This window comes from Gobius niger, assembly GCF_951799975.1.
Source record: "Gobius niger genome assembly, chromosome: 2".
NCBI classification, from domain to species: Eukaryota; Metazoa; Chordata; class Actinopteri; order Gobiiformes; family Gobiidae; genus Gobius; species Gobius niger.
In genome coordinates, this window is record NC_136853.1 from 3757536 (window position 1) to 4038963 (window position 281428).

The following is a 281428-nucleotide window of genomic DNA, read 5'->3' on the forward strand; positions in this document are numbered from 1 at the left end:
TCGAACGAAAGTTTTTCTGTTTCTGTTCCTTAGTGATGAATTACTTTTGGGATATTGAGACGTTTTCTCTTCGTCGTGTCGGGATCAGCCCCACACAACACAGGTGTGAGCTCTATTTCTTCACGATATTATCAATGATCCGTAACACAAACAATTAGACCCTTGACACACACGATGGCGCCATATGGAACTATGCGGGAGTGTGACGTCAATGGAAAACCATCTATAGTAAAAAGCACTGACAGCCTCTGATTACGTGAGAACATCAGCCATGTCAAAAAATAAGTCCGTAGCCGAGCTGCTAACCGCTCACCCGGAGCTAACTAGCTCCTTAGCAGCGCATAGCTCCGGTGAAAACAAGTATTATGCAATAATAACATCACTAATGCAGTAACTTTATAGTCTCCATCGCGTTCAGTCTGAATGCTGTATTACAGCAACAGGAAGTGGGGGCGGGGCCAGTTTTCCCTTTTAACTGCGTTACACTTTCACAAGTTGCATCTAAAAAGAAAATGTGTGAATTACAAATATGATCATTAATGTCAGCCACTCTCTGTACAAGACCAAACATTTCCTCAAAAACAAAATCATTTTCCCTCTGTATAATATATGGGCCTTTAGAACGCGGAGAACGCCCAGCGATTGGACTGTCTGACTGTGAGGCGTGGCCGGGACAGTGTGGTACCAGCGATTGGACTGTCTGCCTGTGAGGCGTGGCCGGGACAGTGTGGTACCAGCGGGACTGTCTGCCTGTGAGGCGTGGCCGGGACAGTGTGGTACCAGCGGGACTGTCTGCCTGTGAGGCGTGGCCGGGACAGTGTGGTACCAGTGATGGGACTGTCTGCCTGTGAGGCGTGGCCGGGACAGTGTGGTACCAGCGGGACTGTCTGACTGTGAGGCGTGGCCGGGACAGTGTGGTACCAGCGGGACTGTGAGGCGTGGCCGGGGCAGTGTGGTACCAGGGGGTAAAGTGCTGGGCCTGTAATAACATCATGACTTCCCTGTCACTGTATCCATCTGTACGAACATGTGCAGGAGACGACAGACCATAATGTCACAGCTCCTGTTTCATTCCAAGGTCAGATCGTGTTTCAGCTTCTTCATAATCCGGCCTGTTCTGTCCCAGGATCAACACTAATATGTAGGATCTGAGGAAGTGCTGATGTGGACGTCCCGGAGACTTTTCACCTCCAAATGAAAGAGAAACATTTGACCTTTCTTTCCTGCTTTTCCTTCTGTGGTGTTTTCTTATTTTGTGGCAAAGATGTAGCTCTCAGTCATATATTTATAAAAGAAAACCCTGAGTTCCACTTCCCTGCAGCCACAGTCCATGTTCTGACAGGGAGGAGGCAGAGAGAGGAAGGGTTTCCCCAAAGCATCTCCTCGTTCTAAATATAGCTCCAGCGCTAAAGACCGGGACAAAGGCTCCAAAACCGGATCACTCAGGCTGCGCCACAGAAACAGGGCTCCAAGAGAAACCCAGTCCCAAAGCGTTCAGAGTCTGCTCAGCTGGTCAGATGTTTGTTTGGCCACTTTTATCTTTTGTTTCTGTTCAAAAGCAGGACTGTCTGGAACTCTGCTAACGCCAATCACATCTCAAAACGCCTTTTATCAAACCAGTCACAGGCCACAGAGTCACGACAGGAAGCCCGAGGTAACCACGACTAAAACATGATCCTAAACGCAGCAGGACTGAAGGAGCTCCCTGTCCTCAGTGTTTTAAACTCTCTGAAGAAGCAAACGTTGATGCTTCGTCCTTTTTGTCTTGTTTCCATCTATGGCGTATCTTTTCCATTCACGGTGAGGGCAGGTGGAGGCAGCTCAGAGCTCCACGGCGTCACCATGACAACAGTCACGATGCACATTTCTAGTCTGTAATTCCTCGACCAATTCACATGAAACAAAAACAGTCTCAAAGTTCAAAGTCGTCCCATCCAGCACATGTGAACTATAGATACAGATACTATAGATCAGGGGTCACCAACGTGGTGCCCGCGGGCACCCAGGGGCCCTTTGAGGCATGTCCAGTAGCCCTTGGGACTTTTTCTAAAGTGTAAAACACTTCATTTTCTTGAATCTAATTGTTAAAATTACAGTTATTTTGGTTCTTGTGACTCAGTATGAGTTTAAAATAAAGCTATTTTAATATAATATGGGGTCAATATCCTATAAGTGAACAGTATACGTTTAAGTCTTTAGGATTTGTTTTTAACTGGTAGCCCTCGAACAGCTTAATGCTCTTAAAGTAGCCCTCAGTTGAAATAAGGTTGGTGACCCCTGCTATAGATACTATAGATACATATATGGAATCGCCCATATATGGTCATGTTTGAAAACCATTCCAAAGTAAAGTAAAGGCATTTATATGATATATTGTACCTCTACTTGTAGTACTCATTTTTGTGATGAATAGAACTATTTTCTGGAGGTATTTTTCCAGCCTGGAAGACAAAACACTTGGATTCAGTTAACTCCGCCCCCTCCTCTCTCATACAACTTTACCGTAGTAGAAACATAAAAACCACAGCAAAAAGCAAAATATGCTGAATTATGAATGTAGTTTTCTACTAAATGAAGATACAAAGACATGGAGAGGAACAGCCCATAAATACATAAATAAAGGAGAATGCTAACATGATGCTACATGTTAGCATCGTGCTAATGCAAACGGCTAGTTAGCACTAGCTATGATTGCCGTTTTTTCACTTCTACTGAACAATCTGTGAGAAAACATCCATATGGGCCTGATTTACACTTGACTCTATCTATGTGTGAAAAAGAGTGAAAATAAAGATTCTATTTTCCCCCTCGGCGAAACCCCGCCCCCTTCTATGACACGATGCCGACTGTATCTATGGTCTAATCATTTCGTCATAAAGGTGTCCAAAAGTGGCAAGACAAGGCAAATGTATTTACACACCCCTCCTGGAACCGCCACCTTAACGCGGTGGAGGGTTTGAGCCCGGATGGAGCTCTGCTGTCGGGGCTTCGTGCCCCTGTAGGGTCTCTCAGGGCAAACTGGTCCTCGGTGACGGGTCAGAAGCTCCTTATGAGAGACCAACAGGCCTGAGAACCATGAGGCCGTCCTGCTGTGGACCCACCACCTGCAGGGGGCGCCATAGGGGCTGGTGCAGCTCCAACACGACCCGGCAACGGAAATGTAGAAGAAAATGGATGGTTGGATTTCGTACACAACTCAATGCCTTGTGGTGACGATATTCAAAAGCATGAGCGTGATGTGGGTCAGTAGAAAGGACTTTCAGACGTAAGAAGAATGTGGTTTGTGAATCCAATCCCTGTCAAATAAAGACCATTTGGACATTTTCTTTGTGGAAATATCTTTCAGAACCTGCTTTTCTCCCACACAGTCGTGTTGGCCCCTGCACAGCCTTGAGTTGAAAGTGCTTCTGTCCCGTTGCACATCAGTGTTGACCTGTTGGAATTCTCTCAGACGTGACTTACTAAGAACACTTTGTAGGTTTTTGAGACAGTTCAGACGTGGCTCTGCTGCGTAAAACCACTCACTTCCTTGTTTACAGAACGTGCAGCCTGCGTCACATGGGGCTGTCTCTGAGTCTGCATGTGTGTGATGTCATAACACAGCGTGACATTAGCAGCATTTCAACACAGACGGCAGGTTTGGAATTGCCCGGCCATGTTCAAAGCAGCCAGAGGGGGAAAACAAAGAAGAGGAACTTTACCCCATTTCTCCACCATTACTTTAACTGCTGTGATGAGTGATGGGAGATGTTTTCTCAGTGACTGAGTGTTTTGAAGCCCAGGATGCAGAGATGGTTGGTCTGCAGGAGCTCCACTCTCCCCTCACTGCTGGACCTGTCTCCTGCCACCTTGGGGTGAGGGTTTATGCAGATCCAAATCTCAAAGCGAAATGACTGGAGAGCTTAGAGCCTTTATGCAACTGTGAGACCTCATTTGAAAGCCAAGACCGTCTAGTTTCGTAAAATATGTGTGAGTTCAGTGTGAGTGAAACACAACTGACACCACATTTGCCGTTCCGAACCTTATCATGACCCTAAGCCCTGACCCCGGATCAGGAGGGACGGCCAGTCACAGGTTAACATGCTCATTTTGGCTGATGAGGCTCATTAGAGCAGAACCAAAGGGAAGGACCACGGGAAAGCTTTGGATACACAAAATATAATACAAATAAACCAAACGTATGGAGAGAAAAGGGCCCTCGGGGGACCGGGGTGCCGCTAGTGCTCTTCAACAGATCAACAATTTTGTAAAACAGCGTCAGAGGCCCATGGATGGATCATTCACCAAAACATCTGCTGAAAATTGCGGAAGTAAACAACAACAGCCCACACTTTTGTTTACGGATTTTCACCGGAGATTTCTTCATAAACGTCAGACACAGTGGGAGGAAAATGTATGTAAAGCTTTGGAATTTCTCACATTCCTGCCGCTATTGTTCCTGAAACATGGTCTGTACAGCGTCTGATTAAACTAATACCAGCCAAACATTTACATGTGATGTTTTTTTTTAATGGCCATAACATGTAAACATTCCCAGAACAGGGAGGAATAAGTGAGTGAACCCAGGGATCTCACTGAACTGCAGCAGGTTTGTAAAGAGGAATAATTCATCCTGATCGTTGTGAGCGTCTGATCTGAGCAGTTATTGCTGCAGAAGATTTTTGATCTCAATGACATTTTTTCCTGGTTAAATAAAGGATCAGCACCTCCAAATCCGAGGCCATGGTTCTTCGTCGGAAAAAGGTGCTTCCCCCTTTCAGGTCGGTGGGGAGTCCTCAGGTGGAGGAGTTCAAGTATCCCGTGGTCTTGTTCACGAGTGAGGGACGGATGGAGCGTGAGATGGACAGACGGATCGGTGCGGCGTCAGCAGTGATGCGGTCGCTGTATCGGTCTGTCGTGGTGAAGAGGGAGCTGAGTCGGGGCAAAGCTCAAGATTTACCGATCGATCTACGTCCCCACCCTCACCTATGGTCATGAGATTTGGGTAAAGATCGCGAATACAAGCGGCCGAAATGGGTTTCCTTCGCAGGGTGTCTGGGCGCACCCTTCAAGAGGAGGAGCTCGGAGTAGAGTCGCTGCTCCTTCACGTCGAAAGGAGCAGCTGAGGTGGCTCGGGCATCTGTTCCGGATGCCTCCTGGTCGCCTCCCGCGGGAGGTGTTCCAGGCATGTCCTAGTGGGACAAGGCCTCGTGGAAGACCCAGGACACGCTGGTGGGACTATGTCTCCGAGCTGGCCTGGTGTCGCCTCGGGGTCAGAACAGCTGGAGGAGGTGTGTGTGGATCGGGAAGTTTGGGCATCTCTGGTGAGACGCTGCCCCCGCGACCCGGCCCCGGATAAAGAGGAAGAACATGGATGGATGGATATACTGTATAAAGGTTTGAATGAAAAAGAAGGTCAGCCAGATATTCAATCCAAGGGTTCACTTACTTATTCCTCACTGTTGTGAATGTCTCAGGTCTTTCTTGAATACATTTCGTTAATGATCACGTTGCCCAGCCCCACATGATGCTCCTGCTCCACCTCACAGGGAGGAGAGGGGTTTGATGTTGGTGCTGTTCCATTTTTCCTCCACACATGACGTTGTGTGTTCCTCCCAAACTATTCCACTTGGGTTCATCAGTCCACAGAATATTTTGCCAGTTTTTCGAAGGGGAGGAGCACACGTTAAAGGTGGTAATTGTAAGAAGCTCCTGTGCCCACCATGTGCTCACTTCCTGTTGGCCACTGTAGGGTAAAGACCACTTCCTGTCCACATGTTAACGTAATTTAAAAATAAAACACAGAGGAAAACCTAAGTCAAGCCAAGTGTGTCTCGTATAAAATATTTCTGATGCGGTGCTATTTTACCATGTGTTAGAATAAAGCAAAGACCACCTGTCCCATGTGCCTATACTGCCCAGTGCAGTCATGACCCGTGTCCATATGAGCGTGTCCACAGTCCCGTGGCCGTGGTTTACATAACGCTGCCCTGAGCGCCACCCCGGGCCGGCCTATAGTCTGTGTGAGCCTAATCCTGCGGCTGAATGGAGCGGCTGGGGCAGCGTTTTTCCTTTTATGTTAAAGTGCTGAGGTCGCTCCAGCCGCTAACCTCGCTAACCCCCGCGCACCGAGCGCCGGCCCCACCGCCTCGCCACGGGACAGGACAAAGCCAACGGTGAGGGGACGCACCACCTGCGGGACACAGGGCGGGGCTTATATTATACACGTATTTCAGAGGGAGGGGTCTGACCTGTTACAGATAATAAACTGTGAACCTCCAGGAGCTTTGACCACCGTTATAAACCTCCTGGTCGACAAAAGACACAGTTACACCTTCAAATCTCTAATAAAATGACACATTATGAACAAAGAGGTCGTTCCAAGTGTCTCGATCTGGACTTAAAAGAGTTTAACCTCTTAAATCCCGCCTGAACCGAGAGCATTTTCTCCAGTTCAGCTTTACCCAAATCCTGTAGGCCAGTGTAACACCTCATTTGAAAGCTAAGATCTACAAAACTAAATTGATCTTTTTCCTCACGTCATCAGATTTTTTTTCCATCATTTTTTTGTTGGGTATTCAACTCATTTTTGTAACTTTTTTGTCATTTTTTTGTCATTTTTTGTCACATTTTTGTCATTTTTTTGTCTTTCTTTTTGTCATTTTTTGGTCAAATTTGTGTAATTTATTTGTCACATTTTTGTCATTTTTTTCGTCATTTTTTAAATAATTTTTTTGTCAATTTTTGTGACATTTTTGCCACTTTTTCAACAATTTTTCGTCACTTTTTTTGTCAATATTTTCTCACTTTTTTATCACATTTCCGTCATTGTTTTCGGCTCAGTTTTGTTGCTATTTTCACAGCTTTTTTCCAGAAGCTTTTGGATTGGGGTAAAGCTGGAGAAAATGTGCTCGGTTCAGGTGGGAGTTAAGGGGTTAAAGGAATAAGTCCAGTTATTTGTCTCTTAGGAACATGTTCCACGTAGAAGGAGCCGAGTGAACTAACGTGTCTTTTCCAAATGGAACAGTGAGCAGCAAACAAGTCGACTCTCCTCCGGGTGATTAGGTTACAGATGTGGAGGCAGTTAGACCAGGGGTGGGGAACGTCAGGCCCGGGGGCCAAATCCGGCCCTCCAGCACAGAACCTCTGGCCCCCAAGATGATTTTGAGAAATATTATTATACAAATAAGAGATCCAATACCTGTTAAAGTGCTCTAAAGGTGTGAGAAATAGTGTCTGTATTTTAACCTCTTAACTCCCACCTGAACGGGTCACATTTTCTCCAGTTTGGCTTTACCCCAATCAAAAAGGTTCTTGGGAAAAAAGCACCAAAACAGCCACAAAAATGAGAAGAAAACAAGGATGTAAACGCAACAAAATGTGACAAAAACTCAACAAAAATGTGACAGAAACTAAAAAAACAAAAATGACAAAAACTCAACAAAAAAATGACAAAAATTCAACAAAAAAATGACAAAAACTCAACAAAAATGTGACAAAAATTCAACAAAAAAATGACGAAAATTCAACAAAAAAATGACAAAAACTCAACAAAAAAATGACAAAAACTCAACAAAAATGTGACAAAAACTCAACAAAAATGTGACAAAAACTCCACAAAAATGTGACAAAAATAATAACACACAAAAAAAGGTGACACAACACAGCAAGTGAGGAAAAATATCAGTTTTGTGGGTCTTAGCTTTCAAATGAGGTGTTACACAGACCTATATAATGGCCAAAGAGGACAGAATGCATTTGGTTTAGGCGGGTGGTAAGAGGTTAAAAATGTCCTGACAGAACATCCCAACTGGTCATATTATATCATGTAAAACAGGGATTCTGGACCCAAAAGTGGGTTGCGGGACAACTTTCAGTGGGTCGCGAGTCTAAAGGGAACTTTTACTAAATATATTATTCCTATGTGAATGTTTTCCTGAAACTGCATGGGAACACTTACAGAGTTTGTTAAAATGTTTGTTATTAAGTTGCCATGATCATAACTGAAAAAACTTGTGTGGAAAATACAATATTTTATACGATATATGATAAATGAGAGTTTTGTTTGGGGTGCGGATCGTCATCCTGGGGAAATGTTGGGTCCCACCAAGAACCACTGATGTAAAACATTGGTATTTGCAGAAAAAAGTTCTTTACTTTCGGCTACAATGTTGAGGTTCGGCCCCTGGTGTTTTGGCAAACTTTCCTCCCCCTGCAGTAAACCAAGCATGGCATTAGAAAGGTTTCCTAGAGACCCAAAAGACCGTCCCACTGGAGAACAGTTCACACTGACGGGTCAGGGCTCTACAGTTGTGATGAACCTGTGTCAGTCTGATGGAGACGTTCAGCAGAGGCGTCTCCATCGTCTCAAATAGATACACATGATGCAGTGAGAAGGCGCTTTTTTGCCTCACAAGAAAATTAATTTAATTTATATCGATAGAAAAAGTGGTAACACTTTACATTACGGGCCGGTAAGTCAGTGGTACTTACAGTGTAACTACAGTGGTAAGTGGTTAGTACTACTATTTACAGTGATAATTCTAGATATTTATTGAGGTAGTAAAAGTGATAATTACTAGTCATTAGGGTTAGGGGTTAGGATTAGGGTTAGGGAGACACAGAGTTACCACAGTATCTCTCATTACTAAGAGATACAGTGGTAATGCTCTTAGTAATGAAGGTTGTACTTCTATGTACTTTGATACTTTAAATGATTTCTAGTAGTTTCAGTGATACATCTGTGGTACTTATTGGTAATTCAAAGATACTACAGCAGCAATTCATAGGTAGTAAATGTGATACTTCTACAAACAGAAGTCATTTCTAGGATTGTGTGACAATAAAACAACATAAATCAGCAATAGAGAAAACAAGAAGTACAACCTTCATTACTAAGAGTTTCCACTGTATTTAGAAGTACATACCTTGTAATTCTCACTATAGTATCCTTTAAGTACCACAATAAGTATCTAGAATTACCACTGTAATTACCACCATAAGCACCGCTGTAAGCACCAGTGTAAGAACCACAATAAGTACCTAGAAGTACCACTGTAAGTACCAGTGTAAGTACCAAGGACTTACCGGCCCGTAATGTAAAGTGTTACCGAAAAAGTTTAATTTGAGTTTAAGTTTCTTCACACTTCATGGGGCTTGAAAGTCTTGGACTCGTCAAGCAGAACATCCTCATGAGTGACACTAAGGGGAACTTTGAGGAACCTTCTTTCCAGCGCTGAGTTTCAGACGTGTGAGCTGGACCATGAAAGCTTTAGAAAAGTTCAAACCAAAACAGTATAATCAGTGTGAAAATGCTAATTATTGTCCCAGTTCATTAATATACATGGTGAACAGGAGGGGTCCTGATATCGAACCCTGTGGCACCCCCTTGTGGACATTCAGAACACAGGTTACAGCTTGAAGAAGAAGCTCTAATGATACTATGAAAGTGGCACATGAGCTTTAGAAGAATCCTAAACATTTTTCTCTAAATTTAAAAAGCTTGATAGCGTGTTTTGTTATTGATAATGATAATAATTACTTGTACTTTTTGTGTGTTAGTTGTAACAAAAAAAGCAGCTGATCTTAAACATAAATAGTCAGTCCAGTCCGTGACCTCAGTCTGATGCAAATCCAAACATGAGAGAGTTTTTAACCTCTTAACCCCCGCCTGAACCGAGCACCTTTTTCTTCTTTCTTTACAGTATTTACAGAATTTACAGATGTTTTTTTGTATTTTATATTCAGTTATTTACAATATTTAAAATACAGAACCATCATATTCATGTTTGTTCAAATCCAATATCTCACATCTCAAGCAGAACTAAGTAACTCCTGCCCCTAGAGGCCGTAAGCGCCACTGCAGGTGTCGCACATGTTGTGTTTTTTACTCATTAATTGTCCGTGAGAGTAAATCCTACACTGACAGAACAGACAAAGGGACAGAGGGATATTGTTCATCCAGTTACACAATAAAGATCATTTGTTTCACTCAGACTTGGCTGTAAATACTGTTTAAAGTGGCGCTAGCCCACAGTTAGCTTTGCCCGTTAGCCTGTTAGCTTCTTCTACATGTTTCCATTAGTGTGTATTGGTGGTGAAGCTGCAGTTGTGGTTTTCTGGGCAGAGACACCAGGGGGCGACGAAAGACGAATCACCCTTTAACACTTGTATCTCCCCCAGAGGGACGACGGGAGGATTCATTAAGTGTGGAGTGAAATGAAACAAACATGAAGATGAAGAAAACTAGAAATGTTTTAACCTGGCTTTGTCCAGACGTGCTTTTCATTCATTCATTCAATCTTTATTAAGGACACAAGTGAGAACACATGATCAAGAAAAAGATTAAAGGTCCTATATCATGCAAAATCGACTTTTTAGAGCTTTTAGCCATGTTGTTATGCTATTTCCTTATCAAAAACACCCCCAGAGTGGTTTGTGGCTTCATTCACGCAGCTCTCAGTAATCCTCCTGAATCCTGCTCTCTGAGTTCAGTTGTGTCATAACAGCGGAACGGAAGTGCTCGACGTCTGTAATGTAATGTCTTAATTCTATGCTTACAGCCTGATTCTAATTTGTAAAACAGCTTTTACATTATTTCTGTCGTAAGAGAGAAACAAAGAGAGAAAAAAAAGACAAAAATAAAGACAAAAATAAAGACAAAAAGGATGTGCCCGAGGTGCTTCCAGGTCAGCTGAGGCCAAAACAAACCTGAGCATCTGAACAGATCAGTCATGTTTGCGCTGCAGCTGAAGATGGAGCTCTTTGCAACTTATTCTGGTTGTTTTTCCGTGACTGTCTCTGATGGATGTTTGTGAACCTTCACCTGAATCAAAGTGGATTCACTTTTATAACCAACGCGAGTCCCATAATGTAAACAGCGATGGACCAGAGTGGTGAGTCAGTCCAAACGTCCAAACGTGTGTTAGCATATTAGCTTGTGTGTTAGCCATTTATGAAGCTGTGTTGTAGATGTCAACTCCGTATAACTGCATTGTGAAGTGACTTCACTTATTGTTGTTAATTTATATTACGGTAAAGTATGTGCGGAGAGAGGGGGCGGAGTTAACTGAATCGAAGCGTTGTGTCTTCCGGGTTTGAAAAATACCTCCAGAAAACACTTATATTTATCACAAAAATGAGTGCTCCATAATGGTAGAGGTACAATCATTCATATAAATGCCTATACTTAACTTTGGAATGGCTAAAATAGCAGGATATAGATCCTTTAAAATACTGTAGATAATAGCAGCAACAAAACAAGTTATTAGCAATTCTCTCACTGCCACTCACATAAAGACACAAGCGCCAATGATTCCACATTTTTGAGGCAAATCTCCTTGAGCTGATCTCAGGACACACCAGAGTCCGTATAATGGCATTCTGAGAGTCGCTCAGTCTACACATACATTTAAAATAACAATGAGGAAGTGCAGCAGGACAAGAGTGAGCTCCACAGTCAGCAAACATCTGTCTGGGCATCTTTAACAGCCGCCTCATAGAGTCATTGATGCAACTGTGAGCTGTGCAGTTTACAGAGGAACAAAAAGCTTTAAACAGTCACTTTGACATCTACAGAACACATATAGAACTTCCTGACCAGCATGATCGACTGACCACACAGTTTACACACCTGCCTGTGCATGTCCCGGTCAGTCAGGTCACTACAGATATAATGAATACTTCATCTCATGTGTGATGTTAATGTAGCAGAGCGAGGTTTTTAACCTTAGCTTTAAGACACACAGATAAGTTCCATTGGTTAAGTAGGATTTATTTGTTACAAAATGTTTTTCTTTCATTTCATAAGTATGCTGGATTTAAAACCTTTAGCACAGATGTTTAGTCCATGAGATACAGGTTTCACATTTAGGGTAAGTCCTCCAACAAGTCCCCGCCAACCGCTGGACAGACCCAAATCACACACATGTAGAGGGGAGACAAGACAGCGATGGGCAGTGCTGGTGCTACTTAAACAGGAATGCATATTATTAACAGTTACATACAGTGGTGGCCTTTGCTACCCGCCGCTAGAGTTGAAAACATACCAGTTAGCGCCACCTTTCGTGCGCTGTACCAGGGAACACGCTCATCAACAGGACCATCGGGGAACCGCACACCCAATACTGCCATGCTACAGCGCTGCGCCATGACGCGCCCCCGTGAAGGCCCCACAGCAGCACTAACACGAGGAAACACTCATCAGGGCGAGCGTAAAGGATGAATTTAAAATAAATGTTGCAGAGATATCTACCTGTCGGACAGAGCACACCAGCGATTACCAGATTCCTGTTCGAGGATATCATCTGTCGTCATGGTTGTGTCAAAACACAGATAAATGATCAAGGTAGAGAGTTTGTCAACCGAGTGTCAACCGAACTTCACAAGATGACTGGAACTGAACAACACATCACCAGTGCGTACCACCCGCAGGCTAATGGTCTCGTTGAACGCCAGAATCGTACAATCAAAGACGGATTCATTAAGTCTCTAAACGACCGTAGCAACTGGGCAGAATGTTTGCCCGCGGTGTTGTTTGCGTATAGAACCTCCAAACACGCATCTGCCAAAATGACGCCTTTTCAAGTGCTATACAACAGACGAGCTGTACTTCCCATACAGATGACCAGCAAATTGACAGATCAGGAGTGTTTGGATATAGGCCTACCAGACAAAATAGAGCATATGGTGGCTATACGAGACAAGATGATGGCAAAGGTTGCCACCAACATCGCAACAGCGCAGTGCTCCCAGAAGAAACAATACGATAAGAGACACCAAAGGCAAACTTTCAGTATTGGTGACAGGGTGCTGCTTAAAAACCTTGTAAGGGAAGACAGAAAAGGAGGGGATTTTACAGAGCGACGTACAGGTCCGTACACTGTGGCAGAAGTGTGTGGCAAAAACACCTACCGAGTATCGGATTCACATAAAGTGTTAAAAAAGCAGGTAAATTCCTGTAACCTCACCAGATACAACGAGGCGCTCTCTTCACCGGATTAGAAACACCAAACGCGCTCTTCATCGCCACCATCTCCAAAACGCACAAGGTTGTCCGAAGGAGAGGTCACACAAGATCTTGTGACGGAATCCATCACAGTCACGCCTGTTGGTGAGGACTGGCAGAGATGTCACTCAACTCACCTGAACCTGGATTTTCACAGCTCAAACGGAAAAGCGCACGGCACGGGTGTGAGCGCCATCCCAGGGAACCAGGGCCAGAGAACCTGCCACATCACTCCCGACGGTCACTGTCTGTTTCGCACCTTCAGTCGGATTCTAACTGGGACTCAGGAAAAGCATGCTATACTTAGAGCAAGAATCGTATCATTCATGATGGAAAATACCAACTTGTTCAACAGCGTATGCCCCAGCGTCATTCAGCACATCAACTCCAGTAAAATGATCCGCTTTGCAACCTGGGGCACTGGAGTGGAGATTTTTGCCATGGCAACAATGCTGAATACCAGGATTTATGTGTTCAGTAAATGTGGAAATGACAATAAATGGTTGGAGTACAAACCACTCGGACCATCACATGCATATGACATTCACGCACACGAGGTCATCATGCTCAGTAATTTGTCCAACCACTTTGAGCCTGCAGAACTTTGAGTGTCGTTTGCCTAATAGATAGCGTTCAAAAATCTATCCTGGCTACATTCAAAAATAAGATTTCTGGTCTTAGTTTATTGCCAATGTCTGTTTGTAGCCACTGGGCCAATGTTTATGCAGTTGCAGGCTATTAGGACGGTAACAAGTTTTATGCTTCATGTTTGAGTTACATGTTGACAATTTGTAGTATGTAATTGTATTATTTAAAAAAAAAAAAAAAGTGTATTATTTTTTTTCGTTTACAACAGCACACATTAAGCTACCGCTGCTGTGGCTAGGGAGGTTTGATGCGTAATGGCGCACAGAGCGCGAGCTTGGAGACCCTTTGGCACAGCCCGTTCAGGTGTGACAGGGCTGAAGATCTGGGACTGGCCTCACATATTGCATGTGGGGCTAATTTTGCAAGTTTGTGATTCAGTTTTGTTTGACTTTAAGTTTGATATATCGTTAGGCTACTTAAACCAACATCTGATGCAACTACTTGGAGAATGTAATCTTAATTACGCCACTAAAAACACAGGAATACATAGGCTATTGAAGGAAATATACAGTGTCAGAAATATGAGTCCTATATTTTTCCACCATCTATATGTTACAAACGCACGCAACGTTAGCAGATACCAAACTTTTTTCGTGAACAATTATACAACAGAATGAGTGATTCTAGCGCTGAGACCTAGTTATCATATATAGCTTTCAATTATGAATTATAAATAAACAGTTCAGAATCATCATAGGCCGACTTAATATGATCGTCTGAGGGGGGGTAGTTTGAAATCGCGTTCATCCTACCCCGGGGGGTAACTTGAAATCGATTTCAAATTACCGGGGGGTAGCTTGAAATGGGGGGTAGTTTAAAATCTTTACACCGGGGCCTTTTATAGTGCGACTCTAGTGGCGCGCACAGGAACACCACCAATATTATGGACAAACTGATATCGAACAATAACTCCCAATAGAGACACTTACCACAAACAATAGTCACTAAACCCTGATGTAAATACAGTCACAAAACAAACATAGATATATAACTCTGTTTCATGTTTCACCTCTGCCGAGAACATCTGCCCCTTGGCTTTACCCTAATCTAAAAGCTTCTTGAAAAAAAGCATCAAAACAGCGACAAAAACATGACAACAAAACGATGAAAATGTGATGACAACGTGAGTAAAAAACAGTTTTATTTCCCCCAGTACGAAACACATTAAAATGCACTTCTCATTGTGTTTGTTCACAGGGTTAAGTTCCTGTTTAAAGTCAACTATATTTTTTTGCGAAAACAATATTGCAGCTTTTGGGCGGCGCAGGAGTGCAGTGGTCAGCGCTCGTGCTTCACAGATGGTCCCAGGTTCGATTCCCACAAGCTGCTGAGAAGGTGATTGTCTGTGAGCTCCATCTCTCCAGGACCCGGGGGCGTGTGGGCGGATCACAGCTGACCCTTCTCACCCTGGACACGGACTGTTCACCCTCTCCCTTCAGGCAGGTCTGAGCTCATTCTAGGAACATGTAGGGGAGGAAAATACTTAGTTTGAACATTTAAACTCTGTATAGTCCCTTTAGGGTTTTATAGCTTATTTTATCTAAATTCTGTGTTTTATGATTTATGTCGAGAAAAATTCAGAGTTTATGAACCTGTTCTCAAACAATGGCAATAAAAACGATTGTGATTCTGATTGAAAACAACAGAATGAAACTGAAAGTGAACTCTTCTGGATCTTAAAGCTCGTGGAATGATCTTAAACCACACGTACACTGGTTCCCCGTGTGGCCCTGAGCTCCAGCTTCATGTGGTAAGGCTTCGGCGTCACAGTGAGGCCAAACACCCGCTCGTAGTCGGGCTCTCCGGCGTCCTCAGGCCAAACGAACCTGAACTTCCTCAGCAGAGTCACCAGGATGAGGAAGAGCTCCAAACGGGCCAGGCCTTCTCCCAAACACACCCGAGGACCTGGACAAGTGAGGCAGAGGGACACGTGATGTGAAGAGGAGACGTGCCCATGTTCTGATTAACCTGATCCAGAGTGGAAATACACAGAAGAAAACTGCTACTGCACCAGCGGAGAACGGCAGGAAGGCATCCGGCTTGAAGAACTCCCCCTGGTGGTTGAGAAAGTTGTCAGGGTTGAATTCACGAGGAAACTTCCACTGTCCCTCCTCACTGAGCGCTGACGAAAGGTGAGGAATGACGATAGTGCCCTGGGAAATAAAGACAAGAACATGTTACCTTTGTCCAAAACTCTTCCATTTGTGAAGAACCAGATGTTCACATGCACTTTATAAAAAGACACATTTACATTTTTATTCTCACTGTCTGACAAATTGTTTCTATTTGCTAAAAGCCAGAGAATGAGAGATGGAATTTTTGAGAAATGTTTTTGTTACTTCCTTCCACAAGCTTCTCTCAATAGTTGGTGGAGTTTTGGTTCATTCCTCTAAACAGAACTGATGTGACTGAAACACATTAGGCCGCCTTGTGTGCCTATGCCTTTTCAGCTCTGCCCACACATTTTCAACTGGACTGAGATCAGGACTTTGTGATGAACTTAAAAAACATTTCCTTCAGCCACTTTGTACCAGTTTGGCTTTGGGTCCATTAGGACAGTATTTTTCAACCTTTTTTGAGCCAAGGCACATTATTTTCATTGAAAAAATCACGAGGCACAACACCAGCGGAAAAGGCAAAAACAAAAAAATATTCTGTAGCTTATACTCAGTCGTTCTCATCAAATGCCACTGTCACCGCCACCTGCCACATCCATGCATCACTAATTCTCTTATCTCAAAGAAATGAACTGATATAGAAGAGTATTACATGGTTACTCTGCCGGTCAGTAGACAGCACAGACACTCGAAAATGGTACGTTGCTTGCAGATAATAATTAATTTGACAACTAGGTGAAACTGGATAATTTCCCGAGGCACACCAGACAATAACTCACGGCACACTAGTGTGCCACGGCACAGTGGTTGAAAAACACTGCATTAGGAAAACCCATCAGCCCCGAGCTTTAACTTCATGGCTGATGTCTTAAGATGTTGCTCCAATATTTCCACATAGAGTTCTTTCTTCATGATGTCGTCTATTCAGTGAAGTGCACCAGTCCCTCCCACAGCAAAACAGCCCCACAGCATGATGCTGCCCCCCCAGTGCTTCACAGTTGGGATGGTGTTCTCAGGCTTTTTCCTCCAAACGTGACGATGGTCACTATGGCCAAAAAAATGCTTATTTTTTTCCCCGTCAGACCACAGGATATGTCTCCAAAATTAAAGTCTTTATCCTTTTTTTATTGGCAAACCCAAACTGGATTTTCTGATGTTTCTTTTGGAGTCAGAGCTTCTTCCTGCAGAGTTCCCTCTCAGCCCATGTCAGGACAAACTCTGACCAGGTTCAGCATCTTCACCAGGTCTTTTGTTCTTGGGTTGATCTTCACATTTCAGACACAGCACGTTCATCTCTGACACTGAACCCGCCTCCTCTCTGATCTGTGTGATGACTGGACATTTACTTCATTGTTTTAACCAATGAAAATGAACCTTCAGGTGTGTTTAAATTACACTCAAGGATGAACCAGATTTGAGCTTCCAAGGTCATGACATCATCATCTGGGCTTTAACTGTTTAAAGGTATAGTAATCTTAAGGCTCATTCATACTTTACAAGACGCAAGAACTTCTTGTTCTTGCACTCTGAGCTGCAGAACAAAATGAAGTCATTATTGCCTTGTTGCCATTGCCAGTTAGAAAAAGTTTCCATGGTTGCAAGGCAAAAACGACTTCATTTTGTTCTGCAGCTCAGAGTGCAAGAACAAGAAGTTCTTGCGTCTTGTGAAGTATGAATGAGCCTTTAGTGTATGTGAACTTCTGACTTTGTAAAAAGTAGCACACACTTTATTTTCTAAAAAAGATCAAATGGCATTTAGCAAATAGAATAATTGAGAAAAATTCTAATTGACCTAAAAAAGTAAAAGTTAATTCTGGTTTCAAAAAATGCAAATGTGTCTTTTTATAAAGTGTATGTAAACATCTTGTTCTCACTGAATGTGGACTTTGAAGAACTCAAGATCATTTTGATGAAAAAGCGAAGGTCAGTAAATAAACAGTGCTTGGCAGCTGTTGGTACAAACCACCCGGAGACGAGGGAAATATGCTCTTACTTACTTCAGGGATGGAGAATCCCATCAGCTCTGCGTCTCTCGTGGTTGTGTGGAAAACACTGAGCGGGACAGTGTCCGCGACTCTCTGACTTTCATGCACCACAGCCTGACGAAGCATCCGTGAGATGTGAAACAGGAAGAATTTAATGGTCAACATGAACCTGACCTGTGCAGACCTGGACGTACGGCATGTTGTGTCTGTCTTCAAAAGCAACGACCTCCTTTCCTTTCAGAACTCGATCGATCTCCTGCTGACAGCGCTCTGGAACGGAACAGGCAGATAACGTTTGACTCAGAAACATCTGACCATGATCGTACCCTGGATGTGAGGCTTCGTCATGAGGTAGAGGAAGGCCGTGAGCAGCGTGTTGGACGTGGTGTCCGTCCCGGCAGCGTGAAGGTTCAGACATGACATCAACAGTTCCTCAGGAGAAAATGAAGATCTGTCTCCAACTCTCTGCTCAAATGTCGGGAATATTTCATTATTCGTCATCCGTACCAGTCCTTACCAAAGTACTGACACACACCTCCAGTTCATCCAGGTAGCAGTCCACAAAATCCCGAGGCTGCCCTGGCACTCTGGTCTCCTTGTGCTCATTTATCAAAGAGGAAGTCATGATTTTTAATTTCTAAGACACAATGGATCAAAAATATTACACAAACTGGCTTTACGGAAACATTTTGGGTTTATTGGAGAAACTGACCTCAATTATACGAAAACCTTTGGCGAAAGGTAAAGGAAAAGAGCGAACCCAGTCAAAAGAATCGTACAGCTGCAAGAAAAACACAATACACCCATGTGTTTCTGATTATCTGGATGGGAACAAGTGAGAACACCGGAACTTCTTACATTTCTGCACAAATTGGTCATAAAATGTTGTCAGATCTTTATTAAAATCACAATGTCTGCTTAAAGGAACAGGCCACTGTTTTTCCATTCTCTCCCAGTGTTTTCCTATGGCTCCAAACGGGGTGAAGTTGGAAGTGACCGAGCTCTTCCACGGGCATAAAGACCAGACAGGTACAGATCAACTCGTCTAAGCTCAGGTAAGGACAGATCTCAGTCTCCCTGTTCCTTTAAACTCTTGTAGGTCTTCAGAGAGGTCTTTGAAGCTTTAAGCCACACCTCAGTGACTGGACTTCAGGTTGGCTCACGCCTGACTCTAAATGTCTAAATAATTGTGTCTCATCAGCTCTTGGAGGATCCTTAGCCAGGGGGTTCACTTACTTATTCGATCCTGTCCTGTGAAGGTTGTGTAAAGCTTGAAAAAGTTTCAGAACCATCACTAAAAGACTGAAAGAGAAATGTTTTCTATAAATGGTTTGGCTTCACTGCAGCTTCACTTCCAACGAGTGGCCGAGCTGTAAAGACTCCAAGGGCACAGCACAGAATATGCAAGGAGGCAAAAGAGAACCCTAGAGTGTCAGATAAACACGCCAACATCTCTGGTGACACGTCTACAATACGGGAAACATTGAACAAGAATGGGTTTCACGGGAGAACGTCACGGAGGAAGCCACAGCTGTCTAAAAAAAGCACATTTCTGCACGTTTGGAGTTTGCTCCACAGCACAGGCAAAATATTATGTGGACGGATGAACCCAAAGTTGAATAGTTTGGGAGGAACACACGACGTCATGTGTGGAAGACAAATGGAACAACAAGCGTCTCCTCACTGTGAAGGAGCAGGAGCATCAGGGTGTGGACAACGTGAAATCATCAATGGAAAAATGAATCGATGTTTATAAAGATATTTGTGCAGAAAAGCTTGAGGTCATGTGTCCAACAGCTGAAGCTCAACAGAGGAAGGAGCTGCAACAAGACAATGACCCAAAGCACAAAAGCAAATCCGCTTCAGAAAGGTTTCAGAAGAATAAATACGCATTCTGGAACAGCCCAGTCAAAGTCCTGACCTAAACCCCATTGAGAAGCTGTGGCAGGACCTCAAGAAAACCGTTCACACACGACATCCGAGGAACCTGACGAACAGTTTTGTAAAGACGAATGGTCCAAGATTCATCCAGATCGTTGTGAGCGTCTAATCTGCGACTGCAGGAAACGTCTGGTTGAAGTTCTCGCTGCCAAAGGGTCAACCAGCTCTTGAATCCAAGGGTGTACTCACTTATTCCTCCCTGTCCCGTGAATGTTTACATGTTATGGCCAATAAAGATATGATGTTTGGGTGGTATTAGTTTAGGCAGACACTGTTTACTCATTCTTGTGATTTTAGTAAAGTTCAGACCACATTTTATGAGGAATTTAGGCGGGATTGTAAGAACTTCCAAAGCTGTGCTCATGTTCTCGCTCATGTTCTCCTCTCACTGTAGGAACTTACAAAAGACCAGGGTCCATTCAGTATCTTGTTAATCTCCGTGAAACCGGCCACATACTTTTTCATGAACTCATCCTCATAGTCAAATCGTTTCCCAAACAAAACCAGGCAGATCACGTTGGAGGCAATGTTATGGAACATGACCTGAGCCTTCAGAGATTTGCCTAAACAACAAAGATAAAGTTGAAGAAATCAGTGCAGCAGCTGCACATTTGACCTTCTTGGCAGGAACTACATGAAGAAATGAGGTCACCTGTGTTCTTCTCCAGATTATTGATGGTGAGTTGTAGCTCTCCCAGAATCCTCTGGTCCATAGACTGTTTGTCCAAACCAAAGTTTCTCACGGTCATCAAGAACAGGCGACGGTGCTGCTTCCATTTATGGCCATAATCAGCCAGAATTACACCTGCATGTATATAAAAGTATCTATAAAAGTATCTATATATCAACATGGATTTCATTTGGGCAATGAGAACGTTTTTAAATGAACACTTACCTCTATCCTCTACAATTGCATTGCCGTACATGCCCTGAGGTCGTCCTGCGAAGTCCACAGCCTTGTTCACCAGAGCCTCCCTGAGAGCCTTGGTCCCACTCACCACCACCGCAGCCCTGTGTCCGATGTACAGGCTGTAGATGTTTCCATACGTCCTCCTCAACTGGAAACAAGGCAACCAAAGTCAATAAATGCATAAGATTTAAAGCAGTGCTAAGTAAGTCATGGCCCTAGAGGCCGTAAGCGCCACTGCAGGTCAGAATCAGAATCGTTTTTATTGCCATGGTTTGAGAACAGGTTCACACCAGGGGGAGATGAAAGACCCCCCCAATAAACACTTGTATTACCCCCAGAGGGACTACGGAAGGACTCAAGTTACTTAGTTGTTCTTTAACTCATTGACTGCCAGCCATTTCCAAATCAGAGAGCTCCCACTGCCAGAGCTTTTTCAGGATTTTGACTGTTTTTTCAAGACCCACAGAAAATTTAGGTCGAGGTCTATGTCAACACGAAACCCACCAAAAGAAAGATTAGACTCTTTTCTTTCATCTAAAAAAAAGTTTGTTTGTACCTCTTTCCATTCTTTAGTAATCTTCTGTAGAGAACAGGTGAAATCACCCAAAATGCTGTTTTCTGACCAAAAAGCTGAGAAAAGGAAAGACTCAGTAAAAGAACTTGTAGTTCTTTTATTGAGTCACTAGGTGGCAGCATTAGGCAGCACAACTAAGATTGTAACACCAGACATGCTCAAGGCTTTGCTGAAGCTGTTCCCAATAAAAAACCTAATTGACGTCTATATACGTCATTGGCAGTCAATCAAGAGAGGTGTTTGTGTTTACATAGATTTTTGATAAGTCGCCTAAACCGCATCATAAGTTCATGTTTAACCTCTTAACTCCCGCCTGAACCGAGAGGATCTTTTTTCTCACGTTAACAGTGTTTTTTTCCATCATTTTTTTGTTTGGTATTCAACTCATTTTTGTAACTTTGTCATTTTTTTGGTCATTTTTTCCCACATATTTGTCTTTTTTTTGTGTCACATTTTTGTATTTTTTTGTCCATTTTTTGTCAATGTTTTCTCACTTTTTTGTCACATTTCCATCATTGTTTTGTCTCAGTTTTGTTGCTTTTTTCCAGAAGCTTTTGGACTGGGGTGAAGCCAAACTGGAGAAAATGTGCTCGGTTCAGGCGGGCGTTAAGGGGTTAAAGTATAAAGCAAGTGTTCTTCTTTATGCCTTAGCTTAAAAAAAGAAAAGAAACTTGTCGCGTTACATTGGCAGAGTGAGGTCTGAAATCTAGCTCTAAATATTGAGCCTTTCTCCAGTGCAACCTGCCACTTACTATGAATTAAGTAAGGATTAAACAACTCAGAGCCGTGCATTAGACGGTTATAATGCACGACGTGCAGTGCAGTGTTGTTCCTCCTGCTTTATAACGTCTAACGCGGCTCCTCGTTGTTTAATCCGCTTATACCAGGGTCCCACAAACGTAACATTTATAATAAATGTTTTTTTCATTTACTAAACTCACTAAATATGCCAGACTACGGGACTATTTTGTGTGGGTTATTAGCCGGTCACTGAAGGCTGGTCTCAGAGCGAGTCATTCTCCGCAGCTATTACGAGGATCTCAGTCAGGCTCAACGACACAACATCAGCACAGAATCACAACACAACAGGACTAACCCGGAAACACTTTTCCCTGGAAGTAAACACCGATATGCGGCACTCGTGGGCAGGAGTTATTTCACTTTTACAAGGTTTAACCTGAAGCTAGCTAGCTAGCTCAACCAGCTCAACTGTTTATGGAAACAGCTGCAGTGGAGTCGCTCACACCTGGGCCCCCCCAACTCAAACTTTTATGTTTGACTTTACTAATCCAGACAAAGATGCTTCAATGCAGGATCATTTTATGTACGCCTGAAAATGATGAATAGCCTTAACCGTTTCCAATAGAAATGTAAAGCTCATATGTTATTAACAGTAGCTAACCTAGCTGCTCACTCTCCTCTACAAACATTTAGCAAACACTAAATCCATCTCATACGTTCCTGTCAGTCACTAATTACGCCTTTATCTGACTCAGCTGTGTCAGGCGTTGCTATGGCGACGCCACAGCGGAGTGATATCCCAGTGATTTAACGACCGGACTACGTGTGCGGTTACACCAAAATAATGCACCAGCCAATCAGAATCCAGTATCACCCAGACCATGGTATAAAGTCTACTAAAATATGAATGAAGGGTAAAAGAAAATGTGGCTTGAATCTAATTCCACTTTGCATATTATACTTTCCGGTCCTACAGTTGAGGAAACATTTGTTTTGTTTTCGGGGCATTTGTCTGAGCGTGTCACAGCAGGTCTGTTGTTTTTGTCACTCTTGTCCCGTCACGCCTTCGAGCCCAAGACAAACAAACGCAGGATATTGTGATTATTAGTTGATAATAAAGTCAAATCTTGTCTGGCTCAGGTGAAGTGAACACACAGACACAACATGAGCCAAACAGTAAAAACAAGAGGCTGATAATAATGAATCCCACCTGCTCCATGTCCCTCAGGGGGGTGTCCGGGCTGAGGCTGAGCATGTTCCCTATAAACGGCAGAGCGGCGGGTCCAGGGGGGAAGTTTCGGGGTCTTCGAGGCTTGAGTTGGAGAATGATGAAGATGCAAAAGCCGAGCAGCAGCACGGACACAAACATGCTGAGAGTGCGAAGAGCCCCGGGGGGGTTCAGGCCTGCAGGTCCATAAGCCCCGCCCCCAGTGACAGCCATGATAACGCTGCTGCTGCTGTTGAACGTCTTAAACATTTACAGCTGGAGGTTCAGAGAAGACGATCACATCTATGTCAGATTTGATTTATCCATTATATTTAGCTTTTTTTTAAATCAGAAAAATCAACTCCAGATTTGTTTTATGGGTCATGATTTGTGGCCTGGAGCTGCTCCCTGAGTTCAGGACGTTCCTTCGTAATCAGAAAAAATGTTCTTCTCAATGGAATGTGTTGTTATTATTTTAAGACAAAGTGAAAAGCTGTACAGCTTTACCCAAATCGAAAGACTTCTCGAAAACGAGGATGAAAATACTACAAAAAGTGACAAAAACATGACGAAAAAAACTACAAAAAAACTGAAAAAAAAATGAAATAAAGATGGAAAAAAGGAAAAAACGTGTAAAAAAAAAAAAAAGAAAAGAAACAGAAAAAAAAGGAAAGAACGTGTTAAAAAAACTACAAAAAAAGATGGGAAAAAAAGAAAAACCATGTTAAAAAAAAACTACAAAAAAAAAAAAAAAAAAAACATTGTATAATTGTAAATTCTATTCTTCAGCCAGACTGATTTTGGGTCCCATTTCTGATGGAGGATCAGTCATTCCCCCAATTTTTATATACTGGAGTCTAATGAGAGTGATGGTTTGGCCTGTTCCCCAAACGTGTTCCTGAAAATACTAACTGATTGACTGCGGAACCATTGGTTTTCATGTTCTTTATCTTTTAATATTAATCAATTTTTTTCCTGATTTTCAGCAGTTTTCACAGTTCAACAAGTTATACATCAAACCAGCGTGTTTCAGAGATTATTGCTATTACTTTTGGGAATTCAGAGTTTTCCGCTTTTTCCGCAATCGGCCTAAAATCGGCCGATTTTTCCCATTGACTTATAATGGGGCTTCCGCAGATTCACAGATTCTGCTGTTTTTTCCACAGTTTCAGCAATTCTGCAGTTTGTGCTTGTTCAGCTTCCGCAGTTTGTCAGTTTTCAGAAAAAATCCGCCTTCTGCAGTTTTCCAGTTTTTTTCAACGGGATCGGAAATCGGAAATTCTGCCATTGATTTGTATGGGGAATTCTGCCCATTCATTTTAATGGGACTTCAGGTACATTCAGGTGTTTCAGCCATTTCTGCAGTTTCAAGGACTTCAGCAGTTTCAGGATCAGCAGTTTCAAGATTTTTAGCAGTTTCAAGGATTGGGACAAAGACCCAGACCAAGACCCGAACCAAGACCCGGACCAAGATCAGGTCCAGACCAGGTTAACATAGGCACCGGAATGAAAACCCTAACCAGGTAAACCACAGAAGCCAGGCAAAGTCCAGACCAGGTTGCCATAGTTACTGGAACCAAATTCTTTCAGCGGTGTGGGGAGTTTCAACAGTTTGAAGGACACTGTCAAGGATTTCAACAGTTTGAAAGATATTTTCAAGGATTTAAGGAGTTCCAAGGTTTCAATAGTTTCAAGAATTTCTGGAGCTTCAAGGACTTCAAGAGTTTCAAAGACTTTTCATAATTTTAGCAGTTTCAAGGCATTTTCAAGGATTTCAAGGATTTTTCAGGTACCTTTTGCAGCAATACTATTCCGCAGTCAAAAATGTCTAGTTTATAAATGAAGCTCTGTGGAGGACTGTAGGTGCACAGTGGAAATGGATTGTCATAATGCTTTATATATATATTTTTTTCATGGGTATTTGTTGGGGGAAAAAAAATCAAAGACCTTTGTTTTGCTGTAACTTATTGTTCTGACTGTCAATAAACAAACAAACAAACAAAAATATGAGAAAAACAAGATAAAAAGGTTAAATACTGTTTTGTCACGTGGTTCATCAGTGTGACTGGGTCGTAAATGTACTGAAGTGATGACTTCCTTTATTGAGCTTCCTGCTGTCCACTCTCGACCTTTTGAGACACAGTAACACCTGGCCAGACGCCCCCCCCAAACCTTTGCAGACCATTGTACAGATATATCCTACATGTCATACGTTGCTATATCATATTAACGTTAAACCTGTTTCCTGCAGGTTCTTCTCAGACGGACCAGACGTGCCAACACGAAAACATGTTTTTGCTCATCAGTGTTTGATCACGATTGGATTCACAAACCTGTCATATTATTTTTATAGATACAGACGGCATCTCGTCATAGAAGGGGGCGTGGCTTCGCCGAGGGGGAAAATAGAATCTTTAGAGAAACACAATTTTCCCTCTTTTTAGCCATTTTCTGGTGGAATATGAACTTATTTATCATATAAATAAAGTCAAGTCTAAATCGGGCCCATATGGATATTTTCTCACAGCAGATTGTTCAGTAGAAGTGAAAAACAGCAGTTGTAGCAAGCGCTAGCTAACCGTTAGCATTAGCCCGATGCTAACATGTAGCATCAAGTTAGCATTCTCCGTTATTCATGTATTTATGGGCTGTTGAACCACTTTGCTCCTCCCCATGTCTTTGTATCTTTATTTAGTAGAAACTATATTCATAATTCAGCATTGGTTAAAGTAGTTTTTGAATAATTAGAGAAAATTTACATTTTTTCAAAATTGTTTTCCCCCTTAACTGTTTTCAAACATGACCATATATGGGCGATTCCAGAGATGCCGTCTGTATCTATGTGTCTGAAAGTCCTTTCTATTGGACATGTTTTTGCATATTGTCACCCCTTTCTTGACGTTTTTCTTATAAAATAATTGGACATTAGTTCATATGTGCTGACAGAGATCATGAACTGTGTGACAGTTTTTGTTTCATGTGGATTCCTCCAGTAATGACTGAGATATGAGCCAATAAACAAAGACATAAAATATTATATTATGCACTTTGTCAGTTACCACAGTTACCATAGTTACCGTCAGTTGCTCCACCTCCATTTTAAACTATTCACCATATTCCGCCCCGCCCACTTTTGTCTCTTTTTGCGTTGTCCAGACACTTCCGGTCGAGCGCGAAGCCCGTTCATTTTAACGGAGAACGAGGGAAAATATTCTCCGCTCAAATCTGATGTTTAGTCGATTGATTTGTGTAAAATGTCCGATGTTCATTTGCACCGACACGTCGACACTGCAGCGTTTCTCTGTGCGGCCTGAAAACGGCTTTGTTTTCCTGTAGTGACTGATTTTATGTGGACTTCTCCAGTCCCATGTTAACACATAGGAGAAAAGGGGCGGGCACAGTAATTAAATGTGAATAAGCTCTTTAGAATGTGGTGATGTCACGTGAACGCAGCCTATTAGAGAGAGAACCGCCCTCACGAAAACAGATTCAATATTTCACAACATCAATCCGCTGCTGGAAAAAGTCATTTTGTCCATAATAGCATTTAGCTGCTGTTAGCATCACTTTAGCTGGTAGCAAAACAGTAGCATGTTGCTAACCTTCAGAGTCGAGGGGGAAATCATGGTGGATTTACAGGCTCCGCCTCCCCAGCTCTGATGAAGCATGTTCCTAAAAAGGGCATAAGGGCGGGATCTTCACTGGAGACTCCGCCCTTGTGTGACGTGTAGCTCACGCTTTTCAATGGGGAACTAGCGGCGATATGGAGGTACTACAACAATGGCGGCCTCTAGTGTCGTGGGCATAAAGCAGAGCAGCCAGCGGCCATAGTTCATAGTTCGTCTTTTAGCCGCTTCTTTCCTCTAGTGTTTATCTTGGCACCTCTGAATAATGCCATAAACACCACCACACTTTTCTTTATCGCTGTTTCCTTCAGTTGTGTGTATCCCAGCGTTCACACAACATCTGAGAAGAGTAACCGAGTACTTCGACCGAGCCGCGCGCTATGTGGAACTGTGGTTATCGAGGCCAGTACGATAAACCAAACACTTCTGCCAAAACACTTCATATAAACCAAAAACATAAAGTGCAAAGAAACAAAGTCCGGCCAATGAATGACACTCAAACCTGTCAAACTTACACGTACGAGTTGAAGAGTCATTTTATTAAGTTACATGTGCCCAAAGTCTTCACTGAGGTTTTACATTTGGATCGAGTGCGAATGAATGAAACTGGTCTCGACATCGTGGACAACTCAAGTGAATAAAACACTTTAAAAAGAGACGAACAGTGACGCTAAAACCCAAAACGACACGAAGAACACGTACAAAAGTGGAATAACTTATTTTACACCGACATGGAGGAACAGTGACATGTCGAAAGGTTTTACCACGAAAGGGAAACGTTCGGAGGCGGCAGGTGATCGGAGGAAGAAAAACGTTCCTAAAAACAGTCCTGGCTCGTCCAGACTGGGTTGTTTTAGTCGCACCTCGACAGGTTTCATCGGCCACGAAGTCATATCTCAGCATCAGGTGACACTAACATATATGGAGTTGCCGACGAAGCCCCTCGAGAAGTGAAACATCCGAATGAATAAACCCGTTTTTTACTGGCAGCAGTGAGTCAAATGTAACGTGTTTTCATACCACAAACGTAATAAAATAATAGTAGAGAAAACATTCCATCAAAGAGAGGAACGAGAGAAGAGAGTTCAGCCAAAATGTGCTTTAGACTCACATTTTTGGACTTTTGACGAAATAAAAATAGCCGAAGAATGTCATTATTTTCAAAGAATTGTAGATTAACGCAGGTTGGAATCCATATCAGAGCTTTGACGTTCCTGCACCGTCTTTTGACACAGTTTTAAATTGAGTGATTTAGTGAAATAATTCTCTACAGTGTTTATGTCTAGTTTTAGTCGGCTAAAATTAAATGAGTAAACTTTGCATTTATTTTTTATTATAATCATATTTAATCCAACGACTTCATGGAGCTTCTCTCACATGAACAAAGCTCAGATATAAATAATGTGAGGCTCTTTGAAACTCACTGGAAGTTCGGATGATTTTAGTCTCTTCTTTTAATTTTTATTTAGTCATACTAAAAAATATGTGGACATTTTAGTCTCAGTTTTAGTCTCATAAACAACTTTTTATTAGGTCGTTAGGATCAAGTTTAGGGACATTAGATTTAAGTTTAATAATTTGGTTTAAGGTCGTTAGGGTTAGGTTAGAGTCGTTCAAGTTGAGGGTCGTTAAGATCTCGATTAGGGTCGTTAGGATCTGGTTTAAGGTCGTTAGGATCTGGTTTAGGGTCGTTAGGATCTGGTTTAGGGTCGTTAAGATCTGGATTAGGGTCGTTAGGATCTGGGTTAGGGTCGTTAGGATCTGGTTTAGGGTCGTTAGGAACTGGTTTAGGGTCGTTAGGATCTGGTTTAGGGTCGTTAGGAACTGGTTTAGGGTCGTTAGGATCTGGTTTAGGGTGGTTAGGAACTGGTTTAGGGTCGTTAGGATCTGGTTTAGGGTCGTTAGGATCTGTTTAGGGTCGTTAGGATCTGGTTTAGGGTCGTTAGGATCTGTTTAGGGTCGTTAGGATCTGGATTAGGGTCATTAGGATCTGGTTTAAGGTTGTTAGGATCTGGTTTAGGGTCATTAGGATCTGGTTTAGGGTCGTCAGGATTAGGTTAGGGTCGTTAGGATCTGGTTTAGGGTCATTAGGATCTGGTTTAGGGTCGTTAGGATCTGGTTTAGGGTCATTAGGATCTGGTTTAAGGTTGTTAGGATCTGGTTTAAGGTCGTTAGGATCTGGTTTAAGGTCGTTAGGATCTGGTTTAAGGTCGTTAGGATCTGGTTTAAGGTCGTTAGGATCTGGTTTAAGGTCGTTAGGATCTGGTTTAGGGTCGTTAGGATCTGGTTTAGGGTCGTTAGGATCTGGTTTAGGGTCGTTAGGATCTGGTTTAGGGTCATTAGGATCTGGTTTAGGGTCGTTAGGATCTGGTTTAAGATCGTTAGGATCTGGTTTAGGGTCGTTAGGAACTGGTTTAGGGTCGTTAGGATCTGGTTTAAGGTCGTTAGGATCTGGTTTACGGTCGTTAGGATCTGGTTTACGGTCGTTAGGATCTGGTTTAAGGTCGTTAGGATCTGGTTTAGGGTCGTTAGGATCTGGTTTACGGTCGTTAGGATCTGGTTTACGGTCGTTAGGATCTGGTTTAAGGTCGTCAGGATCTGGTTTACGGTCGTTAGGATCTGGTTTAAGGTCGTCAGGATCTGGTTTACGGTCGTTAGGATCTGGTTTAGGGTCGTTAGGATCTGGTTTGAGGTTGTTAGGATCTGGTTTAGGGTCATTAGCATTAGGTTAGGGTCGTTAGGATCTGGTTTAGGGTCGTCAGGATTAGGTTAGGGTCGTTAGGATCTGGTTTAGGGTCATTAGGATCTGGTTTAGGGTCGTTAGGATCTGGTTTGAGGTTGTTAGGATCTGGTTTAGGGTCATTAGCATTAGGTTAGGGTCGTTAGGATCTGGTTTAGGGTCGTCAGGATTAGGTTAGGGTCGTTAGGATCTGGTTTAAGGTCGTCAGGATCTGGTTTACGGTCGTTAGGATCTGGTTTAGGGTCGTTAGGATCTGGTTTGAGGTTGTTAGGATCTGGTTTAGGGTCATTAGCATTAGGTTAGGGTCGTTAGGATCTGGTTTAGGGTCGTCAGGATTAGGTTAGGGTCGTTAGGATCTGGTTTAAGGTCGTTAGGATCTGGTTTAAGGTTGTTAGGATCTGGTTTAGGGTCGTTAGGATCTGGTTTAGGGTCGTCAGGATTAGGTTAGGGTCGTTAGGATCTGGTTTCGGGTCATTAGGATCTGGTTTAAGGTCGTTAGGATCTGGTTTAGGGTCATTAGGATCTGGTTTAAGGTCGTTAGGATCTGGTTTAGGGTCATTAGGATCTGGTTTAAAGTCGTTAAGGATTGGGTTAGAGTTGTAAGAAAGGTTAATCTTCCTTTAATTCGCTTGTCGCAAAAGGAGTTCAGACAAAAGTCGAATGGTAAAAGTTGTTCCATCGTTCTCAGTCCAATCACCTTCGCCTCCGAATCAGATCCATCTTGAAACTGTAGAAGGCACTGAAATGTAATCGCACACATTCTCTCGCATTGTTTATTAAAAAAACAAAAAAAAACAAAAAAGAAATCCTTACAGAGACAAAAACATGGGTGGGAAGATGAGACGGTCCAGCCGCGATGACGACAGGATGCTACAACCGGGACGACGGGCGAGCGGGAACGTCCAACGCAAATATAAAGAACTGTGAGGGCTGAGGAAGGGGCCGCTCTTCACCCGCGTCTTCCTCACAGTGGTCACGTGACGTCGCGGTGGCGCGTTTCTGAGGATCTGTACTTTACTCGAGTAGGACAAACGACTTTCACTCCACTACATTTCTGCTCCAAAAGTTACACACATTTATCCCTTTGTTCACATTAACACACTGAGCGCCGACAATCCAGACTGTTTTTCATGATATTTGTAGCACCGCAGAGTATTCTATGTTAGAGCTATGGACACATGATGTGGCTCGATTGGAAGAGGAGACTCTAAGCTCTCCGTAGGTGAAAACAGTTTCATTCTACGTGCCTCGGTTCCTGAGAAATCTAAGCTAAACAGAGGCTGGTTTTGATCAAAATCACAAACCCTTTTTCAAGAAACGGAGATAACGGAGGTTTTATGAAACTCTCTCCTTTCTGATTAACTCCTCTCTCCTCTACGGACACTAACGTTATGTGAAGAGGCAAATGCTTAAATATTTCCGTTTCAAGTCAATTTTCAACGACAACATTGTTACACATTTTGAAACACGCGTGTTCTCGATCTCTTTTTATGGCGTGTGCGTTTAAACAGCCTGGTTCTGGATTGAAGACTTTAACAGGATGTTTCTCAGTCGTCCTTGGACCGATTTTAACCATTTAAAGGAACAGGCCACGGTTTTTCCACACTGAGGTATGTTCTTACCTGTGCGCTCAGTCACGCAAAAAGACCAAAGATGTTGTTAGCCTTTGGCAAAAAGCCGTCGGAAGATATTTTAGTTAGCGGGTGCTGAGGGACGAAATTTACCCCAAAAACGCTTTTTCTGCGCATATTTCCTATTTATTAATATTGCCTGCAGTTCCCAAACTATCCACCAGGGTTCCCACGGCCTTGGCATTTGAAAGCTGCCACGCTCTTCCACGGACACAGACCAGACAGGTGCGGATCAACTCGTCTAAGCTCAGGTAAGAACAGATCTCAGTCTGGAAAAACGATGGCCTGTTCCTTTCAACATCACAAGTGTATTAGAGGATCTAGTTTTGTAATAATAATTTAAAAAAAAACAGCAAAAACAAGCTTTCCCGTTTCTGGCACTCAATGTGTTAAAAAGCCTTGTAACGCACACTCCACAACAGTAGGTGGCGCTGTGTGGATGTGAGGTCAAATACCACAGACTCACAGCAAGGAAGACTTTTTGTCCCCGTGGTGTTGCCGTACAGGAGGAAAGTCTGGCATAAAAACGACTGAAGGGAATTATTACATCCAGGTCAAAACGAGCGTTACGTCGAGTCACGTGACCACAAACCCGAACACTTCGCCCGAGCGACCGCAGCCCTACGAGGAGGTGACGTCATGGCTTTGAATGTTGAAAGTGAGAGTTTCTTCTGCCGCTGTGACGGGGAAAGACTTTCTGTGGAGCGAGCGATAAAACGGATTCGAGTGCACAGTGTTGCAAGACAGTAGACGAACCCGTGACCTGCGAATCGAGCCGACGGCCTCTTGTTTCCCGTCACAGCGGCGTCTTCTGAACGCTGGCTCTACTCGACAGATTTGACTAGTTTTGCTACGAAGACACAGGCGGTTTTGTCAGACTGGCTTGTGCACAGAATCCGTGTCTGGATTTCGCCCCCCCTTGAATAAACCGTACACTTTATAATAATATTTTACACACAGTGAAGTACAGGACCTACTCTACCTGGGTTCGGCCGCCCTCAGGCTGGAATGGTTCACTATGGAGCAGTACTACAATAAAAGCTCTATTCCTCCTCCCTGATCTAAACATTAAAGTGGCTATAGGAGATATTCTTTCTGTTACGGCGGCACAAACGCACACGGGAGACGCGGGTTTACCGACAACGCAACTGAAAAACTACAGCTAGGTCCTAATACAGTACTTTGTTATATCGTTCTGAAATGGTTCAAATACTGCATTATTATTATTGTTGACATATCGTGCAGACCTCATTTGGAACAGCCATCAAGTAGAGAAGCACCGATCCAGCTTTTTCCTCCCGATAATTGGTTTGAGTATCTGCCGATATCCGATAATAACCGACGCCAAGAGACTTTCCTAAAAGTGGCTGCTGTCGGTGAAGAAAGTATTACATCTATTAATAAACATTACACGAGGATCACTGGACTTCTTTACTGAATATCCTTGGCCTAAATATCAGTTATTCTTTCATAAACTAAAATACAAACACTTGGCCGCTCTGGCAGTGGCTACTTCACTTTATCAGGTGATCCAATCAAAGTTTCGGTCCCAGCATCGATTAGTCGCCGCTAACATTAGCATAGCCGTGGTGTTTTGCGCGGTGATCAAAAATACATTCACAAAGGTTAAAAGTAACTCAGCGCTTGAATCCTCCAGGTCCTGAGCTTGGTCCATATTCACTGAGGTTTAGTCGGAGGAAGTTGAGTTTCTAAAAAGCGGTGAGAGCCAAAACTGGCATCGGTTCAGTATTGGATATTTGTAGCTGATACTCGATGTTTTTCCAGTAATATCGGTATCAGATCGGTGCGTCCCTGATTCAAAGACAACTGCAGGTCTGTTTGTGATGAGAGAATAAAAATCCATGGTAAAAAAGTCTCAAGTGTCGAATCTGCGTAGTTTCCCCTTTAAAGCAGAACTAAGTAACTCCTGCCCCTAGAGGCCATAAGCGCAACTGCAGGTGTCATAGCAAGTTGTGTTTTTAACTTAATAATTGTCCGTGAGAGTAAATCCTACACTGACAGAAAAGACAAAGGGACAGAGGGATATTGTTCATCTAATTACATTGCCCGTTAGCCTGTTAGCTTCTTCGTGATTCCATTAGTGTGTATTGGTGACTCCGGCCCAGTGGCAGTCAAGTTGCAATTGTGGTTTTCTGGCCAGAGACACCAGGGGGAGATGAAAGACCCCCCAATCCTCCCATTAACACTTGTTTTACCCCCAGAGGGACGACGGAAAGGACTATAAAGGTAAACAAGTTACACAGTTCTGCTTTAAAGTCCCTAAACCATCACTGGACCCACTATTAAACTATTACACTATTGATATTTTGGCATAACATCAGCTAAACAATGATTCCCAATGTGGGGGAACGGCTGAGGCGCCCCCGAAGCAACAAGTGTACCTGAACACATCAAATAAAGCACATTTGTATTATTTGTTTGGATTGATTTGGGGCCACAGTGTTTTTAATCCTCTGCGAATTCTCCCTGCTGCCAGAGGAGGGCGCTCCAAGCCACGAATGAGATCCCTAACAGAGCTGCGCTTACTGGTCCAGCTCCCCCTGATGGAAACATTCATGTAAGGACAGATATATGAGCCCCACTGCTCCCCGCGGGACGGTCCCGGCGCGTTTGTGCCACCGTACAGAACACCGTATATTACATCGCTAATATAACGCTAACGTGGTCTGTACATGCTACCTGTACAAGTGTCCCGCTGACGTGAGTATTCTACATCTTACAATTATAGCTTGTATTCCTTTTTGAAATCCTTCTCTTTGCGGTTTAAATATGGCCGTGACAGATAAAAGATTGGCCCCCGACCTCTGAAGACGAGATTTAATATTGAAATTCAAGCAGTTTCCCCGCAGTCTGTTGGGAGTGAAATGTAACTTCGACTTTAGTAAAAAGAAAAGAACAATTAAAACAGGAAATAAAAACGCCTTAAACGTCAAGGCAAGGATGAAGATTAGTCTGTTAGTTTTTGTGGCAGTTCGCTGCTCTCCGGACGATCCTCCAGGAGGTGGTTTTTTTTCTTCTTCTTCTTCGGAATGAACCGGCGCTTCGATAAATAAAGGAAAAGTCTCAGTAGAAGCCGTGATGCGCCGGAAAAATGGGAAGTTAAAATGACTTGGATTCAGAATTTTCACCTTTGATCTTGGTCATTTTGAGGATTTATTTATCTCGAAATGAGGAGTGTCCACGTATTAATGCTCACTACTGCCACCTCAGGTCGTACGTGTAACTGCAGTCTCTATATGAACCTGAAGTAACGCCTTTCTGAGTGACAGGGCAGGATTTTAGAGGCAGTTGTGGTGAACCGGCCTGAGCTCATTCTACACATGTCCAGCTTTACCCGAATCTAAAACCTTCTTGACGAGAGAGTGATGGTGTAATGCCTCATTTGAAAGCTAAGGCCTAAGCTCTTTCCTCGTCTTTGTTGCAATTTTGTCCCGGTTTTCTTGTGTTTCGGTCACATTTTTGTGGCTTCATTCATTTATTTCTGTTATTCAACTTAAAATGTGAAACTAATATATGATATAGATTTATATAGACATATATTTGGAGTTTATACAAGCTGAGCCACAATAATCAAAATGGTGACAAATAAAGGCATATCTCACTTTGCATGTAATGTGTCTATTTCATATATTAGTTTCACACTTTAAGTTGTATTACAGAAATGAATCCACTTTTTAACGACATTCTAATTTTCCGGGAATAAGAAAGTCAAATAAAAGAACCCTTGAAATAAAAGAACATTCATTTAGCTCAAAACAAGTGAAATATCTGGAAATGTATTTGAGATTGTGAGCTTCAGCCATGTCAGCGTATGCACAGAGCCACTCACACCACTAGAGGGCCTCAGGGTGAATTCAAACCCTCTGTGAGGAAAAACAAGAGACACGACGATGTATATATACATATATATATACATATATACATATATATAAACTGTATGTATATGTATGTGTGTGCCTAAAGGAGAGACTAGAATACTTGAGGGCAAAACTGCAGTAGTAACTTCTGTCCAGTCTGTCTAAAAATGGCTAAAATCAATATTGCTAAGGGCTGGGCACCGAAACATTATTTTCCGATACGATACCTGAACGATACTTTTGTCGATACTGATATTGAGACAGAACCACAATGTGTGGAAGATCTGCAAACATCCAACATCGGGTTCATCTCCAATGTCAAGAAATGTCGGAAAAATAGGGACGAGTTTTGGGGAAAATTTTGGAGAAAATTGGGAAATTAGTCTTGAAAAATTGGCAAAAATTGGGATAACGTTCAGGAAAAAAAAGTAAAAAATTTTTGGGAAAAATTAGGAAACATTAGTAATAAAAATGTGGGGAAAAAAGGAGAAAAAAATTGTAAAAACATTCAGGAAAAAAAAATGGTGAAAAAAAATCCCATCTCATTGATACTAGTAGTGCGGTCCCCGGCCCTGTCTTTGCCGTTTTGTTCTCCTTTATTATTTCCCTCTATGTGGTGGGCTGTGCTGTGTACACAGTGGCTGACTTCATATAATTAAATGTGACTTAAAAATGTATTAAAATCGACCCCAAAACGTTGGATTTCTAAAATTTGCATTGACATCGGCCATAAAAGTATACTATCTCCATCCTTCCAGCGTGCGGAGAAACGCTGTGAATAATCCTGCTTTGATTTGGTGATAAATGTGTAAAACCAGAATGTGTCGAATGAACTCGTGTTAAATCGTGAGTGAATCCAAAACGGCTCAAGATGTTCTGAATTCAAGTCATTTGGAACAGTGGTGGCTCTGTGGAAGTGTTGGGAGCAGTCTGTAATCGTCTCTGCTGCTACTTGAAGAGGAAGTTGATGAAGAGCTGCAGGAGGATGAGGAGGGCGATGACGACGTAGTCTCTCTGCTGGAGGAAGGAGCTGGACTCGGGCCGCGCCGCTGTCCGGCTGCGCAGCGCAGTGATGCTCCTGCAGAGGACAGAGAATAATCTGGATTAAAGACGTTTAAAGACGTTACCACAGAAACACGTCACCACGATCCGCAGGAGACGGACACGGCTTCAGCTGCAAGTGTCACAAACCCTCGATGTTCAGAGTCTGAGTCACCGAGGACCAGTCCGACTTAGAGCGGGGCGATATGGCCGACAAATAAAACCTTGAGTTTGGACGATTATGATTTTAATTGATTTTATTGGAAATAAACTTAAAGGTCCTATATCATGCAAAATCGACTTTTTGGAGCTTTTAGCCATGTTGTTATGCTATGTCCTTATCAAAAAACCCCCAGAGTGTTTTTTAGCTTCATTCACGCAGTTCTCAGCAATCCTCCTGAATCCTGAATCTGTTTTTTACGTCATAGGGTCAAACAGGAAGAGCACAACTTCTGTAATGTAATGCCTTGCAGCCTGATTTTAATTTATAAAACAGCTTTAAAAAAAAAGAAAAAAAAAAGGAAGCGCTTCCAGGTCAGGGCTGAAAACGTCATGTTTGCACTGAAGGATGAAGAAAGAGCTCTTTCTAACCGACTCTGGACACGCCTGTTCTTTTTTCTTACCTAATGATAATGTCACAGAGAAAAGCGCGTTTGGCTACGAGGACTTCAATTCAACCTTCCTAAAGAAGAGGCCACTCGCCACAATTTGGAATTTATTTCCGGGATTCAGCGACTTTCACCAAAATAGTGTTTTTCTATGACTGTCTCTGATGGATGTTGGTGAACCTTCGCCAGAATCAAAGTGGATTCACTTTTATAACCAACGCCCGTCCCCAATGTGATGGAGAGGCCAGGACAGAGCGGTGAGTCAATCAAAACACGTGCTACCGTGTGTGTTAGCATGTGTGTTAGCTTGTGTGTTAGCGTGTGTGTTAGCATGTGTGCTAGCGTGTGTGTTAGCGTGTGTGTTAGCTTGTGTGTTAGCGTGTGTGTTAGCATGTGTGTTAGCGTGTGTGTTAGCGTGTGTGTTAGCTTGTGTGTTAGCATGTGTGTTAGCATGTGTGTTAGCGTGTGTGTTAGCATGTGTGTTAGCATGTGTGCTAGCGTGTGTGTTAGCGTGTGTGTTAGCTTGTGTGTTAGCGTGTGTGTTAGCATGTGTGTTAGCGTGTGTGTTAGCGTGTGTGTTAGCTTGTGTGTTAGCGTGTGTGTTAGCATGTGTGTTAGCGTGTGTGTTAGCGTGTGTGTTAGCATGTGTGTTAGCATGTGTGTTAGCGTGTGTGTTAGCTTGTGTGTTAGCGTGTGTGTTAGCATGTGTGCTAGCGTGTGTGTTAGCCATTTATGAAGCTGTGTTGCAGATGTGAACTTCTTATAACTGCATCGTGAAGTAACTTCACTTATTGCTGTGATATTTATATTTATTTTACTGCTAATAATGCATGGGCAGATCCGCTCGGAGGGAGGGGGCGGAGTTAACTGAATCGAAGCGTCTTGTCTTCTGGGTTTGGAAAATCCCCCCAGAAAATACTTATATTTCTCACAAAATGAGTGCTCCATAGCGGAAGAGGTACAACATGTCATATAAATGCCTATACTTTACTTTGGGATGGCTAAAATAGAATGATACAGATCCTTTAAAGGAACAGGCCACCGTTTTTTTTTTGTCTTCTAATTATTACTTGTCTGTCCCAAAAACATCTTAATAAGCCATGGAGTTTTCAAAGGCGTTTTAGTTTTATCGTCCTCATAGATACAGACGGCATTGCGTCATAGGAGGGGGCGTGGCCGAGGGGGAAAACAGAATCTTTTGGGACACTTTTTTTCACTCTTTTTAGTTTTTCTGGCAAAATCTAAACTTATTTATCACATACAAATAAAGTCAAGTCTAAATCAGGTCCATGTGGATGTTTATTCACAACAGATCGTTCAGTAGAAGCGAAAAAAATGGCAGTCGTAGCTAGTGCTAGCTAGCACGATGCTAACATTCAAGATTCAAGATTGTGAATGGTTTGAAATTAAGTTTCTCTCATCCTTGATTGTGGAGCGAGGGAGGGGGAAGAGGGGTGGGAGGGAGGTTAGGGAGTTACATGTAGCATCATGCTAGCATTCTCTGTTGTGCATGTATTTATGGGCTGTTGACCCACTTTGCTCCCGTCACTGTCGCTCAGACTGTGTGCAGTGAAAAGAGAAACTGAGACCAGGGCCGTAACTGAGCTATAATCCCAAAGGAAAAGGGCTGAAATGAGGCCCCAGCCCCTGGTCCCTCGTCCCCTCTATAGTAAAAGCCTCTCACTTGTTGATGTCCTCCTGCGTCCGCTTGATGGAGTCGATGGCACTCTGCAGTTCGCTCAGGTCCGTCCCCTTCTTCCGCACTCGGTTGTTGTGTTTACTTTTGTGTCCTAAAAGAAAAAACAAAACACGAGTAGAAACATCTCATTAGTCAGAAGCATTGTCACCAGAGCCCTCGTACCACAGTTAGCTTTATGTCCTACTGTGTGGTCCTACTGTGTGGTCTAATGCTGCTCACACAGACCTTGCAGACTCCAGCTGAGTCAGAGTCGCCCTGGGCTGAGCTTCTGAAGTCATGTTAAAGCAGAACATCAGAGCTCAGGTGTGAGAGTCAAGGACGGGACTGATCTCTTTGCATCACACAAACCCCCCCGGTCTGAACATGAGCCTCTGTCCAGAACCAACACATTTATATTCTGAGCCGTCTCACACTGAAATATGCTGGAGTACGTGATCATGATTCTTTTAAAACTAATCTTAAAGGCACAGTGCGTAACATTTGGATTCTTCAAGCTATTTGGTTCTTTTAACTCAAGAAAAGCTCCCCTTGATAGTGGAGTTCCCCAAGGCTCGGTTTTAGGACCCGTTTTGTTTTCACTGCACATGTTGCCGCTCGGATCTATCTTTCAAAGACATATCGTTCCACTGCTTTGCTGACGATGTTCAGATTTATCTTCCATTTAATGTTAAATCAAACCCAATCTAGGCCCTGCACAAATGTCGTGATGATGTAAACTCAATTTTTTAAATTTAAACAAGGAAACAGAAATTGTGCTTCCTGTTTTCACTGGTGCATGCAGCCACCTCTCATCTTTCTGTCGTCCATTTGCAAAGAGTCTTTATTTTGATGGTGACTAATAGATAAGTTATATGGTCAGCACAAGCTTCTTCCAGCTGAGGCTTTTGGGGAAGGTCAAACCCTCCTACCACCATGCCAACCTGAGAGAGTGGTCGACACGCTCATAACGTCACAGCTGGACTATTGTGACTCATTATATAACGGCCTTGACCAGTCGTCCATCCACAGACTCCAGCGAGTCCAGAATGTGGCAGCTGCTCACAGGGACCAGACCACAGGAGCACCTCATCCTCTCTCCACTGGCCTCCTGTGACTTTCAGAATCCACTTTAAAATGTTACTGTTTGTTTTTAAATCTATTCATGACTTGGCTCCTTCGTATTTAAAGAGGGGGTATTATGTTTTATATCACATAGCACCAGTCTATATCACACTACAATGATGACCAAACCTTCTGTTGGTCTGTAAATGCATTAAATTAGAATAACTGCCTTGTATAAAATTGCTCTCTCAAAATGGCTGTAGCGAATGTCTTGAAATAGGCCTCTGTCTCTTTAAGACGCCCCTCCACACGCTGTCTGTGGCATCATCACAACACTCACTCGTTGGCTCCACACATATTCAAACTACAATAGATTTTCGGTGCATTTAAATTTTTATTGTTGGAAAGGAGCTACGCGTTATCGCTTTGTGAACAATGGCCACACAGGATATTATTTGATCTGAGTCTGACCTGGAAAGTGACTTTGGAGACGAACCTTCCACACCGCATGCTAAGGGGCTCTTGCCTGAAAAATAACTGCTGTTTGGAGGCTCTAGTCCCTCTTTGCTACTGCCTGCCCTATGGATCTCTAACTATACCCCCATGGACGACACCAGGATCTGCAGGAGCCCATACGATTCAAAAGACGGACATTATCTCCGCAGGCGGACAATGGTTTTTTGAGGTTACCCGTTAGCTTGTTATAATCGACTACAGCTCATTGTTGATGAAAAGTCTGCAAAAAACCACACATGTGTAAAGCCAGGCTCATTGTGTGATCATCGTAAAGGCTGCTTCGAGTAGCTGCTGCTTTATTGACGTTATTTGTGCATAATATGCTGGCTGTATTCAAGGAATTTTCCGATCTAGCCGTTAGCACCTCGCGGCTAGCTTGTTAGCTCCGGGAGAAAGCCACTCGGCTATGCCCCATTGTAGATGAAAAGTGAGCAATAAACTTCATAATCAACAAGCCAGGCTCCGTGTGTGATCATTGTTAAACGGTTCTTTATGTGTGTGGTGGTTTTATTGACTTTATTTGTGCATATTTCTCGTTTTCACGTGATGACTCGAGGTTTAGCTTAGCATTAGCTTTCTCTGGAGGCTCTGTGCATCATCAAGGCCCTAAGACATTCCCAGCGCAGAACCAGACACTGAAATAAGCGTCCTAGGAGGACTCAGGCAAACCTGTCCCTAAAATGGCCGCCATCAGAGTTTTTACAGATTACTCAAAAATACGTTAATGTGCCAAGGCAACACTTCAGGCATGTTTTTAATGAGGGAATGAGATAATAACATGATGTAAAGCTTGAAAAAGTCGATTTTGCCAAGTACCCCCCCTTTAAAAGACTTGGTGGATTTGCAGACTCCGGGCAGATCATTGAGGTCTTCTGACCAGTGTCTCTTAGACTTTAGCCCACGGTCCAAACGAAAAACCAGAGGAGATCGAGCCTTTGCTGGTGCTGGGCCTAAACTCTGGAACTCTGCCTCTGGAGATCAGAGCGGCCTCCTCTGTGGACAATCTCAAGTCATTGATGAAAACGCATCTCTTTGCACTGGCTTTTAACTCCAGCTGAGCGAGACATTCTGATTACGCTGCACTTTTTATTTTTTCTACATTACTGCAGTAATATGTTTTTTGTGTCTCTGAATATGGAAAGCACTTTGGGCCAGTACTCGGTTTTTAAAATGTGCTATAGAAATAAACCTTGACCTTGACCTAAAATAGAACTTCTAAAAAGAAGCTCTGAGAAGAAACTCTGAGAAGAAGCTCTGAGAAGAAGCTCTGAGAAGAAACTCTGAGAAGAAGCTCTGAGAAGAAGCTCTGAGAAGAAGCTCTGAGAAGAAGCTCTGAGAAGAAGCTCTGAGAAGAAGCTCTGAGAAGACGCTCTGAGAAGACGCTCTGAGAAGACGCTTTGAGAAGACGCTCTGAGAAGAAGCTCTGAGAAGACGCTCTGAGAAGAAGCTCTGAGAAGAAGCTCTGAGAAGACGCTCTGAGAAGAAGCCCTGAGAAGACGCTTTGAGAAGACGCTCTGAGAAGAAGCTCTGAGAAGACGCTCTGAGAAGACGCTCTGAGAAGACGCTTTGAGAAGACGCTCTGAGAAGAAGCTCTGAGAAGAAGCTCTGAGAAGAAGCTCTGAGAAGACGCTCTGAGAAGACGCTCTGAGAAGACGCTTTGAGAAGACGCTCTGAGAAGAAGCTCTGAGAAGACGCTCTGAGAAGACGCTCTGAGAAGAAGCCCTGAGAAGAAGCTCTGAGAAGAAGCTCTGAGAAGACGCTCTGAGAAGAAGCCCTGAGAAGAAGCTCTGAGAAGACGCTCTGAGAAGAAGCCCTGAGAAGAAGCCCTGAGAAGAAGCTCTGAGAAGAAGCTCTGAGAAGACGCTCTGAGAAGAAGCCCTGAGAAGAAGCTCTGAGAAGACGCTCTGAGAAGAAGCCCTGAGAAGAAGCTCTGAGAAGAAGCTCTGAGAAGAAGCTCTGAGAAGAAGCCCTGAGAAGAAGCTCTGAGAAGAAGCTCTGAGAAGAAGCTCTGAGAAGAAGCTCTGAGAAGACGCTCTGAGAAGAAGCCCTGAGAAGAAGCTGTGAGAAGAAGCCCTGAGAAGAAGCTCTGAGAAGACGCCCTGAGAAGACGCTCTGAGAAGACGCTCTGAGAAGAAGCTGTGAGAAGACGCTCTGAGAAGAAGCTGTGAGAAGACGCTCTGAGAAGAAGCCCTGAGAAGAAGCTCTGAGAAGAAGCCCTGAGAAGAAGCCCTGAGAAGACGCCCTGAGAAGACGCTCTGAGAAGACGCTCTGAGAAGAAGCTCTGAGAAGAAGCTCTGAGAAGAAGCTCTGAGAAGAAGCCCTGAGAAGAAGCTCTGAGAAGAAGCTCTGAGAAGAAGCTCTGAGAAGAAGCTCTGAGAAGAAGCTCTGAGAAGAAGCTCTGAGAAGAAGCTCTGAGAAGACGCTCTGAGAAGAAGCCCTTAGAAGAAGCCCTGAGAAGAAGCTCTGGTCTTCCTTACGTTCGCTGCCGGACGAGTCGTGGTGGTCGGGCTCCGGAGACGAACAGCCGCTCTCCGGACTCTTGGGTTTGTCGCTTTTGTGCTTCCTCTTTGGCACCGTCACCTTGTGAGAAGGAAAGACATAAAGACAGGAGAGGTGAGCTGGTCAGTCAGGACGCGGCGGTGAGTGGGGCTGCACGGTTTGGGAATCACGCGGAAATCCAGACTTTGTGGGTTTACGTTTGAAAATCACCACGAGCCGCAGAATCGGTGAGATCGGAGTCCGAGTCAGATCCAAATACAACAAATCACACGCATCTGTCGTTAAGCAGATGAGTTCAGCCAAATCTGGGCGTTTTAAAGGGAATTTGACAAACCTGGCAACACATGCAGCTGAATGTGTTCTGGCTGTTGTTGTATTTTCAATGAATTTATGGCGAAAAACAGTCGAGCCCTGAGCGGCAAACCGTGCAGCCCTACAGGTCATGTGATGCAGCAACATACATGCTCCTGATGAGGAACAACATACATGCTCCTGATGAGGAACAACATACATGCTCCTGATGAGGAACAACATACATGCTCCTGATGAGGAACAACATACATGCTCCTGATGAGGAACAACATACATGCTCCTGATGAGGAACAACATACATGCTCCTGATGAAGAAATTAATTATTAAAGGGATAAGTCAGATTTAATGCTTTTTGATCTGGTATTTGAACAAAACATATAGGTTTTCTACACTCATCCCCACACCCACGTGTGCAGCTCTTTTTGTTTTGAGTTAAGAGGTTAAAAATAAAATAACTTTTCTTCTTTAAGTTGCTGCTTCACTGAAAACTTACTTAAAAAGATATTATCCATCGACCTGAATTCTGGCCATGAACACAAGATGGCGCCACCCACCACGAGCTCCTGAATAAGGTGAATAGAAGTGAAAGAACCTAAAAAGTCTTGGACCCACAGATAATGGTTCCATGTCCCACAGAACTGCCCTGTCCTGGATATAGGCCATACATCTGCTAGGGCTGGTCCTCTCTGCCTCTGCTCAGAGGGAGAAGGTCCTGTACCTGCTAGGGCTGGTCCTCTCTGCCTCTGCTCAGAGGGAGAAGGTCCTGTACCTGCTAGGGCTGGTCCTCTCTCTGCCTCTGCTCAGAGGGAGAAGGTCCTGTACCTGCTAGGGCTGGCCCTCTCTCTGCCTCTGCTCAGAGGGAGAAGGTCCTGTACCTGCAAGGGCTGGTCCTCTCTGCCTCTGCTCAGAGGGAGAAGGTCCTGTACCTGCTAGGGCTGGCCCTCTCTCTGCCTCTGCTCAGAGGGAGAAGGTCCTGTACCTGCTAGGGCTGGCCCTCTCTCTGCCTCTGCTCAGAGGGAGAAGGTCCTGTACCTGCAAGGGCTGGTCCTCTCTGCCTCTGCTCAGAGGGAGAAGGTCCTGTACCTGCTAGGGCTGGCCCTCTCTCTGCCTCTGCTCAGAGGGAGAAGGTCCTGTACCTGCTAGGGCTGGCCCTCTCTCTGCCTCTGCTCAGAGGGAGAAGGTCCTGTACCTGCAAGGGCTGGTCCTCTCTGCCTCTGCTCAGAGGGAGAAGGTCCTGTACCTGCTAGGGCTGGTCCTCTCTCTGCCTCTGCTCAGAGGGAGAAGGTCCTGTACCTGCTAGGGCTGGCCCTCTCTCTGCCTCTGCTCAGAGGGAGAAGGTCCTGTATCTGCTAGGGCTGGCCCTCTCTAGGCCCTCTGCTCAGAGGGAGAAGGTCCTGTACCTGCTAGGGCTGGTCCTCTCTAGGCCCTCTGCTCAGAGGGAGAAGGTCCTGTACCTGCTAGGGCTGGCCCTCTCTCTGCCTCTGCTCAGAGGGAGAAGGTCCTGTACCTGCTAGGGCTGGCCCTCTCTAGGCCCTCTGCTCAGAGGGAGAAGGTCCTGTACCTGCTAGGGCTGGCCCTCTCTAGGCCCTCTGCTCAGAGGGAGAAGGTCCTGTACCTGCTAGGGCTGGCCCTCTCTCTGCCTCTGCTCAGAGGGAGAAGGTCCTGTACCTGCTAGGGCTGGCCCTCTCTCTGCCTCTGCTCAGAGGGAGAAGGTCCTGTACCTGCTAGGGCTGGCCCTCTCTAGGCCCTCTGCTCAGAGGGAGAAGGTCCTGTACCTGCTAGGGCTGGTCCTCTCTCTGCCTCTGCTCAGAGGGAGAAGGTCCTGTATCTGCTAGGGCTGGCCCTCTCTAGGCCCTCTGCTCAGAGGGAGAAGGTCCTGTACCTGCTAGGGCTGGTCCTCTCTCTGCCTCTGCTCAGAGGGAGAAGGTCCTGTACCTGCTAGGGCTGGTCCTCTCTCTGCCTCTGCTCAGAGGGAGAAGGTCCTGTACCTGCTAGGGCTGGCCCTCTCTAGGCCCTCTGCTCAGAGGGAGAAGGTCCTGTATCTGCTAGGGCTGGCCCTCTCTAGGCCCTCTGCTCAGAGGGAGAAGGTCCTGTACCTGCTAGGGCTGGTCCTCTCTCTGCCTCTGCTCAGAGGGAGAAGGTCCTGTACCTGCTAGGGCTGGTCCTCTCTCTGCCTCTGCTCAGAGGGAGAAGGTCCTGTACCTGCTAGGGCTGGCCCTCTCTCTGCCTCTGCTCAGAGGGAGAAGGTCCTGTACCTGCTAGGGCTGGCCCTCTCTCTGCCTCTGCACAGAGGGAGAAGGTCCTGTACCTGCTAGGGCTGGTCCTCTCTCTGCCTCTGCTCAGAGGGAGAAGGTCCTGTACCTGCTAGGGCTGGTCCTCTCTCTGCCTCTGCTCAGAGGGAGAAGGTCCTGTACCTGCTAGGGCTGGCCTTCTCTCTGCCTCTGCTCAGAGGGAGAAGGTCCTGCTGTACAAATGTGCCAAGAAGAACAGAGTCCACCTAAGAAGAAGACTGTAGCTGCCTTCTTCATCACTGTCCCACCGGTCAGTGAAAATACCTGGCCATTCCACCAATTAGTGCCCCATCGGAGAGGGTCTTTAGTGTGGGTGGGGTCTTTAGTGTGGGTGGGGTCTTTAGTGTGGGTGGGGTCTTTAGTGTGGGTGAGGGTCTTTAGTGTGGGTGAGGGTCTTTAGTGTGGGTGGGGTCTTTAGTGTGGGTGGGGGTCTTTAGTGTGGGTGGGGTCTTTAGTGTGGGTGGGGGTCTTTAGTGTGGGTGGGGTCTTTAGTGTGGGTGGGGTCTTTAGTGTGGGTGGGGGTCTTTAGTGTGGGTGGGGTCTTTAGTGTGGGTGGGGTCTTTAGTGTGGGTGAGGGTCTTTAGTGTGGGTGGGGTCTTTAGTGTGGGTGGGGTCTTTAGTGTGGGTGAGGGTCTTTAGTGTGGGTGGGGTCTTTAGTGTGGGTGGGGGTCTTTAGTGTGGGTGGGGTCTTTAGTGTGGGTGGGGGTCTTTAGTGTGGGTGGGGTCTTTAGTGTGGGTGGGGTCTTTAGTGTGGGTGAGGGTCTTTAGTGTGGGTGGGGGTCTTTAGTGTGGGTGGGGGTCTTTAGTGTGGGTGGGGTCTTTAGTGTGGGTGGGGTCTTTAGTGTGGGTGAGGGTCTTTAGTGTGGGTAGGGGTCTTTAGTGTGGGTGGGGGTCTTTAGTGTGGGTGGGGTCTTTAGTGTGGGTGGGGTCTTTAGTGTGGGTGGGGGTCTTTAGTGTGGGTAGGGGTCTTTAGTGTGGGTGGGGGTCTTTAGTGTGGGTGGGGTCTTTAGTGTGGGTGGGGGTCTTTAGTGTGGGTGGGGTCTTTAGTGTGGGTGGGGTCTTTAGTGTGGGTGGGGTCTTTAGTGTGGGTGGGGTCTTTAGTGTGGGTGGGGTCTTTAGTGTGGGTGGGGGTCTTTAGTGTGGGTGGGGTCTTTAGTGTGGGTGGGGGTCTTTAGTGTGGGTGGGGTCTTTAGTGTGGGTGGGGGTCTTTAGTGTGGGTGGGGTCTTTAGTGTGTGGGTGGGGGTCTTTAGTGTGGTTGGGGGTCTTTAGTGTGGGTGGGGGTCTTTAGTGTGGGTGGGGTCTTTAGTGTGGGTGGGGTCTTTAGTGTGGGTGGGGTCTTTAGTGTGGGTGGGGGTCTTTAGTGTGGGTGGGGTCTTTAGTGTGGGTGGGGTCTTTAGTGTGGGTGGGGTCTTTAGTGTGGGTGGGGGTCTTTAGTGTGGGTGGGGGTCTTTAGTGTGGGTGGGGGTCTTTAGTGTGGGTGGGGGTCTTTAGTGTGGGTGGGGGTTTGTCACCTGTCACCAAGCTCAGCTCTAGGCTCATTTAAAGGAACAGGCCCATTTTTCCATACTGAGATATGTTCTTACCTGAGCTTAGACGAGTTCATGTGTACCTGTCTGGTCTTCACGCGTGTCCTCAGTCACGTAAACACAGCACAGACGGCGTTAGCATTTAGCCTCTCCTCCTCTATAGCTCCAAACCAGGCGAAGATAGAAGCTACCAAGCTCTTCCAGTACTTCAACATCTGCGCAGTAATATCTTCACTTTACCGCTGGTATTATTACGCCCTTTTTATCCGCTTAGAACTATTTAATTTTGTGTAATTATACTTTATCGTGTCACACGTAATTATATTCAAATAGGGGAAACGTGGAAGAGCTTGGTAGCTTCTATCTTCACCTGGTTTGGAGCTATAGAGGAGGAGAGGCTAAATGCTAACACCGTCTGTGCTGTGTTTACGTGACTGAGGACACGCGTGAAGACCAGACAGGTACACATGAACTCGTCTAAGCTCAGGTAAGAACATATCTCAATAGCAAAGACAAACAATAACAATAACAAAGAATGAAGCTAATTTCCAGGTGAAACAAGAGCTGGACACGGACACACATGGAGGATGGAGCACAGAAGCAGAAGCAGAGCAGACAGATGGACCAGGGCTGCAGACGAGACGCTGACACGGCGCACGGCGACGCACGGTGACGCACGGTGACGCACGGTGACGCACGGATGAGATTGATGGCAGAAGTTTGTTGGGGGAGGATTTACCTGGCACTTGCAATTGTCCCTGCGCGCCGCCGGGTTACTCAGACTAATAAGACTGCCAGAACGTACCATGGGCGTCCGGTGGCGCACTTTGGTCTGAATGCAGCCGTCTATTTCGAACTGGATCAGGTCGTTCAGGGGGTCCCACGGCCGAGTGCTGAGAGAGGGGGGGGGAGACAGGCAGCAGCAAGTCAGGGTTAAAGTCACACACAAGCAAAGTTAACACAATTATAGTCATGATTTTGCAAAAAGAAATTCTTAAAGAGATATTTCAGGATTTTTTACACATTTCCTAGATATCCAGAGTGTTGCTGATTTCTGGAGATATTTATATATTTTTTTAAATTCATGCAGTTCTTATATTTGAAGAGTTTAGTGGTGCTAGGCTAATGCTAGGCTAGTGCATGTCTATGGTAACTAGTAGCCTGCATTAAAAACTTATATCGCCATAAATGTCTGTGTCGATAGAATAATTATAAACCTTTTGCATTTAACAAAAGGTATATTTGAGCAGCAGCAGCTTCGTGGTTGTATAAGCTACGCAGCGGCGGAGTGATCTGCTTGAAAATAGTCCCTCAGAATGCAGTAATTCATGTGATGCAGGTCAGTTATATTCCAAATTACTCTATGGACACAGACATTTACATGGTTAGTCTGGTGTTATAAGTGATTTGCCTCAGGTGCTCTGTGGAGCGGGTCGCACTGTTTTTAATGCAGGCTAGCTGATACCATAGACATGCACTAGCCTAGCATTAGCATAGCACCACTAAACTTCAAATATTAGGACAGCATGAATTTAAATTAGGGATGCATAGCCGAGGGCCGATACCACATGCTCAGCCACACTCAGCGCTAATGTTTTTATGTCTGACCAAAGCCTGAGCCTTTAGCTCGTGAAATGTGAAGGGAACAGAAACAATCATCTCAGCAGCATGAAGTAATAAGAGTTTGTTTGAGCTCCGTTGATCTGCTCCTGAAGAAGAGTTTTAGACTTTTCTACTAAACAAAACCAGCGTCTGGGCAAAGGATGTCGAGGCTTCTGAACAGCTGTTCTCCTTCAGCACAAGGTGAGCTCTGAACAGTGCGTTATCTCAAGAGTTAGGTATAAAACATATTAGTATGATAATATTTACAGTTCTATCACCTGCGCTGGTGTTTCAGCTGATCAGACGCGTCACACAAACCGCACAGGACGGACTTTTGTGCTTTGGATGGACGAGCGGGAGGGCATCCTTAATAATCGATTATGCTATTTTTGTGATCGTCTAGTGTAATAATCGAAATCGTAATCGAATTTCGATTAATTGCACAGCCCTAGTATCGATATATGAAATTTTGTCCATAATGGTTCCTAATTCAGTCCCAGTAGTATATATACCATAGTAATGGTCCTGAGTGGTCTGTGAAAATGACAAGTGCAAAAAGGCGGGAAGCCGGCGACGAGCCTCCACAGAGCTCCAGAGTCTTCCACTTTTCATTTCTAATGTGCAAAAACCATATGACACCGAGCCCAGGGTTGTCACATGGCTCATAGCAATTTTTATAAAAGATAATACTCTTTGGAGCCAGGCTTTAAAGCTGTTTAAACCACCGGGGTTGGGGGTAGCACTACAGCAATGTCAGCTCCCGCCATGAGGACCAAAGAGAAGAGCTTTCCTCACCCATTGGTTTTCTCCCATTTCTGATCATGCAATTATACGTTCCACCACCAGATGGCTCTTTTGTCACTATTGGAGGTACTCTGGGACATCCCGGCCTCTCTGACACAGGTTATGGTGGCACTGGTGTGTTGGGAGACTCACTCGGCGTATCGGTAGTGCCACTCCCCGGTCACTGGGTCCTGCTCGAACAGCGCGGGGATCCAGTCCTCGCACTTGGCCTTTCGCTCTCGCGCAGACTTCCTCTGCGCCTCCTCCAGGAAGAACTTCTCGTTGGTCGCCTCCGTTTGGTCCTTGTTGTTGATGGCTCGGGTCACGTGTTGCCACAGTCTAAGCATTTACATCACACTCAATACAACACACCATGAAAGCCTCCAGTTCTGCTTTACCCAAATCTAAAAGCTTCTCCTCTGGAGCTCACAGGCTAAAGGCCAGGATAACGCCTCATTTGAAAGCTTAGACCAGGGGTCGGCAAGTTTGCTCGGTGGAGCCGGGTTTCTTCATCGTCAAAAGACCAAGGGCCGGACCCTCCAATTAAAGCAATTGAAGTAAAGCATCACTTTCTACATGTGCCAGTGTTGTACATCAGACACACTGGAAAAATGTTCATCGTAAATTAGATAAATTATTAAAATCGCTTGAATAAAGTTTTTTTATGTTAAATTTGAGTCTGTTTGAACTAATCTAAGATCAGATAAAAACACCAATGCCAATGGAACAAAGAGAAATCCCCCAAATTAACTTTTACTGCAATTTTTTTCTTATTTTTCCCTGGAAATTATACAAAATAATCTGAATTAAGTAAAAACTTGTGCTTGTTCCGTTGGCAAGAATAGGTTTGATCTGCTTTAAGGCCAGACCAAATCCACTCAATCTTCAGATTTAATCTCTTAATTCAAGTAGATTTAAGTCATTTCTTAGTATTCTTGGAGTATTCTTTTAGGATTAAGGCCTAAAGGGTGCTCTGCTGACACTTTAAGGAATTGACAGTATTTTAACAGGCACTTGATCTCTGATTTTGGTCATAATATTTCTCAAAATCATCTTGAGGGCCAGAGTTTGATGATGGAGGGCCAGTTTTGGCCCCCGGGCCTGACATTGCCTACCCCAGGCTTAGACCTACACAACTGATGGTAAGATTTTTGTCTCTTTTGTATTGTTCTCTGTTGCTTTCTACATCTATTGTCACTTTATTTGTTGTGTTTTCATCACTATTTTGACACTTTGTTCAAGAAGCTTTTAGATTTGGGTAAAGCCAAACTGCAGAAAAAGTGCTCAGTTCAGGCGGGGGTTAAGAGGTTGAAGTATATATAGTATAATAGTAATAATGTACGATTATTTCCCCCCTATTCACCAATTCATGTCAAATTCCAAATAAAATGGAATCTAATAAAATGATTAATATTTGAAGCTGGTCTTTTTGCTGTTGTCAAACTGTGTGCTTTGTGCTTTTAGAATCGATATTTAAAACATAGCAAACATTTCTCTGGGGCCCCTTACAAAGTGGGGCCTCTCAGCAAACGCCCGCTCGGGCCCCTCACAGTTACGGCCCTGTCAGTGCGTACTATGAAGCACAGGGGAGTTGGTCAGTGGAGACGAGGGCATCCAGGGCACGTATGCAGAGTCAGGGGCGGGTCTAAAACATTCTTGTGTAAATGAAAGTTACCTCTCGGACTCGTACTCGCCCTGCTCCTCCGGCGGGACCGTGCAGCGCGTCAGCCGGTTCTGTCTCAGGTCCGGCGTGGGGTTAAAGAACATCTCCAAGGTCCCCGTTTTCTTATCGTTGATGAAGATCTCACTGTCCTGGAGTCAAAACAATAAACTCCAGGTTCATGTTCGGCTTTAGAGTTCAGATGCGACGGCAAAAAAAAAAGGGAAATTTTGGGGCAAGATTGGGATTTTCTTTATATTATTCTGGGAAAATTGGGGAGAAAAAACATGTTGAAAAAAAAATTAAGTGAAAAATTTAGGGCAAAATTTGAAAAAAATAAATAAATAAACTGGGGGAAAAATCATGGAAAAATAGTGGGAAAATATGGAAAAAAATTGGGAACATTTGGGGGAAAAAAGGACAAAATGGCAATTTTATTGAAAAAAATATGGGGAAAAACATGAATAAAATGTCAAAAATTTGGGGCAAAATATGAAAAAATAAATACATTTGGGGGAAAAACATGGAAAAACAGTGGGAAAATTTGGGAAAAAATTGGGAAAACAATTTTAAAATATGTGAAAAATGAACATTTTGGGAAAATTGAAAAAGAAAACCCTTTTGTAGTTAAAGGAAGTTTCTTGTTTAATTCACCTCAAACAAATGATACAAATGCAAAAGAAATTAAATGGAAGGAAAAGGAATGTTTCTACATGACAAACACTATAGCATAATATGGTAAAAATCGTGAAAGTATCGGTATAAAAACATGTACTGGTACCCAGCCCTGCCACCAGTTGAGACCCGCTGGTGGATCAGCTTTTACCTGAGGGGGGCGGTGTGTAAAAAGTGCATAAATCAGCTCTTACCCAGTGACCCTCCAGAGTGGCCAGCACCTCTTTGCCCAGTTTGATTTTGCCCAGGATCTGGTTGACACAGTCGCTGCTGCCCAGGAACGGCTGAGGGGACAGAGAAGAGACGGGATGGGCCCAGGGGACGGGACAGGACACGGGGAGGGAGGAGACTTTGTTTACTCTCTACTCTACAGCGGGAATGCGTAACCTCTACATGAACAGCAGGGCACAGCTACGGAGTCGCTACGTGACGAGTCGAGTCAATTTCAGCTTCATTTTGACTGATTCCAGCCTATCATCATCCATCAAAACTAATGCTCGCTTTAATTACATCTGGGATAGAAAGGAATGAATGAGTCAATAATGTAATAAACAGTTTTAAGTTAAATTAGCTCGTGTCTCCTCTGGAAAAGTAGCTTGTTATGTTTCTGCACTACTTTATTATGAAAGTAAAGCGTTAGAGAGTCATGTGATACCAATAATAAACATCTATATTATCCTTCATTCACGCACAGCCCGATACCAGGAAATGTATTCATGAAGCAGAATGAAGTCACTTCACTGAGCTTTATTTTGTGCTGACAAATTACAGCAATAGGCAACAATAATGAGCATGACCCACAGGCCTATGCGTTTCTAATGACATCACGCATAGTTCTGGCGGCCATTTTGAATACCGAAGTAGAATTATGCAGTACTTCAACATGTAATAATATCTCTACTCAGGATTAAAATGAAAGACAACTATTTACTCGTAATCATTGCTGAAGAAGATAACAGTAAAACACGTTTATGTGATATAAGCAGTAAATGTAGCTCAGATGTAGCAGCTCCGTCTGTGGAGCTACAGCAGGATTTACTAAATCTGTCAATGGCTTCAACACGATAAACACGTGTGTGTCTCACATCTATGACACTGAGGAAATACTACAGTAACAGCTCTGACCTCTGACCTCTGTCACATGTTGTATCCAAGGTTAAATGTTTGTGGTTCAGGGTTCTTTCTTGGAGAGGTCAGAGCTGAGCTGTTGAAGCTAAATGCTAACCGGTAGCATGCTAGCATCTTGAGCAGCTGACACACTGACTCACTGGTTCCTTCACATAAACATGTTTTTACTGTTATCTTCTTGAGCAATGATTACAACTACATAAAAATGCCGCAATCAATCAAATGTCTTTCATTTATATCCTGAGTAGAGATATTGTTACATGTTGTCGTACTGCATAATTCTACTTCGGTATTCAAAATGGCCGCCATAACAACAAAAGTCACATGACTGAAAGGCATGTATAGTCGACTTATAACATATTGGCTTTGTTCACTTTCTGTAACAGTATTTCCACAAAAATAATATTTGTAAAGGCTTGTCCTACTCTTTACAAAGTGCATTGAATTAGTAATAATAAACACACAACATACTCTATTGATTCAGATTAACTAATCACATAAGGACCGATCATGCCAAAAGATAAGTGTTGTTGTTCGGGGCGAGCTACATGAGCTGTAATGTCCTTTTCTCCAGTTAGTTCAAAATAATGTGAGCATTTCCACGACTCGCTAAAGATTTGTGGCTTCAGAGCTGCTTCATCCTGTGTGAACACTGACCTCTTGTGGACAAACTTCATTATTGCACCTTCTTATAAACATGAGTAAAGCACCAAATGAAATCGATGTGCGAGGGGAAGTTTCAAACAAGGCGTGGCTCCAGGAAGAAAATGGATGGGTGGGTTTTACAATAGACCTAATTCAGTTCTGATCTATGGACTTGAACTCGTGACGTCACACATAACAACTGGGACGCTAAGGACTACTTTCTCTACGTCTGTAAAATCCGGCAGAGACAATTACCTGTCGCTGGATGGCGGCAGTGGAGGTGTGTTTGGTGTGTGAGGGTTTGGGACGGGAATAACACGGCAGTAAGGGGAGTGAGATAAGTCACATGAGAAGAACAAAACGGCCGAGCATTTTCTCTGTCAACGTAAATGTGTTGGACTCGGCAAAGCAAAAACAAGAAAATACCTTGAGTTTGAACTCGAGCTGAGCGCTGTAGCCCGTTTTCTCACAGGTGATGGTGATCTGACCCCCCAGCTCCAGGGTCATGGTGCCGTAGAGGATCCCTGTGAAGGAGAGGCAGGAGTTTAGCGGGACAGTGGAGTTTCAAAAGGGTGGAAACTTCTTGATACATTTCCATAAATCAACTGGAAACTGTCAATGGGAACTTAAGTCGGACATATACATTTGTTAACTAACCGACTGCCAATGACGTCTATAGACGTCAATTGGGGTTTTCAATGGGAACAGCTGCAGCAAAGCCTTAAGCATGTCTGGTGTTAAAATCTTAGTTGTGCTGCCTAATGCTGCCACCTAGTTACTCAATAAAAGAACTTCAAGTTATTTTATTGAGTCACTAGGTGGTAGCATTGCTCTTTTATTTTCTCAGCTTTTTGGTCAGAAAACAGCATTCTGGGTGATTTCACGATTACTAAAGAATGGAACATGGTACAAACAAACTTTTTTTTTAGATGAAAGAAGAGAGTCTAGTCTTTCTTTAGATGGGTTGTGTTGACATGAGTTAAGTGGTGGCGTCACAGCTCTACTTCCTGGTCCTGAGATGAGCAAGAAACTACAAAAAACTCTTTAATACCACAATCAATATTTGTGAAACTCAACAAAGAGTTACTGAACATGCTTGTTTATCAGGCCCATGAGCCAAAAATGCCGCACCTACTGCTATAAAAGTAGTATTTACCTAAATCGCTACATTTGAATTGTTTGCCTTTTTCAGCGAACCACGTTGTTTTTCTGGATACTTTTGTACGTCTTTACCGTATTTTTGTGGAGGTTTGGTGGATTTGTTTACTTTGAGAGTCCAAAATTGTCCTGAAGAAAGCAGCTTTTTGAAGGTAAACAAACTGCTAGCTTATCAGCTAAACCCATTTGAGATCTACAAACATCTTCTTCTGAGACACTGAACAGTGAAGAGGCACCAAGAGCCCCCACACCTGCAGCAAGGAGGAGGCGTCACAAGAGGAGCTACAGGAAACAACAAAAGGGACCAACGAGGAGATGGTGATAGACTGTGGAGGGAGCTGTGCAGGAGGAAGAGGAAGGACGAGGTGGAGCTGACCAGTGCAGGACACCACGCTCTGAGACGGGGACAAGCCCAGGAGGCGGTGCACCGTTTCAGATGATCAGAGGAGACAGAGGCAGCTACAGTTTCTCCATCCTCCAAGGTCATGCGGGTGGAGTGGCTGAAGGACAACGAGATCATCGACCCAGCCGAGGACAGAAACTTCTACATCACCGTGGACACAACCTGATCATCAAGCAGGCGCGTCTGTCCCACACGGCCAACTACACCTGTGTGGCCAAGAACATCGTGGCCAAGCGCAAGAGCTCCACCGCCGTGGTCATCGTCTACGGATTTCCCATCAACCAGTGCTCCTCCTGTGACCAAAACAGTGAAGATGGCGGCCGCGACACAACCATCTTTCACCAAAGAAAAAAAAGAGTGGAAAAAGAGTGGTGCGCACTGAATGGGTGCTGCTGCCGGATGCTCTCTCATCGAATGCAATTTCTCCATCTGTGAGATCAATAAAGTATCATCTTATCTTATCTTATCCGGGTTAGCGGAGATAAATGCTAATGGCGCAGCAGCTACGCTAACCCCGGAAGTAGCGACTTTAGTAAATATACATTTTTTTAACAGTAGGTGCAGCATTTTTGGCTAATGAGTCTGAGAAATAAGTAGGTTCAGTAACTCTCTGTAGAGTTTCAGATATACTGATTGTTGTTTTTAAGAGTTTTTTTAAAGGTTTTTTTCTCACATATTTGTCGGTCTGCTCGGACACGGAAGCGGAAGACGTCACACTTATCATACAAAGTCGACTTTCCTGAGGTTTAAACCATTTTGTTCCCTCGTCAAAGACAGGCCTGGAATAGTTTTTCAACATGTTTTGAGCTAATCCTTGGACAAAGCTGTTAAATTAAGTGCATCAGCGCCTCGGTCTGCACTTCCTGTTACACGTCATTGTTCAAACCCAAAAACTGTTCTCCACATTTTTAAAGCCCATAATCCAACATTATCGACTCTGAGCTGTTCTGTGCTCTAAGTGTTTTCAGTTTATTTAATCAGGACAATGTGCAGTTACATTAAAAAGATTTAGCACTATGCTAATATCCGTCTGTTGTTAAAATTACATAACAAAAGTGTTATGTACTTTGTTTATTACGCACTGCTGGAGCTGCTCAGAACCCGTGTTCAACCTGGAAGTTGTTCCAAGAAAATTGTTCCTACAGCTGCCAGCAGGGGGAGCCCCAGTCAAGATTTGTCATTGTACAACGAAACTGTGTTCTGGTGCTAGTCCTGAGCCGACTGAGCCGTGCTGCCACTGTGGGCCAACCTGACCAGGTCGGGGAAACCGCACTACTGCCTTCAGTGATCCGCTGAAACGCCTCTTTCCTCTTCCTCCTGCGCAGCTCCCTCCGCTCCATGTCTTTAGCTCATGAACTGCTATTTGTTCACTTTAAAAAGCTGCTTCTTTACGGACTCTCTGCAGTAAAAACATCTGCCGAACCTCACAAAAACACGGCAAAATATACAAAAATATCCAGTAAAACAGTGTGGAACAGAAACTACAAAAACAGTTTGCATTAAAAGGAAAAAAAACGCAGCTGTACCAAGAGAGAGGGAGGTTGCTTCTTGTTTATATATATTATTTTTTTGTACAGGGTGTAGTGCAGTCTGACCTTTGCAGTGGGCGTACGGCATGTTCATCACATAGTCCTCCCCTCGGTTCAGGAACGTCAGCCGCGCCTCTCCGTCCAAAATGGCCGACAGAGAGTTCCCTGAAGGAAGCAAAAGGTGAGGCAGGAGACCCCTGACACATACTGCAGTGGTTCAGAGAGTCTTCTTCTCTAACATCCATCAGATTTAGATGAAACTGAGTGAAAAACAAAATGAACACACGTCTCTTTACCATAGAACTTGGACTTGGCGAGGATGCTGCCGCTGACACAGAAGCCGTCCTTCCTGTTACTGACGTAGAAGGCGGAGACCGGAGGATGGTGAGAAACCTGACCAGAGGATATAAATATCAAATGACAAACGATCATGTTTACATAACGCACCGAGGGAGAGGGAGCTGATAACTGCTGATCTCGTCTCATACAGCTTTGTTTCCATTATGATGAGGCAGATACCTGTTCAGCGATGTAAAACGTTTTGCTGTTGGTTCTCTGGTGGAGCCACATGCAGCGGTAAGTCTCTCCGATGATCGGGTTGTACGGCTTCTTCAAACCCTGTGACAATATTAATGATGATAATGATATACATCTCAAACAATATTTAAGTAATGGTTTTATGATATGACCAGAGTTCGATACGAGACTCGTTTTTCTGACCTTGGGTTTCTTGTAGAAGCCCGAGATGTACCACTTCACCACTTTCTTCATCCGGTCAAAGGCATTTTCTTCCACAGCGGCTCTGGGAAGTTAAAAAAACAAACAAACGAACTATAAATTATCATTACCATTTTCTTCCTCTTTATCCAGGGCCGGGTCGTGGAGGCTGCAGTCTGAGCAGAGACTCTTCCAGCTGTTCTGGGGGGGGCCCGACCTCCTCCAGCTGTTCTGGGGGGGCCCCGAGGCCAAACCAGGCCAAAGAGACATGTCCCTCCAGTGTGTCCTGGGCCTCCTCCCAACAGGACATGCCTGGAAGGAGCAGTGGCTCTAATCCGAGCTTCTCCTGGGTGACTGAGCTCCTCTCCCTGTCTCTAAAGGGCCTTTCCCACTGGCCTGGAGACTAGTTGGAGACTCGAGTTGCTGTGTTAGCATGTGTGTTAGCTTGTGTGTGTTAGCGTGTGTATTAGCGTGTGTGTGTTAGCGTGTGTGTTAGCGTGTGTATTAGCTTGTGTGTGTTAGCGTGTGTGTTAGCCATTTATGAAGCTGTGTTGCAGATGTCGACTCCTTATAACTGCATTGTGAAGTAACTTCACTTATTGCTGTGATATTTATATTTATTTTACTGATAATTTTGCATGGGCGGATTAGCGCGGTGAGAGGGGGCGGAGTTAACTGAAGCGTTGTGTCCGGGTTTGCAAAAATACACCCAGAAAATAATTATATTTCTCACAAATAATAGTACTCCATAGTGGTAAAGGTACAATTAATCATATAAATGTCTATAGTTTACTTTGGGATGGCTAAAATAGCAGATACAGATCCTTTAAAGTGACTCCATATGACTCTTTGAGCCGACAGGTCTAAGAGACATTGCAGTGACGTCACAGAAACGTCTCACAGGTTGAGGATAACAAATAGTGTTTGCAACATTGCCACGGCTGATTGAGAACAAGAGCTCGAGATACGTGAACTCCTCCACTTGATTTTAAATTAGCCAGTGTTATTGATGGGATTTGATGTGGCGTTTTTCAACAAATGTCAGAACAAATGTTATATATTAGCTTCATTAAATAATAATGACTTTAAACAGTAGCAGTTTCTGAGACTACTCGGCCTGGAGGGTCTCGGCCTGACACGGGCACTAACAGGAGGGGCTTCAGTGATCAAAGCGGAAACGAAAACAAGATCTGAAATGGCTGAGTGCGGATCAGGAACGGTCAGTCCTTACTCTGACAGGAAGTCGGCGTGGTAATAGTAGTCGGAGAGTTTGTCCAGGAAAGACCGCGGCTCCAGGATGAAGGTGGGCAGCACCACTTTGGACAGGTCCATCCCGGGGCGAACCTGCTTCAACAACGTCCAGATCAGGGACTTGTTCTCCTCGGACACGGTCTCCGTTTGGGACGCCTCCCCCGCCTGCGACACAAAGGTGGAGATATTTAACCACAGGAAATCTTACGAAGGGTCTGACCTTTGTTTGTGAGTTCTTGCTGACTTGTTGTAAGGAGAGTCTTTTAATGAAAACTAACCCCCGCCTTAAAGGAACAGGCCACCGATTTTATACAGTATGGTGGCCTGTTCCTTTAAGATGTAAAGTGTAGTTATTATAAAGTGTTTCCAGTAACTCTGCATAATCAGACTATGTCATTCTCAACACGCTCTATTACATCGGCCTCATGACATGTTTTTAAAGTCCATTCATCACAGTGTTTCCCGGGCCTCCCCGCCATGAGCGCCCCCCACCCTGTCAGGACAAGAGGCTTTTAACATGCAGCGCTAATCACCGGAATCCGTCCCGTTAATCCATCCCGGTTTTTGTTTTATGAGTTACTCATAAGAGTTTAATCCAGTTCGAGTTTTTCACGGATCCAGTCCGTGTTTTGTGCTCAGTGACCCGGGCCATGCGGGCGTGCTGAGGTGCCAGCGCCAGAAAAGATGGGAGAAACAGGAGCAGAGACAGGAGCTGCCTCTAAACAGCGAGTAAGTTTAACAAGAGTGATTAGACAACAATAAAATAAACATTAAATCCATTTGGAACTTTGTAAATAAGAAAATCCAACCCAAACTAACCGCAACAGTTGAGTTTAGCCTAAACTGTTTAGGTGAAGCTGTTTCTAATGGTCGCCTCCATTAGGCTTAAATAATAATAGTATATTACATTCTATTCGCCCCCTCCTGTCAGAAACACGCACTGGTCTTCTGTAGGCCTTGTAAACCTTCAAACTGTGCAGGGATTGCACTGTAAATTCAATCACGGATATAACTAATATGCACGCTAGTTTCTGTAGCCTGCCAGAAGCCATGATGTGTTAGCCGTAATTATTGAAGTAAAGACGCAGCTGCTCTGTTTCTGACGCGCGGAGCTCTCTCTCTCTCTCTCTCTCTCTCTCTCTCTCTCTCTCTCTCTCTCTCTCTCTCTCTCTCTCTCTCTCTCTGCAGCTCAGAGTTTAACAGCGCGTGGTTATGCTTTGCTTTGCTGCGTACGGAAACTTAAACTGTTTTAAAATGACGGGATGGCTCTTACATCGGAGCTAGCATGGGCACGCATGGGTTTGGAATATTCTAACGAAGGACCGAGAGAGGAGAGAAAGAGGCGGTGCAGGAGTTACGAGGTTACGAGCTCACGGACCGGGCGGCGCGTGGAGCAGCTTCAAAAACGTAGCTACGACGCAAACGTGTACATATTGTCCCGTTCACCCACTGTTTCTTAAACATTACATTAAAATTGAGCAAATGCAAATAATAAGCTCCGATTTAGTATAATGTGATAAGAGCACTGGTATTGAGGAGTTCACGCCCTGAATGAGTCGTTCTCCTCTCAGACTTTACGCACGAGTTTTAACACATTTCTTTTGCAAAAGTTGTGTTCCATGACTCTGTTCAAATCATGTTTAGTTTAGATCCATTTATCCTGCAATCTCACATTCAACATAAATAGTAATATGCAGCATATATATAGGCTATGTAAATGTCTTTCAAAAAATGCTTCTAATGAAAAATGGACGATATCATCGTCCATCACGATGGTTCACTGTAAACATCGTCAACGGCCAATTAAGGGGACATCGCCCAACCCTACTACATTCTCAGACTTTCTAAAACATAGTATTAGGGCTGTGCAATTATTATTTTTTTTTGCAAAGCAGACTTGCATATTTCATGGCGCTGGGATAACTTCCCCTTCGCATTTCATGTGCCACGGCTCAGGCTTTTGTCTGACATAAAAACAAACAGCGCTGCTCAGTTTACTTGTGCAGGTGTGAGGGCTGGCCAGCAGGGGGCAGGTGTGAAACAGAGACCTCTCCTTAATCGAGGCAAACTTGAAATCATTTGTACTTTTATAACTGTTCAGAAAACAGAAACTATTCAGCAGTTTTTTTTATTAATAAATATAGAAATAAAATAAAGACTTTTATAGGGAACACATAATCGTTTGAATAATCGTGATTTCAATTATGACAAAAATAATGATGTAGCTTAATAATGTGATTATCATTTTTTCAATAATCGAGCAGCCCTATATAGTATTGTTTCCTACATCATCAAACTGCTTTACAGTAACTTGAACTGAATTAATATGTATCATATATAAATTCAAACAATAAATTGTTACAAATAACTAACTGCTAAAAACACTTTATTTTATCCGGCAGCGTGCACGGACCGCACGTGTGCACGTGTAACCAGACCCCCCGCCAAACCAGTAAACCCAGGGGAAACACTGCACCATCACCATCGTTTTGCATCACTTCTAAATATTTCATACTAATAACTAAGATGTGTTGTTTTGAGCCACAAAATAGAATCTACATAAACTGCATTTTAGTTACACATTATTTAGGAAACATGATGAAAAACACATAATATCGTGAGGTCGGATTAATATTAAAACCATATGACCAGGTTTTCGAAGTCTAAAGCTGCGTAATGTTTCTATGCAAATGCCTTTCGAGACACTTTGACATGTTCTCATTAATGTTTGGCGTATCGCTGTAAACGAGAATGTATTCTGGGCTCCAGTGGGCGGCTAATTGTCGAGCTGTCAAAATATTGTTCTTGTTTGTGAAAAATAGTGACGGTTTCTCGCGGCGCGGCCACTGCTGCTCCATCTGTCTCCACCACAACAACAACTGAGGAGCGTGATGAAGACCAATCATTCCGTTCATGAACAGAGAGATGTTTGTGGAACTGAAGCTGAAACAAGAGCTGACATGACCCCACCTCTCCCAGCTCCTCGTGGGACTGCTCCATGTAGGGCGTCTCCCGCAGGTTTTCGTTGGGGTCCAGGTCGATGTAGGAGTCGTCCTGCCGCTCCGACGTGTCGCTGTCGCTCTCCTCGCTCTTCTCCAAACCCTCGGCGTCCGACTCTTCGTGATCCTGCTCCCGATCCGACTTGTCCGAGTACAGGTCCGGGTCTTTCAGGTGGTCGCTGTCGTTGAACCTGGGCGAGAGAAATGCAGCTGATGAGACCGTGGAAGTGAACCTACTGATCCTGGAGCTTCTAAGGGGCCAGCCGGATCACCGAGGTAACACACGCATTAATATCAACTGTTCTGCACATGAAACTTTGCATAATGCGCCTGAGTCGTCATGGCAACAGGAACCGACCTCCCGCGAACTGTATTTGTGGTTTCTGTCTTTGCCGTGTTTTTGTCGAGGTTTGGATTTAATTACTTTGAGAGTCCAAAATGGTCCTGAAGAAGCAGCTTTTTGAAGGTAAACAAAAGCTAGCTCATCAGCTAAACCCACAGACCCTTTCGCTGCTGACATCATCAGTGACATCATCTGGAGGAAGAAGAAGAGAAATAAGATTAAACTAAAACTAGCGATTATAAGTGTAAAACTACAACTAAAACATGTGGTCCTGTTGTGGCTTAACCTCTTAACTCCCACCTGAACGGATCCCATTTTCTCCAGTTTGGCTTTACCCTAATCAAAAGGCTTCTTGGGAAAAAACACCAAAACAGCCACAAAAATGAGAAGAAAACAAGGATGTAATCGCAACAAAAATGTGACAAAAACTGAACAAAAATGTGACAAAAATGTGACAAAAATGTGACAAAAATTCAACAAAAATTCAGCAAAAATGTGACAAAAATTCAACAAAAATTCAACAAAAATTCGACAAAAATGTGACAAAAATTCAACAAAAATGTGACAAAAATTCAACAAAAATGTGACAAAAATTCAACAAAAATGTGACAAAAATTCAACAAAAATTCACTCTGGCCAATGGGCTGTAAACTCCAGTCCAGGAGCTTTTGGGTTTGGGTAAAGCTGAACTAAAGAAAATGTGCTTGGTTAAGGTGAACAGGCTCCAAATGAGACGTTACAGGTGAGTGAAGGGAAACTGAATAATTTAGAGACATTAATCTGAAACTTAGCTGTTCATTTCTGATATGAATATGAGAGAAAGAGACTCCATACGTCCCTGTTGGAGACATTGCAGGGCCGTCACAGAAACGTCTCACAGATTCAGGACAACAGTGAGATTGTGACTGATTGTGGGCGAAAAGAACAAAGACACTACAAACAAAATGGATGAGGTACTGACTGGAAGCCCTGCATGTTGTGCGCTCGCAGGAGGCTGTAGAAGTTGATGGAGTGCTCTCCTCCAGTGGCCACAGTGGTCTCCTCTTTGATCATGGTCCTCTTTAACAGCCCGGAGCACTTCAGGGCCAGCTCCAGAGCGTCCATCCAGCAGCGGCCTGAGGAGCACAACCAGAGCCATGCAAATCAACACAAAGATATTTAGTCTTTTAAAAACCCACTTTTTCTCCCAACAACAAAGTGACAGAAGCGCAACCAAAAAGCTTCAAAAATAGGATGAAAAAGTGGCGATAACGCGGCATCAACGTGAGGGAAAATCTTTATGTAGGTCTTAGCTTTCAAATCAGGCGGTAGATTTGGGTGATGCCGAACTAGAGAAAATGTGCTCGGTAATGGTGGGGGTAGGGCTGTGCAATTAATCGAAATTCGATTACGATTTTGATTACAACAGTAAATGATTACAAAATTAGCATAATCGCAAAAAATCGATTATAATTTTTTTTTTCAATTTTTCAATATTTTTTTTTTCAATGTTTTTTTTTCAAATTTTTAATTTTTGGATTTTTGTCTTTTTTCTGCTGGATTTTTGTCACTTTTTTTTAAATGGATTTTTGTCTTTTTTTATGGATTTTTGTCTTTTTTTTATGGATTTTTGTCTTTTTTTATGGATTTTTGTCTTTTTTTTATGGATTTTTGTCATTATTTGATGGATTTTTGTCTTTTTTGATGTTTTTTTTTAAAGGCAACAAATAATCGTTTGAATAATCGTGATTTCAATTATGACAAGAATAATCGTGATTATTATTTTTTCAATAATCGAGCAGCCCTAGGTGGGGGTTAAGAAGAATAAACTAAATTGAGAAAACAGGTTCTAAAGCATGTGAAGGACTGTCTCCCAGAAAGGAAATGACCATATTTGGATTACAGCGTCATCTGGGTCACCTTTCGTGCTACACGTGGACACCAAACATGTACATTTTTGTGAATTAAAATCCGTGTGAAAGACAATGGTCCACCGCGACACTGAACTGATTTTTGGAAAAACTGTGGCGGTCGATAAAAGTAAAAAAATAACCATTGTGAAGGTTGTGTTTGGTCTTTGTTAAAGGGGCTAGATGCAAGTTGGCCATTTTATACTCACTACTGCCACCTCAGGTCATACCTGTAACTGCACCTTCAATATAAAGCTCGTGCAGGACGGCAATTTGGACCCGAAGGAACCGGTTTTAGAGTGACTGGAGGATTTTAGAGGCAGTGGTGGTGAACAGTTCGGGCCTGGAACATGTAGGAGGAGGAAAAGAATTAATTTTAACATTCTTAAACTCTGTATAGTCCCTTTAAAGGAGAAAACTGGCCATTGACCACTCCACAAATACAGTTCTTGTTTGGATGCTCTTTATTGCATTTTGTAAACCTAATCGCCTAAATAATCAATACTATATTCAGTAGTTAGTCAACTTAATTTAATGAAATAAGATTGTTGTTGATGTCTCTTTTCTTAATGTCAGTGTAAAAATCTTGCTCCATGGATGGATTTCTTGGAGTTACGGTGGTGGTCACGGTGGTGGTCGCGGTGGTGGTCACGGTGGTGGTCGCGGTGGTGGTCACGGTGGTGGTCACGGTGGTGGTCACAGTGGTGGTCGCGGTGGTGGTCACGGTGGTGGTCGCGGTGGTGGTCACGGTGGTGGTCACGGTGGTGGTCACAGTGGTGGTCGCGGTGGTGGTCACAGTGGTGGTCGCGGTGGTGGTCACAGTGGTGGTCACAGTGGTGGTCACAGTGGTGGTCACAGTGGTGGTCAGCTGAAGCCCAGACCAAGGCGTCTCGGTCTCATTACATCCAGTGCTGGACAGCTCTGCAGTGTTTCCAATTAAAACAATCCCTAAACCAGCCTCCCAGCAGGAAGCTCTGTCAGAAGAAACGCTCAGCACGGCCATCACAGCTGACTGTTCAACAAAGCGTGTGGTCGGGGCTGTCACGCGGAGTTTGAAATAATAATGATGCTTTTCTCATGGAGACACTTCAAAATGGCTTTACTCCCCGAACTGTAGCCACTGGAGCAAACTGACGGCAAACTCTGAGTACTTACATTGTATTTGCCCTAATTTAAGCTATGTTTTGCACCGATACCGATACTAGGGTTTGAGTATCTGCCAATCTCCGATACTTACTGATATTAAGAGACTTTTTTAAGTAAGTCATGCCCCTAGAGGCCATAAGCGCCACTGCAGGTGTTTACCATGTTGTGTTTTTTACTCATGAATTGTCCGTGAGAGTAAATCCTACGCTGAAAGAACAGACAAAGGGACAGAGGGATATTGTTTATCCAATTACACAATGGAGATCTTTTTTTTTACTCGAACTTGGCTGTAAATACTGTTTAAGTGGTGCTAGCCCGCAGTTAGCTTTGCCCGTTAGCCTGTTAGCTTCTTCTTCGTGATTCCATTAGTGTGTATTGATGACTCCGGTCCGGTGGCAGTGAAGTTGCAATTGTGGTTTTCTGGCCAGAGACACCAGGGGGAGATGAAAGACCCTCCAGTCATCCCATTAACACTTGTATCACCCCCACAGGGACTACGGAAAGGATTTATTAAGGGAAACATGTTACATAGTTTTGCTTTAAAGGTGGCTTCTCTGGTCCTCTTATTTACATTGTGAAATCAATTATGTCTATTAATAAACTAATGGAAAAATATTTAACAAGGATCACTGGCTTTTTGACAATCCTCGGGGCAGGATATTTCACATTTACAGCTCATATGAAGTGATCTGATCAGTTATTCTTCAAGAGCATTTCATAAACACAAACACAAACATATTCTCTGAGGCAACTTTAGATATTTCTATCATAGTTTCTGATCCGGCTTTGATTACCGTAAATTCTCTAATACTGGCCTGTATTCCATTAGCGGCCGGGTCTCTAACAGTGGCCGGGTCTCGAAGGTCTAGGTTAAAAAAAAGCAAATTCTCCAGGTTCTTCCCTTCAAATTGACATGTGTATATTCACTTAGATTTAATCGGTGAAAGTTGAGTTATTAAGGCGGTGAGAACCAAGTCGACCATACACTCTTTCTTCACTGCCTTATTGCCACACTTGTGTCCTTCCTTTACCTTTCTCCCCTTCTCCCCCTCTACCTCCCTCCATCCTCCTCCCTCCATCGTCCACTCTTCTCCCCCTCCCTCCCTCCATCCTCCTCTCTCCTCCCCCTCTCCCCCTCCATCCTCCTCTCTCCTCCCCCTCTCCCCCTCCATCCTCCTCTCTTCTCCCCCTCTCCCCCTCCATCCTCCTCTCTTCTCCCCCTCTCCCCTCCATCCTCCTCTCTTCTCCCCCCTCCATCCTCCTCTCTTCTCCCCCTCTCCCCTCCATCCTCCTCTCTTCTCCCCCTCCATCCTCCTCTCTTCTCCCCCCTCCATCCTCCTCTCTTCTCCCCCCTCCATCCTCCTCTCTTCTCCCCCTCCATCCTCCTCTCTTCTCCCCCCTCCATCCTCCTCTCTTCTCCCCCTCCATCCTCCTCTCTTCTCCCCCTCCATCCTCCTCTCTTCTCCCCCTCCATCCTCCTCTCTTCTCCCCCCTCCATCCTCCTCTCTTCTCCCCCCTCCCTCCTCCTCTCTTCTCCCCCTCTCCATCCTCCTCTCTTCTCCCCCTCTCCCCCTCCATCCTCCTCTCTTCTCCCCCTCTCCATCCTCCTCTCTCCTCCCCCTCTCCATCCTCCTCTCTTCTCCCCTTCTCCATCCTCCTCTCTTCTCCCCCTCTCCCTCCCTCCATCCTCCTCTCTCCTCCCCCTTTCCCTCCCTCCATCCTCCTCTCTCCTCCCCCTCTCCCCCTCCATCGTCCTCTCTTCTCCCCATCTCCCTCCTCCTCTCTCCTCCCCCTCTCCCTCCCTCCATCCTCCTCTCTCCTCCCCCTCTCTCTCCTCCTCTCTCCTCCCCCTCTCTCTCCTCTCTCCTCCCTCCCTCCCTCCTCCCCCCTCTCCCTCCCTCTGTGGACTGGTGCAACAGACACTCAGGCCTGTCATTATCACTTCTGTACTGACTTATCGCTGCACAAACAGGGCGATAAGGACAATACACTCATGCTCCTCCCTCTGAGGGAGTGGCCGCCTCTCGTCGCCGCCTCTTACCGTCCGACTCCGAGGCGGCTCTGAAGATGAGGTGGCTGCTGGGCAACGGCTGCGTGATGGAGCCCACCGCCTCTCCTTTAGGGCCCTGGAAAAACAAGTCACTGAGTCATCACAGGGGAGCAATCTGGGACAGCAATTAGCCAGGACTAAACAAACACCCAACCAGGGCTTAAAGGCGCGGTATGCAACTTTTAAATGGAATATTAAAAGTTCCATAATGCACCTGTAACTAAAAAAAACAAGATAAAGCCATTTTCTCTCAAGGCAGCAAATCATTTATTTTGTTTTGTGGCATAATAGCCATAATCTTACATTATTATTTTGTTCTGCACTTTTCCAGAGAGCGCACTATTCTCTGCACTTCCGATGACTCAAAGGTTTATTACAAACATGTTATTTTCCCCCACAATAACTGGAGCGGTTATGAAAGCAGAGAGAGAGCTGTTGTTCAACACTCGGCGAACAAAAAAAAGCTTTTAAATGCACAAACAGGCCGGGATAATGACCAGCTGTGTCACCAAACACTGACCTCTTCCCGCCCGCCGTAACCCGGTGCTTTCAATGTAGATTTATTCACCGTTAATATGAAGTTTCTCAGAGCGCAGGAAGGATGTTCATGGTTAATCAGTTAATTGATTCATCTTCATCGTGGGCTTAATCAGTTAATGCATCTTAATAGGGCTCCTAACATCTGTTCGTGACTTTCCTGATGTTCGTGGAGGATATTTCTGGACAGAAAAGCTTTCACGGTTCATCCTCCTTGACCCTTAATTGGTGGAGTTCACAACAGAGCGTGTCCTTTTTGAATGATTAGTGCAGAGAGCGGGAGAGCATTCTTACAGCATTCATAGTGCAGGGATCACAGTGTGGGAGATGTTTAGTTGTTTCCCCCTTAACTCATTGGAAATCCGAACGTTGACTGCCAATGACGTCTATAGATGTCATTTGGGTTTTTCAATGGGAACAGCTGCAGCAAAGCCTTGAGAATGTCTGGTGTTAAAACCTTAGTTGTGCTGCCTAATGCTGCCACCTAGTGACTATTGAGTCAAGAAAGAGAAAACTTTAGTGCTGGTTTTCTCTAAATTATGTTTTTGTTCCACTCATGCAACGACAAAGCTCCGGCAACAAGTCCTTACAGTCCTTAAGTACTTACAGAGGTACTTCTAGATACTTATTGTGGTACATACGGTGGTACTTACAGTGATACAGTGGTAATTCTAGGTATTTATTGTGGTACTTACAGTGGTACTTATGGTGGTACTTACAGTGGTACTTATGGTGATACTTGCAGTGGTACTTAGGTGGTACTTACAGTGGTACTTATGGTGATACTTGCAGTGGTACTTAGGTGGTACTTACAGTGGTACTTATGGTGGTACTTACAGTGGTAAATACTAGTAATAATCTAAATCTAAATCTAAATCTCTGTAGAGAAATGAGTTCTCTGCATTTGACCCATCCTCAGTATCGCATGGGCCGACCTGTAGGAGCGGTGAGTTGCCAGCAGGTGGTCAGAAACACCTGGCTGGAGGATTCACCTATTGCACATGTTTTTTATAACTTACCACGGGGAGAACATGCAAACTCCACAGGTGGGAATCGAACCCGGGACCTTCGAGCTGTGAGGCACGAGCACTAACCGCTGCGCCACCGTGTCCGTGGTACTTCTAGGTACTTATTGCGGTACTTAAAGGATACTATAGTGAGAATTACAAGGTATGTAGTTCTAGATACAGTGGTAACTCTTAGTAATGAAGGTTGTACTTGTACCTGTTTTATGTTGTTTTATTGTCACAAAATCCTAGATATGACGTCTGTTTGTAGAAGTACCACATTTACTACCTATGAATTGCTGCTGTAGTATCCTTGAATTACCAATAAGTACAGATGTATCACTGAAACTAGTAGAAACTATCAATTAAAGTACTAAAGTAAATATAAGTACAACCTTCATTAATAAGAGCATTTCCACTGTATCTCTTAGTAACGAGAGATACTGTGGTAACTCTGTGTCTCTCTAACCCTAATCTTAACCCCTAACCCTAATTACAAGTAATTATCACTTTTAGTACCACAATAAGAACCTAGAATTACCACTGTAAATGCTAGTATGTACACTTTATGTACCACAATAAGTACCAAGAAGTACCACTGTAATTATCACTGTAAGTACCCCAATAAGTACCACTGTCATTACTAGTAATTACCACTGTAAGTACCATGGATTTACCGGCCCGTAATGTAAAGTGTTACCGAAGCTCCTACAGACTCCAAACTTTATTCCAGTCGTGGACTTGGACGATTTTTAAGTTTTTCTCGTTGCTGAAAAAGCAATTTTGACGATTTTTATGCACAAATTGTTTCTCATATTTATATCCATAATGTTCAGCAAAAGTTTCAAATTGAAATCTCTACATTTATTCTTCTTCACCTGCAGTGTCTCGCCGTGAGTAATCTCATGAAAGGCCATTATTGTTCCTATACCAGCGTAACAGAAGCACACCCTGCTCATTGTGATTCCCATGTACATACTATACATATTATAACTGAGTCTGTGTGACCTTGACGGCCCAGATGCTCTGCTCCAGCGGGTGGAAGAGTTTGAAGCAGAAGCCGTCCTTCTTGGAGGGCCTCTCGATGAGCTCGCAGGCGTTCAGCAGCACCGTGCCCACCCACTGCCCGTTCTTATTGGTCTTGTAGATGAGCAGCACCCCGGGCTTCAGCACGCACCACAGCTTGGTCCAGCTCTTCAGAGTACCGCGGATCTGCAGACGGGGGCAGAGGTACAGATGAATATATGGACCTGTCCCCAGTCCAGTCAGTGCTTTGCTGCAGCCCTACACTTTACGATACCGGTACCTCAATAATACATAAACATTCTACTAGATATTAGCCCCGCATGTTCTCTGTACAGCATGTGTGAGCACCTTGAGCCAGTCGGCCATGACGATGACAGAGGGGTCAGTGATGGTGCTCAGCAGCTCTTTAGTCGCCCTCTTCTTCTCCTCCCTGTAGTTCTTCTTCTGCACCTGAAACGATGAATGATGAACAGCTCCATGAGGACCACGACAGCCCTGAGGAACACTGTGCTGCACGTGAACATGAGTTGTGGCATTCTCAGTGAACACAAATCAATGACATGTTGTTTACTGTGAAGGCTTTGACAGCTGACCTTTAGCAGATGGATTACTGAGCAAACAAACATTTCTCTCACTAACAGCAGCTAAATCCAGCGACTGTTAGATTAAGAGTTAGAGTCGTAAATGTAGTTGGATTTACAAAAGATGCAATGGAAAACAACTGTTCAGAAACATTGTATGTATTAATGTGGAGCTGTGCAAAAGGGCTGTTATAATTTATAGCACAAAACGAGCACGAAGAGCTCGCCTCCTCTCAAACACACACACTAACACACACATTTCGGGCGGAGCCTTCACAGCGCTCCAGAGCCCGTCAATCATAGATTTAAGACACATTCATACTTCATAAGACACAAGAACTTTGTTCTTTCACCAAGAGCCACAACAACAAGATGAAGTCATTTTTGCCTTGTAACCATGGAAACATCTTAACTGAATCCATTTTGTTCTTGCAGCTCTTGGTGTAAAGGCCTACTCATGCTCCACAAGGCGCAAGAACTTTGTTCTCGCACTCAAAGCTGCGAGAACAAAATGACGTCATTTTGTTCTCGCAGCTCCTGTTCGGCAGGTCTTGCTGACACTTCGACCCAGCAGAACTATTTCTGCAAGGCTGCGAGAACTCTGGCTGTGATTGGCTGGATTTTTAGTGGGCGGGGTTATTTTGGCGGAAGTGAGAAGTGAGAATCCAATGTTTACGTCCTAACACCGGTGCGGAAAAACGGGGACGACATGGATAGTTTTGCGGCACCGTTCGCGGCAGTAAAATACTTCGCTGAAGGACAAGGACACGCACACGGCAACAAAGTCCTGGAGAGAAACACACGGACGTTTTGGGCGAGGACGAAGAGGAAACAGAAGAGCCTGATGCTACCTGCGTGAAAGAGACGAGTGATGAAGAAAAAAGTGGTTCAGGCTCGTGGACAGAGGGAGACCAGGCTTGTAAACGTTAGACCCTTTCATCAAACACCGGGAAACGTCACCAACATGTTCAGTGAAGGTTCTTGGATGGACAAAACTTGTACTGAAGCTACACAGACGTCAAACAACATGGTTTTACCGAGTGACACGGAGGTTAACTTTCAACGTTAACGTTTTCTAACGTAATATAGCAGCGCGAGATGTGGCTAAACATGAAGTCAATCTTCAATACCGTTTGCAATACCGTGACTGATACATTTTATAATAGTTTGAACTCAAATAGCTCGTTTTATTTTGGTCATTCCTTGTTTGTTTTGGCTGCGGAAAAAGGGGGCGTGGCAGTTCGGCAGCAACACGTCTTGTGGAGTATGAAATGTCAGAGCCCAGACCAACTTTGTTCTCGTTCTTTTTGCCTCAAGAACAAAGTTCTCGCGTCTTGTGGAGGATGAAGAAGCCTTTAGGTTCAACTCTTTATTGCTGATGTACAAAAACCAGCACGGTTAAAAATATGACACATGGCCCTTTGTCACATAGATCACAGCAATTCTTTAGAAAATTATAAACTCTTTGAAGTCAGGCTTTAAAGCAGTGTCGGAAGGTACAGAAACTACACAGGGGGAGGTATTACAGCAATATCAGCTCCCGCCATGAGGCTTTCCTCGCCCACTGGTCAAAACATTCATATGGACCTTTTTGACTGTATTTGTGTGTGCTACATATGCTAATAGTAATGCAAATAGTAGTGCTAATAGTAATGCTAATAGTGCATCATCTCTGCTTACCTTGAGGGACTCCTTCTTGGTGAGTTTTCCTCCGGACGTCGGCACATCTTTGTCTGAGCCGTTGTACAACTTTGTCTCCGACTGAAAGGAAAAATGTAGAACTATGATTAGTTTATCCATCACATCAGGGGTTCAGAATAATCACTGCAGGCGGAGTTTGTTCCTCCAGCTCTGAAATATTTAGTGTATGAAATGTGTCTGGAATATCAAGTTTGCACATTGCACAGTTTTGCAGGAGGGAAAGTATATTTCAGCTGTCAGGGTGCATTTCCAAACACTCGGTAAACACCAGGTCACAGATTTAATAAGCCCGGTGACAAGTGAGGTGAGGCAGCTCCAGGACACAGCCTGACACAATAAGAGGAGGAATAAAAACACCAACCCTCACGAGACAGTTTAGGTTTAACATAAGTTCAGCGAGCAGAGAAAGTGGGTTATGTTTTACTGCATTTGGGGGAAAGTGAGTTCTGTGCCACAGCTGCCCCGGGGTCGTCCCACCTCCTCTGTTATAGATACATCAGCACCAAAGCGGGATGAGAAAGCCTGTTCTGCACTGCCGTCAAATGAATGTTGACCAGAAGATTATTAAGCAGCCCACTTTAGGGAGCGGGAGCTGTTTACTGTGGATCTGAGGATGAGTCATGTCTGAAGCCGGCAGAGGGAGAGAGAGGTCTGTACGAGATCTCATCAAAACACAGAGGATTACGACACCGACGCTGATGATTGACAGATAAATACATGTGTGTGTTTGCTCACCTTGCTTTTGGAAATGGAGTGGGCGTCTTCTTTCAAAGGCAGTGGTAAGAGGTCCTCCTTCACTCTCTCGAAGCCTGAAGCGAAAAACAGAAAAACAAAACACATCGAGTTATTCAGATGCGTTATCTTAACAGCTTTAAAGCACCTCAGCGATAAGTCAGGCCTAACTCTGATGCTTGTCTGAGCTCACGCCTAACTCTGATGCTTGTCTGAGCTCAGGCCTAACTCTGATGCTGGTCTGAGCTCAGGCCTAACTCTGACGCTGGTCTGAGCTCAGACCTAACTCTGATGCTTGTCTGAGCTCAGGCCTAACTCTGATGCTTGTCTGAGCTCAGGCCTAACTCTCACGCTGGTCAGAGCTCAGGCCTAACTCTTACCCTGGTCTGAGCTCAGGCCTAACTCTGATGCTTGTCTGAGCTCAGGCCTAACTCTCACGCTGGTCTGAGCTCAGGCCTAACTCTGATGCTTGTCTGAGCTCAGGCCTAACTCTCACGCTGGTCTGAGCTCAGGCCTAACTCTTACCCTGGTCTGAGCTCAGGCCTAACTCTCACGCTGGTCTGAGCTCAGGCCTAACTCTTACCCTGGTCTGAGCTCAGGCCTAACTCTGATGCTTGTCTGAGCTCAGGCCTAACTCTCACGCTGGTCTGAGCTCAGGCCTAACTCTTACCCTGGTCTGAGCTCAGACCTAACTCTGATGCTTGTCTGAGCTCAGGCCTAACTCTGATGCTTGTCTGAGCTCAGGCCTAACTCTTACCCTGGTCTGAGCTCAGGCCTAACTCTCACGCTGGTCTGAGCTCAGGCCTAACTCTTACCCTGGTCTGAGCTCAGACCTAACTCTGATGCTTGTCTGAGCTCAGGCCTAACTCCTACCCTGGTCTGAGCTCAGGCCTAACTCTGATGCTTGTCTGAGCTCAGACCTAACTCTGATGCTGGTCTGAGCTCAGGCCTAACTCTGACGATGGTCTGAGCTCAGGCCTAACTCTTACCCTGGTCTGAGCTCAGGCCTAACTCTCACGCTGGTCTGAGCTCAGGCCTAACTCTTACCCTGGTCTGAGCTCAGGCCTAACTCTCACGCTGGTCTGAGCTCAGGCCTAACTCTTACCCTGGTCTGAGCTCAGGCCTAACTCTGATGCTTGTCTGAGCTCAGGCCTAACTCTCACGCTGGTCTGAGCTCAGGCCTAACTCTTACCCTGGTCTGAGCTCAGACCTAACTCTGATGCTTGTCTGAGCTCAGGCCTAACTCCTACCCTGGTCTGAGCTCAGGCCTAACTCTGATGCTTGTCTGAGCTCAGACCTAACTCTGATGCTGGTCTGAGCTCAGGCCTAACTCTGACGATGGTCTGAGCTCAGGCCTAACTCTGATGCTTGTCTGAGCTCAGGCCTAACTCTTACCCTGGTCTGAGCTCAGGCCTAACTCTGATGCTTGTCTGAGCTCAGGCCTAACTCTGATGCTTGTCTGAGCTCAGGCCTAACTCTGACGATGGTCTGAGCTCAGGCCTAACTCTGATGCTGGTCTGAGCTCAGGCCTAATTCTGACGATGGTCTGAGCTCAGGCCTAACTCTTACCCTGGTCTGAGCTCAGGCCTAACTCTGATGCTTGTCTGAGCTCAGGCCTAACTCTGATGCTTGTCTGAGCTCAGGCCTAACTCTTACCCTGGTCTGAGCTCAGGCCTAACTCTGATGCTTGTCTGAGCTCAGGCCTAACTCTGATGCTGGTCTGAGCTCAGGCCTAATTCTGACGATGGTCTGAGCTCAGGCCTAACTCTTACCCTGGTCTGAGCTCAGGCCTAACTCTGATGCTGGTCTGAGCTCAGGCCTAATTCTGACGATGGTCTGAGCTCAGGCCTAACTCTTACCCTGGTCTGAGCTCAGGCCTAACTCTGATGCTTGTCTGAGCTCAGGCCTAACTCTTACCCTGGTCTGAGCTCAGGCCTAACTCTGATGCTTGTCTGAGCTCAGGACAGGCCTGGGGCGGTAACCGGATAACCGTCACACCGCGGTCACGTGACGCACACCGCGGGTTTGAGTTCCTCACCGTCATCACTGCCAAAAAAAAAAAAAAAGCCTTTAAGTAAATAAAATTTAACCAGAAAATGAACTAATAATAAACCCAAACAAGTGTCTCAACGAAAAAACTAACAAAAGTCTTAAAGAAGACCAGCCACAGGTGAAAATAAAATGAAAACCAGCCGCCCTGAGCCGGTGAGGAGCAGCAGTCACATCAGGCCTACGTGAGCGCAGAGTGTGTGGGTGACGAGATACAGCTCCAGATGCACATGAGACGCATTTACTTACAGTTTAGACTGGGCCTGTTCAAGAGGCGACGCGACGGCAAACAATTAAATCTGACCCGCGTTTCATTTTCCATAAAAAAAAATGTTTTGGCATTATCAGCGCCATGACGCTCCGCGGCGCGTTCGCTTCGCTTTGTGTATCTGTGTTTATGTTTACATTTCAGAGAGGCTGAAATGTAAACATGGCTCTGCAAACCGGTGAAAAACGGCTAAACTACGAAGACAAGAGGCTGATCGTTGGACGGACTGACAGATTAGACCAAACCAAAGCACAAGGACACTCGTGCCTCGTGTTTTCTGACTTTTTCACGGATCATCATGGAGGAGCAGGACTCTCCGCGGTCCTCGGCAGGTGGACAGTGTGTTTCCCTTCTTCACAAAGGGCCTGACCAGTAACTTTAAGGTAAGGAACTTTAGTTTTGGATGTGTTTCCAAAGCGGGTGATGAAGCTGATGTAGCCTGAGTTTGATGAAACTGCACCGGGCTGACACGAATGTTAAACCGGTCAACACGCGTGTTAAACATGCTGTCTGGACTCAAACTTAGTCAAATAATATCAGAACAATTCATTTGACAGGTAAATGTTTGCTTCATTTCTCCCTTCACTTCAGTTTGATCTGCAAACCGCAGAGTTTCTTTGCGATGGTCGGAGTGAAGAGGCTGAAGCTGAATAAATGATCACACAAACATGAGCGTCATCTCATAATAAGGCTAAGAGCGCCTAATTCACTTAGTTTTTCATAAAGCGCCAGGTCTGGCAGGAGAACAGGGGCTCAGGTGCTTGGATAGCCCCCCTCCCCTATTCAAACGCTTCTGACGCCAATGAGCGGTTTGAAGAAATCCAAACCGGCACAGCCCTAGTTTATATATAAGGTAAGAGAAACACGGCTCCAGCTGCGAAAGACGTGATTCACAGAGATGACAGAAACATGAACAACAGAAACAGAGATGAAGGTTTAGTTTGATGAGGAACAGATCCTCTTTGAGCAGTAATAAGGCTCCATATCTTACCACACTCGCTTAACCAATCGAACAAACAGAATCCGCCGAGGAACCGGGCGCCGTTTCGGACCCAGACGCTGTTGTTGTGACGACCTGAAGTGCGACGTCATGGGCTTGTGGAGGCGCATCAATCAAAAGGTCAGTCTAAATGGAGAGTCAAATCTGGGCCAGTGAGAACAATCCTGTTACGTAACGTTACAGAGGAGGGACCGGCTTTCGAGGACACTGGAATCAGGCCAAGAGGCGCCACGAGACACGGCGGAGGTTTGCAGTGAGGAGGTCCGACTTTCATAATCAGACTCATCGCAAGCTCAAAAACAAATCAAAGTGAGCCGGCGTTCCTCTGGTGACCTTTGCTGTTGAGTCACTGCTGAGCTGCCTGTGGTTTAATCCAAAGGTGCTTTAATATTTGATGCTTCTCTCGGTCACTGTTCGAGTGGACCGGTGGCTCCGTTTCACACCACACACATACAAGAGACCACGGTCCGCCTGTAATGGCAGACATCAGTCAAATCACTGTCTCCCGGGTCCCTGAACGCATCACGCGGCAGGCCATCTGCTCACACTCCACACACATCTCCACGACAACAAGGGGGAACTCAAAACAACTCAAGGGGGGTGGAGGCGTCATGAGAGGGGCCGGGAGGACAGCACTTAATGTACACGATAAGAACACGAGGCGCCAAGTCGCTCGAAAGAAGAACAAGTGTGGTCCACGGCTCAAAGAGGTTCAACAAGTGGGAAACGCATTTTATTCATTCATGCACAAACAGGTCGTATTCACTTTACAGCCTATAGTAATTCATGGCAATAGAATATAAATATCATGCAAACTATAGAGTAAAAACATTCATTTATCACAGCTCTGTTTCCAAATGTATTTATACATCTTTATAAAGAAATGACTAAAGTGCTGGACTGAGGTTCCTTTTATCTTTAAAGAGGAACTGACCCCCAAATGCAGATAAGATAATACACATGCCTTTCAGTCATGTGACTTTTGTTGTTATGGCGGCCATTTTGAATACCGAAGTAGAATTTTGCAGTACTACAACATGTAACAATATCTCTACTCAGGATGAAAATGAAAGACGACTGATTGACAGTGACAGTTTTATGGACTCGTGATCATCGCTCTAGAATAAAACAGTAAAAACACGGACCCGGGGACGCACGTTTATGTGAAGAAACCAGTGAGTCAGTGTTCAAGATGCTAGCATGCTACCGGTTAGCATTTAGCTTCAACAGCTCAGCTCTGACCTCTCCAAGAGAAAGCCCTGAACCACAAACATCTAGCAATGGAAAAACATGTGACAGAGGTCAGAGGTCAGGGCTGTTACTGTAGTATTTCCTCAGTGTCATAGATGTGAGACACACATGTGTTTATCCTGTTGAAGCCATTGACAGTTGATTGACAGTTGCTAACCAGTAGCATGCTAACGTCTTGAGCAGCTTAAACACTGACTCAGACTGAGACTCTGATGACAAACTGTAAAAATCACAGAGAAGGTTTTCTGTTTCCTCTTTGATGTGTGAGTTTAGTCTTCAGAGTGAAGCAGATCTTTAGTAAATCCTGCTGTAGCTCCACAGACAGAACTGCTACGTCTGAGCCACATCTACTGCTTATTTCACATAAACGTGTTTTTACTGTTTTCTTCTTGAGCAATGATTACGAGTTCATAAAACTGTCACTGTCAATCAAATGTCTTTCATTTCCATCCTGGGTAAAGATATTGCCACATGTTGTAGTACTGCATAATTCTACTTCGGCATTCAACATGGCCGCCGGAACTTTACGTGATAAATCCTGTATTTGTGCCCAAAACTCGCCTGTGTTTCGCCCTCTGCTTTGAAACGTCTTCAGCTTTTGAACATCACAACAGCCGTGTGTGGTTGGCTCTAAAGATGTTGTTTTGTCACCTGACCTTTGTATAAACTCCATAAGAATCTGATTCAATAGTTTTACACCTGAAATATCACCGCAGAGAGAGGAAAAGCGTGTAAGGAATCATCAGGCTCTGGTGTTGGAGGAGCATCACTAGTAAAGGCATAGTTCTGGAACTGGAACAGACCTGCAGGTGTCAGGGCCGCTGTGGTGCCCGGAGCAGAAATGTTTGATGGTGAAATGAAAATACGACTGGAAATTTATCGGGTAAATTCTACGTCTTTGCAACCCTGGGTTTGTTTGTGGCCGTTCACACAGAATGAGATGCCGACTTTAGACTTAGTAAGGCCTATTCAAACGATCATCCCTGTCATAACCCGACACATGTGCACGCATTGGCGATGGGAAAACTTTCTAACAAACACAGACCCAGTTACTTGCAAGTTCAAGAGTTCTGCTTTAAAATGTGAGTCTCCGACGGGCCGTGCGGTGCAGCCGAGTCCTGCATCATTTAAAACCCTTTCACTGAGTCTCCTTCACACCTCTCAGGTCTTTCTTTATTCATCCAGCTCTGAACCAGCAGCAGTGCTCATTAAAGGCCCGAGGTGGTCTGCTGTTCCCTCATAGACCATGACCTCCTCAGAGCAACAGTCCTGCCACGGGTTTGATCTCCATTCAGCCCAGAATGTTTGTCACAGCGGTATTCGTATGTGGAAGAGGATTCCCAAAAACATCCCAGAAACATCCCAAAAACACCCCCAAAACATCCCCAAAACACCCCTAAACACCCCCAAAAACATCCCCAAAACACCCCCAAAAACATCTCCAAAACACCCCAAAACACCCCCAAAACACCCCCAAAAACATCCCCAAAACACCCCAAAACACCCCCAAAACACCCCCAAAAACATCCCCAAAACACCCCTAAAAACATCCCCAAAACACCCCCAAAAACATCCCCAAAACACCCCCAAAACACCCCCAAAAACATCCCCAAAACACCCCCAAAAACATCCCCAAAACACCCCCAAAAACACCCCCAAAAACACCCCCAAAACATCCCCAAAAACATCCCCAAAACACCCCAAAAACACCCCCAAAAACATCCCCAAAACACCCCAAAAACATCCCCAAAACACCCCAAAACACCCCCAAAAACACCCCCAAAACACCCCAAAAACATCCCCAAAACACCCCCAAAAACACCCCCAAAAACATCCCCAAAACATCCCCAAAACACCCCAAAAACACCCCCAAAACACCCCCAAAAACAACCCCAAAACACCCCCAAAACATCCCCAAAACACCCCAAAAACACCCCCAAAACACCCCCAAAACAACCCAAAAACACCCCAAAAACATCTCAACTTCAGACAAACGAGACCTGGCAGAGGTCTGAGTCTGCGATATTTCTCAACCCTTAAGCTCTTGACTCCACCTGAACCGAGATCATTTACTCCAGTTCAGCTTTACCCAAATCTAAAGGTTCTTGAAAAAAGGATGAAAATGCAACAAAAAAACTCATAAGAGAAACAAAAAAGTGACAAAACAGCGATGAAAAATGTGATCAAAGATGTGACGAAAAAGCATCAGAAGTGACAAAAAACATCTAAAAAGAACTGACAAGAAATGACCATCAAAAACCATAAAAAGTATTTAAAAAAAAGGGGAAAAAAGGGACAAAAAAGATTTAAAAAGCATCAAAAAAGTGCCAAAAGAGAGAAAAATAAAGTGACAACGAAGCAACAATGAGAGTAAACATCTTACATCAATTTTGTAGGTCTTAGCTTTCAATTGAGGAGTTACACTGGCTTTTACTCAAACTTGACTGTAAATACTGTTTAAAGTGACGCTAGCCCACAGTTAGCTTTGCCCGTTATCCTGCTAGCTTCTTCTTCATGATTCCATTAGTGTGTATTGGTGACTCCGGTCCGGTGGCAGCCAAGTTGCAATTGTAGTTTTCTGTCCAGAGACACCAGGGTGAAATGAAAGACCCCCCAATCATCCCATTAACACTTGTATCACCCCCACAGGGACTACGGGGAGGATTTATTAAGCTAAACAAGTTACTTAGTGCTGCTTTAATAATTTGGTACTCTTCGACGTTTCAGCTTCATCAGCAACAAGATACAAATCTGTGAGAGGCAAAGAGGTGTTTTATGGAGTCAGGAAACATGTTTAGTTTGAATCTTCTCAGTTTTAACCTTGTCATGTGTAATAATTCCCGGTACCCTCACATGGAACTCGTGGGCTGGAATCTAAAGTGTGACCTAACATGTAAAGCTGAAGAATGTGCATCATTTGTTCTTCTCGACATCAGGCTGACGCAGCGCTGTTCTCTCGGTGCCTTTTATTCACAATTACACAGAAGTCAAGGACAGCTCCAGATGGCCGAAGAGTAAAACGTTTGCATTGTTCTGCCTGCGTGGCTGGAGGGCTGGGACAAACATGTGTATAAATATATATATATATATATTATCTAAGGCATATGAATGTACGAACGCTTGAGCCGCAACTCAGGACCGTCACGTGGCTCCAGTGGAACGAGAGGAGGAACGTCAGTCACACATACACCTGGGTCTTTTTATTCCTCTGAGAGTGCGGGAGTCACCGTGCCCTCGTCACAAACACAATGAGCTGTTCTTGTTCCAAAGCCGCTCACACCTGCTTCATCACGAGTGCTCTGCCCCGAGCAGGAAACACAGAGAGAACCTCATTACTCGGTCATCACTAGAACATTACAGACACATGTGGTTCATCAGCTGCTATAGATCTATTTGTACATCTGTCCAGGCTCACACCTACACTTCATCACCTGTACAATATTTACTCTCATTCTCTCACAAGCTCACGCGTCTCCCACAGCTCTCGGTGCTTTCTGTCTGTATTGTGGTCTGGAAGCTCCTCACACCTGCTAAAGATTCTGTAGCTTAATAATAACAAGGCTTCCATGTCGAATCAACATTTTGGGGACTTCTTATAAATTGGCCAGATTGTTGTGATTGTTGTGCTGGTGCCGGAAGCACAGATCCATTTCACTTTTTTTCCTCACATTTTCTGCTTATTTGCAAACCCTGAGTGTCTCTGAGAGCTGATGTAACAGGTACATTTCTCCATTGTGAGATCAATAAAGGCTGATTTTTTCTTATCTAAGCTTTGAGCAGCTCTAACTCCTCAGAAGTTTGCCCGAAAATGTTTTTTTTTTTTAGAGTTTGTGCCACAGGTTGTGGAATACTGTGGGTATAAAGCTAAGGATTCAAATCTGTACATTTTTACATTTTACTGCAAAATACTATGAACGTTTATCCGCTATTTTTAATTTATCAGCTATTAAAGCTGTTACATTACTTCAAAAATGTGATCAAACTTAAATTGCCGCGGGATGACACCATCTACCACCGGAAAGAGCATGGCTTCCTGAGTAAAGCCCAAGTCCCAGGTCTGGGGCTGGGTATCGTTAAACGGGACCTACTTGGTACTGACCGAAAAGCTCCAGTAGGGGGCGGTATCGGAAACAGACGACAATATATGATCCACAGTGAGTCTAAAAAAGCCTGAACTCATGAGCAGCTTCAGCACAAATGCAGATGTTTTAAGCAAAGCCGTAACTTACTCACACTTCAGTCGTTATCAGAGATGACAGAGCGTCTGAACCAGGACTAAACCAGGACTGAATAAGAAACTAGAGCAGTGACAACAACAAACACATGGGCTTTAGCTTTAGCCTCACAGAGCCTGAAGTTACTGCTGTTGTTACTAAACTCCAGCTGCACCGGAGGAGCAGATCAAAGATTGTTTGTGGATAAAGTGAGCGCTTTCTCCTGAACGATACTTTTTACACACATTATTTTAACTCAATTAAAATAACATAGGCATCGAAAAAAGTCACCGGTGCCGAAAAGCAGGCATCTTTAAAGTAGTGCTATCGAAAAAAACAAACGGCACCAGCCCTACCCATGTCAGCCTGGTCTTTGTGGATTTCTCAAGTGCATTAACACCGTGCAGCCACATCTCATGGGGCGTAAGCTGCCCCCCCCCACCTCATCCTCCGGGTCCTTCCTCACAGGGAGGGATCAGAGGGTCAGAGTGAACAGCCACCTCAGTGCTGTCAGCATGGCAATATCTACTGGTTCTCCTCAGGGTTCAGTCATCTCTCCACTTCTCTTCCCTCTGAACACAAGCGACTGCAGGAGCAGCACCCCAGGTATGACCTACATCAAGTATTCAGACGACGCAGTGACCATGGACGCCCAACACATCTTTCCAAAATGTCAACTACGCCTGTAAGCTCCGCAAACTCCGAGAGCACCAATCTATTCTCGCCGCCTTCTATAAATGTTTTATTGAATCCATCCTCACAGTGAACATCACCGCCTGGTTTGGTAACATGCTCCTCAGACCCTCAGACAAGCAAGAAGGCTATTGTGTGAGTAAGTTTAACTACTGGTTACAATAAGATTTACATTAAAAGCCCTTTGGCACAACTACATGTAACAGTTATGTTTAGGCAGTATTTGTTTCACTGAAGTGAGTCTGATAGTCCTGAATTTAGCCTGATTTAGCTGATTTTGGTTCCTCTTGCTTTATGCAGAACACAGACCTGTTACATGTGTCCTATTAGATTATAAACAGCGATAAATATTGAACAAGAATATAAGGTAAATCCAAACTTCCATGGGAAAATCAATTAATGGTAGTCTATATCAATCTAATAATAGTATATTACAGACTCAAACTTTCTAAAACATAGTATTGTTCCTACATTAAAATGCTTTGTAGTAATTAAACCCGCCAAACCAGTTAACCGAGGGGAAACACTGACTGGTCTTTGTGCGTGCGCTCAGTCACGCAAATGTTGTTAGCATTTAGCCTCTCCTAGCAAACTCATAGCTAAACTGGGGAGAAGTTAGAAGCGACCAAGCTGCTCCATGTTTTCCCTTTTTAAAAACAGTTACGTGAGGGGTTACACCATCCAAGTCTAGTTACACAAAATTAAACATGTCGATTCTCTAAGCCTGGTCGCTTCTACCTTCACCCCAGTTTGGCTCTAAATACCGATGCTGGGAGAGGCTAAATGCTAACAACACTTGCGTGACTGAGCGCACACAACTCACATCAACTCATCTAAGCTCAGGGAAGAACTAAGGCTGTCACGATAATTACTATATCGACTGCATTAAATAACAGATAAACGATATACTTTTGGGCTCGATATTTATCGTCTACATGAACATTTATTAGCATCTCCTTCTTATTTTTTCTTTGTAAAGCTTTGATTTATGTATTTTAGGATGTGCTTTTAGGTTGACTGTCCGTTTTACTGACAGTATCTAGTATTGTTAAGAGTCAATAATATCGTTTATCGCAATATTAAATCAATATATCCTGTTGTATGTCTGTAGATTAGGGACGCACCGATACCACTTTTTCTAAAACCGATACGAGTACTTTGATTGAAGTACTTGCCGATACCGAATACCGATACAAGCACAAGGCATTTTCTTCGACAGACTTTTTGAAGCGAATAGACGGATAAATAAAGTGAATTTGAAGCTCCGAGTGGATAAAAGGGGAACTATATTGTGAGGCGTAATAACACCGTAGGAGCACTTCGGCTTTACTGTGCGGATGTGGAAGTGCTGAGGATAAATAAAGTGAATTTGAGTTAAATATGGAAAAGCGCTGAGGTTAAACATCGTAATTCCTCAAGTAAAGAGAGGAGCTTCATGATTACTCAAAAGATTATGATAAAAGCTCAAAGCTGTAAATTTCTATCAAATCTGAAATCCTGGATTAGTCGAGCCACTATTAATAAACCAAACCACAGACAGCGTGTTCTGCCGACGCATTCCCTGCACAAACACAGGCTGAGTCATTTCCCAGACTGCAGATTTCCCTGAATAAATACATTTGTACGGAGCAGTCGGCGAACTCCTCCGCGAGCCTGGATACGTGGGCGGCGCCGCCTTTCAGACCATCAGGAGGAGCGTCAAAGGAAGAGCAGGGAGTCTGTAAACACATTTAATATTCAGGAGGAAACTCACTGAAGAAAGGAAAGACAGGCAGAACGCCTCGGTCTGAGAGGATGAGGTCGACGTGAAGGTTGTTTTGCATTGATTCGGTTTCCTGTGGACATTCGGTGGCCGGGTGGAAAAATACTACCTGAGTGAATACGAGAAGCAACGGTGAAAACAGAGCCTGAAATGAGCTGAAAAATGTATATACTGCGGCAAAAAAACACCTATCGATTATTAGTCTGTGAGCTGCTCTTTGGCGTTTGCCTGGTTCCCCTCCTGCTGCTGCACGGGGAACTAAGTCCACTCCGCTGCTTTATTTCCCACAGAGAGGAGTGTTTGGAAGAAGAGATGTGAGAAGATGTGAGAAACCGGCTCAATGTGAGGCTCATGTGCAGCCGAGCCGGGGGTGAGAACAACGAGGAGCAAACTTCTCAATAAAATAAACATAACAGAGCAGGAGACAGAAGGAGTTTAAAAATAGTTTGGTCTCATGACCGTGTGAGATACAGCACGAGCGCGACATTTCGTGACATCACGAAAACACGACAATGAAGCAATTAAAGCAAAACAAAAAAGCCACAAAAACATGACAAAAACGCTTCAAAAATGTAATCACTTATGCAGATCTTAGCTTTCATCTCCAGTCGAGATGCTTTTTAGATTTGGGTAGAGGAGCTTGTATTGCTCTTCCTGAAGCAGTTGCTTCGAAACACTGCGTCACGTGACTGTCTCGAACACTGCTTCATTCTGTGAGTTGTGTATCGTGTCTTAAAGCGGGTCATCGGGTCAGAGCGTCTCACTGAGCTGCCTTTAGCGGTGAGGGCTAAACAACGTCCATATAGTGATGTAAATCATTAGTGATAGATAAATGTGCTGTATTTCACCCATTGCCCATTTAACCGCGTTCATGTGGTGAAAGTGGCTGTGAGCCAGAATACATTTTATATGTTATATATTTTCTTATTTTCTTTAGTATTCTTCTAAAGTCCTGCTTTTGAACAGGAAATCAGGCGTGGAGCTGATAAGGCAGGGGAGCGACATCTACAGCAAATAGAGCCAAAATGAGCTCTGACTGAATGAAGTTAAAAGATGGCACATTGATGTTTTGCCTTCAGCAGCAGAGCCGCAGGTCCCTGAGGCCCCGCCCACTGGAGCTCCGCCCACAGTCCCACGTTATTGGCCTATGATTGATTTGATCAATATCAGGCTGTAATAATAAAACCACCACACGTCTGTTTGAAACTTCTCTTCCACATGATTGTGTTGGTTCAGTCGTGTTTATGAGACGTCGCGATAATAAAGTTTGTCCACAAGAGGTCAGTGTTCAGACAGAATCAAACAGCTCTGAGACTTTGAGGCGTACAACACTTTTTTGCTAAGAAAGCCTCATTCGCCATCACGAGGTGTCAGCAAAACCAATGAAACTGCAGTTCACACCTTTGTCCAGCAAACGGCGCTGTGTTCCGAACACATGCATTCACTGATGCCAGGAGAGGAAGACAGACGATCAGTTTCTACTTCCTTGGATGTCGTGGCTTTTTGAGGCGACTTCAGTAAAAGTAAAGCCCTATTCGAACAGGATTAGAATGACCCGGGGACGTCGGTAAAACTGAACTAAACTCTAAACCAAACGCATCCAAACTTTTCCTCAGAGCCGCCATGTTGGTCTGTCCAACGTTGCCTTGGCGACGGGGCGTAAAAAGCCATAGTTTTAAATTGATAAACAAACAGCATTTAGGTCTGAGTAATGCTCAGATTAATACATTAATATATGAATACAGCTTTTAAAGTAAAAAATTGCACAGTGCACCTTTAAAGCAGTACTAAGTATCTTGTTTACCTTCATTAACCCTCCCCGTAGTCCCTGTGGGGGTGATACAAGTGTTAATGGGATGATTGGAGGGTCTTTCATCTCCCCCTGGTGTCTCTGGCCAAAAAAACACAATTGTAACTTTCCTGCACCGGGTCGGAGTCACCAATACACACTAATGGAATCACGAAGAAGAAGCTAACATGCTAACGGGCAAAGCTAACTGTGGGCTAGCGCCACTTAAACAGTATTTACAGCCAAGTCTGAGTGAAAAAGATGATCTCCATTGTGTAACTGGATGAACAATATCCCTCTGTCCCTTTGTCTTTTCTGTCAGCGTAGGATTTACTCTCACGGACAATTCATGAGTAAAAAACCTAACATGCTACGACACCTGCAGTGGCGCTTACGGCCTCTAGGGGCAGGAGTTACTTAGTCCTGCTTTAAGGGCATGGAGGAATGATGTGTTTCTGCCTGTTCTTAACACAACACGATGAGCGCCTGCTGTGAGGGCTTTCAGTCGCTCTGGGAGAGAAAAGGTCAGCTTCACAAAGTCAGCTTCACAAAGTCATGCAGCTGTGACTTTTCTAGCTCCTGTGAAGCTGAATAAAGAACGCTGTTTCAGAAGCTCTGCTGGCCCTTTGTCTTCACACTGTCTGACTTCATGATATAACTGAAGCCCTTTTCGCACGGGAGCAGAATGACCTCGAGACCTGAGGTAAAAGTAAATATGACTGACGTCCTCGGAGTCGGAATCTGCCATGTCGGCGATTTAGAAGGTGAAAATTCTCCTTATTTTTACCTTTAGGGTCATTTTGCAAACTCCTCAGTCCTCAGGTTTTTAACCAGCGTAATAAAGCATGAATAAGGGCAACATCGATTTAAAACGTCTTTTTACCAGTGTATTTATGTCCGTGTTTAAGCTAGAGTGATAATATCATGCCATCAAAGCATTACTCTGACCTAAATCCTGTTATAATCCATTTTAAAAAGTATTAAGAGAAGAAGTAGGATGTTACACGGCCCGCAGACCGACATGGAGACTCTGAGGGAAAGTTTAGACGGAGGAGGCCGTTTCAGAGAGAAGGGATTAAAGGAGACTTTTATTTCAGAGCAAAATCCCACAGACGTGACACTGATGCTGATGCTCCTCAAAACGTTCTCAGAGATAAAGAACATTCTGAAGCCGTCTGTCTTTCTTAACTTAGAAATCTCTCATGTTAAGTTAAAGCATATGTGATGTGTGAATAAAAGGCTTGTTTTCATCATTCAGTGTTCATCATCTGTCCATCAGCAGAGGAGTCCAGTCATGTCCAGGTCCTCATGGACGAGCCTCAGGTGTCACTGCAGTTCTGCCCGGTCAGCCCCCCTCCCTCTGTTCTCATGAGGGTAAACACAGGCACATTTACCCCCCTCTGATGATGCGTCCTCGGCGGCGAGGGCAAACACGAGCAGAGGAGGCGGAAAACCAGCGCGGCGTAATGGTGGGTAACACAGAGGTTTCACCACACGAGGCCGTGTCGATTCGGATTTCCCAAATCGATTCGATTCTCTTCACAAGGGCCCGATTCCATTCACGATTTGATTTTTTTTTATTCAGTTAAAGGAACAGGCCAGCGTTTTTACAGACCGGGCTTAGACGAGTTCATGTGTACCTGTCTGGTCTTCACGCATGGCCTCACTCACGTAAACACAGCACAGACGGCGTTAGCATTTAGCCTCTCCTCCTCTATAGCTCCAAACCAGGTGAAGATAGAAGCTACCAAGCTCTTCACGTTTTCACTATTTAAATATACATGATAAAGTATAATTACACTAAATTAAACAATGTGGATAAAAAGGGGAACTATATTGTAAGGCGTAATAATACCAGCGCGCAGTAACATTTTCACTTCACCGTGCGGACGCCAAAGTACTCCTGGTATTATTACCTAAATTATTAATATATATTATAAATCAATTATTTATTGATATGTGAGATCAATATAGATGATATTATATGGACGACATTGTCAGAAGAACTAATGCTGCAAACAGTAGAAACTAAGTCTAAGTTGGTAAATTAGTGAAGATAATATTTACATCAAGAACTGAACACCACCCCCATGTGGCCATGTGTGTAATGACGCACAGCTGATCAGGCTTTGACAGTAAACAACATGGCTGCCGTCACAAGTCTCTGCTACAGTGTGGTCATTATTCATTCACTCAGCACTTGGTGGTGGTAAACTACTACGGTAGCCACAGCCGCCCTGGGGCAGACTGATCATTTACCACGTGGCTATAATTTGTTGTTTTTATCCTGATCTCTTTTTATGTCAGTGCCCTCTGCTGGACACGTGTGGAATTCTTTCCTTTTTTTCCATTTAAGCTGCCCCCTAGTGGCTGGAGTGAGCAAACTGCTTATTTCCTCAAACATTCATAACTCCGCACAGGAATGGACTAGAGACGTACTTTTTTACATGCTCAGGAATCTGTGCTCTACAAGTCAGGAGCCGTATTGAATCATCTTGCGGGCCAGATTTGAGCCGTGGGCCGCCTATTGGAGACCTCTGGTCTAAAACTTTACTTTCACAATAAAGTAACACAGAATCGAGCTACTTGTAGTTGTAGTTACTTGTGAAATTAAGGTTGCCCGACACTGGGTGGGGTAATGGTGTTATTCAGAGGTGCCAAGGCAAATACTAGAGGAAAGAAGCCGCTCAGAAACAACTATGAAGGTAAGCAACATGCTAATGTTATGCTAAAATCACCTTCATCAACAGTGATAAATAATATATAAATATTAAATGTGTATGTCCACGTCTGTTCACGGTTCAGCACTTTGGCCACAGATGTCGGTACCAAAACGTATGCCTGGTCAGACCGGTTTGGCCCCGGCCTCGGCAGTGGAGACGCGTCTGAAAGGGTTGACGAGGCTGGGGAGGGTCTGCCAGTGGAAACATCCCATTAGGCCACGTCAAAGCCTCATTAAAGCAGTACTAAGTAATTAATCCTCTCCGTAGTCCCTAAAGGGATGATTGGGGGGGAGGGTCTTTCATCTCCCCCTGGTGTCTCTGGACAGAAAACCACCCTTGCAAACTTGTCTGCCACCGGACCGGAGTCACCAATACACACTAATAGAATCACGAAGAAGAAGCTAACAGGCCAACGGGCAAAGCTAACTGCGGGCTAGCGCCACACACACGGTATTTACAGCAAAGTTTGAGTGAAAAAGAATTATTTCCATTGTATAATTGGATGAACAATCTCCCTCTCTCCCTTCGCCTTCTTTTTAATTAATAAGTTAAAAAATTGCAACTTACGACACCTGCAGTTGCGCTTATGGCCTCTAGGGGCAAGAGTTACTTAGTGCTGCTTTAAATATCATGTAAGATTGGACAGACCCTTTAAGATTCGACTTTAGATACACATTAGCATAAAGATGTCCTCTGAGCTAAATGCTAACTCACATTCAGTGAAGTTTCTGCTTTTAATGGGGTCGGATACAATGGCCACTGAAGATTCCCTTAGAACATGTTAAAGACAGAGAAACTACTTCAGAATGCGCATGACGGCAGATTCCTGAACGATGGATAAAACAGCTCACACTGTGTGAAAGCTCCGCTGGTCTGAGATCTTTGAAATCCTTCGAAAACCAAATGAGCCTCATCGGGTGAAACACTGTTTACATGAGTCGACACGAAGCAGACCGGAAAATCCTCCTCAGCCTCGCTCTACAGTTACAGGGCCGTCTGTCACAACCTGATACTATAACACCCGGCGCCTCACAGGGATCCAGCTGCTGATCCAGCTGCTGATCCAACATCTGTGCTGCACCTTTGATAACATTACTACAACATGTTTACAGGTGAGCCACATGTAACAATCATCAACAATAAAATCAGACACAGACTAAATCACTACATTAACCTCATCACACCCACCTGAACCCAGCACATTTCCTCCTGCTCGGCATTACCCAAATATAAAAGCTTCTTGGAAAAAAACGTCATTATAGCGGCGAAAGCGAGACGTAAATGAGGATGAAAACGCAACAAAAAAAGCGTAAAAAATGCTACAAAAAAGTGACAAAAATAGCAAAAACACAACAAAAAAGTGACAAAAAGGAAAAAAAATATTGCAAAAATGCAACAAAAATGCGGCAAAAAAGTGACCAAAATATTAAAAAAATGCAACAAAAAAGCGGCAAAAAAGTGACCAAAATATTAAAAAAATGCAACAAAAATGCGGCAAAAAAGTGACCAAAATATTAAAAAAATGCAACAAAAAAGCGTAAAAAGGCAACAAAAAAGTGACAAAAAATTGCAAAAAACGCAACAAAAGTGCGGCAAAAAATTGACATTTTTTTTTCTAAAAACGCAACAAAAAAGCGTAAAAAATTCAACAAAAAAGTGACAAAAAATAGCAAAAACACAACAAAAAAGTGACAAAAAGTAACCAAAATAAATCAACAAAAATGTGATTTTTTTTTTTTAAACGCAACAAAAATGCAATAAAAAAATTACACAATCACAACAAAAAAGCAGCGAAAAAACAACAAAAACGTGTCGAGAATCACAAAAAAAAACTTTAAAAAATCTTAGACTAGTTTTGTAGGTCTTAGCTTTCAAATCAGGCGTTCCACTGTTAACACTCCAGTAAAGATGGTTTTAGATTTGGGTAAAGCCGCACTGGAGAGTATGCAGGTTAAGAAGATGTCGGGCTGTAATCAATGATCCTGTGTAAATAACTCTACAAACACAAACATCTACTGCCATCAAACTACCTCTACAACACGAGCCCTACAGCCCTACAGCCCTACATGGCCGTGCACCCACCTGGCAGAGACAGGGGCGAGAGCTCGTTGTAGCCCCCGAACGAGGCGTTTCTGATGAGCTTCCGTCCGTCGGGGTGGGGGGGCCTGACCGAGGCGCTCCCCCCGCACGTGGAGAAGCGGCGCCGGCCCAGGACTCCCTCCGCCTTCATCATGGGGACGGTCAGAAACAGCCCTTTGGACACGTCGAGAGAGTCAGCGAGGGGGCGTCCGGGGCACAGCACGTAGAGCGGGGGGGTCATGAGTTACAGGGGCGGCGAGGAGGAGGGGGGGGGGCGTCTAGTGGCGTCTAGAGGTGTCGGTGCTCGTCTGCGGCAGGAGCAGAGTGCAGCAGCGGCAGGCGAGGCAGAGGCTCATAACGGAGCGCGCTAAGACCCGCCCCCTGCCTCCCTCCCTCTCGCTTTCATCTTCCTCTCTCTCTCTTTATTTTCTCCACCTCTCTATTCTCTCATCTTATCTCTCTACTCCACTTCTCTCCCTCCTTTCTTTCTTATTCTCCCACCCAACCCTCTGCTCCATTCTTTCTCTCTCTCCCCCTTTTCTCACTCTCTCACTCCTTGTCTCTTTCTTTCTTTCTTTCTTTTTTCTCTCACCTTCCTCACTTCCCCTCTTTATTTGTCACTATCTCTCCTTTTGTCTCACTCTTTCTCCCCTCTTCCTTCCTCTCTGTGTGTCTCTCCTCTTCTCTCTCCCTCCATCCCCTTCTTCCCTTCTCTCTTTCGCTCTTTCTCCCCTTCTTCCATCCTTTTATCTTCCTTCCTCTCTTTTTTTCCTTCCTTCCTTCCTTCCTTCCTTCCTCTCTTTCTTTCTCTTCCTTTCTTCTTTCTTTCTTTTCCCTTCCATTTTCTTCCTCCCTTCCCCTTCCTTCCTTCCTTCCTTCCTTCCTTCCTTCCTTCCTTCGGTCCTCTCTTTCTCTTCCTTCCTTCCATTTTCTTCCTTCCTTCCTCTCTTCCTTTCTTTTTCCTTCCTTCCTTCCTTTTTTTCTTTCTTTCTCTTCCTTTCTTCTTTCTCTTCCTTTCTTTTTCCTTCCTTCCTTCCTTCCTTTGGTCCTCTCTTTCTTTCTCTTCCTTCCTTCAATTTTCTTCCTTCCTTCCTCTCTTCCTTTCTTTTCCTTCCTTCCTCTTTTTCTTTCTTTCCCTTCCTTTCTTTTTCCTTCCTTCCTTCCTTCCTTCCTTCCTTCCTTCCTTTCTCCTCTCCCCTCTCCTTGATTTCTTCCTCTCCTTCTTTCTATATCTCCCCCTTCTTCTCTTTGCTCTCTCTCTGTTTCTTCCCTCTGCTGTGCTTCATTTCCTTCTAAAATGCACTTATGAGTAATTATGCTCACCAGGTCCGATATTAGGGAAACTTTAAAAGCAACTTTGGGCACATTAACCTTCATATTTCATATAGACATAGCTGATATACAAGCAAATACTTCCAGGCGTGTCCTCATACATAATTCGTACTGCCTGTCACGTAGTAGTGTTTTTTCAGAGGGGTTTTGCAGAGTGGTTGGAGACAGTTCCTTCTCGCCTCTCGCTCACACTCAAAGCCTCGATGCGGCGCAGTGTGAGGAGACACACCTCACTGGCGGATCTGTGTGAAGCTTCCAAACGTGCCACACGACGAGGGTTCTACCAAAACACATTCTCTAAAGGCAGGACGAGGACGAACACACTGAGCGATCACACAAACATCAGAACATCAGAACATGGGCTCTCCAGAGGATCCAAGGGAGAACATTTCCAACCCCGGTGATCCATCTCCTCCGTGTCTCAGTGAATGTCGTCATGGCGGGTTTACTACAGAACAGATCTGTCACTTCAGAAACAGCAGGAGCTCCATTAGTGTTCAGGCATCTTCCCTCATCGCCTCAGTCAACACTCCAGATGTCCAGAACACTTTTTTATCCCATTTCCAAAACCCGGAGGATCTGCGACAACGTGACACAGTTGGAAAGACAATGAACCAAACAAACAAAAACCGGGGGGTGGATGAGTGACTTAACGTGTGGAGCAGATAAAGGGCAGCATGTATTTCTTCTCTGTGTTTTGTCGGCAGGAAAGGTCTGAGAATGACCCAAACGTGGGCGAAAAAGGCTTTTAACAGATCTAAGCCACGGAGAAGCCTCATCGTGACAAGATCCTGCGGCTCCGCTAAGTCTTTCAAACAGGGGGAACTCAAACTACTTTCTATGCTTTATCACAGACCTGCATTAACCAGTGACTTTGGCTGGCAGGGTCGTAAAGTTAAACGGCTCTTCACAACGTTAGTAGAAGCTCCGTTGATTTGAATGGGATTTCCCAACGTTCTACCGGTCATTATTTTCTGATAAAGGACCTCTGAAAAAATAATGACGCTGCCAATGGCAACGGAGTTGGTGCTTTCATATCACTCCGCGCGTACGTAGCAGCGACACTATCTCTGTCCCCGTCACTGAGAGAGAAGTCGGGGAATCGCTCGTGAAGTTAGCGTGAGTCTGACTTTCAACTTACCCAGAGATTCGCCACCATTCCTCCTCTCCAGCTGCGTCTTCAACTAAGTAGCTAGGCTAGCTGCTAGCCTTGCTGCTTCTAGCCTAGCAAAACGTTGCCGAATAACGCGCAAACTTTTGGGAACTATTTGTCGCGGAAGTCATTAAATAAACCTTTCGACCTTCATAAAAGTGTACGAAGTTTATGTTGTGTGTGTTCAGTTGGCAAATGGCCGAATAATAAGCGGGATAATGTATAGAACGCTGGTCATTATCGGGAAAATAAGCACCGACAGGGCGAACCGGACTATACATTATCCCTTACATGGAAATGTAAGGGATAACAGGTAATTACAACTTGTAAACTCGGAAACCTGAAGACTGCTACGAGTTCGTATATGAGATAAAGACAGTAGTGGCGCCCCCCAGTGGAGCAGAGCCGCTAATGCTAAACTGCAACAAAACCACTATATCAGTGATGTGAACGTTACTTTAGTCACAGCTTCAACATCACGTTATGTCAAATGTTTGTAATTAGATCTGAAACGTTGATATATCGTTAGCATCGTATGAGCTAACTGTTGTAGCATTAGCAGTTTTGTTTACATACGACTTTAATCACCTGGAACGCTCTGAAGTCATAACTGGTAACTTCCAAGTGGGAAAAATACCATTTACCGGTTATCATGCCCCTAGAGGCCATAAGCGCCACTGCAGGTGTCGGAGCATGTTACGGTTTTTAACTCAATAATTGTCCGTGAGAACTAAACCAGGTCCAAACTAGGACTAAACAAAGACCACATTTGAGTCTGAGCTGTTGAGCGTGTGATGATGGAGCTGTTTGTGGCTAACAGCTCGGTTTGGCTTTTTGTGATGTTGAGATGTTGCATGAGCCTAATCTCATAACTGTAACCACCATATGCTAAATGCATCTATTGATTTTCCCTTCATTCTCTTTTTGCCATCGTTTTAGTTTTTTGTCGCTGTTTGACTCGATTTGTTGATCCGAATCCAAATAGAATTTCCTGGACAACAAAACAAAACAAGGAAACAAAAGGATCCGTGTCTCGTGTCAACAAAACACACGTCCGTTCCCAACACAAGAACTGCCCTGACCTCGAAACTGAAACGCTAGAGCAGAGGCGCGTGAGGTCCCGCCCCTCGCGCTCTGTTTATCTGACCTCGCCATTAACACGGCAGAAAACTGACCCGCCAGAGCAAAGCCAGCGGGAGGGAAACACCCGGCACTGGATCGGAAATGCAGAAAACGTCTTCAAATCACGTTTCTGCCCAAAGGAAAATAGATATTCTGTGATGAGAATCTTCTATTTGTGACGCGGGAAACGGATAAGAAATTGATGTTTGGTTCACAATATTTAGAATTATACCAATGCTAAAATCTAAATACAAGCATTTATTTAATGACAGATGTTTTCGTCATTGCCTCATAAATGCACAAACAAACATGAGCCTTTGCTGTGAGCGGCTCAGCTCTCCTGAGACATGGCTGTCACTTTACCTACTCCATGGAGATGTCGAGTCAGCAGAATTTAAACACGTTAGCTCCTCGTCCAGACCCATTCTTTGATCAGCCTCTGCAGCAGCGGCTCATTAACAGCATGTTTTGTACTGATGGAAACAGCACAGTCCAAAATGTTACACAGTGAGGCTTTAATCAGAGGCCTGTCGGGATAATCACTAGGGCTGGGACGATACAGTTTTCTGTATCGATCCGATATTTATCACGATACTTAGAGGCCGATACATATTGCAATACATTAAGTAAATATGATAAGTAATGCATTTACCTTAAAGAGGGGGTCTTATGCTTTTGTCAGTCCCATAGCACCAGTCTATATGACACTACAATGATGACCAAACCTTCTGTTGGTCTGTAAATGCAGTAAATTAGAATAACTGCCTTGTATAAAATGTCTCTCTCAAAATGGCTGTAGTGAATGTCTTGAAATAGGCCTCTGTCTCTTTAAGAACCTCTGAGCCTTTAGACACGCCCCCTCCACACGCTGTCTGTGGCATCAGTGGGGAGGGGGTTCTGCTGAGGAGCAGTGGTTGGTTACTCGGCTGGTGACGAAAGCTCGGAGGCGTCTCCAGGAGGTGGGGGCGTTCCTAGGAGGACTCAGGCAAACCTATCCCTAAAATGGCCGCCATCAGAGTTTTTACAGATGACTCAGAAATACGTGAATGTGCCAAGGCAACACTTCAGGCATGTTTTTAATGAGGGAATGACAGAATAACAGGATGTAAAGCTTGAAAAAGTCGATTTTGCATAATACCCCCCCCTTTAAAAAACATTTAATGAATGGTAAAATGGTCTCAACTTATACAGCACTTTTCCACCTACATTAGGCACTCAAAGCGCTTTACAGCAAGGATCCACTCACCCATTCATACTCTCATTCATACACCAATGTACGCAGACACTGGGGGCAATGTGGGTGAAGTGTCTTGCCCAAGGACACAACGACAGTGTACACTTTCAGGAGGTGGGAATCGAACCCCTGACCTTCCGATCATGAGACGACCTGCTCTACCATCTGCGCCACTGTCGCCCCATGAAGAGTTAAGATTGAAAAGTGCAGTAACACAAAATGTAACAGTGTCTGTGTCATTGAGTGTATGATAAAAATGCCTCCAAAACAATTCATGTATTGAAAGTATTGTGATACTTTATGAAGCATCAATACTTGGCATTACAGCTAAAAGTATTGTGATTATATACGATCCTGTAGTTTGTCTCAGCCCCACATCGACTCATTGCTCGATAAACAATAACATTTTAGACGAACACAGAGGAATGAACGTTCTCACAGCGCTGAGTGAGCTGAGCTCCATCTGCCTGTCTGTGCCGCAGTGTAAAACCAGACCCACCAATAAGAGAGAGTTGACTCGGACACAAAGCTGCGCTGGTGAATTAAAGGAAGAGATCATGAGGCTTCTCTGAATTCACATTAGTCTCAATAGTTGTACTAGTTTAACATCCTGGATATTTCCCTCTGCTCTGTCCCCTTCATTAGATCGTTTAATATTTCCCTCGATCTGCACGACATCACGCTGGTGTTTTGCTCCAATAAGAGTCACTAACACGAGTCAATCCAGCAACAGCATCAGACAGTTTGACAGACCTAGCAACAGTAACTAAGTGGGCGGGGCTTTTGCAAAAAGGTCAATTGTGCAGCCCTCCAAACAAATATATATATCCAAAGAAAACTTTTACTACCTACTTGATGTATCCAGTTCAAACAGTTCTAAGAGTTCTACAGCGAGAGCCTGGAGTGAAGTTTCTGACCCACTTTGCAAACTCTCTGTCCCGATATCTAAAAGAAAGCCGTCCCTTTGTCCTGTATCTGTCCCGTCCTGTATCTGTCCCGGCGTGCCCTGCGTGTTCCCCTTGCCCGTTCTGTCCGGCGTATCTGCTTAACGGCAGAGGGTTCACGGTGAGGTTAACGAGCCCTGAGACTCAGCCGCCCGGTGGGAAGGACAGGCCGCACAGACTCACTGCCACAGGGTCAGACAGTCGAGGTGCAGCCGGTCCACCTCCTGAGGAAACTGAGAGGACTTTACACATCAGAGAATCTGTAACTATGCTCGGAACGCACGGATCTTTGTACCTACAAGACGGGAGATTAATGAGCTGTCTGAGGGAAACCAGGTCCTAAAAGTATCTAACCAGGGCTTATTACAGAAGCATCGATCCAGCTTATTAAGCTTCCGATACCGATACTGGGGGTTTGAGGATCTGCCCCTCATGGCTCCTCCAGCAGGTGGTGAGTCCGTGGAAGGACGGCCTCATGTGTTATCGAGGGTCTGCAGCGTTTTCATTTCAGAACCCGTCGCCAACGCTGTTCTGTGTTTGCGTTACTCGTCTGCTTGGTTGAAGCAAACGCACGAAGCTCTGCAGTGAGTTTGTTTCCTGTTTTTGTTCTACTTTCTGGCTCAGTCGCTTCTCAAATCGAATGCTTCGATTCAGAGTTCGTCTAAACCTGACCAAGACCTACACTTTCAGCCGGACCAGGGTTCGCTTCTTTGGCCCGGATCAGAGTCCACCTCAAACGAACCGGACTATCTGAGCCATCGGGCCTGGATTCGGATCAAGATCATTTAAAGGTCCTATATCATGAAAAATCGACTGTTTTGAGCTTTTAGCCATGTAGTTATGTTATTTCCTTGTCAAAAACACCCCAGAGAGTTTTTTGGCTTCATTCACACAATTCTGAGCATTTCTCCTGAATCCTGCTCTGAGCAGCTGCTCCAGATGTCGTGTTTGCACCGAAAGTTGTGAAGAAGGAGCTCTTTCTAACCTACTCTGCAGTGTTTATTTCGTCAACTAAAATATTTAGTCTTAATTTTAGTCAAAGTGATATTTTTGACGACTAATATTGGACTAAAACTAAATCAAAACTTTCTCATGAGACTAAAACTATGACTAAAATGTCCAGATATTTTAGTCGACTAAAATAAGACTAAATAAAAATGAAAAGAAGAGACTAAAATCATCCAAACTTCTATTGACCGTCTGAAAGAGCCTCAGATCATTTAAATTCTCTGCCAAATGAACAGGTCTGAGCTTTATTCATGTTGGAGAAGCTCCATGATGTCGAGGACCACGATTAAATATGATTAAAATGAATATTATAAATATAAGTCGACTAAATTAGTCTTCATTTTAGTCGACTAAATTGACATGTAATTTTAGTCGACTGAAACTGAAAAGTTTTTTCTGACTAAATCTTGACTAAAATTAAATTACATTTTAGTCAAAAGACTAAGACTAAAACTAAAATAAAATATGTTGTCAAAATTAACACTGCTACTCTGGAGACGCCTGTTCTTTTCTTCTTACCTAAAGTCATGGTGAAAATGCGCGTTTGGGTTTGGGAGGACAGAACTTTATTCAACCTTCCTAAAGAAGAGGCCACTCGCCAGGAGTTGGAATTTCTTTCTGGGATTCGGCGACTTTCACCAAAACAGTGTTTTTCTGTGACTGTCTCTGATGGATTTTTGGTGAATCTTGACCAGAATCAAAGTGGATTCACTTTTATAAACAACGATGATGGAGCGGACAGAGCGGTGGTGAGTCGAAACATGTGTTTAGAGTGTGTGTTAGCTTGTGTGTGTTAGCGTGTGTGTTAGCGTGTGTGTTAGCGTGTGTGTTAGCGTGTGTGTTAGCGTGTGTGTTAGCTTGTGTGTTGGTCATTTATGAAACTGTGTTGCAAATGTCAACTCCTAACTTCACGTATTTCTGTGATATATATATTTCTTTACTGCTAATAATGCATGGGCGGATTAGCTCGGGGAGAGGGGGCGGAGTTAACTGAATCGAAGCGTCTTGTCTTCTGGGTTTGAAAAATACCTCCAGAAAATACTTATATTTATCACATAAATGAGTGCTTCATAGTGGTAGAGGTACAATATATCATATAAATGCCTATACTTTACTTTGGAATGGCTAAAATAGCAGATACAGATGGAGCTCTCTGTTTAAGGAGAAGGAGAAGCTGGACTATCCCAAAGTGGTGATGGTGGAAGGTCGTATCGAGCAGAAGAATACTCTCTGAACACTTCCTCCTGCATCGCCAGGGCCGGTCATGTGCCTGTGTGAGCCAGACAAACCCGGTGATTGTGCGGTCGCTGCCGGAGGTGTTTTTTCCCGACTGATCCCAGATCGAGTTACAGCAGAATGAGCAGGTGACTTACAGCCACCGCCGGACGTAAACAAACGGACAGACTTTCAACCACAGCGTTCACTGAAGTCAGAAGGCTGAGGGAAGTTCACACTGATGATCTGCATGGTATTAAAGATATCAACCTGACGTGAACCGTGTGGTGCAGACAGTGAGTCACATGACCAAACACAGCACTGACACAGGGATGACCGTTTAAAGACCGGATTAGCTCCGACAAACAGGCTTTCTCTGACTCCCGGCCTCGGGGCAGCGTTACACTGCACACAGCAACCATCAGCTGTGCAGGCGGAGATAGAACCAGTTTGCAATAAACATAAAGGGCTTCTGTCCTTTGTCTCGTTAGGTCCAGTCGTTACAGCTCAGAGACTGAGCTACATCATGAACTACATCATGTTATTCTGTCACTCCCTCATTAAAAACATGCCTGAAGTGTTGCCTTGGCACATTCACGTATTTTTGAGTAATCTGTAAAAACTCTGATGGCGGCCATTTTAGGGATAGGTTTGCCTGAGTCCTCCTAGGAACGCCCCCACCTCCTGGAGACGCCTCCGAGCTTTCGTCACCAGCCGAGTAACCAACCACTGCTCCTCCGCGTGTGGAGGGGGCGTGTCTAAAGGCTCAGAGGTTCTTAAAGAGACAGAGGCCTATTTCAAGACATTCACTACAGCCATCTTGAGAGAGACATTTTATACAAGGCAGTAATTCTAATTTACTGTATTTACAGACCAACAGAAGGTTTGTCATCATTGTAGTGAGATATAGACTGGTGCTATGTGAGTGAAAAAAGCAGAATACCCACTCTTTAAACACAAGTTTCACTAAACCTCAGTCAGTATGGACATGCTGTATGCCATTTTGAAGCACAGAGCAAAAGTATGCTAATGCTAACGGCAGTATGCTAATGCTAACGGAAACTATGATTGAATCACCTAAAGTAATAAAGTAAGTGTTTATGTTTGTACAGGATTATAGTCGGCCGAGCAAATCCGCATGGGCCTTAGAAAAACCTGCATCTGTCGAGCTGATGTTATGATCCTTGGTTCATTGCAAAGGCACCGACACCTGCGCTGAAAATTATCATCAGTCATGGGACTGCGGATGGAAATCAGCCTCGAGCTAAATCCGGCATATTTACAGCACTAGTTGTCTGTTCATTAATATGCACTGTCCCATTCAAATAAATGAATACATGAAATGAGAATGAAATGAAAATGAAAACATCAGTCACAGGACACTTGGAAAAGTCCCCGAGACTACCTGGAGACTCTCCTTATCTTCAGGAGACGTCCCCGAGACCAGCTCAAGTCTCCAACTAGTCTCCAGATGAGTGCGTTTGTTGCAGTTGTGCCTTTCTTAAACCACAAACATTACCGTAAAAAAAAAAGGGTTCTGACTCTGAAACTGCCAAAACAAAAACACAATTAATCCTGTGGTCTCACAACAAACCGCCTGAGCTACACGTGAACTCCGATCCAGCCATGAACGTCTGGATTAACCCAAGGCCAGTTTGCTCTATAAACACCACCCACACACCGAGGTCTCCCTTCTGTCCGCCGAAGAGCCCATGTTCAGATCTGATTCAGTGTTTCCGATCAGCAGGAGACTATGGCGGTCACTGAACACACTGTGGACATTTGGGACGGGAAAATAATGTTTAATTTCCTACGATCGATCACACTACGATAACAGCCTATAGTTTAACAACGTCTTCTCTCTCAGCGCATGGACTAAAATCAAGGGCTCATAAAGGCGTCCAAAAGTGGAGATAATATTCAAAATGATGCGCTTGATGCCGGTGAGATGAAAGGACTTTAACCCCTTAACTCCCACCTGAACCGAGCACATTTTCTCCAGTTTGGTTTTACCCCAATCCAAAAGCTTCTGGGAAAAAAGGTGTGAAAATAGCGACAGAACTGAGATGAAAACAATGAAGAAGATGTGACAAAAAAAGTGACGAAAAAATGACGAAAAAATGACACAAAAACGACAAAAATATGACAAAAGAAAGACAAAAAAATGACAAAAAACAGACAAAAAATTACAAAAAATTACAATAAAAGTGACAAAAAAGTGACGAAAAAAAGACAAAAAAGTGACGAAAAAATGACAAAAATGTGACAAAAAAAGAAAAAAATGTGACAAAAAAAGACCAAAAAACTGACAAAAATGTGACAAAAAGATTAAAAATGAGACAAAAAAATGATGAAAAAACAACAAAAAAAAGACAAAAAACTGACGAAAACATGACAAAAATGTGACAAAAAAAGACAAAAAATTGACAAAAAAGTGACCGGTTCAGGCGGGAGTAAAGAGGTTAAACCATGAGACGAATATGCCGAAAGGTTTGTGAATCCACTATATCCACAGCTCCAGGCTGATCTGATCGCTTCACTCTGCTTTTTTGGGACATTAAAGTGACTATACTTTCCAAAAAGTGAGCTGCGTGTCTCTCCACAGACCTGACTTCCCTGGGAGCGGGACGTCACTAGATCGAGTTGTTTGGATATAAAGTAAAATCAGTTTCCACAGAGGCTGCACCACCATAGTCTCCGTCTAATCTGTGGGAAACACGGATGTCTACACCATCACTCACAATGACAATACATACCTTCCTTCTCTCCCTTCTCTCCCTTCTCTTCCTTCTCCTTATTCTCCATGTTTACCTACCCAAGGTCAATAAGTGGCTGCATAATTGATCAATCCACAGCAAAGAATTCCTGATCCGCCACAGTTTGGGACGTCAAAGCAACCCCCATGTCTCGGAGCAGGAGTTAAATCCATCCCATCCCGTTTAACTTCATAGATTTCCACATTATCTGTTGTGTACTTGTCTCTGTCTTTCTTGGATTTCCTCCCTATTAGCAAGAGGTCTTCAGTGCTGGCGTCTGATTGGCTAGAATCACATAAACCCCGCCCCTGTTGAGCGTCTAACTGCGACTGAGAGGACTAATCCCTGGAGCTTAACTCCGCGGTGACCCCACCTGCTCTCCTGCTCTTACCTTTGCTACAGTGCGAGGCCATATGGAAGTCGATACAGTCATTACAGCTGTATTGTGTTGTATTGAACTGTATCATAAGAGGCTTAAGAGCAGAGCTTAACCTTTAACCCCCACACATACAAGCACATTCTCTGGCTGGTTTGTCTTTACTCAAATCTGAAAGCTTCTTGAAACAAAGTGTCCAATTAGCAACAAAAACGAGATGAAAACAAAGATGAAGATGCAACGAATCGAGTCGGGCCGGGTCACGGCACCTACAGTCCAGGACAAAGGTTTGGAGACGCTTTTATGTCTTAGTTTTTCTTTATTTTCAGCATAATTAACACACTACGATACGAAGGCGTTAAACTATGAATGAACATATGGGATTATGAAGGAAACAAAAACAGGTGAAATAACTTCATACATGTTTTATATTCTAAATTCTTCAAAATGGCCGCCCTTAATTCTTGGCATTTTCTCCATGAGCTTCAGATTGTCGTCTTTTGAAATAAGTTTTCAACATGTTTGAGGATCCAAAGAATTTCATTAAAAAAAAGTGTTTACAAACTTTTTTTTCTGTGCTAATTTTTGGTACTTTTTCTCTCCAGACGTCAATAAATGATCCACAGTGAGTCTAAAAAAGCCTGAACTCATGAGCAGCTTCAGCACAAATGCAGATGTTTTCTTAAAGAGGGGGTATTCTGCTTTTTTCAATCACATAGCACCAGTCTATATCAGTGGTTCTCAACCTGGGGGTCGGGACCCCCAAGGGGGTCGCGAGACAAATTTGGGGGGTCGCCAGATCATTTAGATAAAATATACATATTTTCATTAGCATATAGTCAAATGTTTTATTGTACCATGTGTTTGCTACTTTACCAGAGTACCATTATTTGATCATAGTTTGATGAATTTTATGTCAGCCATTTGTTTTTTTCTTTGTTTTTTAAGAATTATATAGGCTAATGTTCCTATTTTTCACGGTAAAACCCGGGCAGGGGGTCACGAACCCCTTTACCTGTTATAATGGGGGTCGCGGCTCCAAAAGGTTGAGAACCACTGGTCTATATCACACTGCAATGATGACCAAACCTTCTGTTGGTCTGTAAATGCAGTAAATTAGAATAACTGCCTTGTATAAAATGTCTCTCTCAAAATGGCTGTAGTGAATGTCTTGAAATAGGCCTCTGTCTCTTTAAGAACCTCTGAGCCTTTAGACACGCCCCCTCCACACGCTGTCTGTGGCATCAGTGGGGAGGGGGTTCTGCTGAGGAGCAGTGGTTGGTTACTCGGCTGGTGACGAAAGCTCGGAGGCGTCTCCAGGAGGTGGGGGCGTTCCTAGGAGGACTCAGGCAAAGCTATCCCTAAAATGGCCGCCATCAGAGTTTTTACAGATTACTCAGAAATACGTGAATGTGCCAAGGCAACACTTCAGGCATGTTTTTAATGAGGGAATGACAGAATGACATGATGGAAAGCTTGAAAAAGTCAATTTTGCATAAACCCCCCCTTTAAAGCAAAGCAAAGCTATGACTTACAAACACATTATATCAGTCGTTATCATAGATGGCAGAGCCGCGTCTGAGCCAGGACTAAACCAGGACTGAATGAAAGAAAGAAACTAGACTCTTAGACAAAGATAAAGCAGTGACAACAACAAACACATCAGCTTTATCTTTAGCCACACAGAGCCTGAAGTTACTGCTGTTGTTACTAAACTCCAGATCAAAGACTGTTTGTGGATAAAGTGAGCGCTCACTCTGCATCAGCCATTTCTGGAACAGTTCTGGTAAATGATCAGTGACAGAGTGAGCGCTCTCACTGTGTAACAGATCTCTGGCATGTGTAAAGTTTTCACTTTGTGGATCAACTCAGTGAGTTTCTAAAAGTTTATCTTTAGTAAACGGTCCTGATGTGGATCTGTCTCTGCAGCTCAGGAGGGGAAAATGTCCTTTTTCTCTTTTTGTTGCTGCTTCAGTGTGAATTCTGCTCAAAACATAAAGTTACAGGTGACGCTGCTGCTCCTGTGTTCTTTCTCTTGTGCTGTTTTAGGACTTTCCTCTGAACAATACTTTTTATACACATCATTTTAACTCAATTAAAATAACATAGGTATCCAAAAAAGTACCGTTAGGGCACCGGCACCGATAAGCAGGTATCGTTAAAGTAGTGGTATCGGGAATAAAAACGAACAATACCCAGCCCTATAGAAGAGAGACAAAAATGTGACTAAAACGCAACAAAAACGTATAATAAACTGTGAATGTACCAAAATAATCCAGGTCTGTCTTTTACAAGGAACAAAGTCATAACATTTGAAGCTCAATAGATTATTTTGCATGTTACGTCTCCTTTAAACTTTTCACTTCACTCAATCAATGCAAGTCTCATCTTGGTATCCGACCAGCATCCTGCAGAGTGCGGCTGCCCATTACTTCTCTCTCTTGCTTTATATTTCATCAGTATCGACCGTCTCCTACAACACTCCTTGTACTGACTGCAGCCAAGGCACAGTGTGGAAAAAAACTGACGAAGCGAAGAGTTCAAAGCGGTTTGGAAGTGCCGCTCTCATCCTTTATTCTTTGTGAGAGATTCAAAAGTTCTCCGAGAGCGACTTAGCCCAACAGCGGGGCAGCGATTTCATCCCAGTGATCAGCACAGTGCAGAAGCTGCCTGTGGATGTGAGGTCTAGGAAGAAAACAAACATATTGGTTGAGGGGGTCACGAGGATTTGGGAACACTTATATTGATCTATTGGTTTGGCGGCCATCTTGTAACCCCCACTGATGCAAAACCACGAGCAAGACTTTGAAACACTCAAAGGGCCTCATTCACGAACATCTTAAGAAACTTCTGAAAATCCGGGAAAATCCTTCGAAACTGTGCTCTCCAGTTTGTGAATCCCAACATGAAAGCGTGTGAGGACTAATTAGCATATGCCCCGCCCATTATTCACCATAAAAGGTGCCACGCAGAAAGGCATGAATGACCAAACATGAATCCAAAACTAATAATAACCAACCACGTCACACGTTCAACGACCCTCCTGAACCTTTGGCAAAGCGACGCTCCGCCCGGTTAGCTCCTCGAGTAAAGCACACGCTGAGGGAACACAAGGCCACAGGATCGAGACCCACGTTCCACTTCATCAGATGACATTCATGCAGCGGATTTAAAGCTTCATTATTTGTGAACGGCAACATTCGAAAGTGTTAGCAGCAATAAGGATTTTAATCTAATTGGGATTTTTATAAAGGTCGATCACGATGATCGCGATAATAAGAGCCCATAGTTCAACATGGAGGTGGAGCAACTGACGGTAACTATGGTAACTGTGGTCACTGACAAAATACATATTTTTATGCCTTTGTTTTTTGGCTCATATCTCAGTCATTACTGGAGGAATCCACATGAAACAAAAACTGTCACAAAGTTCATTATCTCCACTGTCAGCACATATGAACTAATGTACAATTATTTTCTCCAAAAAACATCAAAAAGTGGTGACAATATGCGAAAACATGAGCGTGATGTTGTCCAATAGAAAGGACTTTCAGACATAAAAATAATGTCACAGGTTTGTGAATCCTATCAGATCAAATACTGAAGAGGAAAAACATTTGTACATTTTCGTTTTGGAGATTTATTACAAAAAAACTGTATTTCTCCTATAGAGTTGCATTGGCCCCGCCCTCCACCTGACATTATGACATCATCACATTTTACATCGTGAACGCCACATATTGGTCAGTCCTGTTGCATTTTGGAAAAAGCAGCAGCGCCTGTCAGGTCAATCCCAGGGAAACACTAAAATCAGCTACAAAGTCGCTTTAACTCGACTAAAGGTAAAACAGAAACCCGTGAGGAGCCTCAGAGACCAGGACTCACACGGGGATGAAGAGTTTACCTTCAAGAGGAAACTATCATCACTGTTTGGACCATGTGGGTTTGTTGAACTGTAAGTTTGATCCGTTTTTTACTCATGGTTTACTCATGTCTTTCTGTACATATTAAGTTGTTCGCGCTTCACTCTGTGACGTCGTGGCCTTTTAGCCTCGCGGTCAAACAAACATGAGCTTCTGACATTCTTCAAACATCACAATTGTTTGCGTCTCCTTTGCAGATGTTTGCAGCTGTTGTGAGGGGATGTTGTGACGTTTGTTTTTGCTGCTGTAGCTGCAGGTTCAGTTTGGCCGCAGCATCTTCACCTGTTTTCTCTATAAGGGCATTTATGATGAAGATGTTGTCAGGAGCAGATCGTGAACAGAGCTGGAGGTTTGATAAGAGTCCTCCTGAGTGTTCTTAGGGTTTGTTCTTAGAGGAACGTTTTCAGCTAAGAACGAGTTTTGTGAAGGCCACAGTGTTCGTTGGTTTATTAAGGCGAGACACTGCAGGTGAATAGGGAAAAAATGTATATTTACAGATATCAATTTGAAACTTTTGCTGTAGATCACTGGCATAAATAAGTTTTCTGTCATTTTATCTTTTCATATAAGAACAAGGTGTTTTATGCCTAAAAATGCCCCAAATTTCCCATCTTTTCGGCGACGAAATCTGAATAATGGATAGAGCGACATTCAAATGTATGGTTTCATTTTATTGATGAATGAGTTACCAACACTTTTTCAGAGGGGATTTTGGATTTCTTGTTTAGTTTTAAAATAAGCTGTGTTTTAGTGGAAAAATTTGTAAAAATTTAATTTCCCCCCTTATTTTTTGACATTCAAAACTCAATAAATGGGGCTAGAGATTAAATAATAAAAAATCCCTCTGAAAAAATCATCCAAATATTGTTCAGTCCAAGGCGGGAAAATGTGTCTTTATGTGCTCCTGACGTGGACATAGTGTCGCCACAATGACAGAAAAATGTGTTTTGAGAAAAAGGCCCTTGAAATTGCATTGTCCCATATAAGTCTATGGGCAAACATTGAATCAGCGCAATATTGAAACATGTTATTGTGAAGATTAGGCATATTTTCTGTTTCCGGGTGAAAGTTTGTATGTTCAGAGACCAATTTGGCCCAAAACCTGAAAACTGAAAAAATTGAGTTTTGCAGGATCAGGTCATTTCTATGAAGCATCTGTTTTTCAGTCGTGTTGTTTCGCCGTATTATCTTTGTTTTTTCCATTCATTCCCAGGGTTCAGTGGTTTAGCGTTCACTGTATCGCTGTCACATGTTCAGTGCATATTGGTCATGTCGTGTAAATAGAAGTGAATGATTTGAAGTCAGTCACAATGATCAAAGAGTCTCGAAATAACTAGAAATAGTGTTTCCCTTTGATCGATTTGGGTTAGAAGGGCCCGAGTTCCTGCTCTTTGTGGGGTCTGATGCACCTCCATGGAAGAGAGCGAGCAGAATAATCTAATTACAGCCTGTAGCCCCTGTAACCACTCAAGTAATTAGCTGTTTAAAGTCAACAAGGTGAAGAGAATCGAGTCGAGTGCAGGACAATCAACACAATTACAGACATTACTATAAAGGCCAGTCTAATTATAGTAAATCAGTGAGATGAATCAGCTTAAGGGGAAATATAACAATGGGAATGAGAACAAAAAGAATCACAGCGGAGGTCACAGTACTTGAGTTAAAGTACAGATACAGCTGGTCAAATATTACTGCAGTAGAGTTCAGGACAGTGACAGCAAAGCATCATGGGATTAGCAGCAATAACATAGCGATTCAAAAGCATTGGCAGGTCTGTGGATCCATGTACTACCAAATATACACTGTCTGCAACATGAAAACAAAGGTAAGGAACAAATCAGAGGATGGACGGAGACGAAGCACGGATTTGTCTCAAAACAACAGACGAAGAGCGATATTCTGTTCATCAAAGGAGAGGAGTGTGAGAGGACATGTCTGCAGATGAACAAACAGAGATGTGCAAACTCAAGGACTGGGATGGAGCTTTGAAAGAGCAGCCATCTGGACTTTAGGAAAGGAAAAGAAAAGAAAAGATAAAAAAGAAAAGAAAGAAAGAAAAGAAAAGAAAGAAAAGAAAGAAAAGGAAAAGGAAGAAAAGAAAGAAAAGAAAGAAAAAAAAGAAAGAAAAGAAAAAAAAAAAAAAAAAAAGAAAAGAAAGAAAAAAAAGAAAGAAAGAAAAGAAAAGAAAGGAAGAAAAGAAAGAAAAAAAAGAAAAGAAAGAAAAAAAGAAAGAAAGAAAAGAAAAGAAAGAAAAAAAAGAAAAGAAAAAAAGAAAGAAAAGAAAGAAAAGAAAGGAAGAAAAGAAAGAAAAAAAAGAAAAGAAAGAAAAAAAGAAAGAAAAGAAAGAAAAGAAAAAAAAAAAAAAAAAAGAAAGAAAGAAAGAAAGAAAAAAAGAAAGAAAAGAAAGAAAAGAAAAAGAAAGAAAAGAAAGAAAGAAAAAGAAAGAAAAGAAAGAAAGAAAAGAAAATGTAATTCCTAACAGGCTGTGAGGGGCAGATCTACACTGATTGTCTTCCGCCCTCTAGTGGTGGACAGTGAGATCTTCCCTCCACAAACTGAAAGCATAACTCTGTGTAAAGGCTTTTCGATGCCACTTTAGACCTCACTCAAATCTTTAACCTTTCAGCCCCACCTGAACCTGAGCACATTTACTCCAGCTCGGCTTTACCCAAATCTAAAAGTGTCAAAAACGAGACAAAAACAGGAAGAAAAACTGACACAAGAGAAACAAAAAACCTGATAAAAATGCCACAAAAACATCGAGAGTCCGAGTGTAAAATTCAATTGACTTCTTTTAGAACTCCCTTTGTCACATCCAGGTTGGAGGAGCTGCAGACCGATGCTCACTCACGGATCACGGGACGGTCCAAAACTAAGGAAATATTAGGAAGACATTAGGGACTAGGGATGCACAGAGTATCAAATACTCTGTTCATCTCTGTTCAAATACTTTGTTCAAATACTTTGAAGTGAATAGACGGTTTATAAACTGACTTTTCATAGATATTTCAAAGACATATTATTATTATTATTGACCTTTATTTAACCAGGATAGTCCCACTGAGATTAAGAATCTCTTTTTCAGTCTGGGAGCAGCAGGATCTCAACGATTTCCTGGTGGGTGTGATTGACAGATGGCATCAACCAATCAGAGCAAGGCTGGATACGTCGCAGTAACAAGCGGCAGGAAGCCTTTCTAAAAACTCTTCCAATGCTGTTTCTTGCTCCGGTTTTAGGGATTTAATATTTTCCAAATGATTTAAACACATGAAAGAGCAGAAGAAAACAGTGTATTGATCACCGCGCCGCCATCTTTAATGTTTTGGATGAGTGCGTGGCGGCGACGGCTTCCGCCTCCAATGATTGGCTGCGAGCAGACGTTCCTCGCCCAAACCTCAGCCTCCCACAGTCACCCGATGGGAAAATAAACTAAAAGAAGTGCATCACATGGATCAAATAACAGCAACAATGCAAAGGACAACTGGTCTTCATTAGTAAATTATGTTTTAAGTTGATCTTTGTTATAGACGCCCAGATCAACTTCCAAAGCACTGCTGAGGAGGTGTTCTCAGCAGTGTTGGGGTCAGTCCACAAATTCTAGAATCTGTGTACAAATCAAGAGTTGACAGTGTTTTAACGTTCCACCTCACTGCATGGAGAACAAAACACACACTAAACAGGGTGGGGTCGATGGGCTCCAAGATTGTGGGAAGACCTCAGAGACCTTTGACTGAGCTGCACAAGGAAAGGACACTGACAAAGGCTCGAGCTGTTGCCTCTGACTCTGCTCACCCGAGTAGGGGAAAGCTGCAGACCCGGTGCCGAGACAGAAATACCGTGAAGCGAATGCACCGTGATAGTGCGCCCTCTCCTGGTAAAGACGGATATACGACGGGATTAGGTCTTGGGAAGATTGATTTGATCAACTCAACGAACTTTAACAGAGTTATTTCATTTTTTGATTTCTTACGAACCAATTTTGAAATCGTAGATGCTTCTGTTGTTTGATAAAGCTAAGATTTACTTTCTGTGGCAAATTATTTCATATTTTAATTTTAAAGAATCTTGGCCAGGACACACTTGAGATTTATAATCTCAACGAGTTGTATCCTGGATAAACAAAGGACAAATAAAATGTTTTTAAAAAGTTATTGCACCATTATTAATGGCACATTGTTGCGTGTATATGTCATTCCAGACTAGTTTTGACCGTAGTATTATTATTATTGTCATTATTAGCCCAGAATTACAACATTTGATTTTGACACAATAATGACATCCGTGTTGATCTTTTGTTTTAGTGAAGTTGACAGAAAGATGCTGCTGAATTTAGGAAACAGGGAAGACCCTGACGGTACAAATGTTGTTTTTTACTGTGTTATTGCATCTGCAAGCTTAACATTATTAACCCAATGACTTCTCTCCTTTCTTTACTGATCACAGCACTGGCCGTTACCACAATAAAAATGTAATTTAGTTCCAAAATATTGTCTCTGTCCCTTGTTGAACAAATGAAGGCTCTGTCCTACAAAATACAATGAAAGGAGTAAAACATACAGTTTTAATTTCATAAAATAACCCAAATAATACTACATGTAGCCTAAACTCAGTTACAGGTCAACACATTCTAAATTACACAAAATAATCCCAAGTTAAATACCGTCGTATATCTGTCTATACCTGCAGAGGGCGCACTATCACGGTGGATTCGCTTTTCACGGTAGATTTGTCTCGGCTCCGGGTCTGCAGCTTTCCATTATTGGCTCACCCTCTGAACCCTCAGTTTGAGCTTCTGAACTCTAGGAGGCGACACAGAGTCCCACTGCCTAAAAAGGCTGTGTTTAAGAAATCTTCTGCTGTGGGAATCCTGAATGAAGCAGCGTCCTGAATACAACTGCCACAGAAATGAACTGTTCTTATACATGTGTTTTTGTTTTATCTTTCTGTTGGGCATGTTTGCATGGTCCACAGTCTTGTATTTCTGTGTGTCGCTGAGCCAAAGATGAATTTCTACCTCGGTAGACAATAAAATTCTATTCTATTCTATTAAGTTTTGCATCTCTTTGTTGCAAAAATATGAGTTAAAAAAATTCACAAAAAATCAAAAGAGCGACAAAAAAAATGGTCTTGCGAGGAAAAAGCTCCATTTAGATCAGTTTTGTAGGTCTTAGCTTTCAAATGATCTCGTCTAAAGATTTTCAAACAATAAAATGAGACAAAGGAATGAAGTAAAATGTGGACGATCGAGAATAACTGCGACATACGGGCTCCACTTCAGGGGAAACATGAGAAAAGAAGTGAGAGAAATCTTCAGCCACTTCCTCTGTGAAACCAACACAGACACAGGAGAAGCTCCAGAGCAGTAACCGCACAGTCCGACCAGCAGAGGGCGGTGTAACACAGCGCAGCGCAGACACGTTACGTAACAGGCAGTTCCTCAGTGAATGTGGAAGTGTGTGAGGAAGAGATGGTGACACTACAACCAAACTGTCACAGATAAATAAGCTTTTCAAATGTTGTGGACGATGATTGAACAGAAACTTAAAGGGTCTGCAGATCTTTCAGATAAAGAAAACACAAAGTCCAGCTCATTTATATTATATTTATATTGTTTTATCCGTCATGAATGAACCTTTCATTTGCATTTCTCTGTGTTTAAAGATATTATTTCTGTTGGAAACACTCAGACTGCAGGATAAATGGAGCTAAACTTTACATGATTTCTTCACAGAATCATTGAGCACGAATTTTGCAACAGAAATGTGTTCAAACTTGTGCGTAAATGATTCAGAGCAGCATCTGTTCGTCAACATTAAAGCAACAGGACACGGTTTTTACACGCTGAGGTTCGCTCTTACCTTAGACCAGCTCATTTGTACCTGACTGGTCGTGTGGATTTTCTCAGCGGATAAAAAGGGGAAATACATAATAATACCAAGAGTAATATCCTCACTTTACTGCATGGATTATTACGCATTACAATATAGTTCACCTTTTTATCCACTTAGAAAATCCACATTGTTTCATTTTGTGTAATTATACTTTATCGTGGAACACTTCACGTAACCATATTTAAATAGTGAAAACGTGGAAGAGCTTGGTAGCTTCTCTCTTCACCTGGTTTGGAGCTATAGAGGAGGAGAGGCTAAATGCTAACGCCGTCTGTGCTGTGTTTACGTGACTGAGGACACGCGTGAAGACCAGACAGGTACACATGAACTCGTCTAAGCTCAGGTAAGAACATGTCTCAGTGTGGAAAAACACCAGCCTGTGGGTCTTTGAAGCCTGTGCTTTTACGCGCTCAGTCTCACCTTCATCATGTTCCTCACCTTCCTCCCTCTTTACTCTCTCAGTCATTCACATACTATTGTTTCAGTTCAAGTGCTTTTCAAGAGGCCGCGCTCAGAGTGAGAGCAGTGCCTGGACTTTCAATACGCCGCCATTTTCAATCTGAAAACCTCTCGCGGTCGCTGTAAACCCGGCTAATCGTCCCCGAGTGCGACATTATAGTAAATAAGCAGTTGTGGGCGCTGGACGCTCGGACACAGCACAAAATCAGATGAAGGAGCATGAACACTGCAGACTGTCCATCCACACTGGGCCACAGCAGGACCGGTCTCCCGCCCTCGTCTCTTACCGTGGCTGTGGCTGGCGCCCGGGCTGGCGGCCGAGGGGCTGGACGGGTGCTGCTCTCTGACAGGCGTGTGAAGTCCCGCCTCCTTGTCCCGCTCTCTGTCTTTGAGCTGCCGCTGGCTCATCCTGGCTGGGGTCAGAGCGGCCAGCTCATCACTGCTCACTGCTGCGAACACAGAACAAGGCCAGGGGTGAGAGGAGAGCCAGGGGTGAGAGGAGAGCGAGGGGTGAGAGGAGAGAGAGGAGAGAGAGGAGAGCGAGGGGTGAGAGGAGAGCGAGGGGTGAGAGGAGAGAGAGGAGAGACAGGAGAGAGAGGAGAGCGAGGGATGAGAGGAGAGGGAGGGGTGAGAGGGGTGAGAGGAGAGCGAGGGGTGAGAGGAGAGCGAGGGGTGAGAGGAGAGGGAGGGGTGAGAGGGGTGAGAGGAGAGCGAGGGGTGAGAGGAGAGCGAGGGGTGAGAGGAGAGCGAGGGGTGAGAGGAGAGCGAGGAGAGCGAGGGGTGAGAGGAGAGCGAGGGGTGAGAGGAGAGACAGGAGAGCGAGGGGTGAGAGGGGTGAGAGGAGAGCGAGGAGAGCGAGGGGTGAGAGGAGAGCGAGGGGTAAGAGAAGAGCAAGGGGTGAGAGGAGAGACAGGAGAGCGAGGAGAGCGAGGAGAGACAGGAGAGCGAGGGGTGAGAGGAGAGCGAGGAGAGAGAGGAGAGACAGGAGAGCGAGGGGTGAGAGGAGAGACAGGAGAGCGAGGGGTGAGAGGAGAGCGAGGAGAGAGAGGAGAGACAGGAGAGCGAGGGGTGAGAGGAGAGCAAGGGGTGAGAGGAGAGCGAGGAGAGCGAGGGGTGAGAGAAGAGCGAGGAGAGAGAGGAGAGACAGGAGAGCGAGGGGTGAGAGGAGAGCAAGGAGAGAGAGGAGAGCAAGGGGTGAGAGAAGAGCGAGGGGTGAGAGGAGAGACAGGAGAGCGAGGGGTGAGAGGAGAGCGAGGGGTGAGAGGAGAGACAGGAGAGAGAGGAGAGACAGGAGAGCGAGGGGTGAGAGGAGAGCGAGGGGTGAGAGGAGAGAGAGGAGAGACAGGAGAGCGAGGGGTGAGAGGAGAGCGAGGTCTACAGCGGGCGTGGCCACAGTCCCGCCCACCTTTGAAAGAATGACAGAAGTCTGCTATGTCAGCATCAAAATAGCGACTACACGGAAACAGCGCAAGAAAAAAGATCCGTTTAGAACAGTTCTGTAGGTCTTAGCTTTCAAATGAGGTGCTACACTGGCCTGATTAAGCTCTCCAGTCAAGAAGCTTTTAGATTTGGGTGAAGCTGAACTGGATAAAACGCGCTCGGTGAAGGTGGTGGTACGAGTCTTATCTTTAACACATTTACAGCTTTAAGCTACAGAAACGGCGGCACAATTCTGATAAAAACATGCTTGCGATTTTATTATTTTGTAGCAGATGCATTTCTAAAAGTGCTGTTAAACCCACGGTTCTTAACTCTAACATTTCAGCTTCGTGCAGAAACATCTGAGACGCAGCAGAGTCAGAGGCAGAACCGACAGAAAAACATTCTTGGTTTCAATCATTCTCAAATAAACGGCCTTGGCGCTCGCACTCTTTCTCCCTCCCCATTCAGACACACAAAAGCACTCTCTGTATCACTCTGCAGACACTGCTCGTATGAAAATCCGCCTGTAAAGATTTTCAGAACACATTTGTCAGTCGTTTATAAGTCGTTAAAGAAGCAAAAGCCCGTCTGAAACGAGCAGATCGGTGAGAGCTCTAACGCCAAACCTGCGTCAGTGTTCGCCATGATAAGAAGCTTCCGAATTGGTCTGTCAGTTAGGAAGGAGTTAGGGGGAGGAGCCTCAATGCTAACTATCATAGCCCCTTTAGCATAGGGACCTCTGGTGCAAACTAACCGGTGACCAGGAGCTATGTGCCATCCCATAAGCCACTGCGTCTTGACAGCAATTAGTGCAAAACTGCAGCGAGAATTCTGACCGGCACAAACAGGAGGAATCACATATTGTATCTCCTATTTTAAAACAGCTTCATTAGCTGCCAGTGTCCTATAGGATCAAGTGTAATATTCTGGTTCTAGCCTTCAGAGCCGTGCATGGTCAGGCTCCTTCTTATACCAGTGCTCTGATCCAGCCTGACTCCCCTGTGAGGCTCTGAGGATCAGAATCTGCAGAAGGTTTCATGCACTTGTTTTCGTACCAGAGGTGACCGATCCTTCCAGGCTGTTGCTCCCAGGCTCTGGAATGATCTTACGCCATCTTTGCTCTATTGATTCAAAAGCAACCATAACCGCTTAACACCCGCCTAAACCGAATGCATGCTATCCACTTTGGCAATAGGCCTGTGAAACACCTCATTTGAAAGCTAAGACCCACAAAACTGATCTTTTTCCTTGCGTTTCAGTCATTTTATTGTTGAGTTTTTGTCACTTTTTGGTTGAGTTTTTATCACATTTTTGTTGAATTTTTCAGATTTTTGTCACTTTTTAGTCACATTTTTGTCACATCTTTGTTGAATTTTTGTCACATTTTTGTCACTATTTGGTTGAGTTTTTATCACATTTTTGTTGAGTTTTTGTCACTTTTTAGTTGCGTTTTTGTCACATTTTTGTCACATCTTTGTTGAATTTTTGTCACATTTTTGTCACTATTTGGTTGAGTATTCATCACATTTTTGTCACTATTTGGTTGAGTATTCATCACATTTTTGTCACTATTTGGTTGAGTTTTCATCACATTTTTGTTGAGTTTTTGTCACTTTTTGGTTGAGTTTTTATCACATTTTTGTTGAGTTTTTGTCACTTTTTAGTTGCGTTTTTGTCACATCTTTGTTGAATTTTTGTCACACTTTTGTCACTTTTTGGTTGAGTTTTTGTCACTTTTTGGTTGAGTTTTTATCACATTTTTGTTGAATTTTTGTCAGATTTTTGTTGATTTTTTGTCAGATTTTTGGTTGAGTTTTTATCACATTTTTGTCACATTTTTATTGAGTTTCTGTCACTTTTTTGTTGCGTTTACACCCTTGTTTTCTTCAAATCTTTTGTGGCTGTTTTGGTGCTTTTTTCCCAAGAAGCTTTTTGATTAGGCTAAAGATGGGAGTTAAGAGGTTAAGACACATTTATTTGTTCAAGCTTTTAATTAGCTACTTTTGGGCTGCTGTGATTTCTGTGTTATCTTGACCCTTTTTATATCGTATTTAATTTCTGCTTTTAAACTGTGTTGTGAAGCACTTTGTTTGCCTGCAGTCTGCCAATAACCTTACAGAAGAAGAACAGCAGCTGTTGGTGATGTCACTTCCCCTCGTTCACTAACTGCACAGAGATCTAACAGTCGACCCATGAAAGGTTAAGGGTCAGGAGTTAGGGTTGGGATATAGAGGCTATGATCTGATGTTTCGGACGCAGCCTCAGTCTCAGTTCTACTCTGTCGGTTGGTACGAGACACACGTGGAGTTTGTTTATATCGCCTGCAGACAGACATGACTCTCCTGCAGCCGCGTCTGAACAGAATTCTTCATTCATGAACTGTTTCCGGGTCCGATGTGGCGAAAGGCGACTCGTCTTACCCGATGCGGCGCGATGCTCTCTCACTTCATGCTGCTACAGCGACGGGACAGATGAGGGATGGAGAAATAATAAAGGACGGGGGGGGTGAAGGGTGATGCGGGTGACGTCCATCAGGTGGCAGTGTGGAGGCGAGGTTCAGCGTTAGCAGCAGCGCGGCCGAAACATGGAATACAAACAAACAGAAAAAAAGGAGACAAGAGACAGAAAAGAAAAGAAATAAACACATTAGTTTAACCAAAAGTCAACTGAGGACACAACGCGAGGACGACAGACGAGGGCGATGAGGGCGGGACTTAAAAGGATGGACTGGACACATTAGCGCCGCTACGGTGACGGCTAAAGGGACAGACAATATTTGGCAGAACTGGTCAGATCGTTTTCTAGGACAATGGTTCATTTCATTTTTGGGGGGTCCTCGCCTCAAGTGGAGGAGTTCAAGTATCTCGGGGTCTTGTTCTCAGTGAGGGACGGATGGAGCGTGAGATCGATAGACGGATCGGTGCGGCGTCAGCAGTGATGTGGTCGCTGTATCGGTCTGTCGTGGTGAAGAGGGAGCTGAGTCGGGGCAAAGCTCTCGATTTACCGATCGATCTACGTTCCCGCCCTCACCTATGGTCATGAGATTTGGGTCATGACCGAAAGGACAAGATCATATATACAAGCGGCCGAAATGAGTTTCCTTCGCAGGGTGTCTGGGCGCACCCTCCGAGATCGGGTGAGGAGCTCAGTTACCCAGGAGGAGCTCGGAGTAGAGTCGCTGCTCCTTTACGTCGAAAGGAGCCAGCTGAGGTGGCTCGGGCATCTGTTTCGGATGCCTCCTGGTCGCCTCCCGCGGGAGGTGTTCCAGGCATGTCCTAGTGGGACAAGGCCTCATGGAAGGCCCAGGACACGCTGGTGGGACTATGTCTCCGAGCTGGCCTGGTGTCGCCTCGGGGTCAGAACAGCTGGAGGAGGTGTGTGTGGATCGGGAAGTCTGAGCGTCTCTGCTGAGACTGCTGCCCCCGCGACCCGGCCCCGGAAAAAGCGGAAGGAAATGGATGGATGGGAAAGCGTGTCAGAGTGTGTAGTCTATAGTGTGAAGGGGAGTGAGGGGTGTGGGTGACGGGGGGGAGGCCAGGTGTGGGAGGGGGGTTGTGGTGGAGCACTGACACCTACTGATGAAAACAATTCAAAAATACATGGCTTAAGGGCAGCTTTAAGTAAAAGCAGAACTTCAGATTCTACTTCTACTAGAATAAAATGATCCACTTTAAAATGTACCTTATATTGAAACATAAAGGGAAAAACCAAATGACTGAACCGGCTTTAAACAGGGCTCAAACAGAGACTACATGAGCCAGACTTTAGATAGAGATTTAGAGATTCATTGCTTATTGATCAAAGAGCTCCAGAAAACAGCAGTGTTGCCAGCAGAGGGAGGAGCAGTCCGAGGAACATCCGTGAGCTGCAGTGAAGAACGTGTCCTTGAACGCGTTTCACACCGTTCGACTGTTTCAATTCTCACGATAAGCCGCTATCGCTGAGAAGCCCAGCATCTGGCAATGCCCCCCATGTACGGCACAAATGAATGTCTTTAATTACTGCTGACACCAGAGGACGGAGGCCGAGGCGCCGGGCGGCAACTTCCCTTCACTGTGTCACAGAGAGTTACTGGAGAGACGAGGCGTGTTCGCACGATATTAAAGGGATACTTCAGGATTTTTGACATAGGGCCTCATTTCCTCGCTATCCAGAGTGTTGCTGATTTCTGGAGATATTTTTTTTGTAATTCATGCAGTTCTTATGCTTCAAGAGTTTCTTGGCGCTAGGCTAATGCAAGGCTAGTGCATGTCTATGGTATCAGCTAGCCTGCATTAAAAACAGTGTGACCCGCTCCACAGAGCACCTGAGGCAAATCACTTATAACACCAGACTAACCATATAAATGTCTGTGTCCATAGAATCAGTTAAAAGAAGTTATATTTGAGCAGCATCTGCTTCGTGGTTGTATAAGCTACGCAGCGATGGAGTGATCTGCTAGAAATTAGTCCCTCAAAATGTGATACAAGGTCAGTTATATTCCAAAAATTAATCTATTAACACAGACATTTATATATTTTTTTAATGCAGGCTAGCTGATACCATAGAAATGCACTAGCCTAGCACCACAAAACTCTTCAAACATAAGAACGGCATGAATTACAAAAAAAATATCTCCAGAAATCAGCAACACTCTGGGTAACAAGGAAATGATCTTTAGGAGGTGAACTATTCTAATGATTTGCTGTCGGGACGTTGACGATCTCACATTTGGAGCTGAAAGTCCAGCTGATGGGACGACTGAGACTTTCTCCATCTTGTATGATGTAACTCACGTGTTCCCTAAAGCTCCGTGCTCAGGCCGTCAGTAACATACATGCTCGTGTTTATAGTCCGTGCTCCACTTTTGTGGCTGTGGCGTCTGTAAAGTGGGTCAGAGACGTGTAAACATTATGTAACAATCTGCCTCACACAGACGGCGGAGGTTAAAACAACGAGTCCTTTGGAGAAAAACACTCCTCTCGGTGCATCCTGGTGTTCACGAGGCCAAGCAGAGGCTCAGGTTCCATTCCTGGTAAAGCAGATATCGGTAAAGTAGTGGTATCGGTAAAGTAGTGGTATTTTGTAGGTCAAAAGGCCAAAGATGAAATAAAACCTGCATGATTTGGACTGTTGCCTTGGCCTGAGCTGAGTGGTTCCCGGTCAGCCCTCGCTCCACATCCATCATCCCCCCCACCACCACCACAGCGGGCAGCAGGGCGCCGCGGAGTGGCTCCTGACGCCGCAGAGCCCATATGACTCACGGACACGGCGCTCGCCTCCATCTCCGGGCGGGCACAGACTTTAGAGCTGATAAACTGAATCTGGATTTCTCGTTTCCTCTGGTCAGTAACAAAACCCGGGCTGGATATTGATTGTGAAATGGAGCGTTTGCGAGTGTCTAGACTTCAGGGTCAGCAGCCAATGAGATTTAACCTCTTAACTCCCGCCGTTGCTGATAAAGTGCCGTCCGACAGGGTCCAGTGAAGCGAAGCCGGTGGTTTCTGACATCACCAACATTTTGGTACAAAGTGCTTGTTTCTCCGGCGGGTCTGGGGAAGTCGGGATCCATTAAGTCGTGTGCGTTAAGTGCCGATCGAGTTTCTAAAATGTCCATCCTCTTCATGTCTGTTACAGTTTCTCCTCTTTCTACAGAGCAACACGAAACCTCTCCTTTGTACAAACCCCCCACGAACCAAACTCTCCCCCTGCACTGATGTCCAACAGATCACTGACAATGACCAGTGAAAACATTAGATTACATTATATTATTATCGTATCGCCATATTAGTCTCATCGGACTGAGATTTTCCCCAGTTCAGCTTTACCAGAGTCAGAGTGTAACCTGCAAGACCTACAAAACTGATCTAAATGGGTCTTTTTCCTTGAGTCACTTTTTGAAACTTTTTCCATCACTTTTGTCGCTCTTTCATTTTTTTTTTATATAAAAAGTTGCAAAGTGCAGCTTTAAAGAGCATATGACACATTAAACACGATTTTTGCTAAAACATAGTTAACACGATTATACTTAAGACATTGCTAAAGATTGTGTTTTTGTGATGTTTTCAGTTTCACTTCCCTATTGGACACCGACAGGAAGTGACATCGAAGAAGGTAAACTATTTTAAACAGCACTGCGTCATAGAAGGGGGCGTGGCCTCGCTGAGGGGAAGAACAGAATCTTTTCACTCTTTTTAGCCATTTCCTGGTGAAATATAAACGTATTTATCACATACAAATAAAGCCATGTCTAAATCAGGTCCATGTGGATGTTTATTCACAGCAGATTCTTCAGTAGAAGCGGAAAAAAGGCAGTCGTAGCTAGCATTAGCATTAGCATGAAGCGTCATGTTAGCATTCTCACAAATCTAAAAGCTTCTTGAACAAAATGTCAATATAATAAAACGAGACGAAAACGAAAAGCTTTTAGATTTGGGTAAAGCCGACCTGGAGAAAATGCGCTTGGTTCAGGCGGAGGTTAAAGGAACAGGCCACGGTTCTTCCACACTGAGATAAGTTCTTCCCTGAGCTTAGACGAGTTGATCTGTACCTGTCTGGTCTAGGTCGCTTCTAACTTCACCCCGACCTATAGGAATATACTGGGAGAAGCCAAATACTGACAACATCTTTGGTCTTTTTGTGGCTGAGCACAAGTACAAAGACCAGGCAGTTACACATCACCTCGTCTAAGCTCAAGAACATATCTCAGTGTGGAAAAACTGTGGCCTGTTCCTTTAAGAGGCTAAACCAGGGTCCATCCATTATTTAGATTTTGTTGCAGAAACAAGCCCTTTATTATGCATAAGAGGTAAAAGTTCCTTCCTGAAATGGAGTTTACTGTAGCTGCCATCTCCTGTTCTGACTAAACCCGGACTAAACCCAGTCCTGTCTTTCTATCTCTCTCCACCAGGGGGAGACACAACAGACTCATCTTTCACACTTGTCACATACGCCCCATCATGTTAAACTTTCCCACATTGTGGCTCGTTTATTTGCACCAGAGTCGCGCATGTTTGCTCTCATCCAACACCCGGTTCTTTTTTGTTTCTTGACGCCCTGAAGTCAAACATCAGCGCACCGCAAAAAACGGGGAAGTAGGAAGTGGCGGCATTTGCAGAGACGGTGGCCTGGTCTCTAACGGTGGCCGGGTCTCTAACAGTGGCCTGGTCTCTAACAGTGGCCTGGTCTCTAACAGTGGCCTGGTCTCTAACAGTGGCCTGGTCTCTAACGGTGTCCTGGTCTCTAACGGTGTCCTGGTCTCTAACGGTGGCCTGGTCTCTAACGGTGGCCTGGTCTCTAACGGTGGCCTGGTCTCTAACGGTGGCCTGGTCTCTAACGGTGGCCGGGTCTATAACGGTGGCCTGGTCTCTAACGGTGGCCTGGTCTCTAACAGTGGCCTGGTCTCTAACGGTGTCCTGGTCTCTAACGGTGGCCTGGTCTCTAACGGGTGGCCTGGTCTCTAACGGTGGCCTGGTCTCTAACGGTGGCCTGGTCTCTAACGGTGGCCGGGTCTATAACGGTGGCCTGGTCTCTAACGGTGGCCTGGTCTCTAACAGTGGCCTGGTCTCTAACGGTGTCCTGGTCTCTAACAGTGGCCGGGTCTCTAACGGTGGCCGGGTCTCTAACAGTGGCCTGGTCTCTAACAGTGGCCTGGTCTCTAACAGTGGCCTGGTCTCTAACGGTGTCCTGGTCTCTAACGGTGTCCTGGTCTCTAACGGTGTCCTGGTCTCTAACGGTGTCCTGGTCTCTAACGGTGTCCTGGTCTCTAACGGTGGCCTGGTCTCTAACTGTGGCCTGGTCTCTAACGGTGGCCTGGTCTCTAACGGTGGCCTGGTCTCTAACGGTGGCCTGGTCTCTAACGGTGGCCTGGTCTCTAACGGTGGCCTGGTCTCTAACGGTGTCCTGGTCTCTAACGGTGTCCTGGTCTCTAACGGTGGCCTGGTCTCTAACGGTGGCCTGGTCTCTAACAGTGGCCTGGTCTCTAACGGTGGCCTGGTCTCTAACAGTGGCCTGGTCTCTAACAGTGGCCTGGTCTCTAACAGTGGCCTGGTCTCTAACGGTGGCCCGGTCTCTAACGGTGGCCGGGTCTCTAACAGTGGCCTGGTCTCTAACGGTGTCCGGGTCTCTAACGGTGGCCTGGTCTCTAACGGTGTCCTGGTCTCTAACGGTGTCCTGGTCTCTAACGGTGTCCTGGTCTCTAACAGTGGCCTGGTCTCTAACAGTGGCCTGGTCTCTAACGGTGGCCTGGTCTCTAACAGTGGCCTGGTCTCTAACGGTGTCCTGGTCTCTAACGGTGTCCTGGTCTCTAACGGTGTCCTGGTCTCTAACGGTGTCCTGGTCTCTAACGGTGGCCTGGTCTCTAACGGTGTCCTGGTCTCTAACGGTGTCCTGGTCTCTAACGGTGTCCGGGTCTCTAACGGTGTCCTGGTCTCTAACGGTGTCCTGGTCTCTAACGGTGGCCTGGTCTCTAACAGTGGCCTGGTCTCTAACGGTGGCCTGGTCTCTAACAGTGGCCTGGTCTCTAACGGTGGCCTGGTCTCTAACAGTGGCCTGGTCTCTAACGGTGGCCTGGTCTCTAACAGTGGCCTGGTCTCTAACGGTGTCCTGGTCTCTAACAGTGGCCGGGTCTCTAACAGTGGCCTGGTCTCTAACGGTGGCCTGGTCTCTAACAGTGGCCTGGTCTCTAACGGTGGCCTGGTCTCTAACAGTGGCCTGGTCTCTAACGGTGTCCTGGTCTCTAACGGTGGCCTGGTCTCTAACGGTGTCCTGGTCTCTAACGGTGTCCTGGTCTCTAACGGTGGCCTGGTCTCTAACGGTGGCCTGGTCTCTAACGGGTGGCCTGGTCTCTAACAGTGGCCGGGTCTCTAACAGTGGCCTGGTCTCTAACAGTGGCCGGGTCTCTAACAGTGGCCTGGTCTCTAACGGTGTCCTGGTCTCTAACGGTGTCCTGGTCTCTAACGGTGGCCTGGTCTCTAACGGTGTCCTGGTCTCTAACGGTGTCCTGGTCTCTAACGGTGGCCTGGTCTCTAACGGTGGCCTGGTCTCTAACGGTGTCCTGGTCTCTAACGGTGTCCTGGTCTCTAACGGTGGCCTGGTCTCTAACGGTGTCCTGGTCTCTAACGGTGGCCTGGTCTCTAACGGTGGCCTGGTCTCTAACGGTGGCCTGGTCTCTAACTGTGGCCTGGTCTCTAACTGTGGCCTGGTCTCTAACGGTGGCCTGGTCTCTAACGGTGGCCTGGTCTCTAACTGTGGCCTGGTCTCTAACTGTGGCCTGGTCTCTAACGGTGTCCTGGTCTCTAACGGTGGCCTGGTCTCTAACGGTGGCCTGGTCTCTAACGGTGGCCTGGTCTCTAACAGTGGCCTGGTCTCTAACGGTGGCCTGGTCTCTAACGGTGGCCTGGTCTCTAACGGTGGCCGGGTCTCTAACAGTGGCCTGGTCTCTAACAGTGGCCGGGTCTCTAACGGTGGCCTGGTCTCTAACGGTGGCCGGGTCTCTAACGGTGGCCTGGTCTCTAACGGTGGCCTGGTCTCTAACGGTGGCCTGGTCTCTAACGGTGGCCTGGTCTCTAACGGTGGCCTGGTCTCTAACGGCGGCCTGGTCTCTAACAGCGGCCTGGTCTCTAACAGTGGCCGGGTCTCTAACGGTGGCCTGGTCTCTAACGGTGGCCTGGTCTCTAACGGTGGCCTGGTCTCTAACGGTGGCCTGGTCTCTACCGGTGGCCGGGTCTCTAACAGTGGCCTGGTCTCTAACGGTGGCCTGGTCTCTAACGGTGGCCTGGTCTCTAACGGTGGCCTGGTCTCTAACGGTGGCCTGGTCTCTAACAGTGGCCTGGTCTCTAACAGTGGCCTGGTCTCTAACAGTGGCCGGGTCTCTAACGGTGGCCGGGTCTCTAACGGTGGCCTGGTCTCTAACGGTGGCCTGGTCTCTAACGGTGGCCTGGTCTCTAACGGTGGCCTGGTCTCTAACGGTGGCCTGGTCTCTAACGGTGGCCTGGTCTCTAACGGTGGCCTGGTCTCTAACAGTGGCCTGGTCTCTAACGGTGGCCGGGTCTCTAACGGTGGCCGGGTCTCTAACGGTGGCCTGGTCTCTAACGGTGGCCTGGTCTCCAACAGTGGCCGGGTCTCTAACGGTGGCCGGGTCTCTAACAGTGGCCTGGTCTCTAACAGTGGCCGGGTCTCTAACGGTGGCCTGGTCTCTAACAGTGGCCGGGTCTCTAACAGTGGCCTGGTCTCTAACAGAGGCCTGGTCTCTAACGGTGGCCGGGTCTCTAACGGTGTCCTGGTCTCTAACGGTGTCCTGGTCTCTAACGGTGGCCTGGTCTCTAACGGTGTCCTGGTCTCTAACAGTGGCCTGGTCTCTAACGGTGGCCTGGTCTCTAACGGTGGCCTGGTCTCTAACAGTGGCCTGGTCTCTAACGGTGGCCGGGTCTCTAACGGTGGCCGGGTCTCTAACGGTGGCCTGGTCTCTAACAGTGGCCTGGTCTCTAACGGTGGCCTGGTCTCTAACGGTGTCCTGGTCTCTAACGGTGGCCTGGTCTCTAACGGTGGCCTGGTCTCTAACGGTGGCCTGGTCTCTAACAGTGGCCTGGTCTCTAACGGTGGCCGGGTCTCTAACGGTGGCCGGGTCTCTAACGGTGGCCTGGTCTCTAACAGTGGCCTGGTCTCTAACGGTGGCCGGGTCTCTAACGGTGGCCGGGTCTCTAACGGTGGCCTGGTCTCTAACAGTGGCCTGGTCTCTAACGGTGGCCTGGTCTCTAACGGTGGCCTGGTCTCTAACGGTGGCCTGGTCTCTAACGGTGGCCTGGTCTCTAACGGTGGCCTGGTCTCTAACGGTGGCCTGGTCTCTAACGGTGGCCTGGTCTCTAACGGCGGCCTGGTCTCTAACGGTGGCCGGGTCTATAACGGTGGCCTGGTCTCTAACGGTGGCCTGGTCTCTAACGGGTGGCCTGGTCTCTAACAGTGGCCTGGTCTCTAACGGTGGCCGGGTCTATAACGGTGGCCTGGTCTCTAACGGGTGGCCTGGTCTCTAACAGTGGCCTGGTCTCTAACGGTGGCCTGGTCTCTAACAGTGGCCTGGTCTCTAACGGTGGCCGGGTCTATAACGGTGGCCTGGTCTCTAACGGTGGCCTGGTCTCTAACGGTGGCCTGGTCTCTAACAGTGGCCTGGTCTCTAACGGTGGCCGGGTCTCTAACGGTTTCCTGGTCTCTAACAGTGGCCTGGTCTCTAACGGTGGCCGGGTCTATAACGGTGGCCTGGTCTCTAACAGTGGCCTGGTCTCTAACGGTGGCCGGGTCTATAACGGTGGCCTGGTCTCTAACGGTGGCCTGGTCTCTAACAGTGGCCTGGTCTCTAACGGTGGCCTGGTCTCTAACAGTGGCCGGGTCTCTAACGGTGGCCTGATCTCTAACGGTGGCCTGGTCTCTAACAGTGGCCTGGTCTCTAACAGTGGCCGGGTCTCTAACGGTGGCCTGGTCTCTAACAGTGGCCTGGTCTCTAACGGTGTCCTGGTCTCTAACGGTGGCCGGGTCTCTAACGGTGGCCTGGTCTCTAACAGTGGCCTGGTCTCTAACAGTGGCCGGGTCTCTAACGGTGGCCTGGTCTCTAACGGTGGCCTGGTCTCTAACGGTGGCCTGGTCTCTAACGGTGGCCTGGTCTCTAACGGTGGCCTGGTCTCTAACGGTGGCCTGGTCTCTAACGGTGGCCTGGTCTCTAACAGTGGCCTGGTCTCTAACGGTGGCCGGGTCTCTAACGGTGGCCGGGTCTCTAACGGTGGCCTGGTCTCTAACGGTGGCCTGGTCTCTAACGGTGGCCGGGTCTCTAACGGTGGCCTGGTCTCTAACGGTGGCCTGGTCTCCAACAGTGGCCGGGTCTCTAACGGTGGCCGGGTCTCTAACAGTGGCCTGGTCTCTAACAGTGGCCGGGTCTCTAACGGTGGCCTGGTCTCTAACAGTGGCCGGGTCTCTAACAGTGGCCTGGTCTCTAACAGAGGCCTGGTCTCTAACGGTGGCCGGGTCTCTAACGGTGTCCTGGTCTCTAACGGTGTCCTGGTCTCTAACGGTGGCCTGGTCTCTAACGGTGTCCTGGTCTCTAACAGTGGCCTGGTCTCTAACGGTGGCCTGGTCTCTAACGGTGGCCTGGTCTCTAACAGTGGCCTGGTCTCTAACGGTGGCCGGGTCTCTAACGGTGGCCGGGTCTCTAACGGTGGCCTGGTCTCTAACAGTGGCCTGGTCTCTAACGGTGGCCTGGTCTCTAACGGTGGCCTGGTCTCTAACGGTGGCCTGGTCTCTAACGGTGTCCTGGTCTCTAACGGTGGCCTGGTCTCTAACGGTGGCCTGGTCTCTAACGGTGGCCTGGTCTCTAACGGTGGCCTGGTCTCTAACGGTGGCCTGGTCTCTAACGGCGGCCTGGTCTCTAACGGTGGCCGGGTCTATAACGGTGGCCTGGTCTCTAACGGTGGCCTGGTCTCTAACGGGTGGCCTGGTCTCTAACAGTGGCCTGGTCTCGAACGGTGGCCGGGTCTATAACGGTGGCCTGGTCTCTAACGGGTGGCCTGGTCTCTAACAGTGGCCTGGTCTCTAACGGTGGCCTGGTCTCTAACAGTGGCCTGGTCTCTAACGGTGGCCGGGTCTATAACGGTGGCCTGGTCTCTAACGGTGGCCTGGTCTCTAACGGTGGCCTGGTCTCTAACAGTGGCCTGGTCTCTAACGGTGGCCGGGTCTCTAACGGTTTCCTGGTCTCTAACAGTGGCCTGGTCTCTAACGGTGGCCGGGTCTATAACGGTGGCCTGGTCTCTAACAGTGGCCTGGTCTCTAACGGTGGCCGGGTCTATAACGGTGGCCTGGTCTCTAACGGTGGCCTGGTCTCTAACAGTGGCCTGGTCTCTAACGGTGGCCTGGTCTCTAACAGTGGCCGGGTCTCTAACGGTGGCCTGATCTCTAACGGTGGCCTGGTCTCTAACAGTGGCCTGGTCTCTAACGGTGGCCTGGTCTCTAACAGTGGCCTGGTCTCTAACAGTGGCCTGGTCTCTAACGGTGGCCTGATCTCTAACGGTGGCCGGGTCTCTAACGGTGGCCGGGTCTCTAACGGTGGCCGGGTCTCTAACGGTGTCCTGGTCTCTAACGGTGGCCGGGTCTCTAACGGTGGCCTGATCTCTAACGGTGGCCTGATCTCTAACGGTGGCCGGGTCTCTAACGGTGGCCGGGTCTCTAACGGTGGCCTGATCTCTAACGGTGGCCTGGTCTATAACAGTGGCCTGGTCTCTAACGGTGGCCTGGTCTCTAACGGTGGCCGGGTCTCTAACAGTGGCCTGGTCTCTAACAGTGGCCTGGTCTCTAACGGTGGCCTGGTCTCTAACAGTGGCCTGGTCTCTAACGGTGGCCTGGTCTCTAACGGTGGCCTGGTCTCTAACAGTGGCCTGGTCTCTAACGGTGGCCTGGTCTCTAACAGTGGCCGGGTCTCTAACGGTGGCCTGATCTCTAACGGTGGCCTGGTCTCTAACAGTGGCCTGGTCTCTAACGGTGGCCTGGTCTCTAACAGTGGCCTGGTCTCTAACAGTGGCCTGGTCTCTAACGGTGGCCTGATCTCTAACGGTGGCCGGGTCTCTAACGGTGGCCGGGTCTCTAACGGTGGCCTGGTCTCTAACAGTGGCCTGGTCTCTAACGGTGGCCGGGTCTCTAACGGTGGCCTGGTCTCTAACAGTGGCCTGGTCTCTAACGGTGGCCGGGTCTCTAACGGTGGCCTGGTCTCTAACAGTGGCCTGGTCTCTAACAGTGGCCTGGTCTCTAACGGTGGCCTGATCTCTAACGGTGGCCGGGTCTCTAACGGTGGCCGGGTCTCTAACGGTGTCCTGGTCTCTAACGGTGGCCTGATCTCTAACGGTGGCCTGATCTCTAACGGTGGCCGGGTCTCTAACGGTGGCCGGGTCTCTAACGGTGGCCTGATCTCTAACGGTGGCCTGGTCTATAACAGTGGCCTGGTCTCTAACGGTGGCCTGGTCTCTAACGGTGGCCTGGTCTCTAACGGTGTCCTGGTCTCTAACAGTGGCCTGGTCTCTAACGGTGGCCTGGTCTCTAACGGTGGCCTGGTCTCTAACGGTGGCCTGGTCTCTAACAGTGGCCTGGTCTCTAACGGTGGCCTGGTCTATAACAGTGGCCTGGTCTATAACAGTGGCCTGGTCTCTAACGGTGGCCTGGTCTCTAACGGTGGCCGGGTCTCTAACGGTGGCCGGGTCTCTAACGGTGGCCTGATCTCTAACGGTGGCCTGGTCTCTAACGGTGGCCTGATCTCTAACGGTGGCCGGGTCTCTAACGGTGGCCGGGTCTCTAACGGTGGCCTGATCTCTAACGGTGGCCTGGTCTATAACAGTGGCCTGGTCTCTAACGGTGGCCTGGTCTCTAACGGTGGCCGGGTCTCTAACGGTGGCCGGGTCTCTAACGGTGGCCTGATCTCTAACGGTGGCCTGGTCTATAACAGTGGCCTGGTCTCTAACGGTGGCCTGGTCTCTAACGGTTTCCGGGTCTCTAACGGGTGGCCTATATTAGAGCATTTACCTCTCAAATAGTCTATAGTTAAACATTTATTATTATGATCACAATGTATAATCTGCACCGACCTGCTTTAGAGTCAATGACGACACAAGAACGAAACAAACTGGGACACAACAGTGACCCGTTTTCTCACAAACAGAGCTGTGAGAGAGAGGACTGTGGCCGGGAGAGCCAGCTGCAGCGAGCACTGCTTCAGATCAGCATTTTGGGGTAACTTAACTTTGCCGAGTTACGTCCGAGAGGCAGCGTGAAGACGGTGGGTTTGTCTGTGTTGACTTTGTGCGTTACTGACAGTTGGGAGGCATTGACTGAGCTGTGCAGAGTTTGCTCGTCCGTCTGCTTCATAGACAGCAGAGCAGTTTCCAAACGCATTTCCTGAATACAATCGTCCAGAACCAGGAGTCTGTTCTGCATTTTTATTACCCTTAAAGTGCGTTTATCACAGCTGGATGAATAAGAGTGTTTGAAAGGGAGCATGGGGGGGCGACGGTGTGGTGTTTTCATTAATGTGCACTGTCCCGACCAAATACACCAATAAACAAACAAAAAGAAAAAGAAAACACAACAAAAACACGACCAAAACGTGACGAAAATTTAAAAGATGGGACAAAAAAGCTGAATGTGACAAAAATGCAACAAAAACGGGAGGAAAACAATGAAAACGCAACAACAAAAACAAGGAAAGAGGCCCTAGCTTTCAAATGAGGTGTTACACTCTGCCTATACATGCCTTTCAGTCATGTGACTTCTGTTGTCATGGCAGCCATTTTGAATATCTAAGTAGAACTGCGTAAAACTACAGCATGAAACAATATCTCTACTCAGGATGAAAATGAAAGACTGACTGACAGTGGCATTTTAATGGACTCGTAATCATTGCTCAAGAAGGTAAGAGCAAAAACACGGCCCCAGAGACGCACGTTTATGTGAAGAAACCAGTGAGTCAGTGTTTAAGTCAGTGTCATCTCCAGAAGTTCTCCCACGACTCCGCCATCGTGGGCTGTGTGTCTAAGGGGAACGACCTGGAGAACCGGTCAGTCATCATAGACTTTGTGGACTGGTGTGAGCGCAACCACCTGTGCTTGAACATCAGTAAGACGAAGGAGATGGTGATCGACTTCACGAGGAAGCCACTACCGCACACACCGCTGAACATCCAGGGGGAGGACACTGAGGAGGTGGACAGTTTCAAGTACCTGGGTGTTCACCTCAACAATAAACTAGACTGGTCCCACAACACCAACGCCCTGTACAAGAAGGGCCAAAGTCGCCTCCACCTTCTGAGGAGACTGAGGTCGTTCGGAGTCAGGACTTTTTTTGACTCTGTGGTGGCCTCTGCTCTCCACTACGCTGCCGTGTGCTGGGCCCCGGGCAGCACAGAGCGGGACAAGAACAGACTGAACAAGCTGGTCAGGAGGGCCAGCTCCGTCCTGGGCTGCCCCCTGGACTCTGTGGAGGAGGTGAGGGACAGGAGGGTGTTAGCCAAGCTCACCTCCGTCATGAACAACACCTCCCACCCACTGCACGGGACTGTAGAAGAGCTGAGCAGCTCTCTCAGTGGCAGACTGAGACACCCTCAGTGCAGGACGGAGCGCTACCGCAAAGCCTTCATCCCCACTGCTGTCAGACTGTACAATAAGACTGTGAAGTAACGCCGACTGTAACAAGTGAATTTCTCCTTTGTGAGATAAATAAAGGTTTATCTTATCTTATCTTATCTTAAGCTGCTCAAGATGCTAGCATGCTACCTAGCTTAAAGAGAAAGCCCTGAACCACAAACATCGGGCCTTGGATACAACATGTGACAGAGGTCAGAGGTCAGGGCTGTTACTGTAGTATTTCCTCAGTGTCATAGATGTGAGACACACGTTTATCGTGCTGAAGCCATTGACAGTTGCTAACCGGTAGCATGCTAACGTCTTGAGAAGCTTAAACACTGACTCAGACTCTGTTGACATGACAAACTGTAAAAATCACAGAGAAAGGTTTTCTGTCCCTCTTTGATGTGTTAGTTTAGTCTTCAGAGTGAAGCAGATCTTTAGTAAATCCTGCTGTAGCTCCACAGACAGAGCTGCTATGTTGCTGCTTATTTCACATAAACGTGTTTTTACTGTTTTCTTCTTGAGCAATGATTACGAGAACATAAAAATGCCACTGTCAATCAGTCGTCTTTCATTTCCATCCTGAGTAGAGATATTGTTACATGTTGTAGTACTGCATTATGCTACTTCAGTATTCAAAATGGCCACTCTCAGGTCATGAATTACCGAGTATGGTAACTCAGGCTTGCAAAGTGCAATACAAGTGTAAACTGTTATTATTAAGAAGCTTTCAGATTTGAGCAATGCTGAACTAGAGAAATTAAGGCGGAGGTAAAGATATACCCACAGCTGCCAGTAGAGGGAGCTCCAGCCACACTACAAGGCTCAGACTGACAGTGTCTCCTTTCATACCCTCTGCTTCACTACAGTCTCACTCCAGTGTCCTCATAAAAAGAGTCTTCTGCCCAAGGACACCACAAATTTGTAGGCAATTATCATTTCTTCAGTGGTGATTTATGGAACCGTTTGGGGCGTCCTGTACGAACGGTCAATAACACTGAGTCCTTGTCAAATAAGTCAAAAAAGCCAACATTTATTCTCCTCTCCTCAGGACGTAATGGGACGCAGCTGACCGGACTCCCGTCAGGAGGTTCAGCCAAAACATCTGAACAAAGAATCGACTGTGACTCAGGGATGCAGAGGGGAGGAAAATTACCCATTCATTTAATAACATTTCTGGAAACTTTCAATGGGAATTACAGTGTGTAAAGTTTGGGAATAAAAAAAAACATAATTGATCCAACAGCAGAATGTGAGTCTTGTCTTGTTAAAAAGTACAGAAATACTGTTGTAAAGTGTTATATCTGATATGAATAGAATGATTTGAAGTGTTTGACAGAGGAAAATCCATGAACAAAAACTGAAATAACATTTAAACATTATTTTCTAGCCAGATATGACATACGGTCAGTCACAATGATCAACTAAATACAGAGCAAAATAGAATAAGGGAAATAAGTGACATTTCCCTTTGATCAGTTATAAGGGCCAGTCACAAGATGGCCGCCAGAGTTGCCATTTGCTCGAGTGCATTTCTGTGGTCACGTCCTATCTAGAGTTTATTAAAGTTCTTTGGTTGAATCACACAGAGCTTGGTTAAATTCACCTGTCTCTGATTCAGACCAACACGAGGAGTGGGCGGGGCCTAAACAGAACAGACCTAAACGATTCACCTTATTCCGGAAGTTCATGTGGGCGCCGCCATTAATTGTGCCCGCCCCTTTTCTCCTATCTGTTAACATGGGGCTGGAGAAGTCCAGATAAAATCCGTCACTACATGAAAACAAAGCAGTTTTTAGGTCGCGCTGAGAAACGTTACAGTGTCGACATGTCGGTGCAAATGAACATTGGACATTTTACACAAATCAATCGACTAAACATCAGATTTGAGCGGAGAATATTTTCCCTCGTTCTCCGTTTAAATGAACGGGCTTCGCGCTCGACCGGAAGTGTCTGGACACCGGAAGTGTCTGGACAACGGAAGTGCCGAGACAAAGCAAAAAGTGGCAAAAGTGGGCGGGGCGGAATAATGTGAATAGAACAGTCTATACACACTGACACAGAGAATTAAAACTATACACCTAAGTGAATATACCCTATTTTACGGACTATAATTCACACTTTTTTCATAGTTTGGCAGGGGGTGCGTCTTATACTCAAATGTGACTAATAGGTGATTTTTGTTTTCCCTTGTTTTAAAATTCCAATACATAATTTCACATGCCGCTAGAGGGCGCTGCAGGCTAATCGAGCAGCAGAAATAAAGTTTGGAGTGAGTGGGAAGCGGAGGTTACTCTTCGAGAAGAAAACAAAGCTAATCCTGGGCTAAAAGCTCGACGGCCACAACGAGAGGAACGAGTTCACAAATGAGAGCTTGAAAAACGTGCTGCCGGGAGAGGCTTGTCGACGGTGAAGTTACGCCGCCATGTCCGGGTCGTTGCCATGGCGATTGTTCAGAAGTGACAACGAGGATGAAGATTTCAATGGATTCAGTGATTTGGAGTGTATGTATCTCGGCCACAATCTAAAACACGGATTTCTTTGAGACTTTTCGTCTTTCTGTGAGAAATATTTCATGTCTGTCAAATCCGATTCTTATACTGCAGTTCATATCTAGTGAGTCACTAAAGTTTATTTCTAAACATGTACAGAATATACAACTAAATGAACCCTCAGAGCCCAGAAGGAGTTTTCACTTTGTCACACTTTCATGCCATTAAAACATCTCCTTTCAAAGTAACCTTCAAGTGTTGTACTTTTTGTTGTTGTTTTCAGGACAACCTGGACTTTCATAATAAAAAAATGAAGAGTGTTAGAAGTATGAGAAGGTACAAGTTTTGTAAATTGAAATTGTTATTGTAAATACTGCAAATATTCTATCTGAATGTTTGTTGAGGTGATCCTTATATGTATTTTATATTGTGAACGGACTCCACAGTCAGATGCTCATTGGTCACTATATAAACCTGCTGTCCCTGTCCCTCTGCCCAGAGACTACAGATGAAAATGAGCTTGTAGCTATCTCTGGTCTGAAAGAAAGAACGTGGAGTTGAAGTTGAAGCTAAATCCGGCGAGTCAGGCAGAAGCTCCCGCTGCGTGTGACTCCGAGCACAAGAGGAAACGTTTCAGTCCGATTGTGTCGCCAACAAAACCTGTCAGGAGAAGCTAACTGTGGCACAGCTGCTCGCCCAAAGAAAAGCTTCTCTTTCATAAGTTCATTTGAAAGAGTCGCAGACGCAGGGCTGTTATCTGCCAAGGACATTGAGAATTGAATTTCCATCAGGACTTTGATTATTCTCGGTCCTGCATACATGTGCATAATTACATATTGATTTGGAGCGTAGGCGGCCATGCTTCTCTCAGTCTTTATTGAAGCTTCTCAAGATGAGAGCAGCAGGTTCCCACAGTCTCTCCAACGAACCATCTGCTCTGGGATAAAAGTCATAAACCCGAAGACTAGGGCTTGGGCACCGCAATATTTTTTTCAATACCGATACCTGAACGATACTTTTCGCAGTACTGATGCTAAAATATTTTTCATCTAGAATCAGAAACTGAACAGTAATGTGTGGAAGGTGCAATATCAGGTTAATCTCCAATGTCAGGAAATAATTTGGGGGGGAAATGGGGGAAATTGTGGGAAAAAATACCTGTGTGTGTACAAAAAATTGAGCAAAAATAGGGAAAATATTGGGGAAAAGGGAATAACGAGAAAAAAATGGGGCAAAATATGGGACAAACATTGGGGGAAAAAAATAGAGGGGTACAACCTTTTGCCTCGTTCTGGAGGATATCGCTGCGGTATTGGTAAAAAAAAACATATTTGTCGGGCGTAGCAAAAGTAACTAAGGGGGGCGGGGCTTGGTGAAAGGTCAGTTACACGATGGAGATCATTCTTTTCACTCAAACTTGGCTGTAAATACTGTTTAAGTGGCGCTAGCTCACAGTTAGCTTTGCCCGTTAGCCTGTTAGCTCCTTCTTCATGATTCCATTTGTGTGTATTGCACCTCCGACCTGGAACAGGGAAAGTTGCAATTGTGGTTTTCTGTCCAGAGACACCAGGGGGGAGATGAAAGACCCCCCAGTCATCCTAGTAACACTTGTATTACCCCCAGAGGGACTACGGAAAGGATTTAATAAGGTAAACAAGTTACTTAGCACAACAGCATCAAAACATGGATCTCAAGATTCCTTTTTCCTGGTTTAGTTTAACAGGAACCAGCCCCACCTACAACTTCCATTCATTGAAAGTCTGAATGACACACTGAAGGTAAACACACACAAAGTTATGCCTCGCCAGTTTGATTATGAATCCACAAAGAGCTCCGGGAGGCGAGCGAGGGAGTCACTGTGAGATGGAGTTTTGTTTTTGGAAGAGCGTTTTGCTGCTGAGTGGAGTCCAAGGAAAAGCAAAGCACGGGGCTATTATCAGAGAAACGATCTGGAACCATAATTGGACTCCAGCGTGGTGTGAAAGTAGCTTATAAACGGATTTAGGAGGAAAGAAAAAGGTTTTATGGCAACGTTGGAGGCAAAGGAGATTTGTAAACACACGGAACGAGCTGCGTTTTATTGTCGCGCTTAAGGGTTTGAATAAAGATGAAATGTAATAAAAGCTAAAGGCGCTACAACAAAAGATTAGAGGCTTTTTGAACAGAACAGCGTGTTTGAGTTTGGACAGCTCTTTCTGCAGTCATTACTGGGAGAATCCACATGAAATGAAAACTGTGGAGTGGAGACAAACCCGGAGCGATCAAATACTGATGAGGAAAATCATTGGTTGATGTTCGTTTTGGAGATTTCTTACAAAAACTGTATTTCTCCCATAGAGTTGTATTGGCCCCGCCCTCCGCCTGACATTATGACATCACCACGTTCTAGATCGTGAACCTATTGCTGGGTTGCAGGTGACATCACAGCGTTCTTAAGGCCTGTAATATCACATAAAGGTAAATTATTTTGTTTTTAAGGAAATTGATATTAAAGATCATTTTTGTAATTCATACATTTTCTTCTTAGCTATGACTTGGGAAAGTGTAATGTGTAATGTCGTTAATAGGAAACACTGGCTCCTCCCACTGGGTCCTGTGACATCATCACACTCTAGAACCTGCAACCCAGCAATAGAGCTCTACAGTCCCGCCCCTTGCAGTCCTGTTGCTCCGGTCCGGAAGCCTAAAAATCCGTGTCTACGCGACCGTCGATTTTCCAAAAATTCAAATATTAAGAGTTTAACGTCACCGCAAAAGCTAATCAGCGATGTAGCAATTTGTGACCATAAAATGTTTGATTTCAATCCAAAAAGAAGACATAATGTTGAAGAAAAGGCAAAGGTACAAGGCTGTGACATCATTCACTTCCTGACTATAGAAACTCCGTATCCCAAGAACCATTGCGACATCGCGCCCGCTGGTCAAGGCAACCAGGTTTTCAGCAAACACGGTGAGTTTCTTTTACTTTGCAGACAAAAGTTGTATATTATTTCACAATTAAACAATCTGAATCAGGCTAATGTGAATAAAAATGATGGTAGTTCGTTTAATTGGATCGTTGGGAACATTTTTTTGATCCATCTGACGTTTTTCTTACTATCAGTGTTAGATCTGGATAAAACGTCAACTCTCTGCCTGCATTATGTTCTAATAAATTATTTATAATATGTCGTGTACATTACAATAAATAAACATGTGTGGGAACGTGAAGCTCCACCAATCAAAAGCCTCGTAGTAGATCATGGGACTCCCGAGCATCCTGGGTAATGTAGTTCTAGGACGAAGGCTCGCAGTTAAACTAGATGGATCTCAGACGTGCTTTTTTCACCTGCATCTGACTCTGCGGTCGTAGAACCACAGAGCTGGATTCAGCCCAAGAGGACGGAGTTACGGAGTTAAAGACTTTGTTAAATTTTTTGGCTTCTACTGAACAATCTGCTGTGAATCCATATGGACCCGATTTAGACTTGACTTTATTTGTATGTGATAAATAAGTTCATATTCCACCAGAAAATGGCTAAAAAGAGTGAAAAACTGTGTTTCCCAGAAGATCCCCCTCGGCGAGGCCACGCTCCACTTCCTGGTCCAACTAAACTTAAGCCTTATTCACCATAATGGGATTTAGCTTTCAACCTTGCATGTTTTGCCGTGTTTGTCTATGGAGCTCTCAATAACCCGGAAGTAGATTATTATTGTGTGTGATGTGTATTTCCTCCTTAACCTCCGACCCCCGCATTAAGGGAAGACTGCAGAGACCATAAAGCGGAGGAAAACGGATGGATGGATGTGATGTTAGAGTGTTCAGAAGATCTTTACGCCCCATAAAGCTTCACGTCAGTACTGCAAGTATCAGTACTGCATGTATCAGTACTGCATGTGTCAGTACTGCATGTATCAGTACTGCATGTATCAGTACTGCATGTATCAGTACTGCATGTATCAGTACTGCATGTGTCAGTAAGATGTGTTTGAGAGACTGAACTGACCGAAGTCTTGTCGGGCTCCTGCTGAGACTCTGAGGACGACTCCATGGCCTTAAACCGCTCAGTTTCAGCGCTGATCTGAAAACTGCATTTCTGTGGGAGGAAGAGACAGAAAAACAACAGCAAAATTAATGAGGTTAGAGCCTAAAATATTTATATAACATTTATTTTTACCCAGCAACAAGATCACGGATAGAACCAGGTTTAGACCGTTTGATTTGTTTTCTATACAAAGTTACATGTTTTTCCAGGAGGGATTTTGGATCTAGTGTAGGAACTGGCGACATGGACCAAAAGTCATATCATGTTGAAAACTCAAAATAAAATGTACAAAAACACTGTATAACAAAGCTCCGTGAGGCGCACATTTAAATAAAAAAGTATTTTAAATAAAAATAGCCTATAAAATAAGTATCACAGCGCAAATTTGAACAATATCGAGATATGCAATATGGTCTAATTCCAAATCTCATTCCAAAATATATTGATATATATCGGCCAATGAGCTATTTATAAGTGGAAAAAAATCTGTAAAAACATTTCCTTGTTTATTTCAGTTCAAAGGTCAATAAATCAGCCATTTGATATAAAAAAAAAAATCCTTCATGATATTTTAAAATCCAAGACAGGAGTTTTGGAGTCTGTAGAAGCTACTAAAGAGGAGATGTTGTTGCATAAGTGCAAGGAAAACCTCGTTTATTGTCTAAAAGTAATAAGTAATATTTACCAAAATCGCTACATCCGGGTTAGCGGAGAAAAATGCTAACGGCGCAGCAGCTACGCTAACCCCGGAAATAGTGACTTTAGTAAATATTACTTTTTAGCAGTAGGTGCAGCATTTTTGGATAATGAGTCTGAGAAATAAGTCGGTTCAGTAACTCTCTGTGAAGTTTCAGAAATATTGATGGATGTTTTTGAGAGGTTTTATGTTTTTTTCTCGTATATATGCCGGTCTGCTCGGACCCGGAAGCGGAAGTCGTCATCTTTGAAAAGAGAAAAATCTAAACTTTCTTTAATTATTGAAAAACTAACAACAAATGAATTATGAATATACTTTCATCGGTATCGCCCTCAGAAAAACCTGCATCGGTCGGCCTCTAATGTCAGCGTTGACATTATCACAGAGCAGCTCACCAGGCTCTTCATCGGTCACACTCACTCGCACGCGGTCTCTGTAAACACCACGGGACACGAGCACCGGGGGATTACTCGGATATTCTTTGGGGGGGTTTGGACGAATCTTCACAATGGGACTTTTCGCTGGCACAAGATGAAGAGGAGAATCTGCCGTGTGTTTATGGAGTTTTAACTGCTGGGTTGCAGGTTCTAGAATGTGATGATGTCATCGGAGCAAACGGGGGGGGAGGAGCCAGTTTTTCCTATTGCTGGGTTGCAGGTGACATCACAGCATTGTAAAGGCTTAAACTATTATAGAGAGGAAAAATTATTTTGTTTTTGAGGAAATTGTTGGTCTTGTACAGAGAGATCATGGACCCAGTGACTGATATTAATGATCTTTTTTTTAATTCATTTATTTTCTCTTAGCTTTTGTGGAAGTGCAATGCTGTTAAAGTGGGGGTATTATGCAAAATCGACTTTTTCAAGCTTTACATCATGTTATTATGTCATTCCCTCATTAAAAACATGCCTGAAGTGTTGCCTTGGCACATTCACGTATTTTTGAGTAATCTGTAAAAACTCTGATGGCGGCCATTTTAGGGATAGCTTTGCCTGAGTCCTCCTAGGAACACCCCCACCTCCTGGAGACGCCTCCGAGCTTTCGCCACCAGCCGAGTAACCAACCAGTGCTCCTCAGCAGAACCCCCTCCCCACTGATGCCACAGACAGCGTGTGGAGGGGGCGTGTCTAAAGGCTCAGAGGTTCTTAAAGAGACAGAGGCCTATTTCAAGACATTCACTACAGCCATTTTGAGAGAGACATTTTATACAAGGCAGTTATTTTAATTTACTGCATTTACAGACCAACAGAAGGTTAGTCATCATTGTAGTGTGATATCGACTGGTGCTGTGTGATAGGAAAAACTGGCTCCTCCCCCCAGTTGGGTCCGATGACATCATCACATTCTAGGACCTCCAACCCAGCAATTAACAGCATTACACTTTCACAAGTCGTAGCTAAAAAAGAAAATATATGAATTAGAAAAATGATCATTAATATCAATCACTGGGTCCAAGATCTCTCTGTACAAGACCAACAATTTCCTCAAAAACAAAATATTTTTTCCTCTATATAACATATAGGCCTTTAGAACGCTGTGACGTCACCTGCAACCCAGCAATGAGGCTAAACAGACGTAAGGATCATGAATAAATGCTCGATTTTGCATAATGTCGGCACTTTTACAACAATGTGAATAAATCCGTGTCTCTTGGTTCTTCTCTGGTGCGTTTGGCGTCATTAGTTTTTGCCTGGAGTGAACGCGCCGGCCTTCCGCTTGTTGTGGGCTGCACTCGCACTAACACAGTGAATTTATGCAGCCTCATGCCTACTCACATTTGTCTGCGGGCGAGACAGAGGAGCCTTTATCATTGTGCATTTCTGATGCTTTTCTCTCGATCTGCTCGCCGTGGATCAGTAGCTTTAAGCCTCCGTACTCGCGCTAGCGTCGCGGCGCCTTTGGCCCATCGAGTTGAACTAAGCATGTTTTGATTTTCAGTGCTGAGGGACAAAGGCGGAGAGATTGGTTTGGAAATCTATTCAGAGAAAGCTTGGTGAGGAAGTCTGTGAAAGAGACATTTGACAATACAAAACTACTCAGCAACTACAAGGCAACTTCATTGTCCCTTGAGTTACCTTAAAGGGACTATATGGAGTTTAAAAATGTTAAAACCAAGTATGTTCCTCTCCCTACATGTTCCAGCCATGTCCTAATGTGTAGAATGAGCTCAGACCTGTTCACCACAACTGCCTCTAAAATCCTGCACTGTCACTAGGGCTGTGCAATTAATCCAAATCCGATTACGAATTCGATTACAACAGTAAACGATTACAAAATTAGCATAATCGCAAAAAGTCGATTGTATTTTATTTTATTTTTTTCAATTTTTTTCACTTTTTTTTTTCTAATTTTTGGATTTTTGTCACTTTTTTGATGGATTTTTGTCTTTTTCTGCTGGATGTTTGTCTTTTTTTTTACGGATTTTTGTCACTATTTCTGCTGGATTTTTGTCATTTTTTTGATGGATTTTTTTTTAAAGGCAACAAATAATCGTTTGAATAATCGTGATTTCAATTATGACAAAAATAATCGTGATTATTATTTTTTTAATAATCGAGCAGCCCTAACTGTCACTCAGAAAGGTGTTAATGCACGAGATTAATATAGAGGGTGCAGTTACACATATGACCTGTGGTGGCAGTAATGAGCATAAAATGGCAAACTTGCATCTAGCCCCTGTAAGTAGAGTTTTGGAGGATCTGTACTTTCCTTGAGGCGGATTTTTTGTTGATATCTTTGAACGTTTACTCCACTACATCTGAAAGATTAATAATATAATACTTTGTACTTCTTTGGTACTTTTGGTGTCATTAGTTTGCCTGGAGTGACATTTGCACCATGAAACACGCTGCCCTTTCACTTGGGCTGCACTCGCACTAACAGAGTCAATTTATGCAGCATAACAAAATAAAATAACCACTGCTGAAGCCAAGTGTTTTCTATTTTGGTAACTGATCTCACATATTTGTAATGATCAGATCACGTCATGTAACCAGAGGCTCCGCAAGACTCTTTTTTTGTCGGCCACTTTTTGGCAGAAAGAGAAGCAAAGAGTTGTCAGTAGCGGCATAAAGAACTTTGATAAGCAAGTCTCCAACTCTAAAGAATATTAGGGATACAGGATCTAAAATGGTTACCACTGAGCAATGAGGTAAAACGGAAAAAAACATTTGTATGGTATCATTTCCATGAGAGCTGGGTTGTAAAATGTCGACCATTCACAAGAATTACCGGCCATTAAAAAAAATATATATACATGAAAGTGGATTATTATCAGTAACAATCTTCATTTAGACCAGGGGTGTCAAACATACGTGAGATGATTTAATCCGGCCCCTGCCCTGTAGAGCAGAGGTGCCCAAATTTGGCCCGCCGAAACAATTCTGTTGGCCCCCCAGAGAGTGACCTACTTTTGCGCTGCGTGTGGTTAATACTAACTCTCATTCATTCTCAATGGTAAATATGGATGCAGTACACCTTTTGACCACCAGCGTCAAATTGGGGGCGCTGTTTCACTCCTTTCCCAAAGTTAAGGAAACACTGTTGTGGTGTCTTGGTATTTATCAATCACAGAGCGTTGTAGCAGCAACTTTCACAGTTTTCCAACTTTTATTGCAAAGGTTGTTGACGTCAACATCAGTATATGTTAAAAAGTGACTTATTAAAGAATTGATGCTAAACTGACACTTTCAAAATAATCTGATGTGGCATTAAAATGAAGTAAATTTCTGCAGATGTTGATTTTGTTCTACTAAAATTAGGCTTTGCCATAGTTACCAGTTGTTTTACTATAGCATGTTATTTGCATAGATAGAATTAAATGCAAATGTGGGCTAGCAAAAATAAAAAGTAAATAAAATAAAGTAACTTTATAATTTGCAGTTATATGTGTTTTTCATGCTCGACATCGCCGTGTTTGGCCCGCGACTCACAGGCACTTTTTCATTTTGGCCTCAGAGACAAAAAGTTTGGCCCCCCTGCTGTAGAGCATAAATTCCAGAGTATGTAAAAAAAAAAAAGTACGTCTCTAGCCCATTCTTGTGCGGACCAGAATGCTCATTCTCGCCACTAGGGGGCACTAAATGTAAAATAATGAAAGAGTTCCACACGTGTCCAGCAGAGGGCACTGACATAATAAGAGCTCAGGATATGCATTATAACACATTATAGCCACGTGGTAAATGGACAGTCTGCCCTAGGGCGGCTGTGGCTTCAATACCAGCTTACCCCCACCGAGTGTGGAGTGAATGAATAATGACTATGTAGCACTTTGAGGAACTTGTGACACAGGCCTGTAAAGTGCAATACAAGTGTGAGCTGTTGTTATTAATGAAGCTGCAAATCACAGCTTATTATTATTCATTTATTGTAAAAATGTTCTCTGTTATATACGGCCCGCGACCCAAAATGAGTTTGACAATCCGATCCAATCCGATACTCTCAAAATGCCCAGATTGGCAACCGATTCCGATACTGAAAATCGGATCGGTACATTAGTATTATCACAGGACCTCAGAGTTCAGCAAATGTAGTGGGTAATTCACAGGGATGACTGACATGGCCGATTCGCACGGGATTAACGTCAAATAACAAATGTGGTCCCTTGGGAAAACTAATCCCGTCAAAATAGAGCTTTATTCAATATTTGTGATCAGCTGACAAGAGAAACAGATCCTAAACCCGTCAGTGTTGGTTAATCCATGAAATAAATGAACAAACAAAAATATTATACGTCTCCTTTAGGAACAAAATGCAACAATTGAGTCTGGTCAAGACTGTAATTAAACTAGAAAAGCATCTCTTGCTTGAGAATCTCTCTCAGATAAACCATTTGTAATTCAAAGACTGCTGCTGTGAGGATCTACGTCAGGCTCAATGAAACATCGCCAGAATCACATCACAACAGGACTAACCAGCACTTTTCTGTGGAAGTAAACACAGATATGCGGCTCCTGGAGTTACTTCACCTTTACGCTCACTTTTAGATTTGGGTGAAGCCATACTGGAGATAATGTGGGGGTGGAGAGGTTCAGTTAAAGACTCTGATAACAACAAAGACTCTCTGGTCCAGCAGCAGCAGCAGCAGCAGGAGGAGGAGGACGAGGACGAGGGCTTCAGTGGCTGTTTGAACTTCACACGGACTGGAAAGAGCATCGGTGGAGGTGACTTCAAGGACTGTGCTCAGGGGCCAGTCCAAAAACACAGGACGTTTGGAGCACTGGGGGTGGGGATCTCTGGGGGCCGCGTGCAAACCGAGAGCACGTGGGATTCGAGTGGATCCGCGGCAGGTTTGAAGTGTCTGACGAGTGGAGAGACGGTTCAAATGCAAATGACGGCCTGAAGGTCAAGCACTCGGAAGAACTGAGCGGACCTGAAAGCAGCACTTTGAAATCGCCGCCTGTTCGAGGAAAAGGAAAGGCAGGGATGGCGGGGGCTTCTTGTTCATGAATACAGGTGCCTTAAAGGTCGGCGACTCGAAAACCCTCTCAGTTCATGATGAGCTGATGTGGCCAAATGACAAGGCAGATGTGTAAATAGCATGTTGAAATCAAATGTTTCCTTCACTGATAATTGCAAAGTTGATTTAGTTAATTAAAAAGAACTGAAACAAGTGATCTGCTTTTCCATGCAGTCTGAAGCTAAAATAATGTTTTTATTTCCATTAGAGGCAGTTTTTCTGTCAGTGGTTCCCCTGTAGCGCCCCAGCCCCTGTATGCTCGGATACGCCCCTGCTCAAAGTAGATTCTGCACAGCCTTCAGTCCCGCTGTCTCTGGCTCTGTGTGGATGTGGAAAATAACCTGTGAATGCAGTAACTTTAGTGTGAACGCCTTAAAACACTAAACCGCCCCCAAGACTTTTCTTAAAGAGGGGGTCTTGTGCTTTTTTCAGTCACACAGCACCAGTCTATATCACACTACAATGATGACCAAACCTTCTGTTGGTCTGTAAATGCAGTAAATTAGAATAACTGCCTTGTATAAAATGTCTCTCTCAAAATGGCTGTAGTGAATGTCTTGAAATAGGCATCTGTCTCTTTAAGAACCTCTGAGCCTTTCCGACACGCCCCCTCCACACGCTGTCTGTGGCATCAGTGGGGAGGGGGTTCTGCTGAGGAGCAGTGGTTGGTTACTCGGCTGGTGACGAAAGCTCGGAGGCGTCTCCAGGAGGTGGGGGCGTTCCTAGGAGGATTCAGGCAAACCTATCCCTAAAATGGCCGCCATCAGAGTTTTTACAGATTACTCAGAAATACGTGAATGTGCCAAGGCAACACTTCAGGCATGTTTTTAATGAGGGAACGACATAACGTGATGTAAAATGTGAGTATTTAATTATATTCTTGTAATGATGCGAGTACCTGCTGAACTAATCAATGAGACGAGCTGTGTGTGCTTTTATTTTGGCGTGCTGGATTGAAACAGGAAGTCACTTCTTGGGAGGCGTTGTTATGATTCGAATCAATTTTACTGAAGAAATGTTAGGCAGAAAAGTTATTCTTATTTTAATTTTGAAGCTGCTGACAGGAAGTGATGTAGAAGAGGGTAAAGCTCCAGAGCAGTGCGACTCATTTCCCACAGTTTAAAATGGTTTGCCTTCATCTATGTCACTTCCTGTCGGTGTCCAATAAGGAAGTAAAACTACAAACATCACAAAAAAGGTCAAACTAAAGAAAGCAGGGAACAATCTGTAGAAAAATCTTATCTATAATTGTGTCAGCCATGTTTTAGCAAAAATGGTGTGTAACGTGTCATATGCACTTTAACCTCTTAACTCCCGCCTGAACCGAGAGTATTTTCTCCAGTTCAGCTTTACCCAAATCCTGTAGGCCAGTGTAACGCCTCATTTGAAAGCAAAGAGCTACAAAACTCATCTAGATGGATCTTTTTCCTCACGTCAAGATTTTTTTTCCATCATTTTTTGGGGGGTTTCAACTAATTTTTGTCACTTTTTTTTTTTGGGGGGTCATTTTTGTCATTTTTTTCATCAATTTTTGTGACATTTTTGCCACTTTTTCATATTTTTTTCGTAAATTTTTAGTACATTTTTCGTCATTTTTTTTGTCACTTTCTGTCATTATTTTGTCATTTTTTTGTCACATTTTTGTCATTCTTTCATATTTTTTTCGTCAATTTTTTGTACATTTTTCGTTATTTTTTTGTCACTTTCAGTCACTTTTTCGTCCATTTTTTGTCAATTTTTTGTCAATTTTTTGTATATTTTTCGTCAATTTTTTGTCACATTTTCGTCAATTTTCCTAATTTTTTTGAGACATTTTTGCCACTTTTTCATTTTTTTTCGTCAATTTTTTGTACATTTTTCCTCATTTTTTTTGTCACTTTCTGTCATTTTTTGTCTCATTTTTGTCCTTTTCTCGTCCTTTTTTTGTGACATTTTTGCCACTTTTTCATATTTTTTTTCATCAATTTTTTGTAAATTTTTCGTCATTTTTTTGTCACTTTCTGTCATTTTTTGTCATTTTTTCATTTTTTTTTTGTCGATTTTTGGTCATTTTTTTGTCTAAGTTTTCTCACTTTTTTGTCACATCTTCATCATTGTTTTCATCTCAGTTCTGTTGCTATTTTCTCACCTTTATTCCAGAAGCTTTTGGATTGGGGTAAAGCCATACTGGAGAAAATGCGCTCGGTTCAGGTGGGAGTTAAGCGGTTAAGTAATGTTCAGTGAGAATATTGCTCGATCGATATTGTGAAATCTTGCTCCACATCCCCATGTATCACACTGTTAAGTGCCTTTCTTAGTCACTACGCCAAACCCCGCACTTAATTGGGTTGGTGATGTTCAAGGCCTCCCAGCAGGACTTTACTCAAGCACAGAAACCACTCCAACTTTTTGTTTCTTTTGTTTCTTTTATTGGGGTAGTTCCCAGCAGGTAAAAAACCTTTAACAAATGGACACACAAAATTCACAACTTAGATCAAACTTCTAAACTCAGATTGGCAAAGTGGAAATCACAAAAATCATCAGTATTTGCTTCTGCAATTTACTTTATTTTCTCTTAACTTAAATCCATCACAGGCATATTATCTGACATATTCATTTGCATAAATTGACATATTCATTTGCATAAATTGTTTACGTTCCTTTAAACCAAATTGTTTAACGTTTACTTTTCTTTTGTATAACAGTTTCCTTTAAACCAAAGTGTTTAAAGTAATTGAATAAGTTCCTTCTTTCTTTCGTTATTTCAAAATAAACACAACCAAACACATCTCAACCAAACACATCTCCACCGGAGAATACGTCCTAACGAAACCATAAACATAGATTGGTGTTCAGTGTTCATCGTGCGTAATGCAACCATAACGCTCACGAACGTAAACACAAACACATGCGCTACGTGTGGGCGATAACTTTCGAACTCCAGTTCATTCAACAGTTCAGTGAAGGAGGGGTTTCTCTTACCGGCAGTTTCTTCGGAGGTCTTTACACGTAACAACACTGCGTAGTGGTAGCACACAGTTCAGATTGATCTGTACTCCAGAGACCATAGCTTTTTGTGTATTCTCGGGGCGCACAGCTGATTGTCATTTCATTCACCGCACCTGCTGCGGCGCGCACGCAGACAAGGCAGAGTGAGGTCACGTGACCGTTGCCGTGACACCTCCCACTCGATCTCGAATCTTTGATGTTGAGATCGCTCGATTTAGGCAACCACTGTCCTCTGGTCCTCCACGGGAAGGAGTACCACCAGCCGGCGAACATCCCTCCTGACTACTGTGGTTGGCCAGGAACCCAAAACTGAAGGGTTCGGTTTTGAGCTCGGAGATGGAGCAGGTGCGCTCGGGGTAACTCTGATGTGCGCATCTCGAACAGTTCCCTTGGGGTCCGTCTTGACTGAGACGACTCGACCCAACCTGTATTGGCCTCGTAGCGCGTTCTGGTCGCACACCCACACAATATCGTCTACAGCTACGTTGCGTTGTTTCGTGTGCCACTTACTGCGGATGAAAAGGTGTGGACCTGCCAGTTGGCTCCAAGCTTGCCAGAACTTATTTACTTGAGTTTCCATCTCCCGTAGTCGTTTGTAGGGATATGTGGCAAAATCTAACGGTTTAACATCACAGTTTTGGAACCTGCCAAGGAGGAGTGAATTGGGTGTAACGTATTGGATACACCCCTCCCGGCTTTGGACTCTTGCGGCGATTGGTCTTTCATTTGCCAAGTTGGCTGCCAGCTGCACTGCCGTTAAGAACTCACTGAAGCTTAGTGTTAACTCCGCTCCGATGGATTGCAAAGCTCTTTTCAGGATCTTCACAGCTGCTTCGGCCGCGCCGTTACGATGGGGGGAGTCAGCCGGGTGCAATTCCCAGGCAAATGTCGTGCCGTTTCTTGCTGCCACATTCTCAATAGTTTGTTTGTCAAGCTTGTCCATGTAGTTGTACATCTCCTCCAGGACTGGTTTTGCTCCTACAAAATTGGTGCCTGGATCAGACCATATTTTCCTTGGATGGCCACGGATTGCAGTAAAACGGTGATATGCTAGCAAGAATGCTTCCGTTGACATGGCATTTACCAACTCGGCATGAATGGCCCGGCTTACCATGCAACAGAACACCACACCCCAGACTTTCATCGTGACTCGCTTCTTCACATCATCACGGACGTTATACGGACCGAACAGGTCCGTGGAGGTGTACTCAAAGGGAGCAGCAGGGGTTGTCCTCTCCAAGGGTAGGTCTCCCATCACTTGCTGACATCTCTTTGCCCTTCTCTTTCTGCACATCATGCACGCATCAACGATCCTTTGGGCTAGCTTCCGCCCGCGAACAACCCAGGCCTTCCCCCTCATCTTGAGTAGAGTGGCCGCTACACCATCATGGCCTTCCTCGTGAGCTTTTCTGGCGATTAGGGTTGACAACCAGGCATCGTAGGGTAAGAGAGGCACGGCGGCTTCGTCCCTATCGAAAGACTGGATTCGACCACCACAGAGAAGCAGCCCAGAGCTTTCATCCCTGAATGCAACAAGCCGGTCTATCGTCGAACTGGGAAAAGTATGTCCGCTTTGGGCCGCTAGAAAGAGGTCTCTCAGCGAATCCTCGCGTTCTTGGACTGTTATGGTCCCTGCTGAGCTGACTGCCTCCCACTTTGGTGTGCTGGAGGGTCCCTTTGGTGCCATGAACTTTTTGGCTGCCCTCAACACCAAGGCTGCGGCTCGCACAAGGCGGTCCAGGCTGCCGAAGCGACGTACCTCAATCAGATGACCGACACCAGAGGGAGGCCTCCGGGGGACTTTCTTTGTTTGCTCCATTGTCGGGTCGGCGTTGAGCGCCTTCTTCTGCATCTGGGCTCTTGTTACGACTGCGGTGATGTACGCCTTCTTCTGAAGCTTGCCTATGTTTTCGCTGGCTGCGGTCGCTACGTCTTTTGCAGATTTCACAGGCCACTCTTCCTCCGGCAGATACAAAAACTGAGGTCCGTTCTGCCACCGGGAGTCCTCCCCCAGGTCTTCAGGACTCGCTCCACGGGTGAGTATATCAGCAATGTTGAAAGCACCTGGCACCCACCACCAGTCCTCGACGTTTGTACTTCCCTGAATCTCCCCGATTCTGTTGGCAAAGAAGGTCTTGTAGCCATAACTGTCCCGATGAATGGCTCCAAGTATTGTTTGGCTGTCGACAAAGTGATAGTACCGCTTTACTCTAATGCGGCAGTGTTGCTCGAAGTACTTCTTAATGCGAGCAGCGAAAACCGCGCCACAGATCTCGGCTTTAACTGCCTCTCCTTGTTGATCGAGTGGGGTCAGTTTAGTTTTTGCTTCCACAAGTCGAACGATTGGGCGGCCCTGGGTGCAGGTCCATCGCAGATACAGGACTGCTCCATAAGCATGATCACTCCCGTCAGAGAAGGTGATAGCGCTGGGACCCTCCCGGGTACATGGTGGGGTTAGGGCTCTGGGAAACCTTATGTGCTTCAATCTGACATAGTCTTCGAACACATTAATCGCGTCTTCCCTCAGGCTATCTGACAGGGCCTCGTCCCATGTATCCTTGACAGCCGGTGACACCGTTTTGGCTTCTTGGAATGCCCGCCGAACCAGAATGGCGCCCTTCTGTTTTGTTGGAGCCGTGAGCCCGATGGGGTCGTAGAGACCGGCTACTTGGCTGAGGAGCTCTCGTCGTGTTAGAGGATCTGGTGTGCATGTTCTCACTTGGTCCTCCGGAAGGTTTTGGCCGAGACGCATCTTCTGCTTCTTCTTGGAGAAGTTAATTGCAACCATGGCGTGCAGCGTGTCATCTTCCAGGACGTAACCAAGGCCAAGTGCTTTGTTTTCCCCGTCGCTCATTTGGTTCGGCAACATCACTGTTCTGGTGGTAGACTCATCTTGACTACCGACCTCGGCTTTGTCCGCCTGGTTGCTCTTCCCAGATATGACCCAGGGCTTCAGATAGAACCCACCGGTTTGAAGGATTCTCTCAATGCTTTGCGTGACAGAGTGCAGCCGTTCTAAGTCATTATGTGAGGTCAGGATGTCGTCCACGTAGCTATCTTCATGGAGGACACGGCGCTCATCCTCAAGATGACTGAACATAGGGAGGTCGGCGGTCTCTCTCATCGCTACCTGGGCGATGCACCCCGCAGGCTTATCACCGATGTTGACTCGTGTGATCGCATACACCCCGATTTCATCATCCTCAGTGTCTCGCCAGAGGAAACGATGAAGGTGTTTTTCTCTTTCTTCGAGCCACACTGAGTTGTACATTTTCTTTATGTCACCAAGAGCGGCAAACCTCCCACTTCTGAAACGTAGCAGTACAGCCCGAATCGGATTGAGTACATCCGGTCCTTTCATCAGCAGGTCGTTAAGACTCAGACCTCTGAACTTCTGGCTGCTATTCCACACAAGCCTCACCGGAGTTGTCACGGAGTGGGGGTTGGGGGCTATCAGGTGGCTAATGTACCAAACAGGACCAGACCAGGTTAGCAATTCATCCCTGGTCAATTTGACTGCAGCATGCCGTGACACCATCTCATGGACTTGAGCAGAATAGGCAGCTTTCCACTCTGGGTCTTTAGCGAGTTGCCTCTCTGTCCGTAGGAATGTGGCTTCCACCCCTGTCTTATTGTTTGGGAGTGTTGCGGGGTCGACCAGCCAAGGATAACTGCTGTGCCAGTGGGGTTCACTGGTGTGGTCATCCTGCAGCACGTAGGTTAGGCCATTCTTGACTACCTCTAGCTCCCGTTCCTCGGCAAGTGTCATTTCTTTGCCGCCCGGCTGGCAGTTCCCACAGCGGCAACCACCACACCTCGGCTCACATGCTGCCCCTATACTTTCCCAGCCCCACCACTTCAGGAAGTCTTTACATGTGGCAAAGCAGGAATGTACAGGCTGGCCACTGGCAATGCACCATGGAGTTCCAACGGGGAGTTCCTCATACTTGACTGCTGCTAGCCTCATCGACCGCGCAAAGTGGGCTCTTGAGGAGTGAGCGTGAATGAGTGTTTCCTCAAATAACTCCGGGTGGGCCCCACCAACCGTCTTCCCTAAAGGGCCATCCCACAGCACCAGGTCACCGACTGATTGGACCTTCTGAGGAACTAACCGACCCTCCTTATGACTGACGAGAAGATCGATCCTCTCTGGCCGTTTCAGATCCTTCGGATGCACATTGGGGAAGAACTTTCCGAGTTGTCCTGCTGTGACCGGTTGCTGTATGTCCGCTATGTTGTCCAGCCCGTAGCACAACAACTGATGGGGTCGCAAAGTGCCCTGCGGTGTGCCAACTCTGATCTTCAGGAGGTATCTTTTTGTGTCCACGGTAAACTTCATGCCGCCAACACCATGAACCACCAGGGTGATGCTCTCACTTTTCAAGTTCAGCCTTTCAGCAGCAGAGTGTGTTATATAGTTCGTGTCCGAGGCTAGGTCGATCAATGCACCGATCTTCTGGCCCGCATTTGCAGTCACTTCCAATACCATCATGATGACTGGAAATTCCGCAACACCATTCTCTTTCAGAAATCTGGATGGGCCCTGTGTGGTGTTTAGCGACCTGGACACCCTGGACACTGTGTTGCTGAATGCGTTCTTGCACTCTCTAGCGAGGTCTGGTGGGAGCTTCGCAAGGAATCCCTCCTGGACCTCCGTGTATCCGCCACCCTCAGCAACATTGACTTTACCCTTTGTGGGTGCCTTTCCAGACCTTGGACAAAGGTAATAGTGGTGGCTTCCCCGGACCTCACACTCTGTCTTTTTGCACAAGAAGGCTGGAGTGCATCCAGAGCCTTTGTCATGCGTTTCGAGACATCTTCTGCATGCTCCAGCTTTCTTCACTGCTTCTTCTCTGTCAGTGCAATTCATAAACTTGAACCTTGTGCAGACATAAAGCCTCTTTGCATGCCTGTGGTCTCCACACAGTCCACACACTGATCGGTCGCCGTCTCTACTACTGGACTTGGCGGTCTTGGTTCTGGCATGTCTTAACTCTGATTTTGTCGGCTTCGGGGCAACCTCCTCATCCTGTAGCTGGTCTAGTTGCTCGTAGATACTCTCTTGGTCTTTCAGGAAGTCCAACAGGCTATCGAAACGATTCTCCAGCGTAACATCATTTGACTTGTCGGCCGTATACATCAACCACTCCCTTTTTAAGATGTCTGGGAGTTTACTTTCGATCGACTTGGTCATTAATGGGTTTGTCAATGCCCCTGTGTTGCCAAGATCTCGCAGATCATTGAGGGCTTTCTCCACCGTCTGGATCAGGTCTACGATTTTCCTCGGTTGCTGGCCCCTTATCGGTGGTAACCTCTGAAGCTCCTCAACTATGTCGATGGCAATGCTGGTGTTATTCCCATAACGATTCTTCAGGACTCGGAAAATGTCGTCTGCTGTGTTGTATGACGACAACCGGTGGTCCTTTACGATCTTATCATCGAGGCTTTGGAGTAGCTGTAGCTTCCGGACCTCTCTAGACCCTGATGGCTCACCTTGTGCCTGCAGAGCCTCCCACTCTTTCCACCAGCGGTAGAATGTGCGCTTGTCGCCTGTGAACTTGGGCAAGGTTGTTGGCATTAGTTTGATAGCCGGTACTGCATAAGGTACAGCTTGGGTCGAGACAGCAGCGACAGGGGTTCGTTCTTCCCTTTTCGCCTGGATAAAGTCAGCCGTCCTAGAGACCAGTTCGGGCAAGTTGTGTTCCAGCCGTCTGAGACGTTCTATGAAATCTCCAGCTTCAGCTCTGGGTGCCCAGCGTTGCCATTTTTCGAAAGTGGCCGTTGCGGTCTCTATGAGATTTGTCAAATGACTTAGTCTGAAATCATAGGCCTCTTTGTAGGAGCTGGGTTGGACCGCAGCTATTCTTTCCGCCTCCTTTTCAGCATTCCTCACGGCCATAGATACGTTTTTCACCCCAAAGTCACCCCATAGTCTCCCCTGCAGTACGCCTTTCGCTTCCTTCAACCTGCTCTCACATTCCTTCGCTACTTTCACCAGATCGGCCTTCTGGTCAGGACTTAGTCTTGGCTCATCTTCGCCATCCTTTGCCGACAGTAATTCCGCCTCTATGTCATCGTTTATGTCCAACAGTGCTGTTGCTCCTGTCGTGAGCTTAAAGTAGCTTTCTTGGAGCTCAACTGCTGTCATTTCTGCGTAATTTCTCGCCAGAGTGTTCAGGATTTTCGTGAACTGTCTTTTTGCTGTTGTCCTAGCAGTCCTGAGCTGCTCTAGGACTCTTGCGTCCGCCATCTTGACTGTGGGCAGAGTCGGGGCTGAGCCTGTAGCCTAACTGGATCTGGAGTCGGGCTTTAGCTGGGCCTGGAGCCTGACTGGGTCTGGAGTCGGGCTTGAGCTGGGCCTGGAGCCTGACTGGGTCTGGAGTCGGGCTTGAGCTGGGCCTGTAGCGGTTTTTTACTGTTAAGTGCCTTTCTTAGTCACTACGCCAAACCCCGCACTTAATTGGGTTGGTGATGTTCAAGGCCTCCCAGCAGGACTTTACTCAAGCACAGAAACCACTCCAACTTTTTGTTTCTTTTGTTTCTTTTATTGGGGTAGTTCCCAGCAGGTAAAAAACCTTTAACAAATGGACACACAAAATTCACAACTTAGATCAAACTTCTAAACTCAGATTGGCAAAGTGGAAATCACAAAAATCATCAGTATTTGCTTCTGCAATTTACTTTATTTTCTCTTAACTTAAATCCATCACAGGCATATTATCTGACATATTCATTTGCATAAATTGACATATTCATTTGCATAAATTGTTTACGTTCCTTTAAACCAAATTGTTTAACGTTTACTTTTCTTTTGTATAACAGTTTCCTTTAAACCAAAGTGTTTAAAGTAATTGAATAAGTTCCTTCTTTCTTTCGTTATTTCAAAATAAACACAACCAAACACATCTCAACCAAACACATCTCCACCGGAGAATACGTCCTAACGAAACCATAAACATAGATTGGTGTTCAGTGTTCATCGTGCGTAATGCAACCATAACGCTCACGAACGTAAACACAAACACATGCGCTACGTGTGGGCGATAACTTTCGAACTCCAGTTCATTCAACAGTTCAGTGAAGGAGGGGTTTCTCTTACCGGCAGTTTCTTCGGAGGTCTTTACACGTAACAACACTGCGTAGTGGTAGCACACAGTTCAGATTGATCTGTACTCCAGAGACCATAGCTTTTTGTGTATTCTCGGGGCGCACAGCTGATTGTCATTTCATTCACCGCACCTGCTGCGGCGCGCACGCAGACAAGGCAGAGTGAGGTCACGTGACCGTTGCCGTGACACACACATTCATATCTACTTCACCCCACAGCCTCTTGACATGAGCAGGTGTTTTTTGGTTGTTCCAGACTTACCCTTTCCTAAAGACTCGACAGAAAAGTGGAAGATTTGCCGGTCTTATCCAAAGTAATCTGGATGGCGGGGGGGGGGGGGCAGCCGTCTTTAACCAGGCCTAATCCATGTAGGTCAGAGCAGAGGAATATTAATCAAGAGAAAGAGGAGCGGGAGGATTCCTACATAAGCGCCCGCCCACAGCTGCAAACCTCCACAAGGACAAATGCAGATCAGAGCCGTGAGAGCGGGGAGTCGGCCGGGCTTAATTACCTGAGCGCGGCGGCAGGCTGGAACATTATGACACACTCACCGGTATCTTCCAGCTGGGAAACTGTATGAGGATGTCATTGCTTTTGTTTGGTCTTAAGCATATTAAGGAGGAGCAGCAGGGAGGTCTCGGTGAGCGGTGTGGGCGTGATTAAACGGTTCATTGACAGCATGGGCTTCATTGATTGACCAAACAATAGGTGGCGTTCAGGATGAGATGACGGCGTAATGTCAGGCGGAGGGCAGGAGCTTTCTACAGGCCAACATCACACACATGCTTTTGGATATTGTCTCCACTTTTGGACGCCTTTATGAGGAAATGATTAGACCTTAGATCATATGTGCTGGAGGAGAGGGCTTTGAACTTTGTGACAGTTTTTTGTTTCATTTCTTTCAATTGGCCCAGGAACTACAGAGAAATTAGCAGCAAACTAAGGCTGTATCCTAATGTCCACCCTAGTCCCTAACCCGGGGGGAGGCAAGTTTGCGTCGTGGAGGGCCGATTTTCATCATTGCCAAAACACCTAGGGCCGAACCTCACCATTGTAGCCTGAAGTAAAGAACTTTTTTTCTGCAAATGCCAAGTGGTTCTGGCTTCGGGACCCGCTACTACCCTCGGATGACAAGCCAAGACCCAAATACAACTGTAATTTGTCATATATCGTATAAAATATTGTATTTAAAACCAATTTTTTTATTGAACAAGCAGTAGATATGCTTTTACGAGATCAAAACAACCCAATAATATTCATTATAACAGACTCTGGTTTGTTTCCATGCAGTTTCAGATGGAAAACATGGAAGAAAAAAAAAGGTTCCACTGAAAATGGTTCCGCGACCCACTTTTGGGTCACAGTTTTACGTTATATATGTCCAAGTGGGATGTTACGTCAGGACATTTTAATAATACTGCATTTTTAGAGTACTTTATCATGTATTTTATCTCTTATTTGCATATTAATATTTCTCAAAATCATCTTAGGGGCCAGAGGTTGTCCTGGAGGGCCGGATTTGGCCCCCGGGCCTGACGTTGCCTATCCCTGTCCTAACCCCTCATTCACTACATTGGCCTGCACTATATAGTCACTATATAGTCACTGATTCTGTTGGTGTTTCTGACAGAAGCCACTACTTTCTCCGAGCTGCGTAACGTCACGCGCACTGCAGCTGCAGATGTTTTTTTTGTTGTTTTTTTTTGTTTATGAAATAGAACGACTGTTTTGGCTATTTTACAGGCGTTTTGTTTGTCATTTAAATCAAAATTAAAACTATCATCACAAAAGAAGGAAGAAAAAAAAAAAAAAAAAACTCCAGCGTGAGCTCAAAGACGTGCAGAAAGTAGGTCAGAGCCCGGTGTCCTAAGCGCCAGCAGATTGAGTGACTACATCTGCTAAAAGTTCGCTAAACTCCAGGAATAAAGTATTTCTGTGACAAAGACCAACCAGACTCAGAGACAGTGGAATATTTATGGATAAATACGAGTCAGATACGCTTTATTTAACATGGATTTTACATGAATGGCTCAGATTATTCCAGAGGAATCTATCGGCCATTTAACAGCTCAAGCTAAAGGTTAGCAGCTAACGTTAGCATCTTTTCACCGTAACCGTTTATATTTAGGTCGTTTATTCATGAGAAACACAAACACACGACTGAAACAGCTGATTTACTTCAGTCGTGTTTAGTTCAAAGACCTGTCTCTGTCAGGCGCTTCTCCGACTCTCGCAATGCATTGTGGTCTATATTGACCCGTTTAGTGACCATCGATGCTCAGTACTTTTCGAGATGCATTGTGGGAAATTTCGAGTGCACTACTTTTTTCTGGACATTCGGACACCCCTACAACATGGCGTGACCACTATATAGTCACTATATGGGGGATAGTGTGGACATTCGGACACTGCCTAAGACTAGTAATCTGCATTTAGACAGTTACCATAGTTACTGCCATTGAATTTTCAGCTGCTCTGCCTTAAACTATCGTATAGACACAGATGGCATTGCATCATACGAGGGGGCGTGGCCTCACGAGGGGGAAGGAAGTGTCTATTGGGAAACTCTTTTCAGCCATTTTCTTATGGAATGTTAACTTATTTATCACACACAAAAAAGATTGTTCAGCAGAAGCGAAAAAATGGCAGTTGTAGCTAGCATAGCTAACATAGAGCATCGTGCTAGCATTGTCCGTTTTTTTTAGGTATTTATGGGCCGTTGAACCACTTTGCTCCTCTCCATGTCTGTGTCTTTATTGAGCAGAAAACTACATTCATAATTCAACATTTGTTAAAGTAGTTTTGTTCCTCCTCAACTGCTTCAAATATGGCCATATATGGGCGATTCCAGAAATAGATTCCAAAATATAAACTTATTTATCATGTACAAATGAAGTTAAGTCTAAATCAGGTCCAAATGGATGTTTATTCACAGCAGATTGTTCGGTAGAAGCAAAAAACGGCAGTTGTAGCAAGCGCTAGCTAGCATTAGCATTAGCACGATGCTAACATGAAGTATCGAGTTAGAAAAGGTTTCAATTTTTCTCCAAATTGTTTTCCCCCTCAACTGTTTTCAAACATGACCATATTGCTGGGTTGCAGGTTCTAGAATATGATGATGTCACATGACCCAGAGGGGGAGGAGCCAGTTTTTCCTATTAACAGCATTACACTTTCACAGGTCGTAGCTAAAAAGAAAATGTATGAATTAGAAAAATGATCATTAAGCAGTACTAAGTAACGTGTTTACCTTAATAAATCCTCCCCGTAGTCCCTGTGGGGGTAATACAAGTGTTTATGGGATGATTGGAGGGTCTTTCATCTCCCCCTGGTGTCTCTGACCAGAAAGCCATGTTTGCAACTTGACTGCCACCGGTGCGGAGAAAGCAATACACACTAATGGAATCACGAAGAAGAAGCTAACATGCTAACGGGCAAAGCTAACTGCGGGCTAACGTCACTTTAAACAGTATTTACAGCTAAGTTTGAGTGAAAAAATATATTTCCATTGTATAATTGGATGCACAGTAACCCTCTCTCCCTTCGCCTTTTCTGTCAGCGTAGTATTTACTCTCCAAGACAATTAATAAGTAAAAAAAAATCGTAACTTGCTACTACACCTGCAGTTGCGCTTATGGCCTCTAGGGGGAAGAGTTACTTAGTACTGCTTTAATATCAGTCACTGGCTCCATGATCTCTCTGTACAAGACCAAACACTTCCTCAAAAACAAAATAATGTTTCCTCTATATAATAGTATAGACCTTTAGAACGCTGTGATGTCACCTGCAACCCAGCAACATGGGCGATTCCAGATGCATGTTTGGAATTGCCCATATATGGTCATGTTTGAAGCGGTCAGAGGGAAAACAAAGAAGAGAAAAAAATGAACTTTCTCCCATCATTTCTCCACCACTACTCTAACAAATGCTGAAATAAAAAAATGTTTCTATTAAACAGAGAGACAGAGCAAAGTGGTTCAACAGTCCATAAACGCACCAATCTCAAACCTTTCTTTTTACATCCAAAGTTTCATTATGCGCCTTTAAACTGTAGGCTCTGTAGAATTTTGTAATGTCAGGCAACCTATTAATCATGAACCCGGCGGCTCCAGAGGTTTGACTTCCCTACAAGGACAGAAAGCCCCTCTACACACCTTACATAACACGCCCGCCACGAAGGACAGGAGCTCTGACAAGTGGCCTTTGTCTCCTCAGGTTTATCGACGCCCTCCTGTGTGAGCGGCGGTCCTGCAGTGACGGGGGCCAGAGTGAGCGGCCGGCGTCACCTTGTGCAAATAACACGCCGCACACACGGGAGCGAGGTGACTCCGGGCCTGAACGCAGCGCGAGGCGTTCAGGGAGGTCTGAATGCTGATGAGGCGTTCAGTCGCTTTAAAGAGTGGGGGCGAAAATGAAGGGGGGGTAGACACAAGAGAACAGGAGCACCCCAGGAGCAGGCGTTTGGCCAACAAGATTTTGAGCGATCCGTCACATTTCTCTGTATTCAGAGAGCGAAATGTCCAGGGTCCCCTGCTGCGATCTCAACACATTTAAAAACTCTTCTGTCTCGGCTTCAATCAGGCTGTTGAACAAACTACACAAAGATGAACTGTGATGTGTGTGAAGTGCTCGTTTTTTTTCTCGCTACCTCTACTTTACTGATACCTGTTTTTCGGTACCGGTGCCTTAACGGTACTTTTTTCGATACCTATGTTACTTTAATTGATGTAAAATAATGTGTATAAAAAGTATTGTTCAGGAGAAAGTCTAGAAACAACACAACAGAAAGAACTCAGGAGCAGCAGTGTCACCTGGAACTTCCTGTTTTGAGCAGAATTCCCACTAAAGCAGCGACACATCAGGACCGTTTACTAAAGATAAACTTTTATAAACTCCCTGAGCTGTTCACGTCAAAGATCTGTTACACGGTGAGAGCGCTCACTCTGTCACTGATAATTGAACAAAACTGTTCCAAAAATGACTAAAGCAGAGTGAGCGCTCACTTTATCCACAAACAATATTTTATCTGGAGTTTAGTAACAGCAGCAGTAACTTCAGGCTCAGGCTCTGTGTTTCGTGTTGTCACTGCTTTATCTTTGTCTAAGAGTCTAGATTCTTATTCAGTCCTGGTTTAGTCCTGTCTTTAACCAGTTTCCTGTAAGTCCTGGTTTAGTCCTGGTTTAGTCCTGTCTTTAACCAGTTTCCTGTAAGTCCTGGTCTAGTCCTGGTCTAGTCCTGGCTCAGACGCGGCTCTGTCATCACTAATAACGACTAAAGTGTGAGTAAGTTATCGCTTTGCTTCACTTTAAGAAAAACATCTGCATTTGTGCTGAAGCTGCTCATGAGTTCAGTCTTTTTTGGACTCACTGTGGATCATTTATTCACGTCTGGAGAGAAAAAGGACCGAAAATTAAAAAGTTTAAATTCGGTCGGTACCAAGTAGGTATCATTTAACGGTGCCCAGCCCTAGGTGTATGGACAATGGACAATGGACATTCTCTTTTATTATACTCTTATAGAATGGTTCAGGCCTGTTGTATGTTTATATTTTATTTATGTTGTCTATGTGTATTGATTTTTAGCTGCAGCACGAGTGAAGAGCCTAAGACAAAATTCCCACACATGGGACAATAAAGTTTATCTTATCGATCTTATCGTATTTGTGCTTTTTTTCATTTTTTGTCCCTTTTTTGCCAGTTTTGTTGCATTTTTGTCCCCTTTGTGTCATATTTTCGGCGCGTTTTGTAACTTCTTAGTTGCCTTTGTTGTGTTTTCATCCTCATTTACGTTTCGTTTTCGTAGCCGTTTTGACGCCTCTTTCAAGAAGCTTTTTGGATTTGGGTAAAGCCAAACTGGAGAAATGTGCTCGATTAAGGTGGAGGTTAATGTTCTCCTCCACGTCCTCACAAAAACATTTCAAAAAGACACAGATGAGGGCATAATTCAGCCTTTCACAACATGCCTGGACTTAATCGGCACAGAAAGGCAGTTTTGAAAAAGGCTAATAAGAAAAGGAAATATGAGTGCTGAAATGCTCCAAAAGAGAGACAGCAAAGCACATATAGACGGATGTAAGAGGCAGATAAATGTGTAGAATAAGTGGGGACCCAGATCCACACAGAGCTGAACGTGTGACGCAGCCGGGGTGGAATAATCCGCGTCTGTGAATGTTACGTAACAATATAGTGCGAAACGGGAACGAAACGGGACCAGGCGGCCACAGGGAGCAGATAAAGCAGCAGTTCACCATCACAGAAGCCTTATTTAGGACATGAATAACCAGAAGTCTGATTACTTAATACGTTTTGGCTTGAGCGCTGCAAGTGAGTGGGAACATTAACTCACACCTGAACCGAGCACCTTTTTCTCCAGTTTGGCTTGACCCCAGTCCAAAAGCTTCTGGAAAAAAGCTGTTGAAAACAATGATGGAAATGTGAGAGAACATTGACAAAAAAGTGCCGAAAAATTGATGAAAAAGTGGCAAAAATGTCACAAAAATGTCACAAGAAATGGACAAAAAAATGACCAAAAAAAATGACAAAAATGCTACAAAATGTGACAAAAAATATATTAAAAAAAATGACAAAAATGTGATAAAAATTTGACAAAAAATTACCAAAATGTAACAAAAAAATGACAAAAAATTTATGAAAAATTGACAAAAAAAATTACAAAAATGTGACCAAAAATGACCAAAATGCAACAAAAAAATGACAAAATTGTGAGGAAAAATTGACGAAAAAATTACAAAAATGTGACAAAAAGTGACAAAAATGCACCAAAAAAATGACAAAAATGTGACAAAAAAATGACAAAATTTTGAGGAAAAATTGACGAAAAAATTACAAAAATGTGACCAAAAATGACCAAAATGCAATTAAAAAAAATGACAAAAATGTGACCAAAAAAAAAAAAAAAGACAAAAAATTTGACAAAAATGTGGAAAAAAAATTTACAAAAAATTTGATAAAAAGTGACGACAAAATGACAAATAAAGTTACAAATATGAGTTGAATACCCAACAAAAAAATGATGGAAAAAAAATCTGATGACGTGAGGAAAAAGATCCTCTCGGTTCAGGCGGGAGCTAAGAGGTTAAGCAACAAATCACAGGCGTTTATGTGTTTAACGAACGCAATCGAAGACCGTCGAACCAGCTCAAGAACACAAGTCTGAGTCAGGAGCATTTCAGAACGTCAAGGTCAAACGAGCTGGAGCTGCACATCAGTCAGTCTCTCCGCTTCAGAACACGGTGCAGCTAAACACTTTCCAAAAGACGCGTCCATGAGCAGAATACTGACGAGTTTTAATACGGCCTCGCAAAGTGCCAAAATCATACTCGTTATCATTCAGGCCGTCGCTTTCACCGCAGATATCAATCCAACGCGGCGCGAGGTGACCTTTGAAATGGCCGTCTTAATAGTTACCTACAGCGAATCACAGGGGAAAGCATTGTCCAGTTATTAGACAGGGCAAATGTATTTATACAGCACATTTCATGCACAAGGCAACTCAATGTGCCTCACAGCAGCACCGAAAACACACACAGTCAAACAAATCAATCCACACAACTCATAAAACTATATCAAAATACAAATATGTCATTAAAATCATATATGAAAATACAATCGATTGCCATAAGTGTGTTTTCAGCCTGGACTTAAACACAGTCAGGGTTGAGGCCGGTCTCAAGGCCGGAGTCTGTTCCACACTTTTTGCTGCATGAAACTGAAGCGCAGCCTCGCCGTGTTTAGTCCTGACTCTGGGAACCACCAGGAGGCCCCTACCTGAGGATCTCAGTGGCCGAGGTGGTTCACACGGCTGAAACATGTCAGGTATATACTATTATGAAGTCTGTTCCCTGAGCGACAGGAAGCCAGTGCAGAGACCGGAGCACTGGACTAATGTGGTCAGCGTTTTGGATGTACTGATGAACAGGCCGTTACAATAGTCTAATCAGAGACAAATGCATGAATTAGTCTCTCCAAGTCTGGTTTAGACACTGTGTTTTTTTTTTGTTTTTTTAGCAAAGTTTTTCAGATAGGCCGCTTTATATAAATATGACTGTAAAAAGAAAAAGTCAACTCTGAGTCCATAATTACCCCTAGATTTCTTTCTAGATTGGTTCTAGTGAAAGAGCCTCATGATGACCAATGACAACCTCTCTGTGTTTCTGTGGACCAAAGACAAATATTCCTGTTTTATCTGTATTTAACTGGAGGAAGTTGTTTTGCATCCACAAACTAATCTGTTTGATACATTGACACAGTGAATCTACAGGCCCATGTTCCCCCACTGTCAGTGAAACATAGATCTGAGTTTCGTATGCGTTATTGTGATAGGACACGTTATTACTGGATAATAATTGACCTAATGGAAGCATGTACAGATTGAACAAGAGGGGCCCCAGAATCGATCCCTGAGGAACCCCACAGGTCAATGCCATTTGATCTGAGACACAGTTTTGCGTCCTCGAGGCAGGATCTGAACCACTCGAGACTCTACACACAACATTACAGCACATACAGGGACATTACAGCATATACAGGGACATTACGGCACATACAGGGACATTACAGCACAGACAGGGACATTACAGCACATACAGGGACATTACAGCATATACAGGGACATTACAGCACATACAGGGACATTACAGCATATACAGGGACATTACAGCATATACAGGGACATTACAGCACATACAGGGACATTACAGCATATACAGGGACATTACAGCACATACAGGGACATTACAGCATATACAGGGACATTACGGCACATACAGGGACATTACAGCACATACAGGGACATTACAGCACATACAGGGACATTACAGCATATACAGGGACATTACAGCACATACAGGGACATTACAGCATATACAGGGACATTACGGCACATACAGGGACATTACAGCACATACAGGGACATTACAGCACATACAGGGACATTACAGCACATACAAGGACATTACAGCACATACAGGGACATTACAGCACAGACAGGGACATTACAGCACATACAGGGACATTACAGCACATACAGGGACATTACAGCACATACAGGGACGTTACAGCACATACAGGGACATTACAGCACATACAGGGACATTACGGCACATACAGGGACATTACAGCACATACAGGGACATTACAGCACATACAGGGACATTACAGCACATACAAGGACATTACAGCACATACAGGGACATTACAGCACAGACAGGGACATTACAGCACATACAGGGACATTACAGCACATACAGGGACATTACAGCACATACAGGGACGTTACAGCACATACAGGGACATTACAGCACATACAGGGACATTACAGCACATACAGGGACATTACAGCACATACAGGGACGTTACAGCACATACAGGGACACTACAGCACATACAGGGACGTTACAGCACATACAAGGACATTACAGCACATACAGGGACATTACAGCACATACAGGGACACTACAGCACATACAGGGACATTACAGCACATACAGGGACATTACAGCACATACAGGGACATTACAGCACATACAGGGACATTACAGCACATACAGGGACATTACAGCACATACAAGGACATTACAGCACATACAGGGACGTTACAGCACATACAGGGACACTACAGCACATACAGGGACATTACAGCACATACAGGGACATTACAGCACATACAGGGACATTACAGCACATACAGGGACATTACAGCACATACTGGGACATTACAGCACATACAGGGACATTACAGCACATACAGGGACATTACGGCACATACAGGGACACTACAGCACATACAGGGACATTACAGCACATACAGGGACGTTACAGCACATACAGGGACACTACAGCACATACAGGGACATTACAGCACATACAGGGACATTACGGCACATACAGGGACATTACAGCACATACAGGGACATTACAGCACATACTGGGACATTACAGCACATACAGGGACATTACAGCACATACAGGGACATTACGGCACATACAGGGACACTACAGCACATACAGGGACATTACAGCACATACAGGGACATTACAGCACAGACAGGGACATTACAGCACATACAGGGACATTACAGCACATACAGGGACATTACGGCACATACAGGGACATTACAGCACATACAGGGACATTACAGCACATACTGGGACATTACAGCACATACAGGGACATTACAGCACATACAGGGACATTACAGCACATACAGGGACATTACAGCACAGACAGGGACATTACAGCACATACAGGGACATTACAGCACATACAGGGACATTACAGCACATACTGGGACATTACAGCACATACAGGGACACTACAGCACATACAGGGACATTACAGCACATACAGGGACGTTACGGCACATACAGGGACATTACAGCACATACAGGGACGTTACGGCACATACAGGGACATTACAGCACATACAGGGACATTACAGCACATACAGGGACATTACAGCACATACAGGGACATTACGGCACATACAGGGACATTACAGCACATACAGGGACATTACAGCACATACAGGGACATTACAGCACATACAAGGACATTACAGCACATACAGGGACATTACAGCACAGACAGGGACATTACAGCACATACAGGGACATTACAGCACATACAGGGACATTACAGCACATACAAGGACATTACAGCACATACAGGGACATTACAGCACATACAGGGACACTACAGCACATACAGGGACATTACAGCACATACAGGGACATTACAGCACATACAGGGACATTACAGCACATACAGGGACATTACAGCACATACAGGGACATTACAGCACATACAAGGACATTACAGCACATACAGGGACGTTACAGCACATACAGGGACACTACAGCACATACAGGGACATTACAGCACATACAGGGACATTACAGCACATACAGGGACATTACGGCACATACAGGGACATTACGGCACATACAGGGACATTACAGCACATACAGGGACATTACAGCACATACAGGGACATTACAGCACATACTGGGACATTACAGCACATACAGGGACATTACAGCACATACAGGGACATTACAGCACATACAGGGACATTACAGCACATACAGGGACATTACAGCACATACAGGGACATTACAGCACATACAGGGACATTACAGCACATACAGGGACATTACAGCACATACTGGGACATTACAGCACATACAGGGACACTACAGCACATACAGGGACATTACAGCACATACAGGGACATTACAGCACATACAGGGACATTACAGCACATACAGGGACATTACAGCACAGACAGGGACATTACAGCACATACAGGGACGTTACGGCACATACAGGGACATTACAGCACACACAGGGACATTACAGCACAGACAGGGACATTACAGCACATACAGGGACATTACAGCACATACAGGGACATTACAGCACATACAGGGACATTACAGCACATACAGGGACGTTACAGCACATACAGGGACATTACAGCACATACAGGGACATTACAGCACATACAGGGACATTACAGCACATACAGGGACGTTACAGCACATACAGGGACATTACAGCACATACAGGGACATTACAGCACATACAGGGACATTACAGCACATACAGGGACGTTACAGCACATACAGGGACGTTACAGCACATACAGGGACATTACAGCACATACAGGGACATTACAGCACATACAGGGACATTACAGCACATACAGGGACATTACAGCACATACAGGGACATTACAGCACATACAGGGACATTACAGCACATACAGGGACGTTACAGCACATACAGGGACGTTACAGCACATACAGGGACATTACAGCACATACAGGGACATTACAGCACATACAGGGACATTACAGCACATACAGGGACGTTACAGCACATACAGGGACGTTACAGCACATACAGGGACATTACAGCACATACAGGGACATTACAGCACATACAGGGACATTACAGCACATACAGGGACATTACAGCACATACAGGGACATTACAGCACATACAGGGACGTTACAGCACATACAGGGACGTTACAGCACATACAGGGACATTACAGCACATACAGGGACATTACAGCACATACAGGGACATTACAGCACATACAGGGACGTTACAGCACATACAGGGACGTTACAGCACATACAGGGACATTACAGCACATACAGGGACATTACAGCACATACAGGGACATTACAGCACATACAAGTGGCTAAACTTTTCTAAATCATTTCCAAATTCTTGCATGGTGCTTTTGTCAGTGATCAAAGTCCCACTGCATTATTTATTCACTCTCCATACTCAGTGAAAGCTACTTTTATGTTTAGCCACAGCTGCCCTGGAGTATATTGACAAAAATGTGTTTCAGTTTGTGCCAATAGTCAGACCCCCATCAATTACTTTCACTCTGTGTTTTTCAATCAGCAGGATCCTTCCTCCCTAGACCACTTTGTTGACTTCCTCGGGACTGCCCTCCTCCAGAGTGTCCTGCCAACGCCGCATCTGAGGCGACCTACACAAAAACAACTGTTTGACGAGGCCAGAAGCTGATTATAAACTGGTTTAGGGAAAAAAATATGGACGGCGTAATGCTGCAGCGCCTGTCAGGTCAATCCCAGGGATGCTTGGTCCAAACAAACAGGAAGCACAGGAGCGGAACTGGTGATTTTACGTATAAAATCAGCTGTGGGGCTAACTTGTCTAAAGAGCGAAACAGAAACACGTGGGGAGCCTGAGAGGACCAGAGGGCTTTAAGAGGAAAAATATCCATCGCTATTTGGACCATGTGGATTTGTTTTGAGGAGCAGCCGTGGATTAGCTGGATTCTAACAGTGAATTGTAAGTTTGATCGTCGTTTTTACTAATAAATGCACAGTTTACTCATGTCTTTATGAAGTCATGGCCTTGTCCCGCGGTCAAACAAACACGTGCTCGTTTTCTGCTTCTGGCATTCTTCAAACATTACAATTTTGTGCGTCTCCTTTGCAGATGTTTGTGTGTTGTTGTGACGGGATGTTGTGCTGTGATGCTAGTGTGTGGAGTTTTGCTGATGAGTTTGCTGCAGTTTTCAGTTTTGCCGCAGCATCTGTTCACCTGTTCGTCCAGGAAAGACCACATTTATTGTTTTTTTCTTTTAAAAAGGGGGTATTATACAATAATCACATAGCACCAGTCTATATCACACTACAATGATGACAAACCTTCTGTTGGTCTGTAAATGCACTAAATTAGAATAACTGCCTTGTATAAAATTGCTCTTTCAAAATGGCTGTAGTGAATGTCTTGAAATAGGCCTCTGTCTCTTTAAGAACCTCTGAGCCTTTAGACACGCCCCCTCCACACGCTGTCTGTGGCATCAGTGGGGAGGGGGTTCTGCTGAGGAGCAGTGGTTGGTTACTCGGCTGGTGACAAAAGCTCGGAGGCGTCTCCAGGAGGTGGGGGCGTTCCTAGGAGGACTCAGGCAAACCTATCCCTAAAATGGCCGCCATCAGAGTTTTTACAGATTACTCAAAAATACGTGAATGTGCCAAGGCAACACTTCAGGCATGTTTTTAATGAGGGAGTGACATAATAACATGATGTAAAGCCTGAAAAAGTCAATTTTGCATAATACCCCCCCTTTAAACAAAAAAAATTGAATCGAAAATCGAGATCGCTCAATATGGGGAAAATAATCGTTATTATTTTTACTCCATAATCGCCCAGCCCTACAACAAAGCGACAAAAACACGACACAAAAGCGACTGTAAGGTGCCAAAAAGCAAAAATAACACAATAAAATTGCAACTAAAACACAACAGAAAAGTGACCAGGAGGTGATGAACAAGCAACAAAAAATGTGTCAAAAACGTGACGACAACACAACAAAAAATTTGTAGGTCTTAGCTTTCAAATGAGGCAGTTCACTGGCCTCTAGGCTGTCATTTCTCCAGAAGCTTTCAGATTTGGGTAACGCCAAACTAAAGAAAAAGCGCTGGATTAAGGTGGGGGTTAAGAGGTTAACAATGTTTCTATGATTTTCAGCTCTTTCTTTGTACCACAAAGCGCACCGTTACACCTTTAATAATTACGAGAGGAACAGGCCCAGGACAAGCTGCCAATACCCACGGGGGGAGGGGGGGTCGCAACAAATGTAAACAAGCGAACAGCAGGAGACGGGCCACGCACACGTGTGCAGAAACACAGCAGTTCGATGATATTACATGACCTACCTCTCATGACAGCAGAGAGAGAGGAGACGGAGAACGACACTGTGACATCACCGGCTCCTCCTGTCACGGGCTAGCGCCGCGGGCTAACTGTGGAGCGGCCGCCTTACCTCGCTACATGGACGTGTGAGTGTGAGGAGATGGAGCCGGGGAGGGAGGGAGAGAGAGGGAGGGGAGGGAGATGAGAGAGAGGGAGGGGAGGGAGAGAGAGGGGAGGGAGGGAGATGAGAGAGAGGGGAGAGGGAGATGAGAGAGAGGGGAGAGAGGGAGATGAGAGAGAGGAGAGAGGGAGATGAGAGAGAGGGGAGGGAGATGAGAGAGAGGGGAGAGAGGGAGATGAGAGAGAGGAGAGAGGGAGATGAGAGAGAGGGGAGGGAGATGAGAGAGAGGGGAGAGAGGGAGATGAGAGAGAGGGAGGGAGATGGGAAAGAGGGGAGGGAGATGAGAGAGAGGGGAGGGAGGGGGAGATGAGAGAGAGGGGAGAGAGATGAGAGAGAGGGGAGGGAGGGGGAGATGAGAGAGAGGGGAGAGAGATGAGAGAGAGGGGAGGGAGGGGGAGATGAGAGAGAGGGGAGAGAGATGAGAGAGAGGGGAGGGAGGGGGAGATGAGAGAGAGGGGAGAGAGATGAGAGAGAGGGGAGGGAGGGGGAGATGAGAGAGAGGGGAGAGAGATGAGAGAGAGGGGAGGGAGGGGGAGATGAGAGAGAGGGGAGAGAGATGAGAGAGAGGGGAGGGAGGGGGAGATGAGAGAGAGGGGAGGGAGATGAGAGAGAGGGGAGAGAGGGAGATGAGAGAGAGGGGAGAGAGATGAGAGAGAGGGGAGGGAGGGGGAGATGAGAGAGAGGGGAGAGAGATGAGAGAGAGGGGAGGGAGGGGGAGATGAGAGAGAGGGGAGAGAGATGAGAGAGAGGGGAGGGAGGGGGAGATGAGAGAGAGGGGAGAGAGATGAGAGAGAGGGGAGGGAGGGGGAGATGAGAGAGAGGGGAGGGAGATGAGAGAGAGGGGAGAGAGGGAGATGAGAGAGAGGGGAGAGAGATGAGAGAGAGGGGAGAGAGATGAGAGAGAGGGGAGGGAGGGGGAGATGAGAGAGAGGGGAGAGAGATGAGAGAGAGGGGAGGGAGGGGGAGATGAGAGAGAGGGGAGGGAGATGAGAGAGAGGGGAGGGAGGGAGATGAGAGAGAGGGAGGGAGATGGGAGAGAGGGGAGGGAGATGAGAGAGAGGGAGGGGAGGGAGAGAGAGGGGAGAGGAGGGGAGGGAGATGAGAGAGAGGGGAGGGAGGGGGAGATGAGAGAGAGAGGAGGGAGAGGGAGATGAGAGAGAGGGGAGCGAGAGAGATGAGAGAGAGAGGGAGATGAGAGAGAGAGGAGGGATAGGGAGATGAGAGAGAGGGGAGGGAGAGGGAGATGAGAGAGAGGGGAGGGAGATGAGAGAGAGGGGAGAGAGGGGAGGGAGGGGGAGATGAGAGAGAGGGGAGAGAGATGAGAGAGAGGGGAGGGAGGGGGAGATGAGAGAGAGGGGAGAGAGATGAGAGAGAGGGGAGGGAGGGGGAGATGAGAGAGAGGGGAGGGAGATGAGAGAGAGGGGAGAGAGGGAGATGAGAGAGAGGGAGGGAGATGGGAGAGAGGGGAGGGAGATGAGAGAGAGGGAGGGGAGGGAGAGAGAGGGGAGAGGAGGGGAGGGAGATGAGAGAGAGGGGAGGGAGGGGGAGATGAGAGAGAGAGGAGGGAGAGGGAGATGAGAGAGAGGGGAGCGAGAGAGATGAGAGAGAGAGGGAGATGAGAGAGAGAGGAGGGATAGGGAGATGAGAGAGAGGGGAGGGAGAGGGAGATGAGAGAGAGGGGAGGGAGAGGGAGGGAGATGAGAGAGAGGGGAGCGAGGGAGATGAGAGAGGGCAGGGAAGGAGATGAGAGAGAGGGGAGAGAGGGAGATGAGAGAGATAGAGGGGCGAGAGATGAGCGAGAGGGGATGGAGGGAGATGAGAGAGACGGGAGAGAGGGAGATGAGAGAGAGAGAGGGGAGAGAGGGAGATGAGAGAGAGAGAGGGGAGAGAGGGAGATGAGAGAGACGGGAGAGAGGGAGATGAGAGAGAGAGAGGGGAGAGAGGGAGATGAGAGAGAGGGGAGGAAGATGAGAGAGAGAGAGGGGAGAGAGGGAGATGAGAGAGACGGGAGAGAGGGAGATGAGAGAGAGGGGAGGAAGATGAGAGAGAGAGAGGGAGATGAGAGAGAGGGGAGCGAGGGAGATGAGAGAGGGGAGGGAGATGAGAGAGAGGAGGGAGATGAGGGAGAGGAGAGAGAGGGGAGGGAGGGAGATGAGAGAGAGGAGGGAGATGAGAGAGAGGAGGGAGATGAGGGAGAGGAGGGAGATGAGAGAGAGGAGGGAGATGAGGGAGAGGAGAGAGAGGGGAGGGGGGAGATGAGGGAGAGGAGAGAGAGGGGAGGGGGGAGATGAGAGAGGGGAGGGAGATGAGAGAGAGGAGGGAGAGGAGGGAGAGGAGAGAGAGGGGAGAGAGGGAGATGAGAGAGAGGAGGGAGATGAGAGAGAGAGGAGGGAGAGGAGTCGGGAGCAGCTGCTAAAGCAATGATATCCAGTTAAATTGGCTTACAGTCACTTTCACTTAGGGCTTCGGAGGAACAGAAATGTTTCATTTAATAAGATTTTAACCTCTTACTGAACCAAAGGCATTTTCTCCAGTTCAGCTCGACCCAAATGTAAAAGCTTCTCGACTGGAGAGCAACAGTGTAAGCTAAGATCTACAAAAGCAATCGTCGCTTTTGTCTCGTTTTCATCCTCGATTTTGTCGCTGTTTTGATGCTTTTTGAAGCTTTTAGATCTGGGTGAAAACAAACAGTGAAAATGTGCTCGGTTGAGGTGGGGGTTAAAGGAACAGGCCACAGTTATTCCAGACTGAGATATGTTCTTACCTGAGCTTAGATGAGTTGATTCGTACCTGTCTGGTCTTTGTGCGTGCGCTCAGCCACAAAATGAACAAAGATACTAAGCTACCAAGCTCTTCCACGGGCACAAAGACCAGACAGGTACAAATCAACTCATCTAAGCTCAGGTAAGAACATATCTCAGTATGTAAAAACTGTGGTATGTTCCTTTAACGTGAATCCGTTTTTCGAAGCATTTCAGAACGTGTTTGTAGAGATCTTGCCTACAGGGTTAGCAGACGTCACGACGACACTGACACAAGTTCTCCTCTGAGGACGTACGACTAGGGCTGGGCACGGTACATACATGGTATGTACAGTTACTGCTTTGTCATATTTATTGCTCTGTTTTATTGCCTTAATGTTTGGTGCAGCCCTGTGAGGCAACTTCTGTTGTGATATTAGGCTGTACAAAACCATTCAACTTAAACTTACCACCCGAAAAGCTCCAGTAGGGGGCGGTATCAAAAAAAACTTTTTTTCCGGTGCTAATTTTCGGTTCTTTTTCTCTCCAGATGTGAATAAATGATCCAGAGTGAGTCTAAAAAAGCCTGAACTCATGAGCAGCTTCAGCACAAATGCAGATGTTTTATTAAAGTGAAGCAAAGCTATAACTTACTAACACTTTAGTCGTTATCAGAGATGGCAGAGCCTGAGGTTACTGCTGTTGTTACTAAACTCCAGCTGCACCAGAGGAGCAGATCAAAGATAGTGTGGATAAAGTGAGCACTCACTCTGTGTCAGCCATTTTTGGAACAGTTCTGGTAAATGATCAGTGACAGAGTGAGCGCTCTCACTGTGTAACAGATTTCTGGCGTGTGTAGAGCTTTCACTTTGTGGAACAGCTCAGTGAGTTTAGAAAAGTTTATCTGAAGTAAAACGACTGCAGCCTTTGTGCCTTACCCTGGGTCGTGGCTGATGTTTATACCTTCATTAGGCCCCGCCCTTCTGATCATGAGACGACTCGCTCTACCACCTGCACCACTGTCGCCGCAAGTATTTTAATTTGATGTCATTTATTTTTCATTGTATAAAAATATGTAAAAATATCCAGAAATATGCATAGCATATTATGGGCAATAGGCCTACATCGATTATGATGCATTGCAGTCTCGGCATATTGTAAAATGATTGTTATCGTGAGCTGTGTGTCATGTATTGTGTCAAATCATCAGGTTCACATCCACACGGGTCTAAAATGGCGACCACAGTTTACGACGCTCAGAAACACGGCAGTAAAACATAATGACTTCCATGTCTGTGCTGAACACAAAGCATCGACATCTCGCGGCTCCAAAGCCAAGCTGCTTCAGCACTTCCTGGTGCTCTGCAGTCCAAGCTGTTTTGGGAAAGTTACAAAGAATATCGGACATTCAAGCTCTCGAACCATATGTGTGACTAATGTCTAAACAAACTCTCTGAGTCATAACAAATAACTGCCTCCACCAAACAAATTACTCACAGCTCAGCGCCTCGGACTTCAAACAGAGAGGAACAAAGCAAATAGATATGATTCGACCAAAGTGCCTTTTTAAAATTTAGAAATCATCATAGGAGAAGCTAACAGTCGCTAATACAAAAGAAAATCATCTTAAATCGCCAAGTGGTTATTCACTCAATGTCATTAGAAAAGTGACTTAAAGCAGAAAAATATGTCTACAGGAGGAAGTACACGGCTGAGAGAGTTGGCTCAGCAGTACTTCTCACAAAGATGCTGCATGACATTTTTATATGGACATATGGGATCATGCATAAAAATATGGCTTACATGTGCTTTTAGGCAACTCTGCTTTCATTCACTTTAATGCCTTATGACATAGGGAAGGCACTTTATGAGCAACTAAAGCTGTTCTAGCACCTTGTTTTGGGCTTGGAGCTGCGCTGCTGGAGGCTGGAGTCCCGCAGGGCTCCGTACCCGGGCCTTTGCTGTTCTCGTTACACATAACTGTTCAAAAAGGGATCGGAGCCAATACAAAAAAAAAACAATACGAACCACTGCCAGTTTTGCAGTGTTCTCGCCCGCACAACTGAGCGTAGGGCGGGGGTGTCCAACTCGTTTGGGTCGAGGGCCGCAGATATTGTAAAGGACTGTGGCCTCATAAAAACAACAGCTACATTAAGTCATTATTCATTCACTCCACAGTCAATGGCAGTAAGTTACTATTGTAGCCACAGTGGCCCTGGGGCAGACTGACCATTTACCCCAAGGCTATAATACGCTGTTTAGATCCTGATCTCGTATTATGTCAGCGTGTGGAATTTTTTCCTCTTTTAAATTTAAGCTGCCCCCTAGTGGCTGGAGTGAGCAAACTGGTTATTTCATTAAAAATCCATAATTCCGGACAGGAATGGGCTCGAGACACAGTTTTTTTTTATATGCTCAGGAATTCATGCTGACCACATTAAATCAAGTGGCCCTCACCTTGACACATGTGGCATAGGGGCCCCTGACACTGAGAATTTCTTCCCCCACGCTGCGATTTTGCCCCCTCAACTAATCAAGGCTGGGACAGAAACTATGAATGATTGGATCACCTAAAATGGCCTCATTTTCATGCAACTGTGAAGCACTTTGAATTGCCTTGTGTATGAATTATGCTCTACAAATAAACTTGCCTTGCCTATAATAAAATCAAGTGTTAAAGAATAACTGATCTGACATACTGGTTATGTTGTAATAATCAGATCAGTTATATTGTTCATCCTAAATAGCCGGTCACGTATTTAGTGTAAAAAAGTCCAGTTATTCTTGATTAATGTTTTTACATTACAGTTTAATAACAGTCTCTAATTGATCTTGTTTGCAAGAACAAAAATGAGACTTTATTGATCTCACACTGGAGAAAACAGGACCAACTTTTTCAATCACAGCAACTACTTTTAAGAACCCCCGGTGTCGTTATTGGAAGCAAAAAAGCTGGATCTGTAATGGAAAACTTCGACAGGAAACCCCATTCAGGTCGATTTCAGCGACTCTGTAAAATGAGACGAAACAATACTCGATTTTTGATTAAAAGCTTTAAAAACAGAAACCACTGGTTCCGAGGACTCTCCAAACATTCTGAGAAGCATGTGATTATTGTATTATAGTTTACGTTGGTGTAAATGTTGGTACTTTATGTGCAGTAAAAACTGAATAATGCAATGTAATAATTGTGTCTCCATAACAAAGCCGTGACTGCCTGAAGGTGAGTAACCAGTAACTCTCACAGAACTCCAGGTCATGAACGGACTTGCATTTCCGATGGCGCGGTTCACGTCACTGTTTTGGCGTAGCTAGGCGTGGCCTCGGTCTCTCGCCCTGGGCATTACCGCTGCATTATTACTCAAGATGGTTGAACCCTGGCACAGCTGACGGGCTGCTGCGATTGTTCATTTATCCACGTCTGCTTGTGTTATGTAGATTCCTGATTCAGGGATTGGACTTACAGGCCTAACCATGTCCATGATACAAGGAGGAATGAGGACTACTTTTTATTCATGTGTTTTTATCGTGATTGGATGAAGTCTTCAGTTCAGTGTGCACCTTTTAAAGATGTCCAAAGTTACAGTGGTATGCATAATCGTGAAGTGAAATTTATACATGATGTAGATTATTTTTTATAAATAAAATACTGAAAAGTGGGATGTGCAATAGTACAGGACAACTATTAGTCGTGGCATTTTTGAAAGAAGACCATAAGAAGTCCTGTTTTCTGTTTGCCATTAGGCCAGATTTGTGCAGTGTGCAAGTAATAGTAGTTCTGTGGACAGTTTCCCCCACCTGAGCTGTGCTGTCCTTGTTCGGTCAGTAAGTTTAGGAGGACGGCCGGGTCTTGGTAGGTTGGCATAGATGTCAGACTCTTTCCATTCCTGGATGGTGGATTTAACTGTACTTTGAGAGACGTTCAAAGATTTGGAAATCTTTTTATAACCTTATAACCTTTTTGAATCTGCTCTTAAAACACACTTCTTCACTTTGGCTTTTAACACAGCTTGAGTTTTTGACATTTTACCAGATTTTATTCATTTTGTATTCGATGCACCTTTTGTATTGTATTTTATGTTATGTTTGACTTTTGTAGCACTTTGGTCAACTCAGTTGTTTTAAATTATAAATAAAGTTGCCATTGCCATATACATAATAAGACGTGCATAATAAGGCTATTTCAACCTCAAATCAATCAAAACTGGTTTCACCGACCTCCACAGACGTCTACGACCGACAGAGCTGTCCAAACCAAAGACACGCGTCCCGACGTTGGCCACATCCAACCCGACTAGAAATAACGTTTACTTACAAACTCGTTCTCTTCCATCATAAACCAAACAAATGCCTTTAGCTCCTCAAGATGAATCTTTTCCACAACACAGGAAGTTGTATATGACACCTTTTACCAGTTTAATCCATGCACAAAACGGAGAGGAACTATCTTTGCAGAACACGCAATCTTAGTTTGAAACCGTGACAGAAGGGGGCGCTACTATTGGAGAACATGATGACGTCATGTCTGTGTAAGCTCTCAGTCGTACAGGAGTTGTCCATCTTCAATGAAGGTATTCAAATCGTCTTCTGTACTGGTGGTTGAAGTCGCGAACGTTTCGTCTCTCATCCAAAAGGCTTCGTCAGCGAAAACTAAAGTTCTGTTCAGCTCGCAGCCTCGATAAAGACCAAAAGGGGAGGAGTTGGGGTAGGCCCGGTCCCTCCCCAGAAACTACCGGTCCCTCCTTGTGCGCAAACACCTTTGAAGTAGAGTGTCTCTAACGACCTGCTCACTCCAGAGTATCGATGTGTCCTGACCTCTTCAAAGTTGATCACTTTATCCAGGCTGCGAGCTGAACAGAACTTTAGTTTTCGCTGACGAAGCCTTTTGGATGAAAGGTTCGAGACTTCCACCACCAGTACAGAAGACGATTTGAATACCTTCATCGAAGATGATGACGTCATCACACTGCGAGTAACGTACAGGGACATCCCGGATATCGTGTAGATATGACTCTCGTCTTTCCAAAGAAAGAGCTCGCTTCTATCATTTATGGACCGGAAGATATCCGCATGGGGCCCTGACGGTTAAGGAACGTACTTCCATACTGTGAAATGTTCTTACCTGAGCTTAGATGAGTTGTGGAAGAGCTTGGTCGCTTCTAACTTCCCCCCTGTTTGGAGTTATAGGAATACATTGGGAGAGGCCATATGCTAACAGCATCTTAGGTCTTTTTGCGTGACAAAGACCAGACAGGTACACATCATGTCGTCTAAGCTCAGGTAAGAACATATCTCAGTCTGTAAAAACGTTGGCCTGTTCCTTTAACAGTCTCCTTTCATTCCTTTCACAGTCATGTGGGCTGTGTAGTTAATGTTTCAGACACTAATGTCTCCTCTGAGCAAACCAGCGCCGCACACGGACGTCACGCTGCTCGCCTTTGTCTGGCTATGCTACATCTTTCAAATGAATTCATAAAACATAACAGAACTTGCATTCACCATAACAGCAGGCCAAAACAAAACAACAAAACAGCTTGGGCGAGCACTTAAACCCCCGTCCCGCAGCTCCAGAGCGAAGCCGTGACAGAGAGCCACGCGGCTGGACACGCTGGACACGCTGGACAGTGAAGTTAATTGCGTGGGACACACTTCAGGACCCGATGTGCCCGGGCTGACGTATCAAACAGTCACAGTCGCCTCAGTCCGAGCGTCCCGGCCACAATGAGGCTGCTAATATCTCCCTGTCCCGCCGTGACCACCGCTGTGTGCCACTTTGAAACCTGTTAGTTCAGTGTTGTTTGAAGTAGCCAGGGCCAGAAGCTAATAAAGGCTTAGCTGCGATGAAAGGAGTTGGATGAAAAACAAACAGCTGGGTGTAGTGGCGTTAAGCCTCTTGTAGGTGGCAATAAGACCCGGACAATAAAAGTAAAGCAGGCTCAAACTATAATCAGATTTGTCCCATGGGTGGATGCACTTATCCACATGGAAATGGAAGGGAGAGGTTTAGCGCAGGACAGAAGCATTTACAGTGCTCTCAATTATAGGGCTGAACAAAATACAATAGTGCGATTTTATTTAGATTTTTATTCCACCATTTACCAATAAATAACTTTTTGTTGCTCAAAACTAAAATATAGCCTAAACTGAGACCATGTTATTGCTCATGGTGAAATATTTTATTCAACCTTCCTAAAGAAGAGGCCACTCGTCAGAAGTTGTTTTTTCTCTCAGCGACTTTCACCAAAATATTGTTTTTCTGTGACTTTCTCGGATGGATGTTTGTGAACCTTCACCAGAACCAAAGTGGATTCACTTTTATAACCAACGCGACTCCCATAATGTAAACAGCGATGGACCAGAGTGGTGAGTCAGTCCAAACGGGTGTGTTAGCTTGTGTTAGCTTATGTGTGTTAGCGTGTGTGTAGCATGTGTGTTAGCTTATGTGTGTTCGCGTGTGTGTTAGCCATTTATGAAGCTGTGTTGCAGATGTAAACTCCTTATAACTGTATAATGAAGTAACTTCACTTATTGTTGTTTATTTATATTACGGTAAAGTTGTATGTGCGGAGAGAGGGGGCGGAGTTAACTGAATCGAAGCGTTTTGTCTTCCGGGTTTGAAAAATACCTCCAGAAAACAATTATATTTATCACAAAAATTAGTGCTCCATAGTGGTAGAAGTACAATATATCATATAAATGCCTATACTTAACTTTGGAATGGCTAAAATTGTAGATACAGATTCTTTAAGCGGTAAAATTTCTTTTGTTTTACAAATTTTGATTGCTAAAAAAGGACACAACATATATGACGAAATGTATTTAGATTTTTTTATATATTTCCAGGGAACCTGTGGACCAAGGAGCACGACTATTTCACTCAGCTTTAGCACAGTATTTGGATACTTTTACCGGTGAAAGAATGAAGTAGCGTTTGTTACAAACTCGTTCTCTTATTAAACCAAACAAATGCCTTTAGCTCCTCAAGATGAATCACATCACAGGAAGTATATGTGACGGCTTTTTCCGGTTTAATCCATGAACAAACGGAACGGAACTATCTTTACAGAACAAGCAATCTTTGGGGGAAAATCCCCACCACCATGTGACAGTAGGGGGCGCTGCTATTGGAGAACTAGAGTCATCACGCTGCAAGTGACGTACAGGGATATCCCGGATATCATCGTGTAGCTACGACTCTTGTCTTTCCAAAGAAAAAGAGTTTATCTTTGGCGTCGTTCACGTTGCCATGGGGCTCTGACGGTTAATTAGGCCAAACGCTGAGCACATTTAATAAGTCTGAGTAATGTATTTACCGATTCAAGACGTCACAAAGTGCATAATACTCCAAACTACATGGCCACAGTGTGACACGACCACAGCATTCTTCTCAGAGGTAACTTTTAAAGGTTTCTCTCATACATGAGCGTCCTAAACATCGGCTGCAGTCGAGTCACATTATCATCGACACAACATTTCAAACTACGCTAAACAACAGCCAGTGACAAACTTATTTACTGCAGCTGAAACTACTCCTGAATAACCATGAACATGGACTGGCACATTTACACAATTTCAAACAACCAATTGTTGAAAGAATTGTTGAAAAGAAAACGAATCAGTAGCGGCTCACGGTAGTTTGGTCTCAGTTTGCATGAAGGGTTAGAGTTAAAGGGACTATACAGAGTTTCAAAATGTTCATGTTTTCCTCCCCATACATGTTCCAGCCATGTCCTAATGTGCAGAATGAGCTCAGACCTGTTCACCAAAGTTGTTACCTCGGGTCTAAAGTGCCGTCACGCGAGCTTAATATAGACGCTGCAGTTACACGTATGACCTGAGGTGGCAGTAGTGAGTATAAAATGGCTAACTTGCATCTAACCCCTTTAACATAACATTTTGCATCAATAATTCAGACATTTTGATGACTACAGTGAAGTTTCTGGTTCATTAGTTTGCGTTGGTGTTTCCACTTCCCATGACACGGGGCTGGTGTTTCTCAGGAATAGTTTGGATCTATAAACTATGTGGGATTTCGTTGTCAGTGGAGCTGCACAAATGTAAAAAGCATCCTGAATCGCTCCAACACAAACCATTGCTACAGCGCTTTGTCGTCACCATTATTCTGTGGTTCGGGCTCTTCAGCTGAGATTGACACGGAAATGCTCGTTGATCGTAGCCCAGAGGAAATCAATGACAGTTTGTCCAAATATAATGAGATATGCACACATGTCAAACTATTTTTAGCACAATCGGGGAACCAGACACAGCCATAAAGCTCCAGAAAATTCAATTAGAACTGTTTTTTGTTTCCCTCTTCAAATTGTGTTCGCTCATGGAGGACACAAAGCAGAAAAATTCTATTAAAAATGTGAAATTGCAATTACATGTTTGTCCAAAATGGTTCAGCCGTGCCGTGGTTCGGAGAGCGGTGGCGTGTGTTCAAAGCTGATGCGTCTGCAGTTATTACGGCTCTGAGGGGAGGGACGGGCCTCAGCATTTTAATATCTCCATTTAACCTCTTAACTCCCGCCTGAACCGAGAGGATCTTTTTCCTCACGTCATCACATTTTCTTTCCATCATTTTTGTTGGGTATTCACTTCATTTTTGTTACTTTTTTGTAACTTTTTTTTTTCATTTTTTTGGTCACATTTTTTTCATTTTTTCGTCAATTTTTTATCACATTTTTGTCATTTTTTTGTCATTTTTTTGTCCAATTTTTTATCACATTTTTGTCATTTTTTTGTCCAATTTTTATCACATTTTTGTCATTTTTTAATCATATTTTTGTCATTTTTTTGTCATTTTTTGTCATATTTTTGTCATATTTCATCAATTTTTTATCAATTTTTTGTCATTTTTTATCAAATGTTTGATATTTTTTGTCACATTTAGTCACATTTTTTGTCACATTTTTGCCATTTTTTGTCAAATTTTATCACATTTTTATATTTTTTTGTCATTTTTTTTGTCACATTTTTGTCATTTTTCGTCATTTTTTGTCAATTTTTCTTGTGATATTTTTGCCACTTTTTCAGCAATTTTTCGTCCCTTTTTTGTCAATGTTTTCTCCCTTTTTTTGTCACATTTCCATCATTGTTTTCATCTCAGTTTTGCTATTTTCACAGCTTTTTTCCAGAAGCTTTTGGACTGGGGTAAAGCCAGACTGGAGAAACTGTGCTCGGTTCAGGTGGGAGTTAAGGGGTTAGAGTCCCGATGGTTCCCACAGTGAGGTCCTCTGTGGACGGCAGGTCTGCAGTCAGAGGAGATGATTCGTTTACGAGGAGGGTCACGGGGAACAGTGATCAGTGTCCACGTGATCACATACAATGTTTGTTTTTATCACGGCCAAACTACTTCAATCCAGCTTCTGCACTGGTTTGATCTCACTGGCTATTTTTACATCTGTCCCATTAACTCCATTCAAATGAAATGCTGAGCGAGGCCGGTCTCCGAGCATTTGAATGGAAAATGACCTGTTTATTCTTACTCCTCCGGTCAGCAGCTTCTGTGGCCTGGAAACTCTGCCACTCCACACATGCAAATTTGTATAGGATGGAAAATATGGAAATCCTTGACCAGAAGAACCTCACGAATGTCCTTGAAATGTAGGGGGCAGTATGTTACAGACACAAGGAGACAAAGTGGACCTTTTGTGAATAAAGCTCAGCTCAGCGATATGGCAGGTTTAAAAGTTATAGATACAGACTCTGGAATCGTCCATATATGGTCATGTTTGAAAACAGTTAAGAGGGAAAACAATTGAGAAAAATCTAAACTTTCTCCAATTATTCAAAAACAACTTTAACAAATGCTGAATTATGAATATAGTTTTCTATTAAATAAAGAAACAAAGACATGGAAAGGAGCAAAGTGGTTCAACAGGCCATAAATACATAAATAACGGAGATTGCTAACATGATGCTACACGTTAGTAACGTTCTAATGCTAGCGCTAACTACGACTGCCGTTTTTTTGCTTCTACTGAACAATCTGCTGTGAATAAACATCCATATGCACCTGATCTAGTTTATATTCCACCAGAAAATGGCTAAAAACTGTGTTTCCCAGAATATTCTATTTCTGCCCCTCAGTGAAGCCACGCCCCCTTCGAGATGCCGTCTGTATCTACCTTCTTCCCACTCCCTTTCAGGCAGAATTGATCATCATATTCACATGATTATTGTCCACCTTGTATTTCTCTGTGCCACCGCCTAAAAATAAAATGAAAATGAAATTCAATTCAATATACTGGCAGTGTTGAAACTTATTTGCAATTTCAGCAATCCGTTTATTGGCTCCTTTAATGTTGACTTACACGCTCCTGTGATATGCACGTCTGAATTCATAAACAGTGATTTCTAGTTGATTTGCTTCCGCTGTTTCTTTGTCTGAAGCTGTCGATGCACCAGAGTCAGTGTGCGATCACCAGCTGCACAAACAAGGCAGATCTTCCATTGCATGATTTTATTTTTCCCATGTAAATAAACACGGCTAGCGAGCCGCGTTAGCGCACGTCGCCTGGAGCCTCTAACTCGCCTTTTGGTCAACACAAAAAAAATCATTTCTAAGAACCGATCAAAACGAGCCTGTACAGTTACCGCAAAGTGAGGAGAGAGTGAGAGTGAAATTTGAAAGTAAACAATCAAGCCCCGCCCCTTCCCCCCAGCCCCCTGATTGGACCAGAAAGCCGCTCCTATTTTGCACAATGAGGAGAGCAGGAACAAAATGTAAAAAGTTAAGGATCCAGCTCCCTCCCCCTCTCTCCTGATTGGACCTGCCGGGCCGGTTCACAGGAAAAGCTCGTCTCATTGGTCAAAGCGATGGCACCGGGGATTCTAATTAGTGTCTGAAAACATCAAAGGGAACGGCTTTTTTTATTTAACACAACTTGCGTTACATCGAGGCCCAGGCACTAGGGCTGAACGATTTTGCCAAAAATCAATATTGCGATTTTTTTCAATCAATATTGCGATTTCGATTTTCTGCTAATAACTTTTTGTTGCAATACAATTAAATATTTACTACTGATTTAATAAAGTATTACTCACTCTTAAGTCCTTTATAATCACATGAAGATAATTCCAAATAGTCCACATAGTCATTTAGCCCTACATCATTTCCAATAAGCTTATATTGATTTTTTTTATTTTTTTTTTGTAAATAGCCTAAATAATTTCTTGCTATTTGCTCTTGTGTTTTAGTCAGTGGTTGTGAGATAAGTTCTTATCTTTATCCAAAACATTCCCAAACATAAGCCTTGAAAAGTGAACCACAAAGGACTCTGAACATCAGCTCAGGCTCAGCTTCATCTGTGTGGAGGCAGAGACGTGTGAATCCAGAGGAAAGTTTCTGTGATCAGAGCATCAGAGCGTGTAGCGCTGCAGCTAACGCAATGCTAACGGAGGAAACAGCAATAGTCCTGAGCCGTGGCTGCTTTATATGCGCTGATAGAGGAGACAGAGGGCAGCTACAGTTTCTCCATCCTCCAAGGTCATGCGGGTGGAGTGGCTGAAGGACAACGAGATCATGGACCCGGCCGAGGACAGGAACTTCTACATCACCGTGGACACGACCTGATCATCAGCAGGCGCGTCTGTCCCACACGGCCAACTACACCTGTGTGGCCAAGAACATCGTGGCCAAGCGCAAGAGCCCCACCGCCGTGGTCATCGTCTACGGATTTCCCATCAACCAGTGCTCCTCCTGTGACCAAAACAGTGCAGATGGCGGCCGCGACACAACCATCTTTCACCAAAGAAAAAAAAGAGTGGAAAAAGAGTGGTGCCACTGAATGGTGCTGCTGCCGGATGCTCTCTCATCGAATGCAATTTCTCCATCTGTGAGATCAATAAAGTATCATCTTATCTTATCTTATCTTATATTTTCACAGTACATCCACGATCTACGCGCACCTTAAGTAGACAGAGAAGTAAACAAAAGCATGCGGTGGAGCCCGGAGCCAGACGTCTGTGGCGTCTCTCGTTACTACACTCACTTCTATGGGCAGCGGCATCAGCTGCATGGGCCAAAATCGTGTGTCGCAAATGCGATTAATCGTTTAGCCAGTTTAGCTACCACACACAAATTTGTATTTTTTACTTTTACTTATTCCTGATGTCGCACCACATGACGAATCTCCATCTTGGATTTTTACTTTAGCAAAATGTTAAACAAAACTTAAATTACTGGCAGACTTGTAGACAGACATTTGAGAAGTTACTTTAGATCTGAATAATAATAAGACCCAATGTGGATTTGATGTTTAGTTGTTTCACAGAGGACATTACAGACATATTAACTAAACACCTTTTCCCATTTGCTAATCATGCCCATTGAAAGAGCGGCTTTAATTCAGCTGCATTAATGTTGCATCGCTTCACCACACAGGAGGGTTTGAGACGAGGGAACACTCTCATTAACATCCACGCCGGCGCTATCGGATAACCCGGGCCGGACACCGCGGTGCGTCGGCTGTCCCAAACAATCAGGGAAGAGTTGTCGTTTTCTGGTGGTTAAGGGTCCTGTTTCTGGTCCCGATGGTGAAAGTGGAAAACCGAGAAGCGCCAGGAGGAGAGGAAGGAGGAGCGAGGAGATAAGCAGCGCCGCAATGGGGTCACGGGTCTGCGTGTGTGACGCATGGGCAGAAATCAGGCCATATGGTTGAGTGATGATTTACAATACAGCTGCGGGATATCAGACACTGTAAACCGGGCACTACGGCAGAGCAGGTCCAAATCAGGACCAAACAAAGACCGGGCCTGGGGCTGGAGCGGCGCCAAATAAACCAACACTAAAATACATCTAAATAGGAATAAGCAAAGACCAGGCCAGGGCTGTAACAACACTAATAAACCAACACTAAAGTACATTTAAAAAGGAATAAGCAAAGACCAAGCCAGAACATTACTAAATAAACCAACACATCCAAATAGGAATAAGCAAACAACAATCCAGGGCTGTAGAATAAACCAGAGCTAAGGTACTTATCAGTTGAGTTAAGACAGCGCTACTGTTTCTTTGGTCAGGAAAGTGCACTTTAATGAACACATGAGTCGCATGCGCTCATTTCCAAAGGTTTTCCCACAGTGGCTCCAACACTCTCTGAATCGACCCCGGAGCACCTGGAGGGAAGGACAACCAGACCGTGGGGTAAATTGAACCACCAGATTTAAAGGTGAAATTAATACTAAACATCAGGAAGGCACTTTTTTTTTTTTACAATTCCGTGTTTCCCATTAGCAATTTTATTCCAAAAACACATTATAACAAATCTTTCTTTTCAGATGCTCCTTCTGCAGATTATGACATTTTGTCTCTAAAAAACATACCAAATGATTTTATGTAATATATATATTATAGGGCTGCTTGATTATTGAAAAAATAATTAACGATTATTTTTGTCATAATTGAAATCACGATTATTCAAACGATTATTTGTTGCCTTTAAAAAAAGTATTTATTTTATTTATATATTTATTATTTAAAAAAACTCGATTATGGAGAGGTCTGTGTTTCACACCTGCCCCCTGCTGGCCAGCCCTCACACCTGCGCAAGTAAACTGAGCAGCGCGGCCTGATGACATCATCACACAGCACTGTTTGTTTTTATGTCAGACAAAAGCATGAGCCATGACACGTGAAAAGCGAAGAGAAAATAATCCCAGCGCCGTGAAATAATTCAAGTGCATTGCAAAAAAATAAAATAACAATAATATGAATTTTTAGAAAAAATAAAAATAAAAATAAAAATTCCGATTATGCTAATTTTGTAATCGTCTAGTGTAATAATCGAAAATTGTAGTCGAATTTCCATTAATTGCACAGCCCTAATATATAACATATATATGTAATATGTACATTAACATTATACATAACATTTTATAGAATTGTACATTAAAACTTTCTGTAATTTGTCAGTCATTGTTTCTTATGGAGCAGAAGCTCAATTTTCCCCAACGTTTTTGGGTCAATTTCCCCCATTATTTCTTCTTTGAGAATAGCAAGAATAAATGATTTATCTGCTTTTATGCCGAACTTAATGAGTAACCAACATCAGGAAAAAAAATCGACCTGCATGTTGTGTTTGTTTGTGACATTTGTTTTTGGGATCAGGCCAAACATTTACTCGGAACAGAAAAAAGAAGCCTTTTCATAAAAAGTGGGGATATTTTACAGCCAAATATTAAAACTTTTGGTCTGTCAAGTTTAAATCATGTAAAGATTAAATCAATAAGGTTAGGTTAGCTTAGGTTAGGTTAGGTTAGGTTAGGTACGGTTAGGTTAGGTTGCTTTATTTGTACCCGTGGGTAAATTTGTCTAGCAATTCTGAGAACTAGTCAAAGATTAAAACAAATGATACAAAGATAAACATCAGTCATGTTTAAATATAAAGCTTCTATTTCCTCCAGACACCAACAGGATGTGCCTTTGCTAAAGATACAGCAGAAATGTAAGCCACCTTACAGTAACAAAGATAAAAAGCCGTGTCAGAGGTGATTAGATCCCGACTTGTTTAACAAGGAAATGGCAGCGGGAACAAAACTTTTCTTAAAACGGTTCCTGTGGCATCAAAAACCTACGCCCAGATGGAAGCAAACGACACTCTCAATGCAGAGGATGCTCAGTGTCTTTTATGAAGCTTCGTGCCGTCCTCTCTAACGGTCTATCCTGCAGAAAGTCCAAACTGGTCTGAGGCCGAGGACGTTACTGGACCAGCTGATTCAGGGCGTTTGTGTTTCTAACAGAGGAGCTCCCGTACCAGGTACAAACAGTGTCATCAGTTTCATCTACATGACAGAAGGACAGTTTCTGAAGACAATGCAGTCGTGGGTAAGGCTGGACGATATATCGATATTTAAGATATATCGATATATTTTTAAATGAGATATGGAATCAGCGTATTTCGGGATATTTCAAATTCAGATCAGCTATTAAGTTAACAAAAATAAACAGGTCATCTCAAGGTGATTTCTTAAAAAGTGTATCTTAAACTGGGCACTTTATGTTGTCTCTTTACATATAAATGCTGCCCTCAGAAATAGACTGACCTCTTTTATTTTATAGGCTATTTTTATCCAAGATATTTTTATTTATTTAAATGTGCACCTTATGGAGCTTTGTTATACAGTGTTCACATTTACACTTTATAGTGAGTTTTCAATAAAACTACCCGGATTTGGCTTTGACTTAACATTACATTTCACAGCTCTCACTTTGCGGAAAAAAATATTGCGATATATCTCGATCAATCAAAATATATCGGGATATGAGTTTTGGCCCATATCGCCCAGGCCTAACGACCAGAAAGTGAGGGTCGCTTCGATGAACGCCCGATACAAAAGTGTCATCACAGTTTTATCTACATGACAGAAGGACGTTGTTGGTGACCCTTTCTACAAACAACAGCACAGTTTTCATTAACATTCAGTTTACAATCTATAATTGTTCCAAGACACCTGCAGGACTCCACACATTCCACTGTCCCTTTATATGTGTTACGTCAAACATTATTACAATGTGCAAAACATCCTTTAATTCTAATAGTTTACTTACGTTTTAATTTCTTCAGTATTAATAACAGACTGCTATAGTTCTCCATTCATATTTTCCTTGAGCAAAGGCAAAGACTGTGTGAGTTGTTCTTACTATATCGGTTACTTTATCTGACATGTTGATTTGTGTTATGCGCTGATGGGCAACGCAAATGTATTAAATAGATCAGTGGTTCTCAACCTTTTGGAGCCACGACCCCCATTATAACAGGTAAAAGGGTTCGTGACCCCTGCTCGGGTCACACCGTGAGAAATAGAAATAGTTGCCTACATAATTCTTAACCTCTTAACTCCCGCCTGAACCGAGAGGATCTTTTTCCTCACGTCATCACATTTTTTTTACATCATTTTTTTGTGGGTATTCAACTCATTTTTGTAACTTTTTGTAATTTTTTGTCACATTTTTGTCAATTTTTAGTAATTTTTTTGTCAAATTTTTATCACATTTTTGTAATGTTTTTGTAACATTCTGTCATTTTTTGTAATTTTTGTCACATTTTAGTCATTTTTTTGTCAAATTTCTGTTGACTTCTTTTTTGTGACATTTTTGCCACTTTTTCATCAATTTTTCGTCACTTTTTTGTCACATTTCCATCATTGTTTTCGACTCAGTTTTGTTGCTATTTTCCAGAAGCTTCTGGATTGGAGTAAAGCCAAACTGGAGAAAATGTTCTCGGTTCAGGTGGGAGTTAAGAGGTTAAAAAAAAAAGGAAAAAAAAATGGCTAAAATGAAATTCATCAAACTACAAACAAATAATGTCACTCTGGTAAAATAGCACACACATGCTACAACAAAATATATATGCTAATGAAATTATGGCTATTTTATCTAAATGATCTGGCGACCCCCCAAATTTGTCTCGCGATCCCCAGGTTGAGAACCACTGAAATAGATAACAACAGTTCTGTGGTGGGTCAAAATACAAACAGAGCATTGCTTCAGTGAAAAGATCGGCGCTGTAAAAGATCGGCGATTTTACAAAATGTTCCTCGAGCTCGGGAAAATCAGCTGTTGGCCCACCAGTCACCAAAACATCCGGTGAAAATCGCGGAAATAAACAATAACAGCGATCCACAGCATATTTACAAGCCAATTGCAGTCTAATCATGCACAATAGGAAGAGAATGAATAAAAAAAAATCAATGAATAAATATGGCATGTTCGTAGCATGGCTCCAGCGTAAACAAACCATCACTTTGGTACGATCTGCGATATGACTGTGACATCTTCAACAACTCTTCCCGCACACAAACACGAACAACACCCCCGTAAACGATGCCCAGGCCTGGACACATGTGCAGATTAAATGCAGATGTGAATGAAAAGTCCCGAGATGTCGCAGCTCCTGCACGTTATTACATAAGAACAACCAAAGTCACAGCTGTATCGCAATTACGCGAGATAATTCTTCAAAACGAGCGTCACGCGGGCTCAAACTGCGTCATTTCCAAGCCTCAAATGTCGGGTTTTGTGAATTACCTTCTTGTATTTGCAGGACGGAGGCTGTTCGTGTGACAAGACCCAGGAAGAAGCCGCCGCTGAGTCTTCGGTGTGTGACGGGGCTGCTGCTAGGTTAGCCGTTAGCACTCAGCCTTTATTTTTAGCGTTAGCCGTTAGCTGCACGCGCTCGCCGTTGGTCCGGACAGCGGCGGTAACGGCAGGTCTGCTGGAGGTGCGGTTCAAAAAGTCGCGCTGAAAAGCCGCAGATTAGAGGTCCGCTGGCGGTGCTCCGGTGCTCCGGGGAAGTGAGGGGAGGAAAGTGTTGCGCCGCTGACCCGCCTGCATGGCTCTGACACGGGTCTGATTGGGCAAACGGGAGGTCTTGATTGTGGGGAAGTTCCGGTGAGAGATTTCAAAATCAAGTAAACTACGGATAGATACAGACGCTGGAATCGCCCATATATGGTCATATTTGAAAACAGTTAAGGGGGGAAACAATTTGGAGAAAAATCTAGACTTTCTCTAATTGTTGAAAAGCTACTTTAACAAATGTTGAATTCTGAATATAGTTTATGCTAAATAAAGATACAAAGACATGGAGGGGAGCAAAGTGGTTCAACAGCCCATAAATACATAAATAACGAAGAATGCTAACATGATTCTACATGTTAGCATTGGGTTAATGCTAACGGTAGCTAGCGCTAGCTGCAACTGCCATTTTTCCGCTTCTACTTTCGCTTTATACTTGACTTTACTTATGCGCAGGGTTGCCAGGTCCGCGGAATTGGCCGGTATTAAAGCCATTCCGCGGGTGAAAAAAAACGCCTGCGGTTTTTTGCCTTGCTGTAATCAATGTGTAATTGATCAAAATCACTATTTCGAAGGCAAATCCAAGGCTCTGTAAGGGAGGGGAGTAGGGTCGGTTTCTCATCATCGTAGGAGCTCATGGGCTCTGTTAACTAGTAAACAATATTGAAAATTCTAGCCGCGCCGTATGTCCACGGGTTTTCAGATATTTTTGGGCGGGTTTGGCTGACCATACCTGGCAACCCTGCTTATGTGTGACAAATAAGTTCATATTCCACTAGCCACTCCCATGGTCAGTGAGAATTGTAATGCTAACTGGCGTGCACTACTTTTTTTCTTTTTTTTTTTATTGCCTTGAAAAGTATTCACCTTATTCCGGAAGTTCGTGCGGGCGCCGCCATGATTATGCCGGCCCCTTTTCTCCTATCAGTTAACATAGGACAAATCAGTTACTACACATAAACAAAGCCGTTTTCAGGCCACGAAGAGAAACAGTGCGGTGTTGGTGCAAGTGAACATTGGACATTTTAAACAAATCAATCCACTAAACATCAGATTTGAGTGGCGAACATTTTCCCTTGTTTTCTGTTTAAGTGTCAGGACAACGGAAGTGCCGAGGCAAAGCAAAAAGAGGCAAAAGTGGGCGGGGAGGAATAAGGTGAATACAACGTGTATTATGCCGGGGGTATAACAGAGCTCACACATCATTCAGGATGAATGATGTGTGAGAGTGAATGTATGGTGATGGTCAGAGGGTCCGTTGGCGCAGACGTGTGTAGTCGCGAAAGCGCCTCTGACAGTCTCCCCCAGGGGAAACTGAAGCTGCAAACATAGTTTACCACCACCGAGTGTGGAATGAATGTACAATTGTCTCATGTAAAGCGCTTTGTGACCATGTCTGTGAAAGGCGCTATATAAATAAAGATCTTCTTCTTCTTCTTCTTCTCTACAGTCCCGCCCACTCCCAGTCACATGTCGTTGTGTTGACTTTTCGAAAAAAGTCAATTATTAAGAGTTTAACGTCAGGACGCCGGCTAATCAGCTTTGTGCTAACTACTGACACTTGCGCGGGTATTTTACAAGAACGAAGCAAACAATTCTTTAAAATACGACGAAATTACTTGTAATTGTAATTTTGCAGTTTATAACGTTTTAGACAAATCTTCAATTTTACCTTGTATGTTTCATGTCCGATTGTCCGTGACTTAGCACGTTATTATTGAGCAATCTATGGTTTTATCAACCTGTCCGACTGACAGAACAAGTGACTGAAATTTCCTTTGGAGGAGCTCGAAGTAGAGCTGCTGCTCCTCACCTTGTTAAAAGGACTAATCTTATTGATTTGATATTTAATTTCTGTGTTTGTTTTTCTATCGTCACAGATGGCTGATTGTATCTTTATTGATTTCACAATGGAGAGATTCACGAATTACATATCGAGAACACTCAAGTGCAATTAGAAGGAAGCTTTTTTTATTGGCAAAATATGATGCTGAATTATATTTGGCAACAGCAAAATATGCAAAATAGGCGGGCGAAAGATCAACCGACCGGGGTCCAGGATGACCCTCAAAAAGCCTCATGGTTCTATCATCCAGAATTTCTTACTACGCCCTACGATCCCGTACGCTGAACACATAAAGCAGAGATCATTGATGCAATTTTATTTTGAAGGAAACACCTGACATTTGTTTTCAGCCGTGTGTCGGTAACTTGCTTTTGCCGGAGCGGGCTGGGCTGACCTAACGCTTCTTCAACCATTTCAGAAGAAATGAAAGGGACATCATCACATCATCATACATTTAAATCCCACATTTAGACTTTCTCCATGAACCTGGCCGCAGGTGACGCAGCAGATCACGCAGCGCAATGAGCCGCTGTGGGCACGCGCGCAGCAACAGTCTGCGTGCACATGTTGGTCAACAGTGACACCTCGTGGTTGGAGATCGCTTTGCTTTTTACTCTTGATACAAGAGTACAAGAAAAAAGCAACCAGAGAATAACAGAAAAATGACAACAATCTGTTCCTGACTGAAGGGGTAGATCTTTGGAATGACCAAGATGAGGAACTTAAGGTTAGCACCTCATTTGAGCAATTCAAACATAAATGTAAAAAAGCAATATTAGACCAATATGCTAATGTGAAACCAGGACCCAAACTGTAAACTGTTGCATCTTAACAATGTGAGCGTCTGCATATGGACATTATTGTTGTCATTATCACCAAGGAATCAATAAAAGAAATGAATGTCAACAGCTGTGTTTGTTATAAGTTATGTTCTGCCGACTCCCTTTGGGAACGTTAAAAACAACCCTGCAGCCCAAATAAACTAAACTAAACAAAACAAAACAAAAACGCCACAGAAGAGCAACAAAAAAGTGACGAATATGGTTCAAGGTTCAAGTTTATTAAAGGGATATTTCAGGATTGTTGACATAGGGCCTCATTTCCTAGTTATCCAGAGTGTTGCTGATTTCAGGAGATTGTTTTTGTAATTCATGCAGTTTTTATATTTGAAAAGCTTTAGTCTGTAAAGCCAAAGCAAGTGCATAAATTATTAATACGATAAAAAACAAACAAAAACAAAAACGAAAGTAAATTAATTAATTAAATAAACTTACAATTTTGAATGAACATTTCAAGTAATTTTCAAATATTGGCTTTAAAAAAAAGATACATGCCAAATTTCATGCTCGTAAAAAAAATAAAAAAAATTGCATGTACAGTAGCTTTAATCCTGGGCGCGTGATGTTAAAACGATAAATGATGCAGCGCCTCTCCTCCTCTTCCTCCTCCTCCTCTTCATCTCTTGTTGACATCTCTCTCCTCCAACCCCCCCCCCCCCGCGTTTGTTATGTTTCCCCCACTGCTTCTCGTTTCCCACGATGCTTTGCGCACTCCACCACCAAGATGGCCGACGCTATGGAGGAATATGAGAAAGAAGCTGGCTGCGTCCCTATTCTCCATCCCGAGGTGAGTCCGGGCCGTTTCGCGCGTTCCGCCGCGCGGCTGCACGCGCTCACCCCGCGCTCTCCGCAAACACCCGCCGGTGGTCGCGTCATCGCCGTGCCTTTCCCCGGCCCAAAGTGCAGATGCCCCCTGCAAAACCAGCGGCGGGGGGTGGAGGGGGGTAAGGCTGCGCGCTAGCTATGCTAAAGCTGCAACAGACGCTAGCCCCCTTCTCCTCCTGGGTGTTGAGTCGCGTGAGGTTTGTCCGCCCGCTCGCGCGTTCCCCCCGGGGTGCGACGCGCAGGCACGGGCTCTCGACACGCACGGTCACGGCTTTACGGTGGAAGACGCGAGGGGGAAGCGGTTAATCCCGATAGTGATGCGACATTAGCATGGCCAGGCTAAAGCGCTACAGTGGCAGGTGGGGAAGTGAAGATGTCACGGGTGGACGGTGGCACGAGCGCCATGTGTAGACCCTGCGCGAGGGGAAGGCGACGTTAGCTTGTCTGGTGTCACCTTATGTCCACTTGTCAATCTGCTGCAAGAGTCCATGAGCCAGTGTTGTTATGTAAACCCGGGCTCCATCCATCCCTGTCACAGATGCATTAATGCCACTGCTGCTCACTGTGTCCGCGCTATTAACTGATTACAAGCTGTAATTACAATAGGATTTAAGGCAAGTTGATTTGTAGAGCACAATTCATGCACAAGGCGATTCAAAGTCCTTCACAGTTGCATCAAATCACAAGAAAACTGATCAAATCAATGAAACATCAACATAAAAGTGAATCAATTTCAGTAAAAGGCAAGAGTGCAGATAAAACACTCTCAGTTGTCATATTCACGGGTAAAAAGAACTGTATTTGAACATTGTCAGAGTTGAGGCCTGTCTCACGTCCTTTTAAAGGAACAGGCCGGAGTTTTTCCACTCTGAGATATGTTCTTACCTGAGCTTAGACGAGTTCATGTGTACCTGTCTGGTCTTCACGCGTGTCCTCAGTCACGTAAACACAGCACAGACGGCGTTAGCATTTTGCCTCTCCTCCTCTATAGCTCCAAACCAGGTGAAGATGGAAGCTACCAAGCTCTTCCACGTTTTCCCTATTTAAATATGGCTACACAATCCGAGTATAGTTACACAAAATTAAACAATATGGATTTTCTAAGCGGATGAAAAAGGAACTATATTGTAAGGCCTAATAATGCCAGGCGTAGTTCAGAATATCGAATATCTTCACTGTACTGTGTGGACGCCGAACTACGCCTGGCATTATTACGCCTTACAATATAGTTCCCCTTTCACGCGTGAAGACCAGACAGGTACACATGAACTCGTCTAAGCCCAGGTAAGAACATATCTGAGTGTGGAATAACGGTGGCCTGTTCTTTAAAGGGGATGTGAGACAGGCCTCAACTCTGACAATGTTCAAATCCAGGCTGAAAGCAGTTATTTTTACCCGTACATATGACAACTGAAAGTACTTTAGCTCCAGAAAGTATTTTGTTCCAGATTTTAGCTGCATGAAACTGAAACGCAGCCTCACCGTGTTTATTATTGACTCTGGGAACCACCGGGAGACCCCCACTCCCCAGGGGCGGATCTAGAGGGGTGGCATAAAGGGCTTGCCACCCCATAGATGTCAGCCAGGTTTTGTCCTCGTCTGGAACTGTCTAAATTCTCGTGCAGTCGTCAACCTGGCACTTTATAAATGCATTGTTTAATTCAAGGACTGGTTACAATCCAGATCTTCAAAGCCTGATTCATTTAATAGTTTTTTTGGTCTGTGTAACTAATGTCATGTCTCACATCTGCTGTCGAAGCTACTTGGAGCTTTCAGAGGCTCACACTGTTATTATATTTACTGACAGGACAAAGAAAAACAACATTATAGCTAAAGAAGGAGCCAATGTATCGCGTATCGTATCGAATCGTGAGGTTCCCAGAGGTTCCCACCCCTGCTCACACACTGACAGAGAAGGCCCTGAACACTGTGACTGTTTCTGTTTCATGTAATGGCAGAGAGACTATCATAGAACATCACAGAACTGCCCACCGCCTGAATTTTAAACTCTTAAACAGTTTTTGTTTCATGTGGAAAAGCCCGGTAATGACAGAGGCACAGTTAGAGGAGGGCAATATATCGTCCTCTAGATAATATCGAAGCTGCTGTTTGTGTATCTGGAATGGCTCTTTGGAATGTTGATGTCTCCTAAACGCAGCCCACGTGATACGAGTCAGTCGGAGTTTGAAGTCTCCAGCTCTTTGTCGGTAAAATGTTCTTCCCGTGTTCTATTCACCTTATTCCGGAAGTTCGCGTGGGCGCCGCCATGAGTTGTGCCCGCCCCTTTCCTCCTATCAGTCAACAAAGGACTGGAGGAGTCGCGCTGAAATCAGTTACTACACGAAAACTAAGCCGTTTTCAGGCCGCGCTTGCATAAAGTGATCTGAATGGGTGAGTGGATCCTTGCTGTAAAGCGCTTTCAGGTGGAAAAGCGCTTTATAAGTTGAGGTCACCATTTAGTGAGTAATAAATGGCTAACTTGCATCTAGCCCCTTTATGAAATGCTGTTAAAGAAAAACTGATCCAACATATTTTTAAACTAAAATACAAACACTCGGCCTCTCCAGCAGTGGCTGTTTTATTCTGTTGGGCTGCTTTAAGTATTTCTTTTATCATTTCTGACCAATTTTGCGCGGTGATTTAAAAATATGTTTATGGAGGTTAAAACTAACTCAGCGACTCTCCAGGTTCTGAGCTTCAAAATGACACACAGCGTTTTCATATTCACTTAGGTTTAGTTGGTGAAAGTTGTGTTTTTAGAACGGTGAGAGACAAAACTGGTGTCGGATATTTGTAGCCTATATGTTTGTTTAGTGGTGACGTCACAGCTCTACTTCCTGGTCCCGAGATGTGCGAGAAACTACAAAAAACTCTTTAATACCACAATCAATATTTGTGAAACTCCACAGAGAGTCACTGAACAGACTTATTTATCAGGCCCATGAGCCAAACATACTGAACCTACTGCTATAAAAGTCATATTTACCAAAATCACTACATCCGGGTTAGCGGAGATAAATGCTAACGGCGCAGCAGCTACGCTAACCCCGGAAATAGTGACTTTAGTAAATATTACTTTTTTAGCAGTAGGTGCAGCATTTTTGGCCAATGAGTCTGAGAAATAAGTAGGTTCAGTAACTCTCTGTTGAGTTTCACAAATATTGATGGTTGTTTTTTTCTCACATATTTGCCGATCTGCAAGAACCCGGGAGTGGAAGTCGAGACGTAGCAAACGCATAGATACAGACGACATCTCTGGAATTGCCCATATATGGTCATGTTTGAAGCAGTTGAGGGGGAAAACAAAGAGGAGAAAAATGACCTACTTCAAATGCTGAATTGACCTGGGGAGGAGCAAAGTGGATCAACAGCCCATTAATACATAAATAACAGCGAACGCTAACATGATGCTACATGTTATGTTAGCCGTGACTTCCATTTTTTCACTTCTGCTGAAACACCTGCCGTGATAAAACATCCACATGGGCCCGATTGTGACTTGACTTGATTTGTGTCTGATAAATAGGTTTATATCCCGCTCTGTTGGGTCAAACGAGGACACCATAGTGGAAAAAGATGTCCACCATTAGCATTTTCAGGCCAGTATATTTGACCGCTCGTAACCAAATGGAGTTGTTAATTATTGTGAATGGCCATCTGTCCGGTCCCCTGTGAGCTGGCCTGTGTCTAAGTGACCGTTTCAGCTGTGGGCCCAGATTTGTGCTGAAATCTCTGGAATTTGGTCGGGCCAAAAACAAATTTCGGCCTGAATGAATTTTTTTATTTTTATTTTTATTTTATTTATTTTTTGAACAGGGACAGTGTACAATATACATTAAGCTCAAAGGGAGAGATGCTGTACCAGGTTATAGCACTTTTCCACCTGTAGTCCCTGGGCAGACTGATGTCAACAGACAAAGGCATAAAAATACTAATACAGAATAATTCATTTCCCCAAAAACAGCATTAAAATCAACACACACTTCATTCATTCCAAAGCATTAAATTGCACACTGTTGCACACACACCAATTACAGGACATTATGGGAACAAGTTTGTTTTAAAATAAGCCTCTTATTCAGCCAGGAGAGATTATTAATCTCACTGAGTTTTTTACCTGGTTAGATAAAGGTTAAATAAAATAAATAAGCCATTTTTTAGCCTGGTGTGAAAAAGTGTTAAAGTTTACACATGTGGTCAGCTCTGTTGGAACATATTCCACTGTCTGATGCCACACTGGAGAAAGCGGAGCTGCGGATTTACACTGGGGGGTCCTGATTTACACTGGGGGGTCCTGATTTACACTGGGGGGTCCGACACTCGCCCCGAACAGTCGACCGAGTGGCTCGAGATGAAATTTCTGAGCTCAGTGAAATAAACTTTTTTAATGGAGGAGCTGCAGTACCATTAATTATCTTGAACAACAGACAGAGATTTGAATATATGATTATGTTTTCAAAACTTAATATGCTATGTTTTTTAAGAATATGACAGTGATGAAATAATCGAGATTTTTTGTCATGAACTTTAAGAGAACTTTTGTACAATGACTCCAGGGGCCTTAAGGCTGTTTTACAGGCCTGCGACCAACTCGTCATGCAGTAGCGAAAGTGCGGGATTATCATCGCATTTAGATAAAGGTTAGAAGCATCTATAGTCAAAGAGTTTCTACTATATCTAAAATTCGCTATGTTAAATTTCAACGTATTGGTTAATTTTTTTATATGTTTTTTGAAATTTAAATTTGGGTCCAGAATGACTCCTAAATATTTAATTTGGTCGACATTTGAGATTTCCTGACCTTCAATGGTGATTTTTGGTCCAGTCTCACATAGTGAGGATTTGTGAAAAACATAGAAACTGTCGATATTCAAGGTTAAATGAGAGTTTTTCAACCAAATAGAAATGTTTTTCATTTCCTCGGTTAACTTTTGGGTAACCTCTTTAACAGTTTTCCCATGAATATACCCCACAGTGTCATCAGCATACATTATCAAGTTGTATGACGAATATAGTTTTGCAATGTGCGTTGAAATCCAGATTAAGGTTGTGCGTTTTTAAACTCGTCCCGGCGCATGAACATTTGAGAGAAAGGTTAGATATGAACTGCTTAATTGATTTAGGAATTACATGCATTTCAGAAGTTGTGTCTCTTTCCACAAGGGTGAGCTGTGAAACTGGGTCGCCTCCTCCTCAGTCAGTGCCAGGACCCGGCATTCAGAAGCTCTTGGCTCGGATCGTCTCCAAACAAATACAAACAGAACCGGAGAATATCGCTGAATGTCATTAGAGGTTCGCAAACGGTAGCTCCAGCCCGGAAACCTCATAAAGTAATCGCTTCATTGCTTATTTGGTAAATTGACTTCGGATTGCTGTGAGTACGGTCGTCCTATTGCGAAACAGACACTTGAAAGAAGGACTGACTGATTTAGGACATGCCCTACTTGTAAAGTTGTGACAATAGATTGATTTTGCATCGTACTTTTGCATATCTTAAAAATAGATACAGCTGTGTTGACTTGTTAGTGAAATTTGACTTGAATACACACTGTTTATTTGCAGACTAGAGTGTAAAGCTTTTGTGGTTGCCTCCATTCGTTCTGTATCATGTAGCTGTGGCCTCGATGGTAGAAAAGCCTCTCCTCATCCTCCATTCTGTCTGAGGCTGCAGTTCCAGACTCTCTTTAGTCTGTGTCGCCTGCAGCCTGTTCCCTTCAGGCGTGTCTTTGTCCCGAGAGGCTTCCCTCAGGCCAACACCACGCAGCCACCTCTAGAGTCCTCCGTCTGGCTTTTTTCCACTCTGTTTTTGACCCATCTTGATATGGGCTGCACTATATCGATCCAATTATGGTCTTTTCTTATAGTCGGGCTCTGAGGATATAAAACTTTAGGGCCGTTTCATCAAACTGAGGTTTTCCTCCCAATCTCGCTACAACATCTCAACACAGCGACGTGTAAACAAGCAGCAGCTTCCCTGTTTCTTGGACCAGCAGTGTTTTTTGCATTTTTGTGTTCCACATTGTTTTACTGGATGCTTTTGTACATCTTTGCTGTGTTTTGGTGAGGTTCAGTGGATTCTTTTTTCACTGCAGAGGCCGTACTAGCCATGAAGGAACCAGCTTTTTAAAAGTCATGAGCTGAAGACATTTGAGACCTACACGTTTCTTCTTCTGAAACACTGAAGAGGCACCAAGAGCCCCCACACCTGCAGCACAGTGGAGGCGCTACAGGAAACAAACGAAGAGGTAGCCGGGCAAGACCAATGGCCGCTGGCTGCTCTGCTTTATGCCCACAACACTAGGGGCCGCCATTGCTGTAGTACCTCCATATCGCCACTGGTCCCCCATTGAAGAGCATTGAAGTTTAAACAGGTTAAAAACAACTTTAAAGCCTGGTCCTAATTTTTTTGGAACTATCTGGAGCTAGATATTCCTCCTGTGATAACGCTGGGTTAGATACAATTAACGGGACCAGGCTGGTTTTCGTAAGAAGAATTTTTGAAATCTCGTACTTAATGAGTGTCGGACTCATAGACTGTATATATAAATGGACAGCTCCTCCTCACTCCTCCCCGTTTACCATAATGACCATGGTCGTGGGGGAAATCATGGCGGATTTACAGACTCCTCCTCCCCAGCTCTGACGGAGAATGTTCCTAAAAAGGGCATAAGAGCGGGATTTTCACCGTAGACTCCGCCCTTGTGTGACGTGTAGCTCGCGCTGCTCCAATGCTAACAGTCCGACTCTCATTAAGTACGAGATTTCTAAAATTCTTCTTACGAAAACCAGCCTGGTCTCCTTAATTGTAACTAACCCAGTGTTATCTCAGGTGGAAGATCCAGCCTAGTCTAGTGTTGAAAAAATTGAAACCAGGCGTTAAAGTGTTTTTTAAGGTGTCTAAACTCCAATGCTTTTCAATGGGGGCCTTATGTCCTTTTTAGGAACATGCTCCGTCAGAGCTGGGGAGGGGGAGTCTGTAAATCCGCCATGATTTCCCCTCGAGCGTGGTCTTTATGGTAAACGGGGAGGAGTGAGCAGAAGCTGTCCATTATATATACAGTCTCTGGGCAAGAGTCGCAGCTAAGCCACATAAACATCACTACCAGTGTTCTGGCTATTAGACGTTCACTGGAGAATATGACGGATTGTATTGGCTCTATATTTGCTACGCTCTTCCCAGAAGATGGTGAAAAACTGTTGTGGAGTGGAGGGAGCTGCGCAGGAGGAAATGGAAAGAGGATGTGGAGCTGACCAGTGCAGGACACCACGCTCTGAAACAGGGACAAACCCAGGAGGCGCTGCCCCGTCTCAGAGGATGAGAGGAGACTGAAGGCTGTGCTCCGGTTTACCTGACCTCTAAAAAAACACTCTGCTCCTCCTGTCGGCCACAACGGCTCTGGACGAACCCAACACCTGAACACAATTGTACAATGACGAATAAAGCACATACTTACTTTTAACCGCTTAACTTCCACCTGAACGGATCCCATTTTCTCCAGTTTGGCTTTACTCTAATCAAAGAGCTTCTTGGGAAAAAACACACAAGAAAACACAAAAAAACACAAAAGCAACAAAGATGTGACAAAAACTCAACAAAAAGTGACCAAAAAAAAAAAAAAAAATACAAAAGGTGACACAACACAGCAACAATGCGAGGAATAATATCAGTTTTGTGGGTCTTAGCTTTCAAATGAGGTGTTACACAGACCTATATAATAGCCAAAGAGGACAGAAGGCATTTGGTTTAGGCGGGTGGTAAGAGGTTAATAGCTAATTCCCAGCCTGATTTATTCAGTTTGGATATTATTATTTTTTTTAACTAAACTTAATCACTTATTCAAAAAGAAACAAAAAGTCTACTACTAATATATCAACATAATAAAGACCAGACAGGTACGGCCAAATGTGGCCCTCAGACCAATTTTTGGTGGCCCTCTGGCTGCTTGCTGAACCGGTTCACAACATCAGAGATGGTCCTTTTTATTTAATATGTAATAATTCTACACAATTCTAACCTAACAACTAGCATTTTATTGTGAGACAGAGCTGGCATGAAGGTTTTAAGCATAAATAAAGGCATGAGGCACAATTTAAACCTCTGCTACTCGAAGGTTTTGTGGAACTAACCACCGACCCATGGCCCTTTACCCCGTGTACGCTCCAATATGTGGCCCCCCATGAAAAAAGTTTGGACACCCCTGCTTTAAGCCTATAGGTCTATCCATTATTTAGATTTCTTATTTTCTAAGATAAAATAAAATAAGTTTAAACATTTATTAATCCCAAAGGAAATTCATTTGACAGGAGGAGCAGCATAAAATACATTAAAAACAATAATCCTAAAATCTAAGTTTAATATTCATGAATACCTATTTATTAATACACAACTTGTACAAGAGGAAGTGAAAACTGTAGCTTATGAAGACTTATCCACCTGCAGCTCTCGACTTACTGTGTCAAAGTTCAGTTTTACTCTGGATTCCCCTTATTTATTTCTATTTCAGTCTCGTCTTGGTCCAGAGTCGATGGTCCTGAATCCCTAAGTGAAAGCATAAGTCTGCGCCTGGCCCGGCTAGTTTGTCGCCTGCAGCGCTGCTTTGGTGGAGGCTCGTTGTGTTTCCGTGGGCCGTAATTGAATGACGGCGATGGCACCGAGTCATGTGATCTGTTGATTAGATTCTACTGCAGCACAAGTCTGCAAACACGTCTCTGTTTGTGTTTCCCGATCGGCAGAAGGACAATATTGGACCATGAGTTGTGCAATAAACGGCTTTATGGAGCTGGGAGGAAATTGGATTTGCGCTCGCCGCTGCAATTAGGACGGCATCATAAAGGCGGGCGCTTTGGGGAAAAATAGTGTTGTTTTTTCCAATATATTCTCCTTTCGGTTTCCTATGTTTGTGTAAACTACTCACAATTAATCAGAAGATAAGGTACTCACGAACAAGGCAGTAATTGCATCGTATGTTTTGACCGAGCACACTCCTTTATCTCAAACACAGACTTGCATATTAACGATTTACCAATGTTAAAGAGACTATACGGAGTTTAAAAATGTTAAAATTATGCATGTTCCAGCCATGTCCTAATGTGTAGAATGAGCTCAGACCTGTTCACCACAACTGCCTCTAAAATCCTGCACTGTCACTCAGAAAGGTGTTACTTCGGGTCCGAAGTGCCGTCATGCACGAGCTTAAAGAGGGGGTATTCTGCTTTTTTCAGTCACATAGCACCAGTCTATATCACACTGCAATGATGACAAACCTTCTGCTGGTCTGTAAATGCAGTAAATTAGAATAACTGCCTTGTATAAAATGTCTCTCTCAAAATGGCTGTAGTGAATGTCTTGAAATAGGCCTCTGTCTCTTTAAGAACCTCTGAGCCTTTAGACACGCCCCCTCCACACGCTGTCTGTGGCATCAGTGGGGAGGGGGTTCTGCTGAGGAGCAGTGGTTGGTTACTCGGCTGGTGACGAAAGCTCGGAGGCGTCTCCAGGAGGGGGGGGCGTTCCTAGGAGGACTCAGGCAAACCTATCCCTAAAATGGCCGCCATCAGAGTTACGATTACTCAGAAATACGTGAATGTGCCAAGGCAACACTTCAGACATGTTTTTAATGAGGGAATGACAGAATAACATGATGTAAAGCTTGAAAAAGTCAATTTTGCATAATACCCCCCCTTTAATATAGAAGCTGCAGTTACACATATGACCTGAGGTGGCAGTAGTGAGTATAAAGATGACAACATGCATCTAGTCCCATAAAGCAGAATAGAACTTGGGCAAAAATGGAGAAAAAACATTTACTTTTGAGCTGAAAAACAAGTAGCTTCCTTTAAAACCAACAGCATAAACACTAGGTTTCTACATGATCATTTTTTTCAGTACCTGCTTTCAATACTGTCATATTTTTTTCATTACAGTCGTACCTAAACATTTTTGCCCTGCTCTGAACATGTCACAATGGTTCCAAGTAGGGCAGGGCGATATGGCCATGGACACGATATGAGAAAGAAATAACACGGTTAGGGCTGGTACGTTTTTTTTTCTTCTTGATACCACTACTTTACTGATATCTGCTTTTCGGTACCGGTGCCTTAACGGTAGTGTTTTTCGATACCTATGTAATTTTAATTGAATTAAAATAATGTAAATAAAGTATCATTGATGTCACAACAGAAAGAACACAGTCCGCAGCAGCGTCACCTGTAACTTCATGTTTTGAGCAGAATTCTCACCAAAGCAGCGATAAAAAGAGAGTTCGGACGTTGTTCCCTCCCCATTTTTAGCCAGTTTTCTGTAAGTCCTGGTTTAGTCCTGGCTCAGACGTGGCTCTGCCATCTCTGATAACGACTAAAGTGTGAGTAAGTTATCGCTTTGCTTCGCTTTAAGAAAACATCTGCGTTTGTGCTGAAGCTGCTCATGAGTTCAGGCTTTTTAGACTCACTGTGGATCATTTATTCACGTCTGGAGAGAAAAAGGACCGAAAATTAGCACCGAAAAAAAAATACCGATACCGCCCCCTACTGGAGCTTTTCAGTCAGTACCAAGTAGGTACCGTTTAACAGCATCCAGCCCTAATCACGATAACGATATATTTAATGATATAAAAATACTTCTCAGCTTTACGCCTATTGGGAAGATTAATTTGAAGATATTTTATTCTTTTTTTTTTTTTTCAACTTCATATTAATGTCCTCTCAAATATACTCAAGAAATGTACATCCTTCATTTCATTTTACTCTTTGAGCACCTGCCCTGACAGCGGCGCTTTTCATGGACTTCTTCAGCCAAAAGCTTGCACTGATTGGGGAGCGGGGCCCCCTTGTGGCGGATCACGGCGGTGGTTTCCTGGTGTATTTAGCGGTTATCCCTAATGGCAAGGCGGATCGATGACAAACGTGGTGACTGGTGTTTGATTAAACCTTGTGTCTCTTCGTAGGAGATCAAGCCCCAGCCCCACTTTAACCACGGCTACAGCGAGACCAGCAGCCGCAAGAGCCACGTGGACGACTACAGCACGTGGGACATCGTCAAAGCCACACAGTGAGTGTCCCGGGACCTCCAGTATTACCTCTGTAACGTGAACACATGAACACGCTGCCTGTCCCCCCCCCTCAGGTATGGGATCTTCGAGCGCTGCAGAGACCTGGTGGAGGCGGGCTTCGACGTGCGGCAGCCGGACAAGGAGAACGTCACGCTCCTGCACTGGGCCGCCATCAACAACAGGATAGACCTGGTCAAGTGAGTCTGCGCCTCTCTGGGAATGATTTAGGCTGATTTATATCTGCACAGGCCGTCGCTTTCGTACCTCTGTCCCTTAACCAGGTGGAGCCAGTGTCAGGAATGTTGCCCTTAGATCTTAGAGATAACTGACAGGTTGTTTGTTTATAGCAGGGGTCGGCAAGTTTTCTTGGCGGAGGCTGATTTTCTTTATTGTAAATAGACCGAGGGCCGAAGGCGCTGATTATTAGCACAAAGTAAAGCACAACACTGGAAACATGACCATCTTAAATAAGATAAATGACTTAAAATTGCTTGAATAAAAGTTCTTCTATGTTGAACTTGAGTCGGTTTGAACTAATCCAAGATACAAATGCTATAGCCCCAATGGAACAAGAATAAAACCCACTTGGAATTTTTCACTTGAAATGTACTTGAAATCTACTCAATCCTTAGATTTAATCTCTTAACTCAAGTAGATTTATGTCATTTCTTCCTTAAAACGTTATTCTGTTTCCAGTGCACTTCCTTCAAATGTCAGTGTTGTACATAATATATGACCTCATTGGGTGCATTGACAGTATTTCTACCTTTTTTTTCTCCCATTTAACTCTAATATTGTTAAAAGTACTCTCTAATTTGTGTGATAATGTTTCTCAAACTCATCTTGAGGGCCAGAGGTTCCGTGCTGAAGGGCTGGATTTGGCCCTCGGGCCTGACGTTGCCTGCCCCTGGTTTATAGTTTGAGGAGCTACAGGCTAACGCAAACCAAAAATAACCCCCAAAATATCAGGTTCATTTTTCCCTTACTACCACAAATATATGCTCCTATAAACATATACGGTTATAAGCCTGACTTTCTATGTGCCACCTGCATTTGTTCTCTCTAATATAACCCTGTACATTGTATATTGTTTATTGGTTTATTTAGTAGGGACAGTGCAAGTTAATGAACAAGCCACACCGGATTGTAGCCTTAGGCTAATTTCCATCCGTCGTCCCCCATGCGCACTCTCATTCATCCTGGCCATTCATCCTGTGTAAATAGCAACAAAACTGAGACAAAAACAATGATGGAAATGTGACAAAAAAGTGAGAAAACATTGACAAGAAAGTGATGAAAAATTGATGAAAAAGTGGCAAAAATGTCACAAGAAATTGACAAAAAATTGAAGAAAAAATGGGGGGAAAAAGGACAAAAAAAATGAAAAAAATCTGACAAAAATGTGATAAAAATTTGACCAAAAAATCTGAATATATGATGTGACTTGTTTCCTGTGTAGGTACTACATATCAAAGGGAGCGATCGTGGACCAGCTGGGAGGAGACCTGAACTCCACGCCTCTGCACTGGGCCACCAGGTAAACACGCCTGACTCTCCTGCACACGCCAAAGACACGCTTACAAGGCTGAACGTCTGTAATGGCACTGCGGCGTAAAGCAAGGCTCACAGGGCGGCTTTACGTGGACAACAACTGTGGAGTCATGGCAACGTGTAAACAGGAAGCAACCTCCCTTTCTTTCGGTACGGCTTTTTCTACAAACTGCAAAAATCTCCTTTGACTTCTTGAAAAATCTAATATGAAGGGTTTAAAGGGCTCTGTGCCAACGACTGGCCGCACTGTGGATATTTTACAAGTAAGAAAATACTAGATACTTGAAAATAAAGCTGTGATGTATAGGTTTTTTATTATATTCAACAACCTATTGTGGCTGATGTATTGTCCGTGGTCAGAGGTCGGTTCCCTGTGATGTTCTGGGTCGGTCATATGAGCCCCTTTGAGGAACACACAGCTCTGTGCGACTGAATTATTAATGAAGGTGACACAGACTGCGCCCTGGGAGCTCCTCCAGACCTCCCCTAGACCTCCCCCAGACCTCCCTGTGCTCCTCAGCCCTGTGTGGCATTTAAAGGGATGTTTCAGGATGTTTGACATAGGGCCTCATTTCCTCATTATCCAGAGTGTTGCTGATTTATGGAGATATTTTTTGTTTTGTAATTCATGCAGTTCTTATATTTGAAGAGTTTCGTGGCGCTAGGCTTGTGCTAGGCTAGTGCATTTCTATGGTATCAGCTAGCCTGCATTAAAAACAGTGTGACCCGCTCCACAGAGCACCTGAGGCAAATCACTTATAACACAAGACTAACCATATAAATGTCTGTGTCCATAGAGTAATTTTAACCATTTTACATTTAAAATACCTTATATTTGAGCAGCATCAGCTTCGTGGTTGTATAAGCTACGCGGCGGTGGAGTGATCTGCTAGAAAATAGTCCCCATTCATGTGATGCAGGTCAGTTATATTCCAAACATGATTCTATGGACACAGACATTTATATGGTTAGTCTGGTGTTATAAGTGATTTGCCTCAGGTGCTCTGTGGGTCACACTGTTTTTAATGCAGGCTAGCTGATACCATAGACATGCACTAGCCTTGCATTAGCCTAGCGCCACTCAACTCTTCAAATATAAGAACTACATGAATTACAAAAAAAATATCTCCAGGTACCAGCAACACTCTGGATAACGAGGAAATGAGGCCCTATGTCAAAAATCCTGAAATATCCCTTTAACACACCTATTACAGGCGGAACAGTGTGAGGAAACAAAAACAAAACAGAAGAGATGCTCGATAACTGTCTCCGATTCTGCCATAACATTATTGGGGCACGTCGCAAAACGTATATGGAGTTATTGGGTGATGTAATATCTGCATCGTGAGAAGCCACAATATATCACAACATCACTGAAGTCTTCATCGGACTGAGATAGATGCTCTGAATTTATAAATGTGTAAAAGTTCTCGTTAAAGTTTTAGTTCACCTCTTAACCCCCCACCTTAAAGGAACAGGCCACGTTTTTTACACACTGAGATCTGTTCTTACCTGAGCTTAGACGAGTTGATGTGTACCTGTCTGGTCTTTGTCGCTCAGTCACACTAATGTTGTTAGCATTTAGCCGCTCCCAGCAAAGGTAAAGCTCCAAACTGGGGTGAAGTTAGAAGTTTTCCTGATTTAAATACAGTTACATGAAACATTACACGATCCAAGTATGTTTACACAAAATTAAGCATGTCGATTTTCTAAGCGGATAAAAGGGGTATATTGTGATATTGTGAGGAGTACTTCAACGATATTACTGCACGGATGTCGAAGTGCTCCAGGTGTTATTACGCCTCACAATATAGTTCCACTTTTTATCCACTTAGAAACAGCCCTCACACAACACCCTCTTAGGCCTAGGGGACTGAGAAACATACAATGAAAATCAGTCTGAAAAAAGTCTGTTAAACCCAAGTTTCACCGACTAAACCTCGGTGAATATGGACATGCTGCAGCTTATTTGGAAGTTCAGAACCTGGAGAGTTCAGTCGCTGACATGCTAACATCAACTAAGCAAGTCTGGGACAGAAACAATGATTGGGTTACGTAAGTGTTTGTATTTTACTTTATGAAATAACTGATCTAACAATGCCATAGATCACTTTAAGTTGTTAACATTAGTGCAACCTAAAAACTTTCCCCAAAGATATGATATTATGCAAAACGATACGATTTACTTCATTAATCCCGAAGGAAATTCAGTTCGTCAGCTGCACAAGCAAGTCACACATAAAAACATCAGATTACGAAAAACTAGGAAAAATTCAATAAATGGGACAGTGCAGAGAATAAATATAAAAGTACTGTAAAATCATTGTGATCTGGAAATAGTGTAGAATAGTCCAGTGATCCTTGTTTAATGTTTTTACATTATTTTGTCGATTGATATATTGATAAATAGTGACATTTACACTGGTCACACTGGAGAAATAAGGGCCGTACACTTCTTCACTCAGAGAAAAAACAGCCTTATGCCCCTAATAACCCCCCCACCCCACCCCACTGTCACAGTTCAATATATTTTACATCTTTGAAGCCTCATATAGGATTATAGACAAGAAATTTGAAAAAATCGCAAAAAAAACTGGCCGTGCATATAGCAATTGGCTTTACAAAAACCCATGTCGGTCGACCTCTACAAGTAATATATCTCATTAAACACACACAAAAAGTACCCGATTTAGCCTAAAGCCTAAATAAAATGCCGGAGCTGAATCTAAGATAATAATAGTGACTCATTGATGTCGGGACCCGGTGCTTCTGCTGCCGTTTCCATTTCACTTTGGACACACCGGGAGAGCAGACGTTTATTAACATCGTCCCGTCTCTTCCTCAGACAAGGGCACCTGTCGATGGTTGTGCAGCTGATGAAGTACGGGGCCGACCCCTCCCTCATCGACGGAGAGGGATGCAGCTGTGTTCATCTGGCCGCACAGTTCGGACACACCTCCATCGTGGCCTATCTCATCGCCAAAGGACAGGTACCACACCTACAAACCCATACACATGCACCTCTAAACCGGGGGGGTTAAGAGGTGCATGAATTAATGCTGAAAATGTGCAGCATCAAATCTTTTATAAGTCAACATTTTTAACATTTGCCTTTGTTGATGTAGCGACCTTTGTAATAAAAGTTGGCAAACTGGGAATGTTGATGCTACAACGCTCTGTGATAAAGTATTAACCACACTCAGCCAAAAGTAGGTCACTCTCTGGCCAACAGAATTGTTTCGGTGGGCCAAATTTGGCCGCGGGCCCCACTTTGGGCACCCCTGCTCTTAATTTTCACCAAGCACATTTTCTCCTGTTCGGCTTTACCCAAATCTTGAAGCTTCTTGACTGGAGTCACATTTTTGTTGCACGTTTTACTTTTTCATTGCTTTTTTTATTGTTGCTTTTTTCTGCATTAAAAAAAAAAAAATAGGATTCATTTGGGGGAAATGAGGGGTAAGACAATGAATAAATAGGGCAAAAAAACATGAGAAAGTGGAGGAAATTGGTAAAATATTAGTAATAAAAAATAATAATAAAATGAGCAAAAATGAGTGGGAAAAATATGTGTAAAAAAATTAGAAAAATGGCAAAAACATTGGGTAAAAATCATTTATTTGAGCTGAAACAAGTCCCTCCCTTTAATGCTGTCCCTGGACAAACAGCATCAAAACTTGGATCTAAAGATAGATTTTTTTCATGTTAATAAAAAACACCTTCGCTCCTGTCAAAACGTCCACACGAGTCGACCAGAATGTGTCGGTCTGTTTAGTGTGTGACGTGATCTACCAGCAGGGGGAGCTGTTGGACCGTCGTCTCTTTGCTGTTGAGTGAACTTTTCCTCCATTTGTGCAGGACGTGGACATGATGGACCAAAACGGCATGACTCCTCTGATGTGGGCGGCCTACAGAACACACAGGTCTGTATCGTTTTACCAGAGGAGGGAGACTTCAGACTTACTCCACCAACAAGACTCTCCATGACTCGCTCTGACATTATATTTATTACTGATTTGAGTGTAACTGCTGAAAGAACAGGATCAATTAACTTGGACCTTCACGACTTGACTCGAGACTTGCATGAGACTGACTCCCACCTCTGGTATTCACTAAAACAAACATGTGTGATCTCTCCAGCGTGGACCCGACGCGGTTGCTTCTCACCTTTAACGTGTCGGTGAATCTCGGAGACAAGTATCACAAAAACACGGCTCTGCACTGGGCCGTTTTAGCGGGAAACACCACAGTCATCAGCCTCCTGCTCGACGCCAACGCCAACGTGGACGCACAGAATATCAAGGTGAGCAGAGACACGGGGTCACACTGGTCATGTCGTGTTAAATGCAATTATTGAAGTTAGGGCTGGGCAATAAATCTAATTAATTCAATGAATTCATGCTTTTAAACACAGACGATTTGGAAAATGGCTAAATCGTAAAATCGAGTCCGCCGCTCCATGTCCGCCTGACGTGCGGCCATTTTATCATCGTTTCAGACTCTGCGACTCTGACGATCTGCTGCTTCATAAAGGCGTGTTGTGTTTTAAGAGGACGCGCTGGAGTTTTCCTCGGCTAAAACAGACTTTCCTCCGGTCTGCTCTGAGCGGACCCTTTAACTCCGCCCCTTCCCCTTGAGTCTCCATGGAGACGGTGGTCAATCACAGCAGAGGCATGAAGACGATGAAACTAAAACACTTTTGAAAACTCCATGGCTTATTGAGAGGTTTTACTTTTGAGAGCAGACGAGGAATATTTAAGAAATAAATATATTTTTTATTTTATCTTATCTTAATGGGCCTAATTATAGCTACATTATGAAATATTAAGGACTCTGAGCAGTTTTCTTCATATGAAAGATTAGGACAGTGCTTTAAGTGGGCCGGTACGCACCGGTACACAGTACCGCCACTTCCAAAAATAGCTCTTGAATGTACCGCCACCTCTCCATACGCCAAGACCGTGCTTTTAGCGTACCGGTGCGCTCATCTCCACATCTGTTTGAATCCTTTGGATGCTCCGCCGCTTTTCAGAGCGCCCTTCACAATGCACGCGTCCTACTTCGTCCCACCTTGAGCAGAGACTACATTACCCAGACACCCTTGAGTCATATGAGTGAAAAGTGCGTCGCTGTAGCCTCTGTCAACAACTTAACGTGATGCTCGTCCACACAAACAAGCGGATCCCGGGGAGGGTGTGTGAAACACAACCATCGCTGCTCGGTTAAAATACAATGAACACTTCTGCTCTCCTGCTTCAGAGTAAAAGAACATGGCTGCGTTGGCTGACCTCACCTGTGCTACTGTTATTGAGGTTCTCACAAGTGGTGACGAGCACGAGAGCCATGTGCCCCGTTTGGCCTCGTAGATGCGATAAAAACAAAACAAAGCTGTAAATATGGACTGAAACAAACTTCTACGGACTGAGATGAAGCGACTGCAGACAGAACGGAGCCTGACAAGCTGCAATGACAGCACAAGCTCCAGAACATGGAAGTGTTTGCTAGACACTTTGGAAAGCACAGACTTTAGCCTGTAAGAGTCACCTCTGTAACAGAGCTTCAGAGACACCCACCTGTAAGAGGGAAACAGTCTGTCTTCTAAAGACTGGGCTTTCATTACTGTAGTTTATTTTGCAGACGGACGTTCACAAAGCTTATTTTCTTTGCAATGGGCTGAGTTGTTTATTTGAGCAGATCTGACTAATTATTGTGAATACATGATATAAATGATACAGTCCAGCATTAATACAATATCATTTATACTGTAACAACGTTGTAAAAAAATAAGGAAAAGAAGGGAAAATATAACATAGTATATATAGGCCTATATTTTGTCTTTTTTTTAGGGGGGGTCACTTCTTTTTGTCCACTTAAAGCACTGGATCAGGAGACCTTTTTAAATTTATATCCAATAAAATTAATTATTAAATTGAATTAAAATCGTAATCTTTGGCCCTAACTGAAGTGTTTGACAGAGGAAAGTCCAGGCAGCTGAAGCCTATGCAACTGAAATAACATTAGGAAAACTGCAAAAACCTTATTTTTCTTGCCAGATATGACATAATTATCAAAGAGTCATTAAATAAAAACAGTAGAAAACATTGCACTGGGTTAGAAGGGCCTTTTCAAATGTGTTACTCTGACCATGTCCATGTCTTAGAGTTTTATTAAAGATGTGTTTTCGACCGTCCACAGGCCCAGTATCAGTATCAGAAACAAAAGATCTGTATCGATGCAGCTCTAGTTTTGTCTGTCATTCAACACTTGTTTATCTTAATAGATCCTTTCCGTAGTCCCTCTGGTGGTAATACAAGTTACTTAGTTATACTTTAATGTATGTCCTAATTTGCATATGCAACTTAAAAATGCACTGAGTTTGCATACTGTGTTGCATACTGATTCTTGTTTGTCCATCCCGACTTTCTCTACAAGGATCCATTGAATTAAATGATGTCATATCGTATTATCGTGTGTCCTTGTTTAAAGGTGATGTGTTGGGATGATAATGAGCTGTTTAAAGGTGATGTTTTTGGATGATCATGAACTGTTTAAAGGTGATGTGTTTGGGATGATCATGAACTGTTTAAAGGTGATGTGTTTAGGATGATCATGAACTGTTTAAAGTTGATGTGTGTGAGATGATAATGACCTGTTTAAAGGTGATGTGTGTGAGATGATCATGAACTGTTTAAAGGTGATGTGTTTGGATGATCATGACCTGTTTAAAGGTGATGTGTTTGGATGATAATGAGCTGTATGCTTGTTTAAAGTTGATGTGTGTGAGATGATCATGAGCTCTTCCACAGGGGGAGACGCCGCTGGACTTGGCCAAACAGAGGAAGAACGTGTGGATGATAAACCACTTACAGGAGGCGCGTCAGGCGAAGGGCTACGACAGTCCGTCCTATTTGAAACGACTGAAGAGCGACAAGGTACAGTCCCCGCCTCCTCAAACAAGTCTGAACCGGCGCTCGCCCCCCGCCCGCTCTGCACCGCCCCCGCGGCGTCTGCGCGTGGTGAGGTAATGAGAGACGAGAGGGAAGTTCAGTCACCGCTTTGTGCGCTTTCAAATCAAGCCGTCATCTCTCGAGTAGCACACAGGCGAGGCTAAACACAGACGCTTATTAAGGTGCTTGAGTAATTACTAAACGGCGCTGAGGTTATGACAGGCGGGTTTTCAGATGAAGCCGCTGCAGCTTCGTTTTGCACAACACGCTAAGGCACGGTACGGACTGACACATGAGTCACGGAGACGGGAACGCTGGAGGCTCAGGCACGACGTTGGAGAATTTGGAGTTATTTTTTCCAGATGGCGCCTACGGGCTTTCCGCGGGCCATTAACCTCTTAACCCCCACTTTACCCAAATTCAGAAGCTTCTTGATTGGAGCTCTTGCGTCCTATAGACCAGAGTAACGCCTCATTTGAAAGCTAAGGTCTACAAAACTGACCTAAATGGATCTTTTTCCTCGCCGTGTTGCCTGAGAGAAGTCGTTATGCCACGTTCAGACTGCAGGCTGTTGCCCCATGTGACCTGTATCAGATCTTTTCATGACACACAGCTGATCTTTTCAAATGCGACCCAGGCCACTTGTTTGTGTCCTAAATTCTAGGGATGCACCGAAACCACATGTTTATACTCATACTCGTACTCATTCCAGAAACCAATACCTGACGTGTGTCCCGCGCTGCTACAGGAGCAGCTCCACTGAGGAGAGAAAATAACAACAGAACAGTGTAAATACAATAGAGCTGACTTTATTACAGACGACACTCCCTAAACCAGAGTCTGAGCTGGATTTAACCAGAGCTAAATGTTGTTATTGCTGCAGCGTCTGCAGTGTTTACAACATACAGGCTAATGTTGCTAACTCATAGCAAACATTCGGGTGATTCTTACGCTAGGGCTGCTCGATTATTGAAAGAATAATAATCACGATTATTTTAGTCATTGAAATCACGATTATTCAAACAATTATTTGTTGCCTTTAAAAAAAAGGCTTAATTTTATTTATATATTTATTAATAAAAAAACCTGCTGAATATTTTCTGTTTTCTGGACAGTCATAAAAGTACAAATGATTTCAAGTTTGCCTCGATTAAGGAGAGGGCTCTGCTTCACACCTGCCCCCTGCTGGCCAGCCCTCACACCTGCGCAAGTAAACTGAACAGCGTGGCCTGATGACATCATCACACAGCACCGTTTGTTTTTATTTGTCAGGCACGTGAAATGCGAAGGGAAATAACGTATGTCTGCTTTACAAAAAAAACAATCAAATAAAAAATAATAATAAAAATGTGAAAAAATAAATAAAAGTTTTTTATTTTTTTCGATTATGCAAATTTTTGTAATTGCTTAGTGTAATAATCGAAAGTGTAATCGAATTTCGATTAATTGCACAGCCATACTCCCGATACCAGAAGCCGATGCCACTTGACGTGTGTCCTACAGGAGCAGCTCCACTGAGGAGAGAAAATAGCAACAAACTGTAGAATAGTTTAGTGTAAATCCAATAATCCACATTGAGCCGACTTTATTACAGACGACACTCCCTAAACCAGAGTCTGAGCTGGATTTAACCAGAGCTAAATGTTGTTATTGCTGCAGCGTCTGCAGTGTTTACAACATACAGGCTAATGTTGCTAATGTTGCTAACTAGCCGCTAACTCGTGGCTAACAGTTCTGGCAATTCGGGCGTTCTGCTCTCCCAAAATTTCATCCGATGGGCGGGGGAGCGACTGAATTTTGCGGTGCATTATGGGTGACAAATAGTCTTCGCAAGTTCCGGTTCTGCTGGAGCGTTTTCGCTCGCTCTGCTGGCTTCATCTTCTGCTAATTCTGTAGCTGATATTTTATGATGCAGACTTCGACTGTTCCGACTCCCTACATTTGGGGCTCATACCTCTCGCCCCCCCTCCTGCCTTCAGCGGACACTTTTAGCCATGCACTGCCCGCTGTACGGTCTCCCGCCCGGCTCGGAGCCTCGAAGGCTGGGCCGGATAACTAACCATTGCCCCAGGGGTCTGTGAGCTGTCCCTGGGAGACTATAGTAAAAAGCACTGACAGCCTCTGATTATCTCTGCCCAACACAACTTTATCGAGTCTGTGTTTTCAACGTGAGAACATCAGACATGTCAAAAAATAAGTCCGTAGCCGAGCTGCTAACCACTCGGCCGGAGCTAACTAGCTCCTTAGCAGCGCCTAGCTCCGGTGAAAACAAGTATTATGCAATAATAACGTAAATACAGCCGGTAACTATATATAAAGCAGCCTTTGAGGTGATCACAGACTGAGCCGGGCTCGATGCATTTGTGGTTTATTGCAGACTTTTCATCAACAATGAGCTGTAGGCAATTGTAACAAGCTAACGGGGCTAACCTGGAATAACCATTGTCCACTGGCACAAATAATAGTCCTTTATTCGGACATATGGGCTGGATATGTGCTTAAATACGAGGGAGATCCTTGTGCAGATCGTGTGTATAGCTATAGTTGAAGATCATTCATCTTCACATCATCACATTCTTCCCTCTCAGCTGAACATTGTCACCGTCTTTCACTCGCACACACAGACGTTTTTGTTCGCTCTGCTCGCTATCATCTTCTTCTAAATCTTCATAAACACCATCCGCTCGTTCAACTAGCAACAACAATTCCTCCTTTCGTTTCCCCACACTCGAAATACCCTTTCTCTTCAACCTTTCACGAAATTCAGGCACTGTCAGTCGCATGTAAGCCATATTCGCCATTACATTAAATCAACCGGAAGTGAAATAGGCAACGACGGATGTTTTTTTTTATCGCTCCCCCCGCCCATCGGGTGGAATTTTGGGAGAGCAGAACGCCCGAATTCTTACGCCGTTTTAGGCCCAGGGGTTTATTCATCTGAAAAACTAACCCAGCGACTAAAAAGTCCTCAGAAAATCCAGAATAAAGAGATCCACGTGTTTATATTGAGCCAAAATGAGCTGCAGCAAAACAATGAAAACACTGAAGCTACTGGATAAGTTTCTGTAAACACACGAAAAAATCCACACGGAGCTGAAGTAAAGATGAAAAGAGACCGTTTATCTGCAGTAATAAGTCACGTCTCAATACTATTGTTAAATAAAAATACATAAATGAATAAAGCACAAGCACTGAGGAGCTTTTGGACATGAGCTGACATCTGTTCCATTCTGATAAAACTTCTCTTAAAAGTGTCGCCTATACTTTACTCAAGGAAATGTAAATGAGTAAATTAACAAAATACAAACCAATCTGCTGTGAAAGAGTCAGTTTATAAACGGTCTATTCACTTCAAAAAGTCTGTGAAAGAAAATACCTTGTACTCGTATCGGTATTCGGTATCAGCAAGTACTTAAATCAAAGTACTCGTATCAGTGTGATATAGAAACTGTAACTTGTAACAGTAACCTCTGACAATTTGTGCTTTCCTTAGGCTGTTTTTCTAAAGTGTTTTCGGATTTTGAAGGTAACGTTAACACATTTGTTGCAACAAAGCAGTAGACGACGAGGTTTCCTTTTAGGAGTGACCCAGCGCTGTAGCTTCCCTTTTAGAAAACCCAGGTACATATTTGTCGTCCTGTTGTAGCAGCAGCTCCTACAAACCCTACAAGGTCTCCAGTTCAGGCCCAGGCTATTACTTAACATGAGGAATAGGATTCAATATGTAAATTATAAGTGTTAGTGTGAGGCTAATGAGGAGCGGGTGTGTTTGTTTGTTTGTTTGTTTGTTGTTGGTAGATAAGCATAGTGGAGTTTGAAGGATAAATCACCCGAAAAGCACTTTAATATTGACAGTTGCTCGAATAAAGCAGTCGGCTGGTTCAGTTACAGCTTTAGGGGAATTTGTGCTGAGCTTCTGTTGTATAAAAACAATAGAATAGATCATATAGAATAACATCGATTCAGTATGGTCTTTTCCAGCTCTCTTAGTTTTAGCCTTTTGGGCAAAAATGCTTTTAGTTTTAGTCACATTTTAGCCCACCACACTGGAGGCCGCCATTGCTGTAGTACCTCCATATCGCCACTAGGCCCCCATTGAAAAGCATTGGAGTTTAGACACCTTAAAAACAACTTTAACGCCTGGTTTCAATTTTTTCAACACTAGACTAGGCTCGATATTCCTCCTGTGATAACGCTGGGTTAGTCACAATTTGAGAAACCAGGCTGGTTTTCGTAAGAAGAATTTTACAAATCTCGTACTTAATGAGGGTCGGACTGTTAGCATTGGAGCAGCGCGAGCTACACGTCACACAAGGGCGGAGTCTACAGTGAAGATCCCGCCCTTATGCCCTTTTTAGGAACATGCCTCGTCAGAGTTGGGGAGGGGGAGTCTGTAAATCAGCCATGACTTCCCCGTCGACCGTGGTCATTATGGTAAACGTGGAGGATTGTGCAGAAGACGTCCATTATTTTTTACAGTCTATGTGTTTTAGTCATTTCTAAATGTGGTAGTTTTAGTCGACGATAACTGAATTATTTTCATTCGAAAAAGTAATTAAGTATTAGTATTTCGTGTTTGTGTTGGAAATTGGGATGAAGTTGTACGAGGCTTACGACAGATACAGAACCTTTACAGAACCACGCCCTCCTTACCTTTGCTGCTCCTCAGTGAAGCTCCTACAGAAGGTCCTTCAGGACAGACTTGGAGCTGTGGCTTTCAGACGGACTCTCCCTCATCCCACAGAACAGACACGCCCCTTTACCGTGACAGCCCCGCCCACTAATGTTACACGAATCAGAAAAACCCATATCGGTCGACGATATTTCTATATATTTCTGTGATTGAAACCTTTACTATAATAATAAATGCTTGACTTTAGGCTATTTGAGAGATTTAAAAAACAGCAACATCAAATTAAGTTACTTAAAATATCGGTCTATATATCGGCTATCGGCCATGTTTGAAAAGTCTATCGGGAAAAAAGCTCTCGTTTACCTCGTGTGCAGAGCTTTGTAGTTCCGGATTACGTTTTTGATGGTTGGAGCGATTACGAGCCACAGCAGAAGTCGTTTTTCCCCATTGTTTGGCTGTAGCTTCACTCGCACTCAAAGGCCTCCAGGTCGTATCTACCCCCCAAGACGCAAAGCATTATGGGTCATGTGCAATTAGTGAATAGTCCCAATATGCAGAAGTGTCCTCATTATGACTTTCCGTGTGTGTTTAGTCTGTTACTCGTTATAATGACTGTGTGCGGTGTTTCCCTCAGGACATCCGGCAGAAGGTGATGCTGGGGACGCCCTTCGTGGTCATTTGGCTGGTGGGCTTCATCGCAGACCTGGACATCGACTCGTGGCTCATCAAAGGGGTCATGTACGCCGGCATGTGGGTCGCCGTGCAGTTCCTCTCCAAGTACGTAAGCTAGGCTGCTATCGCTAACTGCTATCGCTAACCTGCTGCTAACGCCTGCAGATTAAACTCTCCATCCATCCATTTTCCATCCAATGATTAGCCACATGGTCCTACTCGTGCTTCTGTCTTTGTCTGTATCTGACTTTAAGGTAACTCCTCCCTCTCCTTCGTCCCCAGGGCCTTCTTTGACCACTCGATGCACAGCGCTCTGCCGTTGGGGATTTACCTGGCCACAAAGTTCTGGATGTACTGCACTTGGTTCTACTGGCTGTGGAATGATATCCTTTAATAAGTTTGCGTCACAGGAGCGTCAGGTCTGCGTCTTCACTGTGGAGGTTTCAGAGATGGTGCACATAGTTTCCCCTTTGGACCAAAGCGGTGCTGATGCTAAAGCTCCATTTCCACCGCAGCAGGACGGACCAGACCAGATGGTTTTGGGGGGTTTTGCCAAGTTATTTTATATTAATTTCCAGTCTATGCCCCTCTACAGATGGACTGAAATATACTGTTTTTGCAGCTGATTAAAAGTTTAGGACCTCATGCCTTTAAAACTGAGGTCTTTTAAAGGCTTCAGTCTCATTTTCTGTCAGGTTTCACTCATGACGTCCTAATGGAAACACTCTTGTTAAGAACTTAAAAGATCCTGAGGGTTATGGAACAAAAACATCAAGTGGAACCCAAAAAAAACATCCCCAGGATCCTGGACCCAAATGAAGCCGTTCCTGGAGCGACTTCAGCCCAATAACCATCAGAGGTTTTCATCTGCGACTGAAGCATCAGAAACAAAGGCCTCGTCTCCGTTTGGACTCTGGAGAGAGACCAAACATGGGACACTAAAGGGAGGAAAGTTTCTTCTCTGATGAGAAAAATGTGACCTTGATTGTCCTGAAGGTTTCCACGGTTACTGATCCACCTGAGATGTTTCATAGGAAGGTTCATGGAGCTTCAGGTAGTGCAGGGCAAAGGTCAAACGGCGCTGGCTCTGCTCGTCTGTGGGAACCACTTATTCGACTTCAGTAACAACCCTCATTTGGTTCGAGGATCCTCCAGCCAATCAGATCCTCCGGCTCAGCGCTGGGACGTTTTTCGGGTCTTTTTTTGTTCCGTAACCCTCAGGATCTTTTAAGAAATTCTGAATGACTGTTTTACTGCGTCTCACCTCAGCAGCGATGACGTGCTGCGAGAGCTCTACTCTCATGACTTCAGCAGAGCCTAAGACCGGGCTCCAAAAATCAAGCCGGACCTGACCCTAGCAATCCTCCTCCGCCTCCTCGTTCATAAACCTGGCGCTGCATTTGCAAAAGCTACTTTTTACGCACAAACAGGAACCAAACTGCTGATTTACCCAGTGTAAGTTAAACGCTGTCCTGAGAGAAAGAGTGCACAGTGATGTTCTCTGTAGCGCCGTATCAAAGGTGCCTAGCCATGCTTTTGCAAGTGTTCGTCCAGTGTCTTTGTGCGGTGCTGTATGAATGATGCTGTGAATGAGTGACTGGTTCCTTTTCTGTAAAGCGCTTTGGGCCTGATGAAGCTAGAACAGCGCTATTTACCATTTTAGCTGCTTCTTTTTCTCTGGGTTTTTGCTTTGCACTTGGACAAGGCCGCGGTTGTTGTAACTGGTCTTTAAATGCCTGACATGAGCGACTAAAGGTGGTAGTTCTGCTGCATCTGTAAAGTTTATGGTCTTGTTGACAATAACACATTTTAAACTCCCAGTTTGGTCGTGAGCGTGAGCTTTAGGGAAACTCGCAGAAAGCTTGATGTAACTGTGACTTTGGAGACTTCTTCATTTTCCGCATCATTGCCTCTTTAGCTAGAGATGGGTTTGACCTGGACATGGGGATGAAGGATTAAATGAACAGTGCGGGTTCACATTAGAACGTGCTGCTAGTGCTCAGTCTGGTCCCATCTCTGTCACACATTCCCCGCCAAACTGTCACAGATCTAACGTCATGTTTCAATTAGTCTGAGTCTTGTATTTATTATTACATTATTATTACATTAACGTCATTAACAGCCTCGGGCGCTGCCAGCCTGAAGCCAACTTCACACGGCAGTAGCACACCTCTCTGTGCTTTTATATTAACGTCACTTTGATCGAGCCTAAACCTGCGCCGTGTGCATCACATCAATACTAAAACTATCAAAGTGAGCAGTTTTTCTGACACACACAGGATTCATGAAAACACTAAGGCTTATGTTGTTTTAGGACAATCAAAAGTCACGCACATCCCGGTCTAAAATGTCTGCTCTACTACTGTGTAATTGTTTTTTCATTTTTACTCACACAAAATGTCACAGGGACCAGATACAGACCACTGGGCCTCTCGTGAGAGTACCATATTTTCCTGAATAGGCGTATGGTTTGCTAGCATAACACATTGATGGTTAGCTACATGAAGCTAAACAACATGTGTCTGGTATGTTAAAGGAACAGGCCACAGTTCTTCCAGACTGAGATCTGTTCTTACCTGAGCTTAGACGAGTTGATTCATACCTGTCTTGTCTTTGTGCTCGTGGAAGAGCTCGGTCGGTTCTAACTTCACCCCCGTTTGGGGCTATAGGAATTAGGGCTGCACGATATTGAAGTGACTTGCGATATGCGATACGACTGTGCAATATCGCGATAACGATATTATTGCGATATTTCACCAAACACGATATATACCATTTTTTCAGCAAATTGGCTTGTTGCACAATGTGGCTACACTAGTTCCTCTGAGCTGAAGGTGTGGGCGCTAGTACTTCCTGTTCGTATTAATTTCCATTAAGATTAGCTTAGATCCGTACGAATCATCGTATTTCCTAAAGATTCTGTGGTGGACAGTGAGTTCCTGGTAGATGATCACTTCCTGCAGGTTAACGAGTTGCTGAACAGTGTAAATATTTTATAGCATGTTAGCCTTAAGCTTCAAGACAAACTATCAATCCTTTATGATCACAGGTGTCTCCGATATGAACTCGGTGCATCATGATTTGAACACACAGTAAATGATCATCGACGGGGAACTCACTGCCCACAACGTAATCTTTAGAAAATATGATTTTTATTCCAGGAAAAGAATACAGACAGGAAGTACTGGCGCTCACAACTTCATGTCAGAGGAACTAGCATAGCCATACCGTGCAACAAGCCAATTGTGTCAAAAGAAGACTTAAAAAACACCCAATCAGGACCAAAACAAGGGTAGAATTTAACAAAGCCAGTAAATGTTAAACTAAAACTGAACTTTTACACATGACTTCAATGCATGAGTTTGAGTTTGCAAAAAAAAAACGGGTCGATCTCAGTCAGATGAAGGCTATGGTGATGTTGCGATATATTGTGGCTTCTCGCGATACGGATATTGCATCAGCTAATATCGCGATACGATATTTTTCGCGATATATTGTGCAGCCCTAATAGGAATACACTGGGAGAGGCCAAATGCTAGCAACATCTTTGGTCTTTGTGCATGACTGAGCGCACACAAACACCAGACAGGTACACATCAACTCGTCTAAGCTCAGGTAAGAACATATCTCAGTATGGAAAAACGGTGGCCTGTTCTTTTAACATAAACAGTTGAGATAACTATAGCTTTTAAGAACAAACCACTGCACCGTTGACAAGCCTCTCCCGGCAGCACGTTTTTCAAGCTCTCCTTTGTGAACTCGTGCCTCTCGCTGTGGCCGTCGAGCTTTTAGCCCAGGATTAGCTTTGTTTTCTTTTCCTCTCGAAGAGTAAACTCCGGTTCTCCATCACTCCAAACGTTCTTTCTGCTGCTCGATTAGCCTGCAGCGCCCTCTAGCGGCATGTGAAGTGATATATTTGAATCAAAAAAGAAAATAAGAATCACATATTAGTCGCTCTGGAGTATAAAACTGCCAGACTATGAGCAAAAGTGCGACTTATAGTCCGGAAAATACGGTTGTTTACTCTCTCCTCAATGTTACTCACTTTAATTGGACTTTTATATAGTTATAGTTATTTAATGTCCCTGTTCGACCAAACTACTGTAGAAATATCCTAGAATAAAGTTAAAATGTGTCTTAAATAAGCACTGTGACCAAGCTTTGTTTTCTGCTCTTCCATGAGGCACAGCTGGCGGTTTTGCTCTGACTAAACGTAATCCGTGATGATCTGAGACCAAACTCTGCCTCACACCCACAGAAGCCGAGCGGTGAGGTCATGTTTGGAGCGCGGCCATGTGACTTTTGGACGGAGGTTTGTGGGTAAAAGGCTTCAGGCGCTTTGAGATGAACTCGTGGTGAAGAATGAATAAAGCCGAGACAGTGACAGATCGTCTTAGGGAAAGATGACGAGTGTGTTTTGGAACGTTTCATCGTTTTGTCTTGGCTCGAAGTCACAGGTCACAGTGTCTTTGTGGAAGCGATTCCATTTACTGACGTGGATTTATTCGCGCAGCACAAAGGCACAGCGGCTTTAGCGTCGCCCTGGGTTCGATTCCCGTTCTGTCTGTGTGGAGTTTGCAAGGGGTGCTTCCCGTCCCGATGACCTCGTGTAAGTCGACGGGAACTGGCCTGTAGATAATAATAGTTATTGTAAGTGGCACATTTGCATAGTCATGTTGTGTACAGTTGTAAATCTTATACTAAAATACTGTGGTATATTGTCGTAGAAATAAACGATATAGCTAGCGTGCTAGATAACTAGCCTATTTAGCCCAGCCTCTATGATAGCCATCTGTCTCAGATGTAGATTTTAGTTTATTTTTTGTATATTTTTTTCACGATCCGATACTGATATTTGATATCGGAACCGACACTGGAAAAAATACGATATTGGGTATTGGCTACAAATATCCGATACTGAACCGATACCAGTTTTGGCTCTCATCGCCTGAAAAACACAACTTTTACAAACTAAATCTAAGTGAATATGGGCATGCTGCATATCATTTTGAAGCTATGAACCTGGGGAATAGTTTTAACCTCTTAACCTTAACTACTTATTATATTAAGCTGAAATTTTGAATTTTGACTAATTAGGACTAATTATAATTTGCTGTTAAGGGCCAGCAAATTATATTTCATAAGGTTATGGTAGACCCACTGTCCTCACATGAGGACATCATTTTCTGCAAAAACGACTTCCTGTACAACATCACATTTTAGTTATTATACTTATTAGGTCCTACTTATGCCAAATAGCAACAACAGTTATAAAATGCACACCAGACATACTCTCGGCTCTCAGGAGAGGCGTGCGGTCACTGCTCGCGTACATCCTCCTCAGAGCGTCTGACGTCCAGGTCACAGGGACTTTATCTTTTCTCAGGACAGTTTTCAATACTGTGGCGTATGAACGCAGAAAGCACGTGGAGGTAGGCTCCGTATGTGCAGACGGCGCTGTTGTTAAATCAGAGTTGTTCAATCAGAGGACGAGGAAAAGTCCTGTTCACAATGACACTTCTGCCACTGCCTATTGTGGTGTTACCTGTTTGTCAAAAGCTATGAAGCCAATAGATTTCCAAGACTTATGGAAATTAATTATAACTTTTTGTAATGAAACTGACAAAAACTTTTTCTTTTTTTTTTGATAACTTTATTTATACATTTTTGTTTAATAATACAAAATAACCCACACAAAACTTCAAATCAAGCCCTCCCCTTGAAACAAACTAAGCTGAACAAACAAGTAAACAAACAAAACACAAAAACATACGATAATACACAAAACCAAATCAAGTTTTTCTTTAGCATATTTCAAAAAGGGTTGCCAGATTTCTGAAAAAGATGCATCACTGCCTTTAAGGGATCTTCTCAATTTTTAAGAAATATACAATGTCTTTGATCCACTGCGAATGAGAGGGAGGTAATGAGTTTTTCCAATTCAGTAAAATCAGCCTGCGAGCAAGAAGTGCACAGTAGGCCAAAAAGTCCCGCTGGTATTTGTTTAGGTGATATGAATCTGGGATTACACCAAAAAGAGCCACAACTGGGCAAGGGTTCAAAAGCAGTCTGAAAATATTGAAACTGACAAAAACTTGACTAAAAACTTTTTAAATTTCTTCTGACTTAAACGTGACTAAACTATCACCTTTCGAAATGACTAAAATGTGATTAAAACAAAAAGCATTTTCGTCCATAAGACTAAAAGGGCTGGTGATGGGTGCGTAGGGAACCTGGTGATTGTTTTGTTTTTGTCTCTTTTTTTGTCACATTTCTGTTGCTCGTTTCCGCTTCACAGCTAGAAGGTTCGGGTTCGATTCCCACCTGGACGGGGCCTTTCTGTGTGGAGTTTGCATGTTCTCCCCGTGTCTGCGTAGGTTTCCTCCAGGTACTCCGGTATGCCCTACCACTAAAAACATGCACAATAGGCCAGGATGAATGATGTGTGTGAGTGATTGTATGGTGGCTCCTAATGTACTTGATGCTGTTTTGTTTTTCCTTGTGCCTGACATGTTTACTGCTGTGTTGATGTGATTATTATATGTCTGTCACATTGTTTCATTCATTACTTCCCTTGACTCCTCTGCACTGCTGCCGTTCGCCACAGTCCACGTGCCCTTCCTCATAACCACTGTGTTTCTGTTCTACAACTTTGGGAAGTCCTGGAAGTCCGACCCAGGCATCATCAAAGCCTCCGAGGAGCAGAAGAAGAAGGTAACGCTGCCAAAGTATTTGCTCCGAAGCGAACGATACACAAATGATTATGATGATGTAAAATTGTATAACTAAATGCATCCAGTGTGGAAGTGTAGGGTCTGATCACTGCGGCTCGACCAGGAAGGGAACAGGCGTTATTATAGAAACTTTAGAATTAGCGAGTGTTGCTAATGTTAGTTTAGCACGCCCATTCATTTCTATGGCATAGCCTAGCGGCGTCCATTGGTTTACATGCATCCGTTAGCATTGGATATAAAGCGTTTTTTTTTCTCCTCAGAATTCACAGCACAATGAAATGGAAACATGTGACTTTACAGTTCACATTTGATCATCTGTACTGAACTCATGGATACTGTAGTATTATTATTTAGAGGAATTTTAAAGACCAGTTTAACATTGCTTGGTCTGAATGAATGCACTGTTCTGCTCCTAAATGTTATATCCCTTTAAAGCTTTTTTCCCCTGGCAGGGGTTATTTATGCCCAGAGCAAGAAGGGGTCAGATTTTGTATGTACCGCCCATTGAATTAAATATGTTTCTTTAATCCAAAGGGGATGGGGACACGGAAAACACATTGTAAAAAATCAACATGATGTAAATACCCTATAGTCAACACGGTGCTGACTGACTCCTGCTCTGTGTGAGACAGGAACATCCCCACACTCTTCTGTCCGAAACTCCCCTGACCGTCACCTCAGCCCCAACACAAAAGCTCCCATTTAAACCCGATCCTTTGGCCCGTTTCCCATCCCCAGCTTCATTATCGCACTCTGCTGGACAACAACACTGGACCTGTCTCTCCGCTCTGATTACAGAGAGCTAAATTTACCCCCCTATTGTCCACGCGGGACGCCCCATGGTGGAATCCTCACTTCACAGAGCTCAGAGCCCCACGTCCGCTCCTGCACAGGACGCTCTTCCACCTTTTGTTTGGGCTGGAAACATGTTTTTACCCTCGCTATGAAGATGGTTAGTGTTAAAGCTGGGAAAGACAGAAAGAATAGCTGCTTAATTGAGTAGCTAATGGGGTCTAAACAAACAAACAAACAAACAAAGCTGATGCTGAACCCTTTAATAGTTTGCCCAACCGTTTGGTAGAGCCACTTTATCCAATCATGTGTTTCAAATTCTGCTCAAAATATCCACTTTGGACTAGTATAGGTTGGGATTGGACTAGTTAGGACTGGTTTATGCTGGTTTAGAGCAGGTTTGGGCCTGTTTCAACTTAGTTTGGACCGGTTTAGAGCAGTTTTGGACTGGTTTGGACCGGTTTAGAGCAGTTTTAGACTGGTTTAGAGCAGTTTTGAACTGGTTTGGACCAGTTTAGAGCAGGTTTGGACTGGTTTATGCTGGGTTTGACAGGTTATATCTGTTTTTTACTGGTTTAGAGGAGGTTTGGGCCTGTTACGACCTAGTTTGGACCGGTTTAGAGCAGTTTTGGATTGGTTTGGACTGGTTTAGAGCAGTTTAAGACTGGTTTAGACCTGGGTTGGACTGGTTTATGCTCGTTTGGACTGGTTTAGACCTGGGTTGGACTGGTTTATGCTCGTTTGGACTGGTTTATGCTCGTTTTGACAGGTTTAGAGGAGGTTTCGGTTTCGGTCTGGCTGGACTGGTTTGTGCTGGTTTATATCCGGTTTGGACTGGTTTAAGGCAGGTAACTCAGAGGTCTATCAAAGAAATAAATTAACATTAACTAATAACATTGATGTTTGTCCTACAAATGCTTAGAAAATGCAATAAAAGGGTGTAGGGAGTAACATTAAAGGGTTAAAGTGATATTTAGTTGTAATGTAGTCCAGATTGAGTGAAATAATCGTTTTGCTCTGTCTGGTTTTGTCTGTTTTCAGGCTGTTTTTCTGAGCCGTGCTTGTGTTTGCTCTTTGTTTCAGACGATTGTAGAGTTGGCTGAAACGGGCAGCTTGGACCTCAGTATCTTCTGCAGCACCTGCTTGGTAAGACAAGCTCAGCTTCACGTCAGTGTTCATGTGTTACTGCACACGGTTTAACGTTCTCCACTACTGTGCGTCTGTGTTTAGATACGGAAGCCCATCAGGTCCAAACACTGTGCGGTTTGTAACCGCTGCATCGCAAAGTTCGACCATCACTGTCCCTGGGTCGGAAACTGCGTCGGTCAGTGGACGCCACGCCACACGCTCATGACACACAAGGAAATGTCTTGGGTCAAAGTCGGACTTGTATTGTGCTTTACAATCTTGACATAGTCGCATTTCCCATTGTAAACAAACAAATGTACAAGCCACCGTTTTTAGCCAGTGGTATGCTCACAAATCAATGGTACCGTGATTATTTTAGTTTGTCCTAGAAAAGCAGAGACGAGCCACACAAATGTTTGAAGCAGCAGAAACATCCACACACTAACACAGCCAGGATTTACCATAAAGAAATAAGTTTACAATATTGTGAAATAGAGGTCGACCGATATGAGTTTTTCTAAGGCGGATTCCATTATGTTTTCTCTCCCAGCTTTGATTAGTTGTCGTTAGCATAGCTAGCATATTGTTGCTAGCCGCGGCATTTTGCACGGAGATACAATTGCAGAGATTGAACTCAGCGATTGAATTCTCCAGGTTTAGCGTGTCCAGATTAATTAAGGTTTTGTGAAGCTGCCGTATTTTCCGGACTATAAGTCGCTCCGGAGCATAAGTCGCACTAGCCATAAGACGCCTAATGAAGACAAAAACAAGAGGCTGAATAGGTGTCTGGTTTGTTAACGTCACACAAACAGTTCAGATATCTATAGCATAATGAACAAACCACTGCACCGTTGATGAGCCTCTCCCGGCAGCACGTTTTTCAAGCTCTCATTTGTGAACTCGTTCCTCTCGCTGTGGCCATCGAGCTTTTAGCCCAGGATTAGCTTCGTTTCCAAGCTTTCTTTCTGCGACTTCATTAGCCTGTAGTGCCCTCTGGCAGCATGTGAAATTATATATTTGAGTTTTGAAATTTGAAAAAAGCACATATTAGTCACTCCGGAGTTGGTCGCTCCCCAGCCAAACTATGAAAAAAAGTGCAACTTATTGTCCGGAAAAAACACATTTTTATTGCGATGTTTCTCTGTCCCCTGTGGAAGTTGTGGGAGGACTCGTTGTAGAGCCCTGACTTCACTCTTTACAATGCAAAAAATAAAAAGTCTTTTGTTTAAAAAGGAAAAAAAAACATGCATATGCCATCAATTCTGCTGTGCATAAGATACATTTGTTTTCCACCTGCAGCTTTCATCTTAAAGCTGAAAGTCTTTTCCTTTCAAAAAGAGGCTGCTTGGTTTCCCTTATGCACTGCTCACTGCAATCTTCCTTACACTGGACAGAATACTGTACATATCTCTGTTTGAAACTGACTCCGAACTCTGCGTGTTGATAGTTACCATCGTTACCATCAAGGACTTCTTACCTGCCCACCGCCTCACTTTTTAAACTACAGGCTCTGTAGAATATTGTGTCATGTCAATGTGTTGATGGCTTTTGTCTGGACTCTGCAGGAAGTGGGAACCATCGTTACTTCATGGGGTACCTGTTTTTCCTGCTCTGCATGATCTGCTTCATGATATACGGCTGCATCGCCTGTGAGTACAAACCACTCTGAAAATGTGCCACCAAAAGGTATTTAATAAAACTCTAGATCAGACATGAGGCTGACGGGGCAAACGTGGCGGCCATCTTGTGCCTGGACAGCGAGGCTAACCCCTATGCCACCAGGTCAACTCTTTGAAACGTTAGCAGCTTTGTTTTCTCCATTGATTCCCAGGGTTCAGTGGTTTTGCGTTTACTATATCACTGTTTCATGTTCAGTGAATATTGGTCATGTCGTGTTACAAAGTACAGAAATAGTATAGGAAAAAAATAGGAAACAAATGTTATATTTGATATGAATAGAGCTTAATGATTTGAGGTGTTTTTTTAATCAGAAATATTTGTATTGATTTTAAAAAATATTAAAGGGATGTAAATATACACAAAGGTTCCAATGTTGGGGTCACCCAGGCATGTTCCAGAGCTTCTCTCTTCAGCAGTGCTAGCATAATTACACAAGGGTTTTCCATTAGAACACTGTTAAACGGGTGTGAAGAGGCTCCAATGTCTACCCTGTATTAATGATTAATTTAACGTTATCCTCATTGAAAAAAGCTGTGCTTTTCTTTCAAAAATAAGGACATTTTAAGTGACCTCAAACCTTTGAGTGGTAGTGTATTATATACATTTGTTCAGTAGAAAGATGGATTAGAGAAGCTAAGCTAGCTAAAGTCTGTGCATCCTATAAAACTAAAATAACGCTTGAAAAACTGCAAAGACGTTATTTTCTTGACAGATATGACATAAGGTCCAGTCACATTGAAACTTCAAAACAGTGTCAAGGAAATAAGTGGTGTTTCCATTTAATTACATTGCACTGGGCTGGACGGGCCAGTCATAAAATGGCCGCCAGAATTGCCATTCGTTCCAACATATACGACTTGTTAAGTGATGATGTCATCGCTCCACTTCCAGGTCCAGCTGAACTTTAGTCCTTTTCACTATGATGGGATTTAGCAGATTTGAACCTGTTGTAGAGCCGACACAGGCTCTGTATAAACATATGATCACAAACAAATATCACATTGACTATTGTCTTTAGTTATGCTGTTCCAACATTAGTTATCAACTTATTTTTTACATACATAACAAAGGCTTATTTTAAATATGAAAATATCTTCATCTTACCTGGAGAAATGGTGAGATATATTTTCTTATTAGTTATAAAACAGTTTTTGGCCTTTTATCTGTTATTTCAGCTGGAGATTCAGATAAAGTTGTGTTTTTTGCCGTGTTTATCTCTGGAACTCTCCGCTGGTTGGACCTGGAGGTATCTTTTTATAGAGCGTGATGTCACACAGAACAAACGTATGGCCATGTCCTATCCAGAGTTTTATTAAATATCTTGGAAATCTTCCTTTAAAGGGATATTTCAGGATTTTTGACATAGGGCCTCATGTCCTCGTTATCCTCGAGTGTTGTTGGTACCTGGAGATATTTTTTTTTGTAATTCATGCAGTTCTTATATTTGAAGAGTTTCATGGCGCTAGGCCAGTGTTAGGCTAGTGCATGTCTATGGTATCAGCTAGCCTGCATTAAAAACAGTGTGACCCGCTCCACAGAGCACCTGAGGCAAATTACTTATAACACGAGACTAACCATATCAATGTCTGTGTCCATAGAATCATGTTTGGAATATAACTGACCTGCATCACATGAACGATCGCATTTTGAGGGACTATTTTCTAGCAGATCACTCCGCCGCTGCGTAGCTTATACAACCACGAAGCTGCTCAAATATAAGTTATTTTAAGCCTTGCATTAGCCTAGCGCCACGAAACTCTTCAAATATAATCTCCAGAAATCAGCAACACTCTGGATAACTAGGAAATGAGGCCCTATGTCAAAAATCCTGAAATCTCCCTTTAAGTCCTGTACTGAGTGTGTGTGCTGCCCCCTGTCAGACTGGAGGGTGCACTGCGGCACCACGTACTCGAAGGACGGTTTCTGGCTGTACCTGACGCAGATCGCCTCCTGCTCGCCCTGGATGTTCTGGATGTTCCTCAACAGCATCTTCCACTTCATGTGGGTGGCCGTGCTCATCATGTGCCAGCTCTACCAGGTACGTTCTTAAACCAAGTGAAAACAGAGCGCCGTTTGTTCATGTCGTGTAACCCGCTCGTTCCAGATCGCCGCCCTCGGAATCACGACCAACGAGAGAATGAACGCACGCAGATACAAGCACTTTAAAGTCACGGCCACGTCAATCGAGAGCCCATTCAAGTGAGTAGAAAAGACGTTTAGCTTAAGTGTGAGCTCATTCTGCCACATGCTGATCAGTCCGTCCCAGGGCGAGTGTCCAAAGGGTCTTGTAGTATTTCCAAATTCCTCTAGTTTTGAACGCAGCTTTAAAGTTAATTGAAGTTGAATCAATTTGACATAATCCATCTATTGGAACGGTAAGTTTAAAGTGAAGCTCATTTCAGCCATTACGCAACAGAGCTGGACAATATGTCCAACAAATACAATCTATTTTTTTTTTTTTTTTTTTTTTCACTCAGTTTGGACAAATATGATTCTAATTGATTTTATTGGAAATAAACTTAAAAAAGGTCTCCTGATCTTTCCCATGAAGAACTGCTCAGAGTCAGTATTTAGATGCATCATATAGGCTTCAGGCCCATTAAAGGGACTAGATCAGGGGAGTCAAACTCATGTTGGGTTACTGGGCCGCTTATAATACAGAACATTTTTACAATAAATGAATAATAATGAACTGTGATTTGGTCAAAGCCCCAACTTTACTGTAGCTTCATTAATAACAACGGCTTACACTTGTATTGCACTTTACAAGCCTGTGTCACAAGTTCCTCAAAGTACTACATACCGTAAATGCTCTAATATAGGCCGGGGCCTTTATTTACTCAAGGGCATCTAGGACCAGGCCTTTATTGGAACCAGGCCACAATTAGAGACAGGCCTTTATTTCTATTTGAGCAAAACGGACGACCAGGAAAATGAAGAAAAACAAGACTTATGTCCATTTTCACCTAAACTATTAGGTTCATTTATTAACATTTCAAACCCTCTCCCAGCGGCTGGAACATTGACGCCTTTTATTTTGTCGGGACAACAGGAAGCGTTCCGTTGCTGTTAGCGGAGCTTTGACATCAGTGTCACTGCAGGTTTCTGTTTCGTTTTTACCGGACCGGATTATTTGTTGTTATCTCGTGTAAAAGGCGAGTTTAGACGGAGTGTTTGTGTTTGTGATCGATCATGAGACTGACCCGAGAGAAGACGAGACGCTCGCGCTGATGGGAGGAGTTATTTTGAGGCGTGGGACTGACCTGCACACGGAGCAGCTGGACGTGCTTTGAAGACGCAATGGAGACTTTATTAAAACCCTGGAGGGTCACACAACATTTGTTGTTTGCCCTGTTTCCACAAATAGTCACTGGAGGTTTGAAAAGTGGCTAAATCTGTGTCAAAGTTACGCTCGGATCAGCTCCTCCGCAGCGTCCCCATCGGCCCGGGTTCCTGTTTGTTACTTCCTGCACGTGAGTTTTCATTTACACCAGTATGAGACAAATTCCTAACATGGGGAATATTTCCACCGCTATAGTTTCTAATAAAAGCCCCGGCCTGTTTTAGAGACCGGCTTTAATTTGCCTCCGCCAGCCTCGAACCCGGCCTCTGTCAGAGACCCGGCCCCTGTCAGAGACCCGGCCCCTGTCAGAGACCCGGCCCCTGTCAGAGACCCGGCCCCTGTCAGAGACCCGGCCGCTAATGGAATACAGGCCAGTATTAGAGAATTTACGGTAGTCATTATTCATTCACTCCACACTCGGCGGTGGTAAGCTGTTATTGAAGCCACAGCCGCCCTGGGACAGACTGTCCATTTACCACGTGGCTATAATGTGTTGTTCATATCCTGAGCTCTTATTATGTCAGTGCCCTCTGCTGGACACGTGTGGAACTCTTTCCTTTTTTTAAATTTAATGCCCCCTAGTGGCTGGAATGAACGAGCTATTCGATACACGGAAGCTTGTAGTTTATTTACGGATTTAAAAAAATATATATTTACGGATCCAACATGACAGCAGCAGACGCGACGCTATTTTTCGATCGAGCTTTAGGCCGTGTTCTAAATAGTTTAGCTCGAAAGTTTACAGTGGGTACGTCATACGTCATCAGATACTATGATACGATTGGCTGTGGCTCCGTGCAGACGCATGACAGACATTTGTAGCGCCCAATAAACGGCTCTGGACGATCGTAAACCACACCTCTCCTATGAGAAAATGAATTGGTGGTCCCCAGACTAAATATCACTTGTGATTTTAGTCTGGCGTTAGTTTAAGTTTAATGGTTTTGTATAGCCCAATATCACAACAGAAGTCGCCTCACAGCTGCACCAAACATTAAGGCAATAAAACAGAGCAATAAATATGACAATTTAAAGTTCAGGTGAATCCAGGCAAATATAATGTCCGCCGGCAGCAGGTGGCGACGAGCGGCGCGGGCGTCCCCCGTCCTTAGACTCTCCAGCACGGCAAGGAAAAACTCAAAAACCCGGCAGGAGAAAAGAAAAACCTTGGGGAAAACCACAGAAGGAGAGATCCACTCCCATGGACGGACAGGCTATAGAGACCCAGGGCCGAAGGATCCCTCAGCAGACGGGCCAAGATCACAGACCGTCCAGTCCTCAGATTCCAGAATGCAGGTTCCTCCGTTCAGCAAAAGTCATCCGTTCGATCTAGACGGGCACTCCCGAGGGGGGGGACAGGAGACACCATGTGAACAGTGATGAACAGACTACAGATAAATTAAATATTGTATCACAATAAGACAAAGTCTGCAGTAAGAAGAAGAGGGTGGCGCTCAGTGGACCGTACTTCCCACAGCAGTGTTTCTCCTGAGGCAGCTTTACTTCAGGCTGTGGGTCAGAGCTTTACCAAACTGACCTGATCATAAGCTAATTCTCAGAGGTACGTTTTGAGCCTAGTCTTAAATGTAGGGACTGTGTCTGCTTTGCCAGGCTAAGAAAACTCCATCGCACACTCTGCAAACACAACACGCAGCCTCTGTAAAGCAGCAGAGATCAGGAAGTGTTTGTTTTAATCACTTAATCACTCCTCTCTCATCTTTCTCTCCTTTTCCATCACCTCTCTCTCTGTTTTCTCCGTCTCCTCAGTCACGGCTGCATGCGGAACCTCATCGACTTCTTCGAGCTGCGCTGCTGTGGCCTCCTGCGGCCCCTCTCCGTGGACTGGACCACTCAGTACACAATAGAGTACGACCAGACATCGGGCTCGGGATACCAACTCGTGTAGTCGACCCCCCCACACCCTCCCCCACCCCACCCCCCGACCTCTGGAGAAAAAAACAAACACAGCCTTTTTTTTCCTCGGGAGGAAACAACTGTCCCTTTTTGGTTTCCCCTCCCTTTTCTTTTTTTTTTCATTATTTTTTTTTTGGACCGTGCTCTTTCTTGCCGATGGGGGAAACTCCAGGAATCGCATGCTTTCGTGAAGAGAGAGAGAGAGGAGGGCACCCCCCCACCCCCCCCGTTTACGCCAACCCTGTTTTATCATCTTTTATCCTCGTCGCAAAACTCCGGATCTGATGGGACGGTGCTCGCTGCCACGTGACGGAAAGGATTTACAATAAAGCTGTACAGAAAGCTATAAATATATCGACACGGACTTCGACCCCACTATTGTTCTTATTTATGGTTTCCCTCGTAATGTGTAAAGGATGATTGTCATATCGTTGGCTGAAATTTTGCTGTTTCTTTATTTTTTTTTTTGATTAAGGGAATGATTTTTGCACCGTGGCGAACGAGGTCGATCGGCGATAAATTTATATGTACTTTTAAATTGCAAATAGCAGTGGCTTTTTGTTTTTTTTTGTTAGCATTTTCTCCGTAAACGCAGTCCACTTTAGTGCAGTATTAACTCGCCACGCATAGATTTGACTGAAAACCTCCTTCAGGTAATGTGACAAGCGTATTTATTTGAACTATTTATACATATAGTAAGTATAATAAGATAGGACATGCCTATTTTTTTTTTTTTTTTTAAGTAAAATTTTAAGGAAATTTCGCCATCGGGAAAGCCGGTAGGCCCTGGTGTTCCGTATCAGGTCGCAAAAGGTTTAACGGTTCATTCCTCGTTTCTTTGTTTTTCATCTTGCACTGAAATTGTTTTTTATTTTTTAGGTTGTTTTTTCGTTGTTGTTGTTGTTGTTTCTTGCCGGTTACTGAAGCCGCCGCAGAAGTGGGGCCCGCGAGCTACTTCGAAGTTCAAACGGACAAAAACGAGAAGTAGCCTCTGACACAAAATGGCCGCCGGCGCGGACCCAGTTTCAGTTTTACACGACGGGAAGGACTTTACTGAATGTGGAATTGTACATAGAACAATCTAGAAATAATATCTAAGTGACTCTATTTCTGTTTTCTGGGTTTGTTTGTTCGTTTTGGTCTCTGTTAGTCAAAGTTGTGCCTAATTTTTTTTTTGGGGGGGGGGGTCAAAATTAGGAGTTATCTTTCAACCGCGCAAAGGGCCTGGGTCCATGTACATGCATGTTTTACCCAAATATTTAATTATTTTAGATTATTCGCTAGATTAAATGGCGTTTACGTACAAGTACAGTGGGGAGAGAAAGTATTTGGTCAGTTCCCCATAGACTTCCTATTGGATTTCAGCCAAATACTTTTTCACCCGCTGTATATCATTTGGGCGCTCCGGTTTTCCCCCGTCCCCCCGAAACATGAGCAAATCCTTAAAGCGACACCGTGTAACATTTCACTCAATAAATATAATGAAATCCAAGCTTTAATTTCTTTACAGATATTTTATTGTTGGAAAATGCCTAAAGAAATGAATAAACTGGGAGCGTCTCCAGGTCGTCGCCGTGGAGACGAATCCAAATCCACTCTTTAATCACCCGGCAATAGCATTTTCATATTATTCATACTTTACATTTGTTTTCATGCCTTGTGCCCCTTTATCTTAAATAAGTAAAGAAGAAACGATCCCTGACTTCCTGAAAATGGGTCATTGATCTTTCAAAAGGAATAAATCCGCCAGAATTAATCTTATTTATAATTCTAAAAGTAATGCATCTGTGTGGCCCGGTCCCAGTGCTGCCCCCTGCTGGTCTGACTGAGTTCTTCATCATTATTGGCGTTTATTGACAGTGAAAATAGTGAAGCGCTGCTGCCTCATTAATGTGCATGACCTCATCAAAAGTATCTATCGGAATCAAAAGTATCGGTATCGTCCCACAAAATATCGCGATATATCGGAACATGGATATATTGTCACACCCGTACTTACACTTGTGCACTTTACCAGCCTGAATTGACAAGCTTTGTAAAACGCGACACTGTATATTTATTCACTCCATACTCAGTGGTGGTGCCGGTCCCTCTGACCACCACTGACCACCACTGACCACCACTGACCACACACTCCATTCAAACACAGGTATTGTCGCTCCACTAAGTAGAATCACTATCAGGGCTGTATCGCGATACTGAGGCCCGATGTGATACATCTGCGATACAACAGTGCTGGGACGAAATATCGGATCGCAAAACTTTGTGCTGCCAAGAATCGATGCCGAGTATCGATATTAATTGGGGAAAAATGGGGAGGAAAGACAAAATATTAGTATTAAAAAAAAAAAGGGAAAATAATAAGAACGAAATGTGTAAAAAAAAAAAAAAAAGTATTTGGGAAAAATAGGGCAAAGAGAAAGGAAATGTGGAAGAAATTGGGGGGAAATCATCTATTTGATTAACCTGGCTAACACCAGGCTGCTGTGTGCACTCGAATTATTTCGAACTGCACAACAGCCTGGGGACCATGGCCAAATCTCCGGTGGATTTGGGAACCAATCACAGAGCGAGGAGGGACGGCAAGACGATGACGCGCTATTCGATATATGGAAGCTTGTAGTTTATTTACGGATAATTAAAAAAAAGTTTATTTACGGATCCAACATGACAGCAGCAGACACGATGGTATTTTTTGATCAAGCTTTAGACCTTGTTCTAAATAATTTAGCTCAAAAGTTTACAGCGGGTACGTCATACGTCATCTCATACGATGATATGATTGGCTGGGGCTACGTGCAGACGCATGAGACTTTTTTTTTTTTTTTTTCGTATCGCCCAATAAACGACTATGGACGATCGTAAACCACACCTCTCCTACGAGAAAATGCATTGGTGGTCCCCAGACTAAATATCACTTGTGATTTTAGTCTGGTGTTAGCCAGGCTACTATTTGATCTAAAACAACCCAAACTTTTTTTTCCGTTACCTGCTTTTGATGCTTTTATTTTTTCAAAAGTACCTAAAGTTTTTTATTTTAGACCAGACTGGTGTCGTTTAACTGTACCCAGGCCTACACTTCAGTTTAAACCAATCACCAAAACATTTGTTTTGTTTTTTATCTATAACAGTAGAATATCGAAAGTATTTTGTGATACATATTTCCCGATACGACACACGTATCACAACATAGTATAGGTCGACTGATATAGGCTTTTCTAAGGCCGATTTTTGGGGGATTTTTATTGACCGATACCGATATGTTTGGCCGATATTGTTGACCAATATTTGTTTCCAAATGCCTGGTCTAAATTTCTAATCCTGTAAAAACATAAATACTTAATTATATAACTGTCGGTGATTCAATCATAGTTTCTGTCCCAGCTTTGATTAGTTGCCGTTAGCATTAGCATGCTGCCATTAGCTTTAGCATGCTGTTGCTAGCCGTGGCCTTTTGCACGGCGATCAAAAATACAATTGCAGAGGTTAAAACGAGCTCAGCGATTGAATTCTCCAGGTCCTTCACGAGGACCTGCAGCCTGTCCTTATGGATGGAGGTTTAGTGAAGCTAGCTCTAGCTAAACTTGTAGCTAACACATTTTCATGGCGATGTTTCCCTGCTCCCCTGAGGTGGGTTGTGGGAGGACTCGTTTTAAAGCCCTGACTTGTCTGACCCGTCTCTATCACTTTCACGTTTACTTTCTCTGCACTTTACCGTGAAAATAAACACCGTTAGCATGTGGCGCTCGCCTCAGCTAAACACGCGCTGAAGCTGGCGCTGAAGCTGGCGCTGAAGCTGGCGCTGAAGCTGGCGCTGAAGCTGAAGCTGAAGCTGAAGCTGAAGCTGAAGCTGAAGCTGAAGCTGAAGCTGAAGCTGAAGCTGAAGCTGAAGCTGAAGCTGAAGCTGAAGCTGAAGCTGAAGCTGCTACGATAAAACTTTGGTTTGTCTCTTTGTTTGAACAATCGCACAGCGGAGACGAGGCTCACGATGTTTCCATCCCCACGTCTGTGAATCTAAAAATCTTATTAGACAGTGACACCAGGCTTAAGGAGAACCTGTGAACGAGTGAGCAAAGTGTATAAAGTGTGTGCTGGGGGTTTTACTGTGGAAGATTTTTTGTCTCATCAAAATGTGAGTTTTAAATGTCTGAGAAATTTATGTTTTGAATCTTTTTAACATTGAAATAACATGTTGGAATTTGTTCAGTCACTGAATTTTCACTGCTCATTTTTTAAGGGTTTTAAATTGAAACTTAAAAACGCACCTTTTAAATATTCACTGTATTATTTTTCAAAACGTTCAATTCAGCAGTTTAAATTCAGAGTGTCACATTTGCAATGAAAAAATCAAATACATAAATTCACCCTTTAATATTCAATGTAAAAAAAAAGAAAATTCAACTGTAGAAATTCAGTGTGAAATTCGCAGTGAACAAATTGACAGAACATCCTGGACCTCAAGGCCTGAGCAATCGATCCTGGATGACTGAGCTGAGACGCAGGATGTTTCCTATTGGTTTGTGTCTTTAGTGGGCGGGACTTACAGATGAGGAATCAGGTGTCGACAAGTCAAATCACCGCTTGCTCGTGAACCAGAATTTGGCTCGACTCTGGATCGATGCTCAGGCCTCGGTGTCCAGGATGTTCTGCGTGAATTTCACTCTGAATTTCTCCTGTTCGAAATATTTAAAAACAATACAGCGTATATTTTCAATGTGAATTTTTCATTTTTCATTTGAGACACTTTGAATTATATGTTGAATATTCAGTGTCTGAAATTCATGTTATTTTGGTGTAAAAAAAAAAAAAAAATCAATGCAGAAAATTCACACACATTTAAAATTCACATTAGGGATGGGCGAGACCACATTTTTTGGCATTGATACCAATACTTTTGGAGTCACTTTTGTCGATACCGATGCTGGTCATATGGGTGAATGAATTTCAATCAATATACATCTCTAAAACTGGTTATTTTATACAATTAACTGGTCAATTGATATTACTTTAACTGGTTAATTAAACAATACTAATGTGAAATTAAATACATAAACACAATTTTAAATGAATGAAGAACAGAACCTAAACTAGAATGATATATGGCTCAGTTCAATCCTTTGCTGTTGTGACTGTTTTGGCTCAGAACAAAGAAATAAATCATCCTTTTGTGTTGATAATTGCTGCCCCTCCTTCTTTTTACATATGCAAATTAGTATTGATACTTTTTGCCCAATAGATACAGACGCATCTCTGGAATCGCCCATATATGGTCATGTTTGAAAACTGTTAAGGGGGAAAACAATTTTGAAAAAATCTAAACTTTCTCAAATTATTCAAAAACTACTTTAACAAATGCTGAATTATGAATATAGTTTTCTACTAAATAAAGATACAAAGACATGGAGAGGAGCAAAGTGTTTCGACAGCCCATAAATACATTTAAAAAAAACGGAGAATGCTAAGATGATGCTAACTGTTAGCTAGCGCTAGCTACAACTGTCGTTTTTTCACTTCTACTGAACAATCTGCTGTGAGAAAATATCCATATGGACCCGATTTACACTTGATTTTATTTGTATGTGAAAAATTGTGTTTCCCAAAAGATTCTCTAGATGCCGTCTGTATCTATATCGATACTTAAAAAGTAGCCGTTTGGTATCGATCCGCCCCTCCCTAATTCACATTCTGATGACACAATAAATCTTCCATGTTTTACTGCCTTAACCCCTTACCTGCCACCTGAACCGAGCACATTTTCTCCAGTTTGGCTTTACCCCAGTCCAAAAGCTTCTGGAAAAAAAGCTGTGAAAATAGCAACAAAACTGAGACGAAAACAATGACGGAAATGTGAGAAAACATTGACAAAAAAGTGACGAAAAATTGACGAAAAAGTGGCAAAAATGTCACAAGAAATTTACAAAAAATTGACGATAAAATGACAAAAATGTGATAAAAATTTGACAAAAAAATGACATAAATGTGACAAAAAAAGGACAAAAAATTGATAAAAAATTGACGATAAAATAACAAAAATGTGACAAGAACATGACAAAAAAATTACAAAAATGTGATGAAAATTTGAGAAAAAAAATGTACAAAAATTTGACTTAAAAATGACAAAAACGTGACAAAAAAGTTACAAAAATGAGTTGAATACCCAACAAAAAAATGATGGAAAAAGAATCTGATGACGTGAGGAAAAAAGATCCTCTCGGTTCAGGCGGGAGTTAAGAGGTTAAAACATCAAATAAAGCTGATGACTTTGAATGAATTTGCCTATTGCGGGTGATTTTTAGAACGCAACCCCCACGATAAACGAGGAACAACTGTTTTGCGATATATTGCTAAATGATATTTTGTCCCAGCCCTAATCCCTGTGTTCCTCAGATTTAGAATGAATTAAAGATGTCCGTGTACGTGCACCCAGGCCCTCGGGGGAACTGACTATACTCGGAGTGTATGACTGTGTAGCTTTTAGTGATGTCCGACACTGCTGTCTATAGAGCGTCCAATCAAACGCCACTGCATGTAAAGACGCTTGGGATACCTGGGCTTTTGACTTCAGCACTATCCCCCCTCTGGTAACAGCCCAGCAGCGCCACCTGTCTGTAAATATCCAATGTGTTTTGAAGTTTGTGCATTTTCAACATGATCTCTTTACAGTTCATTTCGGTTGCTCCAGTGTGTGTGTCTCGGCGGGTCCTCCCTGCCGGATCGTTCTGTGCAAACGTGTGTAATATATTTGAATGTCCTTCATGCTTGTGGAGTCTGTGTTCCTCATTTTTTTTAAGGGATGGAAGTGCGTTTTCGGAAAGCCGGGGGCTGTGCGAGGCTGTGGGACGGGGCTTTTTGGTCTCAGCCTAGTTTGGAGCAGCAGAACACGAGCTTTGTGTGAAGGAAGAGGGCACGTTATGGAATGGAAGACAACCATCTTCATTCTGTGTCTCAATATCAAAGGGTGTTTTAAGTGTTCATAGGGGCTGCACCATTTTGTACCAGAAACCCTATGAGATTGTTCAGTTAAAGGGATGTTTCAGGATTTTTGACATAGGGCCTCATTTCCTAGTTATCCAGAGTGTTGCTGAGTTCTTATATTTGAAGAGTTTCGTGGCGCTAGGCTAGTGCTAGGCTATGGCATCAGCTAGCCTGCATTAAAAACAGTGTGAACCGCTCCACAGAGCACCTGAGGCAAATCACTCATAACACCAGACTGACCATCTGTGTCCATAGAATAAACCGAATGTGTAACACCTTATTTGAAAGCTAAGACACACAAAACTGATCTTTCTCCTCGCGTTGTTGCTGTGTTGTGTCACATTTTTTATGCTTTGTTTTTTTTTTGGTCACATTTTTGCTGAGTTTTTGTAATTTTTTTTGCTGAGTTTTTGACACATTTTTGTTGAATTTTTGTCACATTTTTGTTGCATGTACATCCTTGTTTTCTTCTCATTTTTTGTGGCTGTTTTGATTAGGGCAAAGCCAAGAAAATGGGATCCGTTCAGGTGGGAGTTAATGCAAAATGGTTAAAATTATTCTATATGGTTAGTCTGGTGTTTTAAGTGATTTGCCTCAGGTGCTCTGTGGAGCGGGTCACACTGTTTTTAATGCAGGCTAGCTGATACCATAGAAATGCACTAGCCTTGCATTAGCCTAGCGCCACGAACCTCTTAAACTCTTCAAACATAAGAACTGCATGAATTACAAAAAAAATATCTCCAGAAATCAGCAACACTCTGGATAACGAGGAAATGAGGCCCTATATCAAAAATCCTGAAACATCCCTTTAAGCTTGAAAAGTTTGAGTCCTAATCTAGCTGTACATTAGCGCTGCAGGAACCTCTGGGTAACTCACGATTCGATATAGGATACGCGAAACATGGCTCACGAAAACCTTACGATACTGCGATATTCGATATATTGAACAAAAAAATAAAAACAATCAAATTTTTTAAGGAACATGTGATTATTGATCGGATTTGTTTTCATGTGCTTTGTTCCCCTTTTTCCTTAAATAAGTGATTAAAATGATTGGAACTGGAAATGGGTCCATTGATCTGTCAGTGACTTCATTTACATTTAAATAAACAAACCACAGTCCTGGTTCAAAAGGAATGAGTCAACCAGAAATAAATGTGGTTTATAATTTAAAAAATACATTATTAGAAGTAACTTGTTTGTGTGACAGTGGTGGTCGACTGTTCTGACTGAATTCTCGATTACTATGGAGTGTAAAAGCAGTAGATCACTTCTACCTCATTAATATGCATGACGTCGGGTCAGTAATAGGCATGACATCAAAAGTATCTATATCGGAATATATGGTATCAGTATTGTATCGTCCCGCAAAAATATCGTGATATATCGCAGAATCGTAGTCACACGTGTCGTACCCCTGTCTCCCACATGTACAGAAGGTTTCAGATAATGAGCGCTATAGGAATAATACTTATACTTATAACCTCGTCATTTTAAGTTTGGGCCAGTGTACATGCTTTTCAGTCATGTGACTTTTACTGTTATGGCGGTCATTTTGGAATACTGAAGTAGAATAATGCAGTACTACAACCTGTAACAATATCTCTACTCAGGATGAAAAAGAAAGACTCTTTATTGACAGTGGTATTTTTATTTACTCGTAATCATCGCTCAAGAAGAAAACAGTAAAAACTCGGCCCCAGAGACGAACGTTTATGTGAAGAAACCAGTGAGTCAGTGTTTAATATGTTAGCATGCTACCGGTTAGCATTTAGCTTCAACAGCTCAGCTCTGACCTCCAAGAGAAAACCCTGAATCACACTCTAAACATCTGGCCTTGGATAAAACATGTGACAGAGGTCAGAGGTCAGAGCGGTTACTGTAGTATTTCCTCAGTGTTTCCTCATAGAGGTGAGACACACATGTGTTTATTGTGTTGAAGCCATAACATGTGATGGAATCAACTGTCAATGGTTGAAGCAAAATGCTAGCCGGTAGCATGCTAACGTCTTGAGCAGCTTAAACACTGACTCAGACTCAGTTGACATGACAAACTGTAAGAATCACAGGTTTAAGGTTTTCTGTTTCCTCTTTGATGTGTTCGTTTAGTCTTCAGAGTGAAGCAGATCTTTAGTAAATCCTGCTGTAGCTCCACAGACTGAGCTGCTACGTCTGAGCCACATTTGCTGCTTATTTCAAATAAACGTGTTTTTACTGTTAGCAATGATTACGAGTTCATAAAAATGCCACTGTCAATCAGTTGTCTTTCAATTTCATCCTGAGTAGATTAGTTACATGTTGTAGTACTGCATAATTCTACTTCAGTATTCAAAATGGCCGCCGGAACTATGTGTGATGTCACTGGAAACGCGTGTATACTCTGAGGTTATGTTAATCCCTGCTGTGTCAGAGGCGCTTTCTACGATGCTCATTCCTCATCAAACACATAGAGTTGTGCTTTGAGCCATTTTTGTCTTTGGAAATATTTCGGCGCTGACCATGTTCGATAAATCTAAATATTTACAGATTAAAGAAGTCACAAAGGGCGTAATACATGACATCCGGGTGCAGTTGTGTTGTGTGAGTGAGTGAGTCATTTTCCTGAGGCTCTGATCACTGGCTTTGAGTATTTTATCCCCAGAACAAGAAATGATTGCAGATCTAGTATCTGCGGCCGTGTTATTTTTGCCATTGTTTTCAGCCAGAGGGGGCGAGGACTCGGCAAAAGTACCCGGATGTTGCTCCCATCTACAGATACAGACGGCAACGTGTCATAAAAGGGAGTGTGGCCTCGCCGAGGGGGAAGAAAACCTTTCATGGGAATCACCGTTTTCTGGTGGACTAAATAAACATATTCATCACAAAAATCAAGTCAAGCCTAAACCGGGTCCATTTGGATGTTTTATCACAGCAAATTGTTCGGTAGAAGCGAAAAACGGCACTTGTTAGCATCACTTTGCTAACGTTTGCATACATAGCATGAAGCTAGCATAACTTCCTGGTTAGCGTTGACTGTTTTTTTTAAGTATTTATGAGCTGTTGAACCACTTTGCTCCTCTCCATGTCTCTGTCTCTTTGTTTAGGAGAAAAATAGGAAGTTAACTTTATTCTCCTCTTTGTTTTCCCCCTCCGGCTGCTTCGAACATGACCATGTATGGGCATTTGCAAAGATGCCGTCTGTATCTGTGCTCCTCCTTCACCCCAAGCTCCTCCCACGGCCTTTTGGAACTTACCTGCTCCTCCAAACTAGCCGAGTGGCCAAACGTGACCTCATCCCTGTGTCTCGTGGTCCCACATCGTCTCAATACTCAACTTTCTCTTCAAATATTTCTCTTTTTTTATGCTCATCTATTGCTGGGTTTGTTCTACCACTGGATGTACAAAGTGTAAAGACACTAGAGAAACCTACCGGGTTTTCTAAGAGCTGAAACGTGATCATGCAATAGTTTTCGGGACGTTATTAAACTAAAGTGTGGGCGCCTCGTGTTTGCATCATCAGAAGGGGACGGCGGTGACGGCGTTTCATCTTCTCACCATTATCATTCGGTTTAGCACCAACTTGATCGTTAGTTTGGGATTTTTGAAGATTGTACGTGACTTTTCTCAATATTGGTGAAAACATCTAACACATTGTGGTGTCAAAATGCTGTTTTGTGAACAAACAACTCCAGTATTTAACATTTTAATGTCTCCGTCGGGGTTTTTAATCATGGAATGTTCCAGAAATATTAGCTTTAAGGTCTGTAGAGTTTGGGAAAATTGGCTGTTACCATGGAGATCCGCCATGTTTGTGGGTACGAGCAAACATTTTCCATAGATACAGACGGCATCTCGTCATAGAAGGGGGCGTGGCCTCACCGAGGGGGAAAATAGAACTCTTTTTAGCCATTTTCTGGTGGAATATGAACTTATTTATCACATGCAAATAAAGTCAAGTGTAATTCGGGCCCATATGGATGTTTTCTCACAGCAGATTGTTCTGTAGAAGTGAAAAAACAGCAGTCATAGCAAGCGCAATAGCAGCCACAATAGCTAGCGTTAGCACGATGCTAACATGTGTGAATAAAGTTTTGATTTATTGTTTTCCCCCTAACTGTTTTCAAACATGACCATATATGGGCGATTCCAGAGCTGCCGTCTATATAGATATACATAAGATAAAAAACAATAGATACAGACGGCATCTCTGGAATCGCCCATATATGGTCATGTTTGAAAACAGTTAAGGGGGAAAACAATTTGGAGAAAAATCTAAACTTTCTCTAATTATTCAAAAACTACTACTACAAATGCTGAATTATGAATATAGTTTTCTACTAAATAAAGATACAAAGTCATGGAGAGGAGCAAAGTGGTTCAACAGCCCATAAATTAGAGGTGGGCATAGATTAATTTTTTTAATCTAGATTAATCTAGATTAATTCTGAAATTAATCTAGATTAATCTAGATTAAAATGGCTCGCTTGAATTCTGCCGAAGCCATTCAGAATATGTGTGCTGCCCAAATAATGACTAAAAGTAAGTCTTTGAGAACGAGTTTCTCAAGTCAGGCGGCGCGCACCTGTCTCACCGCGCGCACCTGTCTCACCGCGCGCACCTGTCTCACCGCGCGCACCTGTCTCACCGCGCGCACTTGTCTCACCGCGCGCACCTGTCTCACCGCGCGCACCTGTCTCACCGCGCGCACCTGTCTCACCGCGCGCACCTGTCTCACCGCGCGCACGGCTGCAGAAGGAGGAGCGGGGCAGGTCCGACACCGCGCTCTCGTGCGGGGCTTTTAGTGCTTATTTTAGCGCGGGTGATGCGACCCCGTTAGCCCGACTGTTCTCACAGAATAAGTAAATAAACTCACTGTGGATCAGTCGTAGAACTTGCTGCTCTTCGCCTCTTTAGCCGATTCTCACTCGTCTGGTCATAGCGTCCATTTGGCAAAACTTAATCCATAACAAAAGTAGCTCCAGCCTCCACGTGGCAGTTGTTTTGGTTTCAGAGGAATCAGTGAGGCTGCGCGTGAGATGCATTCATGGACCGTAAGAAGTGCGGGAAAGGCGAGTTTTTCCACAAATGCGCGGAAAAACCGGACAAATAATTTGCAGTCTGATACACTTTGCTTGCGCCAGAGGCCTCAGGCCGGAATACTTTAAGCCCTGCATAAAATATCACGGTCATCATAGCTTGCAGAGTATAGACCCAGCTCCCAACCCAGCTTTGAGAAGAGATTAACGGCAATATTTTTTTAGCGCGCGATAAGAGTCTCGCGTTAACGCCGATAACGGCCCACCACTAGTTTAAATACATAAATAACGGAGAATGCTAACTTGTTAGCATCAGGCTAATGCTAACAGTTAGGTAGTGCTAGCTACAACTGCTGTTTTTTCAATTCTACTGAACAATCTGCTGTGAGAAAATATCCATGTTGGGCCCTATTTACACTTTACTTTATTTATGTGATAAATAAGTTCATATTCCACCAGAAAATGGCTAAAAAGAGTGAAAAATTGTGTTTCCCAAAAGATTCTATTTCCCCCTCGGCGAAGCCACACTCCCTTCTATGACGAGATGCCATCTGTATCAATACAAGAAGTGGAATTGGAAGCCGTGGAGAAACCGCTGCGTCACTGCGGGTAAAGTCATGTGACTCACTGTCGTGTCCAAATGTTTTACCGTTTAAAATCTCCATTAGTTTACTGTTGCTGCAAATCCCATGATGCTTAGCAATATGACATTACGACATGGCGCTCGTTGAGGTGGCAAACGTGGCGGCCATCTTGTGACTGGCCCTTCTAACCCCGTGCAATATAATCAAATGGAAACACCACTTATTTCCTCAATACTATTTTTAGTTATTTCATGGCTCTTTGATCATTGTGACTTCATGTCAGTATTTCTGTACTTTTAATGCGACGTGACCAATATTTGTGGCACATGGGACAGTGATACAGTGAACGCTAACACTGAACCATGGAATAAACGGAGAAAACAAAGATAATACGGCGAAACAACACGACTAAAAGCAGATGTTTCAAAAAAATGACCCGATCCTGACAGAGATACAAGACTTAAAGTAATAAACCAACAAACAATGAGTGTCTCGCATAGGTTGCTATAGGGGTTAGCCTCGCCGGCCACGTCACAAGATGGCCGACATGTTTGCAACATCAACGAGCCTCATGTCCGATCTAGAGTTTGATAAATAGCTTTGGGTAGAATGTTCAATTGAAGCGGGTCTGGGAAGCCGCATGCTAACACAGGTATGCATTTGTTGTCTAGCACCTTTAAGCTAATGTGCTAACTAGCATCCCTGTAAGCTTGACTTCAAAAGTCCCAAATAAACATAAGCAAGACCGGTTATGGCTGTACATTTTATCACCTGAATTTGAAAAGCAAATTCACCAAATCATGACGCGGTTCTGACCAAAAACAATCTCTGTCCATTTTACCCACAGCGCTCCCGACTCGGTCCTTTTCCTGCTCCATAAATACTCTCTCTATATATATAGCCTACAGTAATATACAAATGAAGCACATCTTCATTTCCAGTGCCTCTGCCACCTCCAGGTTCACTGCTTCAGATGTAAACATGGGCATGGATTCGTTTTAATGGCTTTCTTAATAAAACAGTCAAATGTGAAATGTTTCCAATGGTTTATTCTCTTTAAAAATTCCCAATTGGACCGTCCTTACCCAGGGGAAGGGGCAGGCAAACAAAAGCGCATGCCGCCACCTACTGTTTTGCATATGCAACAACATAGTGTCCAAATAAACACATTTAACCTCTTACCGCCCGCCTAAACCGAATGCCTTCTGTCCTCTTTGGCTATAGGCCTGTGTAACAGTTCATTTGAAAGCTAAGACCCACAAAACTGATCTTTTTCCTCACTTTGTTGCAGTGTTGTCACATTTTTGTCACATCTTTGTTGAATTTTTGTCACATTTTTGTTGAATTTTTGTCACATTTTGGTTGAGTTTTTGTCACTTTTTGTTGAATTTTTGTCACATTTTTGTGGAGTTTTTGTCACATTTTTGTTGAATTTTTGTCACTTTTTGGTTGAGTTTTTGTCACTTTTTTGTTGCGTTTACATCCTTGTTTTCTTCTCATTTTTTTGTGGCTGTTTTGGTGCTTTTTTCCCAAGAAGCTTTTTGATTAGGGTAAAGCCAAACTGGAGAAAGTGGGATCCGTTCAGGTGGGAGTTAAGCGGTTAAGAAGAAAAAAAAAAAATCCAGATGAGCATCACATTTCCCTTTTGCTACAGGTCCCGAGAGGATTATAAACAGACAACCACAAAAGGAATAAAGCTTTCCACGTTATTATTTATTTTAACAGAGATGGGCGTCCCTATTATTTATTAATCACTATGTTGTACGCCCAGTCATTTACAATTCTCCCGTATACGACGGTCTCCCATTAAACCGTGTGACCCTGTTATACAAAATAAACAGCACTGAACACTCTGATCACACAATTAAAACATTCATCCAGTTGAAAATATTTACCAAACATGGTCACTTTATTCAATAACACAGGGCCCAGCGAGCGGCCTGGTCACCCCACAGAAACTGGCACTGGAGCTGCCCTGGGGCAAGAGCGACCCCCAATGGCGTCACCCATTATCTCAACAGCTGGTTCATAAAGCTAAGGTAGCTAAAGTGTCTAGTTAGCATCAGAGGTCACTATGCTAAAGTGGCTATGATAGTTAGCATCAGAGGTCCCTATGCTAAAGTGGCTATGATAGTTAGCATCAGAGGTCACTATGATAAAGTGGATATGATAGTTAACATCAGAGGTCCCTATGCTAAAGTGGCTATGATAGTTAGCATCAGAGGTCACTATGATAAAGTGGATATGATAGTTAGCATCAGAGGTCCCTATGCTAAAGTGGCTATGATAGTTAGCATCAGAGGTCCCTATGCTAAAGTGGCTATGATAGTTAGCATCAGAGGTCACTATGCTAAAGTGGCTATGATAGTTAGCATCAGAGGTCACTATGATAAAGTGGATATGATAGTTAGCATCAGAGGTCCCTATGCTAAAGTGGCTATGATAGTTAGCATCAGAGGTCACTATGATAAAGTGGATATGATAGTTAGCATCAGAGGTCCCTATGCTAAAGTGGCTATGATAGTTAGCATCAGAGGTCACTATGATAAAGTGGATATGATAGTTAGCATCAGAGGTCCCTGTGCTAAAGTGGCTATGATAGTTAGCATCAGAGGTCACTATGATAAAGTGGATATGATAGTTAGCATCAGAGGTCCCTATGCTAAAGTGGCTATGATAGTTAGCATCAGAGGTCCCTATGCTAAAGTGGCTATGATAGTTAGCATCAGAGGTCACTATGCTAAAGTGGCTATGATAGTTAGCATCAGAGGTCCCTATGCTAAAGTGGCTATGATAGTTAGCATCAGAGGTCACTATGATAAAGTGGATATGATAGTTAACATCAGAGGTCCCTATGCTAAAGTGGCTATGATAGTTAGCATCAGAGGTCACTATGATAAAGTGGATATGATAGTTAGCATCAGAGGTCCCTATGCTAAAGTGGCTATGATAGTTAGCATCAGAGGTCCCTATGCTAAAGTGGCTATGATAGTTAGCATCAGAGGTCACTATGCTAAAGTGGCTATGATAGTTAGCATCAGAGGTCACTATGATAAAGTGGATATGATAGTTAGCATCAGAGGTCCCTATGCTAAAGTGGCTATGATAGTTAGCATCAGAGGTCACTATGATAAAGTGGATATGATAGTTAGCATCAGAGGTCCCTATGCTAAAGTGGCTATGATAGTTAGCATCAGAGGTCACTATGATAAAGTGGATATGATAGTTAGCATCAGAGGTCCCTATGCTATAGTGGCTATGATAGTTAGCATCAGAGGTCCCTTTGCTAAAGTGGCTATGATAGTTAGCATCAGAGGTCACTATGATAAAGTGGCTATGATAGTTAGCATCAGAGGTCCCTATGCTAAAGTGGCTATGATAGTTAGCATCAGAGGTCACTATGATAAAGTGGCTATGATAGTTCGCATCAGAGGTCCCTATGCTAAAGTGGCTATGATAGTTAGCACCAGAGGTCCCTATGCTAAAGTGGCTATGATAGTTAGCATCAGAGGTCCCTATGCTAAAGTGGCTATGATAGTTAGCATCAGAGGTCACTATGATAAAGTGGATATGATAGTTAGCATCAGAGGTCCCTATGTTAAAGTGGCTATGATAGTTAGCATCAGAGGTCCCTATGCTAAAGTGGCTATGATAGTTAGCATCAGAGGTCCCTATGCTAAAGTGGCTATGATAGTTAGCATCAGAGGTCACTATGCTAAAGTGGCTATGATAGTTAGCATCAGAGGTCACTATGATAAAGTGGATATGATAGTTAGCACCAGAGGTCCCTATGCTAAAGTGGCTATGATAGTTAACATCAGAGGTCCCTATGCTAAAGTGGCTATGATAGTTAGCATCAGAGGTCACTATGATAAAGTGGATATGATAGTTAGCATCAGAGGTCCCTATGCTAAAGTGGCTATGATAGTTAGCATCAGAGGTCCCTATGCTAAAGTGGCTATGATAGTTAGCATCAGAGGTCACTATGCTAAAGTGGCTATGATAGTTAGCATCAGAGGTCCCTATGCTAAAGTGGCTATGATAGTTAGCATCAGAGGTCACTATGATAAAGTGGATATGATAGTTAGCATCAGAGGTCCCTATGCTAAAGTGGCTATGATAGTTAGCATCAGAGGTCCCTTTGCTAAAGTGGCTATGATAGTTAGCATCAGAGGTCACTATGATAAAGTGGCTATGATAGTTAGCATCAGAGGTCCCTATGCTAAAGTGGCTATGATAGTTAGCATCAGAGGTCACTATGATAAAGTGGCTATGATAGTTCGCATCAGAGGTCCCTATGCTAAAGTGGCTATGATAGTTAGCACCAGAGGTCCCTATGCTAAAGTGGCTATGATAGTTAGCATCAGAGGTCCCTATGCTAAAGTGGCTATGATAGTTAGCATCAGAGGTCACTATGATAAAGTGGATATGATAGTTAGCATCAGAGGTCCCTATGTTAAAGTGGCTATGATAGTTAGCATCAGAGGTCCCTATGCTAAAGTGGCTATGATAGTTAGCAATGAGGCTCCTTTCCCTAACTCCTTCCTCACTGACAGACCAATTCGGACGCTTCTTATCATGGTTGATACTAACGCACATCCGGTTTGTCGTCAGACCCCTTACCGATGTACTGGTTTCGTGAGGGGCCTCTGTTTCCCCAAAGGAGGGCGTGGCTCGGCAAACGTTCCCGGATGTTGCTCCCATCTATAGTGACACGTTCGAGCAAATGGCAAAGTTTGTCGACATATACAACTTGTGAAATAATTTATGCTGAACTGACACTTTCAAAATGATCTAATGTCGTATTTTCTTTGGAATAAAGAAAAGAATTTTGCACTTTATTGCTGCAATTATTATTTGTTCTACCTAAACTTGGCTTTTGCCATAGTAAACATTTGTTTTAGTGTAGCATGTTAATTGCATGGATATAATTAAATGCAAATGTATACCAGACAAGAAAATAAAGTAACTATGATTATGTGCAGTTATATGTGTCTCACGCTTGACATCGCCATATTTGGCCCGGCGACCCACTGGCATTTTGGCATTTTGGCCTCAGAGACAAAAAGTTTGGGCCCCCCTGATTTAAACAAAAACACTGCTCATGTTGATGCTCATGAACCATTTTATTCATGTGAGAGGACGAGTCATTTGATGGAAACATGTTGAGTCCTTCAGTGGGATCAGAGATGTCCTCAGTTTATCCACGCATGACCCCGAGGTGCCTTCACAAACACAGAAAACCACAGTCTTAGCAGAACATCTACCAAACCTAGTCCATATGAGACACATATGTTAAAGTCCTCCTGCACTCCTCAGGTTCAGAGTGGCAGGTTGGTGGTTCAATCCCCACTGACAGTGTCTGACTGTAAATGTAAATTGTTTTTAACATTACAATAATCCCGGCTCCGGCCCGGACGCAAAGGCCTCCGGTTCTGGCTGAGGCTCAGGCCCGGACGCCTCCGGTTGTGGTTCCGCCTCAGGGTCAGGTTTCGGAGCCGCCTGAACTGCTCAAGACACAAAACACACTTTTATTGATCTCGTACGGTGACTTAGTCCAACACCTTTGACTAAAACGAGGTCGAGACGTTTCCCCAAAGTGTGAGCGTCGCAGTCGCCCGAGACAAAGGAATCCGTCATGTTTGTCATGTTATAACAGAGCTGTTTCTATGATATTTCATATTCACTCATGGAGAAACAGGTCAAACATGGCCTTTACTGTTATTAACACTGAACGATAACAGTGTCTGTGAGAAAATGTGTTTACCTGAAATCACCAAGAAAACGGCCATCACTGAAAACACAAGGGAAGAGGTCAATATGAAGCAAGAACAACAAACTCAAAGACATGGGCTTTTTCATGGTCCACGAGGTCTCAAACATCACCATATACTCACGGGCCAAGGCGCTGATCTTGAGGGAAGTCATCTGGTCAGAGTTTGAAGCACAGACCGAGTGGAGAGCGGCCGGTGTTCACGGCTTTTATCCGTCTGTGGAGGGGCCTCTCTGTTTGGCAAAGGCTGGAACCAGGATGCCCCAGGACAAGCTTCAGTTTACCTCTGACAGGTTGTTCCAGACAGTGTGTCTTGTTCAAATGTGAGACAGACAAATATTTATTAAAGAGTTGTTTAAAATGCAAATCTTTTGAACGTGATACAGACGGAGCTGTTCTCAGGAGGATTATTAACATATTTATCACACCAATAAAGTCGAGCCAGAATCAGGTCCATGTGGACGTTTATCAAAGCACTTCAGTAGAAGCAAAAAAACAGCGCTCGTTGCTAACGTTAGCATATGTATAATTAAGGTAATGTAGCTTCCTGGTTAGCATTGTGTTTTTTTCTTCTGTGATTAGACTTTTTTTTTTTTTGCAGTTGCACCACCTGACATTAGCATTTAATTTCAAATTAAATGGTCTTTTTTATGTGGACTCTGACATTAGCTTTAGCAGCAAACATTGGGCAAATATTTACAACAAATTAAATACTTTTATAATAAAATAATATTTTCCAGTGTTTACATCGGTTGTACCACCTGACCCCGGAAGTGTGAGGGGTTACCTGTGAGTCGAAAGAGAGCTTATTATTTCTCAATTCTTGAAAGAGATTTTCAAACCTTTTCACTCAGCCATGCAGAGCCGGGTCTGGCCCTTCTGGGGCCCTGAGTAAAAATCCACACGGGGGCCCTACAGTTCACATCGCATGAATATTTGACGAAGACCGAATCTATTTAGGGTTAAAAACAGTTCCACTGTGCAGTCGTGCAGGGCAGAAGTGGAAAATAATGACCTCAATTCAGGCCCCGCCCTCTGTGTGAGAACCACTAACCACTAAGCCACCGTGAGACTGGGATTTAGGACGACTATAGTCTATTCCCCCACTTTTTAAAAAGGTAAATGGCAAATGGTCCCTGACCCACAGTTTGGGAACCGCTGCACCTGACGGTTATTTCTGTCTGACCTCTGAGAATCAGCCCAATTAGTTTTGGACGGTGCACATTCAGAGAACCAGAGTTACTGTAAGTAACTGTGCTCATGAGAACCACGTGGATTCAATTCATCTTTGAGACGAAAAAGGCCCGAAACAACGAGCAGATTAATGAGTGAAACATCACCGTAGTTTGACTGAGAGGCGGGGCTGCGGGGGCCCTTACGGCCGTGGGGGCCCTTGTGGCTGCGGGGGCCCTTCGGCTGCAGGGGCCCTTGCGCACCTTGTCACGCTGAAAATCAAACATTCAGAAGTTTTATTAGTCATTTGCTCGGACGGTTGCACCAGCTGACGTTTCAGGGGTTTGAGGTGTGGAAACATAAAAACATGTGATGACAATGTGGGCTGGAGCCGCCCGGAGCCAAACGCCTGCAGTAAATATCAGAGAGTCGCCTCCAGGACGCACTTCCTGGTTCAAAGGTCACTGTGGATGGAAACACAAAGAACAGTGTGTGAGCAGCGACGAAGGTTAAGGTAAAAGTACAAACAAAAACCAGCCATTTTCAATAATCTTTTATAAACTTACATGACTTTGAAATAAGAAGATTAAACGTTCTATCTTTGGTTTTTAGACTTATCATGTTGGAGCCATCAGTGAAAAACTGATCCACTAAATAAGTCTATTGACTAAAAATAGAATAAGTAAAAAGAATAATAATAATAATTTGCGTATAGATCAGTTATGGATCAATAACTGGGAGAAACGTCGTAGTAAAAAAGTTTTGTAGGTCTTTGAAAGGAGGGGTCGCACCGGCCTGTTGGTCAATGCAGTCAAAACTGAAGAATCGTGATAATTGGCAACGGCCAATTTAGTGCCACGACAGTGAAAACGAGAAGATATTGAAAAGTGTCCATGAATGTTTGTGCAAACATTTCAAAATAAAGGTCCAGACCTGAAAATACAGGTTGTAGTAAGTTTCTAGTATGATAATTGTTGTTGCCGCTACAGTGAAAACTGTAGAAGTTATTAAAGAGTAATAACCAGGAATTGTCATATTTTGCCATGGATTAAAAAAAAAGAATAAAGGCTCAGACCTGAAAAATACAGGTTGTAGTAAGATGCTGGTGTGATAGTTGATAATTGGGTAAAACTTAAATGCACTTGGTTATACTTGGATAATTGTTCACGTTAACGTCCATACATTTTCTTCCGCTTTGTTTGGGGCCGAGTGGCGGAGGCATCAGTCTGAGCAGAGACATCGCACACCTCCTCCAGCTGTTCTGGGGCGACCCCGAGGTGACCCCGAGGTGACCCCGAGACGACCCCGAGGCGACCCCGAGGCGACCCCGAGGCGACCCCGAGACGACCCCGAGGTGACCCCGAGGTGACCCCGAGGTGACCCTGGGGCGACCCCGAGACGACCCCGAGGTGACCCTGGGGCGACCCCGAGGTGACCCCGAGACGACCCCGAGGTGACCCCGAGGTGACCCTGGGGCGACCCCGAGACGACCCCGAGGTGACCCCAAGGCGACCCCGAGGTGACCCTGGGGCGACCCCGAGGTGACCCCGAGACGACCCCGAGGTGACCCCGAGGTGACCCCGAGGTGACCCCGAGGTGACCCTGAGGCGACCCTGAGGTGACCCTGAGGCGACCCCGAGGCGACCCCGAGACGACCCCGAGGTGACCCCGAGGTGACCCCGAGGTGACCCCGAGACGACCCCGAGACGACCCCGAGGTGACCCTGGGGCGACCCCGAGGCCTGAGCCTCCTCAGCTGCTCCTCTCGACGTGAAGGAGCAGCGACTCTACTCCGAGCTCCTCACCTGGTCTCTAAGGGAGAAACCAGCCATCGTGCGAAGGAAACTCACCATCATTCTCAGCCTCATGAACCTCACTGTAAAGCACTTTGTGATTCATTTGGGATGAAAAAGTGCTTTAAGTTGTTCTGGCGATGTGAGTCTGAACTATGAAACATCTGAACCATCAAACGATTGATTCTTTTCTGGTTCCCTGCCATGTTCTGACCTTCCTCCTGAGCCTCTGGTACCTGCTGATGCCACACTGTATTCCAAACACACTGGCCTCTGACCAAGATCATTTTCTCCAGTCCAGTTACCCAAATCTTCAGCTCATTGGCGAGTTTAACGCTTCATTTGAAAGCTAAGACCTTCAGATTTTTGTCACTTTTGTGTCACATTTTTCTCACTTAATTGTTGCTTTTTTAAAATGTTTTTATCGTGTTGTCGTCACGTTTTTATCGCTTGGTTGTGACGTTTTCATCCTCACTTTTGTTGCTGTTTTGCTGCACTTTTCTTTTTGGTTCAGGTGGGTGTTAAGAGATGCACTAATGGTGGTCAGTATGACACGTCTGGAACAACCTGTCAGAGGTAAACTGAAGCTTGTCCTGGGGCATCCTGGTTCCAGCCTTTGCCAAACAGAGAGGCCCCTCCACAGAGGGATAAAAGCCGTGAACACCGGCCGCTCTCCACTCGGTCTGTGCTTCAAACTCTGACCAGATGACTTCCCTCAAGATCAGCGCCTTGGCCCGTGAGTATATGGTGATGTTTGAGACCTCGTGGACCATGAAAAAGCCCATGTCTTTGAGTTTGTTGTTCTTGCTTCATATTGACCTCTTCCCTTGTGTTTTCAGTGATGGCCGTTTTCTTGGTGATTTCAGGTAAACACATTTTCTCACAGACACTGTTATCGTTCAGTGTTAATAACAGTAAAGGCCATGTTTGACCTGTTTCTCCATGAGTGAATATGAAATATCATAGAAACAGCTCTGTTATAACATGACAAACATGACGGATTCCTTTGTCTCGGGCGACTGCGATGCTCACACTTTGGGGAAACGTCTCGACCTCGTTTTAGTCAAAGGTGTTGGACTAAGTCACCGTACGAGATCAATAAAAGTGTGTTTTGTGTCTTGAGCAGTTCAGGCGGCTCCGAAACCTGACCCTGAGGCGGAACCACAACCGGAGGCGTCCGGGCCTGAGCCTCAGCCAGAACCGGAGGCCTTTGCGTCCGGGCCGGAGCCGGGATTATTGTAATGTTAAAAACAATTTACATTTACAGTCACTGTCAGTGTGGATTGAACCACCAACCTGCCACTCTGAACCTGAGGAGTGCAGGAGGACTTTAACATATGTGTCTCATATGGACTAGGTTTGGTAGATGTTCTGCTAAGACTGTGGTTTTCTGTGTTTGTGAAGGCACCTCGGGGTCATGCGTGGATAAACTGAGGACATCTCTGGATGGATCCCACTGAAGGACTCAACATGTTTCCATCAAATGACTTGTCCTCTTGCATGAATAAAATGGTTCATGAGCATCAACATGAGCAGTGTTTTTGTTTAAATCAGGGGGGCCCAAACTTTTTGTCTCTGAGGCCAAAATGACAAAATGCCAGTGGGTCGCCGGGCCAAATATGGCGATGTCAAGCGTGAGACACATATAACTGCACATAATCATAGTTACTTTATTTTCTTATACATTTGCATTTAATTATATCCATGCAATTAACATGCTACATTAAAACAAATGTTTACTATGGCAAAAGCCAAGTTTAGGTAGAACAAATAATAATTGCAGCAATATAGTGCAGAATTCTTTTCTTTATCTCAAAGAAAATGTGACATTAGATCATTTTGAAAGTGTCAGTTCAGCATAAATTATTTTACAAGTTGTATATGTCGACAAACTTTGCTCGAACGTGTCACTATAGATAGGAGCAACATCCGGGAACGTTTGCCGAGCCACACCCTCCTTTGGGGAAACAGAGGCCCCTCACGAAACCAGTCGATCGGTTAGAGGTCTGACGACAAACCGGATGTGCGTCAGCGTCCACCATGATAAGAAGCGTCCGAATTGGTCTGTCAGTGAGGAAGGAGTTAGGGAAAGGAGCCTCAATGCTAACTATCATAGCCACTTTAGCATAGGGATCTCTGATGCTAACTATCATAGCCACTTTAGCATAGGGACCTCTGATGCTAACTATCATAGCCACTTTAGCATAGGGACCTCTGATGCTAACTATCATAGCCCCTTTAGCATAGGGACCTCTGATGCTAACTATCATAGCCACTTTAGCATAGGGACCTCTGATGCTAACTATCATAGCCACTTTAGCATAGAGACCTCTGATGCTAACTATCATAGCCACTTTAGCATAGGGACCTCTGATGCTAACTATCATAGCCACTTTAGCATAGGGACCTCTGATGCTAACTATCATAGCCCCTTTAGCATAGGGACCTCTGATGCTAACTATCATAGCCACTTTAGCATAGGGACCTCTGATGCTAACTATCATAGCCACTATAGCATAGTGACCTCTGATGGTAACTATCATAGCCACCTTAGCATAGGTACCTCTGATGCTAACTATCATAGCCACTTTAGCATAGTGACCTCTGATGCTAACTATTATAGCCACTTTAGCATAGGGACCTCTGATGCTAACTATTATAGCCACTTTAGCATAGTGACCTCTGATGCTAACTATTATAGCCACTTTAGCATAGTGACCTCTGATGCTAACTATCACAGCCACTTTAGCATAGGGACCTCTGATGCTAACTATCATAGCCACTTTAGCATAGGGACCTCTGATGCTAACTATCATAGCCACTTTAGCATAGGGACCTCTGATGCTAAATAACCGGTGATTGGGATGATAGATTAAAAAAAATCTCCAGATATTTTTGTCGACTCATAAAAATGAAGTAAAAAGAATAATAATAATAATTTGCGTATAGATCAGTTATGGATCAATAACTGTGAGAAACGTCGTAGAAAAGTAGTTCTTGTGACAAAGAAGGTCTAAATTAGTCGACTCTTTCAGTTTAAATTTGTTATATGACAAAAATGAAGTAAAAAGTTTTGTAGGTCTTTGAAATGAGGGGTCGCACCGGCCTGTTGGTCAATACAGTGAAAACTGAAGAATCGTGATAATTGGTATCTGCCAAGTGCCAAGATTTTGAAGAGCGTCCATCTGAATCGTGCAGTTGCCAAAACACAGCTCTTTGTTCACTGACACTCCTGAGAAGGAAGAACTCGGGGCAGGGAGGTGCATGTGGAACATGGCCATGGAGGCGCTGCTCATTATTCCATTGAGGAGGTTCTTCATTTGCCGCAGACGCAATCAGCCACATCTGAAACACTTATCACCCCCTCAGGTCCCAAATCACATTGCACCAGCTCCTATGGCTCCTCCTGCAGGTGGTGGGTCCACAGAAGGACGGCCTCACAGTTCTAACCGGGCCTGTTGGTCTCTCATAAGGAGCTTCTGACTCGCTCTTTGTCTGACCCGTCACCTATAGGACCGGTTTGTCCTGGGAGACCCTACCAGGGGCACGAAGCCCCCGACAACAGAGCTCCAGGATCATTTGGGCTCAAACCCCTCCACCACGTTAAGGTGGCGGTTCCAGGAGGGGAAGTCATAATTATATCAAGTGAAAAGCTGTCATTTGCACTTCAAACGGCCAGTCACAGAAAAAGAGGAGGGTGACAGAAAGGTAAAGTTAGACCTCTGATCATTTAAAGAAAAAACACTGCTCATGTTGATGCTCATGAACCATTTTATTCATGCAAGAGGAGGAGTCATTTGATGGAAACATGTTGAGTCCTTCAGTGGGATCAGAGATGTCTTCGGTTCATCCACGCAGGGCAGTGCTTCTCCTTCACAAACACAGAAAACCACAGTCTTAGCAGAACATCTACCAAACCTAGTCCATATGTGACACTGAGTATTTCATCCTTGAGTGAAAGTCCTCCTGCACTCCTCAGGTTCAGAGTGGCAGGTTGGTGGTTCAATCCCCACTGACAGTGTCTGACTGTAAATGTAAATCGTTTTTAACATTACCCCGTTCCCCATCCCGGCTCCGGCCCGGACGCAAAGGCCTCCGGTTCTGGCTGAGGCTCAGGCCCGGACGCCTCCGGTTGTGGTTCCGCCTCAGGGTCAGGTTTCGGAGCCGCCTGAACTGCTCAAGACACAAAACACACTTTTTATTGATCTCGTACGGTGACTTAGTCCAACACCTTTGACTAAAACGAGGTCGAGCCGTTTCCCCAAAGTGTGAGCATCGCAGTCGCCCGAGACAAAGGAATCCGTCATGTTTGTCATGTTATAACAGAGCTGTTTCTATGATATTTCATATTCACTCATGGAGAAACAGGTCAAACATGGCCTTTACTGTTATTAACACTGAACGATAACAGTGTCTGTGAGAAAATGTGTTTACCTGAAATCACCAAGAAAACGGCCATCACTGAAAACACAAGGGAAGAGTTCAATATGAAGCAAGAACAACAAACTCAAAGACATGGGCTTTTTCATGGTCCACGAGGTCTCAAACATCACCATATACTCACGGGCCAAGGCGCTGATCTTGAGGGAAGTCATCTGGTCAGAGTTTGAAGCACAGACTGAGTGGAGAGCGGCCGGTGTTCACGGCTTTTATCCCTCTGTGGAGGGGCCTCTCTGTTTGGCAAAGGCTGGAACCAGGATGCCCCAGGACAAGCTTCAGTTTACCTCTGACAGGTTGTTCCAGACGTGTCATACTGACCACCATTAGTGCATCTCTTAACACCCACCTGAACCAAAAAGAAAAGTGCAGCACTTTATTGGTGTGATAAATATGTTAATAATCCTCCTGAGAACAGCTCCGTCTGTATCACGTTCAAAAGATTTGCATTTTAAACAACTCTTTAATAAATATTTGTCTTGTCTCACATTTGAACAAGACACACTGTCTGGAACAACCTGTCAGAGGTAAACTGAAGCTTGACCTGGGGCATGACCTTTGAAAAATATGTGGAGTTTTTGACTGACCACTGTCTTCTATGCTACAAAATGAAGAGCCGTGTTTTCCCGAACAAGATCATCTTCATACATGACAACGTACCATGTCCTGCTGTAAAGAAAACCTCTGCATCACTGGCTGCTATGGGCTTAAAAGGAGAGAAACTCATGATGTGGACCCCCTCCTCCCCTGACCTCAGCCCTGTTGAGAACCTTTGGAGTCTCAACAAGCAAAACTTCTATGAGGGTGGGAGGCAGTTTTCATCCAAACAGCAGCTCTGGGAGGTTATTCTAACATCCTGCAAACAAATCCAAGCAGAAACTGTCCAAAAACTCACAAGTTTAATGGATTTAAGAATTTTGAAGCTGCTTCACACAAGGGCTCCTTTGGTAAAATATAACTTGACCTGTTAATATGTTTTTGATTGAAATAGCTTTTGATTCCAGTAAATATGACCTCCTAATGCTACAGATTCAACAAATGACCATTTTCAGTTAATTACAAGCTTTAAAATGTATTGAAATGATGAGTTGCATAATAATTTGGAACAGTGGATTTTGAGGTTTTTACTATATTTATTTTTGAAAAAAATACTGTTATCACTAGGAAACTCTGTTCATGGTTGAAATGTAGCTGGAAAGGGTGGCTGTCGTGAACTTTTGGTGATATCAAGTTGTTCTGTTTCGTGTGTGGGGCTGTGGCACATCCGGTTTGTCGTCAGATCTCTTACCGATCTACTGGTTTCGTGAGGGGCCTCTGTTTCCCCAAAAGAGGGCGTGGCTCAGCAAACGTTCACGGATGTTGCTCCCATCTATAGTGACACGTTCAAATGGCAAAGTTTGTCGACATATACAACTTGTAAAATAATTTATGCTAAACTGACACCTTCAAAATGATCTAATGTCGCATTTTCTTTGGAATAAAGAAAAGAATTTTGCACTATATTGCTGCAATTATTATTTGTTCTACCTAAACTTGGCTTTTGCCATAGTTAACATTTGTTTTAATGTAGCATGTTAATTGCATGGATATAATTAAATGCAAATATATACCAGACAAGAAAATAAAGTAACTATGATTATGTGCAGTTATATGTGTCTCACGCTTGACATCGCCCTATTTGGCCCGGCGACCCACTGGCATTTTGTCATTTTGGCCTCAGAGACAAAAAGTTTGGGCCCCCCTGATTTAAACAAAAACATGCAATGATGCAAGAGGACGAGTCATTTGATGGAAACATGTTGAGTCCTTCAGTGGGATCAGAGATGTCCTCAGTTTATCCACGTATGGCCCTGAGGTTCCTTCACAAACACAGAAAACCACAGTCTTAGCAGAACATCTACCAAACCTAGTCCATATGTGACACATGTGTTAAAGTCCTCCTGCACTCCTCAGGTTCAGAGTGGCAGGTTGGTGGTTCAATCCCCACTGACAGTGTCTGACTGTAAATGTAAATCGTTTTCAACATTACCCCATTGCGTCCGGCCTCCGGTTCTGGCTGAGGCTCAGGCCCGGACGCCTCCGGTTGTGGTTCCGCCTCAGGGTCAGGTTTCGGAGCCGCCTGAACTGCTCAAGACACAAAACACACTTTTATTGATCTCGTACGGTGATGCCCCAGGACAAGCTTCAGTTTACCTCTGACAGGTTTTTCCAGACAGTGTGTCTTGTTCAAATGTGAGACAGACAAATATTTATTAAAGAGTTGTTTAAAATGCAAATCTTTTGAACGTGATACAGACGGAGCTGTTCTCAGGAGGATTATTAACATATTTATCACACCAATAAAGTCGAGCCAGAATCAGGTCCATGTGGACGTTTATCAAAGCACTTCAGTAGAAGCAAAAAAACGGCGCTCGTTGCTAACGTTAGCATATGTATAATGAAGCTAATGTAGCTTCCTGGCTAGCATTGTGTTTTTTTTTCTGTAATTTGACGTTTTTTTTTGCAGTTGCACCACCTGACATTAGCATTTAATTTCAAATTAAATGGTCTTTTTTATGTGGACTCTGACATTAGCTTTAGCATCATGGGCAAACATTTACAAACAAATTAAACTTTTATAATAAAATAATATTTTCCAGTGTTTACATCGGTTGTACCACCTGACCCCAGAAGTGTGAGGGGTTACCTGTGAGTCAGAAGAAAGCTTATTATTTCTCAATTCTTGAAAGAGATTTTCAAACCTTTCACTCAGCCATGCAGAGCCGGGTCTGGCCCTTCTGGGGCCCTGAGTAAAAATCCACACGGGGGCCCTACAGTTCACATCGCATGGCTATTCGACGAAGACCGAATCTCTTTACAGTCAAAAACAGTTCCACTGTGCAGTCGTGCAGGGCAGAAGTGGAAAATAATTACCTCAATTCAGGCCCCGCCCTCTGTGTGAGAACCACTAACCACTAAGCCACCTTGTCACGCTGAAAATCAAATGTTCAGAAGTTTTATTAGTCATTTGCTCGGACGGTTGCACCAGCTGACGTTTCAGGGGTTTGAGGTGTGGAAACATAAAAACATGTGATGACAATGTGGGCCGGAGCCGCCCGGAGCCAAACGCCTGCAGTAAATATCAGAGAGTCGCCTCCAGGACGCACTTCCTGGTTCAAAGGTCACTGTGGATGGAAACACAAAGAACAGTGTGTGAGCAGCGACGAATGTTAATGTAAAAGTACAAACAAAAAACAGCCATTTTCAATAAACTTTTATAAACTTACATGACTTTGAAATAAGAAGATTAAACGTTCTATCTTTGGTTTTTAGACTTATCATGTTGGAGCCATCAGTGAAAAACTGATCCACTAAATAAGTCTATTGACTAAAAATAGAATAAAACATTAATGAAATTAAAATCTCCAGATATTTTTGTCGACTCATAAAAATGAAGTGAAAAGAATAATAATAATAATTTGCGTATAGATCAGTTATGGATCAATAACTGTGAGAAACGTCGTAGAAAAGTAGTTCTTGTGACAAAGAAGGTCTAAATTAGTCGACTCTTTCAGTTTATATTTTTTTAAATGACAAAAATGAAGTAAAAAGTTTTGTAGGTCTTTGAAATGAGGGGTCGCACCGGCCTGTTGGTCAATACAGTGAAAACTGAAGAATCGTGATAATTGGCAACGGCCAATTTAGTGCCACGACAGTGAAAATTAGAAGATATTGAAGAGCGTCCATGAATGTTTGTGCAAACATTTCAAAATAAAGGTCCAGACCTGAAAATACAGGTTGTAGTAAGTTTCTAGTATGATAATTGTTGTTGCCGCTACAGTGAAAACTGTAGAAGTTATTAAAGAGTAATAACCAGGAATTGTCATATTTTGCCATGGATTAAAAAAAAAGAATAAAGGCTCAGACCTGAAAAATACAGGTTGTAGTAAGATGCTGGTGTGATAGTTGATAATTGGGTAAAACTTAAATGCACTTGGTTACACTTGGATAATTGTTCACGTTAACGTCCATACATTTTCTTCCGCTTTGTTTGGGGCCGAGTGGCGGAGGCATCAGTCTGAGCAGAGACATCGCACACCTCCTCCAGCTGTTCTGGGGCGACCCCGAGGTGACCCCGAGGTGACCCCGAGACGACCCCGAGGCGACCCCGAGGCGACCCCGAGGCGACCCCGAGGCGACCCCGAGGCGACCCCGAGACGACCCCGAGGTGACCCCGAGGCGACCCCGAGACGACCCCGAGGTGACCCCGAGGTGACCCTGAGGCGACCCCGAGGTGACCCTGGGGCGACCCCGAGGTGACCCCGAGGTGACCCTGGGGCGACCCCGAGGTGACCCCGAGACGACCCCGAGGTGACCCCGAGGTGACCCCGAGGTGACCCTGGGGCGACCCCGAGACGACCCCGAGGTGACCCCAAGGCGACCCCGAGGTGACCCTGGGGCGACCCCGAGGTGACCCCGAGACGACCCCGAGGTGACCCCGAGGTGACCCCGAGGTGACCCCGAGGTGACCCTGAGGCGACCCCGAGGTGACCCTGAGGCGACCCCGAGGCGACCCCGAGACGACCCCGAGGTGACCCTGGGGCGACCCCGAGGCCTGAGCCTCCTCAGCTGCTCCTCTCGACGTGAAGGAGCAGCGACTCTACTCCGAGCTCCTCACCTGGTCTCTAAGGGAGAAACCAGCCATCGTGCGAAGGAAACTCACCATCATTCTCAGCCTCATGAACCTCACTGTAAAGCACTTTGTGATTCATTTGGGATGAAAAAGTGCTTTAAGTTGTTCTGGCGATGTGAGTCTGAACTATGAAACATCTGAACCATCAAAACGATTGATTCTTTTCTGGTTCTCTGCCATGTTCTGACCTTCCTCCTGAGCCTCTGGTACCTGCTGATGCCACACTGTATTCCAAACACACTGGCCTCTGACCAAGATCATTTTCTCCAGTCCAGTTACCCAAATCTTCAGCTCATTGGCGAGTTTAACGCTTCATTTGAAAGCTAAGACCTTCAGATTTTTGGCACTTTTGTGTCACATTTTTCTCACTTAATTGTTGCTTTTTTAAAATGTTTTTATCGTGTTGTCGTCACGTTTTTATCGCTTGGTTGTGGCGTTTTCATCCTCACTTTTGTTGCTGTTTTGCTGCACTTTTCTTTTTGGTTCAGGGTGTTAAGAGATGCACTAATGGTGGTCAGTATGACACGTCTGGAACAACCTGTCAGAGGTAAACTGAAGCTTGTCCTGGGGCATCCTGGTTCCAGCCTTTGCCAAACAGAGAGGCCCCTCCACAGACGGATAAAAGCCGTGAACACCGGCCGCTCTCCACTCGGTCTGTGCTTCAAACTCTGACCAGATGACTTCCCTCAAGATCAGCGCCTTGGCCCGTGAGTATATGGTGATGTTTGAGACCTCGTCGACCATGAAAAAGCCCATGTCTTTGAGTTTGTTGTTCTTGCTTCATATTGACCTCTTCCCTTGTGTTTTCAGTGATGGCCGTTTTCTTGGTGATTTCAGGTAAGCACATTTTCTCAAACATGACGGATTCCTTTGTCTTGGAGCGACTGCGACGCTCACACTTTGGGGAAACGGCTCGACCTCGTTTTAGTCAAAGGTGTTGGACTAAGTCACCGTACGAGATCAATAAAAGTGTGTTTTGTGTCTTGAGCAGTTCAGGCGGCTCCGAAACCTGACCCTGAGGCGGAACCACAACCGGAGGCGTCCGGGCCTGAGCCTCAGCCAGAACCGGAGGCCTTTGCGTCCGGGCCGGAGCCGGGATGGGGAACGGGGTAATGTTAAAAACGATTTACATTTACAGTCAGACACTGTCAGTGGGGATTGAACCACCAACCTGCCACTCTGAACCTGAGGAGTGCAGGAGGACTTTAACATATGTGTCTCATATGGACTAGGTTTGGTAGATGTTCTGCTAAGACTGTGGTTTTCTGTGTTTGTGAAGGAGAAGCACTGCCCTGCGTGGATAAACTGAGGACATCTCTGATCCCACTGAAGGACTCAACATGTTTCCATCAAATGACTCCTCCTCTTGCATGAATAAAATGGTTCATGAGCATCAACATGAGCAGTGTTTTTTCTTTAAATGATCACAGGTCTAACTTTACCTTTCTGTCACCCTCCTCTTTTTCTGTGACTGGCCGTTTGAAGTGCAAATGACAGCTTTACATAATTATGACTTCCCCTCCTGGAACCGCCACCTTAACGTGGTGGAGGGGTTTGAGCCCAAATGATCCTGGAGCTCTGTTGTCGGGGGCTTCGTGCCCCTGGTAGGGTCTCCCAGGGCAAACAGGTCGTAGGTGACGGGTCAAACAAAGAGCGAGTCAGAAGCTCCTTATGAGAGACCAACAGGCCCGGTTAGAACTGTGAGGCCGTCCTTCTGTGGACCCACCACCTGCAGGAGGAGCCATAGGAGCTGGTGCAATGTGATTTGGGACCTGAGGGGGTGATAAGTGTTTCAGATGTGGCTGATTGCGTTTGCAGCAAATGAAGAACCTCCTCAATGGAATAATGAGCAGCGCCTCCATGGCCATGTTCCACATGCACCTCCCTGCCCCGAGTTCTTCCTTCTCAGGAGTGTCAGTGAACAAAGAGCTGTGTTTTGGTAACTGCACGATTCAGATGGACGCTCTTCAAAATCTTGGCACTAAATTGGCCGTTACCAATTATCACGATTCTTCAGTTGTCATTGCATTGACCAACAGGCCGGTGCGACCCCTCCTTTCAAAGACCTACAAAACTTTTTACTTCATTTTTGTCATCTAACAAATTTAAACTGAAAGAGTCGACTAATTTAGACCTTCTTTGTCACAAGAACTACTTTTCTACGACGTTTCTCACAGTTATTGATCCATAACTGATCTATACGCAAATTATTATTATTATTCTTTTTACTTCATTTTTATGAGTCGACAAAAATATCTGGAGATTTTTTTTAATCTATCATCCAAATCACCGGTTAGTTAGCATCAGAGGTCCCTATGCTAAAGTGGCTATGATAGTTAGCATCAGAGGTCACTATGCTAAAGTGGCTATGATAGTTAGCATCAGAGGTCACTATGCTAAAGTGGCTATGATAGTTAGCATCAGAGGTCACTGTGCTAAAGTGGCTATGATAGTTAGCATCAGAGGTCCCTATGCTAAAGTGGCTATGATAGTTAGCATCAGAGGTCACTATGCTAAAGTGGCTATGATAGTTAGCATCAGAGGTCCCTATGCTAAAGTGGCTATGATAGTTAGCATCAGAGGTCCCTATGCTAAAGTGGCTATGATAGTTAGCATCAGAGGTCCCTATGCTAAAGTGGCTGTGATAGTTAGCATCAGAGGTCCCTATGCTAAAGTGGCTGTGACAGTTAGCATCAGAGGTCCCTATGCTAAAGTGGCTGTGATAGTTAGCACCAGAGGTCCCTATTCTAAAGTGGCTATGATAGTTAGCATCAGAGGTCCCTATTCTAAAGTGGCTATGATAGTTAGCATCAGAGGTCCCTATGCTAAAGTGGCTATGATAGTTAGCATTGAGGCTCCTTTCCCTAACTCCTTCCTCACTGACAGACCAATTCTGACGCTTCTTATCATGGCGGACACTAACGCACATCCGGTTTGTCGTCTGATCTCTTACCGATCGACTGGTTTTGTGAGGGGCCTACGTTTCCCCAAAAGAGGGCGTGGCTCGGCAAACGTTCCCGGATGTTGCTCCCATCTACAGTGACACGTTCGAGCAAATGGCAAAGTTTGTCGACATATATAATTTGTAAAATAATTTATGCTGAACTGACACTTTCAAAATGATCTAATGTCACATTTTCTTTGAGATAAAGAAAATAATTTTGCACTATATTGCTGCAATTATTATTTGTTCTACCTAAACTTGGCTTTTGCCATAGTAAACATTTGTTTTAATGTAGCATGTTATTTGCATGGATATAATATTTGGCCCGGTGACCCACTGGCATTTTGTCATTTTGGCCTCAGAGACAAAAAGTTTGGGCCCCCCTGATTTAAACAAAAACACTGCTCATGTTGATGCTCACGAACCATTTTATTCATGCAAGAGGACGAGTCATTTGATGGAAACATGTTGAGTCCTTCAGTGGGATCCATCCAGAGATGTCCTCAGTTTATCCACGCATGACCCCGAGGTGCCTTCACAAACACAGAAAACCACAGTCTTAGCAGAACATCTACCAAACCTAGTCCATATGAGACACATATGTTAAAGTCCTCCTGCACTCCTCAGGTTCAGAGTGGCAGGTTGGTGGTTCAATCCACACTGACAGTGACTGTAAATGTAAATTGTTTTTAACATTACAATAATCCCGGCTCCGGCCCGGACGCAAAGGCCTCCGGTTCTGGCTGAGGCTCAGGCCCGGACGCCTCCGGTTGTGGTTCCGCCTCAGGGTCAGGTTTCGGAGCCGCCTGAACTGCTCAAGACACAAAACACACTTTTATTGATCTCGTACGGTGACTTAGTCCAACACCTTTGACTAAAACGAGGTCGAGACGTTTCCCCAAAGTGTGAGCATCGCAGTCGCCCGAGACAAAGGAATCCGTCATGTTTGTCATGTTATAACAGAGCTGTTTCTATGATATTTCATATTCACTCATGGAGAAACAGGTCAAACATGGCCTTTACTGTTATTAACACTGAACGATAACAGTGTCTGTGAGAAAATGTGTTTACCTGAAATCACCAAGAAAACGGCCATCACTGAAAACACAAGGGAAGAGGTCAATATGAAGCAAGAACAACAAACTCAAAGACATGGGCTTTTTCATGGTCGACGAGGTCTCAAACATCACCATATACTCACGGGCCAAGGCGCTGATCTTGAGGGAAGTCATCTGGTCAGAGTTTGAAGCACAGACCGAGTGGAGAGCGGCCGGTGTTCACGGCTTTTATCCGTCTGTGGAGGGGCCTCTCTGTTTGGCAAAGGCTGGAACCAGGATGCCCCAGGACAAGCTTCAGTTTACCTCTGACAGGTTGTTCCAGACGTGTCATACTGACCACCATTAGTGCATCTCTTAACACCCTGAACCAAAAAGAAAAGTGCAGCAAAACAGCAACAAAAGTGAGGATGAAAACGCCACAACCAAGCGATAAAAACGTGACGACAACACGATAAAAACATTTTAAAAAAGCAACAATTAAGTGAGAAAAATGTGACACAAAAGTGCCAAAAATCTGAAGGTCTTAGCTTTCAAATGAAGCGTTAAACTCGCCAATGAGCTGAAGATTTGGGTAACTGGACTGGAGAAAATGATCTTGGTCAGAGGCCAGTGTGTTTGGAATACAGTGTGGCATCAGCAGGTACCAGAGGCTCAGGAGGAAGGTCAGAACATGGCAGAGAACCAGAAAAGAATCAATCGTTTTGATGGTTCAGATGTTTCATAGTTCAGACTCACATCGCCAGAACAACTTAAAGCACTTTTTCATCCCAAATGAATCACAAAGTGCTTTACAGTGAGGTTCATGAGGCTGAGAATGATGGTGAGTTTCCTTCGCACGATGGCTGGTTTCTCCCTTAGAGACCAGGTGAGGAGCTCGGAGTAGAGTCGCTGCTCCTTCACGTCGAGAGGAGCAGCTGAGGAGGCTCAGGCATCTGTTTCAGAGCCTCCTGGTCGCCTCCCTGAGGAGGTGTTCATGTCCTATTGGGGAGACCCAGACCCAGGACACACCGGAGGGACCATGTCTCTGAGCTGGGGTCGCCTCAGGGTCACCTCGGGGTCACCTCGGGGTCACCTCGGGGTCACCTCGGGGTCACCTCGGGTCACCTCGGGGTCGCCTCGGGGTCACCTCAGGGTCACCTCAGGGTCACCTCGGGGTCGCCTCGGGGTCACCTCAGGGTCACCTCGGGGTCGTCTCGGGGTCACCTCGGGGTCACCTCGGGGTCGCCCCAGAACAGCTGGAGGAGGTGTGCGATGTCTCTGCTCAGACTGATGCCTCCGCCACTCGGCCCCAAACAAAGCGGAAGAAAATGTATGGACGTTAACGTGAACAATTATCCAAGTGTAACCAAGTGCATTTAAGTTTTACCCAATTATCAACTATCACACCAGCATCTTACTACAACCTGTATTTTTCAGGTCTGAGCCTTTATTTATTTTTTTAATCCATGGCAAAATATGACAATTCCTGGTTATTACTCTTTAATAACTTCTACAGTTTTCACTGTAGCGGCAACAACAATTATCATACTAGAAACTTACTACAACCTGTATTTTCAGGTCTGGACCTTTATTTTGAAATGTTTGCACAAACATTCATGGACGCTCTTCAATATCTTCTAATTTTCACTGTCGTGGCACTAAATTGGCCGTTACCAATTATCACGATTCTTCAGTTTTCACTGTATTGACCAACAGGCCGGTGCGACCCCTCATTTCAAAGACCTACAAAACTTTTTACTTCATTTTTGTCATTTAAAAAAATATAAACTGAAAGAGTCGACTAATTTAGACCTTCTTTGTCACAAGAACTACTTTTCTACGACGTTTCTCACAGTTATTGATCCATAACTGATCCATACGCAAATCATTATTATTATTCTTTTCACTTCATTTTTATGAGTCGACAAAAATATCTGGAGATTTTAATTTCATTAATGTTTTATTCTATTTTTAGTCAATAGACTTATTTAGTGGATCAGTTTTTCACTGATGGCTCCAACATGATAAGTCTAAAAACCAAAGATAGAACGTTTAATCTTCTTATTTCAAAGTCATGTAAGTTTATAAAAGATTATTGAAAATGGCTGGTTTTTGTTTGTACTTTTACCTTAACCTTCGTCGCTGCTCACACACTGTTCTTTGTGTTTCCATCCACAGTGACCTTTGAACCAGGAAGTGCGTCCTGGAGGCGCCTCTCTGATATTTACTGCAGGCGTTTGGCTCCGGGCGGCTCCAGCCCACATTGTCATCACATGTTTTTATGTTTCCACACCTCAAACCCCTGAAACGTCAGCTGGTGCAACCGTCCGAGCAAATGACTAATAAAACTTCTGAATGTTTGATTTTCAGCGTGACAAGGTGCGCAAGGGCCCCCGCAGCCGCAAGGGCCCCCATGGCCGCAAGGGCCCCTGCAGCCGAAGGGCCCCCGCAGCCACAAGGGCCCCCACGGCCGTAAGGGCCCCCGCAGCCACAAGGGCCCCCGCAGCCACAAGGGCCCCCGCAGCCACAAAGGCCCCCGCAGCCAAAAAAGGCCCCCGCAGCCGAAGGGCCCCCGCAGCCGAAGGGCCCCCGCAGCCGAAGGGCCCCCGCAGCCACAAGGGCCCCCGCAGCCACAAAGGCCCCCGCAGCCAAAAAAGGCCCCCGCAGCCGAAGGGCCCCCGCAGCCGAAGGGCCCCCGCAGCCGAAGGGCCCCCGCAGCCGAAGGGCCCCCGCAGCCACAAAGGCCCCCGCTGCCACAAAGGCCCCCGCAGCCGAAGGGCCCCCGCAGCCGAAGGGCCCCCGCAGCCGAAGGGCCCCCGCAGCCACAAAGGCCCCCGCAGCCGAAGGGCCCCCGCAGCCGAAGGGCCCCCGCAGCCACAAGGGCCCCCGCAGCCACAAGGGCCCGCCGCGCGTTTGTTTTGGGCTTTTTTTTGTCTCAAAGATGAATTGAATCCACGTGGTTCTCATGAGCACAGTTACTTACAGTAACTCTGGTTCTCTGAATGTGCACCGTCCAAAACTAATTGGGCTGATTCTCAGAGGTCAGACAGAAATAACCGTCAGGTGCAGCGGTTCTCAAACTGTGGGTCAGGGACCATTTGCCATTTACCTTTTTAAAAAGTTGGGGAATAGACTATAGTCGTCCTAAATCCCAGTCTCACGGTGGCTTAGTGGTTAGTGGTTCTCACACAGAGGGCGGGGCCTGAATTGAGGCCATTATTTTCCACTTCTGCCCTGCACGACTGCACAGTGGAACTGTTTTTGACTGTAAATAGATTCGGTCTTCGTCAAATATTCATGCGATATGAACTGTGGGGCCCCGTGTGGATTTTTACTCAGGGCCCCAGAAGGGCCAGACCCGGCTCTGCATGGCTGAGTGAAAAGGTTTGAAAATCTCTTTCAATAATTGAGAAAAAATAAGCTTTCTTCTGACTCACAGGTAACCCCTCACACTTCCGGGGTCAGGTGGTACAACCGATGTAAACACTGGAAAATATTACTTTATTATAAAAGTATTTCATTTGTTTGTAAATGTTTGCCCAATGTTTGCTGCTAAAGCTAATGTCAGAGTCCACATAAAAAAGACCATTTAATTTTAAATTAAATGCTAATGTCAGGTGGTGCAACTGCAAAAAAAAGTCAAATTACAGAAAAAAAAGAAAAAAAAACACAATTTAGTTTAGTCTATTTCAGTCAGTATATTCACACAGACACGATTGACACAATGCTAATCAGGAAGCTACATTAGCTTCATTATACATATGCTAACTTTTTGCTTCTACTGAAGTGCTTTGATAAACGTCCACATGGACCTGATTCTGGCTCGACTTTATTGGTGTGATAAATATGTTATAATCCTCCTGAGAACAGCTCCGTCTGTATCACGTTCAAAAGATTTGCATTTTAAACAACTCTTTAATAAATATTTGTCTGTCTCACATTTGAACAAGACACACTGTCTGGAACAACCTGTCAGAGGTAAACTGAAGCTTGTCCTGGGGCATCCTGGTTCCAGCCTTTGCCAAACAGAGAGGCCCCTCCACAGACGGATAAAAGCCGTGAACACCGGCCGCTCTCCACTCGGTCTGTGCTTCAAACTCTGACCAGATGACTTCCCTCAAGATCAGCGCCTTGGCCCGTGAGTATATGGTGATGTTTGAGACCTCGTCGACCATGAAAAAGCCCATGTCTTTGAGTTTGTTGTTCTTGCTTCATATTGAACTCTTCCCTTGTGTTTTCAGTGATGGCCGTTTTCTTGGTGATTTCAGGTAAACACATTTTCTCACAGACACTGTTATCGTTCAGTGTTAATAACAGTAAAGGCCATGTTTGACCTGTTTCTCCATGAGTGAATATGAAATATCATAGAAACAGCTCTGTTATAACATGACAAACATGACGGATTCCTTTGTCTCGGGCGACTGCGACGCTCACACTTTGGGGAAACGGCTCGACCTCGTTTTAGTCAAAGGTGTTGGACTAAGTCACCGTACGAGATCAATAAAAAGTGTGTTTTGTGTCTTGAGCAGTTCAGGCGGCTCCGAAACCTGACCCTGAGGCGGAACCACAACCGGAGGCGTCCGGGCCTGAGCCTCAGCCAGAACCGGAGGCCTTTGCGTCCGGGCCGGAGCCGGGATGGGGAACGGGGTAATGTTAAAAACGATTTACATTTACAGTCAGACACTGTCAGTGGGGATTGAACCACCAACCTGCCACTCTGAACCTGAGGAGTGCAGGAGGACTTTAACATATGTGTCTCATATGGACTAGGTTTTGTAGATGTTTTGCTAAGACTGTGGTTTTCTGTGTTTGTGAAGGAGAAGCACTGCCCTGCGTGGATAAACTGAGGACATCTCTGATCCCACTGAAGGACTCAACATGTTTCCATCAAATGACTCGTCCTCTTGCATGAATAAAATGGTTCATGAGCATCAACATGAGCAGTGTTTTTGTTTAAATCAGGGGGGCCCAAACTTTTTGTCTCTGAGGCCAAAATGACAAAATGCCAGTGGGTCGCCGGGCCAAATATGGCGATGTCAAGCGTCAGACACATATAACTGCACATAATCATAGTTACTTTATTTTCTTGTCTGGTATACATTTGCATTTAATTATATCCATGCAATTAACATGCTACATTAAAACAAATGTTTACTGTGGCAAAAGCCAAGTTTAGGTAGAACAAATAATAATTGCAGCAATAAAGTGCAAAATTATTTTCTTTATTCCAAAGAAAATACGACATTAGATCATTTTGAAAGTGTCAGTTCAGCATAAATTATTTTACAAGTTGTATATGTGTAAGCTGCGCCCGAAAGCGACAACGCCACCTAGTATTTTAAAAGAGGCTAGGAACTCTAAAACCAATTAAAACAAGGCAAGCAGTGTAATCAACCAAATACAGAGTTAAAAAAAGGTTTTTAAAAAATAATTTATTACAGGAACTAAAAACAACAGTGAATGATGATGCCAGCAAAATGAAACGTTAAAATTCTCATAGTTCATAAAAAAAAGGACCCAAGCTGTAGAGCGGGGGGGACGGCCAGCAGAGTTTGGTTCCGTTCTCTCGTTCCTCGACGTCCCTGTAGGTAAACAGGGCAACGGCAGTGATTTGTCCTTTTAGGGCAGACGGCTCTAGAGCCAACACAATCAATCCGGCCAGAGTACTAGAAGGGTACTTACACGCGGGGGCAGAGTTACTCTGCCCGCCTGCCGTGATCAGCGTCGTACTCTGGCTTCACTGGATGGTGGTGCGTGACTGGTCCTCCCGCTGGCGGAGCCGCTGTGGAGGACAAAACTCAGGGGCAGTCACTTGGCCCACACAGTTACCCACTTCAGGCAGCAGCTAACCCCAAAATACGCCAGAGCACTAGGGAGCGTTACTTACGCGCAGGGGCAGAGAAACTCTGCCCGCCTGCCGTGTTGCACGTCGTACTCTGGCTTCACTGCGGCTGCCGCTCCCGGTGCTGGTCCTGCTCTCTGCCGTCTCCGTGTCTCGCCCAAGCCAGCCGGTCCTTCCTCTCGTTACCCGCTCCCTTTCAAATGACCCAGTGTCCAATAAAAGCCCATTGTCCGCCACCAGCCGCCACGCTCATTGGATAAAAACTAGGTTAAAACAGCCTGCCACAGGTGTGAGGGTCCAGGTGATTAAAAACAGGAAATAAAAAGCACAGCAACGCACCACGATAAAAACACTTCAAAATAAAAGCACACACAAACAATAAAATCAAATGTGCAAAATGCTGCGTGCAAATTTATCATCCTGTGACATATGTCGACAACCTTTGCCATTTGCTCAAACGTGTCACTATAGATGGGAGCATCATCCGGGAACGTTTGCCGAGCCACGCCCTCCTTTGGGGAAACAGAGGCCCCTCACGAAACCAGTCGATCGGTAAGTGATCTGATGACAAACCGGATGTGCGTCAGCGTCCACCATGATAAGAAGGCACTAAATTGGCCGTTGCCAATTATCACAATTCTTCAGTTTTCTCTGTATTGACCAACAGGCCGGTGCGACCTCTCATTTCAAAGACCTACAAAACTTTTTACTTCATTTTTGTCATTTAAAAAAATATAAACTGAAAGAGTCGACTAATTTAGACCTTCTTTGTCACAAGAACTACTTTTCTACGACGTTTCTCACAGTTATTGATCCATAACTGATCCATACGCAAATCATTATTATTATTCTTTTGACTTCATTTTTATGAGTCGACAAAAATATCTGGAGATTTTAGTTTCATTAACGGCTTTTAATTTAGTTTTAGCCCATTTTTAGTCAATAGAATTATTTTAGTGGATCAGTTTTTCACTGACTTTTCTTAATCTTGGCCACACACTTGACCTTATTATCTCACATGGACTCCCTGTAGTACTACAGGAAATATCTCGGACATGTATCTCAGATCATTTCCCAATTCTTTTTAATTCCTCAGCACCCCGTTCTGCATCCAACCCCCTCATTGCACCCACCCGCCATCGCATCATTTCCTCCTCCACCCCTGCTCAGTTCGCCACTGCCTTTAAGACCACTGCTCTGTACACAGAGACAGTTGTGGCTTCCCCTGTCTGCCCAGATGATGCCGTTTCCTCCTTCCACTCCACCTGCGCTGCCATCTTGGACAGTATTGCACCATTTAGGTGCAAATCTACTAAAATCAAGCCAGACCCATGGCCAGGGCTGGACTGGCAAAAAAAATCGGCCCGGGACTTTTGGGTCAAGACCGGCCCTCCAAAAAAAAAAAAACAGTCATATTCAATGCAATAGTCGAGGTGATGAGCAAAACAATAAACCCTTGGCTTGAACTAAAACAGTATAAGCTACAAATCGAGGACAATAGTTGCATTTTGTTTCTGCCGAATTCAAGCTAACACCTCATAGCACTCAACACATCTTTTCATTCATACCTTGAAGGAACTTTTGTAAAATTACTTAACAATCTTAAAATGTGCGTTCCATTAATGAAGTTCCACTCGCGACTGCAACACAAATAAACTTCTCAAAACCAACCAAATTATCGCACTGTAGATTCAAGATGAAATGGTAAAACTCACCACGGAGTTATGGAGGTTTGGAGTGAAAATAGAAATCCCAAAAAGGCCAAACATTGTAAATCCTTTCAATGGAAACTAGAAGATTTACAAACTGCGCGCACTGACGACGAGGGGCAAGACAGAGTCACCTGGCCAACTCCCAGCATGCACTTCTTTGCAAACATTTGTCCAAAATGTATAAAAATAGAGGTTCTGTGGGTCCTGGAGGGAGTTACAATAAACTATTTCCTCTTATATTCACAATGTGAGGGGCATGAGTGTTATGTCCGAGAGGCCCATTGGTCAATATACGACATTATCTGGGAACCATGACTCAAGAAAGCGTGCTACTAGAGGGGTATAAAAAGCGTCACATCCCTCTAGTGGAGGAGTTGTGTAACTGCATAAGTGTAATGATAGAGATTCGGCTGGCTTTTCCCGTTAATTGTGGGCCGGTGTAAGGTATTATGGGCCTTATTTCGGCGTGATTGGCCCATCCGGCCCGATAGTACGTCGGCCCACCGGGAAAACTCACGAATCTCCCGATGGCCAGTCCAGCCCTGTCCATGGCTCAATGAAACCACCCGAGCCCTGAGGCAGCAATGCAGACAGGCTGAGCGCAGGTACAGGAAGGACAGGCTTCAGGCTTCTATGGAGATCCTGAGGGAGAGCCTTGCTAGCTACCAAAAGGCAGTCAGGGCGGCGAAATGCCAATATCTGTCGAACATTGTCTCCTCCAGCTCTAGCAACCCTAGGGTGCTCTTTAACACCATACAGTCTGTGATTAGTCCATCTGGCAGTGTGCTGAAGAATGTTTCTGAATCGACATGTGAAAGGTTCCAGAAGCATTTTGTGGACAAAGTGGCATCAGTGAGGATGGCCATTGGCTGTAATGCTCACTCTGTTGTCATTTATACTCCTCCACTCCTTTAAAGAGGGGGTATTATGCTTTTTTCAGCCACATAGCACCAGTCTATAGCACACTACAATGATGACGAAACCTTCTGTTGGTCTGTCAATGCAGTAAATTAGAATAACTGCCTTGTATAAAATTGCTCTTTCAAAATGGCGGTAGCAAATGGCTTGAAATAGGCCTCTGTCTCTTTAAGAACCTCTGACCCTTTCCGACACGCCCCCTCCACACGCTGTCTGTGGCATCACAACACTTTCTCCACAGTATTGAAACTACGATCGGTGCATTTTATTTTTTATTGTTGGAAAGGAGCTACTGTTTATCACTTTGGGAACAATGGCCACACAGGATATTTTTTGGAGACGAACCTTCCACACCGGACGCTTGGAAGGGGCTCTTGCCTGAAAAATAACTGCTGTTTGGAGGCTTCTCTTTGCATCTGCCATGCCCTATGGATCTCTAACTATACCCCCATGGACGACACCAGGATCTGCAGGAGCCCATACGATTCAAAGACGGACATTATCTGTGCAGGTGGACAATGGTTTTTCGAGGTTACCCGTTAGCTTGTTATAATCGACTACAGCTCATTGTTGATGAAAAGTCTGCAATAAACCACAGATGTGTAAAGCCAGGCTCATTGTGTGATCATCGTAAAGGCTGCTTCGAGTAGTTGCTGCTTTATTGACGTTATTTGTGCATAATATGCTGCCTGTTTTCAATGAATGTTGTGAAGGTGAAGGTTGTTAGCTTGTCGCGGCTAATAGTGCCTTAGCTCCGGGAGAAAACCACTCGGCTACGACTCACTGAAGATGAAATGTGAGCAATAAACTACAAAATCAACAAGCCCGGCTCAGTGTGTGATCATCATAAAGGCTGCTTCAAGCAGTTGCCTGTTTTAGTGGCGTTTTTAGTGCATAATATGCTGCTTGTATTCAGTGAATTTTCCCGTTAGCTTGTCGCGGCTAGCTTGTTAGCTCCGGGAGAAAACCACTCGGCCATGACCCATTGTAGATGAAATGTGAGCAATAAACTTCCAAATCAACAAGCCTGGCTCCGTGTGTGATCATTGTTAAACGGTTCTTTATGTGTGTGGTGGTTTTATTGACTTTATTTGTGCATATTTCTCGTTTTCACGTGATGACTCGAGGTTTAGCTTAGCATTAGCTTTCTCCGGAGGCTCTGTGCATCATCAAGGCCCAGCGCAGAACCAGACACTGAAATAAGTGTTCTTGTCACCGGTTTTAATCCTGGGTGTTTCGGTAACAGAAACACTGATGTGTGTCTTTGTAAAAGTCTGCTGTGGCTCCGGTTCACAACACATGAAGCTAAACCTCCATGATGACTCTGTTTACATCTTAGGGCTAGACACTGCGGGGAGGGGGTTCTGCTGAGGGGCAGTGGTTGGTTACTCAGCTGGTGACGAAAAGGTCGGAGGCGTATCCTGGAGGTCGAGGGCGTTCCCTGAAGGAATCAGGCGTTTTATCCCTAAAATGGCTGCCATCAGAGTTTCTACAGATTACTCGAAAATACGTGAATGTGCCAAGGCAACACTTCAGGCATGTTTTTAATGAGGGAATGACATCATAACATGATGTAAAGCTTGAAAAAGTCGATTTTGCATAATACCCCCCCTTTAAAGGATCTATATCATGCTATTTTAGCCATTCCAAAGTTAAGTATAGGCATTTATATGAATGATTGTACCTCTACCGCTATTGAGCACTAATGTTTGTGATAATTATAAGTGTTTTCTGGAGGTATTTTTCAAACCCGGAAGACACAACGCTTCGATTCAGTTAACTCCGCCCCCTCTCTCCGCACATACAACTTTAACGTAATATAAATAAACAGCAATAAGTGAAGTTACTTCACAATGCAGCTATAAGGAGTTGACATCTGCAACACAGCTTCATAAATGGCTAACACACATGCTAATATGCAAACACACAAGCTAATATGCTAACCCACGTTTGGATTGACTCACCCTCTGGTCCATCGCTGTTTACATTATGGGACTCGCGTTGGTTATAAAAGTTAATCCACTTTGGTTCAGCCGAAGGTTCACCAAACATCCATCAGTGACAGTCACAGAAAAAAACAACTTCAAGTGGCCTCTTCTATATGACATATGATCACGTGATCGGATCGGGACATCCCTATAAAAGACCATTTAATTTGAAATTAAATGCTAATGTCAGGTGGTGCAACTGCAAAAAAAAAAGTCAAATCACAGAAAAAAAAACACAATGCTAGCCAGGAAGCTACATTAGCTTCATTATACATATGCTAACGTTAGCAACGAGCGCCGTTTTTTTAAAGAATGAAGGTTCTTGATATATATATATTTTTTTTTAAAATTCATGCAGTCCTTATATTTGAAGAGTGTCGTGATGCTAGGCCAGTGCTAGGCTAGTGCATGTCTAGGGTAACTAGTAGCCTGCATTAAAAACCTCTTCAGAATCATGGGCTCGTCCTCCAAACGTTGCCATATCTGATTTGTAGAAAGCTCCTTTGTGAGTGCCACGTGTAGTGATGCGGCCGCAGGTAAACAAACAACTGTAGATCCGGTAACCGAGCAGATCACTCCGCCGCTGCGTAGCTACAACCAGGAAGCTGATGCTGCTCAAATATAAGTTCTTTTAAATGCAAAATGGTTATATTTAAAATAGTATTCAGTCGACACAGACATTTACATGGTCTGGTGTTATAAGTAATTTGCCTCAGGTGCACTGTGGTCAGACTGGTTTTAATGGTTTAAATGCAGGCTACTAGTTACCATAGGCATGCACTAGCCTAGCATTAGCCTAGCACCACTAAACTCTTCAAATATAAGGACTGCATGAATTAAAAAAAAAAAAAACACAATAAATAATAAGAACAATAAAAGTGGAGCTCATTCAGCTTTCTGATTGGATAATTGTCAGATCATATTTATTATTTACAATGTACAAAACACTCGCCAACCAGACTCCGCTTCTTTACAGAAGAAGGTCTGGCAACACTCCATTGCGCGCTTTCAAAGGAAGTGACGCAGCGATATGGAGCCTACCGACCAATCAGAGCAGCTCCCTGAACGGGCATCAAGTTGTTGCGTTTTTGTTTTGTAGTTTTTCAACACAAGCGACCACTTCACGTAATGCTCCGGTATGCTTGTATTCTTCAGTTTTTCTGACATTAAGGTCAGCACACACTACACGACTTTTCTAGTCGTAAACAATTTTATATAGAATGGGGGGTCCACACTACACGACTGGAATCAGTGCGATTTTCGAACGTCTGGGGTTCACACTTAGCGACTGAGAATCGTAAGAGCGACACACGATTCTGACAAACAGCTGATGTTTTATAACACAGCGCGTCTGTCGTCTCTACGGCTTCGAAAACTGACCCCAAATCTGCAAAGACAGGCCTGTGTTTGTGAGCGCGGGATAACGTGTGCGGGTCCCGATTGGTCAACGGTGTCAACAATGTCACAACACCGCAGCGCTAGGCTAACGCTACTACGAAGCTTCAACTTGGCTATAAACTGCGTTCCAAATTATTATGCAAATTGGATTTTTGTGTCAAAAAGGTAAAAAAAAAAACAATAATAATGAAACTCATGGATGGTATCGTGTCTCGGGGGTCTATGAATCGCTGACATTAATCTCAGACACCTGGGATGATTAGTGTTCAGGTTAAGCCCAGTTAAGGGAAAAACTACTGAAAAGGATGTTCCACTTTATTATGCAGATCATAATTTTCAAGCAATATGGGAAAGAAAAAGGGTCTTTCTGCTGATGAAAAGCGTGAAATAGTTGAATGCCTTGGTCTAGGTATGAAAACCTTCGATATTTCATGAAAGATTAAGCGTAATCATCGTACTGATAAGAGATTTGTGGATGATTCAGAGCAAACTCCGTTTTGTGCAGATAATGGCACAATATGGACGGTTTCTGCCAGACAAACACATCAGATTAAGAGAACAGATGCCACAAAGCAGCAGACAGGTATTTGAAGCTGCTGGTGCCTCTGGAGTCTCCCGAACATCAAGGTGTAGGACCCTCCAGAGGCTGCAGTTGTGCAAAAACCTTCTATCCGGCCTCCCCTAAACTGTTCATTGAAGCTGATGAACAGAAACGGCTGCAGTGGCTCAGAAATACATGAGGACTCATTTTCAAACAGTCTTGTTCACTGATGAGGCCGTGTAGGCCTGGATGGTCAAATCAATGGAGTAGTGGATGGTTGGTGAACGGCCACAATGTCCCAACAAGGCTGTGATGTCAGTAAAGAGGGGGCGGAGTCATGTTTTGGGCCAGAGTCATGGGGAGAGAGCTGTCCGGCCCCATTAGGCCGTTTTAGGATCCCTGAAGGTGTGAAAATGACCTTTGAAAAATATGTGGAGTTTCTGACTGACCACTGTCTTCTATGCTACAAAATGAAGAGCCGTGTTTTCCCGAATCCTCTTCATACATGACAACGCACCATGTCCTGCTTTAAAGAAAACCTCTGCATCACTGGCTGCTATGGGCATAAAAGGAGAGAAACTCATGATGTGGACCCCCTCCTCCCCTGACCTCAACCCTATTGAGAACCTTTGGAGCCTCAACAAAAAACACTTCTATGAGGGTGGGAGGCAGTTTTCATCCAAACAGCAGCTCTGGGAGGCTATTCTAACATCCTGCAAAGAAATCCAAGCAGAAACTGTCCAAAAACTCACAAGTTTAATGGATATAAGAATTTTGAAGCTGCTTCACACAAGGGCTCCTTTGGTAAAATATAACTTGACCTATTAATATTTTTTGGATTGAAATAGTTTTTGATTCCAGTAAATATGACCTCCTAATGCTACAGATTCAACAAATGACCATTTTCAGTTAATTACAAGCTTTAAAATGTATTGAAACGATGAGTTGCATAATAATTTGGAACAGTGGATTTTGAGGTTTTTACTATATTTATTTTCGAAAAAAATACTGTTATCACTAGGAATTTTTTTCACCACATTTAAATGATCCTCTACCAGGTAAAGACTTGAAAATTATGCTGACTCTCATTTGAGTTGACAATTTAGAAAATCAGAGAAAAATGTCATTTGCATAATAATTTGGAACGCAGTGTAGTTCTGTCAAATGGAGATAAAAGTTGGCGACAGGAAGAAGCGGGACGTGTTTCAGTGGATTTAATCAGAAAAGGAGACGGGCCTCAACCTCAGGATGGAGGAGATAATGGAGGAGACGGAGGAGAAAGCGGGGAGGTGAAGCTAAACAGTTCGTCTCCAAACTCAGTAAGTGCCGCTAAACTCTGTTCGTGGTTGAAATGTAGCTGGAAAGGGTGGCTGTCGTGAACTTTTGGTGATATCAAGTTGTTCTGTTTCGTGTGTGGGGCTGTGGCACATCCGGTTTGTCGTCAGATCTCTTACCGATGTACTGGTTTCGTGAGGGGCCTCTGTTTCCCCAAAAGAGGGCGTGGCTCAGCAAACGTTCCCGGATGTTGCTCCCATCTATAGTGACACGTTCGAGCAAAGGGCAAAGTTTGTCGACATATACAACTTGTGAAATAATTTATGCTGAACTGACACTTTCAAAATGATCTAATGTCGTGTTTTCTTTGGAATAAAGAAAATAATTTTGCACTTTATTGCTGCAATTATTATTTGTTCTACCTAAACTTGGCTTTTGCCATAGTAAACATTTGTTTTAATGTAGCATGTTATTTGCATGGATATAATATTTGGCCCGGTGACCCACTGGCATTTTGTCATTTTGGCCTCAGAGACAAAAAGTTTGGGCCCCCCTGATTTAAACAAAAACACTGCTCATGTTGATGCTCATGAACCATTTTATTCATGTGAGAGGACGAGTCATTTGATGGAAACATGTTGAATCCTTCAGTGGGATCAGAGATGTCCTCAGTTTATCCACGCATGACCCCGAGGTGCCTTCACAAACACAGAAAACCACAGTCTTAGCAGAACATCTACCAAACCTAGTCCATATGAGACACATATGTTAAAGTCCTCCTGCACTCCTCAGGTTCAGAGTGGCAGGTTGGTGGTTCAATCCCCACTGACAGTGTCTGACTGTAAATGTAAATTGTTTTTAACATTACAATAATCCCGGCTCCGGCCCGGACGCAAAGGCCTCCGGTTCTGGCTGAGGCTCAGGCCCGGACGCCTCCGGTTGTGGTTCCGCCTCAGGGTCAGGTTTCGGAGCCGCCTGAACTGCTCAAGACACAAAACACACTTTTATTGATCTCGTACGGTGACTTAGTCCAACACCTTTGACTAAAACGAGGTCGAGACGTTTCCCCAAAGTGTGAGCGTCGCAGTCGCCCGAGACAAAGGAATCCGTCATGTTTGTCATGTTATAACAGAGCTGTTTCTATGATATTTCATATTCACTCATGGAGAAACAGGTCAAACATGGCCTTTACTGTTATTAACACTGAACGATAACAGTGTCTGTGAGAAAATGTGTTTACCTGAAATCACCAAGAAAACGGCCATCACTGAAAACACAAGGGAAGAGGTCAATATGAAGCAAGAACAACAAACTCAAAGACATGGGCTTTTTCATGGTCGACGAGGTCTCAAACATCACCATATACTCACGGGCCAAGGCGCTGATCTTGAGGGAAGTCATCTGGTCAGAGTTTGAAGCACAGACCGAGTGGAGAGCGGCCGGTGTTCACGGCTTTTATCCGTCTGTGGAGGGGCCTCTCTGTTTGGCAAAGGCTGGAACCAGGATGCCCCAGGACAAGCTTCAGTTTACCTCTGACAGGTTGTTCCAGACAGTGTGTCTTGTTCAAATGTGAGACAGACAAATATTTATTAAAGAGTTGTTTAAAATGCAAATCTTTTGAACGTGATACAGACGGAGCTGTTCTCAGGAGGATTATTAACATATTTATCACACCAATAAAGTCGAGCCAGAATCAGGTCCATGTGGACGTTTATCAAAGCACTTCAGTAGAAGCCAAAAAACTCGTTGCTAACGTTAGCATATTTTTAATGAAGCTAATGTAGCTTCCTGGCTAGCATTGTGTTTTTTTTTCTGTAATTTGACTTTTTTTTTTTGCAGTTGCACCACCTGACATTAGCATTTAATTTCAAATTAAATGGTCTTTTATGTGGACTCTGACATTAGCTTTAGCAGCAAACATTGGGCAAACATTTACAACAAATTAAATACTTTTATAATAAAATAATATTTTCCAGTGTTTACATCGGTTGTACCACCTGACACCAGAAGTGTGAGGGGTTACCTGTGAGTCAGAAGAAAGCTTATTTTTTCTCAATTCTTGAAAGAGATTTTCAAACCTTTTCACTCAGCCATGCAGAGCCGGGTCTGGCCCTTCTGGGGCCCTGAGTAAAAATCCACAAGGGGGCCCTACAGTTCACATCGCATGGCTATTTGACGAAGACCGAATCTATTTACGGTCAAAAACAGTTCCACTGTGCAGTCGTGCAGGGCAGAAGTGGAAAATAATGACCTCAATTCATGCCCCCCCTCTGTGTGAGAACCACTAACCACTAAGCCACCTTGCGGCTGCGGGGGCCCTTACGGCCGTGGGGGCCCTTGCGGCCATGGGGGCCCTTGTGGCTGCGGGGGCCCTTCGGCTGCGGGGGCCCTTCGGCTGCGGGGGCCCTTGCGGCTGCGGGGGCCCTTGCGGCTGCGGGGGCCCTACGCACCTTGTCACGCTGAAAATCAAACATTCAGAAGTTTTCTTAGTCATTTACTCGGACGGTTGCACCAGCTGACGTTTCAGGGGTTTGAGGTGTGGAAACATAAAAACATGTGATGACAATGTGGGCCGGAGCCGCCCGGAGCCAAACGCCTGCAGTAAATATCAGAGAGTCGCCTCCAGGACGCACTTCCTGGTTCAAAGGTCACTGTGGATGGAAACACAAAGAACAGTGTGTGAGCAGCGACGAAGGTTAAGGTAAAAGTACAAACAAAAACCAGCCATTTTCAATAATCTTTTATAAACTTACATGACTTTGAAATAAGAAGATTAAACGTTCTATCTTTGGTTTTTAGACTTATCATGTTGGAGCCATCAGTGAAAAACTGATCCACTAAAATAAGTCTATTGACTAAAAATAGAATAAAACTAAATTAAAAGCCGTTAATGAAACTAAAATCTCCAGATATTTTTGTCGACTCATAAAAATGAAGTGAAAAGAATAATGATAATAATTTGCGTATGGATCAGTTATGGATCAATAACTGTGAGAAACGTCGTAGAAAAGTATTTCTTGTGACAAAGAAGGTCTAAATTAGTCGACTCTTTCAGTTTATATTTTTTTATATAACAAAAATGAAGTAAAAAGTTTTGTAGGTCTTTGAAAGGAGGGGTCGCACCGGCCTGTTGGTCAATGCAGTCAAAACAGAAGAATCGTGATAATTGGCAACGGCCAATTTAGTGCCACGACAGTGAAAATGAGAAGCTATTGAAAAGCGTCCATGAATGTTTGTGCAAACATTTCAAAATAAAGGTCCAGACCTGAAAATACAGGTTGCAGTAAGATGCTGCTATGATAGTTGATAATTGGTGCCAATTTAGTTTCACTATAG

At 44.1% G+C, this 281428-nt stretch overlaps 3 protein-coding genes across 6 annotated transcripts; 1 reads left to right on the forward strand and 2 right to left on the reverse strand.

The window, feature by feature from the left end:
• Window positions 1-15329: 15329 nt before the first annotated feature.
• LOC306959908 (cytochrome P450 2B4-like) lies at window positions 15330-23270 on the reverse strand (the record flags this gene model as incomplete). The annotated part of the gene is made up of 11 exons (XM_079552163.1): window positions 15330-15538; window positions 15645-15786; window positions 17748-17849; window positions 17920-18005; window positions 18062-18200; window positions 18271-18372; window positions 18448-18516; window positions 20079-20239; window positions 20329-20481; window positions 20572-20734; window positions 23112-23270. 11 exons carry the CDS (start codon window positions 23268-23270, stop codon window positions 15330-15332), a joined length of 1485 nt encoding a protein of 494 aa, XP_079408289.1.
• A 12638-nt stretch (window positions 23271-35908) lies between these two features.
• osbpl8 (oxysterol binding protein-like 8) lies at window positions 35909-185971 on the reverse strand. Of its 4 annotated transcripts, XM_079582847.1 has the most exons (23): window positions 185801-185971; window positions 135349-135438; window positions 111609-111770; window positions 72084-72157; window positions 71328-71408; window positions 69415-69516; window positions 69049-69252; window positions 66488-66572; window positions 62373-62526; window positions 61040-61259; window positions 58050-58234; window positions 56822-56903; window positions 56621-56719; window positions 56398-56494; window positions 56168-56266; window positions 53438-53535; window positions 51433-51522; window positions 50579-50715; window positions 49057-49242; window positions 47258-47411; window positions 42366-42468; window positions 38317-38422; window positions 35909-36061 (listed from the first exon to the last, which is right to left on the reverse strand). In XM_079582847.1, the coding sequence occupies exons 3-23, from the start codon at window positions 111727-111729 to the stop codon at window positions 35932-35934; spliced, it is 2607 nt and encodes an 868-aa protein (XP_079438973.1). In that variant the 5' UTR covers window positions 111730-111770; window positions 135349-135438; window positions 185801-185971; the 3' UTR covers window positions 35909-35931. The 4 variants fall into 4 exon arrangements, with proteins under 4 accessions (XP_079438973.1, XP_079438974.1, XP_079438972.1 ...); XM_079582848.1 differs by lacking the exons at window positions 135349-135438; window positions 185801-185971 and adding an exon at window positions 115164-115185; XM_079582846.1 differs by lacking the exons at window positions 111609-111770; window positions 135349-135438; window positions 185801-185971 and adding an exon at window positions 89912-90275 and having other exon boundaries at window positions 47324-47411.
• A 3487-nt stretch (window positions 185972-189458) lies between these two features.
• zdhhc17 (zDHHC palmitoyltransferase 17) lies at window positions 189459-230021 on the forward strand. Its single transcript, XM_079582849.1, has 17 exons — window positions 189459-189542; window positions 200521-200624; window positions 200700-200822; window positions 202085-202162; window positions 205022-205166; window positions 206032-206096; window positions 206314-206476; window positions 208980-209105; window positions 214388-214530; window positions 214708-214808; window positions 221015-221139; window positions 223035-223097; window positions 223182-223275; window positions 224645-224728; window positions 226640-226797; window positions 226864-226958; window positions 229870-230021. Exons 1-17 carry the CDS (start codon window positions 189480-189482, stop codon window positions 230006-230008), a joined length of 1869 nt encoding a protein of 622 aa, XP_079438975.1. The 5' UTR covers window positions 189459-189479; the 3' UTR covers window positions 230009-230021.
• The last annotated feature ends 51407 nt before the right edge of the window (window positions 230022-281428 follow it).

Excerpts from the sequence above, each read along its gene's own strand:
- zdhhc17 (XM_079582849.1), top strand. The coding sequence starts at position 189,480 with ATGGCCGACGCTATGGAGGAATATGAGAAAGAAGCTGGCTGCGTCCCT. Across the intron at positions 205,167-206,031 it reads ATCTCATCGCCAAAGGACAG|GACGTGGACATGATGGACCA; the intron begins GTACCACACCTA and ends CCATTTGTGCAG. Across the intron at positions 221,140-223,034 it reads CCGAGGAGCAGAAGAAGAAG|ACGATTGTAGAGTTGGCTGA; the intron begins GTAACGCTGCCA and ends TCTTTGTTTCAG.
- osbpl8 (XM_079582845.1), bottom strand. The coding sequence starts at position 90,149 with ATGACCCCCCCGCTCTACGTGCTGTGCCCCGGACGCCCCCTCGCTGAC. Across the intron at positions 49,243-50,578 it reads GGCGAGTACGAGTCCGAGAG|ACTGTGGCAACACGTGACCC; the intron begins GTAACTTTCATT and ends GTAAATGCTTAG. Across the intron at positions 36,062-38,316 it reads ACGCAGGAGGACATCAACAA|GAGCATCACTGCGCTGCGCA; the intron begins GTGAGAGGCTTT and ends TGTCCTCTGCAG.